Consider the following 252,500-nt stretch of genomic DNA (forward strand, 5'->3'; position numbering starts at 1 on the left):
TATGTATGTATGTATGTATGTATGTATGTATGTATTCTTGACCTCTTATTCAAATAGCTAAGTGCCCCGTTATTGAGCTGTATTATCATTGTCATTGTATTATCATACTGACCACAAAAAAAGACTAGTGGTACTCAATACTTAATCAATCTGCAGGAACATTAACATTTTTGAGCAGGATTGTTGCCTTATTCCCCCAAAACAAAAAATAGATTAAAAAATTTTAATAATCTGGGTCTTCCTACAAGTATGTGAAAGGATTTAGCTTTAAAGAAGTATTTGTTGCAGTGGCCAAATCACCAAATACCTTACATTTCACACAAGTGAATACGTGCTTTAGCGAGTTTACAAAAAGTGTGTGAACGGCTTAAAGACGTAAATACTGGCTCTCTTTCTTCTCAGTGATGAGTGGGTGTCAGAAACGGAAAGTTGTGCAGCGCCACCTTGTGTACTGGGGTATTTCTGCTTTTAAATAAGCGGCATTTACTGTCAGGGAGTGAATTTACACTTTCATTCAGCGCGTCGCCCGAGTTTAACGCCCATTTAACGAGCTGCAAAACATCCCGGTGTGAACAGGCGCTTAATCAGTCCTGAAAGAAAAAAAGTGATCAGAGAACATAATTTAATGGTCTCCCTCCAAATTAACATAACAAATGTGTGTGGTTATGATGAGAAAACCTGAATTGTGAACACCACACCACAATTATGCAATGTTATTTAACACCCACTTAAACACACTGCATACAATTAAAGACAAAATTATTCAGTTGCATTCTTATCACAGAATACAGAGAAAACATTCATCTCTAGTCCAGATTGCTTTTTAACAGACGACTATCAAGGAGGCATTGTGCTTCAACTAACTGGAAAGAAATACATAACTTTAACCCTTTCATGCATAGTGGTCACTACAGTGAACAACTATTCAAAAGACTTTTTCTGGCTATTATAAGGATTTCAATAGAATAACTGCTTAACAGCCACTAGAGTGGACACTAATTCTTCGTTTGAATGCATGTAGTCCACTGGAGTGGAGACTTCAATAACTTTTTGATAAATGTATGTAAAAGTAAAATGAAGGTCAAATTATTTTTAATTTGACCTTATATACCTTCTTATAAATTTGACTTATATGCCTTATTAATTGATATATCTTATTAATTTATATATATATATATATATATATATATATATATATATATATATATATATATATATATATATATATATATATATAATAACATATATCTTATTAATTTGACGTATATACCAATAATACTTTTAAGCCTAAAGAAGAGTAAAAACACAAAGAGAAAAAAAATCCTTGAAGTATACATTGTGTACTAGTACACAAGTGTAATAGGTTATCCTTGGGCCCCTATGCAAAGCTTTAGGACTGGGTCTGGTGCACAACACAATGTTTATCAGCAAAAACTGATGTGATTTTTCAGTTTCTGTTTTAATTAGTACTTTTTTAAAATACCAATGTATTGGGGTCCTGAGGGACCGCAGTCAAAAGCACTCAATTACGCCTATGCAGATTTAATAAATGGAACTATTTATTGAGTTAATGTTTCCCATAGGTCATAATTTCAAGTATCACACACTTCGTGGGGGGGTGGTTGGGGGGCGTAGGGGTTAATTTCATAATAAAATGTTTTATGACTATCAAATTAAATGTTTATGTTCTATTGTACAAGATAAGACTGTAAAATAGTGTTTCATGCATATGATTGACATACAGTCAGAGCATGATCAGGCCTTGTTTTGAATGTGGGAAAAAGCATAGAGATGAAGGTAGCAAATATTCGCTCCTCTTGTCACATGCCAGCATGCCCTGAGCATAGCATAAGCCAAATCGTGTGCTATTACTGCCTGTAGTGTGTGGTGTTCATAGTTCAATGTAAACACGATTCATTTTACATTATGTAAAAATTGAAAAGTCTAAATTTGAATTACATTTATTCAACCTTTATTTTGACAGGGGGTCATACTGTGACCAAGGTCTCTATCTACTTTTGTATTGAAAGTAGATATAAAATAAATAAAAATAAAAAACTGTTGAAGTTTGAATGACTGTGGGTTTATTTCAATAATTTTATATTAGGCTCAAAATGACCCGGGTTGGTTTCACCATGTAAATATAACACAAATAATGTTTGTCTGAACTTACTGAAAACTGAACGATACCAGAATCAAAAGATGTTAAATAAGCTTTTAAGTACTAATGTAGATTGTACTTGGTATAAAAACTGCAATTTGTATTAAAGAAAAGTATATATTTTCGTTTTACACAATATACAAATTAACTGTAACTTTCCTAAAATAATAATAATCTGTTTTTTTTCCCAGACAACATTAATTACATAACTAATAATGTTTTAAGAAGATATTTATTACAGTAATTTATTCTTGGGGTCCCCAGGGACACCAGTTTTTAGTCCTTGTATGTTAAATATGTTGGTAGGATGAGGGTTAATGAAAATCCTGTATGTTCAGAAAATATTTTGTATCCTGTGAGAGCTCTTGAATTAGTATAAATTAAGGAGACTTTTAGTGTTGTAAATCTCAACTGATAGGCTTCAAATCCTATAATTGGTCATTAATTACTGCAATGTTATATACACTGTCAAGTTATATAGGTTATTAATTTCATTTACATATGTAAATGTAATACTTTTTATGAAAACCAGTCACTTCATATTAACAGCATTAATTAAAGAAATATAAAATATGAAAGAAATATATTAATAATAAAAGAAAGCAAGCATATAAATTGCTTCCATTTGTCCCAGCATCTTTTTTTTAATGCTGCTCAACACATTAGAGCCAGCACTAAGTGACCCATAAGTGATCGATCTGGTATGTCTAAATCTGCAATGTGCTGTGTACTCCCTAGTGCAGTGGTTCTCAAACCTTTTCAGCATGAGGCCCCCCTTGTAAATGGTCTGCACTTATATAGCGCCTTTTTAACATTAGCGGTTAAGTGCGTTACACCGTTTCTCATTCACCCATTCACACACCAATGACAGCAGAGCTGCCACTCAAGGTGCTAGCCTGCCATCAGGAGCAACTTGGGTTCAGTGTCTTGCCCAAGGACACTTCGGCATGTGGAGCATGTGGGCCGGGGATCGATCCGCCAACCCTACGATTAGTGGACAACCTGAGCCACAACCGCCCCTTGTGTAGGATGCATCGATTGTGGCCTCCTCATTTTTTCACGCTAAACGCTTCTGTATTAATTTTCTCAGCTAAGAGACTATGTCCTCTATCTAAACCTTATTTTAAATAGTCTTAGGTTTTATCAGCATGTGGCTAACAGTACATTAGTATATCAGTGGATGTCTCTGTTTGATGCATGTCTTAGTGTGCTGTGTATAATTGATTTAATTTATTCATATTTCTCATTTTTATGTACATCATAGTCCAAATGTTGACAATCTAAACATACAGGTAAAATTTATTTTTAAATAAAGTTCTAGAATTTCTGTGTGATTCCCCTGGTGCAATCTGGTAGCCCCTCAGTTTGAGAACCACTGCCCTAGTGCGCTGTGTGCCATCATCGGGCATCCAGAATACATCAGGGTTCCTTACGACACATGCCAACCTGCTTTTCCAACATGGCATCAGAGGGGGTGCATTGGGTTTTGAGAGGCTGAAGAGTGTTTTGTGGGTTGAGAGACTTCTTGGTCACCAAGACAATTAAAAGAATAACACCGTGTGTGAGGTGCTGAATGATCATCTGTGTAGATATAATTTTCCTCAGTTTTCAAAAAAAGTTTTTTTCTTTTAAAAAAAACAATTTCTTATCACCTCACTTAATTCACATCTAATTCTGCAATTTATCTGCAGTTTTTGGCCTCTTCAGGTGCTGTTATTCTGTTAAATAATACCTTTTATTGGCATAGATGTGGGTTAAAATAACTTCCACTTCTGCCACTACTGAAATTCCTGCTCTTTCAGCATTTTATCCTTAATTTGTCCTTTCAGCTCTCTGTGAACTTTTTCTTTTATGGAGTTTTGCTGATGTCACTAAATACAAATGAGCTGTTGCATGTACACACTTTACACGTTAAAGGTAATAGATATTCATCAACATATGCATGAGTATATGAAAAAAAAAATACTGAATTTTTTGGAAATCCAGTCAGGAATTTTTAGGTCAGTTTGGCATACAAAAACATTCAAAAATATTACAAAGAAAAAATTTAAATATAAAAAAAAATAGGGTGGTGCCGACTATGATCATTTTGTTTAATTATTTTAATATTTTAATTATAATTTCAGAAGACATAATTTGGAAATATGTCCAAATCATCCTTCATGATGTGTATATTATTCTTTCTGATGTTCACAGATTTTTCTTTTAGTTTCATTTAAATGTATTTTATTGGCTAACCTTCTTTTAGCAAGGAAAAACAAAATTGATTGTCCACATTCTTCCTGTGAGATTTTAAGACAAAAGAGAATTATTTTGTCACTGCACAATCAGTACAATTTATGAGTCATTCACTTGCAGCTTTTGACTATAAATGCCACATTCATAACACTTTGGATTGGCACAATTGGAACATCAAACTTACAACCGCACTCTTGTATTGTTGCTCAGCAACCACCATCAGCATGCAAGGTGACTCAAACCTGTGCTAACACAAGCTATTTATCTGAACCTGACCTTGAGTTTATCTCAGGAAAAGAGCAAAATATGCTGTGTAGTTTTACAGAAACAATGCAGCAAGATTGTATAACGGATAAAGTAAAAGTTAAAGTTACCTGATAAAAAGGAAAGGAAAGGAAACTAGCCCACTTAACTAACAGGCTTTAAGTACAGCTGAACGATAAAAATGTGATTCTAAGATTGCGGCTGACTAATTGTAGATATTGTGTTGTCTTGGTCAAAAAGTTATTAACCCATATCAAAGATCACATTTTTGCATTTTTAAAAAGAGACTTTCTTAGTGTTTCTATAACACAATTTGCGGAAAATGACATATGAATTCAGTTTGTGATGTTACTAAATAAGCAATGCAATGGGACTGGCCTGCCATCTAAGGTGTATTCCTGCCTTACACCCAGTGTTCCTGGTAAAGACTCCAAATCCACTGTGACTCTGACAAGGATAAAGTGCCTACCGAAGATAAATCAGTTAATGTTGCTAAGTAAGCCCTTTGGCTTTGGACCAGTCATGTTCAACATTAGAGGAGGATGTTGTATCTTCAGACTGAATTTGCTTCCTACATTAGTTAAATACACTTTCAAAAAAATTGCTGACAGGAAAGGTTCTTTAGAGTAATACTTTATATTCTGAATGATGGTGCTTTAACTCTAAAGAATCTTTTCTGGCAATGTATAATATATATTATTATATTATTATATATTATTATACATTATTTATTATGTATATTATAGATATAACTTGTTGATAATGTTGATAATGATAGTTTGATAAATAGTTAAATAAAAAATAGCTTGAACTGGTGTGGTACGTTTAGATAGGTTTAACTACTGTTACAGAAATCACTGATAAACAGGGGTGGAAAGTCATGAACTACAGGTACTCATTTTTACAGTACTTGAGAACAGCGTTTACTGTAATGGTGCTTTTTTTGAGTACAATCAAAAATCGTAGAATGTTTACTTTTAATTGAGGCTTCTAAAAACAAAATATTCAACTTTGCAACATTCATATTTAATCACCATTACAGAGTAAAAAATGCATTTAACTGTTAATGACTGTTAAAACACCATTAAAAGACAGTTTGTACAAATTTAACCCTTTCATACATAGTGGTCACTACAGTGGACAGCTATTCAAAAACCATTTTCTGGCTATTGCACAGATTTCAATAGAATTACTGCATAACAGCCACTAGAGTGGACATTAATTCTTCTTTTGAACGCATTCAGTCCACTGCAGTATGTAAAATTAAAATGAAGGTAAAATAATATTTTCTTAATTAAAAAAATCGTTGATCACGATTTCATAATTTATACATGAAAGGGTTAAAATAATTCCATTTCGAGACCCAATCAAAATAAAGCAGATTCCTGACATATGTCTACACTTCTAAATCATTTGTCAGGTGTCTTCAATTTTAAATGCTTCAAAGCAAACACCATGATAATTATCTGCAAATTATGTGAACCAAAACCGGTTGAGATATAGGCAGTGTACATGTACAGGTACACCATTTGCTAGCTAAGTCAGACTTGCTAGCCAGGTCATTTAATGTCTTACATTATGAAAGGTCTGCATTAAACTTAAGATGTCTCTTCGATGTTTGCTTGCCAGCTAACATTACCTTTCTTTATATACCACTGATACTGTACTGTATATACGGTGTTCACTTCTGCAAAGCTCACTTGGTTAGTTAACATCATTCCTCATCAAAAGTGCATTCCTGAGATATAGAACATTTTCAGAGTAGGTGTGTTGACTGTAGACATGACATAAGGTGTATTTTGTAAATTAATTACTCAAGTAGTTTTCCACAAGAGGACTTACTCTCATTTGAGTAATTGTCTTATCTTTTACTTTTAATCAAGTGAATAACAGCACACAACAGCAGTACTTTTACTCAAGTCTGTGTGTTTTGTACTCTTTCCACTATTGCTAATAACTAACTGAGGAAATAACAATGCAAAATCTGTGACACATACAAGCTAAAGCCACTGAAGAAAAATATTGGGTGTTATTTGAAATTTTTGGATAAAAAGTGAAACTGAGATACTGAACTGCAACTATTGTAACTAACTAGTCAGCTAGGTAAATTAGCATTAAATTTAGCCAATAATAGGCTATGTCAGATAGTATGTGAACACAGGGGCTGTTACAAATATGAATGCCTGATCCTATTATACTCAACATCAACATGAAAATTAGAAGTCTTTATTTTATTAATTTATTGTTATTATTTTTTAAAACCATGGTAGTGAGCTAAACTGTGGCATTAATGCAGCATCATAACTGCCAAAATGTTGTGTTGTAGTTCGTTTTCCCAGACATATTGTAACAGTTCCTGTCTCCTGTGCTACAATGGGCTATCAGTTCTTATTCACAATCAGTCCACTGATTGAACATTCAAAAAATTGTTCATATAATCATAGAGACTGAAGCAAAAGAAATTACATGTTGTTGTTGTTTTTTGTGCCAAACATATTTTGCCAAAAATGTTTTCTGTATATTTGTTCTGAAATGGACTGGGGAATAATCATTCAGTTAATGCAGGACAAGCTGATCATATGTAAGGGTGGTAACATTAACAAAGTTCACTTGTGTGTGCACTAGTAGCTTATTCACTTTAGTCTCACCAAATGCACTCATCAGTTGCAGCTTATGCTATCCAGTTTGCTAACATGAACTACACTCTACAGGATTTCCAGTAAGACAGTAAGACAAGTAAGACAGTAGATCTAATTCAATTATCCAATTTAACACAACCCCCAGGGGGATAATGTTTTACACAGTATCCTTCAACATTGATTATTTGCTAAGTTCCTGGTAGTAGTAAGCTAATTAACTTGGCTGCTATTTTTTTCAGCCAATAAAGACGTTTAGCAAGCAATGTTGTTCAAATGTCTGATGTTAATCTGTTAAAACATAGCCTGTTAGTACATCTAACCTGTTTCCTCATCTAGATACACTATATGTCCAAATGTATGTGAATATCTGTCCACATCACATCCAAATGTGTTTGTTAGAATAGCCTCTACTCTTCTGTGGGGATTTGCCCATTGAGCCACAAGAGCATTAGTGAGGTCAGGCACTGATGTCAGGCTATCAGGTGTTCTGTGGAGTTGAGGTCATGGCTCTGTGCAGGCCACGCGAGTTCTTCCACACCAACCTTGACAAACCATGTCTTTATGGACTACAGTTTGTACATTCTAAACAATTCTGTGCTAGAACATTTTGAGGAAAGCCCACATAGACTAAGCTGCAGTCGGAAGTAAGTGCATGGTGCCCTGAAAATGGTGTCCATATGATTTGGGTCTGCCATGACCCTGGCCAGGATAAAGCGGTGAATCAAAGTAATAACAAATAACTAACAACTTATGTATCCAAGCTCATCCCCTTAAAGTTCTCTTCTGTTTCCTATTGGTTCAACAAATTTTGAATAAAATTCCAGTTATTTTAAATTATTATTCTTCACTCAACCAATTACCAAACTTAAAAAAAAATATATATATGTTACATTATGTTAGCAAACAAAAGTCAAGTAGTGTTTTTTTTTGTTGTTGTTGTTTTTCCCCATAAATTTGAATGGTCTGGCAGGAAAGTAACCTAGGTGTCTGAGGATATTTTTGAATGGAAATAGCCATTTGCTTTTGAAAATGCATGAAAGTAAAAATTTCACACAATCATTTATACTTGAGTCAAGTAGAAATTTCTTCAAAATCCACTTCAGTGTAGTAATAAAGTATTTCTACTCTGTTAATTTACATGGCAAATATAATACTTTATTCTAAATAGTCTAAAGTTTTGCCAGCATATGAAATTAAAAAGTGCATGGTTTGGAATGCATTTGGCACGAATTTACATGACAGATTTTTCCAACTTTTCCAACAGAGCATGAAATAAATAAAGGAAATTGAGCTAATTTTTCTTTTGGGTGGCAGGGGGGCACAGTGGATCTGTACTTCGATACTGAGCTAGGGTTACTGTCTGTGTGGAGTTTGCATGTTCTCCCTGTGTTCTCAGGGGTTTCCTCTGAGTTCTCTTGCTTTACTCTCACTGTTGAAAAACATTCTGAGAAGTGAATAAGTGTCTGAATGTGTGTGTGAGCATGGTGTCCTGTGAAGAATTGGCATCCTATTCAGGATGTATTCCTGCCGCATGCCCAGGAATTCCCAGGATTGGCTCTGGATCCAACATGACCCTGACAAAGATAAATCAGCTATTGAAGATGAATGAAACATGTTCTTTGGTAACTTTTTACAGCAGTATTTCTGTTTTACCATAGTGAACTGCTTAATGTGAAAGTGTTGCACATTCAGCCAAGTAATGCGTCTTGGGTGGCATGCTGGAAAGGCTCAATACCTCTGCTGGAGTTTATTGAAGACCCTTTAATTTCGGTGGTGAGGAAAATGTGAGTTTTTTTCCTGTAGACATAGTGTAACCAGAAATATCAAGCTTGTTAAAGCAAAGAAGAATCACATTATCCTGGTGTCAAAATGTTATAATGTTATATATTGTTGATATCGCTCTCAGTGATGTATTTGTACCTCCAAAAAAGCACAAGCTTATTTCAGGAAAGGGGAAATATAGTGTTTTCAATCCTTGTACTGTTTTAATAGAAAGTGTTTCATAATTTCAAAAACTTATCTGTCATGCCATGCTGTTTAAAGCTGTTTTGTTGTCATTTGAATAATTATGGCGATATAAGATAGAGGTGTGAATCTTTGGGATGCAGTGAATGAATTTGATTCATTTAATCTCATTATGATTTATTCATTTCCACAGAGAATTTTGTCAATTAAAATATTCAATTCATTAAACTAAAAACTATATGATTCAGTGATTTGAACCTGTTTTAAAAAAATGGTTATTGCTTTTAGTTATAATTCTGTATTTATTTATTTATTTATTTATATTACATTTAATTATGTTATTACCTATTTTGTATTGTCATGTCTTAGTCCCATGAGCCACTGCACCTCACATGATCACGACACTCACATCACATGACTACTCTGCACCTGATTCACGTTTGTTATTCCGCAATAGTATTCATGCATTGTCTAGCACACGTTGTCTGTCTTTAGCCACTGTCTCACTATGCGTATCATGCTTATATTGTTTAGCCTCACTGTTTCTTGTTCATGTTTCATAGTCCTTGTGTTTCCTTATTTACACTAGAAATAAACGAATTCCTGCATTTTCATCCGCCTCAACTATTAATTCCTGACATGAATATGCAAACTTGCCTCTCAACCTTCAGTTGAGGAGGCTAAACACTACATGGCATGAATGGTGAGATGCTGACATTATGTGTGATATAATAATGAAGGTGATCGATCTAAAATAACCATGCAGGTTTAAAATAAATCAATATTCTGAATGGCTAACCTTTTACACCTGACTCTTTATGCATATTGATCTGTGATATACTTGTTAGGTAGTCAGAACACATAGGAGATGGGAAACAATAATAAGACATCAGTACTCTGGTATATCTGAGCAGTATGCTTGTCAGGAGCTGTACTCATTCAGGAATGGAATGTCTGTTCAGCTAATAAAGATCCAGAGCTAATGGTTTCTGCGTGTATGAAATGTCTACCTGTCTCACTTCACAAACCCCTCTGGCAGCATATATGACTCTGTATCATTGTTCTGGGCTGACATGTTTAATCAAGATGATAAGTCTTTGTGCAGTTTCATTAATGACTAGCAGACCCAGTGGTGTGTGGGTGAGGAGAAATTTCTAATATACTTCATGGACTATTTGGCCTGAAAGCACAGTGGCAGTCGTACACAACCCACAGCAAGGACTTTCTTTATTTTATTTGGTACTTAAAGATTGTTTACTTAAAGTGTGAAAGCAGTGAGACCACTGAGCATCTGCTTGAGTGCCAAACAGGTTCATTAAGCATAAGGAAAATTTTCAAACAAGATCTTCTACAAAGTTAAGCACTTGAACTGGTGCAGTATGCAAAGCAGGCTTGTTGTCTTCTCCGTACCCAATCTTTGTGATGTTCTTCTGCTTTGGTCTGGCAAACATCTGGGAACCAAGATAATTTGAATGATAAGTTGAAATGTGAATGACCAGGTGGCACGTTGTTGTCTCAGGCTGAATGCCGGTTTCATTATGCCACTAATTTGTTGCACCTGGGTGAGTCGAATAGATAAAATGTGCTGTGCATCACTGGAGCCAATCAAGCAAACAAAGCAGTAGCAGCACACTGCATATTAACAGATTTACACTGTGCTACGGAACAATAAATGAAGAAGTTTAATTACAGTTTAATTACACAGACAGCAAACTTATTTCAGTTTGATTTCATTTCACTGATCATTTATAAAAAAAGGTGACAGTATTTAATATTTGAGTGAATTCCAAGAACAGTAGAGCATAGCATCAAAGGCAAGAAAACAGTCAAACCTTCAGGCTTTTATCAAATCACCTTACGTACATTTGGAATCTGTCAGCCTGTGCATACAGTAAAGCCTTGTTTATATTCTGTGGTTTTTGACCCAGTTTTTTTGATGGAGAAAAAATGCAAAAGAATTCTTTAGTCATGAGTTAAGTCTTAGAACTCCTAATATGACATACTCATCCTCGGCCGAATTTTGTGCTATTGCACCCAGAGACAGTCAAAGACGACAAAGTTCTGGCAATGTAGCCGCTGCTACAATGCAGATCAATAGGAAGATGGCATAAGATGAGACAAAACTCATCCCTGCTGAAAAAAACCTCAATAGAAACCATCATAGAAATTCTATCAGTTTCCACTACAAATACGTTTACAAACCATCAGCTGTTAAAACCATTACCAAATGGTTTCCATTAACTAATAGGACGAATTAAGGATGTAGGTCCTTGATGGTATTCACTAGACATAACATGCAACAAATTACCAATAGAGACTCACAGGGACCATTACAGTTTCCATTATTACCATTACAAATTCTATTAGAGTTTCTATTAGGGGTTTTTTTTCAGCAGGAACGGTACAGTTACAAATATGGTAGTGGCAATGGTGAAACATAAACAAAACACTAATAGACAGAAAAAAAAAGAATGTTTTCAGAATGTTTCTGCTGTGAGCCTATTTTCTGAATTGTGCTAATTGGTGACGTAAGCACAGCATAGTAATTGTTTACCATTAGGGGATTTTCACTGTAAATTCTGACATGGAGATAACATGTTATCACACATTCTGTTAGAGAATTCAGGCCAAGGTTTTATTGGGATCATCTCGTATGGTGGGATAAGTAAAGCATGATACAGTTTATAACCGAATTAAATTTTAAGGGAGATAAAAGACAAAGAACTGAGAGAGCAAAACTAATGTCCCCAATATGCTTCTTTTTATTTTGCTATTAACAGTTAAAAAAAAAAAAAGGAAAAAGATGGACATTACTTAAAGACATAAGAGATAATTAATATAATGATTACATTTTCATGGTGACAAATGTGTAGAGAATTGTTGCATTGTGAGAATTGCATTGTAGTTCTGCCAGAAGTTATTAATCTCTCCTGACCCTTTGAAAATAAAACTTACAAAAGATATGACATTCCTGTCAAGATGGAACTCAACAATGTTTGATTTCAGTCATGTTAGATAAGGACTCTAAGGAAATACTTCTGTTTTAACCAGATTTAATCAGGCCACCTGTTTTTGTGATTTGAGAGCGATGCACTCTCTTTTGAATGCAAATAGAGGCATGTGGAGTAGGCAAAATTCTGCTTTTTAGAACGTCAATATTTAATGCATGCTGTTATTCTAAATAAGGGACACAAAAAGATGATGAATATGTGGCAAGACATTAATGCCATCCATTTCTGCATTAGCGATATGAATGCATGTTCTGTCATTTTGAGGCTATGAAAGCAGTCCATCCTGTGTGAAAATTGCCTCTACACCCACTCCAACATTTTCTGGGCATGTGTAATGGAGATCAATTACATCGCTAGCTTTTTTTCCAAACATGTGGAGAGGGTAGCTTGTGGCTTGCTTGCGGAAGATGAGAGCAAAAGCTCTCATTTTCTGATCCTACACTTTAAATCACAGGTTTGACACTAGAAAGTGGTTGGAATAAGATATTCTAGCATCTCATTTCTGAGCAACATGGACAAAAAAGCCTCACAGGTTTTCATACTGTAGATTTTAAATACAGTACAGTAGATTTTAATAGTAAATACGATGTAATGTTATGCAGATTTTAGTTTAGTTTAACTTAGTTTAATTTAGTTAGTTTAGTTTGCTATTTTCATGAGAAGAATTCTATGCACCGTATACAGAGTCTGTGATTCAAAGTCTATATTTACATAATTTACATGGGGAACATTAAACATATTTAAACTTCTGTTATACAGCTACTTAACTCCATTTTTTGGACACTCCATTCAGAATATGCTGATTACCTGCATGTAGTTAATTTCTCCAAGGTTGGCAGATTTTTCTTAAATAGAAGTGCCAGAGACAGGGTTTCTTAATAGTGTCTAGCACTGCCTTTAAACACCCACCTTTTTCTTTTAAGCCTGAAAAAAACCCAATCAGGATGGACAGTATGTACTGAAGAAGGTCATGTCTGTCCCCGTCCCCCCTTTTATATGATGTAACATGTAAGCAAGAGACAATTATTAAATAAAAAAAAAGACTAATATGATTATATATGAATGAACAGATAGCAAGCAGTGAAATAAACATCTAATGGGAATATAGTATATTTCTAATATAGTATATTGCTGATATTGCTAATAGGACTCTAACATATTGTGGTGGTCTAGATGCTATTGAAAAAACCTGTCTCTGAGACTTCTACTCAAAGACAAATCTTGCAAACACAGAAGCTTGAACTACATGCAGGTGATTAGCGTATTCTGAATGGGGCGCCCTGAAAATTGACTTAAGCAGCTGTATAACCCAAAGTTTGAGTACGTGTAATATTCTCCACGTAAATATTGACATATTTTGGACTTTAATCACTGATGCATGAATAGACTTAGGCATGAATAGTCCTCATAATAACCATTTAAAATGGTTTAACTTAACAATATGGCTTCCATCCTCATTATTCGCATTATTTGGCGTTTAATTTTGTTTATAACGTGCTCAGACATTTACTTGAGTGCACAACTTAATGAAGCCACTAAATAGAGCTCATGAAATTATAGGATATAGACTATAACACTACTTTCGCTATTTAGAGATTTTTTTTAATGGTGATGTTAATTTGATACACTCTCTTGTACAGAGAACATGCCCATGATTTAAAGGATGATCTGACCGAGCACTCATCTGCTACACTTACTGCATAAGGATAGTTAATCATTTTATCGAATAAAAATGTAGTCCTTGAGAAAAGCAATGTTTCTGATTAAGATGCTGTATCCTTTAATGTATTTTACGCAAAAAACTTTTTGTTGACTTTAACGGATGATTATGATGACTACTTATTAACTAATAAATAGTGACAGGTTTATAATATACAGATCTTGAATGGCATTACATAACTATTTCGAGTGTATATGGACCCCAAAACATACATTTCAGTGGAAATATTGTGGTTACATCAAACTATCTGACAGTAGCACTGGATTTAATACTGCTAATCGCTTGAGCTGATATCACATAAGAAAATAGACTTAAGTTCAAAGTTAGAATCAGGTGTAACTGAGAGATGGCTCTCTTTTACTCCCTCCACACTGAGTGTGTAACTTTGCACAACACTCTGAATAACGCTTGTGCCTGTATTTATGCCTGAGGTCTGAATACAAATGTGTGATATGAAGAATTTATTCTGCATATTTCACTGGTTCCTTGTTGAATACTGGTCCCATTTAAATAACTAAATGATAAATTCCATCACAGAAATCCATTTTCACCACAGCAATTTTCCACAGCAATTATGTGTGCATGGTTAATCTGAGGCAGAAGCAGGCAGAGGTTCGGCTTCACTGTGGCATTAACTTGCTGTCTCTCCACTTCAAAGATGCCAGTATTCCTCAGCTAATGTTGCGATTTATGATGGCAAACGCTGTGACTTCCTTGCTGGAAAAGTTTTTCAGTGCTACTGTAAGCATAGCTCAATGTTCTGAGTGAGAAAATAAATAGTAGACTACTTAAGTTCTATTATTGGATGTATTGGATTACTGGATATATATATATATATCATTTAGCAATTTACAAGAAGTTAAAAATCTCCTGTTTCTTGGAAATGTTAACTGCATACATCTTGTGTGCTGTATTTGGATGTAACACATTGCGTGGGCGCGTCCTTCAATATGGAACATGGTTCTACTAAACACAGGAATGTTTGTGTAATCGTTTGATTTTTTAAAAAAATGTTGCATTTATGATGTGGTAAGCGTGTTTGTGCGCTGGCTTATGCAGGTTATGCTAGTGAATGGTTGCTGCGGTTTACATGCTAAACACAAAGCCCTGTTCTCCCACACTGCCTAACAAGCTTTTGCAAGATGGCTATTTTGTGTGTGCCTGAGAAAGACAAGAGATCATCTTGTAGCACATTTCTTTCTTTTTCAGAAACGAGTCTTGTTTCTGCCACACTGTACTATAAAAAACAAGCAAACAACATGCTTGGAGAAACAGAATAACTGGCGGACGTTTGCCACAGTGGCATGTATTGATGTGTGGTTTTGGTCGATAGCGTTGAAATATTTTGCTTCTTATCTGACGACCTTCATCATCACGCAAAACAAGGACACCTCTGTGCATCCCGTGAAATCTTCATGAAGCATTTATGTCTGTTAAAGGCAAAAATGATTCAATATTTCCTAGAGTACCAACAGTATAAAATTGTGCAAACTTGCACTTCACTTTTAGAAATTGGAAAAAAGCAAATGTACAGGTGTCCTAAGTTGTCATTGCGCACAATGAGTCATTCAAAATGAAAGATTTTGATTACCATACATGTCATTAATCAGTGATCTATTCGCAAACACATATTACCATGTTCTTGTAATAAAAAAAATCAGTATGGCTTTCCTCATCTTTGCCTCTTTATGTGTTATTATGACTCCTATAGATTGATTTTGAGTTTTCATGTTATATATTGGGTTATTCCTCGCACCTCCAGGGTTGGGGATTTGAATCCTGCCTCCACTCTGTGTGTGCAGATTTTGCATGTTCTCCACATGCTTTGGGGGCTTCCTCCAGGTACTCCAGTTTCCTCCCCTAGTCCAAAGACATGCAGTGTAGGCTGATTGGCATTTCCAAATTGTCCGTTGTGTGTGAATGTGTGTGCATTTGTGCCCTGCGAATGGGTTCCCACCCAGCCCCGGTTGTCCCCTACCTTGTGCCCCAGGTCCCCTGGGACAGGCTCCAGGCTCCCCGTGACCCTGTGTAGGATATGTGGTGAAGAAAATGGATGATGGATGGATATTAGGTTATGTATACATAAAGAATGCTTGCTGATTAAATAATCAAGGATATAATATAATATATTAATATCAGCATATTAATCAAAACAGCTCCCAGGTCCTGGGTTTGCTTCTTTCTGAGCTTGGGTTACTGTCTGTATGGAGTTTCTGTGCATGTTCTTCTGTGTTCACATGGGTTTCTTCTGGGTTCTCTGCTTTCCTTGCTGGTAGACAGATTGTCTACAAAAATTGCCCCCTAGGTGTGAATGAGTGTCTGAATATAGGTGTGCATGATGTTCAGTGATGAACTGGTGTCCCTCCTGCCTTCACCCAGTTTTCCTGGGATTGGCTTCAGCTCCACTTCGACCCTGACCACTGAAATTGTGGGCGCGAGTAATCAGTTAAAGTATTTTTCAACCCTGACTCTCAAACAAGGCACAATTATTTGCCTGCCACTGAATGAGTCATGTTTCCTAATTGCGTGACCCTTAATCAAATTTAGAATTAATCATAACTCATTGAATTGTAAAGCTTGCGACTGTGTGCTCAAGTGTGGACATTGTCAGCTCGTTCAGGCTCATGGGAAATTAGGGGAAACATGCTTGACTTGCGGACGCCAAGATTGGTTCTATTTTTAAGTAGGTTCTTGGTAGGCTCTATGTTTGTAGATAGTTGGCTGTGGCATGCATGCTCATAAAAAACAATATGCCTCCAGCACTGTTGTACATGTTGTGACACTGATATCGCTCTGACATATGGCATCGTGTTGGAGCCTTACAGCTACATGTGCACATTTGAGTTACATAAACAGATATAACAGCAGTGACGAGTGACAGTCAGACTTAGGGATGTGTCATTCAAGTTAAAATAAGTGGGCGAGACATGTAGCAGTAGCTTACCAAGGGCAGCTGAGGACTGGACCACAAGCAGTCCATTCATACAAACTAGATTATACAAATTCTTTTTTGCACAAATCCCAATAGACCATATCACACATCTTAACTGGGTTTACGCTCACCAAACATTACAACTGTAATAGCAACCCTCTTGCCTAATGATGACCGAGACAAAAAAACAAAGATGAATTACACCGGCAGATGAGCATGCACAGACACACAGATTGGCTGTTATCCTTGAAAGGTGGCTATCTATTCAGCGTAATCACTGGCTGAGAAAAAGCAACCACTAAATGTGCAGTAAAATTGCACTGGAAGAATGAAGAGCTCACAGCTGTTCATTAAATGGACTTGTAACAAGCAAAGATAGGCTTCAGTTGTGAGATGAGTGTTTAAAGCAGACAGCGCAAAGCTAATGGTGTAATCGAGTGTTAGGGAGATGATGGAGAGTTACTGTGGCCTCTTGCTTAACACTGAAGATTGCCCTGTCTCCAGATCAGGGAAGGAATAAAGAAAAAATTAAATAAATAGGAGCAAGTTTCTGAAGAAAATGGAGCAAGAGAGTGTTTCCATTAGTAATATAAATGTAAGAACTAACTACATTTTATATTCCAGACAGTATCTATATTTTATAACTGTTAATTTCCCTGATTATTTTTTAATTTCATTTTATTTCTTTTTTTTTGTTTTGCTTTAAGTGGGAAATATTTTTCATTACAAAATGTAATTTGCAAGCACTATTTTTATTCTTTTGACACACTAATAATCGGCTATAATAACAGGCTATAATGCACTGCTACTGACACAACACGGTGACTTATTGTCATCATGGCCATCTTATTTTCAAACACAAGCCCCATTGGTGCGTAGGCCTAGATTCCCAACATCCCACTCATCGTAATTCACAGCTACAGCTGTTTAAGTTTTTAATTGTTCTGGTTTGGATTAATTTTGTCTTTTAAATCTTGGATAAATATATTTTAAAATGATCATTATCTCTTGTAAATGCCTACAGTTTAAATGGGAATATAGCAGGAAACAAAAGGCTCTAAGTATGAGCATGAACAGCCTCGCCACAGACATTTTGCTGCTCTAGGCAAGAGGTTTGCCACCCCACCTGGCGTGTACGCACATGGCTTCGCTGCAGTGTATTCCACAGAACAGACGGTCAGAATCACAAGCACACACACACACACACACACACACACACACACACACACACTACAACACATCAGGTGACAAGACCTAAAATCATACAGAGCATAACAGCAAAGTAAAACTGATTAAACAACTGGCAAACAAGTTGTACAGTATACCTAGGTATTTGTCATAATAAAATAATATGTGTAATGCTCCTTAAGTTCTGCTCAGGAGAAGTTTGTGACCAAAGATTTTGTTGTCTCAGGACAACATCATTAACAACATAACAGCAAGAGGCTATCACACTTGACTGTTGCTATAGGCTATGTTAATTTTTAAATTGACCCCATAACAGGCAGTTGAGAGTTGACAGCACACAGTCTAGCAGCTCGTTGTGAGCATTTTTAGACATACCTTTGTTCAGCTGTGTTCAACACAGTAGGTGTGTTCCCAGTGATATTAATCAATGTTGCCAGGTTTTGGCAAATTTCCAGCCCAACTTCATCTTAAAAACCACACAAAAGACCTGAAACCAATATATATATATATATATATATCAAATTTATTTATTTGTTTTTTTTCTCAACCTTTGTGTATGCACATTATTTACCTTTCACAGTCTATGAAATATATCATGCAATAGAAATGGTTCTGTACATCATAGACAAACTGTATACACTTAGACTTTGCCTTTGTTTGGGGGAAATTTATTAGATTTAGTTCTGATTATAAGATCTAAGTGGCCATGGAATTCATTTAAGCCTAGTTTAATTTGGAAACTCTGGATTAGCAGTCCTCTCCCCTGTTGCTCCACTGAGCTCCCCTGCCCCAGTGGTCCAGAAGGTGTACCACATAATAAAAACTCTATGGAACTAACGCTTGCACAACATCAAGAAAGGCAAACAAATCAATGGTTTATATTTATCAAATAGCAACATTAAAAAAAAAATAATTGGCCACTCAAAAGAGGTAATTACTACTTAATAATTCAGTGAAGTTTAAAATGTATGGAATTGTGATTGAAGACTTTATAACATTACACAACCTGTTAGTACGTCCCAGTACTTGCATACTCTTTTACTACACACTCAAAAGTATGTGCTTTTTCTTCACAAAAAGAGGACACACTTTTAGTACATTGTATAAATATGCCAACTGGGATGCAGGTTTTTATAGGTTCCCTCTAGTGGCTTGGTGGTGGACTTTCCATGGTGGACGTGGCATCATATATGTAAATTAATATATAAAAATATTTCAACAAAAGGCAGCACAATCTTCTACATATTCAGTGTCATTGGAAAATGATATAGCGGTGCTACTTTTCTAACTTTTGTGAGATACATTACAATTTCCTTACATAAGCATCCATATAGTTTGTTTGTTTGAAACAAAAAGTATATTAACTGGGATATTTGTCGCACTCTTATTTATATGGATATGCTGCATTTAAATGCTGTGATGGATATCTGAGAATGTTCTCTGTATGTTAAATGTTTTATAGTAGAGTTTCAGTCTGTCAGAATTGCATTATTTTGTGTAAATTGGGAGAGTTATGTTCCCAAACACCTTGGGCAAGGTGGCATTATCAGATGTTATTTGAATCTAAACACATTTTTTCTGGATAGCAAAGATAACAACATATATGTTTGTTCTTCTTTCTCTGTATCTAATTTGGATTGCTTGGTGTCCTTGTCATGATGGAATCAGACTTTGAGTTTGTCTCTGTTCCTTTTTCTCCTTCTCGTTCTCATCTCATGTCTCCTTCCTGTCTCTTTGTCTTTCTGTGTCTCTGTTTCTATGTCTCTTTCATCCTTTCTTCCTGTCTGTGGCTGTCACTCTCTACGCCTCTCATCTTACACAATTTCATTCTCAACATTCCATTATCTCCCCTTCTCTCTTCCTCCTACACTCCCTCACAACCTTCTGTCTGCCTTCACCCTCACTTTCCTGTGCACATCACTCTCTCTCATTTACCCACTCTTTCTGTTCTCTTGTCTCTCTCTCTCTCTCTCTCTCTCTCTCCTTCTCTTCCTATCTCCTCTGTCTCTTTCTCCCTCAGGTGGTGTGTGCATTGCACAATCTCTGAAGATCCCCAGAGAACCTAGACCTGGAGAGTTCGACAAGATCATCTCACGACTGCTTGAGACTCCCAATGCTCGGGCCATTATCATGTTCGCAAATGAGGATGACATCAGGTACACCTCTCAGTTAATGTATTCCCGTTCCTTAAATCTGGCTTCAGTTATTGGGCAGCAATCTACTGCAGACATGGTTAATAATATGGGCTCAATATTTGAAATCTTAATATTAAAGATACACATGGCCCAAAGAGGGATATGTGTGGAGAAACATAAGATGTTTACAAACAATTACAAACAAAAACAATTATCAAGAACTGAGTCCAACACTTAATATTAATATGAGAGTTAAACGTAATATTAAAAGCAGCTACCTAATATTGTGTAGGTCCCCCTTGTGCCACCAAATCAGCTCTAACCCATCGAGGCATTGACTCCTCAATACCTCTGAAGGTATGCTGTGGTATCTGGCATCAAAGACGTTAGCAGCAGATCCTTTAAGTCCTGTAGATTGAGAATTGAGGCCTCTATGGTTCGGACTTGTTTGTCCAGCACATCCCATAGATGCTCAATCGGATTGAGATCTGGGGAATTTGGAAGTCAAGGCAACACCTTGAACTCTTCATGTTCCTGAAACCATTCCTGAACAATTTTTGCAGTGTGGCAGGGTGTATTATCCTGCTGAAAGAGACCACTGCCATTAGGGAATACTGTTGCCATGAAGGAGTGCACTTCAACAATGTTTAGGTAGGTGGTACATGTCAAAGTAGCATCCACATAAATGCCAGGACCCAAGGTTTCCAAGCAGAACATTGCCCAGAGCATCACTCTGTTTCCACCAGCTTGCCTTTTTCACATAGTGCATCCTGGTGCCATGGCTTCCACAGGCACCCAGCCTGTGAAAAAACCTCTGAAAAAACATGCTGGTAGTTGAACTGGTGACTCTAAATTGCCCCTAGAATATATGTGTGTGTACATGTGCGTGCCCTGAAATAGACTGGCATCTCATACAGGTTGTATTTCTGCCTCATATCCAGTTTGGTTTTCTAATAAATTAATACAGTATATTAGATCAATGATGCAATAAACGCATTTCTTGAGTGTTCTTTTTGGAGTCTAAATGTGTTTTAAGAAAAAAATGAAAGTTGCTTAAACTATAGCAAACATTAGTCCTGTGTTGTCTACTTTTTAGGCGTGTTCTCAATGCTGCTAAGCGCAACAATCAGACAAATCACTTTCTCTGGGTGGGCTCAGACAGCTGGGGCTCGAAGATCTCCCCTGTGCATCAGCAGGAGAAAGTGGCTGAGGGGGCCATTACTATTCTGCCTAAAAGAGCTTCAGTGGAAGGTACAATGATTTTGGATCACTCAGAGAAATTATGACCTTCGTATATTATGATTAAAACTTTTATAAACCTTCATTTTGTGATTTTAACTAGTTTAGGAGGCATGTTTCATGGTTACAAGAGGAGAAATGAATGTCATATTTTTGCATGTAATGTAATGTAATGTAATGAATGTCATATTTTTAATGGGCAGTATTTCTATTAATGTCTCTCAAAATACTGTAAACATAGTATTGTAAAAAATGGTTGTTGGACCTTTTTCCCATGTTCCAGTATCCCTCATGCTCTTTCCCAGCTTTTGATAGGTATTTCAGAAGTCGCAGCTTGTCTAACAACAGGAGGAATGTGTGGTTTGCTGAATTCTGGGAGGAGAACTTTGGATGCAAGTTGGGAATGCATGGCAAGCGCCCTGGCAGCCCCAAGAAGTGCACAGGTACGAGCAGACTATTGCCTTTGCCTTCTGTCTTATAAAAGCGAATATCGATTGGAAGTTTTCTTTCTCTTTGTGCAAATCCTTCAGTGTAGGAAGATTCATCACACTGAGATCTGACTGAATTAGACTAAGCACTGCTCTAGTGACTCTAATGAGTACATAAATAATTATTTCTTTATTTGCAGTCTTAGTCACTCTGTAATTGCAGGTTTTGTCTGCATCGTTTTTCCATCTTACGTTACACAAAAAATTCGATCTGCTACAGATTTATGAAACTATTTGTTTGAGTGGCAGGAGTTCAATTTCAGCCATCATTAAAAAGTGTATAGCACTGTTCGGAAAATATATTCTCATAGCCTTCCCCTAAAAAAAGCTGCATAGCCTCAACACAACAAAAAGTCTTCAGAATCACGGATGCTGTCTGAATATGTCAATATCCTTAGTCTAATAGCTGTATGTGGGGATGGCTCAATAGTTCACAGCAAACAGGGAGTGGGGTTAGAGCAGGAATCTGTCAAACTGAAATCGAACTGCTTTCACTTTATGCACCTCAAGTTGCCAGCAGAGTTTTGCACACTTATTTGCAATCTGTCTTATCAATGAGTTGATAAGCCATTGTTGGTGTCCATTCCTTTCATCTATTATCACAGTGTAAAAATATAGCTACAAAATAGTGTAAAGTAGACAGACTGCATTCGGCAGTTTAATACAAGACAGAAAACTGATGCAGGCAGAAATAAACTGGAATTAGGGAGTAAACCTGAAAGCAAAGAGAGAATGCTCTGGGTGATCACACACACTCCTCCATACCTCCTCTATACTACAGACAGACCCACTAACAGGAACATGTCGAAATATTTATCTTTAGCTCATTTGTGTTCTCTGAGTTTATCTCAAGTTCAAATGTATTCCTTTTTCATCTTGTCACATTGGTATTGTCTAAACTTGTATTACAGCGTGGGGGACAGGGTGGCTTAGTTGTTTGCCTCGCATCTCTTGGTGTGGGGGTTCGATTCCCGCCTCCACCCTGTGTGTACGGAGTTTGCATGTTCTCCGTGTGCTTTGGAGGCTTCCTCCAGGGACTCCAGTTTCCCTCCCCAGTCCAACACATGCATTGTAGGCTGATTGGTATTTCTAAATTGTCCATAGTGTGAGTGTGTGTGTGAGTTAGTGATTGTCCCTGTCCAGGGTGTCCCCTGCCTTGTGCCCCGAGTCCCCTGGGATAGGCTCCAGACTCCCCCACAGAAAATGGATGAATGTATTATGGAGTGTATGAACAAATGAAAATGAACATAAAAGGAAGCACTAATAAGAAAACAAAGAACTAAACAAAAAACTATAAAAAGTGCAACACTAATAAGGAAGAAAAAAGAAGAAGAAAAAATAGATATATAGATAGACAAAACAATAAGGATGGCAGATAGTGTGTATGTGTCTGATTGTGTCAGGGGGTTTGGTATGTGTTTATTTTGGTGGGGAGCAAATGTCACCACAAATGACCGTGAACTGCTATTTATTTATTTATTTATTTTACAGTTGTTGCAGCTTTTTATTTAACCCTTTCATGCATAGTGTTCACACGCATGTACAATCAGTTTAAGGCTGTTTAAATTGGTTGAGACCATTACTGTGATTTAATAAAAAATCATTATTAAATCTTTATAGTGATTGTTGTTGCACTCTGGACTATTTGGCATTTTTCAATGGAATGTGTTTCTTTACAAACCTTCTACATACAGTAAAATCCTAAATTAAAATGAAAAATATTTTTGTACCACACTCCAATGAACACCTTATCTTTTTAAAAGCCTATTTTGAAAGCTATTATTTAACCTCTGAAATCATCTGCAACATGCAACAGTCAAAATATATGGTTATATTTTGTTTCAAAAATAATAATTTCTGTAATTTTGGCCATCAACAGAAAATGTTTTAGAACTGAAAAACATTAGAAGATTTTTTTTCCCTCAGGTGTATTCTTACAGATTGACAAGCCATTTACTTATTTCTTATTACTCGTTTAAACATTTACATATTTAGAAAAAGTACAAATTCAAATGACAGTGAAAGTAATAAAAAAAATATCTAAAGAGTCTGCATATGGTTTGAAATAACTTATGCATGACAGCTAAAAGAAACAAGGCAAAAAGATTTATTTTGTTTGTTGAGGTTAAGGTTAGATTTATGTGTAGGCATAGCATTAATTAGCTGCATTAATGATTATGTCAAGGATAGTAAGACGTGTGTGTGTGTGTGCGTGAGTGTGTATGTGTGTGTGTGTGTGTGTGTGTATGTGTGTGTGAGTGAGTGAGGTCTCTCCCTCTGAGGGTAGCAGGTGAGGATGTACTGTGCTGATAGTATAAAACACTCTTTGTGTTCTCCTAACCGGTGTAATTTATCTAGAATCGAGACGTTGGTTACAATGTTGGTTGCTTTTTGTAAAGCTGTTTTCTTATAGGAAAATAATTATAAGAATATTCCTTATAAGGAAGTGTGTGTATGTTTTTTTTCTTTGCATTGTTGGCATATTCTCTGCTATTTAGGCAGCTAAGATTGTCTGGCTCTCTATAGATGAGTCTGTACTTCATCACTGTGATTTTCAGTGTTCAGTCATACTCAGGACTGATTTATCCCTTTCGATTTGATTATAATTTTTTTGGATCTTTGTATTTTATATTTATTTATGCTGCAGAATACTAGAAATTAACATCAAACCTTCAGAAAACACAGAAACAGGTCACATATATTGGAGCCATCCATTTATGTTTTGCACGAACAAAAGCTTTGAAAGGAAAGAACACCGTTGTTCAGTGCTTCTTGTTTAAATGGGGAAATACTGCAGCTCAGTGTACACACCAGGCAGAGAAATGAGCTCTCCCTCTTTATAATCATGAATTGCTTGCTTTCACGCTCTCCCTTGTTCTTCTTTTTGCATCAGTAGCGCTGCAGAGAGCAATGAACGTCCGGGCCTCTTTTGTGATTGTGTGGTTATTGTTCTGGCATGGTTATTTGACATAACAAGAATAATTACATAGCTGTGGATGCAGCACACCAGTCCCCAGCTGTCTCTGTTTCTCTCTCTCTCTCTTTCATTTCTCTATCGCTGTTTCTCTCTCCAAACTACATGTAGCTGTTCAGAACAGGATATCATTAAAGCGTGGAAAAAATGTGTTTTTTTTGGCATGTAACACAAACGGACAGTGAGAAATTCAGTCTGGTTAAGTCTATACAGCAGAGACAGACAGACAGACACACACACACACAGACACACAGAGTGAAGACTTCGATACATTGAGCAGTTGTCTGCAGAGTGCTATAATGTGCTGACTACAGAGTTCTCAAGTGTACAAAAGACAATAATCCTAGCTGATTCTGGGATTTTTTTTTTTCAGGACACAGCTACTTTTAGCAAATCCTCCAGACATTTTAAGCAACTATATGAAAATTTATATATATATATATATATATATATATATATACTCAGCAAAAAAAGAAACGTCCCTTTTTCGCGAGATTGTATTGTAAAGATAATTTTTTAAAATCCAAATAAGCTTTACAAATCTTTATTGGAAAGATTTTAAACAATGTTTTTCGTGCTTAACCATAAACGATTATTGCACATGCACCTGTGGAACAGTCCTTGAGACACCAACAGTTTACAGGCAATTAAGGTCACAATTACAATAATTTAGGGCACTAAAGAGACCTTTCTACTGACTCTGAAAAACACCAGAAGAAAGATGCCTAGGGTTCCTGCTCACCTGCATGAACATGCCATAGGCCTGCTGCAGGGAGGCATGAGGACTGCAGATGTGGCCAGAGCAATAAACTGCAATGTCTGTAATGTCTGTAATGTAAGACACCTAAGACAGTGCTACAGGGAGACAGGAAGGACAGCTGATCGTCCTTGCAGTGGAAAATGACATGCAACCATGTGTCCCCCCAGATGTGATCGAGAACTTGCAAATGCCTTGGTGGAAGAGTGGAGGAACATCTCACAGCAAGAACTGACAAATCTGACAAATATATATATATATATATATATATATGTATGTATGTATGTATGTATGTATGTATATATATATATATATATATATATATATATATATATATATATATATAAGGCAAAGTGAGCCAAATTAAAATGACATAGTCAACTTCTAATATTTAACTAGTAAGAAAGATTTTTTGAACACTTCTCTAAGCCTCTGCAAAATGAAGGCAGCGGTGGATCGAACTGATTGCATTATCAGGTTGAGATTGAGTTTTGGGAGAACTGGGTAAATTCATTTTTATCAGAGCCTGTCTAGGTCTGTGGAGTAATCATACAGCAGAACAGAGAACTGATTCATCGAGACCTCTGGTTGATCAGCACCTGAGAGAGATAGAGAGATCGAGGAAGGGAGAGAGAGAGAGAGAGAGAGAGAGAGAGAGATGGAGAGAGATTAGAGAAAGAAAGCCTCTGAACATCTGTTCAACACTTGTGACTTGCTTGTGCTTGGGTTTACAGCACTGTGTATGTGTAGGTGTGTTGAATATAAATTTGTGTGCATCTGTGCCAGTTATCAATCCAAGTACCCCAAATATATGAAAATTTATGTTATTGGAATGCCAGATGCTGGTACGTGTTTTCAGAGCAGAACCACCGAACTGACAGGGAGCAGGAAGTGCAATTTTGCTTTGGTGCTGCATTCATCATATTGCACTCAGCACTTTACTTCACATATTGTATATTGTATATGCCAGATGCCTGCAAATAGGGCAAATCTTATAAGATGTGTCAGCCTAATGATGAGAGAAAAATCTCACAAATTAACTGTCATATGGAATATACCTGGGTGTGCACAGAGCATAAACATCTGTTATTTCTTCACTTAAGCTTTGTTTGCTGCCTGACATTCAGTAATGAATGTGCTGAATACAGCTGTGTTACGTTAGGTTCCAAATCTCTACTTCGATTAGCTCAGAATGACTTATAGATTATATTTCGCTTTATTTGATTTTTACTGTCACTGTTATTAAAGTATTCTTCTTGTACTAAAAGAGACTTTGTTAACCGGGACACGGTGGCTTAGTGGTTAGCACGTTTTCCTCACACCTCCGGGGTTGGGCAATTCAATTCCCACCTCAGCCCTGTGTGCACAGAGTTCTGTGCTGTGTGGGTTTCATCCGGTTTTCCCCCAGTCCAAAGACATGTGTTGTAGGCTGATTGGCATCTCTAAATTGACTGTAGTGTGTGAGTGTGTGTGTGTGTGCATGCGTGATTGTACCCGGCGAAGAGTTGGCACCCCGTCCAGGGTGTCCCCCGCTTTGTGCCTTGAGTCCCCTGGTATGGGCCCCAGGCTCCCCACAACCCTATGTAGGATACGTAGTTCAGAAAATGGATGGATGGACTTTCTTAACTGGGTTGTGCATGACAAGAAACTGGAACATTATTATTATTTTTTTTTTTTTTTTGAGTGCAAATAATTTTTTAGATAAAGCATTTAAGGCTAATGGACTGAGATACTGGTATGCACTTTATATAAGATGTTCCAAATAATAGGGAGCAGTGATATGGTTTGCATTCAGGAGCAGGTATAACCCCATGACACAAAGTTAATAACACAGCAGCAATATGGGAAGCCTGGAGCTTGCAGCACAGCAGGTCCTCCTGAACGGAGAAACTGTACAGCAGAAGTCCTCAGTGTCAGCTGCAGTGTTTGTAGATTACATAAATTAATTAGGCTTTATTTAGTGCAAGAAGTGGAGCCAAAAATTTGAAATGCAAACTTAAGATGAAAACATAAGCAGTGTAGAAACTGGATAGGTCATGTTGGTGCTGTTTGATATATAAATATTAAAGGCCTACCTAGAATAAATTACCCGCTAAGAATTCCCACTGAAGGTCAGTGTCAGAGAATTTGATATCTAGATTGAGCAGGCACTTCGGCATAAAATCCATGACTATGGGCAAAATATGTGCATTACAGTACTATGTGGACTTTGCCTGAAATATAGTATTACACATCTGTCCCATTGTTTAACGCATCATGTTTTAAAGGAAAATTAATCAAGTATTTCATCGATACATGTTGTTGCTGTGTGTTGGTGATTTTTTGCGCCTTGGTTTGTTATATGCGTGTCTCCCATGTACAACATTATAGATGTGTTGGGTGATTGCCTCAAGCACTTGCTCCCCTCTGATTAGGTAACACTTTAATAAAGGACCATAACTTTCACTTCCGCTTTGGTATTTGATGAAGATATAGACCTGAGGGAGCACACTAGTCTTTGACCTTGTCTTTATTTTGTTTTGTACAGTTTGTAATCCTTTCAGTAAATAGTGAAAAGGAAGAACTTGGTTTCTAGAGTCTCAGTGAGTCATGTGTCAACTATAGGCTTAAGGCGAACTTACACTTGAGCAAAAATAAGTCGAGTGAGGTCACAAGCAAATAATGATTATGAACGAATATTGCTCATCCTCTTGTGTTTCAATGTTTCCACACGTGTGGTGGAAAACGTGCCTCAGTGTCCTCATGTGTGTACATAATAAGTATCAGACTCTTTGTCAATACGTAGCAGGAATAAAATGACAGAGAAAGGAAAATGTCCTCTTAGATTCTTTTGCTGATCAGTAGATACTTACTGACAGACGAGTGGTTTGGATTCATACGCATATCTATAGTTTTGGTAACATCTGACTCCAAAATGTTTTGCTTTTAACCCAAATAAGAAAGAAAACAAGCCTCCTTGCTTTTATCGATTTTTACCATCCAGTCTGCCATTAAAGTAGGCAGACTGCTCAGAGAATGAGCATATGACTAGGAAAAATTAAGGAAAAAATAAATATAGTAATGTAAAATACCATGCTGTGCATACTCATGTGTGCTTCCTGCCCTCACAAAATAGAAAAATTGGATATTTGCATCTGCCTTGTCCAGCAGAACTGTAAGCACTGCTGTTAGGTGAGGTCAGAAAGTAGAATTCCATTAAATCAGTTGAGAGGATATTTTATAATAGTGACCTGTACTGTTTATGCATCACAGTAACTGAGCATACAACACACCTAGACTTGGAAAATGCCAGAGGCTATGGCCTTGCTTCATAAAACAGTGGACAAATGGCTATATCTATTCATATTCAATATCTGAGAGACAATACACTAGAGGCACAGTTGGACAGGGTTTATAAATATTTGATTGGAGATTTATGCATCGTTGAGCATTATTATTCCACTGCATAGTAGCCTTTTATTCAAAAGCCATTAACTCAGTGTTTTCAAATTGAGGCTAATGGGCAGAAATATTTGTACACATTCTCTGAAAAGTTCTTACATTCACATGAAAGTTTGCATTGACTGTTGGCATATGTGACCCATTTAGTGTCCCTTTTTTTTTCTTTTGCTAGCGTGAGTCTGATTTCCATATCAATAGGCATCTAAACAAAAATGGCTATTGTTGGTGGGGTTTTTTTCACTCTGGTCCTGGCCACTAGCCTTTCCTCTAATGGCTCTGTGCCCTTTATTTGAGAGCAAAATGGGTGTCAAGGGAAGGACTGTTAGTGAGCCAAAGATGACTGCTAAGTGAAGGGCACTCTAAGGCATTTCGTCAAGCACACCGCTAGCCATGCTTTTTGGGGAAATAACAAAATTGCTATAAATATTGCATGATCTTTTGTTCAGTGCCTTCTCTCCGTTTCAGCTGAATTTGATGGCTCACTCTGTACTTTCTCTCTCGCCTAGTATTATCGCAAGACACTGAGCCATGCAGAAATGGATGTATGCTGTCAAGTGAAACAATGACTAAAACACCTGTTCTTCTAACTCTCCTGTCCTGCAGGAATGATTCAATATAGAAAGAGAAATGAGCAAAATGTTTACCATTTTCCCTGTTTACCAACCCAAGAAACATTACTCATGTATAATCATTACATTCATACCCTGCATTTTCCACTAGAATGATGATATGTGATATTCCAGACTGATACAATCACGCTACAGTAATATCATGTATCATTTTATCAGAACATCTTTACAATGAAGTCTTGATGAGAGAGTATGCCTGCCTTCAAGCAATGTCAAACAAAAGGCTGCTGTGTCACGCATTTTACCCCAGAAATATTTCCCTGTCCTCTTACGTTTCCTTTAAGTGACTCCCTATACTGCCAGAAAACAGGGGAATATTACCATCAGGTTCAAATCTGTGGCCTAATTTACATTGCCTGTTAATATGGAGAAAACACACACGGAGGAACGAAATACATCCACCTGTATCCTATACTATAGACACCACAGAAACTCTTCTAAACACACAGCTTCACTAGCCACTCTTTCTCATAATTGAGCACTTGTTTGTTTATGGAAACCATAAATGTTTAATTTATTAATGCAGGCAATGAGGAAGTCATTAAAAGAGCTCAGAGAAATTGTCAGTTACTGCATTCCCAAGTAAGTTAAGGCTGCCTGAGTGAGAGGCATCATGATCAGCATTGGCAAAAGATCAAGCTTACAAAACTAAGTTGGCCCAAATGAATCAGTAACATACTCAAGAGACCATGAAAGGATTCTCTGGGTTGACAGATATTGTTAGGATCCATAAACCGGTGCCAAACAGTCAGTAAACACAATATGTCAACCAGTTTCCCCTGATTAACATTGGTTCTGTCAACACAGCAGCACCTCAGCAGTCTATTATACAATGCCCTTTTGCACACACATATACACACTCGTTTTCTTATACCAAACTTTTGAAATGTTCCCTGTCCAAGCCTTATTGACAGATAAGTTGACAGATGTAACTGTCACGTCCAATGCTTCATCGGCTGCAGTCCGGTTCTGCTACTATTCCGGTCCCGATGTTTTCCCGCTCCCAGGCACCAAGCTAAAAACTACAATCAGCATGAGTTTGTTAGATACCATCTCTGAAAATGTCTGCAATGCTCCTGCTTCATCAAATCATCATATTACACACTATGTATACACAACACCAAACACATTTCTAAATGTTTAAATGACCTAATAAAAGAAGAAATTCAGTCAACAGATCTACTTGCATTAATCAGTGATTATTTCCCCACGAGAGTAGTGTGAACAGAGACCAGTCGATTGAAGGGACGATGATGAGGCTTGTGTTTAAATGCAGTGACTGACTTTTATCTACTGTGATGAGACAGAGACTGATGTGGATGATGTAGATCAGGGGTCTTCAATCTTATCCGCAAAGGACCAGCTGCAGGCTTTCATTCCGGCCGAATAGGAGACACACTTGATAGTTGATTGGAGCCCAAGATGAACTGATTAAACAAGTGGAAATAGGTGTGACTCCTACCTGGTTGGAATAAAAGCCTGTAGCTAAACCAGCCCTGTGTGGACAAGTGTGAAGGCTCCTGATGTAGCTAATCAAAGTGAAATCTCATTTCCCACTGTGAACTTATAATTCTTTGCAGTTTGGCAGTAATATTGTTTTTTTCAACGATATTCTCCATTTTTGCACTTGATTTAAACAGGCTTTAAAATGCAAGATAGGAGCAAATGCGAAACCTAATTCAGTTCAGTAAAGCCTGACATTTTCCAAAATATATATCTATGTATAGTAGAAACTGTCAAAATTTTTCCCAAGACACCCCACAAATACGACCACTCTCACCACATCACTTCACGAAGTCTTGCCATTGCCATCGTGTTTCCCTCTGTGCCTTTCTTAGCCTAATTATTTTGTTGGCTGTTGTGGTATTGATCTCTGCTTTGTTTATCTCCTTTGCTTGCATTAGCTTTTTGCTGTTGGTTTTGATTTGATACTCTGACTACTATTCTGGTGCATGATTTGGATTTGTAAACGGCTTAAGATTGTATTGACTCTATGTAACGGCAGTAATTCCTCAGAAGTGATGTGCTGTGCAACAATGATGGCTTTTCTTTTTCTGTTCATCTGTGCTCCTTAAAGTGTTCCTAAGATCAGTAAGAGAATATTTTTTCTTGAACATTTTGAGTGGGTCATTGTGTCTGCTTATTCTGCTGCATGATAATGGCAGAGGCTTTGTGTCATTTCAGAATGACTGTACTCCACAGATCTTGCTGAATGCAGATGCATGGACTTGGGTACTTGACACCCTTCTGCACTATGATTCATATGACAGTTTCAAAGCTTTTAGCAAACAATTTATTGAATGACTAATTTAATGGTTATAGGAGATTTTTGAAGCAATGCACGGAATTTACTTGATTTTATATTCCTCTCCACATCCAGTGTATAAGTGAATGCATAACATCAACGGAATTTTGTCTTTTAGTTTACTTAGTTTTGGCAATAACAGTGTTGATGTAGTAGAAGTTATAAAGCATTAATTAACAAATCAGTGCTTTTCAGTGAAGTACTATTTCCAAAAGTACCTTCAAAAACCACACTGCCTTAATCTTAAAACAAATCAGCAAACTCAACTAAGGCAATTGGCTGTTATTGGTGGATGTTTTGCTGCCATTATGCTGACAAGCTTTTCAACATTTGTCATAAACAATTGGTTGGAAATTGGGGCATCATTAAAGGATATATGTGTATATATATATATATATATATATATATATATATATATATATATATATATGTATATGTATGTATATATATATATATATACATATATATATATATATATATATATATATATATATGTATATATATATATATATATATATATATATATATATATATATATATATACCCACACACACACACACACACACACACACACACATATATATATATATATATATATATATATATATATATATATATATATATATATATATATATATATAATATATATTCAGCCCTGTTCTCTAAAGCAGACCAAAGTATGAAGTATGGTCTCTTTAATTAATTTGTCATGTATCCAATTTTCTAATCAAATTGCAACAGAGCAATGTCCATCTGCTCTGCCACAAAAGAAGTAGTGAGAGACAAAGCAGTGAGGGAAAATTGAGTTTAGCTCTCTAAGTGAAGGCTAATTGAGCTCCAAGTTTCACTGATTAAGCTGTCGGTCATGCATTATACCACTCATCACTAAGATAATGAAAAAATCTTGTATCTCTTACATCCTATTGGAGTGTTATCATTTACATATTTCTTTTAAAGAGGAGAGAATGGGAGAATGTTATGTTAATTGTGTTAAGACTGGCATTACCATTAAATTCCTCAATCTATAGGCTTTGTTCCTATTCACACTCCTTATTTGTTTGATTTTTCACACAATGAAGTGATGAACAAAGTCTCTTTTCTCTTTCATTCGTGAGGATTATGGGTAAAATAAAGCCAGAGTGAAAAAAAAAAACTCAGCTTGGATAAATAAGTAATAAAACACTTTGGGATGTGCTGTTATGGAAATGTAATGATTTTCCTATAACAGTATGTCCTAAAGAGTCCTATTCCTCTTATGCCATATCAATTTGCCAACAATTATTTTTTATTTATTGAAGAATGACATTGTCATATCAAACGTCATGCATTTAAGCCTTTATAGTTATGTTTAATATTGTGAAATATCCATGAGACAAATGAGTTCTGTTATCACTTACGTTATAACAGCTTTAAACAGTCCTTCCCTCTCTAGCCCTCTCTTGAATTTAATAAGACAAATAAAAATTGCACAAAGCGCAAACTCCTCTGTCTGGAAAATTTTCCCAAGGCAGAAAAGTTACTCCTGAAGCTTCGTCAATTAGATGTTTTCTTTGTTAAATACGAAATAGTTTTTTTATTTATTATTAAACTGTGTATTATTAGTCTTAGATTAAATGGAGCATCTGCCATTCAAGTCTCTGTGAGTGAATTGTTACTATAGAAATAATGACGTATTAGAACAACCGCATTAGTATAAATATAATATGCCAGTGCCATGCTGTTACACAAAATGAAACACCTTCTGACCAGTCGGTCTTGTCTAAAGGTCAGCATTGAACAAAGCAGATGGGTAATGTTATTACAGTTAAAAAAGAAAAAGAAAGAAAGAAAAAAAGTATTATTAATTTTTATTCTCCTGACCATTACAAAATACACTCTTCAACTCTTCAATATACTCTCACTAAAATTGTTTCATTCTCATGTTTAGGGCAATGTGTGATTTGCCATGATTAATGTTAGACAGGTTTTCATGTATGTCTCTTCATTAAAGTTTCTGTGTTCATACAGTATAGTTACAGTGTTGTTTCTGTTATCTGTTAACAACATAAGCTTAAAGAGAGGCCCTGGATGAATAATGGTGCTATTTCTTAGTGCATATTTGTTGATTCATTCATACCAATACAATGTGATATTGCTTATGAGTAGTCTGAGCAGCCAAAATTTCAAGCAACCAACGCCATTTCATCAACTTCAGAGGAATCCACAGCTAACACATTTAATTAGGCTCAGTCTAACGCTTAAACTCAAGTGTTTTATGTCATTTCAAAGATGCTCTGAATAAAAATAAATAAAAATACGTCTGCAAAACAACACACTGGTTCTATGCAAGACACAGCAAAAAGTAATCAACAAGATTGACAAGCAAGTTTTGCCTAATCTCCTTATAAAATTAAATCAGCTTAATAGCAGACAAGAAAATATTTCTACTTCAGAAGACAGATCAACACATGCACACACTCACACACACACACACACACACGCACACACACACACACAAACACATGCAAATATTTTCTGAAATTCATCATTAAACATAATGACAATAGAATCAGTTTGGAAATGAAACAAGAGACAGGCTAAACAATTGCAAATATACAGCAGATTAGTGCTAGACTTTTTCTTGTGGATTTGGTTGTAGCCATTTTTCCTTTCTAACCTCAACAATACATGCAGGATGTGCGAAATTAGGAAAATGAATTAATGAATGAATTATCAGGTTATGTCTATGCACTATATTTTCTTATTCAGTATATTCCATAAGAAAATGTCCTAGCATAAACAGTGCCAAAGGAACAGAGCTAAAAACAACAGTTGTTCATTTCTTCAGTCAAGTCTTCTTTATACAGTACCAGTCCTCTCTGCACTTTTTTTTCTGCTACATCATTATAATTCTGCCTTGGCTTTTGTTTCTCTGTGTTTTTATCATTGTTTTAACTAACTGTATATCCTGCTTGCTGTTAGGCTTGGAGAAGGTGGGCAGGGATTCCAGCTTCGAGCAGGAGGGGAAAGTGCAGTTCGTGATGGATGCAGTTTATGCCATGGCTCATGCTCTACACCGCATGCACAGAGACCTGTGCTCCGGAAGCCCAGGACTCTGCTCTCGCATGAGCAACATTGACGGCAAGGAACTGCTGGGTTACATCCGCAATGTCAGCTTTAACGGTGAGTTTCGTCCTTTCTTTTACTGCTAACAAACTATTTCCCCACCTCTTGTGATGAGAGAGGAGATGATGTACAGTATTTGAAGAAAAACACCCTTCATTTCAGTTCCATTCATTTGCACTGGCACCTAACGACTTCTTTTTAACGGTTGATTCCTCTCTAATGGTTATCAACAAATTCTAATCAGTCGACACAGCCTTCTTTTTGCGCTCTATAGAAGTGAATTGTTTGTAATGACTTAATTCCTTGGCATCATTGCTCCATTTCATCTTCCTTTACTGTGGATCATACTTAAACTACTGCAAAACGGGGTCTTGCTCTTTTTTCTTTTTTCCCTTTTCATTTCCTCCTTCATATTTGCTGCTTTTTAGCTCTGCCTGCTTATTTTCTTCATCTGTTTCATTCATGTGTATTCTGTGGGTCCTCGCATCCTGGAAACATTCATTTCAGACCTTCTCCTCGATTCGCTTTTGCAGTGTTAGCAGAGATATACATCTACAAACTTTTTAAGATGTGATTTCTAAATAGGTCTTGACTAATATGTTAGTAGTGAGTTCACTGGGGGCAACATTCAAACTCACTTTGTTCCTTTAACTGTACATCTTTCTTCATTTCCTTGATATATTCTACAGGGTGTCCCAAAAGTCTCCATACAGAGGGGTCTATGTTTGCAGGCACCAAGTCAGTGGTGCCTTCATCAGTGGATATTGATGGACGTCCACTTCTTGGTTGGTCCGCAACACTTCCAGTATTTTTGAATTTGTTAATAAGTTTGGCAACAGTGTTGTCTGTGATGTGTTTGCCATGTTTCCTGTTGAACTTTATCGCAACCTTGCAAAGCTTCCCGATCCAGCCATGAAAAAAAATGCATCTTATGAATTCATATGAGAAAAATATATTTGAAGTATATTCCCATTGATATTTTACATTTTAAGGAAATTGTTCAACCATGACTTCCTGTTTCAAAGGGGATAAATATGAGGTAATACATAGGGCAAATTCCCTTACTCATTCATAACAATGGGTAAGACCAAGGAATATAGTTGTGATGTGCAGCAAAAGGTTGTTGAGCTTCACAAAATGGGAAGTGGCTATAAGAAAATAGCACAAGCATTGAAAATGCCCATTTCCACCATCAGGCAATAATTAAGAAGTTCCAGTCAACTGGAAATGTTATGAATCAACCTGGAAGAGGATGTGTGTCTATATAGTCTCAACGCACTGTGAAGAGGATGGTTTGAGTGGCCAAAAAATCTCCAAGCATCACAGCTGGAGAATTGCAGAAGTTAGTTGCATCTTGGGGTCAGAAAGTCACCAAAACTACAATCTGAAGCCACCTTTGCCTGACATTCCTGGAACTTCAAATGGGATCGGGTTCTATAGTCAGATGAAACCAAAATAGAGCTTTTTGGCAATAAACACCAGAACTGGTTTTGCTGCACACAGAGAGGTAGCCATATCGAAAAGTACCTCATGCCCACGGTTAAATATGGTGGTAGCTCTTTAACGTTTCTGCCAGAGGACCTGGACATTTGTTAGGATACATGACATCATGGACAAATATCAACAGATATTAAATGAAAACCTGACTGCCTCTGCCAGAAAGTTTAAAATGGCCGTGGTTGGATCTTCCAGCAGGACAATGATCCAAAACATACATGAAAATCAACTCAAAAATGGTTTACTGACCACAAAATCAAGGTCCTGTCATGGCCATCCCAGTCCCCTGACTTGAAACTCATAGAAAACCTGTGGGGTGAACTGAAGTGGAGAGTCCACCAGCATGTGCCTCAAAATTTTAAGGGTCTGGAGAGATTGTCAATGGTGGAATGGTCTCAGATCCCTTGCCATGTATTCTCCAACCTCATCAGGCATTATAGGAGAAGACTCAGAGCTGTTATATTGGCAAAGGGAGGTAGCACAAAGTATTGAATAAGAGGGTGCCAGTAATTGTTGTACACCTATATTTAGCAAAGATTTTTTTTGATAAACCTGTGTTTTGTCTGTAACTGTTTGATATCCATGAGAGCAGAGTATTTTTGTGATTTTTTTAAACAAATGATCAAAAGGTTAAACAATAAAGAACATTTTTCAAAGTTATAACCTAAGACATTTTGCTTAAAAGTCTTCATCTCCCCTATGTATGGAGACTTTTGGGACACCCTGTCGTGTTATTGTTCTTACATTTCAAAGCAATCTAGGTTTTGATATTTATGTTGATATGCTGTGTCTATATGCATGAAGTCATGTTTCTAAAAAAATGTTTTTCATTCTTGAGATGGACTGTATGCCAGGATATTTATATTTTATTCATTTTTATTCATTTAGACTGGGTATGAGATCGCGTACATGAATTTTCGTCCTGATACTGGATGTGTCTCTGCTGCTTTCCATGTGAGCTACTGGCAGGAGATAGAGCGACAACACACTTCGATTTTAATCTCTTTTGGCAACTCTAGCATTCAGTTATCAGTTATGAGTAGGTGAATTTGCATTTTATTGTGGTTTCTTTTGTTTTGAGGGACCTATGGATTGTTTTATATTGAATAATTAATGGAATAAGCCTAATTTGAGAGCTAGGCATGAGGGAAAAACTTTTTTTAAAAAACTAAATAAAATGGAATTGAACATGGTTTTCATTGACAATAGATCTTTAATACTCATTGGGGGCATCACTAAAAATTTTAATGCATATTATTTGCTCTGTTATGGGTGCACACGTGTCAATGCACATGCAGTACAAGGCTAATTCTTTGTTAAATGATTTTAAATTAATTTTATTAGCTAGCTGCACTAGTTACCTTGGATCGAGTAGCGCTGCAGTGGAGAGAGGCAGGTTTTTCACTTCGCAAAAGCATTTTTTAAAATAAAGTATGTTTTCGTTTACATTGTGTCAGATCCCTTGTTGTCAGTGACCGAACATTATGCTGGGTAAAAGTTGTTTTCCCTCACCAAGGGTGGCCTGTAGACATTTTTTCTCAGATAGCCTGCATCGTTTGCTGTCATGTGCTGCACAGTGAGCTCCTCCTGCTATGTTTAAGATGTTTTATCAGGTAACTTGTATTGTAGGAAGATGCTGTAATTCCACCTCTTGGTATTTTCTGCTTTGCTTTGATTGTCACCATTAATCATGACATATCTCCAGATCACTGTAATTTCACGTTGTCTGTTCATTAGCGTAGCAACATACACTAGGCTTATGTCACATAGCATCAAGTGGTATTGGTTGTCGGTATTGGGACCAAATGAGCATGGTCCCAATATTTGTATTTTGTTTATTCTCATCACCAACGTTTTTTGTGCCTAGACAGCATTTGATTTTTATTGCAAATTTCCACATGAAAGAAATCCAAACATCTTCAACATTTTTACTATACATGTCTCAGCTTTGGCCTTGGCTCTCACTAACACTACATGAGTCAATGTTTGCAACTTGCCAGCAAGTGATATTACCATATTAAGATTTAGTACACAACAGCTTTAGTACACTTTTTAACGGCTAATCACTTTTTACTAAGCTATTGTATCTTCCATTTTTAATACTTACAAATTTGTATTTCTCAACACCGTTACAAAAATTGTCTAACCACTGTGGCGTGGCAGGAATTAAATTTGGTCTGGTGGGAAAAAATACAAAATGAAATCATCATGTGATCTGTAAAATGAAATTGAGAAGTGTGATGTGCTCCTGCATTTTGGGTGGATGCTAGTTAGTAGGAGCTGGGATTTGACAGATTAGTTATTTAACCATTTAAGGGATGATTTAGCATAAACCAGTCTTGCTATATTACTGTAATAGCATTACCATGAAATACCTTTAAGACAGGTACAGTGAAAATAATTCAGATAACATGCAAGTAATAGGGGTAAATGACATTTTATCTCTTTACTTAAAAGATCTGCATTTCCTTGCATTAGACCTCCAGTACTTCATCAGCTTAACCTTGATAACCATGATCTCTGAGTGCAGGTAGCCGGCTGTCAAACAGAAACGAGAGAAATGCACACGGTAATGCCTAAAACAAGTCCGATTAAACAAGTCTGATTAAGGGATGTGTTCATTTGGGGTTTGGCACAGAATATAGAATCATAATGATGACTTTATTGACCTTTCATGAATATCAGTATAGCACAATTATAGTGCAAAACAATGTTATTTGACATATATGTATATAATCAGATGTGCTGTGTGCGTGCGTGCATGTGTGTGTGTGTGTGTTATGTTCACCACCCCTGAATAAGCATTTGGATCTGTCATAAAATATTTCAGGAAGCAGGGGGTTCAAACCCGAAATCCACCCCCTCACTACGGTTCACGTATGTATATATTCCACCAGTGACCTTAACTGTAAAGCTAGTGCATGACATGAATGTTTATTCACTGAAACCTATTGCAAGAAATTCATGCAGAAAATTTTCAAAGGTTTCATGGAAGGCTTTCCTCATCCACTGCTTATGTTCTGTTTTGCACTGCAATGTTAGAGCAAATTTGCACATCTCAGATTCATTATGCCTTTTCTCTCCTATTCCCCACACATAACAACATCTGAGAGTAAGATAAGAATACCTATCTCACCTTGGAGGGTGTGAGAGTGAAATAGGAAGAAGGATTCTGCAGGCTTTTCAAAGCAGGGCTTGATTACATTGCTCAGCTTAACAAAATGTGAAAATGCAATATGAAAGGTTTGTGGCACTGAAAAAAGAAGATACATCCATCAAGCACGGATGTAACCACAGGGCTAATGCTACAATCTGTCTTCCAACAAATCTCAGTAAATTGTTGATGGTTATGCCCAGTGTAATTAGTGATTGCTTAATATTATCTCACAGTGGTGAAATAATATCCTTCAACTAGTTTGCTGAAAGTTTTTATTATATAGTCTTGATTAATGTGTGCGTAAAGCACTGCTTGCATAGTCAACATTTCATTATATATCAAACAACTTTGGTTTTTGATCATAGTGTTTATTCTGTACCAGTCTACAGAGTTGCTTGATTGAACTTTATGTTTGAGGATTAGCAGCAATTTGGTTTCACTGTTCTGTATTTTATGATAGTAGGACAAGAGAGGATGTTTATACATACATACATACATTCATACATACGTTTATTTGTATATGTAGGTTGAGATGCTGGGGGAAAAAGACTCTAAACAGCAGTGTCTTTGTTGATTATAGCACTTGAGCTATGCTAATACCTGTGTTACGCCATATGTTTTCAAGAGGATTCCTTACATACTATCAGGTCCTGTTCAATGCATTAAATTGAAAGAAATTGTTTATGATAAATACAGGCAAGTGCCAGAGATGTTTCATTAGAACTGAGTTAAATAAAAATTTGAAAGCCAAAGCTGTACATGTCAGCATAGTATAAAGATAAAGCTTCTGTGGGGAAAGGTTTTCTTGTATATAGAACCTACAACAGCATGTTTCCATGTCAGTGAGTTTTTCAGGTTTAATGAACAGTCCTTTCCTGGTATGTTCTAAGAATTAATGGGATAAATTGTGTATGGTTTCAGTAGAACAGGGTTAAACATCTCTGATGAACAAGATGTTATATAGAAAAGACCTGTTTATTCAATCTTTAAGGACAAAATTTGTGTGACACCCCCAGCTGTGATCCCAACACTGACCCAGAAACATTTCATTCCATTATCTAACCCCACTATCGATATTCTCTCAGTTACCCACCGGATAAGACATAAGTAATTGATTAAGTAAGTGGAAAAATCCCGGAATATATTCTAGTTAGATCAAATATCCTCTCCGCTCTCGCAGCATGTGTGTAGGGTACTGATTAGCTTTAAAAGAAGTGCGCGATCAATACCCGGTGATTCATTCAATAAAGTAAAGATCTCGGACAGCTAGGTCTCAGCACTAATTACTGCTGTCTGTCTGTATTTCAGTAAGCACCATCACTGTCTCAGGCTGATTCAGTGGAATGCACTGAATTAATTGGACATTGTTAAGTGAGAAAAGAAGTGCTTGCTCTTTTCTTTTCATTATCACTCATGTTTGAAATCGTCCTTTTTATTTTCTCCTATAAAAATCATTGTAAATGCACTAGTAACGTCCCTCTGTGACGTCGGCATGGCAGACGGCCGATAACTTCTAACGTCAATAACGAAAATACAGCAATAAACCAATAAATTTGCCCCAGAATCTCTAAGCACATCACAAATTTTTTATATTAAATGTGTTTCAGGATGGAGTGTTCCTTTAAATAAACCAGGTAAATGAGCTGCATGTGTTTGAATTTAGAGAGGAAAACAGGTTAGCATTCCTGGAGCTGCACTGACTTGATTCTCTACGGCATACTGTTTTTAGCAAAGTGATATTCTTTTATTCTTGTTTTTATAGATACCAGCGTCATAAAGTATCAAAAAACACACTGAATACCTCAGCATTGTTTGGCAAGTGTGATGATTTAGATATGGAGTTTGCAGAATGCTAAACTGTCAGCATATGTACCAACCTCCTAGCGTGCCTCAGAAACACCCCCCCTCCCCCCAACACCACACTCTCAACCCTTCTTCTCGCAAGATATCTAAATGCCTGCAGCTCTTTCCCAACTCTATATAACGTTACCACCAACACGTCATCTTTACACAGCTTGCACATGCTCTCTGTCAACACTTACAGTTCCAGTCCTATTTCTCTGACTGTTTCTGGTACTAGCTCAAGCTCGTGTGCATGTGTTTAGTTTATTAATTCATTTTGTACCAAAGCGTTGTTGAATTCTTCGACTCATTTGTCAGAAGGAGTCGGTTAATACATTATCGTTGTTCTAATATGTTATCGTTTCAGTAGTAACAACTCTTCACTTGTTTGGTGGATGGGTCGAATAATCTAATAAACAGATCAGATGTTAAAGCTATGCTATTTAACAAGGACAAAGAACTGTAGATATGGTGACGCTTTCTGTTAGGAGACATTTATATATCATTTATAGAAGGACTCTTGGGTGTCAGCACTCTTTTAAAGTCAAAACGTTTTCTGCCACAAGTGTGTCTTCAGGACAGAGGACTCTCTGATTTCTTGGTAGCATGAGAAACTGCATTTTTTTTTTTCATATTTGTTTTTGGATTTTTTTTTTCTGCTGAAGTGTCTCCTGTCTGTCTAAGCCTTTTTGTTTCAGTGTCTCTTTGTTAGCATCATTACCTGTGTAGCTTCAGTGAAGAAAACTTCAGGCACCAAGCATGTCTTAGCTGATCAAGAACATTTGGGCTGGTATGGAAATTGTATAAATTTCATTCTCAGCCAAATATTCTTTTCAGTCCATCTTGATAAAAGTGTACATTTCTGGGTGCGGCTTCCTACACAAACCAACATATTTTTACTACTTATTGGTTTCCAAAACTTCAAAGTGTTCACAGTGCAAGATTTGCACCTGATATTAAAAAGAACAGGTTGGAACTAGTCTCAAACAGCAAACAGGGGTTAATGGTATTTATACTACAGCGCTGTTGAATTCTTGATTCTGATTGGCTGACAGACGTTCTGAGGTGTGCAATTATTTTTCAGTAAATGCACGGCTAAAGTAGTTCCAGTCAAACCTTGAGTGCTTTACAGTTCCATATCACTTCGCCAAGTTAAACGAAATAACGGAAAAGTTTGCCTACTGTCCACCACAGCACACACATTTAACAACAAACAAAATGACAGATAATGTCTATTTCCAGAGATAAGTAGTTGAATTATTAGAAAAATAATGGGCCCCCAAGGTGGTAATGAGGTCACAAGGCGAAGCGGAGGCTTAAACCATTGATTGATATGCAGTTATTGGAGAGTGAGAGCGAGAGAGAGCACATCTGATTGCAGTAATGAGACAGAAAAGCGGATAAATAAGAATCAATATTTATTTATTTATGTATTTATTTATTTATTTCGTTGTATTTTCTGGAGTAGCTCACTGGGATAGCCTCCAGGTTCCCCCGCGACCCTGAAGAAGGAGTAAGCGGTAGAAGATGGATGGATGGATGGATTTTCTGGAGTAATAAAAAATTAAAAACCCTGTGAACAAGTAGGCCCACGGGAGTTAACTAGACTGTTAATCATCCGGGGCTGAGCCCAGATTCTTCTTCATCAAAAAGCTTTTAAAAACATTCTTCTAAATAGACATGTTTTCATGCAAGTTTTTTTTTTTTTTTTTTGCATATGAGGGCTAATTGTTTAAAATGTGAAAATTGGACAAAAAGTTGGATTTATTTTAAAACCTGGAACTTTGAACTCATATAGACATTTACACACCTTGTTTTCATACTCAGCATGAGAGGATGTTAGTGTTTCAACCCATTTACTGGTTAAAAAAAACAGACCTGTCAGCCAATAAGACATGAGTATTTCCATGTGTTTTCCTGTAAACCCTGTCTGATTGGCCTTGCCTCTGTTCACTGAAGATAAAATGCATTTATTCATTTACATTTATTCATTTAGCAGATGCTTTTATCCAAAGTGACTTACAAATGAGGAAATACAAGCAAAGCAATATATCAAGTAGAGAATAATACAAGTAGTGCTACTATACAAGATTTATAATTGAGTTCTAGAAAAGCAAAGTGCGCAGTGTAAGAGACAGAATAAGTTTTTTGGTGTTTTTTTTAGGATAATGTGGGGTTGGCAGGTTAGGGGTTAGTTAAGTGCTCACGTAAGAGGTGGGTCTTTAGCTGTTTTTTGAAGATAGTGACAGATTCTGCGGTCCGGATTGAGGTTGGAAGTTCGTTCCACCACTGAGGAACAGTTAGTGTGAAGGTTCTGGAAAGGGACCTTGAGCTGTGCTGAGTATGCACTACTAAGGGTTGGTCATTAATCGATTGCAGATTGCGTGAGGGAACGTAAGCCTTCAGGAGATTGTTGAGGTAAGGGGGTGCTGTTCCAGACAAGATCTTGTACGTGAGCATCAAGGCCTTAAATTTGATACGGGCAGCTACAGGAAGCCAGTGGAGGGAGATGAAGAGGGGTGTGACATGGGTCCTTTTTGGCTGGTTGAAGACGAGATGTGCTGCTGCATTCCGAATCATCTGAAGGGGTTTGATGGAGCTGGCTCGGAGATCCGGGTAGTGCATGGCAGTAGTCCAGTTTTGATATGACAAGAGCCTGGACTAGTAGTTGTGTAATCTGTTCGGTGAGGTAGTGTCTGATTTTCTTCATGTTGTACAGAATGAACCTACAGGACCGTGCAGTTGTTGAAAACTGATCTGTGAAGGTTAAACTGTCATCAAAAGTCACCCCAATGTTCCTGGCTGTCCTGGTTGGCTTGAATGTGGTTGAACCGTGCTGTACAGTGAGGTTGTGGTTGACTGAGGGGCAGGGAGGGATGACGAGAATCTCAGTTTTTGCCAAGTTAAGCTTAAGGTGTTGTTTGAGTTGACAGACAGGCAAGCAGAGATTCGTGCAGAGACAGATGGATCATCAGGCTGGAAGGACAAATAGAGCTGGGTGTCATCAGCATAGCAATAATATGAGAAGCCATGAGACTCAATCACAGGCCCCAGAGATGTAGTATAAATAGAAAAGAGCAGTCGACCCAGAACTGACCCCTGGGGAACCCCAGTTGTGAGATGCTGAATTTCAGAAACCCCGCTCTTCCACAATACCTTGAAGGATCTGCCTGTGAGATATGATTCCACCCAGCGCAGAGCCGTTCCGGTGATGCTTAGGCCAGAGAGTTGACAGGAGGATCTGACGATTCACAGTGTCGAAAGCAGCAGAGAGGTCGAATAGGTTAAGGACAGATGATCTTGAGCTTGATCTTGCTAGTCGTAAGGCTTCAGTGATGGAAAGCAGAGCAGTCTCCGTGGAGTGACTGCTTTTGAAGCCAGACTGCTTGGTGTCCAGGTGGTTGTTCTCCATTCACTGAAGATAGAAAATCACAACACTGCCGTCTTCCTTTACTGACTTTCAGATACGTAGTGACAAACTGCTCCAAGTGGAAAATTATTCAGGCCTAAAGAAAAATCTTTGGGGCTACAGCCCCAAATACCCAGGCCAGGTTACGCTCCTGAGTAGGCCTATTGATATTTATTTAATTGTTCTATTTTTATATTATCAGCATGAAATGAAAAACCCCTGTGAACTCTTCTCTCTCTCTCTCTCTCTCTCTCTCTCTCTCTCTCTCTCTCTCTCGCTCTCTCTCAATGGTGCAATGGAGGCTTTAGATGGGATGCGTAATAAATTTGTTCCACATACAAGAGCGTTTTAAGGACAAAAGCCTGACAAAATTTCTTGAAATAAACCTGAACAATTGAGGTGTGGGCTTGAGGTGTGGTAACTGTGGTATAAGTAGAATGATTGACTCCGGTCCGTTGAATGATTAGAAAATAAGAGCCAATTATCCCTTACATATATTAGTTAATATTGGCTAATAGCTATCCAGTTGTGCTATCCAATACACCTATCCAATATAGTAGATAATGGTGGCTAATAGCTATCCAGTGTTGACTGGTATTGCAGTTAATCCAGTCCAGAATCTTCTTTTGACTCCATATTCAAATGAGGGTCCATCATTGTGTTTAGGTCTATGAGCTATTGTCCTGCGTGTCACTTTAAGCGGATGAAATGTTTTGGGGTTTTTTTCGTGTGTGTGTGTGTGATTTTTGTGTCATACATTATTTGTGTCATTGTGTCAATTTTGGTTTGTGTCATTTTCCGATCATATCTTAAGACATTTCAGCTGTTTTCATTTCAAGAATGAAAATTACATCCAGGATATTGAGCTATGCTGGGTCCAGTGACCTTTATTAAAGGGCATTAATCCTAACTCTTACAAGACCATTTTCTATACCCCCCTCCTCTCGCATGCTCTCTCTCTCTTTCTCGCTCTCTCTCTCTCTCTCTCTCTATCTCTCTACCTCTCTCTATGTGTGTCTCTCTCTATCACACACATAACCACAGACATGATAATTAACTCTTTGGGAGCATTTTGGAAAGAAACATTCCCCTGATGATGAGACCGTCTGGCCTCTGACATTCTTTCATGTTTAGTCAGAAATACTGTGCAATAGTAAGTTCATAACACAACTTTATATACATTTATGCTTGATGTAAACACCAAGAAATAAAACTTTCCAAGGTTAATTCCACATAGAGAAGGATCAAGAATTAAAACTTTTTGTTGCTAGTTGTGGATTATCGAAACCTTCTTTATTTTGTCCTAGAGTCTGTCATTATGACGAATGATGGCAGTAATGTAGCATGCCAGCGATATTGCCTTGTAATGAGTGTTCACTACAAGAATGTAATGCCTATATCTCTAAGTTGCTCCAAGGAACTGTGAGGCATGCTGCAGGCACTAGGACTGATATTCATTTTTTTCCCAACTAGACCCAGTATTTTATGTTTAACTTCAGGGCTAAAAGGCAAAAAATTATGTGTGACAAGTCACAACAGAGGCCACAGTGCAAGAGTGAAATGCTTAATCAGCTCGACATAACAATACAGAGCTTCTGGTTGACATATTTGTTGTAGCTTTAAGGTACAGCCATTTTGTGCACACATCAGATTTAAAAAAATGTATTACCATGAGCTCTTTTGAGACTCTGCAAGCATGACATAATCATATGCTTCTGCTTACACATTTTTTATTGGTCATACTTTCCTCATTTCTGAGGACAAAATCATCCAATATCAGCTCCTGTCAGAGTGAGGGATTACTGCCAGACTATGGATGACTTTATGAGGTCGAAGGTCATGCCTCAGGGAGGTTCTCCACCTTTCCTATGAGGATAACCTTTTCAAAGGCAGGATAGAATGCTGCAAAACCAATTCAATAAACTAGTTTAATACTGGGAGAGAAACCACAGTGTTGGTGACAAGACGATGTCCTCAATGAGATATAGGTTAGAGGACGGGACACCCTGCAGCATCTGTGTGCTTCCATGATTGTGGTGCTATTTGTGTCCCACTGAAATTATATTTACAAATATATCAAGGTAAAATATATTTTAAACATAGGAAAAGTGGTTTTTCACAACCACCTCCATATGACATATGCGTGTTTTAGGTAACTAATTTAAAACATGAATGAAAAATTAATAACATTTTGTAGGTATAAAAATAGGTATATATTTTTTTTATATTTCTGCCATCTATTATCGGTTAGAAAAAATGTACATTATATTTCCACAACATTCACACAACCTTGTTACCGAAACGCATACACCTGTATGAAATATTTGGAATATTCCAGAAAAGGAAGTTGAATTTCCTTAAGATAATTGGAAGAAGTATGTTCTCTCAATATATTTTTTCTTATTTCAATTATATTGTGATATTGATTGACAAGGTCTCTATAAAGGTTTAACCCCAAATTATAGACTAGAGATAATATTACTAGATAATAAGAATTTAATATAATTTATAGAAGCAAATTATTCATTTCAAATATACTCAAAATATATATGGTATGTAAAACAGTAGAATGTCCTTAATATCTTTATACCATCAGTATGGATGGTATTTAACACATATGGTATTTTTACCAAGTCTACGGAGGGGAAAAAAACCACTACCCTGTTACTTTCAATGATGTTACTCAACAGGAAATAGGCAGCCAAATTGTCAGTCAAACAACCTTATAGAAAATTATATCATTGCTGAGCTGAGCTGGGTTAGTGTATTTTTTAATGTATAATGCATGTTTTCTCAGCTTCCTTGTAGAATATGATTTTTTAAAGTTTCATTTTAAAGTGTTACAAGGCCTACATTGCATTCCGATTGTGAAATCACCCCATATTCCTTGAAACCCATTTATCCTGTAATCCGGTAGCTCCTGCATGTGTCTGAAACATATATTTGTGTAGATAGGTGAATATTTACTGAAGGAAGGCTGATAATCATTCTACTTGAGAATACTGCCAGTGTAAAAGCATACTGATACAAATTGCTATATTGTTGAAGGAAAACATAACTATTAAATCAGATGTATGTTCCAATTGAAGCATAATAACAGAATTTGCCGGCAGGGCTATTGACATAAATATACGGACCTGCTGCAGCTCGGCTTATATGCAGTGTACATTCTCTTTATCTGTGACAAGAACCTAAAAGGTTAGGTGCAAAACATTGCTTCACTAAAGTGCAATCGATTCAAGGGCCCGCACACATTTTTACATATAACAAGCAGATAAACCTTGTATGTGTGTGTAATTATATGTCTTGTAGTGTATGTGCATGTATCACACATCTTTAGTAGATGCCTTAGAGTACATCGTATTTCAATGTACAGCACTGCTTGATTGAACTTTTACCAACAATTTGCTTTCATTGTTCTGTCCTAACTGACAAGAGGACAGTTTAAACAAGCAGCTAATAAATGAATCCAGAATAGCATGCAGCTCTGAGTCTCTGCAAACTACAGCTGCCTGTTGGCAATTGCCAACTCATCTGCAGTCACAGGCGCTCCATTGACTTCATACACGTGTTTATTTTTATGAGATGCTGAGAAAAGAGCATGGCTCTAAACAGCAGTGTCTTCGTTGATTATAGCACATGAGCTATGCTAATTCTTGTGTTACACCATATGTTTTAGAAGCTGTTCTCTACACAATATCAGGTCGTGCTTAGTGAGTTTAATGGAATGCAACTGTTTATGATTAAGACAGACTAGTGCTGGGGATGATTCATTAGAATTAAGTTAAATCCTTTCTGCACAGTACTAAAGACATGCTGTGTACTTTGTATTTCTCTGTTTGTGCGCTATTTGCTCTGGTGCTCTTTTATTTGTTTAATAATATTAAGTCAATTTAGTTATAGAGAATTGTGACTTCATTCTGTGTAAAGCAGTTGAACTGAACCAGGCTCAGTGTTGAAATTTTTTTTTTTTTTTTTTTTTTCTAAATTAATTAGATGATTAGTGGTTGATTACCTGTGGAGAAGATTTACAATGCAGCTGTTCTTATGGTGAAACATAAGCAGTAAGTGGATACACTTGTGTACATACATTAAACCTAAATTACAAAAGGTTGAGCCTTTAATTGCCATCTTTAATAGACTGATTTTATAATTACTGAAACATCCATTTTATCTTGTCAGGTTTTATGCAGCCCATTCTGAATAGCAGCTTTCTAATTGAGTTCACAAAATGGCTCTAACCTGTGATTAAATATGGCCTTGTTTATTCACAACATCTTCTGAGTCTGGTAGTCATTCAATCACTGAATAGTCTTAGTTCGAGGCAGGCAAATCATGTGGCTAATTGAGAAATGGTCACAGCCATGTGCTTGGATGAGGAGACATATGGAGGTTTTAATGGGATTCAGCAGTAAATTGTGTTGCCTGGTGTTATGGTGCAATAAAGTGCTTTACTCATAATGCGTTTGCGAATGTTTTCATTTACTCATGAGCTTTTACAGATGACTGAATCCGGCTGGACTGTATTTTTGTAGACTTTGAGTCCTGCAGACCCATACGTCCTGTCAAGCTGCCTCTCTGCAGGTGTTTTAATGATGCATCACATCCTGGTCTCCTGAGATGCTCATTTGTATTACTGTCCTCGCTAATCATGCTGTTGTCTCCTAAAATGCTTGATCTGAAATTCTAAAAGGCCTGGGAGAAAGTCAAGTATGGCTCATAGTGATGGAGTTATAATAAATAACGATGATTAAACATTTGCTGGGGCTTTATGAAGGATTAGTGAACTGCATATCAGGTACAGTTTAACCCTGGACACCAATTCCACTCTGATTATAATCATATAGTCTGCTTTAGATAAATAGATTTTAATTGTCATGAGGGATAGATAATGATTGTTCTAAGGCTAGCCTTAATGTCAGAAGTGAAGCTGCACTTCTACACTGGAGACAAGGATATCAAATTCTGTATTAATCGAGGATTGGCATAATCATTTTAATAGACTTTTTTTTTTCAACTCTTTTTAACAGGTAGTGCGAAAACCCCTGTAACATTCAATGAGAACGGAGATGCTCCTGGACGATACGACATCTTCCAGTATCAAATTACTAACGAGTCCGCTGAGTACAAAGTCATCGGGCACTGGACGGATCAGCTGCATTTAAATGTGAGAAATGGCATTTGTGCTATTGCATTTTAATGTTTGGCTGATTTAAGTGAAAGGTCAATGAGAGTAAATGTTTATGACCATGAATGATGAATGATGAGGATTTTGGTGAATTTAACTATATTCACAGTCAGTGTGTGGATGATGAGACTCAAACAGTTCCATTTAATTCCAATTTATTCCATTTAATTAAATCTTGAAAAAAAAAAAAACATACTAAATGCACATCCTAATTTAGAATGGATAGTCATAATTACACTTGTGTACCTCTCCAGATGGGTGTCATGCAGTGGGTGAGTGGGGACTCATCTGTGCCCGCCTCGGTGTGCAGCATGCCCTGTCAGACCGGGGAGCGAAAGAAGGTGGTGAAGGGCGTGCCATGCTGTTGGCACTGTGAGCGCTGTGAGGGATACCACTATCAGGCCAACGAATTCATGTGCCAGCTGTGTCCATACGAGCAGAGGCCTGACCACAACCGCACTGGCTGCCAGCCCATCCCTATCATTAAGCTGGAGTGGCACTCTGCCTGGGCCGTGGTACCTGTTTTCATCGCCATTCTGGGTATCATAGCCACCACATTTGTGATAATCACCTTCATACGCTACAATGACACACCAATTGTACGTGCCTCAGGCAGGGAGATGAGCTATGTGTTGCTTACAGGAATATTCCTCTGCTACATCACAACGTTTCCTATGATCGCAGCACCCGAAGTGGCTGTGTGCTCCTTCCGCAGGCTCTTCCTCGGCCTGGGAATGTGCTTCAGTTATGCCGCACTGCTCACTAAGACCAACCGCATTCACCGCATCTTTGAGCAGGGAAAGCGCTCTGTGGCGGCGCCGCGTTTCATCAGCCCTGCCTCCCAGCTGTTCATCACCTTCAGCCTAATCTCAGTGCAGCTCATGGGTGTGCTGGTGTGGTTCGTCGCCGATCCCCCACACACTTTTGTGGATTATGGTGAGCAGCGCACGCAGGACCCTGAAAACGCCCGTGGCGTGCTCAAATGCGACATATCGGATCTCTCGCTCATCTGTTCGTTAGGCTATAGCATTCTCTTAATGGTCACATGCACTGTTTATGCCATCAAAACCAGAGGAGTACCAGAGACCTTCAATGAGGCCAAGCCCATTGGATTTACTATGTACACCACCTGCATCATTTGGCTTGCCTTCATACCAATCTTCTTTGGGACGGCACAATCTGCAGAACGGGTGAGTTCAAGGTTTAAGGGTGTCCTGTTTTGATCTGTTTTAAACACATATGCATGGGCTAGACATACCTACAGAGTGTTTATATATATATATATATATATATATATATATATATATATATATATATATATATATATATATATATATATATATAAAATGGCTATACTCATAGCTTTATGGGGTTTTCAATCTACCCCTTTAATGAAAAATTTTAAATTGCACATTTAAAAAACAACACAACAGAAACTGAAATTAGAAAAAAAAAATCTTAACAATAGAATTTACTCTTGGCTGATATGGAAAAGTTGAGACTGAGATGGGACTGGATGTTTTCCACACCATCTCAATTCAATTCTGAGTGATAGAATTTTCATTTAATTAACAAATACGTGTATTTCAGATAATTTTTTTATGATTTTGTTTTATGATAAAGTTTAAGATCAAATTAGAACCTGGCCAGCATTACTGACTGCATGACAAACAGCCCCAAAACTAACCCAATGGATAAGTAGTAATAAAACCAGATAGGATGTTCTTTCAAAATGGTCTTGCATTGTTACATATACTGCCATAAATGAAGTATAACTCATTAAATTAGTCACCTAATTTTGTGAATGTGACCAACAGGGGCATGTATAAGAGCAGACCACCTAACAGCTAGCTCTAATATATGCAAAATGCCCAAACCCAAGTCCGTGTCCAACAACACTAAACACTTCCCACCATCCTGCTCAGTTCAAACGAAATTTGCTTTAAAACATGAACAGAATACCTAGCTAGTGAAGGTTGACAGTATACAACATATACAATATAGCATCAATGTCAAATGACAGAATCAAATGTATACATCACATTTATACATTTTCAATCCTTGCATCATTGAAAGAAAATCCATTTTATACCACAGAATTCTTGAATCTGAATGATTTGGATGTGTTGAATAATTGCAGCATTTCCGGCTGTAATTCAAATCACAGGTTTATATTAGTGTACTCGTACTGATATATCATTCCTATAGTAACAACTCGTACACAAAAACTTGTATGGCTCCTCCTAATCTGAGGCTAGTTAACAGATTTAAAAAAAGAAAAATGTTATGTAAGAAAGATGATTAAGTATTGATATGGTGAGGTGTTCTGTAAGGAGATTTATGGAAGGCGTCTCAGGTGTCAACACTTTGTAATGGCCAGTAAGTTTTCTGCCACTGGAGAGTCTTTAGGAAAGAGAACGTTGTGGGTTCTTGAAAACATGACAAACTGCATTTTTGTTTTATTAACTTGAAAAGAGGGAAAGAATAGAGGCTGGTGAGGGAATGACTGCTTGTAGCTGCTATAATGTGACTGATAACTGGAACTTGCGACGTGTCATTCTTTAATAAATGAACATTTGAAATCATTGGCAAATTGCTACGCTATAAAAGGAATAAAACACTAACTTTGGGGTAGTAACAATGGTCAGTTTTGCGCCTGGCTACATCACACCAACTCGACGTTGATCATTTCCCATACCAGCTAGAGGTGTAACGATTGGACGATTTGGATCATTGAATTGATTGAAAAGGCACCAATTTGAACAAATGAATCAAGCCAAGAACTATACAGACAACTCTGTGTAAAAATAATTCAGATTTAAAACAGATGTGTAAAAGGGCCAGCAAGTAGTCCTTCCATATGTTGTCGTCATGCACAAATTAACATAGGCCTACCCCAGATTCTGATCAAAGTTGATCAGATAATGATAAGAAGCTACTAAATCGTCAAATATCGAACCATTGCCTCAAGTATCAAAATGGTATGGTGTGGAAGCCTGATGCCGGCGCACACACTGTTGTGTCTTATTCTATACATACTTTTACTGAATATAAGAATTCAATTTCAAATTGTCATATTAGCTAACTACTGTGTTATAACCATATAAACTGACAAATCTGGGATGGATTAAAAGTGTTCCCTGGTCAGATGTTACCACAGTACTTTATAGCTGATGAGTCTTTACAGCTGATGAGTGGAAGGGTTTTTTTTTTCCCCTCACACAATATTTCATCCTACTACTCATTAGTGCAGTTGTTTTGTGTCTGTGAATAACCCAGTAGCATCATTACACAGTCTCTGCTTGAGTAATATTCATGCTGATTGTTTATTTTCTCCCTTAGACAATTCCAGTTGCTCGATACATGTGCTGTCTTCTGCTGGAGGAGAGTTATCTCGTTACTGATATCAGAGATATGGGACAAAAAAGAACAGTGGCTAACGTAATACAGTTCACACAAACGGATATTATTCTACGAACATGAACACAGTCTCTCTGGATTTTACTTTGCTGTCTGATATACTGTTTACTGCTAGGTTAGACAGGCCGGACCTGGAAGGACAGGACATTTTAACACAGACCTTACACAAAGGTACACTTGTTCCCTGTGTGAGTTTAATTGAATGAATGTCATGTGTAAGAGATTATTAGTTGTAGTGTAGCTTGGTAGGGTATAGACCAGTTTTGTTTACAGGCAGCATGGTGATTCAGCACGTCCATGGTGCCGGGTTTGATCCTGAGCTCGGGTTACTGTGCTTCACATGTTCTTGCCATGTCTGTGGAGGGTTTCCTCAGAGTTTTCTGGTTTCTCCTCACCACCTAAAACCATGCCAGTAGGAGGATGGGCTGCACTAAATTGCTCTTTGTTGTGAATGTGTGCCTGGTGCCCTGTGATTGGCTGGCATCCAGTTCAGGGAGTATTCCAAGGATAGGCTCTGGAATCTCCCTGAGCAGAGTAATTTGTATTATATTGCCAAAAGTATGTGGACACCTGACCATCACACCCATACACAGTAAAATCCCTAGTGTTGAATTAACACCCAGAGTTTTTATATGAGTTCAATGGACTTATATAAACACTGAAGGGTGTGAATTCAACACTGTGGGTGTTAAATCAACACTGGCGATTTTGCTGTGTATATACTGGTTAAGCATCCTGTTCCAAAGCCATGGGCAGTAATATGGAGTCTCCTTTGCTCTTCTGTGAAGGCTTTTCACTAGCTTTTGAGTGTTGCTGTAGGAGTCTGTGCCCATTTAGCCACCAGAACATAAGTGAGGTTGGGTACCGATGTTGGGTGAGGAGGCCTGACATGCAGTAGACATTTCTGGTGATCCCAAATGTGTGATCTGAACAGGCCACTCAATTTCTTCCACATCAACCTTGGCAAACCATGTCTTTATGGACCTCAGTTTGTGAACAGGGGAATTGTCATGGTTGAATAGCTTTGCTTGACCACTTAGTTCCGGTGGAGGGAAGTCTTTATGCTACAGCATACAGAGGCATCCTGTACAAGTGTGTTTTGAACTTTGTGGCAACCATTTGTGGCTTACATATGGGTGTGATGGTCAGGTGTCCACAGCCTTTTGGCCATATAGTGTAGATACAGAAGATGAATGAATTAATTCGGTCACCTCACATTCCATGATTTTGGGAGGGTGTGCAGATGCTAACCACGAAAGCAAATATGCCGATAACACAGGAAAGGAGTATCTATCTTTGCTTTATCTACCTTAAAAACGCGTTTACAAAACATAAACCTTAAACCTGTAGCATGTTTTACTTGGCTACATAAACACTGACTTATTTTTTTCATTAGCTACAGGAACCTTAATGGAAAAGCATTACCAACATAATTTAAACAATGAAAATGTAATTAAGGGTATATATGTTAGATAAAACTGTCACATAAAGGAGGTTAGGACAGATGCAAGTGCAGATAAGAGCTTTATTAGAGATGAGATATACAAACATATCCTAAACGTGAATCAATAGCGTAGTCAAAATGGCATGAAGTAGGCAAGGCAAAGCATGAAACAAGAAACAAAATCAAAACCAGAATAACAACAGGAGATCAAGGCATGGTAAACAACAGAGAAAATTTCAACTAAGCATTTACTTCACAAAGACATTGTGAATGAGCAGGCTCTTATATATTGTGGTGTTATTGTCAGTGTGATTAGGAACAGGTGTGTGTGATTAGTTCTCAGGAGAAGGTGATGTGTCTGTGTGTTCCACTGGGAGTTGTAGTCATCGGCAATGTTTGTTTCTAATGTTTCTAGTTTGTGGTGACATGACAAAAACAGAATGTGTCATCTGTGTGTCATCTGTTTTTGTATGTAATATAAATGGAGCCAACATCACCTCACTTTTTTTCTAATACTAAATTAATGTAGGCCTTTTAGCAATTTTTTACATTTTATTATTATTGATTACATTTCATGTCTCATTTAAATCAACAATATTCTATTATGAAGCTACTATAGTGAGCAAATGAACCGGCTTTGCAAAACAGGTCATCCCCATAACCTTTTGTCAGAAATCAATACGAGATAACAGCCAGAACTATGTATCATTCTCCTCAGAGGTCTCAAAGGAAATGAATAACTTGAGAAGCATCTCATACTCTGCAGACTGTAATAAATAATTTTATAAAGTTATATAAGGGAGAAAATCATTTCCTTTACATCTGTAACTTTTTGTGCATTTCTACAAAATGACAATACACTGAGATACAGTGGGTTTGGTGACTATGTTCTGGTTTTCCAAAAAGAGGACACCTTTTTCAGACATCCCTACCTGCCAAAACTCATTTCAGGGAGGTGGCTTCACCGGCTACTGCTTCACCGTCCCCACCCCCATCTATTAACTTGCACATGATATCGTTGCTTTCATCAACCAAAATACTGTTTGGCCTTTTTTCTGTCCGGATAAACTTGTACAGATCCTGTGAACACTCTGATTCCAGTGCCATGTTCGTGGGGTTAATTGTGTTCAAAACAGTGTTACTGTGAGTGCAAACTTTAATGCACTGTCAAAGACACACTATTATCATCAAATAAATATATATAAATAAAATTGGTTTCATGTTTTGGCCCACGTTTTGAAGGTCCTTGAAGTTTCTTTTGAATTTCAATGGACTAAAATAAAATGTCCATGAAATAATATAAAATATGCAATGAGTGTACCTTCTACCATCATTCACACATTTGAATGGCCATGTAATATGAAGCAATGTGATAACATGAAAATAAAAGTGATCATATATGGCCATGGGCATTGTTTAGACTCTGACAGCTGTCAGTTGCTGCTATTCTCAAGTAAGTGTTTGACGCCGTACACAACAGCGCTTTGCCTTCATGCGTTTGCTGAGAGCAGGCTAATGGTTGATAGGCAGGAATCTGGCCAATACTTGCTGCAAAAGTTTACAGAGGGGTTAAAGCAATGCAAATATGTGCACACTTGATGCACTATTGGACCATAAGCACATCATAATGAAACTAAAGCTGAATCCCAAACATTTTTCCTCAAATTTAGAAATCCCGGCCGGACGCTTTTTTTAAGGTCTGAAAGAGAGGACATGTCCGGGAAAAAGAGGACGTATGGTCACCCTAACAGTGGGATTAAATCAGCAACACATATGTAATCTTTTGTGATTATCCTTCCTTTATTTTTCTTCTTCGGAAGATTAATTGATGCAATGAGGCAATGCAGTGTGGCTATATGTAGCTTCTCTCCATCTCTCTGTGTTCAAGTACATACAGAACTGCAGGGCAATGTCTCACTATTTGCCTTTTAGGGAGAACATGAAAATAAGATACATGTCACTGACACATTGAAAGGCTTCTCATAGCTAGTGTAGAACATACTTTCTTATGTATTCAATTAAATATTAAAGGTATGATCATCTGCATACTAAGCTGACCGACTTTTAAAAAATGGCATCTTTGCTTGTTCATTCCTCATTGCGTTTGTATCTGTGTCTAGCCTCAGATGTTCTATTAAAATGTCTAAACATTGTATTAGTGTTATATGAAATGGTGTAAAGAAAATGAGCTCCAACACCATCTGATTTCTTGGAATTCTTTCAGCGTATGATAAAGGATTATATTTAATGCAAATCTAATTTCTGATAATACAGGCTGATTTTTGCTATGAATATTTTTCACTGGTAATGATTTCTGTCATACTGGCTATGAGTGCTGAAAAATATGTTCTTTTAATACAGTACATCTATTGCTTGCCTAGAAAAAAAATAAAAAATCAAAACCTGGCCTGAACTGTGGAGCATTATAGAGATACTGAGCTGAAGAGTTTCAGTATAGCTAGTGCACATATTGAAGCATATTATTAATAAGGCCAATTTACTTTTCATATCATTAATTTTCTGTAATCCTTGTCTTGATGTGGCAAAAGAATCAGCCGTCCATTTTAACATAAACCACTGCTGTAGCTTCTGAGTTATTCTCTGCTCAGTGGAGTAGTATGTGTGATACCAAAATAATAAGATCACAGGACCTACAGACCAAAACTGTAGGTTTTATAGTCTTTGCTCTGTACTCTCTCACTGTTTAATTAGGTATGTCTGCAACTTATACTAAACATGTGGCAGGAAGTGGTTTAAGAACACTAAAATGCAATGTAGAAGCAATCTTAATATAACAATAAAGGGGAATTGTTTGTAATGTTATAAAATGTAGATTTGTCTTTTAAAAACATGAAACAACAACAATATTAATAAGCACTTGTAATGTATGTATTATTTTAATCCTGTGCATGGTGTCAGGATTGACTGAACCACAGTTCAATCTGAAAAAGTCTATTCAGGTCAATTCAGCCCTTTATTATTTATTATTATTTATTATATTAAGATCCCGACTTCTGGTTAATTCTGGGCTTGCACATGTGAATAAAATAATAGAAGCTAACACCTAGATGAACAGCTTTGAGTAAATTTAAGAGCAATATTATTCAGGACTGAGTTGGTTTGGTCTTTCCCTCCTTTTGCGGGAACCCTTAAATGTTCTTTATAGATGTCTACCTTCGTTTCAGCAAAGGTTGCATCTGGAGCCCTTTTTAGAGAGCCGCCAGGACCAATTAACAATCCAAAGAGCCATTGTGAAATCCTTTTTTCTAAGAGTGCTGAAACGTGTCAAAAATAACAGCTATAAGTAACAGTTACTATTTTTTTTGGGTTATAACAGCTGCTTCTAAAGTAGAACTGTTTTTTTTTTTGTTTTTGTTTTTTTACCATCAGGCTTTTGTAACATTCGTACTTTATCAGATGTTATCACACTTTTTTCTCTAGCATATTATCATATTATCAGACTTTATTCTCTAGCATCCTAGATTCTTCTAATGGACCTAAAAGCCAAAGCACAATCCACATCCTATGTGTTAAGGTTTAATTTGACTAATTAATGTAGATGTAGAGATCTCTATTAATCTACAGCGTGTGGCAAAACTACAATGCTGTTGATTATAGTATTAATAAACAAAATACAGCTTAGGAAAAAGATGTATATCTTTCAAACCAGTTGATATGAAATTAGGAGTTATCCTAAGCAGGCATCCAGACATCAGAATGTTTTAATTCAAAGAGTAGCCAGGCCTTGGTTCAATAACGGTTTTAAAGATGCTGATATGCTAATATTCTTCTTCTCTCTATTGTAGATGTACATCCAGACAACCACTCTGACCATGTCTCTGAGCCTGAGTGCATCTGTGTCACTGGGAATGCTCTACATGCCCAAAGTCTATATAATTATCTTTCACCCTGAGCAAAACGTGCCCAAACGCAAGCGCAGCTTCAAGGCTATTGTCACAGCTGCCACCATGTCCAGCAAGCTCAGTCAACTGGCCAGTGAAAGGCCAAACGGAGAGGTGAAAACTGAGCTCTGTGAGAGTGTGGACAACAGCAGTGAGTATAGTTCACATTTCTTTCTCACCCTCTTGTGAAAGATGTTGTGGATATTTCAGTATAAAATCAGTTCAGCTTATATCGTATAACACGTATTTCCCATTACGGGACCAAATCTGCTTTTTACTAACCATTCAGGTTTGCTTTATTATTATTCTTATTCTTATTATTATTATTATTATTATTATTATTATTATTCAAATCATTTTTTCAATTTCGATTTGAACTGATGATGGTCTAATTCACTCAGCTTTTGATATATTTATAGTGTGAACCTTGGCTCTACTGAGAACCAATACAGTTGAAGAGGAATCATTCTTAATTCACTTGATGTACTCTTGAATGCCAATTTGGTTTGTTCAAAAATACCAGGGCAGGGTATGTGGATCTTCCCATTGATACAGGAAGATATTCCTTTATATATGATTAGAGTTGTGATCATTAAAAGATGCATTGTGTCTTTCCCACATCATCTGATTAGAGTAAATGCAAATGTTCAGGCTCTTCCTCCTGTGCCAGAAGAGACTCTGATAGTGAGCCAAAGCATAATTGGTAAAATAAATGGTATGTAATGGGGTGTGCAGTTTGGCATTTAAAGGGAAAAGACATATGATTAGCTTTTGCTGGATTTTATCCATCAGTTTACACTCAAGGCCCAACATCAGCACAGATCCACCCTGTTCAAAGCAGGCAGAGTCACAACACAAGCATCTTGATGCAGTGCCATTCTGTCTTCTGAGTGTCAGTCCTAAGCCTTTATGTTTAATATTTAAGTATATTAATATTTATGGGCATTCCTGAGCAGGCCAATTCTCATTATGCTCACAGGTTATGGCCTGTGAACCATATGTCACTGTATGTTATCATAACTTTATATACTATGTGACCTACAAATCAAAAGGCACACAGTGAACTTATATTTATGACCCATGCCGTTTCATCATTTCTTAATTACTTTCACTTGACTGAGAAATTGACTGATTCAATCTTATCAACTTGAAGCAATTCTCAAAGGAACAATGGGAGGAATGAAGAGTAGGAATTCCTTTGTCTTCATAGAGCTCAAATGAGCACAAAGCATACTGAGCCTTGAGTTAATCTAATTTGGTATAGAGAAGTGTGATATTGGAGGTTCAAAGTCACACTTTCAGAAAGTGATGCCACAAGTCTGTGTTAAAAATAGCAGCCATATTTCTCTCACTCCTTACAAAAAGTATCATCTCACTGTTTTTCTACACAGGATAAAAACCTGTTCTCCTCTTCTCTTTTGCAGCATTACCCACCAAAACAACGTATGTCAGCTATACCAATCATGCCATGTGAATATGCATCCTGAGTAGAGGATTCTGGGAAGGATTACTGGCACTAACTGGAACTAAAGCATGAGACTTTAATGTTGTTCATGATAAAGAAAGTGTTTGTTGTACTGAGACAAATCTTGCCTGTTTTTTTTCTAACAGTTAAACATATTGGCCGTACAACAGAATGATTGGGACAGCACTCACTGCTGACATAGCAACACATGGAAATTGGACTTCATTGAAGCAGAAGGGGGGAATATATATATATACATATATACATATTTAAAAAAAAAAAATCAAAGGAAATGTTGGAGTCAACCATGTTAGTTGTTATTCTAATTGTAAGTATTTTGTGGTTATTCAGATTTTTCATTCTTGTCCCATGGTGTGAGATCTGCGTTGGAAAATGCCTTTGTCTCTTGTATCGGCTACTCTGGTCAATTAGCGCTGGTTTGTTAAGTGTGTATATGCCATGGTTGAAGCATGCCTGATTTTTATACAAATAATTTATTTATAATAAAGGAATGTTTTTGAAATGTCTAGAGATCTTGGATGAGCAGTCACATATTGTGCTTTTTGGACAACAGCTACACAATTAGTGGAAGTCAAATATGTACTCAATTTAGAGGGCAAAAGTACACACACTACAATTTAACTTTGAATCTTATACAAAGGCAGAATTATTTCTCCACTGGAATCATTAGAAGCTCTACACATCCATGGCTTAATGAGGCTCAGGACAAAAAATAAGTAATTGAAGCCCAGAAATAACATGAATTAGGCGGTTTTTACTTTTCAGAACTATCTTTCTTAGCAGGTGAGCCTAGACATAGGCAAAAAGCATGGCTGGCAAGATATTATTTATGAGCTGCAGTACTGTATTCTAAATATAGCAAATGCTCAGTTTTTCAGTTTTGCTATATGCCATGAGTATACAGCACTTCTCATTGCAGTTTTATGTATGCAGCTTGAAATACTAAAATGCCCTGCATCCAGAAGATTTTAAAAACTCAATCAAAGAAATTAGTGGAACCATTCGAGAAGGTTGTAAACAGTTGATCATTGGGCAAAGGTCAAGTAATGAGATACTTTGGTAAAGTGAAAGCAGCGTTTTGGAATAGCCTTTTCTTCTTCAGCAAATGTGTTAACTTAAACACTTCAGTTTAAACAGTAAGTATAGACACAACCGTAGACTTTATATGAGCACTAAGCTGTAATATGTACATGAATAACAAATAATCTAATCTCACACTTGTGTTTAACTCCTGGTTTTGTTTCTTTTCACAATGGAAACAGATCTCATTTTCCACCCTCGATACACAAACCTCCAGGCTAAATAGAAGGGCAGCTTAGACCAATACCATAGCCAGTGCCTTCTGGACTATCAAGTACCCAACTCTCTGTGTCCAGCATCGTCTAATCAATAAAGACATGCTTCATATATTCTGAATGTGTAACATTAGCTTATTTTGGCATTGGGTAGCTTACCAATGTCAGTCAATGTCTCGGGTATAAATGGTATCTAATAGTAAGGTCTAATTAATGATTTAGCCATTCACAGTAACAATGCTATTGTCAAGACATGTTAAGTGGTTTGTCAACTAATGCATTTAAAAATGTGTTAACCCATCTCAGACTACAATCTATTTTTTTACAAGGCTACATTGCTGACAATGCAGTAAGGTTGAGGTTTTATCATAGAATTAGGAAATAAAACTAGCATCCATGCATGATGGTGGGTGGATTTACTTTAATTCTATAATTTAGGTATCATGTTTATATTTTCAGATCTTGTCAGTCAAAAACACAATCTATCTGGGGGAAAAAAGGAAGTTCTGATTACGTAGTTTCCTTTTGATATGGATTTTTCCAAATATTTCATAGCGGGGAATGTGTTCAGTTAACAGGGTTGAGAGCTGAAATGATTTTTCCATTTTTCATAACCTATAGTAAATGACCCATGGAAAAGGATGCTTCAAGCATGAGATGTTAAATGGATTCCAACATTAATGCAAACAGTATTTTTAAAGTTAGATTATATTTCAAGGTAAAGTGTAGTTACAGTGGGTTAGGACAGTCAAAAATGCTGTGTTTTAAGGGTTTTATGAATTTTCATTCATTCAGTTATTTATTTGACATATGTATGTTGGTTCTTGTGAAGGACATTTTACCCATGTTAAAAATGTTTTTTTTTGGTTTTTTTTACCTTTACTTTCCATGGTTATTTGTAAGTGTTTTAAATTACAGTGGGACACAATTGAACCCTAATCATGGAATCACCTTGTTAGCTATCCAAGTATTGATAATGAAGTTAAACATACAAGAGATTATTAGTTATTGTGGGCACAGTGGCTTAGTGGTTAGCATGTTTGCCTCGCACCTGCAGGGTTGGGGGTTGAATTACCACCTCTTCCCTGTGTGCATACAGTTTGCATATTCTCCTCATGCTTCGGGGGTTTCCTCCGGGTACTCCAGTTTCCTCCCCTAGTCCAAAGACATGCGTTGTAGGCTGATTGGCATTTCTAAATTGTCTGTAGTGTTGAAAGGGTGTGTAATTGTTTCCTGCATTGGGTTGGCACCACATCCAGGGTGTCCCCTGCCTTGTGCCCCGAGTTCCCTGGCATAGGCTCTGTGTAGGATAAAAGGTACAGAAAATGGATGGATGGATTATGAATTATCAACATCTAAGTTCTCCAGGATTGTATTCAAGTTAACTAGCAACTTAATCTTAAATAAACTCTGGGGGTTATGATTTTATATATGTTTCAAAGCTAGTAAAGAACTGAACATATGCGTTTGACTGCCTGTTATAATAGTTCTCTTTAGTGCTTTGTGATAAGCCACATGAAATTGTTTTAATATTTTTTGGAATTGCTCCCAGATCCTTAATCATATCACTCCACATTTCTGGCCCATTTTTGCTTTCCTAGCAGAATTTTGCAAACTTCTTTGGAATAATTGAATAGCGTTGCTGTGCTGTGGGCAACCCTCTCCCTAGTGTAAACACACTGTATAGATTGCAGTTTAAATCTGTTCAAGATCTGATCACGCTGAGGCAGACAGCTTCCATGCTCACTACAATGCATGCATTCACCTGGTCTAACACTTTGACTAGTTGTCACAAAAGACATTTAAGAGACCTTCAATACTTGTGAGGTGTCTTGCACTCAATCCACCACACTTAATTGGCTCGATGACAGACATGAGACTGCACTAAGAACCATCTTTATATTTGTCTAGCAGTGGACAGCAGCCAATTATCTCTCCTCATAGCCACAGCTCGCTAATGATCTATCTCTCCGTTTATGGCTCAAGTGATTGTAGTTAAAATACCACCAAATATTTTTGCCACTTCAGATCTTCTGGCAGCACTGTGCTTGTTAGATGACTTTTCCTGCTTTGGGCCCCACTTGATTAAACTGGGAAAAAAAAGACTCAGTATGTTTTGCTATAATCAATGTTGTGCAGTAGGGGGAGACTTTAATGGCTAACTCAGCTCTTAGGGACAAAGATTAAACACCCAGCTAGCATTAATGAAGCTAGCATAAATTTTTTAACAGTAAAAAAAGCCACAGGTAAAACCGTGAGATAAATCACAACCTCCACTAGCATTTATATTACATTAGTCATAGACTGGCCATGTATATTAATCGTAATATACATCAAAATAAGCAACCTTTTTTGCCTTGAGAAGTTGAACGTACAGTGAGCTGTGAATTTGTATGTATGTGTGTCACATGTCATTCTTGGTCTGACAGCTTGATTACTGCAGTAAAGAATATAGCACCATGAATAAATTATACACTCTAATACTGCAAAACAGGGATGCGTTACATCTAATGACAGCTCTGTTATGTTTTGATGAGACTGTATCTTTTAATCGCACGTTTCAGTGAATCAGCTGATCACTGACATAGACATAGATGTTTTGAAAGGATGTTGCTTTGCTGAACAGCTATAGTATAAGGGCTTAATAACATACTGCCAGCCAAAGGTCTAAATACACACCGCCAGCCAAAGGTTTAAATATTTGTGTTTAAATGACCTTATTTTACTCTACATTTTCAACAATTATAGAACAGATATATTCTTATTGGTAAAGGATAAAACTTTATCACTGTAATTAGTTACTTGTAGCACACCAGAAATGTTTTACAGGTAATACTCTCCATGAGTCTTTATCTATAGGCTTAACAGGTTTAATCCTCCAAATTCATATGCCTTTATTAATACACTCATTTAACATTATGATCTGAGAGCGACCAGTTAATACATTCCACAAAGATTTAGATTTCCTTCTTTAATAGCTATTCTGTATCATTATGTTTCTTATATATAAAAGTCTTCTGTCGCTCAGATTGTTTTCTCCTGAGATAAAAGATCACAGTAATCAGCATGTGTGTCCTCTTGTATTTCAGTAGACATCTCAACAGTCATAGATTGTGCTCAGATCTTAATGATATGTCAAGTTCATTCAAATATACAGTACAAGTTTACTTAAACAGGTTTACTACAATCGTACTATTGTATGTTTAGAGAGGTGTACAGTTTACTTCTGATTTACTACCATGTCTAAGTAAATTTGAAGAGATTGTGCTCAGGTCTACTTATTTATTGTCCACATTAAATTATATAAAAGGTATTCTTAACCACAAAACTTGTTTCATAACCATAAGTTTTGATCCAGAATGTGGTTGTGTTCAGAATATATTTTTCACAGAATACATTAAGCATTTAAAATTGTGTTAGGAGAAGAGATTTCACTCTCTTTTTACTCAAATATCATTTTAATATTCAATCTATGTCTGCAGCTCTTTGGCAAACACTTGAAAAAAAAATAATAATTCAATAAACTAACCAGTACAATAAAAAGAAAAATATTTGTTTTAACAAGTTTCCAGGTGGTGTTGCAGAAATGTGTTTATCCTGTTTGAATCCTCTCAGTGCCAAGTGTGGCACTTTCTCTCTGTTTTAACTCCTTTTAAACTTAGAAAATCTCAAGTCTTGTTCTATTTCTCCTAAGGAATTTCAGAAATCAGAAATGTTTCTGACAAAAATGATAGCTCAATAATACAAGGGAGAATCACTAAAAATCAGTAATACATCTCTTGGTATACCAGAGAGAAACCTTTAAGCAAATCAATTTTTGGAGGCACGGTAGCTTATTGGTCAGCACATTTTCCTCGCACTTCCGGGGCTCGGGGTAGGAATCCTGCCTCTGCCATGTGTGTGAGGAATTTGAATGTTCTCCCCGTGCTTTGGGGTTTCCTCTGGGAACTCTGGTTTCCTCCCCCTGTCCAGAAACATGTGTTGTAGGCTGATTGGCATTTCCAGATTGGCATGTCTGTAGTGTGTGAATGAGTGTGTGATTGTGCCCTGTGACTGGTTGGCACCCCATCCAGGGTGTCTATTAAACACCAAAAAAAAAAAAAAAGTTTTATAATAAATGCATTTAAATGAGGTGTCAATGAGATTCAGTGAGATATGTCTCAATGCAAATGCACATTCATCATTATTAAACTTTTAAAAAATTATTTAATATTATTAAAACAGTCATTATTACAAAAATTGCAAAGTAGAATACACAGCAAGCAAACGTTAATGAACAAAGGGCTACTTTACACTGTATGATTTCAATTATGCAAATCATAAAGAAATTCCTTTATCACCTTTTCCAACCTTTTCCAAATTCCTTTAGTCATTCATCACAATGAGTAAGACCAAGGAATAAGACCAAAGGAGTTGTGATGTGCAGCAAAAGGTTGTTGAGCTTCACAAAATGGGAAGTGGCTATAAGAAAATAGCACAAGCATTGAAAATACCCATTTCCACCATCAGGGCAATAATTAAGAAGTACCAGTCAACTGGAAATATTATGAATCAACCTGGAATTGGACATGTGTCTATATACGCTCAATGCACTGTGAAGAGTATGATTCAAGTGGACAAAAAATCTCCAAGGATCACAGCTGGAGAATTGCAGAAGTTGTGTTTTGGGGTCAGAAAGTCTCCAAAACTACAATCCGAACACACACACACACACACACACACACACACACACACACACACACACACACTTTATGCTGGTTTGCTAATGAACCAAGGTATGTATAATCAATTAAAAAGCCTGTGAAGTCAGATATAAGATGTTTTTACTGAATATTCAAGCATTAAACCTTTTACATTCCCTTAGTCACAAAATGGTAATACAATGCACAATGTGTACAATGTGGGTTATTTAATTAACATACAATATGGATACATGACCTTTATCATTCTCATTTACTTTATATTACACAACAACATTTCATCAGAACACAAAGAACAACACAAAAGCAAAGGAAGTGTTTTGTTTTTCAAAATATTCCACGTTATAATAGAACCTATTCAATTTTAAAAGGTTAATAAACTGAGTAAGTGGTTCTCAAAACCTAAACTGAACTTGTTTGTCTGGGATACACAGCATGCTTGTTTATTCTTTTTTACTAGCAACATATGTTTCATTATTTTTTTTAATATACGTTTATATAAGGACAAAAGTTAAAGGCTCGGCAATACCACAAGGGGCAAATATAAATGTACTGTTTTATGAAGTGGGAATAAAAGAAACCTTTTATGTAGGGTCGAAAAAGTTGCAAGTGAGAATAAAACTAACCTGTGTATTTACTAGGGAAGTGCATCATGTCTATTGTGGAGCATCAATATATCAATTGGTTAATTAACTTTATTATTATGCATTTACTGTACACTTTTATAATACGAATATGAATATCTTTATTGTCATTGTCCAAGTACAACAAGATTCAGTCTTCAATCAGATTCAGTCTATTCTGTATAGTGTAGTTTTGTACCAATGGTGTAGCTTTAACATTACATTTAGACAGCAATGGCTCATGACCAAAGATTTTGGTTTCACAGGATAACATTTACGAGGACATTATCAATGCCTCAAACTAAATTATGTTGAGAGGTTTTCACACTAGACTTATGCTACAGGCTACTATCTAGTTAATCCCCATAATAGTGAGTTGAGAGTGAATAACATACTGTACAGTCATCCAGCAGTAGTTAAGAAGCTTGTTTCGAATGGTTTTAGATGTACATCTGTTGAGCTGTGTTTGATAAGCAAGTATGTTTCCCATTGCCAGTGAGGTTCACCCAGAAGAGCTAATAGTAGTAACCAGGGTTGCCAGGTTTCAGTAAAAATGTCAAGCCCAACTACAGTACATCTCAAAAACTAAATAAATAACCCGAAACTATCCTCAAGAATTCAGGCATTGAAAAAGATGACAGATATACTGTAGACACACTGTATGCACTTACACTTTATGGAAATTTATTAGATTTAATTTAGATTATTTGCTAAAAAAAACAAACAAACAAACAAAAAAAACATTATCTTGGTGGCCATGGGGTATTTTTTAATCTAACACAAATAGGCAACTCTATTAACTATTCTGTCCACTGTTCCTCTCCTGAGCATAGGGCAGTGAGATTTTTTTCCCCAATGAACCTCTATTAACACTTGTTGCAGTTCTCATTTTTGACCACCATGGCCAGACAATAACTCTGTGAGCAAATCCTTTCAAGATAACCTTTCAAAGTCATCCTCAACCCATACCAGTACGACTCTTTCTCCACTATTCTCATCACCCACCTTAAAACCTCATTCATGGTATCTTGGCACTAACCCACCCTAAGAAAATGTGTGGTATTATATATTGTTCATGCCTGATTCCTCCCTCTATAAATGGACAACCAATCTGTCTTTTCAACTGAGTCAGTTGTGGAGTGTAGTCATCTCCATCTACACTCCTATTGGCTTTTTGAAGCTCCACACCAACCTGTCTACTAAGCCAAAAGTGAGATTGATGTCCAATAGTATGTGGATACCTGATACTCACACGCACCTTCTTCCACAAACTGTTGCCACACAGCTGGACACAGTTGTCTAGAATGGCTTTGGATGCTGTAGCAGTAATATTTCCCTTCACTGGAACTAAGAGGCCCAAACAAGTTCCAGCATGACAATGCCCCTGTGCACAAAGCAAGCTCCATAAAGACATAGTTTGCCTAGGTTGGTGTGGAGGAAATGGAGGAGTGGCCTGTACAATGCTGCTCTGACCTCAACACCACTGAACACCTTTGTGATAAATTGGAATGATGGATGTGCACCAGGCCTCTTTACTACAACATGAATGCCCATCCTGCTGAGCTCTTGTGGCAGTATGTACACAAATCCCCATAGCCAAGTTCCACAATCTAGTGGAATACCTTCCTAGTAACAGCAAAGGTGAGACAACTCAATATTAATGTCCATGGTTTTGGAATGGGATGTTCAATACTTTGAACAAGTTTTCTACATACTTTTGGCCATATAGTTTATGTAGGGGGTGGATTAGCATCTTCAAAGGAAGCAGAAGGAGAAGTATACACAGAAACTTGAAAACAGTATGCTTATTCTACATTCTTAGTATTCATAGTATTAGTATCATTAATGTAGCTGGCAGGGCATGGTGGAGCAGTGGGTGGTGTTGTGGCTTCACAGCTCTGGGATCACTGGTTCAGTCCAGAGCTTGGGTTACTGTCTATGTGGAGTATAAAATGTTCTCCCTGTGTCCATGTGAAAATCTTCCAGGTTCTCCGGTTTCTTCCCACTGACCAAAGCCATGTAGGTAGGCAGATTGCCCCTAGTTGTGAATGTGTGTTTGCATTATGCCCTGAGATTGGCCAGCATCCCATCTGGGATGAATTCAGATCTATCGTAACCCTGATCAGGATAAAGTGGTTACTGAAGATGAATGAATGAAGGAAAATATTAATGTAGCTTATTCACAAGCAGTACAAGATCAGGACTTTGAAAGATCAGAAGCAGGATTGCTGTCAGAAATAGAAACTGGTACCAAATGTAAAAGTTAAGAAAGACTGTAGGACCAAAAATAATATTACGCTAATTATTTCAGCACCGATTTTCTTATATCTGTCCTTCCGATGAAAGAATGCAGAAATAAAAAGCGGACATTCTGTAAAAAGTTTTCTAGGTCAGTGCACTCTCACTTAAAGCCTCAAGCTCAGTTTTCAAAGATTTTGTGGCTTACTCCAGCCCAAGTATACATGTGCTCCAATTTTTCTGATAGCTTCTTGTAGTTCACCTGTGTACTCACTCAGCTTGGAGCTAGTCATTTGAATGAACTAAATTTCAAATGAAGCGTTTGTGGTGTTGTAAGTTTGTCCTCATTGATACTAGCCTCATGTTCAGACATTTTCAGTTTATTTACATCATTCTGAAATATGCATCATTCTGAAATATGCAGTTTTCCTTTCATGTTTTACTTCCATGTACTGGTTGTATGCAAGAAAAACATTTCAACATGAAAGTACAGTGAAGAAAGCATTTCTGAATTAAAATAATATTTCAAACAGGTGTTAGATGGTCGCATGCTTGTAACAGTTGTTTCTTCCTAGACTGTACCTCTGATGGGATGTCCAATGGGGACAGGTCTTCTATATTTTGCCTACTTGCGAGTAAACAGAGCTAATTCTTGGCATTTACTTAGCAGTCTACAATATGCACTTGAGAGCGTTGCCTATTCTCAGTGGAAATACAGTGAACTGAGCCATTAACAAACTCCACTGAAAGGCAATGAAGCTTGTCCAGACGTTAATGGGTCTTGTGAGACTGGTCCACATTTCTTTAAAATGCTCTTTAAAACTATCATTACTTATGGCTTTAATAGCTTGATAACACTGGCTAGTATTTTCTGTGTTGATGACTTTACATGGAGCATACTTAGTGAACTCGTAGTGACGATCGCTCTTCTCTTTGTCTACCAATAGGGCAATAACTTTTTACCCTTCTCACTGAGCTTGGTTAGTTTTCTCCCCAGGCATTTTTTTTTTATCTCAGCTTCAGTATTCTTTGCTGTCAACACATGGACTAATTGGCCTATAAGTCACAGACATGCGGCACAAAAGAGGATGTAGAATTTTCAGTGACCAATTACCTTGTGAAAGGCAGTATACAGTACATCTAAAGGCTGCATTTTCCAATGATTATGGCATCATATATAGCAGGGGTGCTCCGATCAGGATTTTTCGGGCCAATCACCGATCCCTGATCGCTGGAAGCTGTATCACCCAATACTGATACCTATCGCCAATCACAGGGTCTATTTGAAGCCTTCTATTTATCATGTAGCATTATATATTAACCTATATTTAACAACAATGTAAATTAAGTATTAAAATTAAGAGTTGAGAAAGTATCGTGAATTGACAACTGTTTATTTATTGGCAAGCAACATGCGCAACATATTAACTTAAACCATAGTAGCCTGTGCTTGGTTATTGGGAACAGTTTATAACTTTCCTGTAGAATAAATATATAATAAATAAATAAATAAATAGAATAGAATAGAATAAAAGACAGAACAAACAGAGTCTTTAACTTTAGCTAGACTATTTTAACTTTAGACTAAAAACTGCAACAATACTCATTTGCCTGCTTTCTTGCCTGCTCTTTAATTCGCTCTGACAGCAACACAGCTGAACACACACACACACACACACACACACACACACACACACATGAATGTGTAGCTAAATTTCTCACCTCAGATCAAGGATTGTAGGGATATATATAGGTTCTCAGATTCAGTGTCATGGACTCTTTTCTGGACCGCTTCCAACAACATGGCTTTTGAAGTTTTTATTTTACACCATGATCAGCCTCTGAAGTTTCTCAAGAAGACGATTTAAAGCTCTGAAGCATGGTATAACATCTGCGCCATGCACGGCAGGCTGGGTAGATCGGCATCCCTCATGGCCTTTTCCATGTTCTTTGCATTATCCCTTAGAATAACGTGCACTGTTTCCTTCGGGATTCCCCATGTTTGAAACATGTGGCTGAATGCAGCAGCAGGAGTCTCTGCCATGTGTAATATGTGCCATTTTATCAGCAGGTAAAAAAATGTCTCGCGAGTTTTGCGTCATCTGATCGACTCTTCTGGATCGGGCCTTTATAGAGACCGCCGATCAAACTATTTAAAGCGATTATCGGCGACCGATCAATCGGAGGACCCTTAATATATAGTCATTTATATCTCGGAAGAGATTAAATTAAATCCTTAATTGAACCATTTTAAAACATTTTCTGGCCATAATCTTTTCTCTGTGCCCTGTATGAATGAAATATTAGCCTGATGCCTAAGCCTCCATGAAGATTATTACATACTTAAATACCATTACTGACTAATAATAAAACAAATGAATAGGAAAAATTGAATATTGATCAGAAGTTTAATGTTTGAGGAGTCAGATGTGTTCATAGTTCATTCACGTGAAATATGAAATAGTATTCATGGGCTGCGCATTTAAAATCGCTTGCAACTATAGGACTTCCACATCTGCAGTGCACGCGCGCACACACACACACACACACACACACACACACACACACAAAGCTATTACTGCAACACACTGTGAACCATAAACAGTCTGCCCTGAGTCCTTCTGTTTGAGTCAGAACTCTAATTAGTCTCTTTCCCTGGGGAAGCACACTGAACACAACGTGCAGCGAAATGTCAGAGCAAGAACTGATGATTCACAATGTGCTGTCATACTCCAATATCTATTTTTAACATAGCTTTAGCGTGACCTGATACTACAGGCATCAAGAAATCTCAGTCTAGACCTAGACTTAGTTTAATGTGCTGGAACTTGGCTGCTGTTTGTAACCCCAAAGCTTTGTCAAAAATATTATTTAACATTTCTTCTTCTTCTCCTTCTTCTTCTTCTTCTTCTTCTTCTTTGTTTTTGATTTCAGTGGGATTTATTCATTTATAGGCTACATTCTCTTTCTTGTCATATCAGAAACAACATGGTGCCCTTTCAATATGCTCTTTGTTTGCTAAGCAATCCAGACAAGAGGGGAAAAAGCAGCAGCTATATTGGAGCATGTACAAGAAGAGCTATACACTTTGACATTTGAAGACTCAGCTGTTCAGCATGCACCTAAACACTGATACAAATCTCCCCTCAGAACTCTTCTCCTGAGTGTGTAGATGTCTGTTGAGGTGATGGCTTTGTTTTGTACTACAAGTGTACTGATCATATTGTTGTATTATTGCTACTAGAGTGTATTTGTAATGCAGTATCTCTGTATCTGCTTTTTGTAGATTGATGGATTTGTTGCTAAAGTTTGCAGATCTCCTGTATAATAGCACTTATTCAAAGTTTTTTTTTTTTTAATTTACTGCCCCCTCTGTTCTTCCAACTTGAACTTATTTAACATGATAACAAAGTTATGTATATATACAATACATATTAGGTATTAACAAAAATATATATATACATTATTTGGAATGAACAGATAATTCATCCTAAATGAAAGCAAATACAAACACAAAAAAGAGGCATGAGGAGTATTCTTTTTTTTATTTTAGATAGTTTGCTTGCCAGCCAAACAAATCACCACACACACACACACACACACACACACGCACACACTCCGGTTTCATCTCGTCACCCAAAGAAAAGTCTGAAGTGTGTCCATGGTGTCCCTCGCCTTGAGCCCCAAGTCCCCTGAGATAGGCTCCAGGCAACCTGTGACCCTGTGTAGGGTAAGCAGTAGAGAAAATGAATGGATGGATCTGCAATATGCTGACATCATATACAGAACCTCACAATGCTGCTCACTAGTTCTTACTATCTTTATAATAAAATGCTACTTAAATGCCACTTGTTCTGCTAACTGCTAATTTGTGAATGTATTTTTCCACACAAAATCTCCTTTTTCCTCTATGTTCTTTTTCAGTGTTTCTATGTCCTATGCTCAATGATAGGGTTAACTTCAGTTACAGACCATGGTCACTTCCAGATACGAATATTTTGAGCACTTAACATTTACAGATTATGGCATTGTATTTAAACCATCATGTAGTTATAGTTATAATTATCTAACAATGAATTTTATATATAATATACACTGAATGAGCCACCATGTGCACACATTCAGACATGATGTACAGTCATTCCCCCTTACGTAAGTCAATTTAGATCCACCAGTTCACCTCTTGGCATGGATGTGGGAGGTAGGAGGAAACTGGGAAACCAACATAAAACCCACATGAAGAGGCAGAGAACATGGAAGACGTGAAATTCCACACAGACATTTACTCAAGCTCAGTATCAAACTGATACTGGGACCCTGCTGCTGTATATATAATTTATTTATTTATTTTAATGAGCTTCATGATATCACACAACAAACAACATACAAGGCAATAATATATAGACAGCAGTTGGAACAAAACAGGAAGCAACGAGGACAGTCTATGAAGTGTTCTAAACAATCAGTGACTACATTTAAATGCACATCAATATTCCAATATTAATCCAATTTTGGCAATATTCTCATTAGTATTGAGTCATGTGTAACCTCCGCAATCCAATTGCCCAATTCAGATTCAGAGTAATATTCTGATTCCCCAAATTTTGATTCCCACCCCGGAATATGCTTGTTTTAGTCGGGAATTTGTTGCATGTAAACACCTTATTCAGAAAAGTCACTGAAAGGAGATATACGTGCATTCTCAGTCCACAAGGAATTGTGGGTGCTAACAGATGCTTAGCTGTAGGCTCTGTATTTAGGAATCTCAACTCAGGCATACTTACACCAACCATGTATACAGGAATATTCTGATGCCTGTACGCATATAAACATCGTATTCAGAATATGGCTGCAACCCAAATATCAACAGAATTTGATATGCGTGTAAACATAGCCATTGTCTCTTACCATTGTAGCCATGAATGTGGAGTAGTAAACAACCTGGAAAAAGTAAAGAAAGTAGTATAAATAAAGTGGCTATGTACACTGACATTTCTGTGGTAATTGAATAAACACTTTAGCACCAAGCTAAGCCTAATCCTCTGGACTACAACCTTAAAACAGCTCCAGTCAGCTATTACAAAATCATTACGCTTCTGTCTGTGTCCATGCAGAAAGTGGGACTTGATTTGCTGAGTTTGCTGTTGGCATGTCTGCTTCTGTGGTGAAAAATGTCCCTCAAAGGTAAGTTGTTATTACTATTGATTTTACAACTATAACACAGCATAAGAAGCTGCTACTGACTTTCCTCTCTAGAAATGAAAAAATCAATTGTCCAGTTTGAGACTTTTGTACAATTTATTGATTTTTACTGCAGTGAAATGTTAATTCACTCCATACGTTTGAGACTGTAATAATAAAATGAAATTAAGCTGGTACATCAAAATGCCAATAGGTTAATTAGTGTTTTGCTGTTTGGTGCCTTCTTCATTAAGATTTTCAATCATTAATGCATTGAATGAACAATGGTCTAATTATAACCTTCTAAAGGATGTTTTAGAGCATACCTGTTGACACGGTGACCACGTGTCCATTGATTTGGGTGGGAAACGCTATCTAAAGATCAAGGCCTGGAATGTGGAGGTAATTTATTGATGAAGATGACCTTGGCTGATCTCTTAAAAATGCCTCTGTTGTACAAAAGCAGCCATGCTCACATTGATCTGACCTGAAAGAGCTTGAAGATTGCTTGTGGTAGAGAAAATAAACTAAAGAGAACATGAAATGTACTTTTCCCAAAGTGACAATTGAATCTTCTCATCAAATAACCACCCCCTTGGAGGAACCAAAGGTCACTGTGTGGCACAAAGATAACTTACTGAGAAAGACAGTCTCTCACTGAGGTGGAACCACTAGCAAAAGGTTCTGATGATGATATGGTATGTCCAAAAAAAAAAAAAAATGTTCACTGACCCCTTAAGCAAGTAAAATGGTGTAGCTTCATTTTGCTGCATGTAATACAATAGGATTAAAAGGTAAGTATGGAGTCTAATCTGCTTAGTTGAATATCTTCTACAACCTCAGTGAACAGTGTATCTAGATCACACCCGGGATGTCATTACATTTTTTTAATCTCTCCCCTCTGCTTTATTATAATACCTTCCACCACTAATGAAATCACACAGCTATTTCACAATTCTTTTTCACAAGTACTGAATTTCCTATTCAGTACTAGGGTTTTATATGATGTATAAATGCAGAAAGACATCATGCACAGAATATTTTAGCACTTATTATTTAAAACTAAATAACTTTAGTTTTTGACAGTGACTTTACCCTTATGGAAAAGTAACATGATTTTTACTTGTGAAATTTACATGTGATTTTTAGAAACAGTCACTCTAATGAAATTGCCCTCAAAGAGTCCATTCCATTTTCATTCTCTTCTGCTAATTGTTAATGTGTGAATGAGAAATGACTGCTTTTTTCAGTGTTTTCCTGTTTTTCTATGGTGTATGCTCAAGGTAGGGTTAACATTAAAAAAATAACAAAACAAAAAAATCTTCCAGTACAGACATACACTTACGGATACGGGAAAACTTACATACGGAAAAAAGTCACATGGTCTTCATATATATTTAGCACATTTTTATTTATCTTTTTTTTTTTTTACACATGATCATTCCACATAATTATTATTATTTTCTCACACAAAAAAATGTATTTTCAAATGTGATTACATGTGGGGGGTTTTTCACTGGCCACGGCACAAAATTGGCCCACCCGGAGAGCACCCACTAGCCCAGGCCCTCCCCACCAATTTTATACAAATTTATATAAATAAATAAATAAATAAATAAATAAATACAGTTATGAAGGAGTTTTCAGGGGACTTTTCAGAAAGTTAATGTTGCAAATGCAAGGAGTAGGCAATGCAGAAAGGGCCTTTTATTTTGACTCTAATGCTGCATTTGAGGTGATGTTGCAACTTATAATTCCCCGCTTATAACCAGTAAAAACCACCGAAAATGCCCCACTCAGCTTGAAATTTCAACTCATAATCTTGGCATCATCTCAACTACCAGTTCCTTCTTTGTTTATAGTGTGACATCAAATCAACATGGCCTTGCACACATCTCAACATTTAAATGAGTTTATACTGTAGCAGATCAATTATTACACAGACACAGTACTTGGTTATATCTATAAAATTGACCATACTAATCACTGTTTTGAGGAGGTAATCTTCAGTATCAGAGGTATCACTAACACTAGGTGGCTAGCTGTTGATAAGCTACTCGGTATTGTCCGCTGTTGTTGGTGCGCTGCAATTTCAGTCCAAAATGTTGCATGATGTTTTAAGTGCGCTAGAGTAGAACAGGACCAACAGCCACTGAGGGCTGTAACTGTAAAAGTGTAGTTAAAGTAGCTTTTTATGAGCTTTACATACTCTGAAAGAGCAAAAAAGACACGCTTTCCTGGGGGCATCCGGGCCAAGGTGGGAAATGACATTATTACAACTTGCAAATTAACACTTCCAAGATACCACGAATGCAGCATAACATCGTTAACATTGTTAGCCCCCGTTTCCACCTACAACTTGAAGCTAGAGCCAACCCTGCTGTTCTTTGAGCGTATATGCAGATTCAGTGCATAACATAGTCAACCATGCCTGTATGTTTTTCAAAAGTGATCACATATTATTTACAGAATCGCATGTGAAATGTGTGTGCTTTTTCAGTAAAGGTACAACAATTGCACACAGTGAGGGAGGAGTCATCCACAGGCTTGTATCAGGTCCTCAGAGGGCTGCGTAGGAAACGGACCATATCTGAGTGACAGCAAAGTGTTGGACATTTGGTACTAGCTCTTAAGAGTCACACCTGAGTCTCAGAGACCCTCCAAACCCTACAGCGATCTACAAGTGTCAGAGAAAAGCAGTGAAAACAAAACACTTAAGGGGATTCTGGGATTATTCAGGGATGTTGTCAGTGTGAATGTTGGGATTCTGTGTTCCTTGTGGTATACACACGAGTTCAGGCTCTTAACATAATGCAAATGAGTCACTCTGCGTGCAAGCTGGATATTTTCAGAGCCTTTGTGTAGGGCTGACTCTGGTGCAGCAATGTTGGTCATAGCATGCTTTCTTTATTGGCAGCAGTCCAATGCTGTGAGTGGAATATCAAAGTATGTCATATTACACCACATGCACTAGCTAATTTTGGTTGAGTTCATCATCAAACACAGGGTTAAAGAAGAAGCTCTGCTCCTAATTTTAAATGTACTTAATTAATTCAATAACAGCCACATTCACACTTTAACAGGAAACGATGAATATTTCATATGAGCAATTAAAATATTTTTTTGCTGTTTGATTACTGTATCATTTTTAAAGTTCTGAATAATTACATTGCTCCAAAACAGTAAAATGCAGAAATGTATAATGTTGTATGTAACACCAATGTTTCTGTGCACCAAGACAATATGCTTATCAAGCAGTCAGCCTCTAAGTGCAGTTTTAAAAGGAGGTATTGACATTATGAGGCATAATTTATTTTGTATACAATTGGCTGATATTATCTTTTGATTGATTTGATCTCCTTCTGCCCTGTACAGCATATGAGCGAAATAATATTAATTCAACAATCACTTTATCCTTTATTCATCGCACATTAACATGCTCATTCAAAAAATAATAGAAAGATTATTATTATCATTATTATTGTTGTTGTTGTTGTTGTTGTTCAACATTCTAAGCTCATTTTATCAGTAATTAGAAATTGTGAAAGCTTGCCATTTTCTAAATTTAACATTCAACAAATTGTAAATATAAATTTAATCTGAAACAATAGCAATAAAACGCTTCCAATTTTTCATCAGTACCATTTTCCTGCACTACGCAATGGAGATTCAGGATCTGGCACAGGCTTTCTATTCACCCATTTCAGAATTGTGCACTATAATAGGTTTAAATATATTTGCTTTCAATATGTGGATAGACTTCAGCAGATTCTCAGTATCTCCTGTTTAACTACTCACACATTCATACACACAGAAATAGGGCTAGCAGTGTTCTTAGGAAATTGTCTAATTTATAGTAACTTAAGATTTTTTTTTTATTTACGGATTATTGTTATTATTAAGTTTTTATGATGGGATGACCTACTGGCTAATAGTTCATGATAAGCAAATTTGTATGTGTATACATTAGTTACATTCTGACAGATTTACAAGTGTGTTATGTAAGGAATAATGCATGAGTGGCGTTTTGTAATGGGAAACTGATCAACAATAGGGTGGTGTGATGCGTAATCACCCCATGGTTGATTATTTTCCAGCAACAAGAAGTCCTGAAGTTTTTTTTTATTCCTCTCATACCACAGCAACAACAACAATTACAATTTCTTACAATTACAAAAAAAAAAAAAAAAAAATTCTAATTAATGAATTAATTAATTAAAGTCTGGAACACTCAGCTGAAGGAGCCTTGAAGGGAGGCTTAACCTTAATCGTACCATTTTGGTCTTGCCATGACAAAGTTTCAGGATGGTTATCTCTGTGAATGTCTTCTACTACATGGGCCGAAGACTCAGAACGTGGTGTTTCTGTTAATGTCTCTTTCCTTGTCAGGTTAGAAACTCAGAACAAGGAAGTGCCAATCAGGGAGATGCCTTTATCCCTTTCTGCTAAGGAGGAGATTGTAATCTGGTGCCTTTCCATTCCAGCAATGTGACTGTCTATTGATGCCAGAAGTGGCCACAGTGTAGCCCACACTAGTGTGGAACTCATTTGCATAGGTAAAGTACACAGTTGGAGAAGTGTCTTTAAAGTTTTGCTTATGTTTTATTTATTTTCCAAACCTCTTTCAAAATATTATAGGCATTGTGCTAAACACATACAGTGCTGTGAAAAAGTATATCCTGATTTCTTCTGTTTTTGTCTCATACTAAATTGTTTCAGAAATTTAAACAAAATCTAAAATAAAATAAATGCAACCTGAGTAAACACAAAATACAGTTTTTTAAATGATAATGTTATTTATTGAAGCAAAAATGTTATCCAATGCCAACTGTGTGAAAATGTATTTGCCCCTGTAGTTACTAATTCCCCAAATCTGTGAAACTGCATTCATGATGTGGTTCAGCTGGACTAGACACAATCACACCTCATTACTACAAACCCTGTTTAATCAAATCAACACTTAAATAGAACTTTTTCAACAGCGTGAAGTTGGTTAAAAGGTCTTACCCAGTAACACACTATGCAAAAGTTGACAGAAATTCCAGAAATGACGAGGAAGGAGGTGAGTGAAATACATCAGGCTGGGAAGGGTTACAAAACTATTTCAGAGGCTCTGGGACTCCAAAGCGCCACAGTGAGAGCCATTTTCTCCAAATGGAAAAACTCTGCACAGTAGTGAACTTTCCCAGAAGTGGCTGACCTTCCAAAATTCCTCCAAGAGCACAGCAACTACTCATCCAGGAAGTCAGAAAAGAGTCAATGACAACATCAAATGACCTACAGGCCTCTCTTGCATCAATAAAGGTCACTGTTCATGACTCCACTATCAGAAAGACACTGGGCAAAAATGGCATCTATGGAAGAGTGGCGAGGTGAAAACCACTGCTAACCCAGAAGAACATTAAGGCTCATCTGAATTTTGCCAATACACACCTTGATGATCCTCAAACCTTTTGGAAGAATGTTCTGTGGATTGATGAATTGAAAGTGGAACTGTTTGGAAGACAAGGTTCCCGGTACATCTGGCGTAAACCAAACACAGAATTCCACAAAAAGAGCATCATACATACGGTCAAGCATGGTGGTGGAAGTGTGATGGTGTGGGAAGTGTGATGGTGTGGGGATGCTTTGCTGCTTCAGGGAATGGGCAACTTACAATAATTGAGGGAAACATGAATTTTTCTCTCTACCAGAAAATCCTAAAGGAGAATGTCCGGTTTTCAATCCGTAAATGCAACTGGATTATGCCTGGATTATGATCCAAGACAATGATCCAAAGCATAGGAATAAATCCTAGTCCTAGAAGTAAGTGAAAGACTGATCTCCAGTTATCAGAAATGTCTGGTTGCAGTTATTGCTGCTAAAGATGGCACAACCAGATTTTAAGTTTTTCACATTGGTGATAGGTGTTAGATAACTTTTTTTGCTTTAATAAAAATAAATAAATAAATAGAAATTTTATTGTGTTTACTCAGGTTGCCTTTGTTTTGTATTTCGTTTGAAGATCTAAAACTATTTATTATGAAATATACACAAAAACAGAAGAAACCAGCAAATACTTTTTCACAGCAGTGTAGAGTCCAAACATGATAAGAAATGGTTGAACTATCACCCATGCACTCATTCGTGTGTTAAAAGGTCAGCTCATATAAACTGTTGTGTCAACAATCATTTTCCATTAACATAAACTGTTCTTTACATGACTGTGAAGTGGATGTGTCACAGTTTATGTCAACTTTAAGGACTCAAAACATATATATGAATGGATTTGGATGGGTCTTTATGGCCTTTAATTGTTTTAGCCACTGTTGCTCCATCCAGTGGTTCTAAGGAATTCTTATGGCAGTGCTGACTTAAACCTTAGGAATGAGTTTAGTGGTTAGGGTCAACCTGTGGACCAATGATGAGTTCTTCTTCATGCGGATGTGGGTGAAGGGGGTCTCCTTCCCTGTCCTGTAAGAGGTGTCTGGCAGTTGTCTTTGCAGCTTATCTACTGATACCACGCATTTGTTTATGTTTGTTCACTAAGATCCAATTACAATGTGGCAAAACTTTCTCTACCTGGTAGCTAGAGAGGGGTCCTGTTATAAATTGGGCCCTGGAATGTCATCTCAATTGTTGTTCCCTACAGCTGTTACTATAGAAACAATAACGTATGAGAAAGAGCACATTAATGTAAACCTGTGATTTGCCTTGAGACTGAAACTACTGAAATGCTATCATGAGTCGGGCTGTTCAAGAAAATTAATCAACACCTTCTGACCAATGTGATTTGAGAATTTAACAGCACTGTAGTAAAACTTGTAATAAATCCCAGACACAAACAGATGGGTTGTTAAACGAGGCCCACCCATCAACCTCGAGTCACTGCAGGGCAATTTGTTATGCATCTCTACTGCTCAGGAGTCAGTAAATACTTCATGGAGACAAACCTGATGATGGAGGCTGTGTTCAATGGTAAATAAAGTAAGCAGTGCACAACAACGTGGCAAACATGACCATCTGGTGTTTATCTCATTTGGGGATTGCCTGTAAAGTAATGATTTTGGTGAATGTGCTTGATATTCACATGTGCTATTTTGTTACACCATTCACAGTAGACACAAAATTCTTCATATGGCACTGATGAGAACTTTTTGGTTCTCTAGGGGAAGGAAATAGTTTGAGGGATCATTTTGAATGGTGATTCACAGCACAGAGGTAATATTACCTCTCTGCCCCCACTTTTTTCTTGTTTCCACTTGCTCTGTTTGATAATGAAGCTGCTTAAGGGATGCATCTAGTGATGCATTGATAATTACCACACAACAGGCACAGTGGTTAAGCAGAAGCTGTTCAGTCCCTTTCCACTCTCGGCTTCAACATAAATGGGTGGTTTGTTGGGGGTTGGTTCGATAAACATTAGTGCAGCCAGTTGTCATAACTAATAAGATTTCTAGCACTGGTTTTACCAGTGTGTTTCTCTTAACATTGTACCTAATCTGTCAGGATGTCTTGGGTTCATTTCCAGTCATGCAAGTGGACAAAAAAGACAACACAGTGGACAAACACATGGGCAGAGTGACGGATGTTTGTAATATGTTAGCTCTGATCTAATAGCAAAACTGTTTCAAGTGGTCTCAGAATAGAGATCTATAAGAGCTAGAGTAGTCCTTTAATTTATATTCATTTTATACCCCTCTGCTCACATTCATTCTCACACAGCATGCAGTACCTTCAATAAATCCACGAATCCCAATAGCATAGTGCAGAGTAAATCAGCCTTTATTCCCATATATACAGTAAATGAAAAAGCAGAGCATGTACTGTTATACGTAACCCTCGATCATTAATCTCAAAGCAGGGGTCGGCTGCTCAAAAACTTTCTAGTGACAATTTAGAGCTCACACAGACCAAAAATCACGACTGAGAATTAATGATCCATTTTATGGAGGAGATAAGAAAAAGTTATTCATTCCATAAAGAAATGACAGGTTGGTTATCTCAAAAGTACAGGACAGAGACCAAGGATGAAAGCCGCTGATATCCAAATAGTGCAATAGAAATATTTTAGTTATGCTAACCATATTTTTTTCAAAATTAACAATTTATCTAAGCAATTTTCAAGAACAATGTCGCAGAATCAGTTCATATCTGTAATGAGCTGTGTTGAGGTCACTGTGCCCTGGGAACCTCATTGCCTGATGGTATATACAGATTTTTTTCTGTACACTGTAAGTTGCTGAAATATAGGATATCAATGCACACACACATACACACAGGTTTTACTATCATTCAATTTATGCAATTATTTGCTCACTCACCTCGCGTAAGAGTCAGGCTCGCAGTGGTTCTGGTGACAGTGGTTCTGTGCCAGGAACACAGAACGTGAGGCGGGAATCCACCCTGGATGGGATGTTAGTCCATCACAGGGATCCAAGCACACACATTCATACAGTCATTCACACTCTGGGGCAATTTATCTTAGCCAATCCACCTACTGGTTTTGGAAGGAAACCTGGAGGAAACCCATGTGGACACAGGGAGAGAATGAATAGCCTCCTGAATAGCCCGAGCTCAGGATCAAACCCAGGACCCTCGAGCTGTGAGGTGGCAACTCTACCCTCTGTGCCACCATGCCACCCTGATGTAATTATTACAGCAGCTAATTAATTCTATGCTCACACCTATATCTAACCCTGACCTTAACCGCAGTAACCATAAAGGAAATGTTTTGGCTCTTTTAGTTTTTCAGATAAAAGATGCATTTTATTATTATTGTTATGGAGAAAATTGTTCCTCAAAAATAGCTAAACACCCACACACACAAACACACACACGTACACACACGTGCACACACACATGAACACATGCACACACACACACACACACACACACACACAAACACAAACACCCACACCCACACACACACACACACCCACACACGCACACACCCACACACACACAAACAAACACCCCCACACACACAAACACACACATACACACACAGACACACTCACACACGCACACACCCCCACACACACACACGCAGAAACACCCACACACACACACAAACACCCCCCCCCACACACACACACATGTACACACAAACGTGCACACACACATACACACGCGCGCACACACACACGCGCGCACACACACACACACACACACACACAAACACACGCCCACACACACACACACACACACGTGCACACACACACACACACACACAAACACAAACACACACACACGTGCGCACACACACACATACACACACACGTACACACACACACAAACACTCACACACACACATGTACACACACACACACACACCCACACACACACACACACACTCAAATACAAACACACACACACACGCACACACACAAACACACACACACAGTTATCTAAATTAATCAGAGTATTTGATTGTCTTCTTCATAATTAATATGAATTTCCCCCTTTGTCATAGTTTTATTGAAAAAAGCAATTAGTGTGTTCCATCTTTACTTACACATATCATATTTCCATAGAAACAACACTATGTTTCACAGTGTAATGTATTAGATTGTAAATTTATATTGCCTGCTTTGATTTGATTCATTAATTAAAGCAAGATTCAGAGTAATATTGAACATTATTCAGATTCTATTATCAGTCTATACAGTTGTCTAGATCATTGCTTCTTTTATTGCTTTTCAGTAACGCCTTTTCCTGGTCAGGGTCATGGCAGATCTGGACCCTATCACGGGAACACTGAGGTGGGAGAATTGGCAGATGAGATGCCAGTCCATTGCAGTTGTCTAGATGAATAAATGTAATTCGAACTTGAATTGTATAGTTATTTTCTCAAAGTTCTGAGACTTTTCTTATGGAGGACATGGGCATTGTGATGAAAAAGTGTAATATGAGGAAAAATGAATCTACAGGATATGAGAGAGAGTGTGTATATGAGAGGGAGGGAGAGAGAGAGAGAGAGAGAGAGAGAGAGAGAGAGAGAGAGCAGTTTAATAAAACTATTATTTACAAAATAAAAACATTTGCCATGACAACATCATCAAATACTCACTGATATAAAATAAAAAATTCAGAACCAACTGACCCTCGTCAATTGCACACAAAACATTCAGTGCATTTACATGGACAACAATAATCCACTATTAACCCGATTAAGACAATACTCTGATTAAGAAACTACCATAAACAGCAATTTTTAATTACCTTAATCTGATTAAGGTCATACTCGAAGTAAGCACTAATCGAATTAAGACATGTGGAGTACTCCTGTTTTAGTCACATTATAGACGTGTATTACCGACATGTACACACCTTAATCCTGTTATTAACGTCGTGTGAGTTTTCACCGCATTTTACGACAGGACACGATCACACACGGCAGTGCTCAACATTTTACGGCAAACAAGACAGCACAGCTGCGTCCCAAACCGCATACTTGCCTACTATAGGCCTGTAGTGGGGAAAAATACATGTATCATGGCTACTATATAGACAGTAAGTACGTGGTTTGGGACACAGCCCACGGCTTCAAGCAGTTGTCTATTTGCACGTATAGAATGACAAATAATTAAGTGCACTTAAAGCGTTCGTAAAAATGAATAACCAAAAACACCCAAAACTGTATATGGTACCATAACGAAGACGAACTATATGTTGATACGTGAAATTCTGGAGGGACGTCGGACAGCGTGGCGCGGTGACGTAATGACGTGTGCCGTTAATCTAATTATGTTCTAGAACATGTAAAACGGGAACATGACAGGAGTATTCTAAAAGCGACTCATGTAAACACCTTAATCACATTATTATCTTACTCAGAGTAAGGTCAATAATTAGATTACTGCTGTCCATGTAAATGTAGTCAATGTCTACAGACCAAATATCATTAAAAAAACCCTAATTTTTAAAAATAAGATTATAATATACAAATGCTATATTTAACCTTCCAGCTACTAGATTCATCCATCCATCTTCAACCGCTTACTCCTGGAGCTTATCCCAGGAAGCATCAGGCCTGGACAGGGTGCCAGTCCATTGCAGGGCACAGTCACATACACACTCCCATTCATACACTATGGACACTTTAGACACGCCAATCAGCCTACCATGCATGTCTTTGGACTTGGGGAGGAAACTGGAGCACCCAGAGGGGACCCCTGCAGCACGGGGAGAACGTGCAAACTCCGCACACACATGGCCCCGGCAGGAATCAAACCCCGGACCCTGGAGGTGTGAGGCGAACGTGCTAACCACTAAGCCACCGTGCGCCCCCCTACTAGATTCTTGAACATTAATTCAGCATCAGCGCTAAAAAGTTGCAACCCTTCATTCTTTCTCGTCTTCCAAATTGCTAATTTCGCTGTTCCTATTAAGTAGTTTAACAAACACGCTTTCCTTCTGATTAAGAATCTATACATCATGCGCCCAATAAAAACTCCTTTTGAGAATTCCTCATCAAATGCTTGAAACCATCTCTTAAGCAGATCAAAAAGACCTTTCAACAATAAAACAAATGCTTTACATTCCGTCCTACAAAACCTACACCGTCTACCCACTGCTGGATTCAGGTGCACCACATGTCTGTCTGTAGCTATCGCCCTGTGAATAATCCTTATACAGGGTCCTCCACCTGCCCCTCTCGAGGAAGTCTAGCTTCAACAAACCTGGCCACCTTGAAGCTTTTTATCTTCTGAGGGAATCCTGATATAAAACTTTGATTGCAGAATAATATATTGCTTTCTTCATGCAGATTTCAAATATTCTAAGAGTGGGGTTTCAAAAGATAGGATTGACCCCACACCATCTTCATGTTTCATATTTATGAGCGGAGAGATTTTAATTCCTGGGAATTCCTGCTCATTTCTCATGTCAGACAAAGGTCCTCTCCCGTATGTACTTTCTGTAACTACTTGGTAAGGCATTAAAAATCTCTTCCATCAGCTTCTGTGTCAGGCGTGATGACCTTAAACCCATCATCTCTTTAAGGACCTCCACTGATCTCCATCGATCTCTACACGAGATGTTCCCCAGCTTTACAATTTCATTTCTTTGTGAGCGTGCACTTACACTTACAGTAGACAAAAGCCTTGTTTGAGACATTGGATTAAAAAAGAATGGTTCCTCTGGAACCCAGTTCCCAGGTTCATCAACCTCTCTTTCCATTTTGAAAACAGTTCTCGTGGGGTGAGACGCCATCTAAATGCCACCACAAAAGTCTCCAAAGTGAACAAAAGCTTTTCTTCACTCATCGAAAGTACTTCTCTATTAAAAAAGTGTCATTAATGTGTGGTTGAAATCAGAAACAATAGATTTACGAACCGGAAACGCTCTCCCCGTGAGTACTCCTAGCATTCACAGAGAGAGAGAGAGAAAGAGAGAGAGAGAGAGAGAGAGAGAGAACTTAGATAACTTTTACATAATCATTTACAGTTGAATGGAACCCAATTCCATGAGGCATTTAGTAACAATGCTGATTGTTACTAGAAAAGACATATTATCATCTCCAATGCTCATACAAAACTGTAGAAATTGCACTTTAGATGAGTTTTTCTATTATACTTTTATGTATGCCTCAATTATTACTGATTTGTTTTTGTCTTTTTCTGTTTTTGCACTTGATTGGTGAGATCATATATACACACACTGCTCTCAAAACATACAGAGAAAGTGGGGCAAAAAAGGCTAAAAAAGGCCGTGTACCAAGTGCTTGTATTTGGTATCTGCCTCTAGAGTCAATAAACATAAATTCTAAAAGAAGAAGAAAAAAGAGATCTCACTAACATCTCCTCCTTATTAAACATGTCCTCCTTACTAAAACTACTGTTCTCAAAAGCACTTGACAGCACACTTATAAAGAGTACATCATACAACAGAAGCCGAATGGTCACATTATAGATTTGGTAAAAGTAATAAGTAGAGTTCTGTTTTATAATTTGTAGACAGATTACCATTGTGATGAGAATGTGATGAGGATGTTATAATGTCAAGAAGTGTTGATTCAAAGCTTGATATTTATTGTGCAAGAGTAACTTTATGGTAGGACACCAGCTAATTTAGTTGGGTGTAAACCAAGTACACTGATCAGCCATAACATTAAACATTAACACCACCTGCCTGAAATTGCATAGGACCCCCTGCACCACCAAAATCATATATGACCCTTCGAGGCATGGACTCCACAGGGCCTCTGAATGCGTGTTGTGGTCTCTGGCACCAAGACGTTAGCAGCGGATCCTTTAAGTCCTGTACAGTAAGTTGTGAGGTGGGGTTTCCATGGATCTGACTTGTTTGTCTAGTACATCCCACAGATGCTCAGTCGGATTGAGATCTGGGGAATTTGGAGGCCAGGTCAACACCTAGAACTCTTTGTCCTGTTCCTCAAACCATTCCTGAACAATTTTTGCAGTGTGGCAGGGTGCATTATCCTGCTGAAAGAGACCGCTGCCATTAGTGAATACCGTTGCCATGAAGGGGTGTACATGTTCTGCAACAATGTTTAGGTAGGTGGTATGAAACAAAGGCCTCTGCCGGCTCGCCTTCTTCGTCTAGTGCATCCTGGTGCCATCTTTTCCCCAGATAAGTGACATACACGCACCTGGCCATCCACTGATGTAAAATAAAACGTGATTCATCAGACCAGGCCACCTTCTTCCATTGCTCCATGGTCCAGTTTCTTATGCTCACGTGCCCATTGTAGGTGCTTTCGGAGGTGAACAGGGGTCAGCATGGCCACTCTGACTGGTCTGTAGTTACACAGCCCCATATGCAGCAAGCTATGATGCACTGTGTGTTCTGACACCTTTCTATCATAGCCAACATGAACTTTTTCAGCAATTTGTGCTACACTAGCTTTTCTGTGGGATCAGACCAGATGGGCTAGTCTTTACTCCCAGTGTGTATCAATCTGCATACAGGGAACACCCCACAAGACCTGCCATTTTGGAGATGCTCTGACCCAGTTGTCTAGCCATCACAATCTGGCCTTTGTCAAAGTCGCTCAAATCCTTACGCTTGATCATTTTTCCTGCTTCCAACACATCAACTCTGGGAACTGATTGTTCACGTGCTGCCTAATATAACCCACCCCTTCATCTGTGCCACTGTACCAAGATTATAAATGTTCTTCTCTTCACCTGCCGGTGGTTTTAATGTTATGGCTGATCAGTGTAATTCCTAAATGTGATCACAAAATTACAGTTGGTGAATCGTTATTACAGTAACAGTATCAATAGAATTTTAATTCAAGATTCAGTCAATTTATTCACATTATATAGTCTTTTTGTACACGTTTGTGTCCAGCTGATGATTTCTACTGCTAAAAACGTCAACGGGAATCCATGAGAAAATTTAGCTGTGTATCAAAATGTCGCTGCACTGCACACGACTGTAGCAGCATGTCTAATCATGCCTCTTTATTATGCATTTATCTAACCAAACCCATTTTGCTCTGCTCTGCTGCTGGCAGTAACGGTCACAAAAATACCAAGAATATTTCTTTCACATACACACACACACACACAAACACACTGTAATATCATGCTTGATTTTTTGCATTTTTGCATACAGAAATATGCTCACTATGTACTTTAATGGCTAGTCTTGCATAACAAACTCATTCATTTTGTAATAATGTAGATCAGTCCCCATTGCCATTAACAACAAAATCATGCCTGCATTGTTTCCTCACTTGTATTCATGAGATGTGTTGCTGCAGAAGGATACAGGTGTCACATCTGTGTCTTGCACACGACAACTCCCATGATACTCAGCCCATGGCCCCATCACATGACCTCCGGTCAAGCTCCTATACACGTCACAGTCTCCTGATTAATAATCATATTTACTGTACTTGTTTGCATTCACAAACCCCTTAATTTAATAAGCCAGATTCTGTGTGTTAATTTGCAATGTCTAGCTTCAGCGTTGTGCCTGTGATGGTTCCCAGCTGGTGTTATCTGACTGGGTTGATAAGTGTTTTGACCATAGCCTGCTTCACGTTTACTGATTTAGTCTTGTCTAATTTATTCCTGTTTGCACATTGGCAGACTATTTGTCTGCCTCATGTTTTTTGTTTGCTACAAAAAAAAAAAAAACTTCACTTGTATCCATCTGTCTGCTTTCTGACAACAGAAGAGGAACACTTCTGTTATATTTCAGGACTAAATATAGTGGAATATTTGTATTTAATTGGTGTCTATCTTACTGTAAGATACTATAAGGCTTCATGCAGGCATGGTGAGTTTATTATTGAAGATCGATTGAAGAACTGCCAAGGTCACATTATTTCAGTTCTTTGTAATACCATGAACCAGGCTGGTTTCTCCTATGTGATTCCCTTTTTTTTGTTTATTTTTTTTGTTGTTGTTTATTTATTTATTTTTTTTAAACAATCCTAAGAAAGAAAATTTAAGAAATGCTGAACCTTGTTGTTGTTGTTTTTTCTATTATTCTGGCGGCCATAGAACCAAGACCAACCAAATCCACTTAGTAAAGCACAAGTACAAACCACAGCACATTCACTGCAGAGACACACAATAACAAATAACTGTTGGAGTCAAAATTGTACATAGGAAGTAGTCAACCACACAAATGTACTGATGTCAAGGTTTATAGTTAAAAGCAGTAAGTCATTCTTTTGAAGATAATTTAACACAAGCTTGGTCACAGCTCTCATTTAATAAATGAAATGACAAAGGGTAACAATTTGTGCTGTTGTGTGCTTAACATGAGTCTCTGATGATTCATAAACCTGAGCATTTATGAAAGTTCTGAAGTTTCTCTTATATTCCACTGCTACACACTTATTTGCTATAAGATGTATCTATGCCCAACGTCCCTACCTTACACAAATGTTGATTGCTTGGTGAACAAAAGGCTGAAAGCTTGAGCTGTAGCTTTACAGTGTTGTTTCAGGAGCATTATAAAAGACACTCTGAACCAAAGTGCCAGACAAATATGACTCAGCGGAAACTGTGAATTATATATACACCTTCACTTGCAATACTGCAAAGACACTAACAAAGCTGCTCACAATATTGCTTTATGTTAAAACATTTCCTATGAAAAGATGTAATTTTCTATAACAGCAGCTCTGACAGGTTTGTATTAAAGCCTTTATTCTAATACCTTATCGTTTCTCTAATAACAGCTAGCGTACAGAAAATAGTATGGCAAATAATTCACATAAATTAAGTCTAAAAAAAGGGAGTGGGGATGAAGAATCTGATGAAAACGTGTTTATTAAACCAATTATTTCAGATATCAGATATTCAGTTATCTGTATAGTTCACAAACACAAATAAAAGATATTGCACCACAGAAATAAAAATGAAAGTCATCTTTATAATGTGAGTCATCTATTGTGTTTACAACATCAGACTAGCTAGCAAAAATAAGCCAACATTACATCATGTTGCCTAGTTTTATCTTCAGAATATACAGTGCCCTCCACTAATTTTGGCACCCTAATATTCGCTTACTCTTAGTAGGATATTAAATTAAATATTTTAATTATAATTTCAGAAGTCATCATTTGGAAATATGTTCAAAATCAAAATATAAAATATTCTTTCTGATGTACACATATTTTTAATTTAAATTTAATTTAAATGTATTTTATTGGCTAAGCTTCTTTTAGCAAGGAAAATCTAAATTGATTGTCCACATTCTTCCTGTGAGATTTTAAGACAAAAGAGAATTATTTTGTAACTGCATAATCGGTACAATTTATGAGTCATTCACTTTCACCTCCACTAATTTTGGCACCCTTGGCAAATATAAGCAAAGAAGGCTGTGAAAAATTGTCTTGATTGTTTAATCTTTTGATCTTTTGTTCAAAATAATTCACAAAAATACTCTGCCCTCATGAATATCAAACAATTGAAAATACAACACAGGTTTATCCAAAAAAAAAAAAAAAAAAATTGCCACCCTTTTAGTGAATACTTTGTGCTACCTCCCTTTGCCAAGATAACAGCTCTGAGTCTTCTCCTATAATACCTAATGAGGATGGAGAATACATGGCAAGGGATCTGAGACTATTCCTCCATACAGAATCTCTCCAGATCCTTCAAATTTCAAGGTCCACACTGGTGGACTCTCCTCTTCAGTTCACCCCATACATTTTCTATGGGTTTCAAGTCAGGGGACTGGGATGGCCATGGCAGGACTTTGATTTTGTGGTCAGTAAACCATTTTTGTGTTGATTTTGATGTATGTTTTGGATCATTGTCCTATATGAAGGGCTAAAATTAGTTGAATGGTTATACTGGCTGATTCATAGTTCCAAGTCCAGCTGTTTATAATGCACACTCGATTAAATTTTTATTATATTCGAGGAAGTACAATGGATTTACATACAATTCATACTAACAGTATACTAATAGTTCTTCTTGTGTGAGTTTGTTGTTGTCTGTCTTACCTTGGGTGCAATTTCCAAGTGTTACAAGGTGAGCTCACCTTGAAATTATTCCTGTAATTATCATAATCAAGCAGTTTCTTGATTTGGGTATTGTTGCTCATTGTATTGCAGATAATCACTTTAATTATGCTTGTATAATTGCACATTATCAGCTTAAAATTACATGTATAAGAAATTACAGGCTATACCTTTTTGTGAGTTTTGAAGAAGTAGCTGTTTGGGTTTGGGAGCTTTATCAAAAAATCTCACTGTTTCATCTTTGTCTCATAAATTCTAATTCTCAGATATGCTGAGTTGTCTGTTTATTTTGCCTACCTTGTAGCTATAGATCTTAGCCACTTTATTAGGTAAACCTGAAATATAGGCCATTTTGTAGGTATACCATTACTGACTGTAGTCCCTCTGCAGCTATACAGTTTTTTGGACCAACCCCCCACCATCTACGCATCGCTGGAGCTGCTGTACAGGTATTATTGATATTATTATTGATATAAGTGCTGCTATAAGTGTCTCAGTGCAGAAGTATTACTGGGACTCTTAAACATCTAAACATCTACTGAATTGAGAAGAATCTGACTAAAGATCTTAGGTCAGTAGTGGTCCTGTGGTCAGAAACTGCCACTGATAAATGGATAGACATTTAATATAAACTGTGCAGGGAAAAGGATTAGGTATAGTCTCTAACTGAGCACAAAGGCAGTGCACTAATAATGTAGAATTATCTAATAAAAAAGTGTATAGTAAGTGAACACATTGTTTAGAAACCTCATAAACTCAGCAGTGCTTGATAAACTCATACTAGAGCATCACACACGATCATGTCAGTGTTACTGCTGCACTGATAATGAGCCACGAACTAGATAATACACTATCTGATCGGGGTGGACATATGATGTCTTATTTATGGATGATATAAAGGGGAGCTGACATTGTGTGTATATATAAGTGGTTCTCAAACTGTTTGTAGCCAGAGACCCCTTTAACTATTAAAGTAAATTCCACTGCCTCCCTCAGCACAGATTTATTTCATAAACATTATTTAAATGTCTGCAATAATATTTTGTCTATTTATTGGAGCCATGCCATATTTTCCTCTCACAGTACTCATTAGGGCCAGGTTGGCATTATGTATCAGCCTACTTGTTTTTGGAGATATTTTGATATGGAATAAATATGTTTAATTCAAGTTTCCAGTCAAAATTATATACAGTCTAATAAATACAAGAACTCAATAATAAATATAATAACTTTAATGATGGTGAGTTGTGATTTTCACCACAAATTTTTTTTTTAAATCACATGACCCCAAGCTATGCTTCAGGGACCCCTTGAGGTCCCCAGATGACACTTTCACAGTCCCTCCAAGATTTCGTGATTTTGCAATCACAGAAATGAATACAAAAAGAAGCAATCTCTGCAATATTCGGAGGAACTTGCCAAGACATGTCATGTGATGTCATCACGACACGCATTCAGCCAAAGATTGATACGATTCACGTGCGTCGAACATGAGTACAGCTAAAGGTTCTCATTTACCAACAAACATCACTGCGAAAGTCCATGCAAAACAATTTCGTGCAATTGCAATTTTGCCATTGCAAGTAGTTTTCTGCAAAAAAGCATAATATTTTGGTAAGATGCATTGCAAATTTTGAAAAAATCCACAGAAAATTCAAGCATTTTTGGCTGCAACAATCACAAAAAACTCAGCAGAATCCTGTACGTCCTGCTTTGAGAATAACTGGTGTATAGAAACAGAGGGGCTATCATATACAGTACTGTGTCCGACTAAAATGGCCTTTGAGTACTTATTGTCAGTTATGTGGTGGAAAACAATAAGGATGTGGAAATGTACAATTTGTTAATTCATCTGATCTGCATAAGTGTAAATAATTTACAAGATGCTGCATAGCTATTTGACTGAAAATTGAATTAATGTACTGTACATTTCACCATCATTATTGTTTGCCACCAAATAATAATAAGCATTAAGTAGATATTTCATTGAGAGAAAAAAAGGGTGCAGAGTATTGTAGATTCTCACCTGATAAAATCTTCTAAATATTCTCATAAAGTGGCAATTCAGATTATATTTAATTTTAACCATATGTTTTTTTTTTCTGCAGCTTAAGCTCTTCCACTGTTTATAAAGTGCACCGTAATTTATTACTATAACCCCAATTCCGAAAAAGTTGGGACAGTATGGAAAATGCTAATAAAGACAAAGAGGAGTGATTTGTAAATTGACTTGTATTTAAACAAAAAAAAACTTTGACTTGTTTTTAAACACAAAATGTTTTTACCTAATCAACTACATCAACTTTTTGAAGGTAAACGTTTATTTTAAAACTGATCCACGCAAGACATTCCAAAAAAGTTGCGACAGGGGCAATATAGGACTAATAGCGATGTGACAAGTTGGAATAAGAAGGTGATTTGAAACAGGTGAGGCAATTGTCTAATCATAGTATATAAGGAGCCTCCAAAAAAGGCCTAGTCCTTCAAGAGCAAGGATGGGCCGAGGCTCACCAATCTGCCAACAGATGAATCAGTGAATAATCCAACACTTTGAGAACAACATTCCCCAAAGACAAATCGGTAGAATTTTGGGCATTTCACCTTCTACAGTGCACAATATAATTAAAAGATTCAAGGAATCCAGTCCAATCTCTGTGCATAAAGGGCAAGGCCGAAAACCACTGTATGTAATGTCTGTAATGGAGATCCTTGACATGGGCTCTGGAATACTTTGTTAAACCTTTGTCATTCAACAAAATTCGCCGCTGCATCCACAGATGCAAGTTAAGACTTTACTATGCAAAGCAGAAGCCATACAGCACTGTCCAGAAGCATCCGATGTCCTCTGACTTCTCTGGGCTCTGTCTCATCTGAGATGGACAATAGCACAGTGGAATCGTGTTTTGTGGTCCGACGAATCAACATTTCAAATCGTTTTTGGACAAAACAGCCACCGTGTTTTCCGAGCCAAAGAGGAAAAGGACCTTCCAAGCTGTTATCAGCGTCAGGTCCAAAAGCCAGCATCTGTCATGGTATGGGGGTGTGTCAGTGCCCATGGCATGGGTAACTTGCACATCTGAGAGGGCAACATTAATGCAGACACATTTTGGAGCAGCATATGCTGCCATCCAGAGCAGGACAATGCCAAACCATATCCTGCTCGGATTACAAGTGCGTGGTTGCGTAAGCAGAGAGTGCGGGTGCTAGCATGGCCTGCTGCAGTCCTGACCTGTCTCTAATTGAGAATGTGTGGCACATTATGAAGTGCAAAATAAGATAACAAAGGCCCTGTGCAATTGTGCAGCTGAAGAAATGCATAATGGATGAATGGGGGAAAATTCCGCTTGCTAAACTTAACTAACTGGTGTCTTCAGTTCCCAAACGCTTAATAAGTGTTATTAAAAGAAAAGGTGATATTACACAGTGCTACACAGGTTTTTTTTTTATTTTATTTTATTTTTTCCCCCCAGAAATACTGTAGTAGGAACTCCAAATCTGATTGATGTACTTGTAACTGGGAAACTCAGATATCTGGATGTTCAACACTCACTCAGATTTTTAGACTTTTTAATTAAAGAATCGAAATAATGTTCTGGTTGAAGTGAATGGGTTTTCAGTGACAGTGATATACAACACCTTAATGTCTCATATTTTGCACTGGTGGTGGAGAAATCAAATAAAGCAGAGAAACCATTCCTGGGTAATCAAGCATAATCACATGCTTAGTTCAGTTATCATTAGGAAATAACAGTTAACAGGCAAAACAAGAAGAATGTGAATTTGTTTGGGAAATTATGTGTCATATACAGTCATGTAATTTTGCTTCTGTACACCACCACAATGGAGTTAAAATGAATCAATCAAGATCTGATTGAAGTATAGACTTTCAGTTTTAATTCAAGGGTTTTAACAAAATATTGCATTAACTGTTTATGAATTACAGCCATTTTTTATAGAGTCCCTCTATTTTTACCGGCTCAAAAATAATTGGACAAACTAACATAATCATAAATATTAGGATTATTTTTAATGCTCTAATGCAAATCCTTTGCAGTACAATTTTCACTGTATATTTTGGGTCATTATTATTATTATTATTATTATTATTATTATTATTTATTTATTTATTTATTTTTTTTTATTTGGGTCATCTGTAGTCTGAAGCGTTATCCTATCAGTTTTGCAGCATTTGATTGAATCTCACTTTAGAAGTGGTCAAATCAACAATTTGGTATAGAGGCAAAATTATGAAAATTGTGTCTCTGTCCAAATATTTGACTGTATGACTAAACAAATATTTCCTGATGTGACTTTTATTATGACTAGGAAATCATTTTTAGATGTCAGATTATTATGGTGTGTTCTGATTCTGTCAGAGCTCTGAGTTGTTGAATGATGAAGAGTGTCCTATCTCAGCTCTCAGTTCAGCAGGGGGACCTGGAGTTCCACTGGGGGCCTGAAAATGGGAGGTCGATGTGTGGAATTATGGTATAGCCTCATACTAATAATGCATAAAAATGTGGAACAGCATGATGACTCACAACTTATTCTGGCCCCTTTTGAAGCAACTAGAATTGCTCTTCTGCAGCTATACATGAATTCCTCTAGTTCTCTCAGTAGGGCAAAATATACTCCTTGTTTTGTAAATCTTCTTGCATATGGGCTTTCCAATGGAATGTGTAGAATTTATTGCCTGTGTTGGCTTTAAAATGACCACCCCATAAAAAGGCTGATGTCCGTGTCAGTGGTCATGTGCACCCATTTTACAGCTCAGTATCTTCTCTGAGTCTTATGGCTTTGGCTCACAGGTACACTTACAGGCTTCAGAAGCAAGGCTCTTCCAAACATATTGGCATGAGTGTGCAAAACAATGTGCCTGTACTCAATGGTCTCATTGTGACCCTATCTGAGTTGAGTTACTGCCCATAAACATGTGACATTTCATCAGAAAAGTGACTTAAGCGAGGTCCCAACCAGAGCAAGTTAATAATAGGTCTCTAATGCTCTGGTGTTTATGCCTCAAGAAGCTGTCACGCCTGCCAGAGTGGTCATGTCACAGCACCAACAAAAGGAACAGTTCATTTGACCATATACTGAATGTGTATGGATGTGCTGAAAGCAAGTGTGTATTGCAGTATTAATAATTCCTATATTTATTGCTCAAGACACTCGAAATTACCCCAATGTATCAAGCAGCTCTGAAAATTAAAGCAGTATCTAAAATGCTTCTGCTGGACATCGATGTCAATTAATGGGTTTGAACATTAAGAACACTACAAGCTTATATCTAATATGCATGAATTAGGGAAGTACTGTTATTAAATCCTGTTAAAAGTAATGCCTTGTAATATGCTGTTTTATCCAATATGTTCTAATTTCACATATTTTTATTTTATTTTTACATAATATTTTGGCAATTTATGTAATTATTATTATTATTTTCATTTGATTAATATTGTTTTTTTAAAATTATTATTTTACTCTTTCTCTTGTAATATATTCCTCAATTTTTCAAAAATATTTACCCCATAGTTTTTATTCCTATCTCATGTTCCCATATTTGATGAAATACTGTATAAGTAGAACATTTGCTGATCTAATTGCATAATCACTAAAACAGTGCAATTATTATTGAAAAGTAAATTCACTGAACTGTTTTTTTTTTTTTTTTTTTACCACACCTGAGATTCCATCTTTTAATAAAGCTTCTCACTGTGTATATTACGGTCTTACTTTTTGTGTCTGTCGCAACAAATCTGACTATTGGGATTTGTAGACAAAGCGTCACGGCTAGCTGATTCTGATTAGTCTGACATTGCTAATCTGCTTTGCCCTCTCCAGAGGCTGCCTAATGGGATTACTTCACATTACGAACACAATTCCAACAAATTATCAGTCCAGTGCAGTCCAGCAGATAAGCAGATAGTGACCTGAGAGAGCTGTGAACCTGGATTTTGTGAAGGTTAATTTATTTTCAGCTTCCTTGGCCTGCACAATATGCAATCTTTATTCTGTTTCAATGGTGATATTAGAAATTACACTACAGGCCAAAAAGCTAGTGCTATCATGCAAGTGATTTTTAACTTAACTATGTCTATGCACACGCAAATAAGCATGATCTTTAGTAACAAATCCAAAAGTGGATCTACTGAAAATGAATGAACAATGTGCACCGAAGCGATACCTTCTAACTACTTTGCATATTGGCATTAACAGATTGCAAACTCCCTGACCTCAAAATAACACTGACCTCACATTATGGCAAATCTGGTGGCAAACACAAGGTGACAGAGAAAAGAGCAGCACATTGAACGTTATGCAGAGAGAGAGGTGATGCAGTAATACAGTGAGTCACTGCCAGTGTGTGATAAAAGGGTCAGTGAGTGAGAAAAAGAGGTGAGAGATGATTTAGCGAAGCTGCCACCTTCATTTCTGTCACTGACTATTGCCAGGAAACAAGTCAAGAGACATGTTGGATTAGCACATGCATTTAGCACAGAGAGTGTGCCATACCATCATGCACAGGACTATTGGCACCCTTTATAAATAAAGCTTTGTAATATTAACCCCAGCCAAGCTATATTTGGAATAACTGAACTAAATGAGGCTGTCACCTCTCAGCTACAGCGTGTCTTTCCAAAAATATAATGCTTGGTGGAATGGCTATGCCAAATTTCCTCTGTGTGTGGGGGGGTGGGCACACACAGTATATATATATATATATATATATATATATATATATATATATATAATCATATAGCTGGAAAGAGATTGGAGCACCTGGAGGAAACCCATGCTCAGGGACCCTGGAGCTGTGAGGCAGCAATGCTACCCAATGTACTACCTATAATAATAATAATAATAATAATAATAATAATAATAATAATAATAATAATAGGTGGCTTAGTGCTTAGCACATTTGCCTTGCACCTGCATGGTTTGGGGTTTGATTCCTGCCTCCACCCTGTGTGCGTGGAGTTTGCATGTTCTCCCCATGCTTCAGGGTTTTCCTCTGGGTGCTCCGGTTTCCTCCCCCAGTCCAAAGACATGCATTGTAGGCTGATTGGCATCTCTAAATTGTCCGTAGTATGTGAATGTGTGTGTGAGTGTGTGTGTGATTGTGCCCTGCGATGGATTGGCACCACATCCATGGTGTACCCAACCCTGTTCCCCAAGTCCCCTGGGATAGGTTCAAGGCTTCCCATGACTCTGTGTAGGATAAGTGCCACAGAAAATGGATGGATGGATAATAAATAAATAAATAAATAAATAATAAATAATAATATGTATTATTATTATTATTATTATTATTATTATTATAGTAGGAACAGAAAAAGGACAACCAAACAAAAAGCCATAATTCTTGTCATTAGATAGTAGATTCACTCATCTAAAAGTGCTAATTAATCAGTGTCCTTTAGATTTTATTGAATAGATTTTTATAACTAAGAAACTATATTGTACCAAGCAAGAAGCTATGAATGATAGAGTGCTATACAGAGAAACTTCAAGTGTTCCCTCAGAGACAAACCAAAGAACCATTAATAAGGGTGACTGATTTTTATGGGCATGTACACTATACGTTAACAATAATAATAATAATAATAATAAGAAGAAGAAGAAGCAGAAGAAGAAGAAGAAGAAGAAAGTATAGTATATAACGACCAAGGGAAGGTTACAAATACAGGCTACAGGCTAGCATACAAAAATAAAGAAATAATTAAAAATTGTAAATACATAAAACACATCACACATTACTATAAAAATGCTTAATAAGATTACTTTTTTTAAAAAAAACTTTCTTTCAATAAGACACAAAATGTTATTTTGTATTTCGCACCATAAATATATGTATATAATATTTTGCTAGCAAAAAAAACTTTGCAAATATAATATTTATTGACCAGTTCCCTTTCATAGTAAACTAAAATGATATATTTTCTAAATGAAGCTCGAATCCATTGTGGATTAATTCCAAAATAAAGCAAGATGTACTTTGCCAAAGTTTTCGGGTGTCAAAAAGAAATAAAGGGCTCTTTTGCACACGGTTTAGTGTAGTAACGCACACTTTAAGAAGCTCCGCCTCCTCCGCGTGACGTTTCACTTCCTGCTCCTCCTCCTCCTCCTCCTCCTCCTCGCGCGCACACATCAAACCCCAGGAGCTTTCCCTTCATAGCAGTTTGCTAATGTGAGTAACTCCTCTGAGTATGCGGCTCTTTTCCCAAGAGTCTGAGATACTAAAGCTGAAAATGTCGAGTTTTATTTGTTCTGAATTTTTCTGTTGTGTTTGTTTAGCTTGGCGGTGTTGCATTTAGCGGAGGTTGAGAGAGTTAACGGGAATGTTTTGCTAGCTTGTTTTCTGTGCAACTCTTCAGCGGCCTGGATTAACCTCATCAGTTCTGTCATTAAACTTCTATTAATGTGTGCAAAGTGCAAGAGCACTCGTTCAAGTGCTTCAGTTGTGCGTTCTTTTCAAATTTAATGCAACATTTTTCATTAGAAAATTATATTATTGACAACTTGAGTGAAAAGTAGAATCTGTGAAATATTGACATGAGTTGAAGAGTTTTTTTTAGTATTTGGTATGTCCTCTTGAGCTCGAGCCCGCAGGGACTCCACAAGTTTGTGTAAAACCTTATGGTCCATTTTAGATCAAATCCATCAGAGTTTTGTCTGAACACATGATTCAGTAGAAGAGATCAGTTATCATGGTCAATATCACACATTTGCTTACGTTTAGGCCTAGAAATAGTGCAGACCTTGAATATTGCAACCCCAATTCCCAAACAGATGCAGTATAAAATGTAAATAACCGTAAATAAAAACAGAATGCAATGATTTGCAAATCTCATAAACCCGTATATTATTCACAGTAGAACATAGAAAACATATCAAATGTTTAAACTGAGGAAATGTACCATTTTAAAAGAAAGAAATAAGGTCATTTTGAATTTCATAGTGGCAACATGTCTCAAAAGTTGGGCAACAAAAGGCTGGAGAAGTAAGTGTTCATAAAAAGAAACAGCTGGAGGTTAATTGGCAACAAGTCAATAAGATGATTGGGTATAAAAAGAATGTTTTAGAGAGGCAGAGTCTCTCGGAAGTAAAGATGGGATTGAATCTGGATGAAAGCATATGTTGCTCTAAATCCTGTATATACCTTTCAGCATTGATGGTGTCTTTCCAGATGTGCAAGCTGCCCATTCCATAGGCACTAATGCACTCCCATACCATCAGAGAAGCAGGCTTTTGAACTGAACGCTGATAAAATGCTGGATGGTCCCTCTCCTCTTTAGTCCTCTTTAGTTTAGAGGATGCGGCGTCCATGGTTTCCATAAAGAATTTCACATTTCGATTCGTCTGACCACAGAACAGTTTTCCATTTTGCCTCAGTCCATTTTAAATGAGCTTTGTCCCAGAGAAGATGCCTGCGTTTCTGGATCATGTTCACATATGGATGCTTCTTTGCATGATGAGCCAGATGCTCTGTGGAGCTTTCTCACAAGGTTTCTATCTCATGGTCTTGAGTAAGCTAGAGAGAGAACTTTCAAAACTGGGAATTATTGATTATAGTTGAAGACAATAGCCTACTGATAATATTTTATTTTGAGTTTTACATTACAGAAAGATAAGAAAAAGGTTGCTGGATGCCATTTCAGAATCTTTTATAAAACTTGGACACATTCCCTGCATCCCAGTTGGCATACTCCCCATACCCGTACTAAATAGTATTCAAGATTAGAATGAGTGTATCCCAAATCGTCGTATGTTGAAATGAGTATCCCAAAGGTACCCGGATGGTCTGTTATTTTGGGTAGATTCTGGTAGAATCTTGCATGAAGCAGGAGGAGCTTTGTGACCGTTTGCTTTGCCAAATTCAAGAACTTATTTTAGAGAGGTGTAAAGGAATGTGGAAAAATAAATCAAGGGAATGATAAACTATATAGCATAAATTATATAAAGAATAATGAATGAAGAAAAGCTGAAATGCAATGAGTTTGTTTGAGTGTTCTCTCTTCTGGGAAACAACGTTCTCTTCCATTACATGACGTTAGTATGTCCCAGTACTTGCATACTCTCTTACTACACACGCAGAAGTATGTACTGTTCTTCACAAAAAGAGTACATACTTTTAGTGCGTAGTATAAGTAGGCAAATTGGGACGCAGGGTGGGACACTTAGGCTGCGTCCAAAATGGCGTACTACCCTACTACACAGTAAGCCAGAGGGGTAGTATGTCCCAAGTCTCAGTAGGTGAGAAACACCCGGATGGCGTACTGATTCCGGCAAGATTTTTCAGTGTGCAACCGATGGGATAGACGCGAGTCAAAAATCCCATGATGCAACGGAACTGGTGCAGACGAGCTTGGGAAAAAATCGGTGTCAACTCTTTTTAAGTATTATACATTGGTTAAACAGGGCTTGGTTAGCAATACCCGAATAAATTGTTAACTTGAAGGTTTAAACAAGAAAACAGTTGTTGCAGCGTTTGAAACCTTTTTTGTGATCTCCATCATGCCTTAGCTGGCCAAGCTAACGGTATGGAATTGACCTCAGCCTGTTAACCCCGGCCATGTTACATTACTAATTCAGTTACCTTTCCTGATGTGCATTTTGCCGTTTGTGCGATTACTTTAATCTGGTGATCCCTTTAAATTTGAGTGTTTATGATGACATTGAAGGTCAGGTGACAATGCCAACATGGCAGTTGTAGTATGTCGGGGATTGTATTCATACTATACACACATACCGTTTCAACGGTCATGCAGTAGGTATTACATCGAATGCAGTATGTACCATCACAGTATGCGATTTTGGACGCCTCTGAAAGATGGGGTCCTTTATAAGTTGTTCCATTATAATGCCTGTATTGTTGTCTTTTAAGTGATTGAGAACATTCTTTTAGAAACTATTTTTAAAAAACAAAAGAAATTAATGTATGTCTGTACAAGATAATATTTTGAAATTAATCAAATGAGAGAAGAGAGATGCTGCTTTATGGAGGTGGGTGGCTCTATAAGCAAAAGCAGATTTCTTTGTGAATTTTAGGCCAGTTTGTACAGGAATATGATAGAAATATGTTTTTATTTTGGAGATTAATAAGGCAGAGTATAGGTCAGGCTACTGTAGCAAACCAGTACAGTATCACAGTGCCCTGTGAGCTTCATACTCGCATCACTTTTTGTTGCATTCTTTTAAGATTTAGTCCCGATGCATTTCTCTAGTCTCAACCACATGCTCTCTGAACCCTGTGAAGAAAGATAGCACACGTCGTATTTGTATTTATATTTGTTTAGAATGTATTGTGTTCAATCAGAATAATGTGTTCACATTTGGTTAATTCACTAGTAACCAACCTGCATGTTGTGTCTGAGGAAGCAGACAGGAGTTTAACTTGCAGTTCATTCACGCCTGGAACCTATTTGCATGCCTGCCTCTCTGGATAAATTGTTGTTGAAAGCATGAAATGTTGGTAGGGCAGCGTGGTTGCACTCATCTCTGCAACCACAATATCTCTTTAACATGCCCCTTAACAAATCATTTTGGCTGGCGCAAAAGCAGGACAGCTGCCATGATCTCGTCTCCATATCAGAGAGCTTGTTCAGGCATGTGATGAGACGAGCTGCTCAGCCTAAAGAGAGACTCCTCTGACATGAACTGTTGTGACTCTGCCACAAAACTGCTGGAGCATTGCACTCACTCCCTCAAGCTTTTTACTGTTTTTAGCCTTGTTTATTATGTGCACTCAAATCAGAGAGTGCATCTGGGATGACATGAACTGAATAATGCAGCACAGGACGAGGAAATGGTATCATGGATATGCTAAAGACGTTCAGTTTGCTCTCTGTTTGTATACACAAAATCTATGATACACGGATTGATTCAGATGTATTAAATATTTTAAAAGGGAACAACCCTATTAGCTTTTTTTTTTTTTTTTTTTTAAATAGCAGAGATGCTGTTATACCGGTGCTTTGAAGGAAAAGCAATGTTATTTACCAAAGCCATTTCTGAGAATAAAACCAGAAATTATGTTTATACAACTCTCAGAAATATATGCCTGGCATGATGTGAAGGTTCTATCCTCTAGCAGTGCAGAATCACTAAACATTTTAATCAAAATGACAACACATGCACTAGTTTTCAGAAACACACTGAAAATTCATAGGCATGATGCAAACTCAGAAAACACATGCAACTTATTAAATGCCCCAAAGTGAGCCACAAAACAGCAGAGTTTCTGTAGGACACCCAAAAGGGATGGAACTTTAGACTGTGTATTACATTCGATTAGATTGGATTAAAATTTGTCATTATGCAGAATACAGATACAAAGCCAATGAAATGGTGTAAGCATCTAACCAGAAGCGTAAGTAGCACTGAGTGGTACAGTGCACGTAAAGAGACAAATCGGCTTGGATGGCAGTAAAGTGCAGCTGACAATACAGTGGAAATGGCTTGATACATGAGTGGACATAAACCTGTCCAGTGAGGTTAATGGATAGCATCCCAAGACACTACAGTACAGTTAAACATAATGTTCAAATGTTATGCACTCCCTCCAGGATATTGCGATCGCGGTAATTAATACAAAATCAAGCAAACTCCGCAATATTCTGAGGAGCTTGTGAGTTTTTAAAATATTACCACACATTTGGGCCAAGACATGTCATTTGTCATCATTACAACGCGCATTCAGTCAAAGCCCTCATTTACCAACAAACATCACTGTGAAAAACCATGCAGAACAGTTTAGTGTAATTGCAATTTTCAATTAGTTTTCCACAAGAAAAGAACAAAAAATTGAAAAAAGTTGAATCGCAAATTTTGAAAAAAAGCCACAGCTAAATCGCACATTTCTGGATGCAACGATCACAAAAAAAAACTTTGCGGACTGGTAAGGGTACATAAGTAGACATGGATCCGGTGACATGAATGATATCCAAAGACAATACAGTCTTTATTCCGTGTGTGAACAGCAATTTGGGGGAAGGGGGATTAGCATCATTGTGAAGAGTTCAGCAGATTGACAGCTGAGGGGAAGAAGCTTTTCCTTAGCCTGTTGGTGTGATGGTGGAGGCTTCTGTAGTGTTTCCCAGATGTGAGAACAGTGAACAGTTCATGGTTGGAGTGAGAGATGACCTTGATGATGCTTCTCACCCTCTGTAGGCAGCATTTGGGATGAAAATTTTTGATTGAAGTTATCTGAGCTTGGTGAGATGTCCCACTGGAGGACTTTCCAGTTGGAGACTGAACAACTGCCGTACCACACTGAGATGCAGTTTGTCAGTATGCTTTTAATGGCACCACAATAGAAGTTCATCACTATCTGAATCGATAGGTGAACTTTCCTCAGTGTCCTCAGGAAGAAAAGATGCTGTTGTGATGAAGTGTTAAGGGCCTAGCTGAGGTTGGGTGGGTGTGTGTGTGTGGGTGTGTGTGTGTGTGGCTCGCTCTTCTTTGGGCGTACTCACACTTGGCCCAGTTGCCTTGAACCGTGCCCGAGCACGATTGTTCCCACTCCCCCGCTGGCCTGCACTCACACTGCAGTAATACATTCAGGGCCAGAGCATGCTTAAGTCATTACGATGCGACTTTTTGGTTCGAAGAAAACAGGAAGTGAAGCGCTCTCGTACAGCACAATGGAGTCCATCACTGTAATGCTTACTTTGTGGTTTATTTGGATTTGTTTGTGGCGCGATGACACACGGCCCTCTTGCATGCCTAACCGGTTTATTGCTTATGCAGCACAGCGATTTTCACTTGATCGCGCTTGTCGTATCAGAAGATTTTTACAGAGGCAGCTGATGCCGAGGGAGGAATTTGCAGCTTCACTTGCCGACTACCATTCCCATTCATCTGTAAGGTAAGAACCAGACCCATTATAAAGCCAAATATTCTGGATTGAATTGAAAAGTGTACTATACAAGTAGTAATAGAAGATTGTTGTTGTCATGATGACCGTTGGCACACTCCCAAGTAGTAGCCCTTACTGGTTAACATTAGCTAACATTATTGTGATTAGGCTACTGGGATCTGACACAAAATATTGGCCTGTCCCTTAAAATAATGACTGAAACTGTCTACTGTTTATTTTATTACACTTCAAAGTGCTGTAAAGTAATACAGTCTATGTATCAATTAATTTACAATGACCATTATTTCTCCATTTTGCCTCAGGAGCATCTGGGTTCGGCAGAGATGTGGTGTGTGGTGGGAGCATGTTTTCACCAGCTGGACAGATTTTGAATGGATGCTACATTTTAGAATGAGAGAGACCACATTCTTGCAGCCGTGCAACCTCCTCTGGCCACACCTTCAAAGAGAGACAACCACATTCAGGAAACCAGTGCCTGTTGAGCAATGTATAGCAATATGCATGTGGAGACTGGCCTTAAATGTGGAGTTTGGAACCATCCCCCATTTATTTGGGATTGGCCAGTCTACTGCGGTCACTATTGGCAATCATGTTGCCTCTGTAATTGTGAACAATTTGTTTTCCCTCTACATCAGAACACCCTCTGAACAGGAAATCAAGGTCATAATTCAAGGTTTCCAAGACCAGTGGGGTTTCAGACAATGTGGAGGGGCTATTGATGGGACTCATATTGGGATTTTAGCTCCACGTGACAGCCCTGCAGACTATTACAGCTGTAAAGGTTTCTATTCTGTCATCCTGCAAGGTGTGGTTGACCATTGTCTTCGGTTCTGGAACATCAATGTGGGTTGGCCAGGCAAAGTCCATGATGCCAGAGTGTTCGGCAATTCATCCTTGTACAAGAGGAGTCAGAGGGGTACACTGTTCCTTAATCTCAGAGGTTTGCAGGAGTAGATGTGAAAGTGGTGATGTTTGAGGATGCAGCATATCCACTACTGCCATGGTTGATGAAATCATACCTTGAAAACCAACAAATAACCGCTGCACAGATCACCTTTAACAACCGGCTTAGCAAGGCACAGATGACTGTGGAGAGGGCATTTGGCCTTCTTAAGTGAAAATGGAGGTGCCTAATGAAGAGGTATGATTGCCACATGGACAACATCAACAGTGTCATCACAGCCTATTGTGTGCTTCACAATTTTTGTGAAGTTAATGGTGAGAATATGATGATATTGTTGTTACTTTTGATGAAGAAAATGTGACTCCTGAATGGAATCCTCTTCATGAAAACACCATGTCAAACATCTCAAGAGATGCACTGTGTTCATATTTCTCAAATCTGTAGAGCTATTATTGTCTGATGTTGGCAATGAAGTCATATTGTTCCTTCCAAGAACAGTGTGGAACTTATTGGTTTATAACAGACAAAACATAATCAAAATATGTTTTATTCAAAGCATAATCTTGAAGTACTTTCAGCGGTCAAAAGTCAGCACTTCACAGAACAGAACCACTGAAGTGGTAATATGTAAAAAAAAAAAAAAAAATAATAATACATTTTTCAATAAATAAATGTGTTCACATACAAACTGAAATATATAGCCCACACAAGTGTAACTATGCCAAGGCACTATTGGCACTATAAACCATGCTGTGTAAAGTAAAAAACAGTATAAATATAAGCGCAGGTATAACAGGTTTACAATACAAAGCAGCAATTTCACAATATTGATTGTATGCAAATGAACAACTAGGCCTATAGATTAAAGGTTGTGATAGACCTGTGAACATTGATCAACGTTGGGTGGTGGTGTCTCCTCATGGGGAGGGTAGGAATAATGCAGAGGAAGGGAATGATTACGTTGTGAATGTGAGGGTGTGTGCTGCCAGAATGAATGCATCATGACCTCAAACTGTCTGTTCATCATTTGCTGGAACATCCGGTTTGCTTCTTAGCGTTTCTCCCTCTGTACCTGTTGCCAACGTTCCTCCATCTCCATTTTTGCCTTCATCCAGTTATCAAGCATCTCCTGCTCTTGCTGGTGATGCAGCAGCTCCCCTCTCATGAATTCATCATGCTGTTTATGTAGCATGTCCATAAAGGCTGCCATCATGTCACTCATATCTGTCTTCATCTTCCTTTTCTTGCCCTGTTCTGAGGGTGTATCAGGTATAGTACTATTATCAGAGGTCTCGTGTTTCATCACCAGTGTGTGACTGATGTGATGTGACTGTGAAAATAAAAGCAAAATAAACACAAATAAAAACATTTGCTCATGATCATTGGCAAAGACTATGCCAGTGTTCCGTCGATTTGTCCTACCGTGTCAGATTTTCCTCCCGTAGCGCCAAACAGTCATATTTTAAGTTAAAACGGGTATCGCTTGTCATGAGGCACAGGAGAACCAGTCAGTATGTACTACCACCACGTGAAATATTTTAAAAATGTACGTAGGACATCTTGTCAGGCAGATAATACCCAGCAGAATGTAATGGCAACATAACTATCATATATATCATGATATAGGGGGTGGCTACTAACTCCTAGCCCACCCTAATCCTCACCTTAAAACTGCGAATATCGCTTTGTTAGTACATTCTGACAGGTAGCATGTATTTTTAGTGATCTGCGCAAACACAGAAAGCCCTGGTAGCAAAATCTGATGGGTACCATGCATTGACTGTACACCGGCATGTGCGACTGAGCATTTCAGAATAGTCTTCAAATAAAAGCAAGCATAGGCTAATGTTATTCACCGCTCAATGGGCTCGCCAGTCCAGTGTCCCTGAATGCGACTCCAAAACATTTAGTTGGCTACTTGGTTTCAGACCGGCTATTTTGTCGACAGCATCGTACCACTGGAATTTATCCTACATGTCCGACGAGCTGCCAGATTTACTGCGTGTATCCCACACCTGAACACGCAGTTTTTTCAGCTTTCGACGACACTGCTCAGTGGTTCTTGATACCCACGAGCACGTAAATAGTTGTGATTTTTTTTTCAAAATGTCCGAGTTCTTGTGTGTTGTATCCAGTTGTTCCTGTATACTTTCGTCTGCCCAAATTCCCAGTAAACACTGCACCTCTGCCATAGGCCAAAGTCTTCCCTTTGCTGTTATGATGTTTGTAATGGAACAGTCACATCAGTTACATCAGTCTTCGGGCACGTTTAGCGATCACACTGATGCATACCGTGCCCAAGTCCAACCGAACCGTGCCCGGGCCCATATCTTTCAAGCGGGCCATGGCACAGTTTAGCGTACCGTGCCCGGGCCATGGCCCGCTTGAAAGATATGGGCCCGATCACACTAGTCAAACAAACCGGACTTTGGGGTCAAACGTGCTCGGCCATGATTTAACTGGGCCAAGTGTGAGTATGCCCTTAGTCCACAGTGAGCTCCTTGGTCTTCTGGATGATGAGTGCTAGTTTCTTATCAGTACACCACACCACCAGGTGTTGGACCTCTTCCCTGCAGACTGTTTGATAATCATTGCTGATCAGGCGTACCGCCGTGAGGTCATCTGCAAAATGATGAAGTTTGAGCCATGAGCACAATACACAGTCATGAGTGTAAAGGAGAGTGCAAAGGAAATAGCCCTGTGTAATAATGATGGAGGAGGTGTCGTTTTCAAACCTAAAAAACTGTGGTCTGCTAGTAAGAAAGTCCAGGGACCAATTACAGATGGAGGTGATGATTTCAAGGTCAGTGAGCTTGGCAATCCGCTTGGATGGGTTGACAGAGGGTTTAAAGCTGAAATCGATGAATAGCATTCTAACCTAGGAGTTGCTTTTATCCAGGTGGGTCAGGCCAGAGTGTGGTGTCTGGGTGATGGCATCGTCTGTTGACCTGTTCAGGCAGTAGGCAAACTGACCATGATCCTGTGTTGATGGCAGAAAGGATTTCAGACAGGAAAGGCTCAGCCTCTCAAAACACTTGGTGATGATGGGGATGATTGTGACAGGACAGAAGTCATAAAGGGCCATGGCAGCAGTGTGTTTTGGCACGGGCACAATGATTGCTGTTTTGGAGAAGGTTTGGAGCATTGTTTGGGCTAGGGACAGCTTGGAACTGTTCATGAAGACCCTGGCAACTGCTCTACACAGGCCCTGAGCACCTGGCCTGCAGTGCCATCACGGCAGCCTTGTGTGCATTCATTCTGCTAAGGGTGGAGCACACATCATTGTTGGAGAGTGTGAGAGCTCAGCTTTGATGTAATGTTCTGTGTTTGCATAAACTAGCTCAGCATAGATGTTGAGCTCATCAGGGAGGGTGGCATAACTGATTAAGGAAAAGCTGTTGATTGGTTTGTAGTAAGTGAGGGTTTGGATACCCTTCCATATACTTCAAAGGTCATAGTTATATTTGTCCTCTATATGCACTTTGCTCTTATTTGGCTTTCATGATTCTCCTTCTCAGCATCTTGTGCTCATAGTAGGAGGCAGACATCCATGACTTATTCAACCATGACTTCTAATTTGGGAAAGTTTTAATGATCTTACAGGTAGTGACTGCATCAACACAAACACTGATGCAGTACATGAAATCACTGAGTTGGTGTAGATCTCAGGCCCAGGGTGGCCTTAGAAGCAAACATTTTCCAGTCTGTGTGCTGGATTTGGTGCTGTAGTGAAGAGTCTGCTCCCTCTAGCCACACTTTTACAGACTTCACTGAGGACTTCACATGTTTGGTGATGGGGCTGTATTTGGGGAGTAGAAACAGGGACATGATCAGAATGCTCAAGGTAGGAGAGGGAAATGACGCTGTAGTCTTCTGTAACGTTGGTGTAAACATGATCCGATGTATTGTCTCCTCTCTCTGATGAAATATGGGTAGTGCAGTCCTCAATATGACATGATTTGAAATCACCAGTAACAGTAATTGCTAATAGTCACAACAAATTCTTTTATGGCTAATGTGGCATTACCATCCAGACAGACATAGTCTGCAGACATCATGGTACATATAAATTCACAGAGCTGGTAGAAAGGTCTACACTTAATAATGCAGAACTCAATTTAGTCTTTTTTTTTTTTTTTTATGGTTTTGATGCAAGCGCCAAGCACTTTTTATCGGACTGGTTGGCTTACTCTGGCATGATGTCCTGGCTACCTTCTGTGGTAGCTGATGGAAGCTAAATACAGTGTTCAGATCAATGTCTGCATAGTAAAGTTTTATGTCTAGGAGTGCTTGTCAGCTGTATGCCTTTTCCACAAGTAACATGCAGCTAGACTGAAAATTGCTGGGTAAAAAATAGGAGAAACTGAAGCAACATTACATTTTTAAACATGCGTTTTGATGTGGGTCTGATTTGGTGCAAGTTTTTGGATCCATTCCTCATACATCACGCCATAACCTTAGGCAGGAAAAGGCCTGTGGAGTATAAATGTTTAATAAAACATTTTAATATGATTAAAAGATTAATGAAATGGTTAAATGCCATAAAAGTCTACTGCTATCGATGCACGTGCCGAGAAAAAGGAGACCGAAGCCAGACAGAGGAGTTAGAACGTCTGATCTAGATGAACTGTGTCATAACATACGAGTTTGATTTATTATTATTATTATTATTATTATTATTAATTATTGTTTGCACACACTAGCTAGCCGCTGTTCTCGGACACTTTCTGGTATGCCTTTTTTCTACTCCTCTAACTTGCTGCAGTTACAGTACCTTCTCAGAATTAACTTCTCATATGGCCGACACTGTCAGATGTCACGCAGACCTGCCGCTCTGTTGAGTAAAGCTTTGCAGATTGGAACACAGCCCTTTGAGCTGTCAGATTAATGGAGAAGTGTGCAGCATGAGCTACATTACTTAATTTTCTTCTGAGTACCTTGCAGTAGCATTTTCTGTATAGAGAGGTTCCTAAATCTCAAATTGTATACCATCAGATTGGATTTTTGCAAATGAGGTTACCTTTAACTTGTGATGTGGGTTGTGCAGAGCCTTTCTCCTCTGCGTGGATTAATGGCAAATCAAAATACATTTCAAGAAATTATGACTGTGGCAAGTCAGGAGTGACCCAAACTGCCTACTGTGCATTAAATGCTTATGTGAGAATTTAATGACACTATTGGTGTACCAGATTTGGACAAATCAGAAACCCAGGTGTGTGAGACAATCAGAATTTATGTACGGGTTATTCTTTTTGTTTGTTTGTTTGTTTGTTTTTTTCCCCCCATAGTTCTTCAGGGGACAAGTAGTTTCAACAGCCAGATAGGACCCAATAACATACTCCTTCGAAGCTGTTTGCAAGTCAGTTTTCATTTGGTGTGTAGTAGAGGTCTACAGATGGATTTTTACCGATACTGATAACTAAGTTGTGCAGTTCCTGTCGATATCCGATTAATCAACCTGTAGTTTTTAAAATTGGTACTGAATGAAAACATAACACTCAAAGTAAAATATTGCTGAACTTTATTATAAAATTCAACAGAACTGACTGTATCATGAAAACTTACTGTACTTTTTAAAAATGAAATAAATGTAAAAATATCATACATATTAACGTAATAAAAGATAAACATCCAAACGGAACGAAAAAAGTAACTCTCCAAATAACAAATAAAAATAGAGATGACCCAAATGAATAAAAAATCACTTCAAATAACACAACAAAATTTGTCAGTGATGGTTTTTATTTTGCCTCTAGAGGCAGCACTCGTACTGTATAATGACAGCGGACCCTTCTCAGCCGCTCCCGCAACGGACGGACCCGGGAAAAACTATCGGCGTCGCTTTTTTGCAGATAACGGATAGCTCCAACAGTCTGTTATCGGTCAACCTCTAGTGTGTAGCTAGGTTTAAACTTATGATGCACCTATAGCTAAGCTGTCTATATCTAGACACGGTCTGGCTGATGGGAAAATGATTTTTACTAAGTGGATTAAAAGTAGGCAGCTAGCTCAAGCACAAGTTCTTTGTTTGTTTGTTTTTTAATGGCGCTGAGAACCTTTAACTAACTAGTTAAAAGGCAAAGGGAAGAAAGAAATGCACGACCCTGTTTGTGGTGTGTACATTTTTACTCTCGGATCTGTGTTTCAGGTGTATGCTGTTATTATCTGATGTGTATTTTTCTATTTGATTCAATTCATGTTCGTCAGCCTGTCTTTTAACTAATTAAAGAATGTTAGTGTTGTGGAGTTTCAGAGCTGCTGTGGTGTAGAGTGAACACCTTGCACAGTGCTAAATATAGTCACCATTTTCCAGCCCCAAAAAACTGCTCGTATTATCGAATACACGCTGCAGCTTTAAACATTTTACTCTGTGCATCTCTGCTGCTCGTCCAAACCGGACTGCGCTTCACAGTAGAATATTCTGCTGCTTGCTTACGAGTCTGTTATTTTTAGATGTGCCATGTTTATTTTTAATAAAATCTTTAATCTAGTCTGTTGCTTGGGCTAATTGATTTTTGTTTGGAGTGAAGATTTCCAGTTGGGAATTCATTATGATTAGATTTTTCTTCTGTTTTTGGAAGAAAAAAAAAAAAAGATTTTTATTGTGCATGCTGAACAGTTGCATCTTATTCAGTCTGAGCTGGTCCGTTTCCTTTTGTGTTCCGTTCTGAAGGCTTCAATTACTAGCTGGCGAGAGGGGCAGAGGAATATTCATAGGCTCAACCATTTCAGTTAATTCATCTAACATCATGTAACGTGCTCCTCTCATAGACAAATTACAGAGGAAGATGTGTTATATAAATTGTTGAAATGTGTCCGACCTTTAATTACTCGTTACTTCTTTGCTCAGTTTTTGTTAGGAACGGGCTCTTATGACTTGTTTTTCACAACTAAACAAATATGAGCTTTTGTTTTTGAGTCTCTTCAAGTGAACTCTGTTGGAATTTCCAGAATCTCTAACTAGACACATTTGAATTCTTAAGTGTTTCTTTTAAAGATGAGGTAAAATTGCAGTCCATTCAGGATTTCGCACAGTTTTTTTTTCTCTCTCTCTTTTTTTTTTCCTGATTGTTGCGGTCAAAAATGCTCGATTTTGCAGCAGCTTTTTTCAAAATTTGCGTTGCAACTTGCAGTGTTTTTTGTGAGAAAACTACTTGCGTTGGTGAAATTGCAGTTGCACGCAATTGCTTTGCACAGTCTCTTGCAGTGATGTTTCTTGTTAAATGAGACCTATTAGCTGTACACATGTTCAACGCACGTGAATCGAAGGGAGCTTTGGCTGAATGCGAGTTATGATGTCACGTGACATGTCTTGGCCCAAATCTGCAGAAAATCTGCTATAATTTTGACATATTGCACGCTCCTCCTAATTCTGCGGAATTTGTTTGATTTTGTTCATTTCTGAGGCCGCAAAATTGTGAAATCCTGGAGGGACTGAAATTAGGTTGAGGGTGATTTAAGGCTTATTGAACCTTTTTTTTTTTTTTTTTTTTCTTCTTTTCCCTCCCACTTGTGCATTTCAAGTACCTGGATGATGCACTTACTCACCTCCCAAAAAATTGTGGAATGTTTGACACTTCATGCACTCAATGGTCGCAACTTGCGTAGCGGAAGAGGGGAGGAGCTACCAGGCGTGGACGCTGCCTCAAATTTTCTCCGAATCCAAAAAAGTCATGTTGGGCATAAACGGTAACATTGACATAAACCGTAAACTGAAGAAATTCATTTTCGTTGACTCTGGGTATTCTCCTAAAACTAGCAGCGTCACGTTATGTGCGTTTGATGTCATTTGCCATCGACTGGGAAACGGCTTCTACTTCTGGTTAGTGAAGAACCACTAATGTTCCATTTGAGACAATACTACCCTTCTAAAAGGACATAAATACATAGTGCATTAGTGTACAGTACATCATTTGACACACAGCTTATGACTTGCAGCTCATCACTTTCAAGCATGCCCAATGTTCAACTGCTTGAAGACAAGGTTATAATGATATAAACACAAAAATTAAACCCCTACTGATTTATGAGAATGATCAACAGTACCTACAGGATGCTTTCCTGTTGTTCTTTGTAATGATGTTTTAAGAGCTTTAAGCTCTGGTTTAAGCTGCTATTCAAACAATGCAAATCTTTATACAGGTTGTGTTTACATATCTGTCCAGGAGCAATGCTAATTCTGTGTCCAGCTTTATCCCCTTCACCAGTAATAAATAAGTTTTATCTATTAGGTTCTTCATACATGTAAGAAATACATTTTTAAAAATCAAGTATTTAAAGACTATCATGTTGGACTTTAGGCCCGGACTTCAACATCAGAGGTTCTCATAGAGGTCACGTATTTACCCGAGTTGTCTCGGTTTGTGTTTTCTGCCTGCTAGGGATAATGGTACAACTCTTATGAATTTAAAGCCCCTGGGGCAATAGAAGAGGTCTCTGGTCAGCTGACAGATGCTTTTTATGCAGAATATAAGGCCTGTTTACTAGGACTGGATATCGCGACCAGTTTTGCGATTCAATTCTTATTTATATGGTTTCGATTTCATTTGATTCAATATCGATTAGTTATCAATATTTCATTTAAAATGTTAGTTTTACATGGAATCCAGGTTTTAATGTAAATGCTTGTAACTGAAATCCTCCTCTTTGGCTGTATTATTTAAATACACATTTGCATTAACAATAGGACCCACACAATTATGTTTAATTACTTTTTACTTTAAGTAACAAACATTGTAACAAAATCATAAATATGTGTATACAGTACACACAAGGTAAGCACATTACTGTAATAAACATAAAAACATTGTAAATGTGCAACAGTGAAAGTCATTAACAACTTAAAACATGTTTAAGAAATAGAACCGTTTTCAAAATTCAAATCATGAAAGATGGCGACATGTTCAGGACGAGAGGCGAACTACAGATAATATTCACTTCCTATCTTGTAAAGCACGTGCATTAATAACCGATTTCCTCGACTCTATATCGTTTCATTAAATTGAAGATCGATTAAAATGGGAGAATCGATTTTTAAAAAAAAATTTTTTTTTATCCAGCCCTACAATTTACACAGACCAGGACATCTCTAAAATGACCATTGAGGGATTTCTCGCCTTTATTTCCTACTTTAGGAAAAGAAGTTCATTCAGAAGTGAGATGTGGCTTTGTCCTTTATGATTAACTAGACTTTGTGGAAACAAAAGCTGTATCTAGACCGCCTTTTCAATTAATCAGCATTGATTATTGCTTAAGTTTAGAGAATACTGCTGTAACTAAGTGGCTTTTTGTAGGGCAGTGAATTATCGGCCTCGCAGGGAACTTGTTAGGAAGAATTTTTTGTGTGGTCTGTGACCATGCAGAATGTTTGTGCTTTTAATATAGCTTGAATAAATTGCTAACTCCTAGCTAATTGGGCTCTGATTATGCTATGCAAAATGCACGGCATTATGATTTCAACCGTGAAGCAATATGAGAGAGTGCTGAGAGGTGCGAAGCTGGCAGGCGAGATTGGAATTCATTACAAGGCTCAAGTCTCACGTCCTCAGCCTTTCTTTTCTCCTCAAGGTGCTTTGTCGAGGTGGTGGAAAAATCAGTGTACTAAAAAGAACCAAAACCAAATACTAGAGCTGCATAGTATATCGTTTGTTAAATATTATAGTGATACTGATATCGCAGAAACTTTGCAATATGTAAATGAGCACTCTACCGAGTATTTTATTATTCTGCTCCGAGTAACATAGTCTAATCATCTGCCCTCTGAGTGTTCTAATAATGGTTTGGTCAGTAGTTGCATTGGAGTGATCCAGGGTCGTTAGTTGGACTGTTAATCATTCAGGGCTGAGCCCAGATTCTTCTCCATCAAAAAAGTTTTTAAAACATACTTCTAAATAGACTGTTTGCATGCATTTATATTTTTCTTTTTTTTGTAAGGGCTAATTGCAAAAAAAAAAAAAAAAAATTGAACATTGGACAGTTTTATTTATGATTTATCATAAAACCTACCTGGGATGTTATCACTGTTTGCAGGACTACCAGACCGATAAAATATAAAACTTTTTGGTTATCTAACACTAGGCTAGTTTGATGTCACTAGCCAAGGGGAGGCACAACTAAGCTATCACTGTGTGGGTTTAGCTGCTACAGTGCCATGCAGAGTACAGTATCTGTCCTTATGCCCTGTTCATGTAACTTGGAACTCATAGACATTTATGGCGTTTCTACACCTGGCTTGTTTGGAGCATTTGTTTCAGAACCTGGTCTGTTTTCTCCCTTAGTTCGGTTCGTTTAGACATATATGCACATGGCAATTGCGGTCAGATCTGCACCAAAACAATCAGTCCTGATTGCAAACGAACTCGAGCAGTTCACTTGTGGTGAGAAAGCAATCCGACCCGACGGACCAACAAACCAACCTGTGTAGCAATGCTTAATGGGAACCACCTTACATAAAAAACTTTAGTTTTGCTAATGGCTCACAACATGAATCACGGTTTAATATGGACCAAAGACAAGGTAAAGTACCTCATTGAAATTTCGTCTGACGAACATATTTCTGAATAGCGTTGAAAAACGCATAAAAGCAAAGTGTTAGCGAGCATCTCAATGAGGGAGGCTTTAATTATTCTGTGGAACATTTCAAATTAGATCAATTATAATAACTACAGCTAAAAAGAGAACCACAATAAGCTCGCAGAGCTGCTGTCTATCCATCTGGATGGACGACCGCGACGAGCGGAACCTTGGAACGGCGCGCTCTGACCAGTGTAGTTTAGTCACGTGTGACTTGCATAAACACGTTTTGGTACGCGTTGGAATGTCGCCTGAACCGAGCCAAAGAGAAAATGCAACATTGTATTGTATTTATACAAAAAGTCCCCATTTCGGAACAAAGCGCAGATCTACAGGTGTGAAAATGCCCTTACACACACTATTTTACTGGCTCAGCATGAGAGGATGTTACTGATTTCATTGTCAACCCCTTTACCGGTTAAAAAAAGTTGATGTGTATCCATTTTCCCTTCACGCAGACCGATGGTGGTCTTACCTCTGCTCACTGAAGATAAAACGCATCGCTCGTTCACTGAAGATACAAAATTACTACACTGCCGTCTTCTTGCTCAGTTATGTAGTAACAAACCACCCCAAGCGGGGAATTATTCGGGTTTAAAGAAAAACTCTTCAGGGCTACAGCGTCCAATGCCCAGGTCTGTTTACGGCCCTGTTGTGATTAAAAAACAAAACAAAAAACATTTCTGATTTCAGACAAACTAATGCTGGCAATATTTTATCGTGACACACTGCAGGTTCACCATTTATGTTGAATATATTGAAATGTACTGGTGTTTTGAAATGATCAGGCAACAAAAGCAATGACAGGACAAAAAATAATAATCAAGAACCTTGCATGATGAGTATCCAGGCCAATTTCTGAAGCTTTCCTGAAGTGTGTTTAGTTTCCTGTATCAAAATCGTCTCCCAGAGAAAATGTCATGACAAGGATTCCATTTTAACCAGCGTTCACATTCACTTTTGAAATCACAAATTACAGCAATCACAAAATGATGGATGTTTAGGAAATCTTTTAAAAATTTCACCTACATTGTGCATTCAACTAGGAAAGCAAACCAAAGAATGCAATCCCGGGAGCTGATTAAATTGCCCATTATAATGACAGCTACTGTCAGCTTGGAACCTTTTCTCATATGCCAGCTTTTTCATGGTTGTATTTTTCTATAAATAGAAGAATAACATAGTAATGTGATCATATCACTGTGTGTGAAGCAGACATCCCGACTTTGCAGGAAAGGAAACCTGCTAGGAACTGGTTTATGCTGTGAAATTTTTCTAGTTGTGTCATAGAGGAGGTGTTTTATTACAGATGACTCTTTGAGAAACAAACACTGTGAATATGGTTAAAATAATATAGCGCTCAGATCCATTTCTGTTATGAGATATTATATAGAAGATTTTTAATGAACTGCACTTTCAACTTTGTGGTGGGGACAACACCAGGCATATTAAAAAGTGGTGGGAACATCATCCTCAGGATAAGTTAACCCTGGTGTGTGTGTGTGTGTGTGTGTGTGTGTGTGTGTGTGTGTGTGTGTGTGTCTCTCTCTCTCTCTGTCGCCACGAGCAGAACAACACCGAAGCCAAGCAGCAGAATTAGCGAATGTGCTGAAAAGCTGTGATTTTTTTTTTTCTCATCGCGTTTCACATTACTGTGTCGTCTGTACCAAAGTGCACAAGCTACAATTAAAAAAAAAAAAAAAAAAAACCCTCTCATGCACTCTTACCCCAGTACATGATGCATGCTGCTGAAATTGTTACTTGCTATTTTTGTCCATATTGTACAGCTCTAGACTCCGAGTGCTTTATTCTGAATTGGTCATCAATATAACAGGTTATTATCGTCCCCTCTGCGAGGGTAGCGTCTCTGCTTGCCGGTAATTTACCGTCTTTTCCTGTTCTGTTTTCTTTCTCGTTTTTCTCATAACAGATAATAAGAGCAATGCGTGTCCATGTGGTGAAACGCGCTTCTGACCTGGACACTACAGTCCCTCCACACGTCCGGCGGATCTCCATATCGAACCTCAAACTCACATCTGACTGCGTGCACAGGAGTGTGAAGGTTGCAAATTAGTACCCTTAATGTCACGCCTCTTCCAATTCTCCTAAAATAAAACTAATCAGCTTAGAAAAACAAAGCAAAGCCTTGGCTGCCTGACTGCACTGTGTTTCTCTTTGTTCTTTTAAATAGGGTGAAGTGGTTCAGAAGGGCCCTGTAGTGTCTTGCAGACAGACAGACCACCTGCTAAAGGCAGTTATCCAAGGTGAGCGTCTGATTAAAATGCCCCAAAAGCCTGTTTAATGCAGACCGCTGTGAAGCGGGTAGTTATATTGGAACTGTGGCCTTGATTCCGAGGTTATAGTAGGCACTAGCAGGTTTATGATAGACAGCACAAATCATTTTTACTCCCTGAGAGAAACTTCAGTTTGAGAGCTAGAGGAAATCAAGGAACCCCTTGATCCGGAGAGGCAGGCTAGCAGATTATTACGCGAATGATCTTAAACATGCAGTCTATGCTGTTTGCCCTGCATGCCCTCTGTATTGTTCTCTTGCATTTGGTTTAAGAGGATTTGAACATAAACCAGGGCTGCACAATTCTTGATGTAATGGGACTTTACATTTCCTTAGAGTTGAGATCACGGTTCTCGCTACATGACTGACTCGTTGATCAATTTTTTGGGACAATACGAACAATATGCAGACCTGCCAAGCTTCACGCATTTCGCATGAGTTATCGCTTAAAAATATTCCAGAAGAGCAATCTCCTTTGTCATCCCCAGTAAGGGCAGGTCTGAATATAATGCATTCTTACAGTCTGCATTTTGTATTATAAACTTACTGACCCTTTTGTGCTGAGCAAAAGTAACCGCTGTTCACGTTAGGGTCCCAAGAGCATGGGGTGTCCTCCAAAAGTTGAAAGAAATATTAACAAGCTGGTTAAATGATTAGACGTTTCTGATTTTCTGCTAATGGCAAATTATGGGTGAAAATCGGTCTTGATTAGCATGCCCTGTGTGTGTAATGCATCACTGGCTAGTTTTGAGCAAGACAGCATGTGCAGCCTTCACTTAAGATGCGTCGCAATCAGCTCCCTGGTTAAGAAGTCAGGGCACTGATCAGGGCGTCCAGTGCACTGGAACATTCGCTCTCTTAAAAAGAAGAAGAAAAAAAAAACAAAAAACCCACAGTGCACCACAAAAACCAGGGAGAATCGATGCTCACTACGTTCCCTCACTGGAAATGATGTCATGTTTTCTGAAGCCTCTCCGCTGGAGGAAAAAAATGCCGGACGAACTCTCAGTCAACTTCGTCTACAAATGTAAGCTGCTTGTTATCGTTGTTGTAGCTCTCAAATGATTACTTACATTAGCGATTTTTAACTTTATTTGACAGTCTATATACGGTTTGTTTGAATCTAACGAATTTTAAGTGTTTAATGTTTTTAAAAATCAGCTAGCTAGCCGACGATCGTGTTTGAAGTACCATAACAGAAACACTTGTGATTAAGCGAACACATTTATATAAAATAATGTTAAAGATATCGGTCCATGGTGACGTTTTACAACGCCAGAAATCGAGTCATCAGTGTCCTAATATGTAGTGAGCCAGGGTCCTTACCAGTGCCCTGAACCCATGTACACGATATACTGATTCACCACCTAGGGCGCTAGAGAGCTGATTGAGACGCACCTTTACTCACCCCAGCTGCTCATTTCATACGTTTTGTCAGAATTTGTTTAGTAACTGGAAATGTAATATTTAGTACATCATAATAAACATTTGATTAGGATGAATTTGTTCCTTCTCATTACCACTTACAGCTTAGCTTCCTGACGGCGGTCCTCCTCTTTTTCTTCTGTACACTCGCTGCACTTCAGGTGCATGCAGGAGATAATGTGGTACACCTCTTCTTCTTCTTCTTCTTCTTCTTCTTCTTCTTCTTTCATGCAAAGGTTACCTGAGTGCATTTGCTGCAGAATCAACTTCTTTTCTTGAACTGAATTGCATCGAGTAACACATTGAGATCTCAATTTCAATATAATTGTTTGTGCAGCCTTAAACCAAGTGCTAGGTATGGTTAAAGCATTCTCTCCATGTTTCATAGCTCTGTTTGTGATTGTAGTGTGAGAGAGATGAGTAATTGATCCTAACTACTTAGATTTTTGTAAATTATGCATGTTTATTGTCGCTTTCTTTCTTTTCGCTCTCTTTCTCAGATAAAGACACACAGAGTTCAGACTCATCACAACACACATCAATCGGGGTCATTTTTTTTGGTACGTTGGCGAAGGACTTTTCACAGACTGTCAGTCAAGGGGTAAGGCTCTGCATTAACGTGTTATAACTACCTTTTAAGAAACCTGTGTTGATGTTGATGAGTCTCCTGCTGGGATGAGCCCTAAGCTTGACTTAGTTAAATTTAATACCATTAGTAAAGAAAGCGCTCTGCAGGAATAGTATTAAAACATAATAGGATTATATTTAATACTTTTACTCAATGGGAGTTCCACTCTTCATATGCATTAAAAAGGTGTTTTTAAACCTATAATAAAAAATGCTGTATTTATTATAATTCTGAACAGTTGTTGTTCTAAACATTGTTTACATGTAATTAAATCCTAATGTCAACAAGTTACAAACTAATAGTCTTCTGAAGTAATCATTTGTGTGAATATGATGTTAAAAACAAGGTAGTAGCACTGAAAATAAAAACACAGCACAATCATCGCTTTGGCTTGCCTCCCTTCTGGCTGTGTGACAGAAAAATCCTCCCTGAGTGACGTGTTTAATCTGAGCCTTGCTGCTTTGCTTTATGAAATGTTGCTTTTTTGCTCTCTGGATCCTCTCCTTCTATCCCCTCAAGCCCTTGTGACTGCCTTATCACTCGTTTTGTTCATTAGTCCAAGAGCTGCTTTTTCATCAGGAGCCCTCCACTGTGGCTTATCCTCAGTGTTATTGTTAGTGTTATGCTGAGCGTGACTCTCTGGCTTCTTGTTTGTGGAGTGGGCTAAGCTCCCAGATAGCCTGTGGAATGAGCACTTCTTTTGTAATGTGAGCTGATGCTAAAACCCTGTATGTGATTACAGTAGACACGTGGCAGCTTTTATAAGTGCGTCGTGCTCCGCTTTGTCAGTTTGCTTTGTTGCATTTATAAAGAAGGAATAAACGTCCAGAAAAAGGAGGCATCCACTTCAAATGCTGTTATCTTTAATATAGAGAAAGAGCAACACTGCTCTGTTATATTATGGATGCAGACATTTGAATAGAGCTATATATATATATATATATATATATATATATATATATATATATATATATATATAAATATATATATATATATATATATATATAAATAAATGCTCAGGTGTGATTAATGCTCAGGTGTGATAAATGCTCATGGGTGTGGCAAAGAAGCTAGCCAACTGGAGCCTCTGTAAAAAGTTTTACAGCAGACGTTGTGGGTTTAGAGAGAGGGCGAACTTGATCAGACAGATGATCATACCAAATGTACTAATCTGGTTCTTTAAACACACAAGTGTTTGATCTGAAATAATATGTTGATTGGAACGTGCCAATATTTTAAACTTTTCTTCCAGCCAAGCAGGTGACACACTGGACTCTGCTATCATTCATTCAAAAGCTGCAGTGTGTTGCCAAGAAACCTAATCAACGACGCTAAAAAGTGGTAGACAACCTAATGTAATGACTAGTTAAAGCTGCAGAACTGAATTTTTGCCTCTCTATCGCCATCTCTGTTTGAAACATAAAACTGCAGGTTACTTGCAGAATTATTTTCTTTATGTGGGATGTGCTTCAGCACTACACCTCTGCGGGGATGAAACTGATGGTTTGAGGTGTTCATATAAGTTATATATTAGCTTCAATACTTGACGATGGTTGCGGCGGATGCGGTTTTCTTGGAGTAGAGGTGAGTTGACAGTTTGAACACTGATTTTTATTTTTACGTACTTGCGCAATAATTGTTTTTGTTCATTTTTAACCAAAAAGTTAGATACTGCAGCTTTAACTAGTTACTTTAATACAGGCTAAGGGGAATAAGGGAAATTTTTCGTGTAGCGTATGTTTGCATCCCCAACAAAAATTTTGGCTATGAGATGTGGTTTGTCCTCACATCACATGTGAAAGATCTAGCATCTTTATTTATTATGTTTGTTTAACTGAGGGGGCGCAGTGGCTTAGTGGTTAGGACTGTTTCCTCACTGTTTTGAGTTGGGGGTTTGATTCTCGCCTCTGCTCTGTGTGCGTGGAGTTTGTATGTTCTTCACGGTATATGTTTATTTTTTTCCTGTGTACTCCAGTTTCCTCCCCCACTCTACAGTGAATGCACCTAGTAAAAATCAACCAGACTGTGCATCGGCCATTGTGTGTAGTTCAGCAAGTGGAAAATTCAGATTGAGTAGTGTGAGTTATGTGTACAACATTGAAGCATAATTGCTGTTTCAGATCTTTTTGTCTCTGTCCCTTAGTCTTATGGATATCAATACTATAGTATATCTAGGGCTGTTCAGGGCTGGAACATGTCACTTCCTCAGACAGAATAAGAACACAATTCTGTCTTTATACAGCGTCATGGTTTGTCCATCAGTAAGAGAAAATAAAAGGCTCTCGTTAATCTCTTCGCTGTTCTCCATATTTAGCTAGCTGGCTGCCTCGGTCATGTTTGGTTAGCTTTGTCGTTGTGGCGTATCTCAAACGCTGTTGTGTAAGTCACTCAAGCAGTACAGCATGTCCTCACTCTGACTTCACGTTTCAGAAGGAAATACATCGACATACGAAATCAAATCGCAGCTAAAAATAGATTTTGTGGGGACTTTAAACATAGCTATGTATTTTGTCAGAATTTTTACATGTTTAATCAATTAATCTTGATCTTCAAACAACAATGAGATGTTTCTCCTGTTTGACCGGAATGAAATCCTTTTATAAATAAGATTTGAAGACCCCTGCTTTAGACGCTTCGCTCAAGTCCACAAATCCAGGCATGATTGGATTCCCTGAGCTCAAGATCCCCATGCTCAAGATCAATTTAATGGCATTGTGCTGTTTTTGATTATCTTTTTGTCTGTTCCACTGCGTATTGCTCTAGGACATTGTCTTATTGTCTGGCTTCACCATCAGCAAGTCCCCTACTGAACAGACTGACGAACTGCATCCGTGTCTTTTGGAGATGAGTAGCACTGATGCCTGTGTGTATGTGAGTATCTAATGCTAATAATGACGAGCGTTTCTGTTTGAAATCCGCAATCTTTGAATCGCTTGTTGTGTTTTTTTTAACCAGAAGAAGATACAACACTGCATGTACGGTTGGTAGTATTTGCATATGATTGATTTCATGCCATGTGTTTCACAGGTGTATTCATCTAATGTTGTCGTCTCCAGTCTGCCTGCTGTTGTCAGCTCAGAGGTACTGTGTTTGCTTGCATATGTGCCTACATGCAGTCAGTAAGTCTGATACTGCGTTTCAAAGAAGAAATATAGCTAATACAGTTCAGATGTGCTTACACAATTATGCATTTTTACATTTCTTGGCAAAGAATAAGCTGATTGCATATAAAGAGCAGCTAGTCTGAGAAGACAGGCGCATCCTCGTCTGTGCCATTTATTCCTTTTATATAAAACAGATTGCAGTTTCATATAATAGGGAGCTGACTAATCCGAATCACATCCTTTCCAACTCTTTGCTTGGTTTCTGTGCTACTAATGGAGCATTTTATATTAAAATCCATAATTGTATTTGGTTGCATATTGATATGGAAGATGTTTCAGGATATTTTAGCTTAAATTCCTTACTGTATGTACTCTGTAGCAGTAGAGGTAGTACTACTTCTTGACTGGACCTTTTGTTAAGTAGTAATTATGCAGATAAAATATATTACCACAACTTATTGGCAAATATTTGTGTTTATGCATGGATCACTCTTATTACAAGTAGACTTTCAAAATCCATAAATTGTGTTTTGTAAAATGCTTTAGTTTAAATAAGAACTATAATCATCTGCTATAGCTGGAGGCACTGCAACTGATTTCCATCTCGCTGCTCTTCTTAAGGCAACGCGGCCATTTCCACTCCTTGCCAAACTACCAGTTGCTTGTTTAAATAATAAAAATGTTTTTGCATATTACAAAAAGCTCCCCTTTTTTCGTCCTTGATTTTTACATGGCCCATTTGGAAGCCGAGTCCATTATGTTAATGTGTTATTTTCCAGAATGTTAATGTGTGGTTGAACTGTTGTACTTCAAATCTAGTGTTGGTCTGTCTTTTATGCATGTGTATATTGTATGCTTGTTTGTCTAATCCTGTGCAATTGCCTTCACACTGATTGTGGTACCAGTCAAAAGTTTGAACATGATCCAATATGGGTTTTTTTCATAATCATGGAGAAATTTTAAAGGCTTATGCTTCAAATTTGTTCCAAAAGTGAATATAAATACTTAAAGTCTGTAACATAAGTCTTTAAACATATAATCTTTATTTATATAGCACTCTTCCATTTTGTGTCCATATAAATGCCCCCCAGCAAATAGGGTTATTAATTAATTTAAATTTATTTAGAGCTTAGGAAGAGCAGCCAGCAAGTTCTGAGCATATGTGGGAACATCAGCAAGACTGTTGGGAAACTATCCCAGCTGGTCCCCTCATAAAGCTCCTGACAGAATGCCAGCAGTGGGCTAAGCTGTTATTAAGACTTTGGTCACTGCATAATTCTTTTCATTGTTTAGATGCATTCACGATTATTTCAACATATGAAAAATATGTAAGAAAAAAATAATAATAATAAGTGAAAGAAAAGCCTTATTTGTTTAGGTGTGTTCAAATTTTTCACAAGTACTGTATGACTGAAAAAGTTTTTACACCCTGATGCTACCAGATTACATTCAGGAGAAGCTGACAGTATGCTCCTGTAATTGTTTATTATTATTCACATGAATCACTGTTCCTCTGCATCACTCTTTTCTCTACATTCAGTCCAGGTACACATATGTCCCTTTAAATGAACTGAAACCCAGCAGAATAGTGAATGTGTATGGCGTGGTGACCTTCTTCAAACAGCCTTTTCCCACCAAAGGCACAGGTGAGTCCCCAGAATGCAGTAATAATGTGTTTTATTGTCATTTGTGCCCTTAAGCTCATGCTGAGTCTGAGGGAAAGATAGATCTCGGCAGCGTGCTTAAACGTCTATAGCTAGTAGGCATGACAGTAAACCATCATCACCTTCCATAAACACAAGCATAAAATACACAAAAATGCATCCAGTGTCTAATAGTTACATAAATGCAAAGTAAGGCCTGTCTGCGGTATCATCTAGAATAATATGACAAAAAAATCAGTATTGCTTTACATTTTTTACTGCAGTAGTGAACATTTACCATCCCATGAACTTCAGCATTAATAATCAGTGAGTAATGTTAACAAACTAAGATGACGTATGTATTACTTAGTGTTTGTTTAAATTAATGCCATGTTCAGTAATGAATCAAAATTATAATAGTTGGCAAAGTGCTGTGATATTGCTGAAATAACACACTTTGTACCATGCTGTTATATGAAAATACCCTGGGATAGTAAGTCGGCTTGTTCTGTTCCATATCCTGTTTGAAACAGGACTTAGGCAATAGGATGATGGCTCTGAAGGGTCTGGATTTTGCACACTCTCACATTATACATGGAAGTCAGAATGGCAGCTTAGAAGGGATGCCTGTTGGCTGAAGTGCTTCATGTTTATCAGAGATCAGTCATCCTCAGCTTGCTTTCATACTAATCATAGGCATTATATGATCAAAGTGCGTGCACTACTTTGAACCTCTTTAAAGAACTCTTGAATGCACAGTTCTTAACTTCTTGGTTCTTGATTTCATTCTGACCTTTTTCCTTCTTGCCCGTCTCTCCTATCTCTATACATCCCTCAGTCTGGGACACTAGCATGACCTCCTTCTAATCCGTGGGACGTGGTATAGGTTACAGCAAGCGATTAGAAACGGTAGCACTAACAAATTACAGCTCTTCCACTAGCTCATGGAAAGAAATTCATATACTCTCTCACTTTCTCATTGCAGACATCTCTGTCTTCCAGCTGCAATTATGTGTGCCTCGACACATTCGGATAATTGATCCTTCTAAAGGATGTGTTGTGCTGGTATCTTGTAAAGTCCTGAAAATCAATCCTCATTTCAGTCAAAAGCTCCTGTCCATGGATCATTGAGATGAGCAGAGAAAGTTCAGGCTCTTTTTTTTTCCCCAATTTAATCAGCACAGAGGATTGGGCATTGTGCACATGTGTTCTGCTCAGAGGCAACCACTTCATTTTAAATCAGTGCTGACTGTAAAAGGTCATAGCAGAAATAATAAGAAGAGTTTTGAAACAATAAACCTGATTTAATGCTTCTTATCGTTAAATGTTGCAAATATGTTTGTTTATTTTTTGCGACTTTCAGCTTCTTTCTCCTCTGTTTAATTCTATTCTCTCATTTATTTTCTACTCTCTGCTCTCTTTACTCTGCTCAAATGCGAATGTTTTGCTGTTTTCAAAGCAAATAACCGTTTGGAGTTGCATAATGAATTAACCTTATGAATTGCAGAGACTCCATCTGGCAACATTTGTGCTGTAATGAGACTGATGCTTAGGTACTCAGTCATTCCTTGAAATATTAATTGAAAATAATTTCACCTGCATGTGATGATACAAACACTAGTGATGGTTATTAGTTATTCTTATATCAGGCATTCTTACTTGTACTCATTTGTTACTGGAATAATTTTCTTTGTGTGCTTAACTTTTTTTTTTTCTTCTCCCCCCCCCCCCCTTTATCTGAAGGTTCCTCAAGAACAGTTAACAAAACACATAAAAGTAACAATAATGAATAAGGCAAAAATAAATAGTAATATTACTGAGTACCATATAGTTAATGAATGAATAATGGAAGGTCAATTTAATATACGATCAACCATAACATTAAAACCACCACTGAGAGGTGAAGTGAATAACATTTGATTATCTTGTTACAGTGGCACCCGTGAAGGGGTGGGGTATATTAGGTAGCAAGTGAATAGTCAGATTTTGGAGTTGGTGTGTTGAAAGCAGGAAAGACTGACAAGCATAAGGATCTGAGTGACTTTGACAAGGGGCAAATTTGATGACTAGAAGACTGGGTCAGAGCTTCTCCAAAATGGCAGGTCTTATGGGGTGTTCTTGGTATGCAGTGGTTAGTACAGGTACCTATGAAAGTGGTCCAAGGAAGGACAAAAGGTGAACTGGTGACCGGGTCATGAGTGGTCAAAGCTTATTAATGCATGTGGGGAGCGAAGGTAAGCTCATCTGGTCCAATCCCACAGAAGAGTTACTGTAGCACAAGTAGTTTATGTTGGCTATGATTGAAAGGTGTCAGAACACACAGTGCTTCACAGCTTGCTGAATACTGGAATGTGTAACTGCAGACCAGTCAGAGTGGCCATGCTGACCCCTGTTCACCGCCAAAAGCACCTACAATGGACATGTGAGCGTCAGAACTGGACCAATGGAAGAAGGTGGCCTGGTCTGATTAATCACGTTTTCTTTTACATCACGTGAACGATTGGGTGTGTGTGTGTCGCTTACCTGGGCAAGCTGGTGGAAACAGAGTGATGTTCTGTGCAGTGTTCTGCTGGGAAACCTCAGGAGCTGGCATTCATGTGGATATTACTTTGACACGTACCACCTACCGAAACATTGCTGCAGACCAAGTACACACCTCCATGGCAACAGTATTCACTAATGGCAGTGGCCTCTTTCAGCAGGATAATACGCCCTGCCACACTGAAATAATTGTTCAGGAATGGTTTGAGGAACATGGCAAAGAGTTCGAGGTGTTGACTTGGCCTCCAAATTCCCCACATCTCAGTCTGATCGAGCACCTGTGGGATGTGCTGGACAAATTGGTCCGATCCATGCAGGCCTCACCTCGCAAGCTTCATGGCTTAAAGGATCTGCTGCCAACGTCTTGGTGCCAGAGACCACAGCACACCATCAGAGTTCTTGTAGAGTCCATGCCTCGACAGGCACTTACATAATATTAGGCAGGTGGTTTTAATGTAATTGTGTGTCTGTCCATCTCTCTATCTATCGATCGATAGACACGCACACAGGACTGTTGCATTGGTTTTATCCCACCATCAAATGTAGACCAGCCTATAGTGGTTAGAACTGTTGCAGTGGTTTTATTGGTGCTTTACATTTATACTGAACTGCTTAAGGGTAAATACTTATTCAATATCTAGTCAAGATATGTGCTGGTGCTCATTCTTTATCCATTTAATTTACTATTGAAGCTGATTTGTAAGGTAATATTGACAGTTCTGTGCACCTAAGCCACTCTGATCACCATGGACACATTGATTTTCTATAGATTACTGCTCTACACTGAAGATCACAGACAAGTCAAATGTTAAAGTGAGCTGCACCATTTTCAGTGAAAGGCTCGAGGACCATCCTAAAATCTTCAGAATCGGAGACATCATTCGTCTTCACAGAGTGAAGGTGAGGCGATCAGAGGACTGTGTATTTGCCAAATTTGATAGACTTCACTCACATTAACTAGGCTAGATTTAAACTGTTGAAAGTGCTTCTTTGATTACACCCACTTAGGTTGTAAGTACTTTGAGTGCTAAGCACTGTAATGTGCTCCAATCCCAACGATTACTGTTGATTAAGGTCTATTTAAGCAATATGTGAGTCATTTAAATGTTCACAAAGTGTGCGTTGGAATTTATGTACACAGGCTCAGATGTTCAACGGATCCATGACTCTACTGACCACGTTAGGCTGGTCTACCATCACATTTGATGGGATGATTGACAGCCCTATTGAGCCACGAACATCAAGTAGGACCTTTCATTTTGGTGAAGCCGATAAACATGCAGTGCAGGAGCTGCGTCAGTGGGCAGCAAGCCAACTTCTAGCCAATGAGTCCACTGTCCCCCTGTCCTCGGTACACCCCAAGATGTTTTTTGATTTGACCTGCCAGCTGCTAGCTAAAGCCAGAATGGATACCAGGTGCATGCTACTTAAGGTGTGGTACATGAGACTATTTATTACACTTCATGGCATATATGAATTCTCATTATGTTGGAGTTGTATAGATATTTTACGTCCTCTCACATTCAACTGCTTTTATTTCCAGCAAATTTCTTAGCATGTGTAAGTATTTGTATTAACATAAAAAGATTCAACAACTGAGACATAAACTGAACAAGTTTCACAGACATTTGAGGAACAGAAATGGAATAATGAATCCCTGAACAAAGGGGAGTCAATATTAAAAGTAACAGTCAGTATGTGGTGTGTTCACCAGCTGCTTTAAGTACTACAGTGCATCTCATCCTCATGGACTGCACCAGATTTGTCAGTTCTTGCTGTGAGATGTTACTCCACTCTCCCACCAAGGCATTTGCAACTTCTCCATCACGTCTGTGGTGACACATGGTTACATGTAATTTTACACTGCAAGGACGATCGGCTGTCCTTCCTGTCTCCCTGTTGCACTGTCTTAGAAGTCTTACATTACACATATAGGCGTCTTAGATATACATACACAGTACTGTCAAAGGTTTTAGTATAAACTTTTGTGTTAGATTTTTATTTTATGACTTCGACTACTGTTCACTGCTGTTTACGGTATATTTAAAAAATGTAGAAATATTTAATTTCATTATTTTGAAGCCATCTTTGCTCTAAAGCTTTTTTTTGCATGTGCCTAAAACTTTGCACAGTAATGGCTGTGTGTGTGTGTGTGTGTGTGTGTGTGTGTAATATATATATATATATATATATATATATATATATATATATATATAGAGAGAGAGAGAGAGAGAGAGAGAGAGAGAGAGAGAGAGATTAGTGTGTATAATATTATTTTAATCTGTTTTTTAAGATATAAGAGGAAATTCAGTGTCTTCTCAAGGACAGGCCTCATGAATTATCGTATATACACTAAATGTCCACCTTATTAGGAACACCTGCACATTCATGCAGTTATCATCCAATCATGTCACACCAGCACACTGCTAAATATCATGCAGATACAGGTCAGGAGCTTCAAGTAGCACATCTCTGTGTGAAGGCAGATGAGGCAATGGATATAGGAGTCTGGAATGATTGACAATATTTACTGACCAATATTAACTGACCCTCTCTGTAAGCCCTGCCCCCTTTCCCCCATTCTCTCATTAGTATTGTTTTGATTAGTGCTCATGGGGTTTGAAACATGGCTTGACACAACACACTCTCTTTTTGTCAATGTAAATGGAGAATGTGAAATAAAATATATCAATGTATGTTTGACATAGTTTAAGTCCGGTTTAGACACATATAGTTAACAGTTATTTATATTTATTAGGAACGCCACAGACGGACAAGACTAAGCATTATTGCTCTTTGAGGTTGTCAAGTCTGAAGATGCCATCTCCCATAGCCACAGAAATTGTTGGACGCTTTACAAAAAAATTATTTTTGTTCATTTGTGAAAGTGCCTGTTGATAATCTAGCACCTACAGTAGGTTTACTTTTGTTGCTCAGGTCTGGGATGGGACAAAATGTGCGCACCCTCTGCTTAACGTGGCCGTGGCTCCAGATGCTTTAGAGGGTCAGTCCAGTCCCTCTCAAGATCGAGAGAACATGATCGCTAACGTTCTGGTCTACGACAACCATGTGGAGGGAGCCAGTAAGTTGAAGGTAAGGAAGAAAAATTTCTTTCCAGTGGTTGGATTAAATGTAGCGCTTCATCATAATAAATGTTTAATGAACTTGCTGTAAACTGTAGCTGTGAAGATGTGGGCAGCAAGAAAAATAGCTTTCATATGGAAAAACTGTATTATGCATGTATAATAATATGTTGCTTCCAGAGCTTTGTGTTACGATAACTAATCCTTTGACTCGGTCTCAGTTTATTAAAAATGAATGGTATGATCACAGCTGTAAAGTGCACCAATAATGTTTCATGTGCTGGAAGAAATTTACTTGTACAGCTGTAAAAATTGTGTTTGGAGTGTAGATATCTCAATATGCATATTTAAACCAGTGGTGCAACTGAGAAGTGTTTGCTATATCGTCAGGAGATCATGAGTCACCTGTCACTGGGAGTCCAGGAGAGCATAATTCGCCTTGCTCTCTGTGTGGAAAGAATCCCATTAGGCTGGATTTATATGTACTTGTAACTGCATATACACAAGATGCTTGCTGCCTGTAATCTGTGGATTGTTTGTTGTTTGTTTGGTGGTGGTTGTTTTTTTGTTTTTTTTGGCAGGTCTGTAAAAATTTATGTGAAATATGTGCATGATGCAGTACTAACATACGTTGTATGGGCAGTATAGCACAATGTCCACAACAGTCTGAACAAACTGCTTCAAACTAGAAGCAAAGCACATCATTCTGTACAATTCCAAGCAGGTTTGGGCATCAACACTAAGTAATTTCCTAAATATGGTGACTGTTGTCAGTCAAACCTAACAAAGTGTCTATCTTTTGAATGCTGTAGATTAGTACTTTTAAATGTCACAATTTTCGATTTGAGCTATAGCTCATGAGGAGAGTCGTGACATTGGTGGGAAGTTTTGTAGACAAACTAACTGAGCGCTTCCGTGTGTTTGGGCAGCTGCATGGATTTGGTAATGACAAATAAGTGTCCCTGAATTGTTGGTATGAAATCATTTCACAGGTTAATATGGATATCGTCTGGATGGACGTGCCATCTAGTGGATAACACTTTTAATCATCTGGATTTGCAAAAGGGATGCAGGCGTATGCGGACAATGCCGCTTGTGTAGCTGCTGTTCTGTACTTGGTGAAATAAGCATGTGTTTGTGTCACCTCTCCGACTGGTATCTGTTGTGCAGTAGGTTTTTCCAGTAGAGTTTTAGGAGAGAGACTTGATTTCCTTGCTTTTCCAGGCCTCACTGGTTGCAGTGGTGTGTATATGCAAGCATTCTTTGATTAGTAATTTGTCTTTTTTTAACTGCAGTTTTTTTGTGTTTGTTTTGTTTCATCCACCTATTGTAAAGCCTGAGCTGCTTCTCTTGTATGGTATGTGCAAGGCTGTCAGATTTTGGCTCTAGAAGATGGATTGCGCTTTTCCAGTGTTGTCACCTTTAGGATATGTGTGTTACCCATTTCTGTAATCACTGATGTATGACAGTCCCTCTTCCTTAGTTGAATTGTAAGGAATTTTCTTTTTCAGTTGTTTTGAATTGTTCCAAATGGTTATACTTTTTTGAAGACTTGTCTTCAGAATTGAGCAAAATCCTGTTCAGAGAATTGCCTTTTGACTTTGTGTGACAGTCTTCAACCCAATGTCCCAGACATAAGAATGGGGAAAAAAGGTGTGTGTGTGTGTGTGTGTGTGTGTGTGTGTGTGTGTGTGTGGTCGTTCTTCCAAATGTATTGGAACACTGCCAGTTGTATTATTTTTTTATATTCTCTGAAGATTTTGGGTTTGATCTCAAAAGATGAATGAGAGGATAGATCAGAATTTCATTGTTAATTTCCTGATATTTACATCACCTTAGGTTTGACCCCACTCAATTTGTAGGTGAGCAAATGTAAAGTATCAATAAAGTAATTAATGCTGGTTGCATACCCTTTACTTGAAATAATGTTGCATTCTTCTTTTGTGATTCTTTTCCAGACTTGTACTACAGTTTCTTTCAGAAAATGCACCGCCAATCAGGTTGTAAGGGATAATTCAGCCAAAAATGAAAATTCTGTCATCAGTTACTCACCATCATGTTGTTTCAAACCCATACGACTTTTGTTCATCTTCGGAATACAAATGAATACATTTGAATGAAACCTGGGAGATTTCTGTCCCTCCATTTACAGTCCAAGTGACCAAAACTTCCAAGCTCCAAAAGGTTCATAAAGGGGTTGTAAAAGTAACCCATGTGACTCTAGTGGTTTAATCCCAATCTTATAAAGCGATGTGAATGCTTTGTGTGCGTATAAAAAAAAAAATAAATAAAATAAAAAAAAAAAACTTAAATCAAGTCTTTATTCACTAAATAGCTTCACTTCCACATAGATCTCGGAGGTGTGTTCTTGAGAGAATCACGACGCATGTGTGTTGTGTTGATGCAATAGCAGAAAAAAAATGCAATACCTCCTCCATGTCGAAATCTGCAGACATCTTTGTTACAAAGATTGTTCTATGTGACTCAGTTTGTATACAGCGTCCCTCTTTCTCTGCTTTAAACAGTGCCATGCTTCCTGGTCCTGCAGAACATGAGGGTGAGCAATTACTCCTTTAAGGTCTGGTGAGTGACTTGGCCAGTCTAAAACCTTCCACTTTTGTCCCTTCACAAAGTACATTGTTTAGTTGGCAGTGCGTTTTGGGTCATTCTCTTGCTAGCTGATGAAGTTTCCCCTAATTACACTGGATGCATTTCTCTGTAAATTGGCAGACCAAATGTTTCTGTAGACCTCTATTCATTCTGCTGCTACCATCATGAGTTACATCATCAATAAAGATTAGTGAGCCTATTCCAGAAGCAGCCATGCAATCCATGACACTACCTCTACCGTGCTTAACCAATGCGCTTGTATGTTTTGGATCCTGAGCAGATCCTTTCTTTTTCAACTTTCGACTTTCCATTTTTTTTTCCTAGGCTGACCTGTGTCTGGTTGTTGGTACACCAGGGGTTTCTTTCTTTTTCAGGATATTCCAAATTGTTTTACTAGCTGTGCCGAATGCCTGTGCAATCCAATTCTCTCTCTCTTCTCAGCTTAAATGGCTTGCTTTTCTTCCATAGACAGCTCCCTAGTCTTCATGTTGGTTTATCCTTTTTTTAAAAAACAAATGCAGTCTTCACCGGTGAAACCCAGGGATCAAACCAAGAGTAGCCATTCTGGGCAACAAGAAGCACCGGTCAGTCCAAAGGTGCCATGTTCAGAGTTGTTTAACACATCTAGATGTAAATATCAGGAAATGAAAATAGAAATTCTGATCTATCATCTCATGTTCATCTTTTTATCTCAAACCAAAATGTCTTCACATATTACTTTGCCTAAAATAAATGTTTCCTTCATTTCTAATCAGATGGACACTTGGAACTTTAATCTGTCTTGGAAGTGTTTGACTTCATGTACACAATAAAATCACTGAATATTGAAGGTCTTCTCTAAATGCTTAAAGAATAAAGACTCAAACTACTGACAGCTTTTCTACTTTTACTCTCTTTGTATTAATATTTCAGAGAGAGCTTGGCTTTTTTTGATTATTATTTCTTTTTGTGTTATCTTGGGCTTTGGAACAGTATGATTTTGGCCTTGGCTTTAAATCTAACACTTTAGATTCTTTTCTTTGGACCTGTATAGCTGTGGCTGCCTTTATATTCTTTAGTGTGTTGATCCTACCTTGTTGTGAGGGTGTAGGATTTTGTGCACTGGGTGTAAAACAAAGGTTTTAAGGTTATCTCCAAAGAGCCTGTGTAGTTCTATAACTTCTGTCTGACCTTGTTGTCTGCAATTGTGCCATTGTCATATGGGACTGTACACTGTGTCTGGGAAATCTGGACCTTACTATTATAAGATTGTTTCTGGGTGAAAAGAAATAATTTTGATATATTGGACAAAGTTTTGACATCTCAGCCAGCAAAACTCTAAGGAAGCAGAATCATTTAGAGTTCAATAGGGCTTATGCTTAAAAATTGGTTTAAATGTACATTATTAAATCCTGACATTTAAAATGTGGAGTGTTGACCAGGTGTCAAATTCACAAACAACTTCATCTTGCTGTAATGTTGCTCATACCACAGCACTGATGATTCTTGAAAGTCACTGGTCAGAAGTGATGGTTAATTTCTTTAACAGCAGCTCTGACAATAGTGTCCGCTGTAATTCTAATGATTGATTTATATTAATGCACTCATTCTAATACAGTATTGTTTCTATTGTAACAACTCATTCCCAGGACTCCAGTATTTCCCACAGGTTGAGAATTTAATTGTGGTGGTGGTTAGTGCGGCGTATGACTGTGCGGGTTTAGTAATAAACTAGTCAAACAAAGGTTTATGAATAAACTACTTATTTCAAACGAATAACTACTCAAAATAAATAACTATATACAGTGGTGCTTGAAAGTTTGGCAATTTTTCTGTGTGTCTGCATAAATATGACCTAAAACCTCAAGTTCTAAAAGTTGATCAACAGAACCCAATTAAACAAATGAGACAAAAATATTATACTTGGTCATTTATTTATTGAGGGAAATGATCCAATATTACATCTGTGAGTTGCAAAAGTATGTGAACCTTTTGCTTTCAGTATCTGGTGTGACCCACTTGTGCAGCAATAACTGTAACAAAACGTTTCCGGTAACTGTTGATCAGTCCTATACATCAGCTTGGAGGAATTTTAGCCAATTCCTCAATACAGAACAGCTTCAGCTCTGGGATGTTGGTGGATTTCCTCACATGAACTGCTTGCGTCAGGTCCTTCCACAACATTTTTATTGGATTAAGGTCAGGACTTTGACCTGGCCATTCCAAAACATTAACTTTATTCTTCTTTAACCATTCTTTAGTAGATGACTTGTGTTTGGGGTCGCTGTCTTGCTGCATGCCCCACTTTCTTGAAGTTCAATTTATGGACAGATATCCTGACATTTTCCTGTAGAATTCGCTGGTATAATTCAGAATTCCTTGTCCTTCAGTGATGGCAAGCCGTCCAGGCCGAGATGCAGCAAAACAGGCCCAAACCGTGAGACTACCATCACCACATTTCACAGATGGGATAAGGTTCTCATGCTGGAATGCAGTGTTTTCCTTTCTCCAAACATAGCCTTTCTCATTGAAACCAAAACTTCTATTTTGTTCTCATCTATCCACCAAATATTTTTTCAACAGCCTTCTGGCTTGTCCACATGATCTGTCGCAAACTGCAGCCGGGCAGCAATGTTCTTTTTGGAGAGCATCGGCTTTCTCCTTGCAACCCTGCCATGCACACCATTTTGTTGTTCAGTTAGGGAAAAAGTTGCCACTGCTAGTCTTCCATTGAATTTTGATGTACCAGCTGAATCGCTGTCACACACACACCTGACATGTGCATTGCCTTGATTTTATCTTCTGACTAGATGTATGGGAAACATTGGACTCTCCATGTAATCTAAGCTTTAAAATAATTGGGTTGCATTGTTATAATGAAGATTTCTGCAAGGAGACATTTATTTCGCATTTATGGAAGGAGTCTTGGGTGTCAGTAAGTTTTCTGCCACCAGGGCGTCTTCAGACCAGGGGATGCTGCGCCTTCTGATTTCTTATTATGACAAGCTGCTGTTGTTATTGTTGTTGATGTTAATTAGCTTCAAGAGAATTAAAAAAGAGAATCTTAGATGTAAAGGTTAAAAGTATGACATGGCATTCTTTAATAAATGAAAAATTGTAATCGTTGACAAATTGTTGTGGTATAAGAGGAATAAAACACTTTGGAACATTCTGCTTCACGTCAGGCTGTCTCGCACCAGCTCGGCTTTTTTTTCAGCAATGAGATAACTCATACTCTTTTATTCCTTACATAGTTTGTTTAAGAACAGCTTACAAAACAAAACATCCCCCAATATTAGTTAATAGTTCATCAATAAGAGCTTGTGACTTAATTCATTTAAAAAATACTTTGTAGCATTTTAACTTTTCTTGTATAAAAGGGTTCAGTAAGTTTAAAAAACAGATAGTAAATTAAATTTGCACTGTGGTAAGTTTGAATGTTTTACTTTTGAAAAACATAAAACAAGCCATTTTTATTGCAATGCATTTAAAATGGTCTTAATTTTGTTACATTTTTGATTGCGGAATATGGTATTTGTTGCGCGTTATCCTTCAATATCTTTCATCGGCTTGTTTTGATCTATATTTGTTTGATAACTACTTCGCTATATGCTTAAAGTTGCTATGTTTTAGTTTTTAGTGGGGGAATGATGGCGCCCATACAATTAAAGGACTTAAAACAAGGCTGGATACGCTTGTAGGTGAGCGTTGGACCACAGCTACATGCAAAATATTTGTAGCTCCTTTTATATAGAGTTCAAATCCGGAGACCGGAAGGGGCCATTAAACATTTATTTGTGTACAGTGTTAAGATATGGAAGGAAATGCCTTTTAATGAATGCCTGCTGATTAGTATTTCTTTTCAGACAGTTTATTCACTAAATAATAGCAATATTTTGTTACTGTTCTCAATATATGTGCCCCTGTCATCTGTAGTATTGTGTGAAAGTGCTGGAGCTTTATACTGGAAAGGAGTGAATAATAGAGTGAATAAAGCAGGCCATTACGATTACGCAGACTGAGAGGGAGAGCTTTACGCTGGTGAAGAGAGGGCCAAATCAATACGGTAACAGCGAGAGGTCCTGACTGTAAGGGTCTCGCACACACTGCATGTGATTCAGAGCACAGTCACAACGTCGTGTCGCACAGAGTTGCTAATAGCCAGCTATACAGCAGCTTCAATTACACATGAACGATCCTAATAACTGTCTCACTCGTCACATCAGTGTGTGACTGTAGTCAGCTAGTGAATTAATAATACTGTATCTCAGGGGTTTCTATTTTAGAGGAGAAAGCCCCAAAGATTTTCTGAATATCAAAAAATTACCCTAAGATACCTTATATCTGTTTTCCTTTTCCATTTACATCATGTGTCCCAGGCCAGTTTCAAGTGTTTCATCTGAAAAGGAATGCCTGGAGTAATAGCATGAAATGAATCTATGTCTGGAACCTGTTAGCTAATTAAAAAAAGGTCAGTACTTGGATATAATAATTAATGTAGTTGTCAAGCTTGAAAGGAAGCAGTCAGGGACAGATTTCCCCAAAACACTGTAGCACACAGAATTTTGGTGTTCTTAGCCTTCAAGTAGTAGTTTTTGTCATGTGAGGTATAATAGAAACATTAGAAAACGGTTTCCTGCTAGATGATGATTTATGTTTTAAAGCAACTATTCCATTTACATCAATCTCTGTACGTTTGCTGCTCACATGCACGACTAACGATACATTTGACAATGAATTAATCAAAAGTAAAATATCATGTAAATAATGAGCTAGAATTTGACTTCCCTAGCAATTTGTTAGCTCCTAGAATTGATTCTAGTCTAACCTGACTTTTGCAAAGAAGCCAAAGTAGCAGAAACGGCTAACTTGGTTAAATAGCACCAGTTAATGTTAGCAGTTAGCAGCATGCTCTCTAAAATTAGATGGAGTTCATGGCTTCTAGAGAGGAAAAGGAGTTTATACCAGTCTTTACTCACTCCAGCATAATGAAACAATTTACTAAGGTAGAGCCAGGTATGTTCATCCTCAGGTTCCACACTTGGTAGCTGTCTGTGTTTAGACACACGCAGACAGTTCTAGCGCTATAAGCTATACAATGTGTAGCCTAAAAAAAGCTGATGATGAATTGGCACAATTTTTGAGATGATTAAGATGATGGCACAATCTTGATAGTTTTTTCTATATTGATATACATTGATTGAATACTAAACTGAGCCCATACCACTGATGTACAGCATAGGGTCATTGGCTGGATGAGAGAAGAAGAGACCTTTTGTGATTGTCTACTGGTCTAAATTTAAGTGCCAAACACGTCAAATGTAAGGTTTTTTTTCTTGGAAATCGAAGAACAAGTACAAGTGTTCAGTTTTAATAACGCTCGAATAAAATATAAATATGGCAAGTATTTTCCACCTTTGGCTGTTGAGATTTTTATTTCCATTTGACTAAGATACAGTTGTTAAAGGAATAAGTGCACTAGAAGATATGCAAGTGGCATTTTTCAGTGGTTGGAGTTGGCTCACAGTGGTGTGACATCCTGTCTGTATTCACATCTGACTATCAATTATTCATGCAGGGAAAGAAAGAGAGTGACTGAACACACACATGCTCCCTGCCTGTGATTTCCTCAGACAGCAGGCTGATAACACATGTCTACCTAGAGTGGGTTATAGGTATGCTTATGTAATTTGGTGTGAATGTGTATTAGGTGAATAAAGAAAAAGACAACAATAGAAAACACTGAATTAATTGCTGTTCTGCATGTAGAGTCATGCCAGATGCGAAAGGGAACTGGGTTCCTCTTCACCAATCACCGTTTATACCGAAACAAATGAATGTGTAAGTGTTACTGAAAAGAGAACTTGAGTTGGTCGTGTTTTTATTGAATGGGACTATGGGCACATGTGGTGTACTATTTTAGGAAACGATGGTTTAAGGCATTTTGGCTAATGTGTCTGGAAAATGTTTGCTGACACAACGGCACTTTTTTTGACAGAGATGAATAGAACCGAGCGCTGCAGTCATTCACTTGTGCATTTCCAAAACCTGACAAAAGCTTAGGAGGAGATGATGATGATGATGATGATGATGTCAGTCTGCTAGCCTATTCTTTCTGTTATCAGAGAGCTGGGGAGAATGTCATCTGCAATACAGTGCTGAAAATGAATGTTTGGATGGGAATGTCAGTTTTGTTTTGTGTCCTTACTTATGGTTAACTGCTTAAAATGCTATAATTCGTTTTATTGTAGGACATGACTGACATAGTGGTGATCTTAATATGCAGTTAGTTTATATTCTGGATCATTGAATTTGCTTATAGTAGATGGCAGTGTCCATGTTTTATATTTGTGTGTGTGTGTGTGTGTGTATGTGTATATATATGTGTGTGTATATATATATATATATATATATATATATATATATATATATATATATATATATATATAATATAAAAAACATACAGACAGTTAGGTTCTCAAATATATGGACAATGACGCTATTTTCATAATTTTGGCTCTAAATGAAATAAGTGCTGAGATGCAATTGAACTGCAGACTTTCAGCTTTACTTCAAGGGGTTGAACAAAATTATCATATGAAACATTTAGTAATTGCAACCATTTTTATGCACGTTTCCCTTATTTCAGGGGCTCAAATGTAATTGGACTGATTAACAATCATAAATAAAACGTTCATTTTTAATACTTTGTCAGGAATCCTTTGCAGGCAATGACTGCTTGAAGTCTGGATCCCATGGACATCACCAAACGCTGGGTTTCCTGCTTTGTGGTGCTTTGCCAGGCCTTTACTGCAGCTGTCTTCAGTTATTGTATGTTTGTGGGTTTTTCTGCCTTAGGTTTTGTCTTAAACAAGTGAAATGTGACTGATCAAATCAGATCACTGAGCTTGGCATTGCAGAATATTCCACGTCTTTGCTTTAAAAAAAAAAACTCCTGGGTTGCTTTCGCAGTATGTTTTGGGTCATTGTCCATCTGTAACGTGAAGCGCTGTCCAATTAACTTCACTGAATTTGGCTGAATCTGAGCAGACAATATATTCCTAAACACTTCAGAATTCATCCAGCTGCTTCTATCTTCTGTCACATCATCAATAAACACTAGCGACCCAGTGCCACTGGAAGCCATGCATGCCCGTCCCATCACGCTACCTCCACCATGTTTTACAGATGATGTGGTATGCTTTGGATCATGAGCCGTTCCAATCCTTCTCCATACTTTTTTATTCCCATCATTCTGGAACAGGTTGATCTTGGTTTCTTCTGTCCAAAAATGCTTTTCCAGAACTGGGCTGGCTTTTTTAGATGTTTTTATTTTTGTTTTGTTTTTTTGGAAAAGTCTAATCTGGCCTTTCTATTCTTGGGGCTTATAAATGGTTTCCACCTTCATGGTGAACCCTCTGTATTTGCTCTCGTGAAGTCTTCTCTTTATGGTAGACTTGGATAATAATATGCCTACCTCCTGGAGAGTGTTCTTCACTTGGCTGGGTGTTGTGATGGGGTTTTTCTTTACCATGGAAAGGATCCTACAGTCATCCACCACTGTTGTCTACCGTGGACGTCCATGCCTCTTTTTTTGTTGCAGAGCTCATCAATGCATTCTTTTTTTTTTTCTGTCAATGTTCCAAACTGTTGATTTGGTCAATCCTAATGTTCCTGCTATCTCTCTGATGGAATTTTTTATTTATTTAAATTTTTTTGCAGCCTAAGGATGGCCTGTTTCACTTGCATTGAGCTCTCCTTTGACCGCTTGCTGTGGGTTCACAGCAACAGCTTCCAAATGCGAATGCCACACCTGGAATCAACTCCAAACCTTTTACCTGCTTAATTGATGAAGAAATAATGAAGGAATAGCCCACACATGTACATGAAACAGCTTTTGAGTCAAATGTCCAATTACATTCAGTCCCTTGAAAAAGAGGGGGTACATATTAAAGAGCTGTAATTCCTAAACCCTTCCTCCAATGTGGATGTGAATGCATTTAAATGAAAGATGAGAGACTGCACTTTTTAAGCCCATATTTATTATTTAACTGTAACTTAAATATTTTATTTTTTTTGCTAGTCAGAGATTGTAAGTTACAACTTCATTAATTATTACATTTTGTGCAAAGTCCATTGGTCCCTATTCATCTGGTCTACTAAATGGAAACCTTTCGCCATGTGTTCAATAGCTTGTGACCAATTAGCAGTGTGGTCAATAGTACATGTTTTCCAAGATATTAAAATCCTAAAGAAGTCATGTCAGTCTGTGCTGATTTGAGTTAATATTGTAGTTCATGCACATTGGTGTGTTATGCGAATTGGTTTGACTTTGTGGAAACTTTTTTTTTTTTTTTTTTTTGTACGCTGAATGTCTGTATGCATACTGTATAGATGAGGATCCAGTGAATACCGAGTTATCCAGTTGTATGTAGCTGCAAATCTGAGGTTAATAGAGTTTTCGATGCTGGGACCTGCAGTCTTTGTAAGAGCACTACCTCATTCTAGCAGTTCTCTGTAAGTTCCACTGCAGGGATCTTCGCACTTAATTTAATAATTTTTTTTTGGCCCAACAAATGAACAGTGTGCAGTATATTCATACCCATTATAACTGTACATGCATGCGCAGACTCTACAAAACATTAAGATAAGGCAAGTATAATTCTACATTAATTTCATTCCTAATTGGTAGCACCACTTGCATCCATTTGAGACAAGTGAGACGTGGAGGTGTATCCGAGGAAGTATGAGCAAGAAAAAAAAAATTCATGAATGAGTGTGTCAGGAACCCCAATGACTGGAAATGTCTCAGTGATGATGCCAAGTGGCATAAAATGTATGGAATAATATGGTGTACAGGCATTCAGCTATTTATGACTGTTTCTTTTATAATTAGTGAGCACAAGAATGCCAGGATTTGCAGGTATACCCAGCAATATAACTCTGGTAAATCAAATATAACTCTTGTAATGAGGGTATAACTCCGGTATTAACTGGATCCTCATCTACATTATATGCAAAAAATGATCGGACTGCCTTTCATTGTGTTTCTTCCAAGTTAGGTTTTCTTCCAAGTTACTTAATTTTGATTGTGTCACGTAACCAATCGATACAAGATGCTTTCACTGAACTCAAACATGGAAAATTAGCGCATTAGAACAAATCCTGTCCGGTAAACAAGGACAAGGCTTAAATTTCACAGTGAGATTTGTTTTTTGTATGCTGCAGAATTTGTTACTCTTATGCAGCCAACATTTGTAATGCAAGAATTTCTCCCACATTTATTGGCAAACCGTCACCCCAAACAGCCGCAAGCCAATAAATCATTCTGCACTTCTTCACTGTCAAATTGAGTTTTGTACTGCAAGGCACTAATGCAAGTATAGAGCAATCAAAGCACTATTGGCATGACGCTAAAGTTTCAACTCTGGCAGAGAAAGAACTGTAGTGAAACGAGCATCTGTTTTTGGTATGTTAGCCTGTCAAGGTTTACCAAGGTTATAAAACCTGAGGCCCAATCACCGTGCTATTAAGAAGGCTGGAGAGAAGGCAGCGAAGGAGGACGAAGGTATAAACTCTAATGGCAAGGACAAAGCTTTAACTTTGTTCTGCAGGTAGAGAGAAATAGACTCTAGCAAGTAGAGCATATCCAGCTCTGGCTGTGAATTTACTACTTTGTTACAGCCTTCTTAGACTACTGAAATCCCAAAAGTACCAAAGGAAAATCATGGCTGTATACAAGGTAAACTCTCTGAGTTGAGACCAAAGAATGTAAATAATTGGTGCAGAAAGTAGTGAATATCAGCTTCAGTGCTCTGGTATGGAGCTCTATTTTGGTCTTCGTTTCCTGGTCCGGAGGCACAAGGAGAAGACTGACTGACAAGTGAAATCCCATGAGTTTAAGCTCTCTGACTGCTGCTTGTCACTCAGAGTGAAGTAGGAGGGCCGCCACGTCTATCTCTCGCTTGCGTTCATATCATAGTCCGAACACTCTCGGTCTCATATCACAACCCGAGTGAGGCAGACAGACATGCACTCCCACTGTGAAGTGTGTCTCCTTTGAAAGCACCAAGTTTTATTCATGATTCTTCTTAACCAGCACATCATCAGTGATCAAACGTAACTCTTGCATGGTGAATGACTTAAAGAAAGCAGTCTAATGAATTCTTTATTTCTCAACTGCAAGCTGTGTGAACACTTTCACAATGCACACTGAGTGAAAAGTAAACTGCATTCTGCCCCCCCCCCTTTCTTTTATTTCCTTTTGCTTCGTCAGCCCAAGTAATGCCACCATTGCTATCTGTGCACATGGAACGTCTTGTAGATTGCATAGCCAGTGGGTCTCTGTGGCTGTGCAGCAGCTTGTCCAAAAAAAAAAAAAAGTCTGTGCATATCATTATCACCACCTTCTCCTATAGAAGCACTTGTAGCATATTCGTCTCGGCCTACACACCTGAGTATTTGCAACATTCAGAAGACGTATGCTGCAGTATAGAGAGGCAGGTATGCTGTGATGAAACACCGCACCCTGCTGGCTATTGAGTTTTTTTTTGTATTTTTAAGATGGTTTGTGCATTTTATGCACCCCACTAAACAAAAACAAAAACAAAAATCATGAAATGGTGTTTTTGTCATGCACACACTAGGATGTGCAATTAAGAACAACACTAGTGTAGATGTTTGTGTGCCATGATTCATTCCCATGTGGTATAAAAGTGTCCTTTAGGTTTAATACCAGACTGCCCCCTGCTGGAGAATATTAGCAAGCTGTTAGTGGTCTTGCTTAACTTGCAGATGATTTGCATTGTTTCGACACATTATTAGTTGCAACGGGCACATTAAAAAAGAGTTAATGATTATTATTGGTTGTTAAAGTAAAATGAATGGTTATTGCTCCTGAACTGTGTGTCTGTGTGTGTATAGCCTGGCATGTTTCTGCGCCTATTCAATCTTCATGCTGTGACCCAAAGAGCTCCTGAGCAATCTGCTGACTGTGCCAGCTCCCTCTGCTTCCACCTGCATGGCGGCACTTCATACGGTAAAGGTCTGTGTGTGCTACCCTCAGAGAGCCCCGAGCTCCAGCCGCTCAAGAGGTAAACCACACTATGGTTTTGACACTTAGTGTTTTCTGAATAGAGGGAATTGCTCCTAATATTGAAGTTTTATACTTGACTGAGGGGGAACGTTGGCATATTGATAAGTATAGTAGATTTCTTTGAATGTACTTGATGATAATCTGATGGTATTAACAAGTGTTCTCTGTCTGTGCCTCTAAAGGGTCTAATAGTGCTTCATCTTGTCTTTTCCTTACCTCTCACTTGTCCAGATTGTTGGAGGGTCATGTAGCTGTAGCTGGTGAAGATGAGGTGAATGATGCCACTCTTGTAGATGTTTGGTATACTCCTCCCGAGGCTCTTGGTCAATTCCAACCTCTACACATCAGAGCTGAACCCAGTGAGGCAAAGATCTGTATCCCTCTGTCTATCTGTCACTGTACTGTATCTCTCACTGTAATATAGTGTGTGTATCATGTTCCCCCTATAGAGTTGTATACAGAAATGTAGATACTGTATGCAAGCAAAAACAAAATAGATAAAGATTTGAAAAGCAATTGAACTCCTTAATAATGAAATTTAAAAAACAGTGAATTTAAAAACCATTTTGAAATTTGAAAACTTTGAAAACCATGCATGTGTATTTATTTATTTGAAGTTAACCTCCCTGGTTCAAAGTTCGAAGTAGTATATTTTAATGTTCCAGATTTTAAAGTTGATTTTTTTCCTTAAAATGATAAGTGTGTGTGTGTAACCTGGATGCTTAACTTGTATTTTTCAAAGGGAATATTGCTAACTAAATTTGACTGTTCAATATAGTTTCTGCATATCGGAAAACTGACATTTTAGATCGGAATTAGTGGAGCTATTTCAGTATTCAGTTAACTATTTCAGTTTTACAATGTAAATCACTCTGAAATAAAACTACTTTGAGTTCAAGGAGGTTAATTCAAAATAAATGTTGCCACAGTGGACAATTATACACATGGCACAGTGGACGCAGTGAGGGGTTCAGTGGTGTCTCCTAAATGGTCATTTAATGCATACCTCATTTGTTACATTTGTGTGACATTTATAATGACTGAATAGATTGCAAAGCCATAAATACAGTGTTTTTGCTGTGTTTCAGGTGAAGTGGTCAATGAAGATTTTTATACAGGTAAAACAGAACGTTCTTAATTAGATCTTTTGGCCATTCAGTTTTAGGCTAGAAATGTAGTCGGTGGTGAGCTCAAATTTACTTTGCCGTTTGCTTGTAATTGCGTGTGTTCAGTTCGGACATGCGGACACACGCTGCAGAAGGTATCTCTTGCTCATGTGAAGAGCTCGACTGCACCTGTGGTTTGTCACGTTCGCGCCAAGGTGAAATCTTACCAACCACAGAACCTGTACCAGTGCCTCAAACTCTTCTGTCCGCAATGTACGACACTGTGAGTCTCATAATGCTCTATATGTAATGATGTAGACATGATGTTTAGTCTTTTTATAAAGTCATAACATAAGCAAATGGCGTGGAATTGTATAATTAGGAAATAGGAAATGTCATTAAAAGAAAATAAAATCTAAATTAGCAGCATGGTGTGCTACAAGTGGAAAAGGGTGTTCTTTTGGTTTAATTATAGCTCTTTTGTACTGGACGGTGTGGCGTTGCTCAAGTGGCAAATTCCCTATATTCTGATATCATTTTGATTGAGACTATTGATTAGTTAAACACACTCCTCACACAATATACAGTGTGTGTGTGTGTGTGTGTGTGTGTGTGTGTATATGTATGTGTAATAATAATAAGTTTACAGGTTGGAATCAATTTTCCTCTAGCACAAAATCTAGTAATATAGTCGTGTAGTGATTGTCTACTACTAAGTTCCTTAGCACTTTTTCTGTTCTGGTGGATTTAAAAGGCAACATCACTTCTTTATCCAACAGTTTAATGCCTCAGAATAGTTTTTATTTATTCAGCCACAGTATCATTTTCTTATTGTGTTGTAGCTTGATTTTACATTGCTTCCCCTTGACCCATGTAAAATCTGCCATATTCTGAATAGGAAGCAATCCCAGATTACTTCCTGCTCGTTTTGTTTGTGCTGTACATAGAATATAACAAAATGAAAGGTTCAGCCACAGAAAATATGAAAGGTATTTTATTTCTCATGCCTATTGCTAGTCACTACCTTCAGGTTATTGCACCAACCTGCAGTAAACCTCTCCTTATTTATTTCATATTGTACTCACAATTGTGCAGTTATACTGAATTTCGGCATGGCTGTGATTACCTACAGCACTAACGAGGAACTAGGAAGTGGAATTTTTACATGGCAAGCACAGACGAGTGGAGTAATACCCAGAGTGAAACCTCCCAGTGTGGTTATAGGAAATATATTCACTTTTGGAACACCACTCGACCAATCAAATTAGTGGACCAGAATGAACTGTTCATAATTCACAAATAAAATAAGAATAAAAATAAACGTAAAATGATCATGTGATTGGAAACAGACATGGAGATGCAGATACGGATGGTCCCGGGTTCAGATTTGTTACCATGCTGTGCTGTGTCACACTGTTCAATAGAAAAGAGCTATTATATTGTAATGGTATATAGAATGCGCAGAAAACAGATTCACCACGCGACCATTCAGTGTAATACATTTTCATGAGACGTTATCTGGAGAAATCCTGCAGCTGTTGTAAAGCTGATGTGCATAATGTCCCTGTATAATAGAATGGAGGTCCCCAATGATGAGATTATAGCTCGGGTATTCCAGGATGCTTTGAGAGTCAATCAACCGTGCGGTGAGCATTGGGCAGTCACCTCTTCAGTGGACTCCATTAGGATGCACGTGTCCTGTGAGATGGTCCTGAGCAACACACACACACAGCTGCTGTTTCTCCAGGGTAAGCTGTGCACTGCAATAAGACAGACTTTTCCAAGGATGTTGGCAATGAATGAAGCAGCTCGATGTGGTGAAATTTGCTTCATGAGGCTGATGGTTTGGTGCATTTTCTTTTTGTGTTGTTTTGTTTTTTTTAATGAGTTTCCTATAGGTGTTACACTGGAGGAAATGTCTGTGATATCTGCTGCTCATAGCAACGTGGTCCCTGTGTGCTCGGATGACGAGAGAATGAGACTGCTGGATTTCTCAGCCCCATTCCTCTTCAGAAGAGACAAGAGATATTTCGGGTAAGGACTGATGATTATCAATGCTCTCAGTCCACTGAGGCATTTCTTTAGCCTATTAACACAACTAAATCTGTAGTTTTCATACCTCTGTTTACAGAGATCTGGTTCGTCTCGTGTATGTGGGGTTTTTTTTTTTTTCCAGGTGTAAACGGTGCTCTCGGTCCACATTTGTGGAGCCTGAGGTTTCTGGAGTAGAGATATGGGATGAGCATAATGTGGCCAAAGGTAAAATGCACCTTTTTATAACAGTACTACTGAATACGATTTACCTCTCATGAACATTACTGCCAGATTGTGTTCAGTGATAACATGTGTCTCATCTCTTTCTTTCTCTCTTTATCCTCTCCTCATTGCTCTCTCAGCTCTTGGCGTGCAGCTGATGCAGTATGCTTTGCTGATGAAATTTGAGCTAGAGGATGAGACGGGCACACTTGAAGCTTTAATTTGGGAGGATGCTGTGAGCATATTCACTCTGTTAGATTGAAGTCATCATGGATACAAGAATACAAGTGCATCTCAAAAAATTTGAATATCGTGGAAAAGTTAGTTTTTTTCCGTAAATTAATTTAAAAAGTGGAAGTTTCATATATTCTAGATACATTACACATAAAGTGAAATATTTCAAGCCTTTTTTTTGTTTTAATCTTGATTACAGCTTACAGCTCATGGAAATCACAAATCCAGTATCTCAAAATATTAGAATAAAGAATTTATAATACAGAAATGTCGACCTTCTGAAAAGTATGTTAATTTATGCACCAATACTTAGTTTGGGCTCCTTTTGCACGAATTACTGCATCAATGCAGCGTGGCATGGAGACAGTCAGCCTGTGGCACTGCTCAGGTGTTCTGGAAGCCCAGGTTGCTTTGATAGCAGCCTTCAGCTCGTCTGTATTGTCAGGTCTGGTGTCTCTTATAGATTCTCTATGGGGTTCAAGTCAGGCAAATCGGCTGGTCACTCAAGCACAGTAATACCATGGTCAGCAGGCCAGTTACTAGTAGTTTTGGCACTGTGGGCAGGTGACAAGTCCTGCTGGAAAAGGAAATCAGCATCTCCATAAAGCTCGTCAGCAGATGGAAGCATGAAGTGCTCTAAAATCTCCTGGTAGATGCTGCATTGACTCTCGACTTGAGAAGACACAGTGGACCAACGCCACCGGATGACATGGCACCCCAAATCATCACTGACTGTGGAAACTTCACACTGGACTTCAAGCAACTTGGATTCTATGCATCTCCACACTTCCTCCAGACTCTGGGACCTTGATTTCCAAATGAAATGCAACATTTACTTTCATATGAAAAGAGGACTTTGGACCACTGAGCAATGGTCTTTTTAGTCAAAATTTTTTTGAATTAATTAACTGATTAGAGCTCTTCTCAGGTTGATATTCTTGTTATAAATTCTTTATTCTAGTATTTTGAGATACTGGATTTTTTATTTCCATGAGCTGTAAGCCATAATCAAGAGTAAAACAAAAAAAAGACCTGAAATATTTCACTTTGTGTAATGAATGTAGAAAATTCCACTTTTTGAATTAAATTATGGGGGGAAAATCTATGATTCAATTATTTTTTTTTTTTAGATGCACCTATATTTGTATTAAAATGCAGCTCTTTTTCTGCATCATACAAACTGTTTATTTATTAACAATAATCAGTGATGTAGACCGATCTTATTTGTGTACTCTGTGCAACAAGGTTGTTTTTCCTTCTCCAAAGGAAGACAGAAAATTCTATCTTTCTTTCCCTCATCCTCTGATTCTCCTAGGAGAGATTCTTCCAGGTCACGGCTGCTGACACATCAGCTTGTCAGGATTCACAGGATAAAGTTCAGATCACCATGGATAGGCTTCATCCACCAGGGAGCAGCATGGGTAAAGTCATCACGGCAACTACTGTCATCAAATTTCTGCTAGCTCCAAACAAAGAATAATCACAGAAAGCACTCGGAGCGAATATAATCCTTTAATTATTCAATAAAATTTGACCAGTCCGACTTATGGTTTACTTTTAATAGAAATGTATATTACATTACTGCTCTTTATATCAAGGAGTTTCTTTTCTGCTTCTTTTCCACAGCAGAGCGCCCGTGGTTGGACCTCTGCCTTAGTGCCTACACTGTAGAAGAGAACAGCAGCAATCAAGTGTGCTACCAGATCACTAACACAGAAGCAAGAGGCAATTTCTACACTCCACAGTGAGGCCAGCTTTTCTTTGTATGAAGAATGCTATGAAAAAACTACAGTACTGCACCTTTGGATTGAACACACTTCAGTTAGAAATTTGACAAACTAAAAGTGAGATTAGCAAAATGTATTTTTATACAAAATATTTTGTGTATTTAAAAAAAAATAGTGTATGATGTACATTGTTTTCCATTAATAAAGTGATTTTTTATTTATTTATAATTTTCAGCTATATGACCTAGCTGTGTTTTATTGCAGTTTGGGAATAAGGTCTAGCATATAATGTATGGCCTACCTGCACTGATACAGATCATTATGAGGCATTCATCTGAATATAGACAGAGTCAAATAAAAATGCTTGCTTTTTAAACTCCTAGCTGCCTTCAATCCATAAAATTACCTTTTATGAACAATTCCTACTGCCTCTTCACCATTCTCCTCCAAAATGTATATATCATCACCTGGCTTTTAGGTGCCAGTTATACACGAGAAATGTAAAGCAAATGCATGCTGGCAAAAAGAAAACGTTTTGCAGCATTCAGAAACAAGTGTTTAATTTATGGACAAACTGAAAATGTCCACCTCACTGCTTTCTACATTACTTCTTTTTTGAGATACTTTTCTCCTTTGGTTCAGTTTTTCCCCTGAGTTCAGTTTTTTTCTTCTTTTTGACAATACTGATGGGTAAAGAGAGAAGCTTGGTTAGAGAAAAATGTACTGTAGAAATCTTTTATATATTTTTTTTTAATAAGCTTCTCTCTCTCTCTCTCTCTCTCTATCTATCTCTCTATATATATATATATATATATATATATAATATATATATTAGCTGCACTACAAGCTTCACTGCTTCCAAGATTCATGTCGTCTCTTCTGTTAATCACCAAAGCAGCCCAGCAAACTTTGTTCTCATGTTTATTATTATTTAATGTGGCCATTTGTCCTGAGCCTCTTTCATTTGATTTGATTTTACTGTTTTTATATATTTATTTATTGTAAATTGCAGGCACATACATATACAGGCACATTTGGCTTTGGTGGTGTGGCTTTAGAGAGCACAGTGCCCAGAGGAACTCCTGGATTTTGACTTTAAATGTCAGACATGATGGAGAACTTGCAAATGTCTTGGTGGAGGAGTGGAGTAACATCTCACAGCAAGAACTGACAAATCTGGTGCAGTCCATGAGGATGAGATGCACTGTAGTACTTAAAGCAGCTGGTGATACTTACTGTTACTTTTGACACTGAGAAAGTGTATAATACTGGGACGCTTATAGAATCTGCTGGGTGGGAGGACAGAAACCCTCATAGAATTTGTAATGGTTATAATGGAAACTGTAATGGTCCCTATGGGTCTCTACTGGGTAATTTGTTGCCTTCTGGTGGCCTGTTATGTCTAGTGGATATCAGTAAGTACCTATGTCATATTAAGTAATGGAAACCATTTGGTAATGGTTAACAGCTGATGGGTTGTAATGGTATTTGTAGTGGAAACCTTTTTTCCTCAGTGTGAGACGGTCCTGTCTGCAGCCTGCATAACGGGGTGGGGCTGCACTTTTGGGTGGGGCTACACGTATCGCTCCGCCCACAACTGGTCTCATTGGTTAGTGGCAATGTAATGACATCGACGCCTAACCCCAGAACCCTTGAGAGCCTAACCCCTAACTCTTATGGGCGGAGTGTAGTCCCACCAAAAAGTGCAGCCCCGCCCCGTTGTGCAGGCTGCAGCCTGGTCTTTTGGCTACAGTGTAGGTGTGCATCCGCAGAGTGGCGCTGTTTTGGAAAGGGGTGTTTGTATCACAGCAGGAGCAGAGGAAAGGAGAGTAAAACTCATGCACTGCTCCTCCATCGGCATGCTGAGAGTCACACCGCGGAGTTTATCCTTCAGCCGCTCAGAAACAGCATGACGTGGGGAGTCAGGGCTACAACTGTGTCGCTGGAATCGATGGATGTATAAAAGACCGGATAGTCACGTTTTGAGTATGGTTTCTCCGAGTGTTTAAGGGAAACATGGGAACACAATTAACAGGATTATTTTGTCTGCTCTTGTGTTGTGAACTTTCGACAGCTACCGCGTACAGGCGCAACTTCAGGCTTGGGAAGAGCCTCCCCACTCGTTCCTATAATAATGCCCTCAGGACTAGCTCTGAGCGCGCGCTGGCACTCCTGGCTCACAGGAACGGATTTAATGATCACCTACAACAGAAAGACGGTTTAAACGTGCCCGAGACGTTTGGGGAAAACGTCCTGGGTTATGAGTCTCAAAATGGCCGTGTGGGTGTTACAGGTGTTCCACTGGCACACGCGGATAAAACACTTGACGCACCCGGTACGCATGAAGCCACAAGTCTGTCCTGGATACACACACTTGACAGAAAGCACGTGAAAGATCCTGGTGTGTACGAACGACAAAGAAGAGCTGCGAGGACGAATCAAAGTGAACCAGGATCAGTAGTTGAGAAGTTGGAAAGCCTCCCTAAACCATCATCTCAGCAGCAGCAGCAGCAGCCCACAGAGCCGCCGAGTGTTTTCCCTTCACCTGACCCTGCGTTCACTGTCCCTGAGGAGGACTACGAGGACAGCACTCCTCTCGGCCCCATTAACACCCGACCCAGAGGTCCTGGGCTTCCAAACCCGTTTCATCCAGGCACAGGGGAATCATACGCAGCGTATGCGGTCATATTAGTGTCTGTAATCATGTTCACAGCGGGGATAATCGGCAATATCGCAATCATGTGCACCGTGTGTCATAATTACTACATGCGCAGCGTCTCAAACTCACTGCTCGCCAATCTGGCCCTGTGGGATTTCCTCATCACCTTCTTCTGCTTACCCTTAGTGATATTCCACCAGCTCACGAAGGACTGGCTGCTTGGAGAGTTTTCCTGTAAAATTATACCCTACTTTGAGGTAAATATATATAAAATAAAAATAAGTGCTTTGAGAGGACACTAGCCCAGGGGTTCCCAAACTTTTCCAGGGCAAGGCCCCCAAATGGCATTAACATTTGACCGAGGCCCCCCTTTTGCAAGATGTCTTTAAAATACATTAAAAATACAGACTTCTGAATATACCCCCCCCCCTTTTTTTTTAAATTAATAATTACATCTTGCATCTTTACATTACATTAGATTAGGAATTGATTGATTGTGTGTGGTTGTCTGGAGAGTGAGACAGAGAAAATCATGTATGTATTTATTTTTCACACCAAATTGTTGAGGCTCCCCAGGCGCCCCCTGGCGGCCCCCACTCTGAAAACCACTGTACTAGCCTACACTGTGATAGGTGACTAAGTTAAAATGCCACCTATGTCACAGCATGTAAACAGAAGAATACGGAAAGCTGAGCATATTCGAGATGGCCACCACATTTTCTCTTGTTTAAACAAAAGTGTCAAGCTCGACAAAAGCAGGGGTAGTTGCTTTGAAAGAGAGGTTTGATACAGTGTGAGGCCTATGTTGGCTTCATGGTGAGAAGAGTCTCCTCAGCTGATACAGTATATTTCCCTAACATTAGCATATGATTTGCTAACATTAGCATATGGTTCCCTAACATTAGCATATGGTTCCCTAATATTAGCATATAGGGTGGGGTATTTTAGTTAACAAAGTTAGCATTGTTTCTGAAATGGTCTGGGAACATAATGTCTTATGACAAGTGACAAGGAACTTTTGCTCATATGTATTATTTTGTAATTATAATCAAACATTCTGGGAACATTATATTTCTATAAAACAAACTTTCCTGGAAAACTAAATGGTAGCATTCCCAGAACATTCTGGGAACCATTTATTGGTAGTAGTTTTTTGTTTCCAAAGCAAAATGCCAAACTTGATGGTGACATTATCAACCATACTGCAGCAGATATCAGTATTTCTGTTTCGTCAGAATTTAGGAATAGGGAGTTTCTATTCATTCAAGCTTTTATGTTTTTGCTTTACACAGTCTTCCATTTTGTGTCTTCTGAATCAGGCAGATTTGATTAGTATAATTGTACATCACTCGTAAAACCAACCTTATTTTTGTGAGTTACATTGCCAAGGGTCTGGGCATAAAGAGATAATAATGTGGTCCCTAAAACAGAACGTTGTGGTGGTTTACCATATTTCACTTGTAAGCTTTATTTGCAAAAATCTCAGTTTTTGCTAATAAACTGGAACAGTTATGTCAAATAGGATCTAAACTAGGCAGGAACTTGTCTGTCTAACCCAACCATGTTTGTAAGCCTGAATATTAAAATATCATCAGCTAGTAGTGTCCAGTGATGAGCAGAAATATAGCCACAACCTGAGGCAAGCACTAGGCCACTGATGCTGATTCTATACTATGATGCTTCCAGAAACCACATGGAAATATATCATGCATGTTATTTCTGGGGTCCTTTTTTTTTTCTTTTCTTTTTTTTTAAAGAAAAGTGTGTGTTGGTGGTTGGACAGAAATACTTGAGATGGTTTTGTATGGAATGGTTTAACAGAGAAATCAGAGACTGAGTAATCATGGGTTCTAATGTACTGATTAAAGGTTCAAAATGTGTTAAATAAGAAACTAATATTGTTCTTGCTGCTTTCTATCAACTTTTGTTTTTTAAGTAAGCCACTCTGGCTGATACAAGGGCCTTATGCTTATTACTGAGAGATTCCCTCCATGCTATTCAGAAGACCTCCAGATTATTTTCCCACCATCTTCTCTAGCACGGTCTGGAGATTTGTTTAAGTCTACCTGTCTATTGCATGGCATCAGAGTAACTGAAACGGTTCCTGTTCATCCATTAATGAGACACACAGGCCCTGTAGGAGTTATATGTGGTTTTGCTTAATGTGGAATGAGTTATTCAATTATTGTTTGTATTTTGTCTCACTGCTGTGTCTGTTTACCATTAAAATTGCTTGTCTAACATAACAGCTTTTCAAGATTAAGCTTCTCTAAATGGCCCACTCCACCATAAAAAAAAAATGGAATATATTGTTGGCAATTGCAAACAATCATCACTTTTTGTGTCCAGCTATAAGACGTACACTGAATTGCATAAGTCTCACTAATGAACGATTTGCATAAGACTTATGCTTTATTAAGTGATTCATTTCTAAGAAGTGTAATTCAGGATGAGTAAATTCTCTTTATTGCTTAGACAGATTACATATCTAGCTGTGGCACATGCAATTTGCATAACAAGGCCGTGCGGTGATTTGCCATTATGTAAAGTAGATAACGATTGTGCTGTGTTGTCATGCTAAAGAGGACTCTAATCAAGTCATTAATTAGAAATGATTAGAGAGGCTGCTACATTAGTGCTATAGACGAAATGCATTCAGCCCTGAAAAATTGGTTTTCATGGCTTTAGAGTTTACATGCTCACACCCAAGTAATTAGTGACAGTCATATTACAATATAATTTGTCTTCATTCTTTTTGTTCTTCCTTCCTTCATTCTTTCCATCTATCCTTCTATGTATCCCACTTCTCATCTATCAAACTAACCAACTATCTGACAGTGTATAGCTGTTCTTTGGCACCAACGCACACCCGCCTAATAAAAAATCATTCTGGTATTAACCATAGAGAGTGGAGGGTCAATTACTTTTGTATCAGAGTAGTTTATCATTGGTAACTAATAATCTACCGAGTTTGTAGTCCTAACTAGAGGTTTTAAAAATAAACCAAGCACTGGTTTCTCAGCATTATGTACGGTTAGCATTATTTATTGCATTCCTGATGTTTCACAGATGTTACTTACATGGCAATCAAATTATAAGCCTTCAGTTCATGAATTTCTGACCATACACAATATAGAACATAACTGAGCTTGCTCTTTGCTCTGAGCTTCACTAGTTAACCCTGGGTTCCTCTTCGCTCGCGTATACAGAAGAGTGCAGTTCCCAAGCACCTGGGACTGTCAGTAATGTGGAGGCTGACTTCACATGACTTGATTGTTGAATGTTTGGACATTATCCTACCTGTTTGGTAGTTGTGTGATAGATTAGAACTAGCTAGAAGGTGGGAATTGGCAGTCACCAAACTGGGAGAAAATGGGGTTAAAAATCGAAATATATTTGAAGGAAAGTGAATAATAGCAGTGAAATATTTCAAGTGGACTGTGCATTGAAATTGTGCTAAAACATGGAATGGCTACTTGGCTACACTCACCTTTCTCTGAACAACACTTGTCTTGCTAGATTTTTTTATTTATTTATTTATTTTTTATAAAGGCTGTATTCAGAGATGAGTTGCACGTGCTTAGTTAGAATTTAATAACGAAAGTGAGCAAATCGGTATTCTGATTTATTCAGACTGTTTTCAGCACTACTCCTAAATTTTTAAATCGTCTCTTGCTTTTATTTAAAATTATATTACATTTGACAGCAAAGGAAAAAATGCCTCTCGGATTATTTTCCTATCAGATTTTTTTGAGGGGGTTTAAAGGCAAGCGCTTGTGTTAAAAGCCGGTGGTTTAGACACTATTAGAAAACTGTCTCTGGTGCTTCTACTCAGGAAAAGATGTGGCACCCTAAGAGGTGTGAACTGCATGTAGCTAATCAGACAGTTGTATCTCGGCGGTTAAGATGTTGGACTAGTGATTGTAAGGTCATGAGTTCAAATCCCAGCACTGGCCAAGCTGTCACTGCTAGGCTCTTGAGCAAGGCCCTTAACCCTCAATTGTATAAATTAGGTCAAATGTATGCTAAGGCAAGATTAAGTGCATGAATATGGCTGTATCTTTTGGGCATAAGTCACCATTGCCCAAACTGTGGAAGTAATTGTTTGATAGATAGTCTGGATAGGTTTGATAGATATTTTGATGAGTATTGATATTAATTAATTAATTCCTGTCTTTCCATTACAGGTGGCTTCCTTGGGTGTAACTACTTTTACCCTTTGCGCTTTGTGTATCGACCGTTTCCGAGCCGCATCCAATGTGCGGATGTACTACGAGACGCTTGAGAACTGTGCCTCCACTGCAGCTAAGCTGGCTGTGATCTGGCTGGGTGCTCTTTTGCTGGCACTGCCTGAGCTGCTAATCCACCAGCTGGTAACAGAGGAGAGAGAGTTGCCTGCTGAGGAGCTCCCTGAGGTGGCTAATGAGATGCTACCCAGCGAGCGCTGTATAGTCCGCATCTCCACAACACTCCCTGACTCCCTTTACGTGCTGGGACTTACTTATGATGGAGCCCGTCTTTGGTGGCACTTTGGCTGCTACTTCTGTCTGCCCACTGTTTTCACCATTATCAGCTCAGTGGTAACAGCGCGGAAGATGCGCCAGGCTGAGAGGGCAAGTGTTCGTGGGCAGCGTGAGCAGATCCATCTGGAGAGAAGGATGAACTGTACAGTAGTGGCTCTGGCCATCCTCTATGGGTTTTGTGTGATCCCAGAGAACGTCTACAATGTTGTGTCAGCATACATGGCCATTGGAATGCCACGCCACACTCTGGACATCCTACACATGGTTAGTCAGATGCTGCTGTTCTGCAAGTGTGCAGTGACACCTGTGCTGCTGCTAGTGCTTTGTCAGCCTTTCAGCAAAGCCTTTCTGCAGTGCTGCTGCTGCTGCCTGGACGAATGCGGCCCGCCAAAGTTGTCTAATGGGACTAGCAACGACAACGAGAATGAGGCCACTACTGAGCTGGAGCTCTCACCCTATAGCACTGTGCACAGGGAAGCAGCTAGCTATACATCTGTCAGCACACACTCCTAGGAGGCTTTCACCTGAGCACATACTATCCACCCATACGTACACTCTAGAACATATCATACCCAAAGGATACAACCAATGCCATGTTCTACACTCGGTCATGTTTTACCACACTTTACAAAGGGCTCAGACTTGTGACTTGTGAGACCACTGTGATCTACCGTCTGACTTTGGGTTTTAACTCACTTGGCACATTTTGGGAGATGCTTGGCCACAAATAGTCTACGTAAAGCAATTTACAGTATTATAGGGCAGATTTTCTTAGTGTTGTAGCTGCTCGTTACTGTTTGCAGAAGAAAACCATGAGCATTAGCTCTAGTTTAAATGGAGTTCATAGGGATTATGAATTAACTCACATTTTTTTTGCACAGTTGTCTTATATGTACATGTTGAAAGTTTACATCTTTAATTTTTTTTTTGGCAAACACAATGTACTATTTTGAAGTCTCATGGAAAGTAATCTTAAAATAGCTGGTAGTTAATACAGTGCTGTGAAAAAGTGATTTCGTCTGTTTTTGTGTTTATCTCGTACTAAGTTGTTTCAGAAATTAACACAAAATCTAAGATAAAACAAAGGAAACCTGAGTAAATACAAAATACAGTTTTTTAAATGATAATGTTATTGAACGAAAAAGTTATCCAATAACAACTGGGCCTGTGTGGAAATGTATTTGCCCCTGTAGTTACTAATTCCCCAAATCTATGAAACTGCATTCATAATGTGGTTCAGCTGGACTAGACACAACCAGGTCTGATTACTGCAAACCCTGTTCAATCAAATCAACACTTAAATAGAACTTTTTCAACAGCATGAAGTTGGTTAAAAGGTCTTACCCAGTAACACACTGTGCCAAAGTTAATAGAAATTCCAGAAATGATGAGGAAGAAGGTGAGTGAAATACATCAGTCTGGGAAGGGTTACAAAACTATTTCAAAGGCTCTGGGACTCAAAAGCGCCACAGTAAGAGCCATTATGTCCAAATGGAAAAACTCTGCACAGTAGTGAACCTTCCCAGAAGTGGCCGACCTTCCAAAATTCCTCCAAGGCATCTACTCATCCAGGAAGTCACAAAAGACCCAAGGACAACATCAAATGACCTACAGGCCTCTCTTGCATCAATAAAGGTCACTGTTCATGACTCCACTATCAGAAAGACAGTGGGCAGAAATGGCATCCATGGAAGAGAAGCTTAATCTTTAAAGCTCTTATGTTAGACAAGAACATTAAGGCTGATCTGAATTTTGCCAAAACACACCTTGATGATCCTCAAACCTTTTGTGAGAATATTCTGTGAATTGAAAGTGGAACTGTTTAGAAGACAGTGGTTCTGTTACATCTGGCATAAACCAAACACAGAATTCCACAAAAAGAACATCATACCTACAGTCAAGCATGGTGGTGGTAGTGTGATGGTGTGAGGGTGCTTTGCGGCTTCATGGCCTGGGCAACTTGCAATAATTGAGGGAAACATGAATTCTGCTCTCTACCAGAAAATCCTAAAGGAGAATGTCCGGTCTTCAGTCTGTAAATTGAAAATCAAGCGCAACTGGATTATGCAGCAAGACAGTGATCCAAAGCATAGGAATAAGTAAGGATCTCCAGTTATCTAAAGTGTTTGGTTGCAGTAATTTAAGGGGGCAATTAATTTTTCACATTGGTGATAGGTGTTGGATAACATTTTTTTTTCTTTAATTAAAATAAATAAATAAAAACTGTATATTGTGTTTACTCAGGTTGCCTTTGTTTTATGTTGTATTTTGTTTGAAGAGCTAAAACTTTTTAGTATGACATGTACACATAAACAGAAGAAATCAGGAAATATTTATTCACAGCACTGTATGTTGTTGGGTAATGGTAAATGATGATTCATATGAATCAGTTATACACTGTATTTAGTAGCAGGAAAAACTGCATCACTTCAGCTGACTGTAAAATAAAGACTGCTATTTTAGCCTAAATATTGTTTTAATAAAAAAAAGTGAGTCAAAAAGTGTGGTGAAAGACTTATATATACCTAATTGTGGTAAATATGCAGTTAAATGTATCATGTGCTGATTGTATTTATTTGTTTACTTATTTACTAACTGTTTTCGTTGGAACTCATCCGAAGTTGTTTCACAACACTGGAAGATTCAGTCTTTGTGAAGGCGTTGGTCTTATGCATGACATCAGTGCTATACAGTATGAGTGCACACAGAGCCTATTGTCTTAAGCTGGTTGCCACAGCAACATTAGGCATCCATAATGAAAAGGTCTGTTTACATCAGTGACAGCCATGAAGAAAGAGCTTAGCTGTGAGAGGAAAGATGTAGGAAGTGCTTTTTTGGTGAACTGGACATTTGGAGCTGGGTAATTACGGTCTGCACTGACGATGTCTTTGCCCCAGAGGAGTAGAGTAGAGCAGCTCTGCTGAGTTTACAAGACACAAGTTTATATTCAAGTCAAAACCGAGAAGAACTTTCATTAATGTTTTTCATCATATTATGGTTTCGTACCATAATAGAAATGTTTAGTATAGACAGATGAGAGAGGCATTTCTTTTTGGCACCATAATCCTTTGATATGCAAAGAACATTATGAAGAGATGTTGATTCTTTTTGGACTAACAAGGACAAACTGTGACATATTATTATAATATATACAGTGTTTATTTGAGAGGTTCATGCCAGCTACACCAAAACCTTCCTAATTTAACCAAGTGTATTATAAGTACAGGGGTGAAATATTACTAATGCAAAGTCAGTATCATCTAGGCTTAAACCTACAACTTGTCCTGATGAACAGTTCCTCAACTAAAATTAATTATAACTCCTATGCTAGATGTATCATGAATAATTCATAAACGGTAATCTCTTTTTGTTATTATTTTTCAATGTTGGAGTAATTAAGCTACCAAAAAGGCATACACGATTTCAACTGACTCATAAATGTTAGGGACAATTCAATAATTGCATTTTTGTCCTGACGTCAGTTGTATTTTTAATGGGTCTGTGATCAGTATTTGTCAAGTGCAGATTTGTTTGCTTAGCTATTAGCTATTCCATACTGACTGTACTTTCTTTGGTGGGACTAGGTCATAACCTCATACATACACACACCCAATGCCCATTTATCAGATATGAATCCCAGTGAGCTGCGTACTCAAAATGGTTGTCCGCCCTCAGTGCGTTGTATAATGTGATATGTGTGACAGAGCAGATTCCATGCTGATGGGATAAAGGCTGCTTTGTCTCATGTTTCTCTTTGTGGGATTGCTGTTCATTTCTAGGTCACTGCCTGTGGTGAACACTTAAATGCATTAATGAGTTGGAGGGCACTGAGAACTGTTCTCTGTGAGGGGCTCTGCTTACTGTTTCACACACATTCATTTGTGTTACTATCATTTTGAGGACCTTGCACTGACAATTATTAATGCAGTATAAATGCTATGCCGACACCTAACTCTAACCCAAACCTTAAACTCAGTAACCAAAAGGAAGGAAACTTTTGGCCCTTTTTCGTTTGTTTGTTCACATTTAAAGCTGCTTTTTCTTTGTTGTTCGATGATTCATTATTACCAACAGACCGGAAACTCCCACGTACAGTTTAGTATTAGCTCTGCGTGAGATAATACAAAATGCTGTGACACCACAGCATGAATAATCCATCCATCCATTTTCCATACTGCTTATCCTACACAGGGTTGCGGAGAGCCTGGAGCCTATCCCAGGGAACTCTGGGCACAAGATGGGGGGTATAACCCATTGTAGGACACAATCTTGCACACACATTCACACACTACAGACAATTTGGAAATGTCAGTCAGTCTACAACGTATGTCTTTGGAGGAAACCAGAGTACCTGGAGGAAACCCCTGAAATATGGGGAGAACATGCAAACCCCGCACACACAGAGCGGAGGTGGGCTTCGAACCCCCAACCCTGGAGCTGTGATGCAAACGTGCTAACCGCTAGCCTCCTAGCATGAATAATCTTAGAATCTAAATGTATTTATTTATTCACCTTGAGGCTAGATATATATGTCGACTAAGCTATGAAATTTTCCATGCAGGTTATAAGTGGTTTTTTTTTTTCTTCATTCGTGCACTGAAGAAACCACAATGGCTATTTCTTTAAAGGTCAAAGAGTTTGATTATTGTTGTTATTATTATTTATGTCTGTCACTGATGTACTGTCTAACAACAGGCAGACAGAAACCTGTCCAGCTGTGCTTCATTCCAGACAGAACATATCCTATTGCATACTGTAACACACAGCAAAGGCCATACTGTGTTATTGTCTGGACTCAGAAGGAGTACCAGCTGTGGTAAGTACCTTAGCAATACTAACAACTACAGGGTTTTGACTGAATGCATCATTAGAGATCAGATTTCATATTCTTTGAACTACAATATTTTAAAAAGTATGCTTTGAGTGTGTTGCACCCTATAGGGTTAAATATATTTCTAACCAGTCCATGTTTTTTAATGATGGCAATCCTATTACAGTGAATCCAATTAAGAAACCTAAGAAAGACGCTTAAGAAAGTAGTAATGGAGTAAATCTCTTGGAAGACACTGATTAAGACCTAATGCTCTAATAACACTGTTTAATCCATGTTTGGCTATCTTTGACAAAAATTCACTTTCAACTTCAACTTCTGTTCATATTTTCACTAATAAATACTTTATTAATGATCTAATTAATCTTCATTCTATGCCATGTAATTTCTGTCAGTAGCAAAGGTTTTTATTTAAAACCTCTTAATATTGACATTCACTCACCTATTCTTGTGGCTTTTACATGAAATCATCTCATATTTTCCTCTCTTCATGCTTTCAGTGATGCAATTAACACTCAACTGTGGAATTGAACAGTCACTGGGTTCATAGTGCACTCAAATAATAGGAATGAAAAAGATTAAGAAAGCTTTTGCTTTCCTCTTGACTTATTCCCATCTCACTCCTTTAATGAGAAACCTGTTGGACATCTAATCGAAGGTAAGCGCTTATCAGCATGGCTGAGTTTTCACTGCACAAAGATCACTGATAAATGGCAGAGCGAGGATCACACTGAATACTCTGTCTACAAAAATGTAAGACAATTTTAACTTTATGATGCATGACGTTTACAGTACATGTACATTTACAGCATTTAGCAAACTCCCTTGTCCAGAGCGACTTACAGAAATGCTTTGTAGTCTCTGTCGAATACATATTCTCATGCAAGTTCAATGGGTCAGGGAATAAGAATGTCATTGTGCTAAAACATGATGCTTTTGGGAAAACTGGGCCCAGAGCAATTGTTAAAGCTTTCACTTACCGCAGCAAGAGGCATTTCTTTTACAGGCAGTGCGTCTTTAGAATGGAATTGCATATAACACTGCAGAATGGCTTTACAACCTTCTACTCAGTCTTTCTGGTCACCTGATCACTGAGCACCACAAAAAGTAACCAGCACTAATCAAAACTGCCCCCTCAAAGCTGATAAAAAAAACACTTCATGGTCCTATAACACTGCACTGAGTTCTTTATTACTTATATATATATATATATATATATATATATATATATATATATATATATATATATATAAGGAGACTCCATTTTGCATATGTTAGTCTTTAGAGTAGCAATATCACCTTCACAAGAAAATAAAAATGGAAGGAATCTCTCGCTCGCTCTCTCTCTCTCTTTCTCTCTCTCTCTCTCGGCAGATCAGCAGAACACAGTAACACAGTAATGGGAAGCGCTCTTTAAACACACATTCCCATGGGCCTGAGAGTGCACCTTGACTACAACTACACAAGTGTGCAAATTAATCAAATGTTCCTATAACACAAGGGCGTAGATTTGCATATGGACGGTCCCTATCAATATTTTGGGAGGGCAGAATTGTCCCTACCAATATTTGCGCAAACTCGTTCGCATTATCTTTGGAGTAAAGTCATGTAAATTCCATAGCATACTCTCCCAGAAGCTCCAGGATTTAGGCATGCTAGCATTTGATTGGCTGAAAGGGAGGGGCATCTGAAGACTCATCTTACCTGCAAATATCGAGCTGCCAGTGTAGAGTACAGACATGGAGGCGAGGGCTGATCAAGTTTGTCAGTCCATACCTCAAGCATGGGTGAAAAATGTAGTCTTTCAGATGACTTTACTCCCTTTCCTCTATTGCTTGCATGGCACAGCATACATAAAGTATTTTTTCATATGCCAACACATTTTGTACTTTGTAGATATGCCTCCAAAAAAAATGACATGAGACAAATGACAAAAAAATGACTAGACGAGACATGAGGAGCTTTTTCCCCACTCAAAGAGTAAGTAATAGGTAGTAAACTAACTGTCCAGTAGCCACATTGATTTAAAATGAAAACCTGTTAGCGACCAAATGTCACCAGCCTTGCACTGCGAAAAGTAAACTGATGTTAGTTAACTGTGTTAGCTAGCATTAACTAGCAAGCCAACCCTGGCTTCTGTCATCTGCAGGCTAGCAGTCAGGTTGCTAGCTGGAACATAAAATAGCTGCATACATGAAATTATGTTGAGTTGAATTTTAGTCTAGAAATCCCATGAAAATGTCATCATTTAATGAATTAGTTTCTATGCAGGAAACGCAGCAGCAGGCTGAAGTAGAGTAGGATGAAACAGCTGCGTCTTCAGGCTTTCAGGTGAGGTCCTAATTATGAATTATAGTTTGGAATTGTAGGGAGGCATCAGCATTAAAATCAGTCTTTAAGATGTTCAGCAAATATACAGTATAACCTTTGAAAGTCAACATATTGGTCATGAGTTTGTTTTGAAAAAAATCTTACATCAAAACAACATAAGATCCTCCATCCATCCATCCATCTTCTCCCGCTTACTCCTTTTCAGGGTCACGGGGAACCTGGAGCCTATCCCAGGGAGCATCGGGCACAAGGTGGGGTACACCCTGGACAGGGTGCTAGTCCATCGCAGGGCATAATCACATACACTCACACACCCATTCATACACTACGGACACTTTAGACACACCACATAAGATCCTATTCACTCAATATTAACATTTCCCTCAAAAATAAATGGGATCCAAAGTTAACAAATAATTTCATAGTTTACTTTCTTTTAGTCTTTGATCTGTTGCTTTGTATAATTTGTATTTAAATGTAAATACAGATCTTAATGTAAATATAGATGTTATATTTTAATAAACCATTTGGTTGTCAACGTTAAACCGTCCTTTTTTTCCGGGGGTTGTCCCTACCAATATTGACACCAAACCTGCGCCCTTGCTGTCACAACAGGTAAAACATTGTCTACAACACAAAGAAAGCTTAGATTTTCATATTCCTCATCACCTTTGGGTGAGACTGATCTGATAAACCATGTAATATGTATAGGTAATGTGAAATATTTTGGTTTTGTTGAGGAGAATCTGAGCTAGAACACAATCACGGCTCTCAATGGGAACCATAAACAATCTCTGCATTGTTGGTCTAAGTGCATTTCTGCGTGGGAAAGTATTCTGTTGAAGCTTTTACATGCCTGTGTAGTGTTAGTATATTTTCAAGTGATACTGTGATCACTTATTCTATAGAATATCTGTGTATTATGCAACTGTTTGTAAAAAGACAGGTACAAGTAACATGCATGTGTCTATGATGACTAGACATTAGATTTTAAAACACCACCTAATACAGAAATTTTGTTAATTAAAGTTTGATTTCCTGAGTCCCCTCTAGTACAAAGGAAGCTGACTGACTGCGTCATTCTGGTACTTGGGGTCAAGAGGGAACAATCACAGTCCTGTGTGGGCTTTTTTATGGCTTGTGGGAGGGCCCAAGCTGCCACCAGTGGCCTGTAACTCAGTATTCACAAAGACACAGGGACAAAGACACAGGGACACAGTACTGTTCTGCCTCACACCCATGAAGGCAAAATAAAGCCAAACACTTCTTCTTCTCAGCTCGATTTTTAGCCACATCTCAAAGTCAAGTCAAAGTCTACCAAAGCTGAAAAAATGTATTACAAGCAGACGAATCATGGCACAGGAGTCATATGAGCCATTTGTTATGACACATGAATGTAGCATTTATGTTATTTATATGTTATATATGTCAATGTCCATTTATATCTTATTGCATGGATTTCTCACTGCTGATGTCACAGAACAGTGATAAAAACATCTTTTTGGTATATCTTTGTTAAAGGTTTAATTTAAGCTAACTAAGTTGGTGGACAGTTTTCTTTTTGTTTCAGTTTTGCAACCAAAATCAATTGATATCAGTCTCCTGATATGTAAATTTTAACACGTGAATTCTTTAACTTGCAAAAATGACATTATCCTCTTCATATTTCTTTTTAAAAGAGTTGTTTCCTCTGAGCTTGGATATCTTTTAACCCATGTGAATCTCATTAGCAAGTTTAACCTACACTGTTATTTAGCTAGCCATGCTGGAAGTGTACCATTTGAGTGCTGAATGTCCATTGGTATGTAAGATTTTTATATGGCCAAAGGATGGTGGACCATCACACTCCAATCTGTCCTTGAACATCCCATTCCAAAACAATAGGCATAAACATGGACTTGGTTCCCACTTTGCTGCTACGACAGCCTGCACTCTTTTGGGAAGGTTTTTTTTTACTAGATTTTGTAATATGTCTGTGGGGATTTGTGCTCCATCAGCCACAAGAGCATACCGGGGAAGGCTCTGATGTCAGGGAGAAGGTGTGCTGCACAGTCAAAGTCCAGTTAATCCCAAATGTGTTTACTTGGGTTGAGGTCAGGGCTCTGTGCAGGCCACTTGTGTTCTTATGTACTGACCTTGGCAAACATGTCCTTATGGGCATTGTCATGCTTGGAACAAGTTTGGACTAGGCTCCTTAGTTCCAGTGAAGGGAAATCTTAATGCTACTGCTTACAAAGACATTATAGACAATTGTATACTTCCAACTTTGTGGCAACAGTTTGGGGAAGGCTCACATATGGGTGTGATGGTCAGGTATCCACATAGTTTTGCCCACATAGTGTATGCTTAGTTAGCCTGCATAATCATGGCAATTTCATCTGCCTATGCAAAGTTGGATACTGTTATAATAGGGGGAAAAATAACAGTAATAATCTAGGCAGGAATAATACACCCTGGATGAGACACCAAATTATGCAAAACAATTAGCCATAATTATGCAAAATTATATTTTAAAAAATTAGCATGTAGCATTCTATGGGTTGTCATCAGCATGATTTACCACGGTAAATAGCTAAACAGTTTCTACAAGAGTTTATTCAAATTAAAAAGGTATGTTTTCCAAATGATTTTAAGAGTGTACTTTTAGATTACAGCACAAGAACTCAGCTCTACTTGCAGTTCACATAAATTGCCTCCCATATCCTCTCTCCCTGTTGGGCTGAACATTTTACAACACACAACATAAGAACCAACTAATTCAACTGTAAATTTTGTGCAGTATTTCACATCATTTCACAGTATGACTATAGGAAAACATCAGGGTATTTTCCTATAAAAGTACACTCTGTCATATTTTATTCATTACATGTTTATTATGAGCAGAATTATCTTATCCTGAATTTTAAGAATATTGTGACTACCATTGTGTCCAGTTGTATACAAAAGTTTGGGCACCCCAGCCTAATTGCACATTTTGTAAGTGAAAAGAAGTAAACACAACTTCAAAAAAATTGTTTGTTTGTTTTTTTTAATCAGCAAATATAAATGCACAGTTAGTTTATATTTGATGAACCTGAAAAATACAACAAAAAAAAGGTAATTGTGGCATGTGCAAAAGATTGGAAAATCTACTATGCCCATAACACCCACTGCAAGATATCACATCTTTCTGTCCTTATTATTAATTTTCACTCACTATTTCTTGCAGAACACTGCTAATTGTGAGATATTGGGCTATCTTGCATGCACAATATGTTTAAGATCTATCTACATATTTTCATTGATGTTCAAGACTGTGAGGGCCATTCCAAACACAACTTGCCTTTCTTGAAGTAGTTCATGGTGGATTTCAAAGTATGTTCTGGATCACTGTCCTGTTGAGAAACCAGTCTCCATTCAGCTTCAGTTTCTTGACTGACTGTGTTATCAGAATTTGCTGATCTTTACTGGAATCCATTCTTCTATTTATCTGTGCAGTGTTTCCTGTGCCACTGGCTTCCACACAACCCCAAGCACAATAGATCCACCCCCATGCTTGACAGTAAGCAAGGTGTTCTTTTTGCAATTTCTACTCCCTTTTGTGCTCCAAACATATTTCATCATTCCACAGCACATGTTTCCAAAATGCGTCAGACATATCTAGATGTTTTTCTTTCAGTTTTGTGATGAGGTTGCAGGTAAGGTTACCTTCTGATGACTCTTCCATGCAGATAATGTTTGTGAAAGCAACTCTGCACAATAGAATGGTGCACCACGACTCCTGTGTTTCAGCTACAACATCCTACACATCCTTAGTATCATATGAGGGATTTGCTTTGCCTTTTTGCCCAACATGTAGGCAGTTCAATCTGAGAGGTTTTTCTTGGTTGTGCAGATCTTACCTTGACTTCAACAATTCACCTTAACTGCCATTTCTTAATGTTTTTGGACAGAGGATATTGTGAGCTGGAAGTACCTTAATATGTTTTTATCATCTTCCCTGCTTTGTAGACATCAATTAGATTCATTTTCAGATCCTCAGTCAGCTGCTTAGAGGAGGCCAGGGGCATCGCTAGACCCTTTTTACTGGGACATGACCCCCAGTAAAATTTTCCTGTACCCCAGTAAAATTTTCCTGATAAATCATTGTCTGATAAGGTAGATTACAGTAGATCCATCTGTTCCTATTCATTGGACATTATCATTTACATCATTTGAATTATTTAAAAAATGAAGGCTGATTGTAATGCCAGCTGAAGTGAAAATATCCTGTGCACCCCCCTTTCTGTCCTCCTCCTCCCTTTACTTTTCTCCGTGGAAACCCAAACTTGCAGTCAGACTATAATTCATAATACGAAATTGTAGCTGAGGACAGGTAACTACCAGGCTAACACTTATCGCCGTGCTAATGAGTAGTATGTGAATGTGTATTTAGTTGAATTAGGACATCCCGTTTTCCAGATCTAATTTACTTGGCACAGATTATATCAATAACATTAGCTTGTTAGCTGCTAAAAGACTGCTTGCTTATCTCTTCTAATTTGGATTTCTGCCAAAAACAATGTGATTTAGTCATCATCACTGAAAGCTTTTCGAAGTGATTGTTTATTCAGAGGGCTAGTTAGTTAGTTTACTCAGGAAAATACTAATCAAACACACCTGTCTGTAATTTGACTTTGGTTAGATTTTTCAGGTGTGTTTGATTAGGGATGGAGCTAAACTCAGGACAGTGCAGTAGCCCTCCAGGACTGATATTGCTCATCCCTGGTTTAGAAGCTAATTTCACAGTTTCCGTGGCCTCTTCCAGTAGCTTGTCAGATATTTGTGTAAACAAAACACAATGAATTTGTTTTTGGGGCTGGGTGGACTAGGATTGGAGAGGGTGGATGAAAATGTTGATATCTTTGTTGTTTTATATACTGTAGAGGTTATCTCATAAGTCACTGCTGTATAATTGTGATGGGATTTCAGGTGCCAGCTTTGTATTTAAAAAAAAAAAAAAAAATCATTCCTTCTCTTGTCTTTTTGAACGGAGTGTATAGCTGTGTGTATTTATTTCAGGAATTTGAAAAGGTATGTTCAAGTATCAAATAAAATGTGAACTTGTATTGATGGAGTTAATGTTGTTACTAATTGTTTAAAAATTACTATAGTAAAACAGAGTTCCAAGGTATAAAAATATGAATTTTGTCAACCAAACAAACCAGTGCAGATACCTAAAAAAGTTTATGTGGGCAATTTTAGCAAAGCCTTTTACAGTAAAATAATATGTCAAATTTAACTACTGAAATGATCTGCAGCACATACTTACATTAATGTTTTGTTACATAATATGATTAAATAAAAGAAATGACTGGTAAATAAATAAATAAATACTGAGTCACCAGAATTGAATGCTTTGGTACTGTTTTTGCAAAAAAAAAAAAAAATCTTCCCGGGGGTGGGTGGGAAATTTTGAAGTACTTTTGTAAAATCCTTTGGGGGCCTCTGCCCCAGTAGTGATCAAACCCTAGAAACCCCCCTGGAGGAGCCCATGGTTGTTGAGTGGTAGCACAAGGTTTGAAGAGTCAGAGAATTTATTATACTCTGAAATTGTTATTCCTAATGAAAATTCTTGGCCTGCCTAACGAGTTATAATGAGTCAATTAAGGCCTAAGAAGTTAATTAAGTTCTGAGACTGTACAACTGGAAGGGTGTTCAAACTTTTGCACATGCCAGAATTACCATTTTTTTTAAGTTCATCAAATATAATGCAACTGTGCATTGGCATTTGCATAAAAATTATATAATTTTAATAGATTGCTCCAGCGGTTAATTATTTTCATTTCAAAAATCAATAAAATATGATATAATAAAATATTTAGCCATAATATGCTTATTTATGAATGAACAGAATATTTTACACATCTGAATCATTTATGAAATACATTTGGGCTCTGTAATATTTCCTCTTATACCACAGCGTTGTTGAATTCTCAAATCTGATTTGTCAGAAGGTGTTGATTAATTTAGTATAACAGTAGCTCTAACAGTAGTGCTGGCTAAAGGAAAATCACATGTTTATATTAACACACTTGTTGTAATACACTCTATTGTCTATAGCAATGGCTAATTCACAAGGACTTGTATGGCAGATGCTTCATGTAGTCTAAGGCTAATAATAACAGATTTATCAAAGAAAAGCATATAATCATTGATATGGCGTTAAATTTTCTATAAGGAGACATTTATTTAACATTTATGGAAGGAGTCAGTGTCAGCTCTTAACAGTCTGAATTAAAGCTGTTTCTATAACTTTTCTGCCGTAGGAAAGTCTAATAAGAGAGAACGGTGCATTTTGCATATTTTTGTCTTATTAACTTCAAGAGAAAAATGTGAACATGACTGTTTATAGCTGCTGTAACATATGTGACACAACATAAAATATACAATATATAATTATAAACAGTAAAAAGTATGATGTGTGGTCCGGTAATACAAAAAACATTGTAATTGTTGGAAAACTGCTGTTGTATGAGAGGAATAATCACTATGGGGCATGCTGTTGTTGGAAAATAATTCATTTTGTGGAAGTACCAGCCCTCTGCTTCATGTCATGCCACATCTTTTATTCCTTACATATTGAATATATTGCTGCGGTTATTTTCCACAAAACTCCCTGATTCTGGATGGCATTTCAGATCTCTGCATCTCTCCACCTCCCTGAGTCTGAACACATAACAGTCTTCCGTCCTCCCCCTCCCTTTCTCTGTCTCTCTGTCTCTCTCGCTCTCTCTCTCTCTCCAGGAATATACTGACCCTTCTGTAGTTAGCAGACAGCTGCCTCCCGTTTGCTCTAATTCACCATCAGTGTGCTGCTAAGCAGAAGGTGGAGGAGGAGGTGATGGGTTGAACCACATTCATCTAGGCTACAATTACTTCTGGGCCTGTTGCTGTGAATCAAATAATTATTGGTCATGCAAAGCTAGTGCTAATGAGCTTTCATTCTGGAGCCATGGGCCAACATTGACTCATGCATGATAGACTTTAATTATTCCTGTGGGTAGACAGAAGAAGGGTACAGAAAACATACTTAGCATGATTGTTTAAAAATAGTCTCCTCAGCGTAATGCACTTTATTAGCTAAAATACACAAGAAAAATATTAGAGTCCAAAATGTATTTGGAATATTCTGCTATCATATTATAATATTCCTATCAGTCTGTATGATTTAGTCTGGTAAACATATTTAGACTTCCTCTTTAATAATGCCCAATGTCCTGTGGATCAGGGGCCAGTGCCAAGAAACAGCAAACCCCTCAACCACCCCATGATTAGAAACTTACTGTCAATGCATACTCACTGAAAAGACTCCCAGACTGAGCATGACAAAAAGCACAATAACGGGATTTAGAGTGACCAAGAAAAGAAATGAAAATGACGGAAACAAGAACTTCCTTGGGAATGCTGTTTTGGCTTTGGAAACGTAAAGTGATTGAGTTCTGCTTAAAAAGCTCCTTTTATATCATGAGAATTTGGTCACCATAGTCCCTGAATAAAATCATTTAATAATGATTTTTACCAAGATGAGATCAAATGATATGTTGAATATATGGTGCTTGTTATATTTAGCTGTCCCCACATAGCACACCAATACTTCACATAGTGGAATACACACCAGACAATAAAAATCCCAAGGGACTCAGTGGTGCAAATCAATTTCGCACCTCCTATATGGAACAGAAGAGTAGAAATCCTTAGACCTTGATGGACCAAAGTATGATTTAATGACTTACAAAAGCATTACATAGCAAAGAACTGGAAGACACATTGCAAAAAATGTCACGTGTCCTCCAGAGCTCATGGCTGTTCCTTTGATGGATGGTTCTCATTTTATCTCTACAAGTCAAAATGTATTACATATAAACACACAAAGGAACACACATTTCTTTGAAAAATTCACACTCTTTGGGGTGACTGACTGATATATTCACATTTACATTTACATTTATGGCATTTGGCAGATGCCCTTATCCAGAGCGACTTACAGAAATCCTTTTGAAGCCTATATCAATAAACACATCCCCATACTGCTTCACTAGGTCAGGGACTAAGAATACTAACGGCCTAAAAACCCTGTTGTGGAAGTAATATATTATGAAAATGAAACTTTACATATATATATATATATATATATATATATATATATATATATAATATATATATATATATATATATATATATAATGTACAGTATCTCACAAAAGTACATCCCTCACATTGTTGTAAATATTTGATTATATCTTTTCATGTGACAACACTGAAGAAATGACACTTTGCTACAATGTAAAGTAGTGAGTGTGCAGCTTGTGTAACAGTGTAAATTTGCTGTCACTTCAAAATAACTCAACACACAGCCATTAATGTCCAAACCGCTGGCAACAAAAGTGAGTACACCCCTAAGTGAAAATGTCCAAATTGGGCCCAATTAGCCATTTTCCCTCCCCGGTGTCATGTGACTTGTTAGTGTTACAAGGTCTCAGGTGTGAATGGGGAGCAGGTGTGTTAAATTTGGTGTCATCGCTCTCACACTCCCTCATACTGGTCACTGGAAGTTCAACATGGCACCTCATGGCAAAGAACTCTCTGAGGATCCGAAAAAAAGAATTGTTGCTCTACATAAAGATGGCCTAGGCTATAAGAAGATTGCCAAAACCCTGACACTGAGCTGCAGCATGGTGGCCAAGACCATACAGCGGTTTAACAGGACAGGTTCCACTCAGAACAGGCCTCGCCATGGTCGACCAAAGAAGTTGAGTGCACGTGCTCAGTGTCATATCCAGAGGTCGTCTTTGAGAAATAGACGTATGAGTGCTGCCAGCATTGCTGCAGAGGTTGAAGATGTGGGGGGTCAGCCTCTCAGTGCTCAGACCATACGCTGCACACTGCATCAAATTGGTCTGTATGGCTATCGTTCCAGAAGGAAGCCTCTTCTAAAGATTATGCACAAGAAAGCCCACAAACAGTTTGCTGAAGACAAGCAGACTAAGGACATGGATTACTGGAACCATGTCCTGTGGTCTGATGAGACCAAGATAAACTTATTTGGTTCAGATGGTGTCAAGTGTGTGGCGGCAACCAGGTGAGGAGTACAAAGACAAGTGTGTCCTGCCTACAGTCAAGCATGGTAGTGGGAGTGTCATGGTCTGGCACTGCATGAGTGCTGCCGGCACTGGAGAGCTACAGTTCATTGAGGGAACCATGAATGCCAACATGTACTGTGACGTACTGTGACCCAAACACACCTCCAAGACGTGCCTTGCTAAAGAAGCTGAGGGTGAAGGTGATGGATTGGCCAAGCATGTCTCCAGACCTAAAGCCTATTGAGCATCTGTGGGGCATCCTCAAACAGAAGGTGGAGAAGCACAAGGTCTCTAACATCCACCAGCTCTGTGATGCTGTCATGGAGGAGTGGAAGAGGACTCCAGTGGCAACCTGTGAAACTCTGGTGAACTCCATGCCCAAGAGGGTTAAGGCAGTGCTGCAAAATAATGGTGGCCACACAAAATATTGACACTTTGGGCCCAATTTGGACATTTTCACTTAGGGGTGTACTCACTTTTGTTGCCAGCAGTTTAGACATTAATGGCTGTGTGTTGAGTTATTTTGAGAGGACAGCAAATTTACACTGTTACACAAGCTGTACACTCACTACTTTACATTGTAGCAAAATGTCATTTCTTCAGTGTTGTCACATGAAAAGATATAATCAAATATTTGCAAAAATGTGAAGGGCGTACTCACTTTTGTGAGATACTGTATGTATGGATGGATGGTATTTATTGAAAATACTGCACTATGGCCAAAAGTATGTGGACACCTGACTATCATAACCGGATGTGCTTGTTGAACCAAAACCATCAGCATTAATATGGAGTTGGTCCCTTCGTTGCTATAACAGCCTCCACTCTTCTGGGAAGAGCATTAGTGGGACAAGAGCATTAGTGTCAGTGGCAGGTAGTGATGTCGGGTGAGGAGGTCTGGGGTGCAGTCAGCGTTTCAGTCCTGGTGTTCTTTGTGGTTGAGGTCAGAGCTCTGTGCAGGTCATTCAAGTTCTTCCACAGGGTTCTTCCAAACTTTCTAAAAGGTTTCTAGGTAGGAAAACCTTCCCCCAGAGGTACAACCAAAGAACATTTAAGGGTTCTAGATTGTTAGGAAGTTGGGGTCAGTGTGCAGGGTCCAATATGACACAACACTCTTGGAACAGATAGAGTTAAGGGTTAAGCCTTGCTGAAGGGCCCAACAATGGCAGCTTGGCAGTGCTGGGGCTTGAACCCCTAACCTTCTGATCCCAGAGCCTTAACCGTTGAGCCACCACTGAACTATATGACCTTTTTCTCAAACAAAAGCATTTTTCTAGGTGACAATAATTTGACTTGATCGGTCAAATTGAAATCCAAGCATTAGGTTTAATCAGTCCAGCTTTTATGTATTTTTTCAGCTGACACTGCACTGGACTTTTCCTGGCACCTAGATGTAATATGATATTAATTTGCTTCACATCTGTGTTTTCAAGGGTTGCACATAGATTTTCTGGAGCACTCATTCTTCTTCTGGTGTGGATATATTTGTGAGACCAATGACAGAGTAATGGTCAATTTAAAAACATTCACAGTTTTTTACCATCGCTAGAACCCATTTCTCATTACCTAAGTCACGTTTTAAAGCGCACCTATTATGGTTCTGAAAGGTGCCTAATTTTGTTTTAAAGCTCTCATACAATAGATTTACATGCATCCGAATGCTCATAATTTAAATTGCAGCATTACCTTTTTTCCCCCAGTGTCAAAAACGACTCGTTAAATGATCCGTTCTAAAGGATTCACTCTAAACTCCTACTTTCAGAGAGAATACTCTGCTCTGATTGGTCAGATGTCCCAGTCTGTTGTGATTGGTCTACCACTGTCAGCGTGTTTCAAAAAGGAAACATTCACTACCATAACGAATTTCTGTTTGTTTGCGAGCAGCCGATGAAGACCAGAGGCGGGGCTTTTTGTTACAAACCTACGTAGGTTTGTACAGGAAGTAAATCTGGAATTACTAACGACTCGTTTCAGCTGTTCAGAATCGGTTCCTTCTTTTGTGCACTTTGATTTTTTTAAACTTTGCAGACTTTTTACATTCCCAAACAGCTCTATAACACACTACATGAAAGATAATATTTGAAAAAGCATAATAGGTGCACTTTAAAATTTTTAAGCATTTTTCATTGCTTTGGCACAAAATGCATTCAATGACTACATCTTTCAAATTATATGAATTCTTTTCTTACAAACACAACCATCAGCAAAACTCTATTCACCTACAGGCCAATTTGCACATGTGTACATTCTCCTTTCAAAATTGTTCATCTTTACTTCAAAACCCAACACAAAACTGAATTAGACAGCGATTTGCTACATTTCTACAGTAATACCATATTGAAATATATTCCAAATCTAAAAAAATAAGTACTATCAAAACAATTAGACCAGCCACAGCTGATTCCCAGTTTAGCTAAACACGTACCAAGGTGTTAGTCTTTCAAATTCATTACCCTCTATACAAAAAGGGGACATTTTAGGAATAATTTTACAGTGATGTAAACATGGGTCCAGCTAGAGATGAAGTGGCTAACAGAGGAAGAAGACTGGCTGGGAGAGGGAGAGGAGTACGTATGCGTGGTGAAAGAAGACTGAGAGGAAGATCAAGAGCTGTAGTTTCAGGTGAGATTAGGGCTACTATAATTGATCAAGTAATAAATCATGGTCTATCAATGAGAGAGGCTGGTCTGAGAGTGCAGCCAGATCCGCAACGCTCAACAGTAGCATCTATTGTAAGAATTTTCCAGCAAAATAACAGGTACATTCTTCACAAGATGTACATTCTTCAAGAGCGTGTGACTGAACTGCGCATTTCAGAAGTACGTGAAGCAAAGCCTCTAAACCCACTCATGTGTAATTGTTTTTGTAATTCTGCTTAGGACCCAACGGTTACCTCCCAAAGGTGGGAGAGGTAGGATTTTCACGGATGTGCAGGACACTGCAGTCATCAAAAACAATGGCATAAAACATATTGAACCATATTGCATCATGTATGATTCATTCCTGTAATATGTACTGCAGTGAATTCTAAACAGTAGAGAGTGTCATTCTGGTTTTGCGAAGAAATTTAGAAAAAAAAAAGTTGTTTGTTTTATGAGTGACAAAGTGAGCTTGTTGGGTGACAAACTGTGCTAGTTTTGTGGAAGAATGAGTTGATCCAAGACCTATATGAAGTGTTTTGGTAGTTTTAGTGCATTTTGTGTGTGAAATTAACTTCTGTGCCAAGCTGAAAATTTGTTAGGAGAACTGTGTGAAGAGTTTTGAAAAAGTGACCTAAGTACTGAGAAATGGGTCCTAGAGATTATTTTAAAAAAATTAAGCATTCTGTTTGTACAAGCTAGCTTGTGTTTTAGGAACTCACTGTAGTCTTTCTTTTCATTACCAAAAGCTGTCTTATGCGTGTCAGGAGGCACTTGTGTCAAGCTGCTGAAGTGTAGACCAGCCCCTCCACTGAGAACTAGAGCGTTATGCCTGTCACAGACAGTCACTAGGCAGTCTTTTGTTCAGACTCATGCTAATGTGGCATTTTTTATGACCATTTAATCATAAATGAGGACCCAGATTAGTGTACCTTGTGCTAAAGGAATGATATAAACACTACATTATTACATCTCAAGCACACAACAGTAGTTTCTATCATCTCTAAGCATCTTGGTTTTTTGCAGGAACAAACATTATGGCAGATCACGATTATAGAGAATGAAAAGAAAGAAAATCTTCAGTAAGATACTTTGGTGCCACCTACAGTCAAAGAAGTCACACAACTAATAAATCCAATGACTTCAGTGGCCTGTGTTCACAAAATGTTCTTTCACACACCATTCACATTCTAAACAGACCTGAATTGCATCTGCAAATGTTCTGCATGATGCCTGTATTTACAGTATTTGATTCTGCTGAGTAAAAAAATGCTATTCATATGATGCTCATTACACAAACAGACTTTCTGTTTTGATGCTGTTTAATGTCTACAGTTATTGTTGTGTGTGTGTGTGTGTGTGTGTGTGTGTGTGTGTGTGTGTGTGTGTGTGTAAAAGGCATGTTTGCACTACACGCAGTCGTTCTCAATAGAGATGCATGGATGTATCGGCCGATAAAGGCTATTTTTCATGCCATGGACTGATCGTTTAAAAACATCCGATGATCAGGGCCGATTATATCCTGTCAATCAAAAGAAGGTGGGGAAACACATCGATTCCGTGCTGTGTGTATAGAAGATTGTGTGGAAAAAAGATCGCTTGTGTGGAATGATGAGAAAACTGCAGTTTCTAAGCTCTGTAATCGCTGCACTGCTACAATTTTACACCGGAAATGAGCAGCAGTGAAGCGGGAGTTTTGGCGTCAAGTAAATTTTTTTTATTTTGTTTTGCCGCGCTTAGAAATGCTTTTGTTTGTGGTGAGTGAGCATGAGAGTAACAGGAGTTTTCGGAGAGATCTGAAGGTGGTCACAAAAAAAAAAAAAACACAGACAGGGCTTAATTTGGGGACTCTGTGTATTTTATTGCTTTTCAATTAGAATGTGCATAAATGAAAAACCCCGTGTTCCCTCTCCCTCTGTATTTTCTTGTTGCTGGGGGAGGCGGAGCTTGACCTGCCTTTTATCTAGCTGTCAGTGCAGACCAGTGTTGCCAACTTAGCGACTTTTCAGACCCCTTTAGCCACTTTTTTTTTTTTTTGCAAAAAAAAAAAATCACCTAGCAACAAACCTAGCAACTTTATGGACAAACCTCAGCGACTTTCCAAATTTCGCCAGTACTGTCCTGCAAGCACGAGGTCTTGCTTTCCCGCTGCACTCACACCTCTCTCTGCATCTGCTCTGTTCAGTGAGCGGCTGAGAGCTGGTGATTTACCAGTGTCATGGATAATGAGACGCGCCCTTCATCCCAATTTACATCATTCATATGCGAATGTTTTTAGAATGTAAGACGAATGTAATGCAACATGTTTTACATGTAAAATAGTATACGTTATTACAACCTAGTTCTCTTGCTCAAAGTAGTTATAGTGTTCAGAAACATTTTTGATCATTCATGTTCCTTACCTGTCCTTATATAGTTTTTTAAAGGTCATAAAAGCTATTTTAAAAAATCATAAAAGTTATGAAAAGTAATTAAAAAAGTACAGAAACACACAAGCAAAAAAAATCTTTCTATCTATCTATCTATCTATCTATCTATCTATCTTTCTATCTATCTATCAAAACCAGATTTTATATAGAATAGATAATCATTACACCTGGTCTCTTCCAATGGGGGGGCACATGATAGGGGAGGCTTGGGGAGGCTTTAGTTACAAAATGTTGAGAACCTCGGAATTTCTTTGAATGTGATTAAGACTTTTGCACAGTACTTGGTTTTATTTTATATATATTGTAATATATATATATATATATATATATATATATATATATATATATATATATATATATATATATATATATACATTACACTTTTTACTATATATTATAGGAATTTTTTTTTTTAGGTTTAATTGAAATAAAATTAAAAATATATATTACTGTAACTTTTAGTGTTTTAAAAGAAGTGTATGTGGATGAACTGTGAATCTTTCTCATTGCTTTCACACAAAATGTATTCAGTGACTACATTCTCCGAACTCCAAAACTATACATTTTTCAGCATGTTTTAAAATGCTAACACACTGTTCCCAAAACTGCTAAAAACACATTCAAAAGAGAATGATGGCAAATTGTGCCTTTCTGAAGTAACCAGATTGAAATATAAAGAAAATCTTATTTAATCATTCCAACCACAGCTAATTGCAATTTCAGCTGAAAGCTTACCCAAGTGTCCTGTTTTTAGTCTCGTTAGCAAACAGACAAAAGAGGATGGCTTCGGAATGATTTAGTTTGGAAACATGGATCAAGGAAGACAGGTTGGTGGGGAAAGAAGAGTGGCAGGGTGAGGGAGAATGCGTGGAGGACAAAGGACACGAAGACTAAGAGTGGTGGTCTCTGATGAGATAAGGGCCACTATTACTGACCATATTCTAAACCATGCTCTTTGAGAGAAACCGTTTTTTACGGGTGCAACCAAATCTGCAACGTTCAACAGTTTCATCAATAGAATAAATTTTCCGGCAAACCAGGTGAGCTGTGCATCCTTCACCGATAATTGAACTACATATCACACTACAATGCAATATGTTCACATTTTTATATGTGCTGACATTTTGAAATATATTGATTGTTTTGTGATTTTCAATAGGATCTAAAGGTTGCCTCCCACAGGAGGAAGAGGCAGAATATGATCAGATACGCAGGAAATTGCTACTGTTGACATTGTAATTGGCAACAATGCAATAAAACCGTGGGAAATTCGGGATGGAGTGCTGGCAGACAATATCACTTTTGGGAATGTGAATACAGTCAACACAACGACAATTACCAGAGTCCTACAGAAACATAAAATAAGGATGAAGCAGTTGTACACTGTACCCTTTGAGAGAAACAGTGAACGTGTGAAAGAACTATGGTATCAATATATCCAGGTAAGATGTCTGTTCAGTAATGAAACAGGGTACATACACAGTTATACATAATGTAAAGTACTGTAAAACTGTGGATTTACTGTATTTTAGAGCATAATGGAGATGGAAGCCAGGCAAAATGCACATGCATTCATCTTTGTGGATGAAGCTGGATTCAAAAACACACCACAGGGGAAGAAATGTAATTGGACAGAGATCAACTATGGATGGCCCAGGCCATAATCGACTTGTGCCAGCGATGGGAGAAAGGGGCAAGAAACTTCCCTAACTTTGTTGTTGTGTGGGACAGTGTGACATTCCACTACTCTGCTGCAGTCACAGACTGGTTTGCTGTACATACCAGGATGTCAGTACTATTCCTGTCTCCATACTCCCCCTTCCCAAACCCCATAGAGGACTTTTTCTCTGCGTGGAGGTGGAAGGCTTATGACCACCATCCACATGAGCAGATGTCCTTACTGGATGCCATGAATGCAGGGTGTGGAGAGAGTTCTCCTGAAGACTGCCAGGGTTGGATTAGACATTCTAGAAGATACTTTCCAAGATGCATCACCAGAGAAGACATAAGATGTGACATTGATGAGAATTTGTGGCCAAATGCAGGAGAGGGAGAACTAGAACCCTCACAGTACTGTACAGGATGAGTGATTATATTGTACATGTTGATGTGTTTTGTTTTTTATTATTGCAGCCCTGGAATTTCAGGAATTTGTTTTTCAACTCTTCAGTTTTCAGAAGTTACTATATGCAAAGAAATCAAAAGAATAAAGGATACTGAAGCAAACTGCTGCATTTATTATTTTATTCTTGTTACATACACTTTAGTACAGTCAATGAAGTGAAAAGGCGTTATTCTTATTCTATAATGAAATACTGATTTATGTGAAAAAGTATTCAAACTTCAAAGATAAAAGTTCATCATTTATGTACTGTAATGCTCACTGTTGTCAGTGTTATGGGTGACAATGTTTGCATTCTGAGTGAGAATTCTTGCCAGTGTTAAGGTCGAACGGTGAGATTAACTGTTTGGCCAAGAGGCATGTTGATAATGCAGACTGTATAAACAGTTTTGAAAAAGTGGTTTTAGTATTGACGGATGGTTGTTACCGGTTGCAAAAAGCTGTAAGATGATGAGTATGCAGGTTTTTGTGCTCCACCACATTTAACCATCAATAGAGATTTTTAAAAATTCACAATAATTCAGTTAATGTTGTCCTGAGTTAGTGTGAGTAATTGTAAACACCATCAATAATAAAAAAGGCAACAAAGCCTGCTTCATAGATAGATAGAGAGCGAGAGAGAATATCAAGTATGAAATATTTTGACACCAAGGTCAGTTTGAAGATTATGAGCACTCTGAAGGCAGCGTGACATGAAACAACATTACAGTTATTTAGTCTTCTAGAGAGAGTGTGTGGCAAATGTTAACATGCCAAAGAACAGGACAAATGAAAGTGTGTATCTGTTTCAGAGCTTTTACTTGTTCAAGCAACACAGTACCAAGAAATAAGAAACCTGTGTAAATATATATAAATGGTAGAAAGGAATGTTCTGAAAGGTTTTCTTATATTAATCATCTGAAGAGAAGTTATAATCAAACAGCAAAGTTTTGCAGTGTAGAACAATGTCAATTGTCATTAATTTTATGAATGATACTCTTGCTGGATAAAACATTCAAATTAAGCCATGCATTTTCTGTCCTCATAGCACTGACAGGTGAACTTGTTAGCCCAGTCGATGAGGTCATCATTGGAAAGTTGCCCAAAGACTTTATACATTCCATCAATCTTCTCTATAACAAAGCTGTTTATGTTGAGGTGTAGGTAGTCATCTGAATCATAGCTTTGACGGACACATCGGCCATTACCTTGACACAGCACGTCACTGCACAGTTCAGCTGCAGTTGTAACATTGACAACATACTTATTTGCTGTGTTAGACAAGTATGTAGAAAGGGATGCGCATGATTCCTGGAAAGAAAGCTTGGATTATATGCAAAGTATTATTCAACATCACCTAAGGCTCTAACAGATGACAACACAGGCAACAATACATTATGAATAATTTAAAAAATATTTTTAAAAATTCAAATATTTGCCTCCTTTAGTAAATTGCATACTTTTTCTTAATCAAGGTCGTAGATGCTCCTGCAGAGTACATTTTGGTATTTCCCCTGCACCTACAGAGCCACCTCAACCTCATTAAGCATAGTATTAATTATTGTGTATTATCAACTATAATAAAGTTAACCACTTGATTAGTAGATTTTTTAAAATATATAATACACAGCACTCATCATCCTTCATAATGCTACATTGTTGGCAACCCAACTGGAATGAGCCAATAATATGATTTATAAAAACACAAAGTATTACCGTGTCTTTAAAATAATAGCTAGAGCCCCACAGTAAACATCCAGCGGCTCCCAGAGCTGCACTCTCGCCAATACTCCGAATCAGGTCAGCCTGCACAGAACAAACTAATTAGCCAATATATTGTTTGTAGAGGTCAGAAACATGTAGTTTACTAGAAAAACAAACAAACTACTAAACATGCTTGGAAGACATGCAGCCCTGAATGAATTTATTATGCATGTTGAAGATACTGTATAAACAGACTACTTACCTCTGACTTGTACATGCCCTTTTGATCCAGCAAAAGGAGTTGCAGATACAAATAAATGGGAGCAATGTAGGGCCGGTGTGACGACTCTGCCACTCTCATTGCTTCTAGCACCCTGTGTCGAATAAACAGAGCTGCTTTCTGGGTTTTACTTACAGAAAGTGGCATGTATGCTGATGGAAAGAATGCAGTACTTGCCTGCCACAACCACTGAAGTTTGTCATTTACTATATTTGCACTCTGAGGACATTTTCCTGTGTAGTTTGTGTTCAAAAAATCGTAGTTGTAGCAGTCAGGGAACAAATAAATGCCCCAGAGAATATTTGGTCTTTGTGAGATTCCTAACTGCAATGTTTCTTCCAAGAAACTTCTGGCAGCTTTCTCAAATTGCTCTTTGGCTATAAATGTAGCTTGGTTGCTTGTAAGGGAGGGATTCTGCTGAAGGGTGTAGTTTATGGACACTGCCTTATAGATCTCTCTTAAGTCTGTATTTTGATCAAACAAAGGAAACCACTCCTCCCAATCAAGGACAGCCAGGCCAGGTGCAGATGATGGAATGTACTGGTTGAACTCTTTTTTAGCTTTCTGCAGACTGGCAGTTAAGTTTCCCTTTTGTGGAATGCCACCATTGTATTGTGTGAAATTGTAGAGGTCAATATAAGGAAAAAGCCCCCATTTGCTACTATACATGAGGGTCAGGACTTGGTCAGGCACCTGCTGAGGTGTGGTGATGGCATGAAACCCACCAAAGTCCAGGGGGATCTGCAGTTTATTGCATTTGTCGATGGGAGCATTCCAAATGACCACAAACGGCTTACCAAAAATTGGAGCTTTAGTTGGTGGAAGAGCTGCTGAAAAGTATAACCCAGCCAGGTTCAAAAGGATGAGGAAAGGTAGTTGCTGCATATATCTTCTTGTGAACGGAGTGAGGCCCGCCATGGATTTTCTTGTGCTTATTCCTCGTTAGAAATTAAACCTAAGAAAATATTGTAAAAACTCAATAAAATATAATATGGTTAGACATTTCTGTATACACTATATGGCCAAATGTATGTGGACACCTGACCATTACCCCATATGTGAGCCTTGCCCTAACTTTTCCACAAGGTTGGAAGCACACACTTGTCTACAATGTCTTTATATGCTGTAGCATTAGAGTTTCCTTTTAACACTGGAACTAAGAGGCCCAACATGTTCCAGAATGACAATGCCCCTGTACAAAAGGCAATATCCATGAAGACATGGTTTACCAAGGTTAGAGTGGAAGAACTCAAGTGTCCTGCACCTCAACCCCACTGAAAACCACTGGGATAAACTGGAACGCTGATTGCACCCCAGGCCTCCTCACCCAACACAGCAAAATCCACAATGTTGGATGAACTCTTTCAGTGTTCATTCGTGTCCAGTTGGACACGAATGAACACTGTAGGTGTTAATTCAACACAGTGGACTTTACTCTGGACATCAGCACCTGACCTCACTAATGCTCTAGTAGTTGACTGAGCACAAATCCCCACAGCCACATTCTAATATCTAGAGGAAAGCCTTCCCAGAAGAGCAGAGGTTACTATGAGAGCAACGTGGACTAAATCTGGAATGGGATTTTCAAAAATCACATGTGTGTGATGATCAGGTGTCCACAAACTAGTGTGCATGTTGCGTGCGTCTATGGTGGTGTGCTTCAGCCAGCTTTCAAGTGAAAACTTAATGGTTGCATGGTGAGGTTTTCTGGAAACATTGTGATATTTACTGTGGCATATGTGAATAAAAACAGTGACGCTTTATACAAGCTGTAGCAGTCATTATAAAGGCCAGTTCAATCAACCTGAAGGATTTCTTCCTTCTTCTAACTTACACCCAGTAAAAATGTAGCACACCACATAGAAACTCAATTTAAAACAAACAAACAAACAAACAAACATCAATCATTCCATGATTCCATGATTGCTAATTTTATGGATTTAAACACTTGTTGAAATGCTTCAACACATGAATCATATGATACTGTAATTTAATGACTGCCCACATAACTAAACAGTTCAATCTTTAGTATTAAAGTCTAAAGATAATGAAAATAAGATTACCTGTCCTAGTAGTTAATTTAAATTTTCTCATGGACAGATTATTCATAGCAAATAAGACTGCAAACACAGTAGCAAGTGGCTTTTTCAGCAGTAAACAACACAGAAACATTAGCTTTTGCTGAGCCTTTAAGACTTTATGGTTTCTTGTACCAATTAGTGGGTTAATGTTAATCTGTATTCTATAATAAATAACTTTTTGTACACAAGACTTGACTTGAGCAACCAACTATCACATTAAAGCCATTTTCTCAGATTACAGATGAAACACACAAACTTACCAAAAAAATAAAATCAGACATCCAGCACTCGACCAACCTCCTGTCTCTGCAGATGGTGCAATGTCACTGTTAAGCTCAGGTGACTACGGAAGCTCTAAACCGCCACCCATTATTAATTTTTTTCTTTGCCATGCAATTATTATTATTTTTTTCTCGTGATCTAGACATAACAAAATTTGTTTTCTTGTGATCTTATTTTTCCTGTGTACTGGACATCAATCATCCCGAAGTCAATGGATTTATTGGATGGGTTTTTTGGTTAAATGCCTGAAATAAGGTCTGTGTTTAACACAAGCTCAAGATATGTTCACGTTTTACACTACGATATACAGTATCTCACAAAAGTGAGTACACCCCTCACATTTTTGTAAATATTTGATTATATCTTTTCATGTGACAACACTGAAGAAATGACACTTTGCTACAATGTAAAGTAGTGAGTGTGCAGCTTGTGTAACAGTGTAAATTTGCTGTCCCCTCAAAATAACTCAACACACAGCCATTAATGTCTAAACCACTGACAACAAAAGTGAGTACACCCCTAAGTGAAAATGTCCAAATTGGGCCCAATTAGCCATTTTCCCTCCCCGGTGTCATGTGACTTGTTAGTGTTACAAGGTCTCAGGTGTGAATGGGGAGCAGGTGTGTTAAATTTGGTGTCATCGCTCTCACACTCCCTCGTAGTGGTCACTGGAAGTTCAACATGGCACCTCATGGCAAAGAACTCTCTGAGGATCTGAAAAAAAGAATTGTTGCTCTACATAAAGATGGCCTAGGCTATAAGAAGATTGCCAAGACCCTGACACTGAGCTGTAGCACGGTGGCCAAGACCATACAGCGGTTTAACAGGACAGGTTCCACTCAGAACAGGCCTCGCCATGGTCGACCAAAGAAGTTGAGTGCACGTGCTCAGTGTCATATCCAGAAGTTGTCTTTGGGAAATAGACGTATGAGTGCTGCCAGCATTGCTGCAGAGGTTGAAGGGGTGGGGGGGTCAGCCTGTCAGTGCTCAGACCATACGCCACACACTGCATCAAATTGGTCTGCATGGCTATCGTCCCAGAAGGAAGCCTCTTCTAAAGATTATGCACAAGAAAGCCCGCAAACAGTTTGCTGAAGACAAGCAGACTAAGGACATGGATTACTGGAACCATGTCCTGTGGTCTGTTGAGACCAAGATAAATTTATTTGGTTCAGATGGTGTCAAGCGTGTGTGGCGGCAACCAGGTGAGGAGTACAAAGACAAGTGTGTCTTGCCTACAGTCAAGCATGGTGGTGGGAGTGTCATGGTCTGGGGCTGCATGAGTGCTGCCGGCATTGGGGAGCTACAGTTCATTGAGGGAACCATGAATGCCATCATGTACTGTAACATACTGAAGCAGAGCATGATCCCCTCTCTTCAGAGACTGGGCCGCAGGGCAGTATTCCAGCATGATAACGACCCCAAACACAACTCCAAGACAACCACTGCCTTGCTAAAGAAGCTGAGGGTGAAGGTGATGGACTAAACAATATTGAGCATCTGTGGGGCATCCTCAAACAGAAGGTGGAGGAGCACAAGCTCTCTAACATCCACCAGCTCCGTGATGTCGTCATGGAGGAGTGGAAGAGGACTCCAGTGGCAACCTGTGAAGCTCTGGTGAACTCCATCCCCAAGAGGGTTAAGGCAGTGCTGGAAAATAATGGTGGCCACACAAAATATTGACACTTTGGACCCAATTTTTACATTTTCACTTAGGGGTGTACTCACTTTTGTTGCCAGCGGTTTAGACATTAATGGCTGTGTGTTGAGTTATTTTGAGGGAACAGCAAATTTACACTGTTACACAAGCTGTACACTCACTACTTTACATTGTAGCAAAGTGTCATTTCTTAAGTGTTGTCACATGAAAAGTTATAATCAAATATTTACAAAAATTTGAGGGGTTTACTCACTTTTGTGAGATACTGTAAAATACATCAGTAATACCCCACTCAGGATTAAAAAAAAAAAAGAAAAGAAGAAGCTTTTACATGTCTTGAAAAAGGCGATTGCTAACAAGTGGCTAAATGGGACTACAGAGGTTGTCGGGGAAATTAAAAGTCATCATGCAGCAAAAACTCACCTACTACAGCCTCACTGTGTTTATATTCACACTCTCGCACTCAAAGTGTCCATCTTGATGTATCAATTTATAGTATTTTCCAATTATATTGTTTTTAAAGAAAAAAGATTGAAAGAGTTGTTGGAATCGTCGCGGTGGTGACGTTGAAGTCATGCGACCGTGGTGTAGTTCGTTTAGAGCCTAACATTAGCTTTTACTTCTAGCGATTATATTTAGGCTTCAAAAATCATAAAAGTTGTGTTCATTTGCGAAGATTATCTTAATGAATGAAACATGTAGAAATCATGAACTTTTGTTGGTCAGTGTTTATTTCTGCAATAATCTAAAAGCCAATGGAAAAATCCTATTGGCTTTTTGTGTTTAGGGAATCGGGGCGATGCATGCACACACACACACACACACACACACCTCATCCCTGCAGGATTGACGACTTCCACATTAGTGTCCGAAACTTGAGGTGTCGACACTTCCATACATACCAGGATGTCAGTACTATTCCTGTCTCCATACTCCCCCTTCCCAAACCCCATAGAGGAGTTTTTCTCTGCGTGGAGGTGGAAGGCTTATGACCACCATCCACATGAGCAGATGTCCTTACTGGATGCCATGAATGCGCAGTGTGGAGAGAGTTCTCCTGAAGACTGCCAGGGTTGGATTAGACATTCTAGAAGATACTTTCCAAGATGCATCACCAGAGAAGACATAAGATGTGACATTGATGAGAATTTGTGGCCAAATGCAGGAGAGGGAGAACTAGAACCCTCACAGTACTGTACAGGATGAGTGATTATATTGTACATGTTGATGTGTTTTGTTTTTTATTATTGCAGCCCTGGAATTTCAGGAATTTGTTTTTCAACAAATAGTAATAAGTTACTATATGCAAAGAAATCAAAAGAATAAAGGATATTGAAGCAAACTGCTGCATTTATTATTTTATTCTTGTTACATACACTTTAGTACAGTCAATGAAGTGAAAAGGCGTTATTCTTATTCTGTAATGAAATACTGATTTATGTGAAAAAGTATTCAAACTTCAAAGATAAAAGTTCATCATTTATGTACTGTAATGCTCACTGTTGTCAGTGTTATGGGTGACAATGTTTGCATTCTGAGTGAGAATTCTTGCCAGTGTTAAGGTCGAACGGTGAGATTAACTGTTTGGCCAAGAGGCATGTTGATAATGCAGACTGTATAAACAGTTTTGAAAAAGTGGTTTTAGTATTGACGGATGGTTGTTAGCGGTTGCAAAAAGCTGTAAGATGATGAGTATGCAGGTTTTTGTGCTCCACTTCATTTAACCATCAATAGAGATTTTTAAAAATTCACAATAATTCACAGTTAATGTTGTCCTGAGTTAGTGTGACTAATTGTAAACACCATCAATAATAAAAAAGGCAACAAAGCCTGCTTCATAGATAGAGAGCGAGAGAGAATATCAAGTATGAAATATTTTGACACCAAGGTCAGTTTGAAGATTATGAGCACTCTGAAGGCAGCGTGACATGAAACAACATTACAGTTATTTAGTCTTCTAGAGAGAGTGTGTGGCAAATGTTAACATGCCAAAGAACAGGACAAATGAAAGTGTGTATCTGTTTCAGAGCTTTTACTTGTTCAAGCAACACAGTACCAAGAAATAAGAAACTTGTGTAAATATATATAAATGGTAGAAAGGAATGTTCTGAAAGGTTTTCTTATATTAATCATCTGAAGAGAAGTTATAATCAAACAGCAAAGTTTTGCAGTGTAGAACAATGTCAATTGTCATTAATTTTATGAATGATACTCTTGCTGGATAAAACATTCAAATTAAGCCATGCATTTTCTGTCCTCATAGCACTGACAGGTGAACTTGTTAGCCCAGTCGATGAGGTCATTATTGGAAAGTTGCCCAAAGACTTTATACATTCCATCAATCTTCTCTATAACAAAGCTGTTTATGTTGAGGTGTAGGTAGTCATCTGAATCATAGCTTTGACGGACACATCGGCCATTACCTTGACACAGCACGTCACTGCACAGTTCAGCTGCAGTTGTAACATTGACAACATACTTATTTGCTGTGTTAGACAAGTATGTAGAAAGGGATGCGCATGATTCCTGGAAAGAAAGCTTGGATTATATGCAAAGTATTATTCAACATCACCTAAGGCTCTAACAGATGACAACACAGGCAACAATACATTATGAATAATTTAAAAAATATTTTTAAAAACTCAAATATTTGCCTCCTTTAGTAAATTGCATACTTTTTCTTAATCAAGGTCATAGATGCTCCTGCAGTGTACATTTTGGTATTTCCCCTGCACCTACAGAGCCACCTCAACCTCATTAAGCATAGTGTTCATTATTGTAGCTGAAGGGTTGAGTCAGATTTAAAAGAGAAAAAAAACCCCCTCAAATGTGCAGTTATGTGAAGATCAGGATTTTTTTAAAACAGTACTATGTAGTAAGTCGCTTTGGATAAAAGCATCTGCTAACTGAATGAATGCAAATGTACTGGAATTGAAACACCAGTGTGGGATAGTAAGATCAATCTTATGGACTGAATACAGTGAAGAAAACTGTGTATTATCAAGTATAACTATAATAAAGTTAACCACTCGATTAGTAGATTTTTAAAATATATAATACACAGCACTCATCATCCTTCATAATGCTACATTGTTGGCAACCCAACTGGAATGAGCCAATAATATGATTTATAAAAACACAAAGTATTACCGTGTCTTTAAAATAATAGCTAGAGCCCCACAGTAAACATCCAGCGGCTCCCAGAGCTGCACTCTCGCCAATACTCCGAATCAGGTCAGCCTGCACAGAACAAACTAATTAGCCAATATATTGTTTGTAGAGGTCAGAAACATGTCGTTTACTAGAAAAACAAACAAACTACTAAACATGCTTGGAAGACATGCAGCCCTGAATGAATTTATTATGCATGTTGAAGATACTGTATAAACAGACTACTTACCTCTGACTTGTACATGCCCTTTTGATCCCGCAAAAGGAGTTGCAGATACAAATAAATGGGAGCAATGTAGGGCCGGTGTGACGACTCTGCCACTCTCATTGCTTCTAGCACCTTGTGTCGAACAAACAGAGCTGCTTTCTGGGTTTTACTTACAGAAAGTGGCATGTATGCTGATGGAAAGAATGCAGTACTTGCCTGCCACAACCACTGAAGTTTGTCATTTACTATATTTGCACTCTGAGGACATTTTCCTGTGTAGTTTGTGTTCAAAAAATCGTAGTTGTAGCAGTCAGGGAACAAATAAATGCCCCAGAGAATATTTGGTCTTTGTGAGATTCCTAACTGCAATGTTTCTTCCAAGAAACTTCTGGCAGCTTTCTCAAATTGCTCTTTGGCTATAAATGTAGCTTGGTTGCTTGTAAGGGAGGGATTCTGCTGAAGGGTGTAGTTTATGGACACTGCCTTATAGATCTCTCTTAAGTCTGCATTTCGATCAAACAAAGGAAACCACTCCTCCCAGTCAAGGACAGCCAGGCCAGGTGCAGATGATGGAATGTACTGGTTGAACTCTTTTTTAGCTTTCTGCAGACTGGCAGTTAAGTTTCCCTTTTGTGGAATGCCACCATTGTACTGTGTGAAATTGTAGAGGTCAATATAAGGAAAAAGCCCCCATTTGCTACTATACATGAGGGTCAGGACTTGGTCAGGCACCTGCTGAGGTGTGGTGATGGCATGAAACCCACCAAAGTCCAGGGGGATCTGCAGTTTATCGCATTTGTCGATGGGAGCATTCCAAATGACCACAAACGGCTTACCAAAAATTGGAGCTTTAGTTGGTGGAAGAGCTGCTGAAAAGTATAACCCAGCCAGGTTCAAAAGGATGAGGAAAGGTAGTTGCTGCATATATCTTCTTGTGAACGGAGTGAGGCCCGCCATGGATTTTCTTGTGCTTATTCCTCGTTAGAAATTAAACCTAAGAAAATATTGTAAAAACTCAATAAAATATAATATGGTTAGACATTTCTGTATACACTATATGGCCAAATGTATGTGGACACCTGACCATTACCCCATATGTGGGCCTTGCCCTAACTTTTCCACAAGGTTGGAAGCACACACTTGTCTAGAATGTCTTTATATACTGTAGCATTACAGTTTCCCTTTAACACTGGAACATGTTCCAGCATGACAATGCCCCTGTACAAAAGGCAATATCCATGAAGACATGGTTTACCAAGGTTAGAGTGGAAGAACTCAAGTGTCCTGCACCTCAACCCCACTGAAAACCACTGGGATAAACTGGAATGCTGATTGCACCCCAGGCCTCCTCACCCAACACAGCAAAATCCACAATGTTGGATGAACTCTTTCAGTGTTCATTCGTGTCCAGTTGGACACGAATGAACACTGTAGGTGTTAATTCAATACTGTGGACTTTACTCTGGACATCAGTACCTGATCTCACTAATGCTCTAGTAGTTGACTGAGCACAAATCCCCACAGCCACATTCCAACATCTAGAGGAAAGCCTTCCCAGAAGAGCAGAGGTTACTATGAGAGCAATGTGGACTAAATCTGGAATGGGATTTTCAAAAATCACGTGTGTGACGATCAGGTGTCCACAAACTAGTGTGCATGTTGCGTGCGTCTATGGTGGTGTGCTTCAGCCAGCTTTCAAGTGAAAACTTAATGGTTGCATGGTGAAGTTTTCTGGAAACATTGTGATATTTACTGTGGCATATGTGAATAAAAACAGTGACGCTTTATACAAGCTGTAGCAGTCATTATAAAGGCCAATTCAATCAACCTGAAGGATTCTTTTCCTTCTTCTAACTTACACCCAGTAAAAATGTAGCACACCACATAGAAACTCAATTTAAAACAAACAAACAAACAAACATCAATCATTCCATGATTCCATGATTGCCAGTTTTACGGATTTAAACACTTGTTGAAATGCTTCAACACATGAATCATATGATACTGTAATTTAATGACTGCCCACGTAACTAAACAGTTCAATCTTTAGTATTAAAGTCTAAAGATAATGAAAATAAGATTACCTGTCCTAGTAGTTAATTTAAATTTTCTCCTGGACAGATTATTCATAGCAAATAAGACTGCAAACACAGTAGCAAGTGGCTTTTTCAGCAGTAAACAACACAGAAACATTAGCTTTTGCTGAGCCTTTAAGAGTTTATGGTTTCTTGTACCAGTTAGTGGGTCAATGTTAACCTGTATTCTATAATAAATAACTTTTTGTACACAAGACTTGACTTGAGCAACCAACTATCAGGTTAAGGCCATTTTCTCAGATTACAGATGAAACACACAAACTTACCAAGAAAATAAAATCAGACATCCAGCACTCGACCAACCTCCTGTTTCTGCAGATGGTGCAATGTCACTGTTAAGCTGAGGTGACTACAGAAGCCCTAAACGGCCACCCATTATTAATTTTTTTCTTTGCCATGCATTATTAATTTTTTTCTCATGATCTAGACATAACAAAAGTTGTTTTTGCGTGATCTTAACATAACAAAATTTGTTTTCTCGTGATCTCGACATAACAAAAGTTGTTTTCTCATGATCTTATTTTTCCTGTGTACTGGACATCAATCATCCTGAAGTCAATGGGTTTATTGGATGGGTTTTTTGGTTAAATGCCGGAAATAAGGTCTGTGTTTAACACAAGCTCAAGATATGTTCACGTTTTATACTACGATATAAAATACATCAGTAATACCCCACTCAGAATTTGAAAAAAAACAAAAACAAAAAAAAGAAGCTTTTACATGTCTTGAAAAAGGCGGTTGCTAACAAGTGGCTAAATGGGACTACAGAGGTTGTCGGGGAAATTAAACGTCATCACGCAGCAAATACTCACCTACTACAGCCTCACTGTGTTTATATTCACACTTTCGCACTCAAACTTTCCATCTTGACGTATCAATTTATAGTATTTTCCAATTATACTGTTTAAAAAAAAAAAAAAGATTGAAAGAGTTGTCGGAATCATAGCGGTGGTGACGTTGAAGTCATGCGACTGTGGTGTAGTTCGTTTAGAGCCTAACATTAGCTTTTACTTCTGGCGATTATATTTAGGCTTCAAAATTCATAAAAGTTGTGTTCATTTGCAAAGATAATTCTAACGAACAAAACATGTAGAAATCATGAACTTTTGTTGGTCAGTGTTTATTTCTGCAGTAATCTAAAAGCCAATGGAAAAATCCTATTGGCTTTTTGTGTTTAGGGAATCGGGGCGATGCATGCACACACACACACACACACACACACACACACACACACACACACACACACCTCATCCCTGCAGGATTGACGACTTCCACATTAGTGTCCGAAACTTGAGGTGTCGACACTTCCATACATACCAGGATGTCAGTACTATTCCTGTCTCCATACTCCCCCTTCCCAAACCCCATAGAGGACTTTTTCTCTGCGTGGAGGTGGAAGGCTTATGACCACCATCCACATAAGCAGATGTCCTTACTGGATGCCATGAATGCAGGGTGTGGAGAGAGTTCTCCTGAAGACTGCCAGGGTTGGATCATTCTAGAAGATACTTTCCAAGATGCATCACCAGAGAAGACATAAGATGTGACATTGATGAGAATTTGTGGCCAAATGCAGGAGAGGGAGAACTAGAACCCTCACAGTACTGTACAGGATGAGTGATTATATTGTACATGTTGATGTGTTTTGTTTTTTATTATTGCAGCCCTGGAATTTCAGGAATTTGTTTTTCAACAAATAGTAATAAGTTACTATATGCAAAGAAATCAAAAGAATAAAGGATATTGAAGCAAACTGCTGCATTTATTATTTTATTCTTGTTACATACACTTTAGTACAGTCAATGAAGTGAAAAGGCGTTATTCTTATTCTGTAATGAAATACTGATTTATGTGAAAAAGTATTCAAACTTCAAAAGATAAAAGTTCATCATTTATGTACTGTAATGCTCACTGTTGTCAGTGTTATGGGTGACAATGTTTGCTTTCTGAGTGAGAATTCTTGCCAGTGTTAAGGTCGAACGGTGAGATTAACTGTTTGGCCAAGAGGCATGTTGATAATGCAGACTGTATAAACAGTTTTGAAAAAGTGGTTTTAGTATTGACGGATGGTTGTTAGCGGTTGCAAAAAGCTGTAAGATGATGAGTATGCAGGTTTTTGTGCTCCACTTCATTTAACCATCAATAGAGATTTTTAAAAAATCACAATAATTCACAGTTAATGTTGTCCTGAGTTAGTGTGACTAATTGTAAACACCATCAATAATAAAAAAAAAAGGCAACAAAGCCTGCTTCATAGATAGAGAGCGAGAGAGAATATCAAGTATGAAATATTTTGACACCAAGGTCAGTTTGAAGATTATGAGCACTCTGAAGGCAGCGTGACATGAAACAACATTACAGTTATTTAGTCTTCTAGAGAGAGTGTGTGGCAAATGTTAACATGCCAAAGAACAGGACAAATGAAAGTGTGTATCTGTTTCAGAGCTTTTACTTGTTCAAGCAACACAGTACCAAGAAATAAGAAACTTGTGTAAATATATATAAATGGTAGAAAGGAATGTTCTGAAAGGTTTTCTTATATTAATCATCTGAAGAGAAGTTATAATCAAACAGCAAAGTTTTGCAGTGTAGAACAATGTCAATTGTCATTAATTTTATGAATGATACTCTTGCTGGATAAAACATTCAAATTAAGCCATGCATTTTCTGTCCTCATAGCACTGACAGGTGAACTTGTTAGCCCAGTCGATGAGGTCATTATTGGAAAGTTGCCCAAAGACTTTATACATTCCATCAATCTTCTCTATAACAAAGCTGTTTATGTTGAGGTGTAGGTAGTCATCTGAATCATAGCTTTGACGGACACATCGGCCATTACCTTGACACAGCACGTCACTGCACAGTTCAGCTGCAGTTGTAACATTGACAACATACTTATTTACTGTGTTAGACAAGTATGTAGAAAGGGATGCGCATGATTCCTGGAAAGAAAGCTTGGATTATATGCAAAGTATTATTCAACATCACCTAAGGCTCTAACAGATGACAACACAGGCAACAATACATTATGAATAATTTAAAAAATATTTTTAAAAACTCAAATATTTGCCTCCTTTAGTAAATTGCATACTTTTTCTTAATCAAGGTCATAGATGCTCCTGCAGTGTACATTTTGGTATTTCCCCTGCACCTACAGAGCCACCTCAACCTCATTAAGCATAGTGTTCATTATTGTAGCTGAAGGGTTGAGTCAGATTTAAAAGAGAAAAAAAAACCCCTCAAATGTGCAGTTATGTGAAGATCAGGATTTTTTTTAAACAGTACTATGTAGTAAGTCGCTTTGGATAAAAGCATCTGCTAACTGAATGAATGCAAATGTACTGGAATTGAAACACCAGTGTGGGATAGTAAGATCAATCTTATGGACTGAATACAGTGAAGAAAACTGTGTATTATCAAGTATAACTATAATAAAGTTAACCACTCGAATAGTAGATTTTTAAAATATATAATACACAGCACTCATCATCCTTCATAATGCTACATTGTTTGCAACCCAACTGAAATGAGCCAATAATATGATTTATAAAAACTCAAAGTATTACCTTGTCTTTAAAATAATAGCTAGAGCCCCACAGTAAACATCCAGCGGCTCCCAGAGCTGCACTCTCGCCAATACTCCGAATCAGGTCAGCCTGCACAGAACAAACTAATTAGCCAATATATTGTTTGTAGAGGTCAGAAACATGTAGTTTACTAGAAAAACAAACAAACTACTAAACATGCTTGGAAGACATGCAGCCCTGAATGAATTTATTATGCATGTTGAAGATACTGTATAAACAGACTACTTACCTCTGACTTGTACATGCCCTTTTGATCCCGCAAAAGGAGTTGCAGATACAAATAAATGGGAGCAATGTAGGGCCGGTGTGACGACTCTGCCACTCTCATTGCTTCTAGCACCTTGTGTCGAACAAACAGAGCTGCTTTCTGGGTTTTACTTACAGAAAGTGGCATGTATGCTGATGGAAAGAATGCAGTACTTGCCTGCCACAACCAATGAAGTTTGTCATTTAATATATTTGCACTCTGAGGACATTTTCCTGTGTAGTTTGGGTTCAAAAAATCGTAGTTGTAGCAGTCAGGGAACAAATAAAAGCCCCAGAGAATATTTGGTCTTTGTGAGATTCCTAACTGCAATGTTTCTTCCAAGAAACTTCTGGCAGCTTTCTCAAATTGCTCTTTGGCTATAAATGTAGCTTGGTTGCTTGTAAGGGAGGGATTCTGCTGAAGGGTGTAGTTTATGGACACTGCCTTATAGATCTCTCTTAAGTCTGCATTTCGATCAAACAAAGGAAACCACTCCTCCCAGTCAAGGACAGCCAGGCCAGGTGCAGATGATGGAATGTACTGGTTGAACTCTTTTTTAGCTTTCTGCAGACTGGCAGTTAAGTTTCCCTTTTGTGGAATGCCACCATTGTACTGTGTGAAATTGTAGAGGTCAATATAAGGAAAAAGCCCCAATCTGCTACTATACATGAGGGTCAGGACTTGGTCAGGCACCTGCTGAGGTGTGGTGATGGCATGAAACACACCAAAGTCCAGGGGGATCTGCAGTTTATCGCATTTGTCGATGGGAGCATTCCAAATGACCACAAACGGCTTACCAAAAATTGGAGCTTTAGTTGGTGGAAGAGCTGCTGAAAAGTATAACCCAGCCAGGTTCAAAAGGATGAGGAAAGGTAGTTGCTGCATATATCTTCTTGTGAACGGAGTGAGGCCCGCCATGGATTTTCTGGTGCTTATTCCTCGTTAGAAATTAAACCTAAGAAAATATTGTAAAAACTCAATAAAATATAATATGGTTAGACATTTCTGTATACACTATATGGCCAAATGTATGTGAACACCTGAACATTACCCCCATATGTGAGCCTTGCCCTAACTTTTCCACAAGGTTGGAAGCACACACTTGTCTAGAATGTCTTTATATGCTGTAGCATTACAGTTTCCCTTTAACACTGGAACATGTTCCAGCATGACAATGCCCCTGTACAAAAGGCAATATCCATGAAGACATGGTTTACCAAGGTTAGAGTGGAAGAACTCAAGTGTCCTGCACCTCAACCCCACTGAAAACCACTGGGATAAACTGGAACGCTGATTGCACCCCAGGCCTCCTCAGCCAACACAGCAAAATCCACAATGTTGGATGAACTCTTTCAGTGTTCATTTGTGTCCAACTGGACACGAATGAACACTGTAGGTGTTAATTCAACACAGTGGACTTTACTCTGGACATCAGCACCTGACCTCACTAATGCTCTAGTAGTTGACTGAGCACAAATCCCCACAGCCACATTCCAACATCTAGAGGAAAGCCTTCCCAGAAGAGCAGAGGTTACTATGAGAGCAACGTGGACTAAATCTGGAATGGGATTTTCAAAAATCACATGTGTGTGATGATCAGGTGTCCACAAACTAGTGTGCATGTTGCGTGCGTCTATGGTGGTGTGCTTCAGCCAGCTTTCAAGTGAAAACTTAATGGTTGCATGGTGAAGTTTTCTGGAAACATTGTGATATTTACTGTGGCATATGTGAATAAAAACTGTGACACTTTATACAAGCTGTAGCAGTCATTATAAAGGCCAATTCAATCAACCTGAAGGATTTTTTTTCCTTCTTCTACCTTACACCCAGTAAAAATGTAGCACACCACACAGAAACTCAATTTAAAACAAACAAACAAACAAACAAACAAACAAACAAACATCAATCATTCCATAATTGCTAATTTTATGGATTTAAACACTTGTTGAAATGCTTCAACACATGAATCATATGATACTGTAATTTAATGACTGCCCACATAACTAAACAGTTCAATCTTTAGTATTAAAGTCTAAAGATAATGAAAATAAGATTACCTGTCCTAGTAGTTAATTTAAATTTTCTCATGGACAGTTTATTCATAGCAAATAAGACTGCAAACACGGTAGCAAGTGGCTTTTTCAGCAGTAAACAACACAAACATTAGCTTTTGCTGAGCCTTTAAGACTTTATGGTTTCTTGTACCAATTAGTGGGTTAATGTTAATCTGTATTCTATAATAAATAACTTTTTGTACACAAGACTTGACTTGAGCAACCAACTATCAGGTTAAGGCCATTTTCTCAGATTACAGATGAAACACACAAACTTACCAAGAAAATAAAATCAGACATCCAGCACTCGACCAACCTCCTGTTTCTGCAGATGGTGCAATGTCACTGTTAAGCTCAGGTGACTACGGAAGCTCTAAACCGCCACCCATTATTAATTTTTTTCTTTGCCATGCAATTATTATTATTTTTTTCTTGTGATCTAGACATAACAAAATTTGTTTTCTCGTGATCTTATTTTTCCTGTGTACTGGACATCAATCATCCCGAAGTCAATGGGTTTATTGGATGGGTTTTTTGGTTAAATGCCTGAAATAAGGTCTGTATTTAACACAAGCTCAAGATATGTTCACGTTTTATACTACGATATAAAATACATCAGTAATACCCCACTCAGGATTTTATATATATATATATTATATATATAAAATTTAAAAAAATATTTTTTTACATTGAAAAAGGCGGTTGCTAACAAGTGGCTAAATGGGACTACAGAGGTTGCCGGGGAAATTAAACGTCATCACGCAGCAAATACTCACCTACTACAGCCTCACTGTGTTTATATTCACACTCTTGCACTCAAACTTTCCATCTTGATGTATCAATTTATAGTATTTTCCAATTATATTGTTAAAAAAAAAGATTGAAAGAGTTGTCGGAATCGTCGCGGTGGTGACGTTGAAGTCATGCGACCGTGGTGTAGTTCGTTTAGAGCCTAACATTAGCTTTTACTTCTGGCGATTATATTTAGGCTTCAAAAATCATAAAAGTTGTGTTCATTTGCAAAGATTATCTTAGTGAACGAAACATGTAGAAATCATGAACTTTTGTTGGTCACAGTGTTTATTTCTGCAGTAATCTAAAAGCCAATGGAAAAATCCGATTGGCTTTTTGTGTTTATTGAATCGGGGTGATGCATGCACACACACACTCACCTCATCCCTGCAGGATTGACGACTTCTACATTAGTGGCCGACACTTGAGAAGGGGACACACACCCCTGTCTCGTAATGTGGAGATAAAGTCCATCTCTACAGCGGGCAGTTATTACATTCATGATGGAGATGATGCCAACATGCATGTAAAACCAGTCCCATTCACAAAGGGCGAGACTTTCTCGGGATAAAATTACATCGTGAGAAAACAACTTCTTGTTATGTCAAGATCACGAGAAAACAACAGAAAATAATATTTAATAATGCATGGACGCTTAGGGCTTCCGTAGGTGACTACAATTTCGGGGGGAAATAAACAAATTAACTAAATATTTATAAATGTCCAGATTGTGTGCAACATGGGTATCGCTTCCTTTTCTCGTGAACTGTGGGGAAATATGCAGAAATTTTCATCTAAAAACAAATTCACAATATATATTTATAAAACAATACACAATGTAATTAGTACTCATGGATTTCTTTGAATATATAAAATACTCCCCAGCTGACAAAAAAGGTCTCCAGAGCGTCCCCTAAATAGCCTCTGCGACCGTCCCCCGAACGCCCATGTGTAGGGTCCACTTGACGTCCTGTGGACGTCCGCAATGACGTCATAAGGACATTCAAGGGGACGTTGACAGGACGTCCAGCGGCCATTTGGGACGCTTAGAGGACTTTCGGTTAAAGTCCTCTGAACGTCGTTTTATTTTACCTTTCGGCTAACCAGAGAAAACAGACATGTGAGAAACTGTAAGGAACAAAGTACATTTATTTTAATTGAACAATTGTACAGGTGCTGTGCTCTTTCCGTGTGTGCGCGCGTGTGTCTGGTTGTCAGCTGTGGTTAAAACTGAAAAGCCTTCACCCAAGTCTCTTTTTAACCTAATATTTTAATTCGTACCTGTTTATATCATCATTATTGGTGTGAACATTTACTCAGATGTTAAAACGGGTGAATTTGGATAGTTGTTACCCATTGTGCATATGTGTAAATGCAAACATCATACTGCTCAAGCTCTACACAAGAGCTCATAATGTAACTCATAAAGTAACTTCGTTTGCATGGCGACTTCGTCACACACGCATCTCAGGCACAGCTTAGAGATCATGTACTCACTGTACGAAAAATACCCTCTATACTTGTTTTACTGTGACATCAAGTAATGTAAGTTATCTCATGACATATATTGATTGTTTTTATTAGGATCTTTGATGTTATTGTGATATTGTGTGTAGCTTAAAGCGAAACTCTTTGTTAATTATGTGCAACTTTTTCACTCGATTACGCGCGCATTTACGCTTTTCATATGGATCAACTGGTTAGGTGGGTGACATAATTGTTCCAAAGCAGTTCACTTGATCCTTTCTCCCTCACCAACCAAATTTACAGCCTATATATGTAAAATGTTCTGCTATCTACATGTTTTAAGTCAAAACAATGACGTCACCCACTTATGCAGTGTGTGTAGTGTAAAAGCAAATACTAAAATATAGCTATTGCTCGATCTCTTTAGAGACGAAGCCACGTAAGCTTAAAAAATAAAAATGACTTGATTATGAGCTCATAATCTAGTGTTGTTTCGAGGACGACCTTGTTACACTGGCATCTCAGTCACAGATCAGAGATCATGAACTCAGCATGTGAAAATGCCATGTATTCATGTTTTACTGTGACATCAAGTAATGTAAATTGAATTATGTTATTTTATGTACTTTGATATTGTTCTGATATTATTGTCTACAGCATAAATTTGGAGAGTTGTTACATAAAGCGTAAAGCTAAAGAAACATTTTGTTAATTACACACGATATTTGGAAATCCATTATGCGTTTGATCATCCAGATCAAAGTGTGTGACCCAAAGCTATAATGCTGAAAAACAGGTATAAATTAATCTGTTGTATATCTATCTATCTATCTATCTATCTATCTATTTATCTAACTCTCTGTCTGTCCTTCTAGCTATCTGTCTGTCTGTCTCTTTCCATCCGTCCGTCAGTGTGAGAATAATAAATGTTTTTTTTGGCTTATTGTTTATAACTGCTAGAATTAAATGTTATAATGCACTCGCCTGATTTGCTGTTTTTGCATGATCTGGGGCATGTTTTAGGGTCACAGCAATCATTTCCTCCACACTCTGGGATTTTTGGTGTGGGTATGCCTTACTGCAGTCACCTTGATTCAATACAGCGATCACAGTTATTAAAACTATAACTCAGACTAAAGTACTATTCAAAAAGCATCAACATTACTCTTGTTTTCATAATAGACCATGTATGAATATTTATGTACTGAGAATTAACAACTTTTACATTTACCATGTACATTCTTACTTACAACCTATTTGCATTCCAAATAATTTTTGAGATCTTGGGGATTGGCATATACAAATTAGAAGTCATTAGTGGCAAGTTTTGAAACTTACATATGATGGCATCATTGATTATGAGCTGCTGAAATTTACGTTTTCCCTTTCTCCCATTGTAACTTTCATGTTTCCATAAGGAATTATCTCCAATTTTTTTCAGCATCCTCCTAATTCTATCTCCTAAGCTGCCTCCACTCTGAAGACACAGATAATGAATCTACACACAACAACAATTAGCAATTAATCACAAGAGTAAATTGTTTTAAAATTATTTCAGGTTAACAATGACTAGTAATGTTGATTGTGTTGTGGCACATACCATCTTCTTTTGAAAGTCAGCATCTTTCAGCTTATCACACAGCTCTTTTAATTCCTCCACAGTCTTACAGGGTACCTGGAGCACCTCTGTAAGATCAGAGGCAGAGGTTCTTGGCTGGCTCATTGACTTCTGCATTGTTCCGACCGCTGCTGTGATATTGTCCTGAATTTGGTCTAGTTTCAGCATGATTCTCCTCTCCAAACTCTCAAATAACTTGTAGATTTCTGTCCAGAATTTGTTTTGAAACATCAATGACATTACTAACTACAGCAATGAAAAAAATGAACACTGCCATAAGTCAACATAAGTCTGTTTGGGAGACAATTAATAAAACTGACGGTATGATAATTATTATTAAATTCAATAGTTACCATCTCGAAGAGATTGTGGATCATTCACACTTCCTTAAACAAGTCACAAAAACATTATTCAGATCAATATCTATATCTGTGTGTGTAGTTATCAAAAAAAAAAAAAAAATAATTGTTTTAGTATACCTTGAAATTGACTGATGTGACTGCAGTTGTGATGTTGAAGGAGATGGAACTGTAAACACATCACAAAAAAAGAAAAAAAATCATTAGATTAAAAAATGTATGTCTGTAACACCCTTTATTAGTCCAACTCTTGTGCATGCTAGAGCTGTAAAGTTTTTTTTTTATTTGTTTACAGCATGAAAATAATGTTATTAGCACATGTTTAAATCATGTGGCTATAGTTTTGAAAACAAGTTCAATGGAAGTTTAACTATTTAAATGACTGAAAACATGTAAATGTACTCACAGCAACATGCCTCGGGCAACATCACAGTAGATCTGTTTGCTTTTTTTTCATATAGGTTGTGAAAAAAAACTCAGAAAAAAAATAAACATTGAGTAGAAAAATCAGAATAGAATAAACATATGAAAGTAAATCATAGTGACCTATCATCAGGCTCCTCAGCTGGAAAAAATAAATAAATAAATAAATAAATTTCACAGGGTCTTTGAAAGTTTTTTTGTTGTTGTTTTTGTTGACATTTCTAAATGTGTAGGCCTTCCTAAATTTGGTCATTTTTGTACAACATAGGGAGGGGCTTCTCTGTACTCTTTATATTATCATCTAACATTTTCAAATAATCAAATATTCAACAGTTGAATCTTTTTTTTTAACACACTACTTACACTGAAGTGCAATTGCCGTTGATCTTGACCGTTTATTTAATTTCTTTGCTCTCAAACTGGAAATCTCATCTTCAGGGCCAAAAGCAATAGAGCAAGAAAGAAGTTTTTGATATCAATTAGAAACAGATGCAAATTGGCTCTGTTCTAAATAATTTATTCCCACTGTTTATTTCACAATGAATGCAATGACAGTGACACGATCGTGTACTCAGCTCTCTACTAAATATAGCCCACTTTTTTGTAAATCCATGGAAACGTGGTTTATAAAAGAACATGTGAACAGTTTTGTTACAGATCAAGAAATTTCAGGTAACATGTAGAGAGCATGAAAAAAAATCTGGAAAGCTCGGGGGGAAACAACAACAAAAACATTAATAATAGCCTTTGAAAAAGCCTTAAGGGTGTATAAGCTCATATAAATCAAAAGGCATATGAGAATATAATATGAAGTTCAAAAAAGCGTGTTACGTCATTAGCAATTCATTATTCATCCACTAGAGGGAGTGCAAAGATCTTACTGCTATAAATTCCCCAAGTAGGCACAATCTGAACAACGTCACCGGACTGGGGCACCCCGTTAATTGGTCGGTAACTTAATCAATAATTGTGGGTGGCTGGGGGAAAAATGACGGATAGCTAATTCTAATCTGCGATTGGCCAATGCAATAAGCATTTACTTTATTGGTTGGTGCAAAAAAAAAAAAAAAAATTGTCAGACGCGCAACCCATTGCATTTCCTTGGCATTTTTTTTCTAAACGCACAAAGTTGCACTACGTCTGAAATTGTTCCATGAACTCTTACTCTACTTTCATTTCCATTTATTCTCATACCTGATCTGCTGAGCAAGACACTTATTGTAACTAGATAAATATTTTGTTGTTTATGGGGTTTATGATTTTATTTTATTTAGCCTATTTATATATTTTTGAACACATGAATTGAGAAATTGGCCTTTGCTGGTTTCCAGGTATCTCTTCATATGGCATTAAGTTCTCAATGTATCTCTTCCTCTAATACTGAAACAATTCAAAATCGTGATTTAAAAAGAATAATTTATTAAAATGATTTCCAAGTTATTTTAAATACTTTGTGATTTTTAAAAATTCCACTTTGTCAATTTTATTTTTTCATTGTAGCATAATTTTACAGTAATTCATACAGGTAGCAAGAAGAACTTCAAATCACACTTGAATTACTACTGGAGTCTTAGGTACTGAAATGGATGTGTTGGCAGAACACACTTGACCTACATAACACTGACAGGAAAAGCTGTTTATAAAGATATTAAGATCACTTTGAGAAGGCACACCGACAGCCACATATTTCCCACCATGCTGCTGAATGCTGAAGTTATTTGGGTTCAGGTACAGGTAGTCTGCTGAGTCGGGGTTCTGGCGGACACAGCGACCATTGCCTTGGCACAGTGTCTGACTGCAGAGTTTTGCAGCTGCACTTACGTTGGCCACATAAGGGTTAAGTGTAGAGGGCAGATAAGCAGCCAGTGCTTCACATGAGGACTGAAAGGGAGAGAGAAGAGAGAATAAATCAAATTTAGCAACTGTCTAATGGTACAAATGTTTGTTTCATTTGCTCCAGGGTTTGTTTGTTTTTGTTTTTTTCTTTTGTTTTGTTTTTTTTAACATATAAGTGTCTCATTACATGAAAAAATGGAACTAAAAATCTCAGCAGTGTTTTGAGATGTCAGTTAACTAGGCAAAACAGAGTTTATGGTTTATGTATATAAAAAAAAAAAGTATTGACCATTAAAACCGGATCATAAATGTTTTTAACATGGGAATCTACACATCTGGTGAAAACCACTCAGATATTAGCCACTCTGCATTTTATTAACTTATTCATTATAACTTTATTGGTGTACTTAAAAACGCAATTTATTATTAAAAAATTAGAATTAAATAAATAAATAAACAAATAAATAAATAATGGTTATCAAAATTATTTTGTGACTGTAAGCAAATAAATGTCTGAAATGTGTTAAATGATATTTTACTCTCAATTACCATAAAGAGAAATTTCAAAACCTAGCATTTTAATTTTGCATTGAATCAATTTGATATAATATTTGATTAATTAATTAATATTTTCTTTTAATAATTTAATTATTATACTATTTTTATTTATCTTTTGTCTTTTCTTACTTTTAAGCATGTGATTTACACTATATGCTGTTTATTAATAGTAATAAACCTTGTTACTGTGCAAAAGTTCTCTCTTCCTCATGATTTTTAGGTTGAACAGTAGATAATTAGATTCCAAAAGATAGACCTAATTCAGCTCTGATCTGAAGAAAGCATCTGTACAATTGTCATGTTTTTGTTTTTGAACATATTGTAAATCAATTTGAGCTGGACTTTAAAAGGATGACAGGTGTTCCATAACAGTAATAGATTCATGTAAATAGTATGCATATTTAAAAAAAAAAAAAATATATATATATATATATATATATATATATATATATATATAAATTTGCTTGAATGTCAGATGTTGGATAGACATAAATTAGATTTGATATACTGCATTTTAAACATATCTAAAATTTGCATACCTTGCTGTTGTAGTCAACACTTGCACCCCAGAGCACTACACCTGATGCACCTAAAGCTGCGCTCTCTCCAATAGTATGGACTAGATCTGCCTGAGAGAAAACAGAGACATAAAGAGAAAATAGTAGACCAGGTTCTTATGTCTTGAGCAGAGATTTTCCATATTTCCCATGTTTATACTGAAGTTAGCAAACCCTAAAAAGGGAATAATCTATTTGACTATATATATACTCAGCAAAAAAAGAAATGTCCTCTAACATTCAACTGCTTTTGTTTCATTAACATGTGTAAATATTCGTATTAAAATAAAACATTCAACAACTGAGACATAAACTGAACAAGTTTCACAAACATTTGACGAACAGAAATGGAATACTAAATCCCTGAACAAAGCAGAGGTCAATATTAAAAGGAACAGTCAGTATCTGGTGGCCTCCAGCTGCTTTAAGTACTACAGTGCATCTCATCCTCATGGACTGCATCAGATTGGTCAGTTCTTGCTGTGAGATGTTACTCCACTCTTCCACCAAGGCATTTGCAAGTTCTCTATCACGTCTGGGGGGACACATGGTTGCATGTCATTTTCCACTGCAAGGACCATCAGCTGTCCTTCCTGTCTATCTGTAGCACTGTCTTAGGTGTCTTACATTACAGACATTGCAGTTTATTGCTCTGGCCACATCTGCAGTCCTCATGCCTCCCTGCAGCAGGTCTATGGCATGTTCATGCAGGTGAGTAGGAACCCTAGGCATCTTTCTTCTGGTGTTTTTCAGAGTCAGTAGAAAGGTCCCGTTAGTGTCCTAAGTTATTGTAACTGTGACCTTAATTATCTACCACCTGTAAACTGTTTTAAGGACTGTTCCACAGGTGCATGTGCAAATGTTTATGGTTCTTTGAACAAGCATAAAAAACATAGTTTAAACCCTTTCCAATAAAGCTCTGTAAAGCTTATTTGGATTTTACAAAATTATCTTTAAAATACAATCTCCTGAATAAGGGACATTTCTTTTTTTTGCTGAGTATATGTGTAATAGTATATTGTGCTCTGCCATAATGAATGTTGGCTTATTTGTTCCTGAAGCTTTATCATACCTCACAGAGAAATATTTTGTTCTGATCTCTGAAGACAGGACGTAAGTAGACATAAATTGGTGTGGTGTAGAGAGACTTTGGAAGAGCGGACACCCTCACAGCTTCCTTCACAAGACCCCGGACAAACAGAGCTGCGTCAGGTTGCTCCCTCAGGCTGAGTGGCAAATATGCTGAGGGAAATAAAGCTGTACTGGACTCCCACAGCCAAAAGAGCTCATTGTTGCGGCTTTTCTCAATCGCTGGGCATTCACCTGTGTAGTCTGGGTTACCCCACCCATAGTTGTAGCAATCTGGAAACAGGTAGAAGCCCCAGAGGTAGTTTGGACGCAGTTTGATCCCCAGCTGCATGGTCTTCTCCATGTAAGCCTTGGCTGTGTTCTCAAATTGCTGCATAGCAACAGAATCAACCTCACTGGGGGATAGAAGTGGATTATTTTCCTTTGCATACTGAATGGAAAGCTTCCGATAGATGTCTTTGGAGGCCCAGTTCCTGGCCCACAGTGGACGCCATTCCTCCCAGTCAATCACAGCCAAACCTGGGGTGAACTCAGGAATATACTGGATGATATCATTATGGGCTTTCATAAGGCTGGCTGTCAGGTTCCCTTTCTGTGGAATGCCGCCATTAACCTGCCTCCCTGTACTAGGCTCTGTGTATGGGTATAGTCCGAGCCGATTGGAGTAGAACAGGAAAAGAAACTGATTAGGTTCACTGGCTGGTGTGGTCACTGCTTGAAAGACAGAAAAGTCCAAAGAAATCTTGAGGTTTTGGCACACATGTGTAGGTGCGTTCCATATGACTGCAAAAGGTGTATCCTTAAAGATTGGAGCAGCTGTTAGGGGAAGAGACAAGGAAATTCCATGGTAGAAGTTTACAGAAAAGGTTAAAAGGAGCAGGTAAATACGATGTCCTCTTTCACCAGGATAACACATTGTTGCACCCTAAAACCAATGAATAGCAACATACAAAACATAGGCATTAAAACTTCCAAAATATTTTTAAATGAGTGTTGATTTAAATAATAATCATACCACTGAATCTGTTCTAAGCTGAATAAAGCAGCCCACTTCCGTGTAAGATTTGGAGCATTATATATATTTTACAGCATCTTATCAAAGGTTGTTATATTTGTTATTATGATAACACTTTGTTGCCATTGTGCAATTGCTTATCTAGTTTAAAAATGTGTGTGATCATAAATGTGTTTGATTTGCATACTTCAGTCAGATTAAGAGAAAGTGTTATGTTTACATAAAAATTTTACATTTGTTATTCAAACGGGATTTCATGTTTATATTAAATTTCATTTAAACAAGTATCTAATCTACTAGAATTATGTTGAGTGAGTGTGATCAATTCAGGTAGTATTAAATTGATCCAATTACATTATATGCAATTATGCTCATGTGACGCATGATAGTGCAGTGGGTAATGTTACCAGCTCACAACACCAGGGTCCTGGGTTTGATCCTGAATGAACTTGGGTAAGTGTGTGGTGTTTGAAAAAAAACTGTCAAATTATGTTGGCTGAATGAAAACAGCTTGTGCTAATGCAACGCAGTTCTTCACATGGAACCAATGTATATTCAGTCAACATTTTTTTTTATTGTACTACTGTGTTTTGGGGAAGTGGAAGGAAACTTGAAACCCCAGAAGGAAACTCACACGGCCTCGAGGAGAACATGCAAAATTCCACACAGACAGCAACTTAAATTAGAGACCCTGGAGCTCTGATGCAGCAGTTCTATTCACTGCACCACCATGCTCCCCACAGCTAATTTTATTGTTCCATATTCTGAAGTTTCCATTGGGCTTAACTTCTTATCATCATGTTGACCTTCATTCTCCATTACTACAAAAGGAAACAGGTGCAAACTTGAAATCTTTTGGATGGCTTTACTCTTTAAAACACACATTATCCAGACTGTAATCTATGTTCTGTTTAATGATTAAAAGCATTAAAATGGCACATTCAGATGTTCTATAGCCCTGAACCAATTTGACTTTGTATATGCATAATGACTGTTGTGCAAAACACAGCTTTTATACAGCTGCTTTCTGCTTTCTATTATTGTTCATGTTGAATTACATGCTTTGCTTATCACATCACAGACATCATATTATTAAGTTTATATAATTAAGCACAAAATACAGCATATTTTATTCTAATTTATAAACAATAACAATTTTTCTAGCCATATATACCCCTGCACACAATGATTATCCTTGCATCAATGTTTATGTGCTAAAGGAGTTATGTTACACCACTGTACACAGCAGAAATATCATATCAGAAATGCTGTCTACTATTTGGTGATAATTAACATTCAGACTAATCAATTGTTTTCAGAAAAATCCATTCAATATATTTGAAATAATTTTCTTGTCCGTCGTCTATTATTCAAGATAAATAATTTATGCTAATATATATATATATATATATATATATATATATATATATATATATATATATATATACACATATGTATGTGTGTATATATATATATACATACATACATATATGTATATATATATATATATATATATATATATATATACATACATACATATATGTATATATATATATATATATATATATATATATATATATATATATATATATATATATATATATATATGTTTGTTGGATTTCCATGTATCCCAGGAATCTCAGATTATGCCTGTCAGATCATCCGTCATGCCTTCCAGCCTGTTTTACCATTAACTTCTATTAACTTTTAGTTCTGTGCTTAGAAAGTGTGGTTTACCACAGAGAGTCAGGCGTGCCTGAAGAGTCCGAATGAACACACACACTGACACATATGAATGTTCACAGAGAGTTCTTGTTTATTTCATGCAAAACAAGAGTATTTATACACATTGATAAGAAGCAGTGCATGGACGGTTTCTACTGGTCCAGGTGTCAGACAGATTTAAACAAAACACACAGCACATAGTCATAATACAAAATAAGTCCTGTGTCATGCTGACACGGAAATACATAATAATATAATCAAGGATAGCAGTTGATCAGCTTATTTAAAGAGGTAATCAAATGAATACAAGGTAATCAAATGAATACATTCATCATAGGTATTTGATAGCAGTTCATAATATAAGAGAGTACATGGTATAAGAGAATTTCCTTTCAGTTATCTTATATTAATTAGTTATCTTATATCACTGACAGGTGAATGTGTCAGCCCAGGTGGTCAGGTTGGTGATGGAAGGTTGCTCAGAGACTTTATACATCCCATCAGTCTTCTGTATATTCAGTACGATCTGCTATTTATGTTGGTGTAGGTAGTCATCTGCATCATAGCTTTTACGGACACAGTGGCCATTACCTTGACACAGCAGATCACCGCACAGTTCAGCCACAGACGTAACATTGACAACATGCTTATTTATTTAGTTACAGTCATGTGAAAAAATAAGTGCACCTCATGGAAATTGTTGCCTTTTTTGACATATTTGGACAAGCAAACATTTGATCATTTTTTAAACAGTGCCTATTAATAAAGTTGATATACTTTAACAAAACCACAAGGAAAATTAGCTTTTTCAGTCATTTATTCAACAGAAATATCAATAGATCAATATGTTTATGTGGAAAAAGTAAGTACACCCTTGGCCTCAGAAGCTGGTATTGCCCCCTTTAGCAGAAATAACTTCTTGTAGGCATTTTGCATAATTGTCCACCAGGCTTGCTGGAATTTCTGACCACTCTTCCATGTAATATTCTTTTAGTTGCAAGATGTTTGAGGAATTTTCTTGCAAGTACTGTCCCCCACAACATTTCAACGGGATTCAAATCCGGGCTTTGACTGAGCCATTCCATACCCCTCCTTTTCTTCTTTTTGAACCATTCCTTGGTGGATTTGCTAGTGTGACTTTTGTTTTGTTTTTTATTATATTATTCAGCACTCATCATCTGCCCTAATGGTCACATGTTTGGTAAACAAAATGGAGTTAAAAACTAATATGCTTTATAAAAACACAAGGCATTACCTTATCATTAAAATCATAGCTAGAGCCTCACAGCACACACAAGTGTTGAGGCAGATGCTTTGCAACTGTAACTGGACATACTACAAGCCAAAGCGCTATAATCTGCAGTACATTAATATTACTTATACCACAGCTCTGTTGAATTCTCAGTTCTGATTGGCTGCCAGACATTCTGAGAGTACAATTATTTTTCAGTAAATGCACAGTTAAAGTAGTTCTGAAGTAATGGAAAATTTAACTTACTTCTACCACTCCACACAGAGCTAACAACAAACAAAATGACAGAAAACAATGGAGACTTGACATGCAATGCGTAATAAATTAGGTCCACACACAAGAGTGTTTTAAGGAAAAAACCCCAAACAATGTTTTGAGGTGTGGTAACTGTGGTATAAATGGAATAATTGACTCTGGTCCATTGAATTATTTGAAAATAAAGCACACCCGATGTGTAACGGCTTCTCTGCTTCATCGAGTGTACATTATTTTCTAATAATTAAATGGTCCGTAGTTAATTATTCCTTACATACACTGGACATTATTTATATAGTAGTGAACATTTACTTCAGCCATTTAAAGAAACATCAAATCTTATAAAGATAAAACACACAGGTAATCAGTGGAATGTAGTCATTTATAATGGCAGGATTCGGGACAGGAGGAAATGAGTGTTCTTAAGATGTTGAATTGAATTCTCAGGAATGTTTATTTCCTCATTTCATTTAGTGTAAAATGTGTGACTTTCTTGAAAACTACAACAATTCACCTAGCAGATATGTAGCAAGCAGTACTGTCAGGTGTCCAATGAATCGTCTATCACTATACTCAAATCCTGAGGGCAATCCTGTGCATTTCTTGTCCTCATAGCACTGACAAGTGAACTTGTCAGCCCAGGCAGTGAGGTCAGTGATAGAAGGTTCCCCAGTGACATTATACATCCCATTAATCTTCTGTATATTAAAGCTGTTTATGTTGAGGTGTAGGTAGTCATCTGAATCATAGGTTTTACGGACACAGCGCCCATTACCTTGACACAGCAGATCACTGCAGAGTTCAGCTGCAGTTGTAACATTGATTATGTATTTATTTAGCATGTTAGACAAGTATGTAGAAAGGGATTCACATGATGCCTAAATGAAAAGAGAAGTTGGATATTAATTGTTATTTATTATGCTGGAGGAATGCCTCCAGTCCATAAGTGTGAACCAGATTCTAGTGAAGGATCAATGAGTCATAAATCTAATGGCTTAAAACATATAAATATTTTTCACTTTCATTCTGCTGATACAGATATGGTCAAGCGGTATAATGGGTTGCCATATTACTCTGATACTCTGATTAGAACAGGGGTTCCAAATGTTTGTAACCAGGGACCCCTTTACATGTTAGATAAATTCCTGGACCCACTCACTACAGATTTATTTCATGAGCATTATTTAAATGTGTGCAATAATATTTTAGATCCAAGTTGACGTTATTTCTTGTCCTACTTGTTTTTGAGTTATTGAGGTTTGGATTAAACCCATTCAGTTCAACTTACCAGTCAAATAGTCCAATAAGAATTCATTGATAGATACATTAACTTTAGCAATCATTGGTTTTGCACCAGTCTAACTAAATATAAAAAATTAATAAATTATTATTATTATTATTATTATTATTATTATTATTATTATTAAACCCTGCTCCCCTCCCATTGATTTACATGCCCCTGGGGGACCCTGGACTTCACTTTGAGAACCACTGCATGCTTACTTAAATCACTGAAATCATGAATAACTGAGCAACTACACTGCCAATTGATTAATGTTCTATTCATTACACTGGTTATGGATGTATTTTTTTATTTTTAATTACATGTATACAGCAAAATACACCTTTAACGGTAATGTTCTGGAAACTGCAGCTGCCAGACCATTTTTATGGTGCACGTGGCAGTTTTAAGTGTTGTGTGTCATATGGATACTTCATGTACTCTAGTTTTGGATCAATATTTAAGTGGACAAATATCTGTACTAAACATATGTTTCACTGAGAAGCACTGCGTTGCAATAAAGATGACATTAAAAATAGTACCTTGTCATTGAAATCATAGCTAGATCCCCATAGCACACATCCAGCAGCCCCCAGAGCTGCACTCTCACCAATACTCTGAATCAGGTCGACCTGAGAAGAGCCAAAATGACACAATTTTCATCGGTATTTTTTGTGATGGCTGCATTGCTATGCTACTAAAAGAAATTGATAGAAGTGTCCATGTAGAAAAACTCTTGCCTCTCGCATGTATTTCTCCTTCTGTTCTTGCAAAAGGGGTCGCAAGTACAAATAAATAGGAGCAGTGTAGGGCCTCTGAGGAATATCTGCCACTCTCTTTGCCTCTAGCACCTGGTTTCGGATGAATAGGGCTGCTTTCTGGGTTCCACTTATAGAAACAGGCATGTATGCTGATGGGAAGAGGGCAGTGCTTGCCTCCCACAGCCAGAGAAGTTCAGTATTTAACTGTGTTGTGGTCTGAGAGCATCTCCCTGTATAGCTTGGTTTCTCAAAATCGTAGTTGTAGCAGTCAGGAAACAAATAAAAGCCCCAGAGAATATTTGGTCTTTGTGAGATTCCTAACTGCAATGTTTTTTCCATGAAACTTCTGGCTGCTTTCTCAAATTGCTCTTTGGCTTTCAGTGTAGCTTGGTTGCTTGTAAGGGAGGGATTCTGCTGAAGGGTGTAGTTTATGGACATTGCCTTATAGATCTCTCTTAAGTCTGTATTTCGATCAAACAAAGGAAACCACTCCTCCCAGTCAAGGACAGCCAGGCCAGGTGCAGATGATGGAATGTACTGGTTGAACTCTTTTTTGGCTTTTTGCAGACTGGCAGTTATGTTTCCCTTTTGTGGAATGCCACCATTGTACTGTGTCAAAGTTTTAACATCTGCGTAAGGAAAGAGTCCTATTCGATTTTTGTAGAAAAGAGTCAGTGTTTGGTTCGGGACTTTGGCTGGTGTGGTGATGGCCTGAAACACATCCAAATCCAATGGGACATCCAGTTGATTGCATTTGTAGATAGGAGCATTCCATATAACCACAAACGGTTTATTAAAAAGAGGGGCTGCTGTTTGTGGAAGAGCTGCTGAAAAACACAACCCAGCCAGGGTCAAAAGGAAGAGGGAAGGTAGTTGCTGCATGTGTCTCTGAGTGAGCAGTGTGGTGCAGCCTGTGATTTCTACCTAAAAGACAAAAACACATACATAAGCCATACTGTTAAGACCACTTTGTGAAGCTAGAGTATGTTGCCATAGAGACAATCTCAGGTGAAATTTAATCACTTATTGCATGATTAAAGAATTACAACACAATCAAAATGACACATTTGTGCAGAACACCATAGAAGAGTTTTTATATTCCTAAAGGAGCATTTAGAAAGGGAAATTCAACTCTTAAACTGATATTGTTTTGATTTTGTGCACTTTTAATATCTTAACAAATGGTAATTGGATATTATTGTTACATGTAATAATTTAATGTGGCTAAAATATATTTTTAAATATTGCTGGTATTTCTTTGTCTCCTTTATTTTATTCTAAGATGCAGAAATTTGCTATATTTTTTAGATTATAGTGAAACAGTCCAGTTCCATTAGTGCCAGAAATTTGTTGTTTTCGACAATGCTTTAACTATTGATGTCAACCGTTATTGTCACCATTTTGATATGGGTTTTCCCAGGTTGTTTTGTATCATTCCCCCTGTCATTTTCAATATTGTTTGATATCAGCCTTTAGTCTGCATGTGTCATTCACTTACTGTTTATGAGAAGACCTAATAACTTTGTAATTATTTAAGTTGAGTTTAGAAGCTATTTAGCATGCAGAACACCAGCAAGAGAAATAAAAGCACAGCTTTCATTTTGTGTGCAGCCCTTTTTTGACAGGTCCAGCAAAGAACAGGTTTATTACTGACATTAACAAGGTATTTGACAAAAAGACGATGTATGGAATCTCCTAATGTATAGAAAATGTGATTAAAAACAGGAAAACTTTTGTCACAGCAGAGGCATTTCACTGTACCTCATCACGGTGAGGCACAAATGTTCTTCACTCAAATATAGTGTTAAGTGCGTTTTCATGATTATAAGTGCATTTTGAATGTAAGTAACTATGCCAGTTGGATGGAATGTTAGTTATATTTTTATGAAAATAAATATTTTTTCATATTTACAAAAGAGAAATTTCCCAAACATGCCAATACATGCATCAAAAGATACTAAAAATAAAATAAAAAATCAGTCAACATACTCATTTATTTATAGTGCATTCAAGGTCAGGCAATACATGCTTTCACATACTATTTGATTAACATTACTGCCAGTACAAGATTATTAAAACAAAATTCATTATGAATCAATTCATTATAAAATGCAGATGTGATGTGATTTTATTGGGATATGTTAAACTTTATCAGAGGTAAACACTGCCAACAGTCTGTTGAAATGCTATAAATAAAAAGAAATGTGAAAACAGACAATACTGACAATATTTTCTTTATTTTAATGGCTTTTATGTCGTTATGAAGTTAATGGAATGGAACAATCAAGTTATCAATACATCATTAGTATGTTCTAGTGTGTTGTGTGGTAATGTAGAATGGACATTCAGAAAAGTTGAGAAAAATGACTCAAAATGAGGTATATGTATTAATTCCTCTGTTTCTGATAACATTTCTGTCCTTTGTTTCAAATGAAAATGCAAAAAATAAACAAAACAATAAGACGTAATAAAATAAAACATGACTGTAAAATGTAATGTTACTTATAGGGTACATGTTAGTACTGGAAAAAGTAAGGTAGTAATATTTGTGCTTGGCTTGTAGTGATTATGCAGTTATGCATTTAAAAAATAATTATAAAAGTAGAAAATATCCAGTTTTCCTCTTTTCGGGAGTTTGAACATTTTTACAAAAGATTTAGTGAATTATATTTACATTTGTCTATTTAGCATTTTAACATTCAGCTTGTCTTGCACCATGACTTGTAATATTTTCAAGTGATATGTGTTGATGAAAACAAGAACTGAATATTTTATTAGCATATGACATAAAGTGTATGTATTTTTAAGTTAAATGAAATAGTAATAGATTGTTAATGATGAGCCAATGTTCAAGCAGACCATCTGGGGTCATCAGTAATCTCTGAAATTGAGTGTATTTACAAGCAAGTGGCACCTGGAATGCAACTTTACTAACCATATATGTGCTTTATTAAAAGATATATAGATGGAGAATTTCAGTCAGAAAAAGTTCTCAGATACATAGTATTTACTTACTTTAATATTGTAGGGTTACTATAGTAAATTGTTTAAGTAAGTACTATAGTTTGTGCAAATAAGGCTAACATTTTAACAAGTACTTAAAAGGTAGATGATATCAGGTAAAAACACTGACTTAAGTGTAAATGTGAGTAAACTATAGTCATTGACTATTTTCCTGTTGCTTCAAGTGATATCAACCTATAGCGTGTCTGCATAAAATAACAAGTGTCTGCATACAAACATTGGTCAGTACATGTGCCATTGGATAGCTGTACCACAGTGCTTTAAATACAGCCAAAGGTAAACAAAACAAGCAGCACCACCAGGACAAGGGCGTTTCCCACAGACTCAGCAGAGCTCTCTGCCCCTCGATCCTCCTCTTCCTCCTCCACCTCCTTCTTTTTCTCCTCAAAGTCTGCTGTGTCCGTTGACTCTGTACTGTCACAGCGCTCACCCTCGTACCCTTCATAACAGTGGCAGTAGAACCTTTCTGCTAGTTGTTGTAGTTCATGCTGAGAATGCCAGCCAGTTACGGCAAATGTGCCATTGCGGTTTGAGAGGATGCGGTAGCTGGTGCGGCTCAGGTGCAAGAAATGCGGTGCCCGTGGGTCTTTCCGTACACAACGGCCGTTGGACTGGCACAGATATTCACTGCACACTTCAGCTGCACGGGTCACGTTGGTGATGTACTGGCCCAGTCTGTAGCTCAAAAATGTTCTTACCCTGGAGCAGTTTTGCTGCAATGACATATAAGGAACCAATTAATAAAGCCTAATTCATGAAGTGTGTATACACTGTTTTAAGATCACTGACCACATACACAGCCTAACAGAATGGAAGAGTCCATTGAGAGATTGTAGTTTTGTATTTCTATTTTTCTGACACTAGGTTAAAAAATATAACGTGTAAATATTCTTTAATGGTAGTCAAATGACATGCATATAACTACGTGATTAACAATTTTTATTAACGTAGTTAGATTTTCAATCCTACACCATGTAGCAGGAGGGAAGTTGGAACTGACACCAGAGCATGCTAATACAGTAGGGCTACAGACTGAAATATAGCTCATGTGCTGTTTGGAGTATGAACATAACCTACAGAATAAAGCATGAATACTGCTTTTTGTGGTGTTTCTATCTAGAAACCACTGAAATAGGATTAATAAATATGCTAAATATTTTGGTGTAAAATATCCTGATATATGTCTACAAGGTAAAGACGACTTACAGCATATGCTGACTTTTATGATAATTTCATCTAAATATTCCAATATTAAGAAGATTAGACCACATTTTTTTTGTGTAAGATAAAGAAGAGTTAAATAATGATAATAATAATAATAATAATAATAATAATAATAATAATGAACAGTAATTGTTGTAGAAGTTAATCTTTTTACAGCTTCAGTTTCTTGACTGACTGCATCACATGTGCTCCCAGAATTCGCTAATATTTATCTGAATCCATTTTTCTATTTATCTGTGCAATGTTTCCTGTGCCACTGGCTACCACACAACCCTATAGCATAATAGACAGACCCCCATGCTTATATAGATGTTGTTTTGCATACTATAGATATTGATTTTTGTGGCTTTTGTCAGCTTAACCTTCCTGCAGGTCCTTAGTGTAGGATTGTTTTGCCTTTCAGTCTAGCATACAGGCATTTCTATTTGAGAGTTTCTGGGTCTTTCAGATCTTACCATGTCTTCCACAGTTCCCTGTAGCTGCTGTTTCTTAATGCTATTTCAAACAGTGGAAACTGTGAGCTGGACGTGCTTAGATTTTTTTTTCATATAAACTTCCCTTGCTTTGTAGGCTGCAATGACCTTCATTTTCAGATCCTCAGTCAGCTGCTTAGAGGAGCCCATGGTTGTTGAAGTGTTAAGACAAGGTTTAAAGAGTCAGACAATTTATTACTCTCTGGAATTGTTATTCCTAATGACTATTAGTGGCCTGCCTAATGAGTATTAATGATTGAATTAGGACCTAACAAATTAACTAAGTTCTGAGACTTTAAAGGGTGGCCACATTTTTATACATGCCATAATTACTATTCTCCCTCTATTTCCTAAGTTAATCACATATAACGTAAATGTGCAGTGATATTTGCAGAAAATGTTGTAGTTGTTTTTTTTTGTTTGTTTGTTTGTTTGTTTGGTTGGTTGGTTGGTTTTTTTGCAGCACTAGTGTTTACTTCTTTTCACTCTAAAAATCAATAAAATATGCAATTTTCTGAGGGTGTCCAAATTTTTGGATACAACTGTAAGTGAAACAGATATCTATTGATGCCTTATGCCAGCAGCTATGAATGAAAAGTTTTAAAAACCCAATTAAGGTCACTTACTCTAGAAGATGTGAGGTTAAGGTCACCCCAGATCACAAAGCCTGCGGCACCTAAAGCAGCACTTTCCCCTATTGTGTGTATTAAATCCTTCTGTGGAATACAATAAAATGCCGTTACAATGGGTTTGCTGCATGATCAAGCAGAAATGCATCACCATGCTCCTACAGCAACAGAGCCATCATTTTTTCCCTTTGTCACCCACATATATATAAATTATAATTGCTTGTTTTCCTGTGTTTATGATGCAAATAATTTTGTAGTAATTGCATATCTTGTTCATCCTTAGATGAACTAAGGAATGCTAAATGTCTCACCACAAGAGGGTGCACTTGGTTTCAAATCTCATGTAAGCATGTTATCCAAGTAAGTCTGGAAAGCAATATGGATGCAGTCTCCAGTGTTGTATTATGGCTTTTATCATAAACCTAGTCAGAGTACATAGCTGGAGTTAGGAAACAGGATGACACAGTCAACAATGGTACAACAGGAATGCTCTGTGCACACTACACCAGAGGCAAACCAAGAACCAATACACTGCAGCTTAGGCGTGCTTCAGAAACAAACAGGACATAGCAACATTCAGGGGAAATGAAGAACAGGTGAAAACAATTAATAGAGGATCTGAGAATTAGCTAAAACGGGACACAATTGGCCAGACACAGAAAGTGATGCCTCAAGGTTCACTAACAAGTGTGTAGTATATGGAATCAATATGCAAATGTGACAAAACAGCTGCCAAGCATAAATAACTATTTTATTACTATCAACTTATTAACTTCTTAACTATTTATATTTCCCTGTAGGGTGTGTTAGAGCAGAAAACATACTAAAATATGCAGGACAAGGAATACTCCAGGATCAAGGTTGGGATCTATAAGCTATATGCTTACTTACCTGTGATAGGAATGTCATGGCTTCATCTCTGTACCCGAGTCTTGTGTACACAAAAGTGGGCAGCTCGTAGGGCAGTGAGGTCATGGATGCGAGCCTTACAGACTCCAACACCCTGTTCTGGCAGAAGTGCAGGTTGCGAATGCTGTCCATGTGGCCCTTACGGATAGCCATTGCAGGGAAGAGTGCAGTACTGCTGTTCCACAACCAGAGTAATTCGTCATTGCGGACACTTTCCATCATGGGGCAGTAGCCACTGTAATTGTGTATGTGCACATTGTAGTTATGGCAGTCTGGATATAGGTAGAAGCCCCATAGGCCTTTTGGTCGAGCCCGTGTGCCAAGCTCCAGCGTGCCCTGCATAAATGCCATGGCACTCTTTTCGAAGCGTAGACGTGCCAGTTCCTCTATCTGATCTTCTGTCACATTGATATAGGCTCGAGAGACAAGTTCACGTGAGCGTTGTCGATAAATTTCCTTCTTCTGCCAGTTGCGGCTCCATTGTGGCCTCCAGTACTCCCAGTCGATGACAGCTAGGCCTTGGAAATCTTCTGAGGGAATGAAGTGTGTAATGTCTTTGCTAGCTTTGCTGAGGTGAGCTTCCAGACTGCAGTTCTGAGGAAGGCCTCCATTCACTGCCTCACCTTGCTCAGTATAGAATGGATAGTACCCCAGACGGTTTGGGTAGAAGATGGTGACATCCTGGCCTGTATGGACAGCTCTTGGACTGCCACTAATGTGAAAAAGGTCCAGACTGATGTTCATGTTGTATTTGATGGAGCACAAGTCGAGTGGTGCATTCCATGCAGCCAAGAATGGCTTGCGGCCCACCAGGGGCAGCTTGGCAGGTTTCTGGCTGAATGCAGCATGCACCAAGAGTAATAACCAGGAGAGGACAAGGGCACAAACAATAGGCAGGGCTTGATGCGAGGCCCCGCAGGGCCCACCAGGCATCCTGCTTTCTGACTCACCAAAGAGAACTGTCAATCATCCTGTGAGCAAGGACAGGGACAGGATTAGAGGTGAAGTTGATGGAAATGGCCCAACATTTTCACTTATTTTAGCACAAGGTGGAACTTTTCCTGACCCAAAATTAAAACCAAACGTGTCTTTTTGTCCAATTATAATTTCTGCTCACTTAGCCAACCAGTAGTAGAACAAAACAGTTGGTCTTCACAGCTGTTGAGCTCACTCACAGCAACTGTTGATGTTGAGCTTACTGATATATACAGTGCTTTGTGAAAGTATTCACCCCTCTTGGCATTTTTACTATTTTGTTGCCTTACAACCTGGAATTAAAATGGATTTTTTGGGGGTTTGTATCATTTGATTTACACAACATGCCTACCACTTTGAAGATGCAAAATATTTTTTTATTGTGAAACAAACAAGAAGTAAGACAAAAAAAACAGAAAACTTGAGCGTGCATAACTATTCACCCTGAAAATTCAATACTTTGTAGAGCCACCTTTTGCAGCAATTGCAGCTGCAAGTCTCTGGGTATATGTCTCTATAAGCTTGGTACGTCTAGCCACTGGGATTTTTGCCTATTCTTCAAGGCAAATCTGATCCAGCTCCTTCAAATTGTATGGGTTCCACTGGTGTACAGCAATCTTTAAGTCATACCACAGATTCTCAACTGGATTGAGGTCTGGGCTTTAACTAGGCAATTCCAAGACATACCACTCAAGTGTTACTTTAGCAGTATGCTTAGGGTCATTGTCCTGCTGGAAGGTGAACCTCCATCCAAGTCTCAAATCTCTGGAAGACTGAAACAGGTTTCCCTCAAGAATTTCCCTGTTTTTAATGCTATCCATCATTCCTTAAATTCTGACCAGTTTTCCAGTCCCTGCCAATGAAAAACATGGGTGATAAGAAGTGTTGGGTTTGTGCCAGGCATAGCTTTTTCCTTGATGACCAAAAAGCAAATTTTTACTCTCATTTGACCAGAGTACCTTCTTCCTTGTTTGGGGAGTCTCCCACATGCCTTTTGGCGAACAGCACACGTGTTTGCTTATTTCTTTCTTTAAGCAATGGCTTTTTTTTCTGGCTACTCTTCCATAAAGCCCAGCTCTGTGGAGTGTACGGCTTAAAGTGGTCCTATTGACAGATACTCCAATCTCTGCTGTGGAGCTTTGCAACTCCTTCAGTGTTATCTTTGGTGCTTTCGTTGCCTCTCTGATTAATGCCCTCCTTACCTGAGTTTTGGTGGGCGGCCCTCTCTTGGCAGGTTTGTTGTGGTGCCATATTCTTCCCATTTTTTAATAATGCATTTAATGGTGCGCCGTGGGATGTTCAAAGTTTGGGATATTTTTTATAACCCAACCCTGATCTATACTTCTCCACAACTTTGTCCCTGACCTGTTTGGAGAGCTCCTTGGTCTTCATGGTGTCATTAGCTTGGTGGTGCCCCTTGCTCAGTGGTATTGTAGACTCTGGGGCTTTTCAGAACAGGTGTATATATACTGATTGCACACAGGTGTACTTTACTGAACTAATTATGTGACTTCTGAAGGTAACTGGTTGCACCAGATCTTATTTAGGAGCTTTATAGCAAAGAGGGTGCACACACCACTTTTCCATTTAGTTTGTTTTCGGGTTTTTTTTTTAAAAAAATTTAAACAAGTTACTTAACCATTTTGGACTATTTTGTGTATGTCCATTACATGAAATCCAATTAAAAATCCATTTAACTTACAGGTTGTAATGCAACAAAATAGGAAAAATGCCAAGGGGTGTGAATACTTTTGCAAGGCACTGTACGTAAGGAAATATGGATGGGTCAATTATTAATTCTGAACACAATTCAAAGAAAAATTAAAATTGCTCTAAAATGAAAAAAAAAATGCAAGCAAAATATTGAAACTCAAAACACAGTCCCGGAATCTAGGGGTAATTTAATCACAACAATACCCTTAGACCAGTTTAAGTTTATAGTCATGAGCAGAAAGCAAGAGAGGTTGCAAAAGAACAATGGAGTGGTTTTTATGGGTCTTTTACTGGTTTGACTGCTATTTAGATGGCACCTTGAGGATTTCAGTCTGCAACCAAAGCATGCTCAGCTGACCATCAGAGTAATAAGCACATCCAACCACAGGTACACACCAGCATGGTAGCCACATACCCATAATCATAGCTACCCTTGCCAGAAGCCTGCCTGAAAACTCAAGCTTCTAGTCAAATTTCTCCCAACACATGGTGAGGTTCATAAGGAATTACCACGTGTTTGAGGTGTCTCATTATTTTTTGAAAAACTTTGTGGTTCTATCCTGAACTGTTGGTGTAATGAATCCGTTAATAAAATTCTGAAAAATGTTAGTCTATACTAAGTTGCTAAAATGTTGCCATTTTGGATAATATCTCAGTTGAGGTGTTGTTTTGCACAAACAAGGTCAATATGTAGATAGAAACTGAGTCTGAAAATCTTTTAAATAGAAAGAACACCACAACATTTACAACATCTAGCTATGTATGGAACCATTCTGTAGTAACCACAGGGATAATAACATGCCGTCTGACATTATTAATGACTGTCATCTGCTAAATCAATAGTTGAAAAGTTGGGTTCAGAATGACATATTACAGAGGATCACAGCCTGCTGATCACTTGGGTGGTTACATTAGTGAGCTGGAAAATGTTTAGTTAAAGGCACTGGATTTTTCTGCTCATGGCATCAGTCCCATGCCATGAGTAGGGGAAATTATACCACATCCTGCACAACAAGCCTTCAAGATATAAATCAAGAACAAGCCTTCAAGATTTAAATGTCTATACTTGAGTGATGTTGGTAAACTTAAGTAATTTTTCTATAAGCAATAGCACTACAAAAAAATACACACAGGTAATAATTATTCATTACATCATATGTCTAAAGCTCTCTACAACAACATTAATGACAGAAGAATGACGAGACGTTCGACTGATCTGCATTTTTTTAAAGGTTTTTTAAAAAGTTTTTTAAAGACTGTACTTTGGTATTCACAAACTCTAGGACACAAAAGCAAACTATACAGAATTGCAACACTGTTGGTGTTGGAAAGATGTATTTATCTCTGAGCGTCCTGAAAACCTCAACTGTCTCTGGTAGTAATTATGATAAGTGTTTGTTGGTAAATGTTTTTTATGAAAACTTTCAGTGAGTGTCTTCAGAGAAACACAGACGGCACAGAGTCGACCTGATGAAAATACTACAGATCATCTTCATCCAACTTGGAAATATAGGACTAAACACAAACAAATCTAACAAGCAATGGTTCCCACAAGTGAAAGCAGTTGGTCGTCAATAACCCAAGCATAAGTCTCACTTTAAGAAAAGTGGTTTAGTATGAACAACATGAGCAGAGTTTAAGCATCATTCAGTAGCATTTAATACATCTGTTTATTGTGAATAGATACTTAGATAAAATTTCAGTTAGTGTAAATTCTCATAAACAAGAAGTAAGTGCATTGTTTCCACTGGTTTAATTCAAATATTGCCCTTAGATTATTCATTTATGCACCTGATTGATTTTTGGAGGGTAAAGCAACCTTAGAGATGAAATGCTCTAAATCACCGTATAGCCTAAAATTTCTTCAGTTAATCTGAGGTCATGACATGAATTGCTTGCTCTTAGTGTTTAAGAAGGGAACTTGTGACCTCTTTACAAGCCCAGACAGCAATCTAGAGCTTGGTTTTTACTGTATACTTTGTTGATAACTACTTTTGAACAGTACAGCTGCAATCCAGTGAGGAAATTTAGATTTAAATGCAGTCTTTATTTCTTACACAGTTCACGGTTTCTGGATTATTCCCTAGATGACATCCTTTGCTTAAAATATACCTTTTTACACCTTGTTATTTATCAGTCACCTGAAGGACTCTTAAATACTAAGCATAGTTATTTACAAAGATTTAATTTTGGGAAACTTTTAGCAAACAAGTTTTATGATAATGATTAAATGTTTATATGTTCTTTATGTTGCATTGAGTGTGTGTCTGTGTGTGTGTGTGTAAGAGTACTCACTCGATGTTTCTGCCAGTTTGTATCAGCACCAATGCCCTGGGCGCACGTTACATGGCCCTTTCTGTGTCCCCAGCATGTGAACATACTTTCTGTAGCACAATTCATACACCACTGTTTTATATACAGAGGAAGAGAATGGGAGAGTAAAAAAGGGAGAGTTTCCTGAGAGGGAGGAGAAAACAACCACTGAGTCTCAGAGGAAGGGAACCACAACACTGTGATTAACATAGAGGGAGAGAGAGAGAGAGAGAGAGAGAGAGAAAGGAATCCATATTCCATTGACTGGGGAGGTAAGAATGTGTGTGTATGGAGAGGTGATGTGTGTGTATGTGCGTGTGGGTGTGCGTGTGTGTGTGTGTGTATGTGTGTGTATGTGTGTGTGTGCGTGTGTGTGTGTGTGTGTGTGTGTGTGTGTGTGTGTGCATTAGTTCCATATTTAACTCATCTCTTCACCTCTACTCCAGGCACATGAAGTTCTCATGGACAACACTTTGTGTCAAAACTCTATAGCTCCTCATATCATCTTCCTCTGATCTGTCATTGTCTTGTTCTGCCCTCTTAGTCACTGTCTGTTGTCATAGTAGACCAGACATTAGTCAGAAATGTATTTTGGTAGATATAATTAAGGTTGAGATAAACAATACTTCCAAAGGTGGCACTATGCAGTGCTGTAGTGCTGTAGTTTTATGCTTATATGCCAAGTCTTAACATTAATCATAGCTAAAGCTTGGTGTTTATAGTGGTTTAATAATGTAATCTTAAATAAATATTGGGTTGTACATATATATATATATATATATATATATATATATATATATATATATATATATATATATATATATATATATATATATATATATATATATATATATATATATATATATGTGTGTGTGTGTGTGTGTGTGTGTGTGTGTGTGTGTGTGTGTGTGTGTGTGTGTGTGTGTGTTGGGGGGGTTAACTCTGAAGGGGCCACACTTAGCTCCATAGAGTGGAACGCCAGGCACCAAGATGTTATTATATGGTGCATAAAGACAGAGAGGGTAGTGTGAACATGGAAAGATAATGTTGGTGTGATCCTATCATCAAGTTATGTCCCTGCATGCCTGTATTTATTATATAATTGAAGATACAGTATCTCACAAAAGTGAGTACACCCCTCACATTTTTGTAAATATTTGATTATATCTTTTCATGTGACAACACTGAAGAAATGACACTTTGCTACAATGTAAAGTAGTGAGTGTACAGCTTGTGTAACAGTGTAAATTTACTGTCCCCTCAAAATAACTCAACACACAGCCATTAATGTCTAAACCGCTGGCAACAAAAGTGAGTACACCAATAAGTGAAAATGTCCAAATTGGGCCCAAAGTGTCAATATTTTGTATGTCACAGTACATGTTGACCTTCATGGTTCCCACAATGAACTGTAGCTCCCCAGTGCTGGCAGCACTCAAGCAGCCCCAGACCATGACACTCCCACCACCATGCTTGACTGTAGGCAAGACACACTTGTCTTTGTACTCCTCACCTGGTTGCCGCCACACACACTTGACACCATCTGAACCAAATAAGTTTATCTTGGTCTCATCAGACCACAGGACATGGTTCCAGTAATCCATGTCCTTAGTCTGCTTGTCTTCAGCAAACTGTTTGCGGGCTTTCTTGTGCATCATCTTTAGAAGAGGCTTCCTTCTGGGACAACAGCTATGCAGACCAATTTGATACAGTGTGCAGCGTATGGTCTGAGCACTGACAGGCTGACCCCCCACCCCTTCAACTGCTGCAGCAATGCTGGCAGCACTCATACATCTATTTCCCAAAGACAACCTCTGGATATGACACTGAGCACGTGCACTCAACTTCTTTGGTCGACCATGGCGAGGCCTGTTCCGAGTGGAACCTGTCCTGTTAAACCACTGTATGGTCTTGGCCACCATGCTGCAGCTCAGTGTCAGGGTCTTGGCAATCTTCTTATAGCCTAGGCCATCTTTATATAGAGCAACAATTCTTTTTTTCAGATCCTCAGAGAGTTCTATGCCATAAGGTGCCATGTTGAACTTCCAGTGACCACTATGAGGGAGTGTGAGAGCGATGACACCAAATTTAACACACCTGCTCCCCATTCACACCTGAGACCTTGTAACAATAACAAATCACATGACACCGGGGAGGGAAAATGGCTAATTGGGCCCAATTTGGACATTTTCACTTAGGGGTGTACTCACTTTTGTTGCTAGCGGTTTAGACATTAATGGCTGTATGTTGAGTTATTTTGAGGGGACAGCAAATTTACACTGTTACACAAGCTGTACAATCACTACTTTACATTGTAGCAAAGTGTCATTTCTTCAGTGTTGTCACGTGAAAAGATATAATCAAATATTTACAAAAATGTGAGGGATGTACTCACTTTTGTTAGATACTGTAACTAAGCCCTCTCATTTTTTTTGCAGCATTATATAGCAGCACCTGAAATATAAATTATTAGATCTACCCTACAATCATATTTGAATCTTCTTGATACTAAGAATGCATTTACATGTAATCATAGTGATTTTGTACTTTCAGGTATCCATATCGAAGGCACAATAACTGGGCCATGCCAAAACATATGCTCCTTAATGTAAGACCTATACATATGAAAGCTGTCATGTGTTTGTACATTTAATTATATATTTTTATGTCTTATTCAGGGGCAGGATCACAGTGTAATAGTTACTGTTCTAATTAAACTAAGGCTAAAAGATTTTTCCAGGATTCCACATAGTTCTACTGCTCATCAAAAATGTGTCTTGCTTGTGAGAGGCCAAGGCCCAGGACCTGCAAAACTTACTTCAATCTGGAAGACAATGTATTTGGTCAGTGTATTAAATCTATGCAATATATGAATAAATCATACATTTTAATGATATATGATTTTAATGATGTGAACAAACCAATTGGAAGTTGGAACAATCTGGACATTTTGACCCTCCCTTCACTTATTGGCAAATCAAGTGGTTTTGTCATGTAGAAAAGCGACAGAAGGCATTATAGCTCATTAACAGATACAATAGTCAGTTTGGATCCAGCAGTGGGTTGTGCATAGCCTGATCCATGGGGTTCTGGAGGCTTCCACTCTTCTCCATGCAGTCGCCTTCCAGTCTGCGTGTAGCCAATGTGGAGACATGTTTGTTCCTATGGAAAGAGTGGGAGAGGAGGAGAGGGGGTAGGAGTGCTTTAGAAGAAACCACATTCCCACAACCAAAGGAGTGGGATGGTTGTGTTGGCCCAGAGCTCTGGATCTTTCCCCTACCTCTTGTTCCCCAAGAGAGAGAGAGAAAAAAAGGCAAATGTGTTTCTGAGGTATAACTGGCAGCCACTATTTACATGAGCCCTTTTGGACTCTTGGAAGGAAATGTTTACCTTCTTTAAAAAAAAAAACCAAAAAAAACCAAAAAAAAAAAAAAACATTTTTTTAATTGAAGCCCTAGAAAAGGTTTTGGATTATAATATGTGACTACTACGCTTTTAAGCACTTAGTTTCTTGTTATGATGTTCTTGTCATCTGCAAAACCACTCCTGCATATTTGAAACAATTAGAATTCTCACTGTGTGTGGACTGAGTCACTAGATGCATTTTTCAGGAGGCTCTACAATTATAATTCAATCAATCCAAGTCTGGCCCAGGTTTCTAAAGCACATTGCAAGGAAAACACACGGGACTTTTTATCCCCAATGTATCTTATTCATCTAAAAAAAAAACTACCTTTTTTGTTTTTTGTTAACCCTTAAATAGAATCCTATAGCAGATGGTTTGCCTTTTAGATCTGGTTCAAAAGAGAACCCCTTTAGGTAACTAAGAACTTTTAACTATCCAAATAAACTTTTTTTTATATAACATTTCATATACAGTTATATATGGCACAGACACAGGAGAACTCACAAAACAAAAGGGTTTTTGCAATTGTGGGAGGAAGGACAGAGATGTGTAGATGCTTTGATGTCATCGTGAGGTTTGGATGAAGTAGAACAACCAGCGTGTAAACCTCAGAATTCAGCTTCAGGATAGACTGCAACAGACCAAATGTGGTCCGGGAGGTTCATAACTGTGGCAATAAACCATTAAGTAAGTCCCATTCCTAGACTTGCTTTGTCTCTTTTTCTGATTCATAGCATTTACTGAGAGCCAGTGTCTGCAGATGTCTAAGATGGCCATATGGTTAGTTACAGTTAGAGTTGGTTTGTCCCTTTATTTTGAACAAAACTCAGTGTAAACAAATGCTGAATTCATAGTGAGGATGGAATTTTTTTCTTCTTCTTCTTTTTTTGACCTGTAAAAAAAAAAATCATACTTGGTTGGAGCTGTGAAAATGTGTTCCGTCAAATGAACTGTGTAAGTGTTTTGTCACTTTTTAGTCTGATGCCTATTTTATTCAGTCAGTCAGTAAATTACAGGCTTCCTGTTTGCTGAAGTCAACTATAAACAGCAATTAGCAACAAGTGCATGTGACACACCCTGTGCTTTTTAAAATGTAATACTAGCACTTGCAGGGGTCTATGTGTGGGTATATGTAAACGTATATGTGTCCCTGTGTGTGTGTGTGTGTGTGTGTGTGTGTGTGTTGTGAGAAACAACCTATAGTAAAAGTGTGACCATGGCTACCTCATCAATATTTCTGCACCGGATGGCAAAATCAAAGTTCTCACTAGTTGTTCCCATAACAGTCAGCTCTGCCAGCTTTCCATAATATTGCTCTTGGTAGGTGGTGTTGTGAATGTTATGCATCCTATGTCCTTTTGCCTCTGACCACATTTCTTCATACAAGCTGGGAGGTCTGTTTCATTAAACCACACTCTGGGCCATGTGCCCTGGTGTCGAGTTAAGACTCTCTTTAAGTTTGCAGCATCATGTAGTATTTGGTTTGCTTATTCAGATGGGGCATTTCTTCACATCACAAACCGAGGATGAATTACATTTTCCCCACTCCAAGTGCCAACAATGCTCCCACATGATCTAAACCATACTGCAAATCTAATGTGTTTTCTTTATTCTTGTAGTTTTTGGCATTTAAAACATACAGAAATTATTACTCCTGTTCTCAGTTCAGTGCAAATGGTATTCCTGTAAATCAGCAGGATTTAGCATATAAATGAATCATCATCTCAGCAGATGTGCCTTTAGTTCATGAATATGCTTCAATTATATAAGTACATTATTAATTTCCCAATCATGCAGGATGTTTTAGGTTAAAGGTGACCTATTATGCAAAATCACTTTTACATGGTGTTTGAACATAAATGTGTGTCGTCAGTGTGTGTACACAGCCACCATACAATGGTAAAAATCCACTCACTCCTTTTTTTATATTCCCATAAATCATAAACAGTGTCTCAAAATGAGTCGTTTTCATTTTCTCTCCAATGTGACGTCACATTGGAACAGGCCACACCCACGACTGATGATGGACTCTGCCCTATTAGCATAGATCCTCCCCTGAGTGAGCCACACACAATCCACCATATTTTCCATGCTGGAGCGGCTACAGTGATAAGAAGAATGTCTCAGGTTCGTAAGCTTTGTAAGTGTTTTGTTGCTGGCTGTAAAAATGAACATAAGATTCTTCATGTACTCCCAGCATCAGAGCCACTGAAGTGGAGAAGTTTTCTGAAGGAAATGTGCCCCAAAAAATAGCTTAATTCATGTATGTTTGAACGAAGGTCAATATAAAGCAGGATTTACTAAAAATTTGATTCTCAAGCATGGATCAATATCAAATATTTGTGATCCAGCTTCATATCCAGAACACATAAGTATCGCACTTTATGTGCTTGTTAGCAGATTCCATGGCTAATGCGGCTAAAGTTACCATTGTCTCTGATCGTAGACGCGGAGACCAGAGCTATGTCATCATTTTTATTTTTAATCCGAAAACGATTACTGTCTGTATGATTCATAACCGCACCTCAGTGTCCGACTCTGGTTCATACATATAGGGCTGAACACAGGTATTTACGGTGTCAGTCATATTGGTTCTCCTGATTTGTTGTTCCTGTAGGATCCGAAGCACGAGCTGTAAAGGCACAGCATTCTTCAGGAAAGGGGGCAGAGAGCAGCAGCTCATTTGCATTTAAAGAGACACACTCAAAAACAGCATGTTTTTGCATCCACCCAAAAAGGGGCATTTACAGCATGGTATAATAAATGATCCATGGGCTATTTTGAGTTTAAACTTCACAGACACATTCTGGGGACACCTGAGACTTATATTTTGTAAGAAGGACCATAATAGCTCTCCTTTAATGATTTTTTAATCCCTTTTTTCAGAAGGGAAGTGGCTCTACAGTATTTTGAGAAAGTACGCTCAAACTCTGGAAGCTAAAGGAAGAAATTGCTCATTGTGTGATTTACTGTATGTGTGTATTCAACCACAAAGTGGTCATGTTGCATTATATGAGCAGCAAAAGGTTCATGGTTGCAAAAGAGCACCAAAATATCACTTACTCAATCAACCTACAAAAATACACAGCTTCTGCTCATTTTATTGCAGAGAATAATAGATTTCTATTTACAGTATGTGCAATATACATGATTATTCATTACTTATGCAATTTATATTTTACAGAAATAGCATGTGAACACATATACATTTACTACCCCATTCACATACTACAGACATGCCAATCAGACTACCATGCATGTCTTTGGACTGGGGGAGGAAACAGGAGTACCAGGAGAAAAACCCTGCAGCACAGGGAGAGCATGCAAACTCCACACACACAGTGCCACAGTGCCACAGTGGGAATCGAACCCCCAACCCTGCAGGTGTGAGGCCAACGTGCTAACCACTAAGCCACTGTGCACCCCGCACACTAAACACTAGACTATAAATAAACTCAGAGGCCTATAATCAGTAGGACTTAATTTTGTGTGGTACAATATACAATATTTAACTGATTGTGTAATTTAAATAATACAAAAAAAACTAAAGCTAAACAATAAAATGAATGGGTGGCACAGAGAGTAGCATTGCTGCGTCACAGCTCCAGGGTCCCTGCTTCGATCCTGAGCTTGGGTTATTGTCTGTTTTGCATGTTCTCCTCCTGTCTGTGTGGGTCTCCTGTGGGTTCTCCAATTTCCTCCTACTGTTTCTCCAAAACACATGCTGGTATGTTGATGGGCCATGCTAAATGAGTATGTGAGAATGTGTGTGTGTGTGTTTGCCCTGCAGTGGATTGGCATCCCATGGTGTGTTGATAAGTTATCCAAGGTGAATTCTCACCTCATGCCAAATATTTCCAGGATAGGCTCCAGAACCATCCACAACAAAGGATAAAGTGGGTATTGAAGATGAATGAATGAATGGATGAATGAATAATTGGAGCGTGTATCAGCATATATTTTTTCTATGTTTTATCCAAAACCTGGATGAGAAGAAAAGAGGTGGAATGTGTGCTTACTTTGCCTTGAAAACATGCCATTTGTGGTAAAGTAAGTAAAATGATAGTTAGTGGAAGAAAAAGGTCAGCGGAGACACCACTGTAATCTGTGCATCTCTCTTTATTCTAACCCCGCACTAAAATCAGAGGCACTGTGCTACAGTAATTACAATATTTCTACCTAAACCTGCAGAACAGAATGCACTGAGATGTTTTGTATCAAAATGGAATGATGGATTATAAAACATTATGGAGTCAGACACATTTCCATAAGCAGCCACTCAAAGGCTTGCGATTGTGATTTATGCTTAACTCTTCCAGAGCTTCTGTTATCTGAAATTACAGTAATTACCATCCTTTATTTGCTGAAAAAACTAACAGTATGACATGGGAAGCTTCACAGTTGCTGCTAGAGTAGCACATACAAAACAAAGATGCATCTAAATAAAAGGTTGAACAAAGTTTTAATACATTTAACACAAATCACCAGCAACACTCTTTTGGGTGATAAGCTTAATATTACATATAAGTGCACATTCAAACACACATATACTAACAGGCCAGCTATTCTCGAGACACAACCGTATACACACAGGTGTATAAGCACTTTACTGTACTCCTCAAGAGGCAGAATGACCACCAATCTGTTCCATGTTAAGGCGTTTTCTTATGCTGCATTTCCCGGCAATGGGTCTGCAGCTGCTTGTGTTGGATAAGTACTCCCCCCACCAGCCCAATAAACACCAGGATTCCTTTGCTCGCCAGATACCATTTCTGGTTTCTGGAAATGTTCTGGTAGAGAAAAACAGCTGCAAGGTGCGTGTCTGTATGCGTGACAAACCTCTTCGTGCAGGTTCAAGTTTCTTCATTTGTCTGTTCTTCATGAGCAGAAATTCACAAAGTGCCAGCATCAATAAATGCTACAAATGCGAATAAATATTCTAACTCTACCCAGGTCTTGGTTTAAAGGGTGATGAAAGCAATACAGAATTAATTTTGTCCTGCAAGAACACATTGCTATTCTCCCTACACCTAGTATTGAAAAACACTGCCATTTCCCCAACTTCTAATATTTAGCATAAAATGTATGCATTCTGCTAAGTACACTATATACAAAAGACTGTTAAAAAGGTATATTCCAGGTATACAAACTGGTGTTCACTTTTATAGCTACACATGATTCAGATTCTGTCTCTGTGTCTGAATTGTTTTGAATGTTTGGAGTGATTCTTTGAAAATGGTATTTGGAGAATTATCGTCATATAATTGTGCATGCAAGTTGGTCTGTTGATTCAAAGTATAAACAAAGTATAAACACTTCATGTTATCGAAGAGAGAAAGTTACAAACAAAATAGAAATGCTCTCAGAATTTCTTCATACATTTGAGATTATTCTTGCACAGGGCATTGCTGCAAAACTTGGCTCCAGAGGTGACATTAAAGGGATAGTTCACCCAAAAATTTTATTTCTGTCATCAATTACTCATCCTCATGTCATTACAAACCCATAAGACTCCAGGACCCAGAAGTGCTGTACTATACAAATCTTTGGTTACTAGACTGTAACTGGAGGGACAGAAGTCTCCCAGGTTTCTGGGAGTCGTAAGTCTTATTGGTTTGGAACGACATGAAGGTGAGTAATTGATGACAGAATTTTCATTTTTGGGTGAACTATCCCTATAATGACATAATGGCCCAGTCAAACATCAATGTATTTTGTTCACTGTCAGACAATTCTCTATAAAAACAAGAGTCATTCTATGCATTTAGCAATCAAATACAAGATGACAGTTCTGGGTTCAAAATTCCTTCATTTATTCATTATATTCATTTATTCAGTTCATTTGTATTCTCAAATATACTTTCTGTAAACAAGAAATGAATGAATCTACATAATGATTCAGGGATTCCTTGCCAGACATTATTGTCACAGATCCAGTAAATCACCAACAGCTAAACAATCCTCACATCATTAGCCACAGAACCATGACATCAGTTTTATTACAGTGACTGCAGTTATGATACTATTGTTGGGATGTATGACTTGGGGAATTGCAGAACTGCAGATGGACAGATGGTACATGAGATGGGATCACTCATCCAGATTGTAGAAGCTATGGCGGAATGTCTCATGACTAATTTAATTTGTTATATTAACTGTCACTTTAACTTATTATTTGCTTAAACTAGGAGAAAGTCCACTGAGGCCAACATCTTGTTTTCATTAGGCCGATATTTGCAGGAATTACAAATATTACAAAATATTTGTCAAATACAAACTATTACAAAATATCTACCTATGAAAATATAAAACTATATATACATGTTAAAATCTTATATTAAGTATAAATATATGAATTTAAAAATATTAATTATTTGATTATTTGAAGCTTTAATGTTTCATGTCACCTTGATTTTCCTGAAGAAAGGAAATGGAAAAAATATTTTTGTTCCAGCACCCCACCTGATCTGGAACATTCCATTCCTCAATTATGTGACAGATTAGTGTTTTACTATATCTAAGGCGTTCAAGATGTTTGGGAGTGGAACTGTTTTGAAGAGATTTTGTCAATCAACTAATAGACCAGAAATTAAAACAATCTGTCATTCTAGCAGTTTCCATTTGCTCTGCAAAAGTAAGGAATGTTGCAGATTTTTTTTAACCATGCTAACATATTAAATTATATATATATATATATATATATATATATATATATATATATATATATATATGTGTGTGTGTGTGTGTGTGTGTGTGTGTGTGTGTGTGTGTGCGCGCAATTAAAGCGGTGGGTATTTTAAAAAAAAACATAAGAATGAATATTGTAATGTGTGTGAATATAGTGTGGGCTTTTCAAACTTTTTTATCTGAATATTGCAGTACTCTCTCACCTGAGACAGCACAGTAAAGGTCTTTCCCTACACATGGGCCTGGAGTACATAAATACAAGCAATGTGAATTCACTCTGGGTGATTGATGCAGTCCAAATGGCCTTCTTTACACAATCGTATGAAACATAGCAGTGTAGGGTTGGATAAAGTGCTGTGGTTTCCTTTCAAAACCACATGAGATGGTGATTGCATACATGTTCCATGTTGGGGTACTCTCCTGTGTAGCCTTAGGGGTGCTGCTTAAACACATAGTTGTAACTCTCAGGAAACAGATAAAAGGCATAGACATCATGTGGCCTGTGACCTTCTTCAAGAGTTTGAGTAGAGTGAATTTCATGAAAGCTTGTCCAGCTCCCTCAAAGAACCCCCTGTCTTCTTTATCCACTCAACTCTGAGGCAAGCTTGGATGGATATTTAGAACCCTAGTTGTGAACTTAATGAGCAGTTTTCCCCGTCAGTAACACAAAAGCCACATAAGTCTTTAAAAGGAATGAGCTTTTGAATGTCTGCTCGAGTTTTGTTGACATGCTTGCTTAGGCTTAGGGCAAGCCTTCATTGATGGCAACTCCAACAATTTGTGTGGTAATAGTAGTGACCAGGTGGTTGTGATAGAAAATAGTTACATTTTGGCCATTCAGTATCTCACTGTTTTTAGCAACAACACTGTATCAAAGACACTTAAGTCAGTCTTCACATTTTGAAAAAGTCAAATATGTTTTAACATGTACATAAATTGTGAAAATGTAATCTAGGCTATTTAATTATTTGTGATATAATCTTGAAGACATTTCATCACTTACTGAATCTGAAAGACTTCAGGATTTAGTAGAACTTATGAAGTTTGCAGGACTGATGAAGTTCAGAAAGGGAATCAATGCCACTACCATCATGTCTGCATAGATCAGTCAATCCATCTTCAGTAATATGAGACAAAATCAGAAGACAAACGTCAGGAAAGTTCATTCCACACTCTTGGGAAAGCTGCACACATTTTGAGGGTCACTGGAAAATTAATTAAAGGAGATTTTATTTGTGGGTCATTGAGCAATGCTGCTCCAGATTCCACAGCACAATACATCCCTGTGTTCTATAATGGGAGCAATTATACTCTTTTACTCACTTATTACAGTTTGGCTGCTTGCATGATCACAGCACTTATGTAAATCTTTTGACCACTTTATGATATGTGTGGGTTGATGTTCATGCAATAGACATAAATATATTTGGAAGCTATTTTCCAACATATTTATGTTATGAGTGTAAAGTGCTTTCCACTGCCATAGCTTTGGAAAATCTGCTACAGTTTCACATCATCAACACTAACAAGGATTAGATTAATCTTATTTGATCTTAATGTTATTTCAAAATGAAATCAAATTAAATGTGAATAAATTATACACAGATCAAAAACATACCTTTAATCTGGGAGAATCTGAAGCAATTTATCCTTACCACTAAACAAAAGGTAAAATGGATGAATAAACGTCTGCTCTCTGTTGTGGTTTCAAATAGGCTATAACACATTCAGGTATAATGATATGGAATTATATTTAAAATATAACCGAATTAAACCTTTATGACTATACATTACCCAGAGAAACAGTTCAGAGAGAAAAACTCTTTTCATGTTTTGATGAGTCCATAGCTCTACAGCCATGTCAGGAATTTTTTAAGGTTTTTGGAATCCGCATCAGTATCGGTATTGACAGAAAGTGTCATGGGAATTTCCCTGTCTGTTTCTTTCTTTAAACTCATGACAGTATTTGAATAGGAAGAATGTGTGATCTACATTAATATCATTTACTTACATGTAAAAACCAAAACTTTATTCCTTTAATTATACAATATTCCTGTCTTTCAAAGCATTTTGGGTGATATTGATGAATGAGTGAGATGACAGTGAGACTTAAACCTCTGCACAAAGACAACATCATCATGAAGTCACTCTGGCTCTGTTTTAACTGCAACAATATGTTATGCCCAACCACACACACAAAAAAAAAACTTCCACAAAATCTACTGCCAAATCTCTGTCTGAAGTTATATTTCCTGAGTAAGTAACATAAGAGCTTAGTCTCTTCTCTCTTTTTTTTGCCTGATGGCCTGATTAAATCCAGATGAAAACATTTAGGTTCCTAAAACAGTACTTGACATTTCCATAACTTCTGACTCAGTGCACACTTACCATAACAGTTCCTGTTTGATTTAATACACAAAGAGACAATATGACTGCAGGTTTTCCTTCGACCTAAGCAGGAGAACACATAAAACAATCATTAGTTATTTGAAGAACAAAACCAACTAATTAAACAGGTGAAATCACTTTTCAGGCTCCTGTGAAAACCTGCAGCCACACTGACTCTCTGGAGATAAAATGCTAGTTACAGTATTTATGTAGCTGTGGTTCTCTTGGGGGAGTGTGGCAAATGAAGGCACATTTCTCCCCTCAGAAAGGTTATGATAAGTTTATTAGTCCTCAGTGAGACATCATCCAGAGTACTGTGATGTGCTTTGGTGGCTGCCATGTACCACTGAGTCATCAGGGCTAACACCATGTATATGCAAAGGGTCAACACATTGAAAGCATCAGACCCTGAATAACTGCCAGGACATATTCTGATGGAGTGCTGAACAGGCCGAAGTGTTCACTAACATTTACAACCTGTCTCTGTCTCATGCCATAGACCCCAGATGCATCAAATTATCTGTCTTCGTCTTTGTACTAAAGAAGGCAGCCACAACAAACCTAAAAGGCTGTCACCTGGTTGCACTAACCCCACATAAGTAACTCATTTAAAGGTAAGAACTGTTACTTTGTTTGTTGCTGATGCTGTGCACAGCAATGTTGATTTACTGAACTCAGAGGAACTTGGAGATGAGGAGACCATCATTTTCTTTGTTTTTTCCTGGTCTGGAATTACGAGTTATGACCTGTAGTCAAATGCAGCATTAAAGCAGTCACCTGTGGCACACAGATAGTCATAATGTTAACTACATTTGTAGGATTAGGTCACTGCAAATGATGAATTGGTACAATTCTTGATTTTTGTATGCTTTGAACCGAAGTGTAAATAAAATATGTGAGAGCCAATTTGATTGTTGCATAGTGTACAGTCATTGGCTGCTTGAGGAGTAGACACCTTCAAGATTTGCAAGAGGGAACCCAGAGGGTTTTTTTTTTTTTTTTTGGTACTTTGAAGCGCTATAAGGTATATAAGGAAGTAAAGTTTCCTTGGAAAGAGTACTCAATTAAATTTCAATAAAACTCAGGTAAAATATAAATAGTCCAAGATAGAACAATTACTCAATCCTATTCCACCCTTTCCCATTAAGGCTTTATCTGCAGTCCATTCTTAACCCAGATAGAACATTGTAATACTACGCTCATGCAAGGTGAGAAGATGAAAATGGAAAGGTAGCTGTATTACAACAACATTAATAGTTAGCAATCTGCCATAATCCCTCTGGGACTGTGTTGGAAGGTTTTATTATGTGCTCACACCAGCACAAGACGGTATCTAGATGATGTTACCAGATCTTTTACAAGTTCGTCTTATAGAAATGTTTTTTTTTCCCCCCAAGAAAAGCAGGAGGAGGGATAATCATGAAAGGCTTCTTAATTTTCCATTAAAATTGCTCCTAAAAAATGCTGACATATAGTTGTTTTACTGACATATAGTTGAAATTATATTATTTTAAAAATCATCCAGTGAAGCAATCCACATGTACCATTTTACAACATTTTGCATGTTGGTGTTCCATACATTACAAAAGCTCTTTCAAAGATGAAAATGATTGTTGTTCTGGAAATCCCATGGAGAACATTTTAATGTACAGTATCTTTGATTTTGACAGATCACAAAGCAGAAGTAATTATTAAACAAAAGATCCTACACTCCATCATATAAATTATGTGTAAGTATGTGTTTTCATGTTAATGAGTTGCTATAGGAATAGAATTAAGGCGTAGTTCTGGGATGGAGTGAGGTAAACAGCATTGTTATTTGAGTAATAAACACTTGGAGAGCTTGAAACCACCCTCGCTATCACTAATGATCAGAAGAAGTGAGTCAACTGCTTTTGGGTCAATTTGTGGAAAGATCTGTACAGCCATCTTTCCTCTGGTCCCTTGACTTTAGGCTTGTGTGTCTGTGTGGGTGTGTGTATGTGTGTGATTGTGCACTTGTTTGATTTATTATGGACAAATGTCCTCCAGCATGATGGGGACAATGTGGCTTTTTTTTAGGAAAAATAAAAGGCTAAAATACTTTCCTTTTGGCTACTGTGGTTAAGGCTATAAGTAGAAATACAAATGTGTCTACATAGCATGAATGTATTTGTCATCATGGGTTAATGGAATTATTTCCTGCTTTCACTCTTCAAAATTAACATTACATCGTGGCTTTAACTTCTACACTGATGAAACACAGTTCTACTTATAAGTTCTTCCATATTCAGCAGAGAAAAGATATATTGATGTTGGGTACGAAGACTGTCCACAATAAGGTTGCTGATTCTGCCCTAGTGCTTGGTTACAGCTAATGTTTTTGCTGCTGAACTTTGTGTAACTCTAAAATCAAACATATGCTTACCACACATATTAATAAATAAAAATGTGCATGCTTTCATAACCTCTGTTACAATGTCTTGGTGGCTGGCTGCCCTGATCGCTCTTTAAGCACACTTAAAGCACGCTTAGCTGTCGCTTATTTTGCTGATCTCCTGAAGCAGTATAGTCTATCACAAACCATTTTCTCAGGCAAGGCAGGCCTGCTGTTAGTTCTGAGAAATCAGTCTCATCTGTTTTTTCAACCATAAACTATAGAATAATGTTAGAAAAGCATTAGAAGCACAAGCTCTGTGGGTATCATTCATAGTTCTTGGTTGTTTTATTTAGTTATATATAATTTTCATGGTTTTTAACTCTAATCATAGATCTACAATAAACATATTAGTAATTACTGATTACTGTTTTTATTTACATTTTACACTGGTCACAACTTTTTTGGAATTGGGGTTGTACTTTGTTTTGACCTTCTAAATGTTTATATTTTACTCACTGGCATTATTATTATTACTATTATTATTAGTAGTAGTAGGAGGAGGAGGAGGAGGAGGAGGAGGAGTAGTATATTTAAATGCATCATTGTTTATTGAATTCCAATCAAGAGAAACAAGGGATGATAGTTTGTAATTATTTATTATTAATTTTATTTACTGCGACCCAATAACAGATAAGCGGTTGAGGATGGATGGATGGATAATTTTATTTATTTATGATAATTTTTTAATTTTTTTTATTTTATATACCAGTAAACAGCATGATTGATTGCAGTTTACTGCAATCAATGGATCTGTCAGTATATTATTTTAAAGCATTCAGCAGATAAATGATTATCATATTATTGTTAGTTTGTATAAATGTTTATACTTCTTTGAGTTTTGAAAAACACACAGCTTAGAATTCACTGTGGCACTTGCTGCATGTATGAAAAGATCCAACCGTTGTGCTCTTTCTGAATTACAGCGACTCCTTCCAATCAAGCAGCCAAACTGGACTAACAACAACGATCAATATTCAGCTTCTCATGTAATGTGTTCTTCATTTACATTACAAGGAAGGGGGAAAATGCTGCTTCCTGCTGTTTCTTAAAAATATTTAAAAACCAAACTATGTCTATTCAGTAAGGCTGTAACTGTATATTGTTGTATTTTGTTATGTAATGTTTCTTTTCCCATGACATTTCCCAAATGCAATTGTTTCATACTCACCACAGCACACACGCCCATCAGCAGCAGGACAGACAAACAAGGAACTTCTTGACCTTGTGTGTTTCCAAGCTTTAGCTACATACTAATGGGGAGTGGATAATGCATATAATGAATAACAGGCCTGCAAATAAGCTTACTACAGCAACAAGTATTAAACTTGATATTCACAGCATATTTGTACAGTTGTGAAAACACGGCTTCATCTTATTTGCTTGCAGTAACGAGATAGAATCATTTATACAGAGGTCAAATTCACCTCTGTCACCTATTTCTGCATGGATCAGCTTTCGGCATACAAACATTTAGGCTACAGGGTGGGAACCAACAGCCCCTGTGGTTATACAAGAACACCTGCCAGCTGTTCTTTTTTCATTCATGCATGTTCCATGAAAGCATATTCTTCCAACTCAAGCATTTCCCACCCAATCTGATAAACATTACTTTTTAACTAGAAGGCCTGGTGGCACTTATTATCTGATTATGGTACCCAGAGGTGTAAGAAGGGGAAGTAAAAGGAGTAAGCAGCCACCACCAACTCGCAAGCTGGAAAAACATGAAAATTGCATACCTCATCATGGTATGGGAGGTATATACATACACATCAAAGAATGAATACTTGCATTTGGTTGAATATATTTTGTCAGTATTCCATAAACAATAGTCCTAACCAACAATACACACTCTGCAAAACTTTTAGTGCTGATTTAACTCAAACTTCAGTAGGAGCTCATGTTGCTGTGGACTCAAAGTCACAGTAACACTCCATTGTGTGGTCTGTGAGCAATATGTATGGCTTTTCCTAAAAATAAAAAAAAGAATACATTGAGCATGGCTGTATTACATAATTTAAAAAATGACAAAGTTGAATATATGTTTTGCTCATCACTTAACTTCTTTTAAGCCAGCTCTGTGAAGGAGATGGTAAGCTAGGCCTCATTGTGGTGCACTTTTGTGTTCCTTTTACCCAGGTGTGAACCCTAATTTTCAGGACCTCTTCAGAATTTACAGGACCTCCACAGTCACCCTACAGTATGATGTATCAGAGGAGGATGAAGAACACAGGACATATATGTCATGTAATCATGGTGGAAATGGATGCAAGTGCAATTAAAGCTTTTATTTGAGGTACGCAGACAAATCCAAACGATAGGCAAAGACGTAGGTCAGGCAATCGACAAACAAAAACAAATGAGGCAAGGCTAAATTCAAAAACAAGAAACTATGGACAGGATCAGAAAACCAAGAAACGAGGACAAAAAACGAGGTTTGGTATGGCTCTGGTGACAAAACAAAGAAAAGCATTACAAAATGGTAAGAAGACACACAGGGGTTTAAATATGCAAACTAATCAAAGGGTATTACAAGGGCAGAGACAGGACAGAAACTAAAATAAATACACGCGTCACTGTAAACAAAGTCTGACAACCCGGAAGTGCGCACTTTCGTGCTTCGGGCAGTTCATGTGCGCTGTCACGCTTCGGGCTGCTGAGCATGCTGCTCACTCCAGGGAAATCTCTGACAATATACAGTATAACTGTTTGCTAGTTAAATGTGATTGTTAAGGGTCAAAACTATTATTCCAATTCTTACAGTTACAGAATTGTCAGATAGAGTCATATAATTCCAAGGTCTCTAACTCCCTCAAAGACTGTTAACAATGATGGACGGCTAAAAGAAATAATATAGCATTGTCATTTCACCAGTCCAGGGTCCCTGGTTCAATCCTGAGCTCAAGTTGCTGTCTGCACATAGTTTCTGTACATGTTCTCCATATGCCTGCATGGGTTTCCTCCAGTTTTTCTGGCTTTCCTCCACTTCCCAAAAACATGCCACAGATGAACTGGCTAAGATAAACTGCCTGTAGGTGTGAATGAGTGTGTGAATATATGTGTGCATGGTGCCTTGCAATGGCCTGACGTCCCATCCAAGGTGTATTTACCACCTCTGACCAGGATAAAGGGGTTACTGAAGATGAATGAATGAATTAATGAATTAATGAAAGGAACTTATCATTTATTAGCTTCTGAGGCATATAATAGTAGCAAACTATCTCTTTTGATAATAGAGTGCATTAATGTACTGTAGAAATATATCATTAAACAGATTCTATGGATTATAACAATATTAATAGCATATTTTAGTGCATTTAGGCAGCTATAATTGCCTAATTGTCTCTGAGGTATATAGTATTTAATTATTTCCTGTTTATCTACTTGAGCAGACAAAGGCATCTGCCATTGCATGGATATATTATTATTTAACAGCATGTGAGGTTTATAGTCATACAAACATATTTTTGTGATTAGCTAGGCATTACAGTTGCAGTTACACTGCCTTTGAGGAAGTAAAACACAGTGTAGATTAGACAGAAGAGGGTTTTACAGTGAATCATGTCGCCCTCTTGTGTTCAAAAGTGACCAAAAGACTATTTGATTTCGGTACTAAACGGTTCCATATGTAGAATGCATCAGCTCTGAGCTTCTACCATGATCAGTATTTCATCACAAATAATAAAATAAACAGCTAACAGAACCTTAAATCTGATCTGTTTATTTGTAATTGTGTTTATATATTTATAACATGTTTTTCAGATTAACATTGTATTGTCTGTGGGGATTTTCTAGCATGTGTTCAGGCAGCTTTAGAGGTGGGTGGTAATTTTAGACCTAATATAGTTAATAGTGCTATGGTGCTGGAGAATGTCTGTAAAATGTGTCAAATTAACAGATTTTTACCCACAATATGTGCCTGGGATGTTTTAGCCATGAGACTTCTGGCATGATACGCCACTGAACCATATCTCCATCTGCTCTGATCTCTCTCTCAGCTTCTGTCATTGTTTGATCTTCAGCATAACATAACAGGGTAAATATTGTCCCTGGTGGTTTTGAAGAGTGGTTATTTCTTCTTCATACAGGAGATATTCATAAGGTAGTGGATTGTGGCTCTGGCAAAGTATCCAGCACTCAATCATTCAGGCTTTGTATTTCGTTGTATTTATATTTGATTGAAGTCATTTCGTAGATAGAGAGTCATTTGCTTATATATAATTTGCTTACATATTCCATATATATATATATATATATATATATATATATATATATATATATATATATATATATATATATATATATATATATATATATATATATATATATGTGCGTTTTGTCAGTTATCAGGTCAGTAAATACAGTGCTGTCCATTAGTTACCAGAGAACCTAGGAACCTCAAATTGGGATTGTGTTCAGATGGGGACTTGGGAAATCCATTGACATATTTATTTTTATTTTTTAAATAAATTTGGTCAGCAATGTACGTAGGTCTGAATACCATCCAAATTTTAACTGCACAGCCATTGTTTCATTTCCATTGCTCTGTCATGATGAAACTTTTGTGTATGTATACTTAAACATTGACATAACTATGTAAAAAAGAGTGTGATGAAATGAATGAATGAATGAATGAATTTTGTTGCAGGTCTAGATTCTTTCTCAGTACATATAGCAGTCATACAGCAGGGACCAAGGCTTTTTCCTATAAAGCCCCAAAGTTATGGAATAGTCTGAGATTCATACACAGTTTGGTTGTTTAGTCAGGCATTTTGTTTAATAGCTTTTCTCTTAGGTAAAGTTAAGATCTAGAAGGTTCATGGGCATAGAGAGCTTTTGTAAACTGGAATGTTTTGATGTCACCCAAACACTCTCACAATCACTCAGGTTTTTTTGATGGTGGATTAGCGGGATGCTTTATGTCTCAGGGTGTCCTCATGCCTGTGTTACCTTCTGGCTTTCCCTTTTAATTATGCTGCCACAGCTAAACCTGCTGGAGTCCCTTCTTGCACATACTCACAGAGTATACCATTTTAAACCACTGTAAGATAAGAGCATACCTAATAATCTATTCAAATCTCTCTCTCTCTCTCTCTCTCTCTCTCTCTCTCTCTCTCTCTCTCTCTTTGTCGAGTTGTATATGTACTCCTGATGCTTGATGGGAAGCTGGTGCCTGATCATGACACACTCATACTGCTGTGGCTGCTCTTTCCCTCCAGACCTGACTGATTCATCCTGATGCTCCTTCTGTTTCGAGTTTTCTGCACTTGCAATTTGCCCTCTGCTGCTGTAGATGGTCCCACATTTATATCCTACGTTTGGATTGCCGGTGTAATCATAAAAACTATGATGCTCATATTGAACATAATTTTCAGTAATGATTTATAATACCATTATCCATCGTCACCCACAAGAGGATAGGTTCCCTGTTGAGTCTGGTTTCTTCCTCATAGCGTCTCAAGGAAAATAACCTGCAAAAATTCTCCTCAGCTGCTACTAATATTGGTGACATGGTTCTGCAATGGGTAGCACTGCTGCCTCACCCTCCAGGGTCCCCAGTTGTACCCTGACATATGGTTACAGCCTGTGTAAAGTTTTCTATGTTCTCCCAGTGTTCATGAGAATTTCACCAGGTTCTCCTAGATTGCCTTACCTCAAAAAATGTGGGTAGGAGATTGGCTGCACTCAAATGCCTCTAAATGAAGATCTTTGCTCCTGGGATAGTCTCCGGATCCACTGTGACCTTGACCAGGATAAAAGTGAATGCTCATTCATTCCAACAATTATATAAGTAACGATAGCATGTTAGACATTAACCCTTTAAAATGTTCTGTGTGACAGCCTGTAAGAGGGCATGAGTAATTTTATAAAAAATGCATCAAACTTGTCTGATCACATTCCAGAATTCCAGTTCTGAAGATTTCTTCTTCAAACTATATGAAGAATGTGACCTTTCCCGTTTACTACACAAGCCACTAATGTCCGGTTAGGTCTAGGTCTTCAAGTGCCTCCCTATTTCCTCTGAAAAGCATTCAGAATACTGCTGCTCACATGGCCTCTCACTTATCAATGGTGCACATGCAGAGATCCATCCATCCATCCATCTTCTACCGCTTACTCCTTTTAAGGGTCACGGGAAACCTGGAGCCTATCCCAGGGAGCATCGGGCACAAGGTGAGATACACCCTGGACAGGGTGCCAGTCCATCGCAGGGCATAATCACATACACACTCACACACCCATTCATACACTAAGGACACTTTAGACACGCCAATCAGCCTACCATGCATGTCTTTGGACAGGGGGAGGAAACTGGGGTACCTGGAGGAAACCCCCGCAGCACGGGGAGAACATGCAAACTCCGCACACACATGGCCCCGGCGGGACTCAAACCCCGGACCCTGGAGGTGTGAGGCAAAATGTGGAATTTATCATATTTGTGTATACACTCAACCAACCACTTTATTAGGAACACCTCTATACCTCAGATCAAATCAACCAAACATGTGGCAGCAGCAATGCAGAAAATCATGCAGTATGGGGGTGCCAGACAAGACATTGTGCCAGACAAGCTGATTGGAGTATTTCAGAAAAAGTTGATCTTGTGGCATTTTCATGCACAAAAGTAAACATTGAGTAATGTTTAATGAGGAAACAGTGAGTCAGTAAGGAAGTATTAAAGGTATTCCTTTTGTATGAATTGTAAAGACTCCTGGAAAATGACATTTACAGGCCCTTCTCCCCATTTGATTCTCTCCACTTATTACAACCACATGCATCAAAGTCATAAGGTCTCATAATACATCCGGATGGCGCACAGTATCAGACAATATCAAACAGCCCTCATGAACATTGCAAATATCGTAATTTATTGAGCCTGAGAATCACTCAATTATTAATTCTACTGCCGATTCTGGATGAGAATCACTCAAACTCATAGCAGAACACATGGGTTGTGATGAAGCAGCCTGTAAAATTTAGCAAAGGTGGATATGAACTTTATGTTGCTGCTTCACAAATAACAACAAGTGACACTCCTCTTAGTTCTTCTAAGTGTGCTTCTATAACACACATCCCCTCCCCACCTGAAGAGGTGCTTATTTGAGTACTAGTGCAACGTCTGCTATCAATTCCTTGTTATTGTACGTCCTGGTTTGTTAGTTCATTGCGAAGTCTTGCCTTTCCTAGTGTGTTTGTAATGTCTGACGATTTTATTATTGCTTACTACCTTGTTGTGTATTAGACTCTTTCTTCATTATTATTCTTTGAATTACCATTTGGCCTTGTCTGCCAATACTGACTGTGTTTTTAATCTTTCCCTGCCTAACAACTTTGATTCTGGATCACATTCTCACTTTGTCTGCCAAGATCTGTATTGAAACCCTTTTGCATACCTAGTCACATATGTTACAGTGTTGAATTTCACTTGTATTTAATGGAAGAAGGCACCTCTTGACCTTCGTTCAAGTATGCTTGTGTAATCATTTCCTTTACACAATGGACTAACCTGTCTTTAGACAGTAGAGCCCCATTATGGTGCTCCCAAAAGTCTTCCACATATTGTGTCAGAACCTTGTGCTGGCCTGGGCACGCTTTTGTCTGCAAGACCAGATAGGTTGATATATATCAATAGCATCAGTGTCTTTGAAAGGCTGGGTTTGGCCACAGTGAGACACGTTTGAATACTTGCATACTTGTGGTCAGTAAAAAAAATATGTCTTAAGTGAAAGCTACTTTATGTTTGCATCTTCCATTAGTTCATATGGCAAGTTGCACAAACTGGTTAGTGCTGATTCCAGATCCAACTGTGGGATCACTGTTTTGTATGAGGGCTGGAGATGTTCCAAACCTTTAAGGAAATTTTGGAATAGTTTATGTGATCCTAGCAAAAAAACATCAATCTGTCCCCTGTAGGTAGGCAATGTGGCCGTATACACTTTCAGGGTAGACCTATAAAGAGATGCTTCTACTCGACTTTATAAAAACTCTAAAACATTGTTTACAGTGCAAGCTTAGGTATTTATGCATATTGTATTATATCACTGTGAAAAAATCGCTGCATTTATTTGTATAGAACCAGTGCATTGTAAGGGCACATAGGTAATTGACAGGTCAAAAACATCAACAACCAGAGGGACCATGATCTTTTCAGCCAGAATGGAGATTTCAGCAACACTTGTTACATAGTCTGTTGAATGCTCTGCAGCGTCATCCATAACAGTGGTGGCAGTTAGAAGGCATTCATTTGTTTCAGCAAGTCATCCTGACCCAAATTATCTGTCTCTGCCCTGTCTGTGAACTACATTGGGCAGTGAGTTGTCTTTCTGATCACAAACACATCAACTTTTGCTCTGCCATGAATTAACCGCCTTCTTCTGGATTTCACAGGCCCTGTCTATAGGCTTGTTGCAAAACAGTACATCTGCTGTTTGATTCTGTTGGCTCTGCAGGTATGCAGCTCTCAAATGCAGGAGGCATCCACCCACTTACAGAGCATATTTGCCCACCTCAGCATCACTTGTGATTTTGTACCCTCGGGGGTAAAATATAATCGTGGTGTTGTCTGTCTGCACTAGTGTATTCCTGGAAATGTTGCAGTACTAGCCAGACAGTGATGATGATGATATGTTGACATCGAGCCTCATTTTCCATCGTCCTTTTACTTTTACAGGTTTTTCCAACCACCCCCAACCAGCCCCTTGCTGGAAGGCATGTGTTGTTACTATTTCCCTATTTGCCAGGAGAAGACATAAGAGCATACCTCAAAGGAGAAAACATGCACTATTTAAGGGCACATACATGTTCTTGCCACCCATCCTAGTGCTTCCACGTGTGAGATTTGCAGCTCTGTCTGGCTCATCACATGCTGTTGAGACTATCCACATAGTAGCCAGTCATCCAGACAAGAGCATGTGCACAGACCATGCCATTGCAAGGGCTCTAGGGCAACTTTCACACATTTTTTAAACACAGAGGGTAGTAAAGTTTTCTGGTCCATGTACTATTTCCTGTTTTTTTTTTTTTTATTGTCTGTTTTACTAGTAGCAAATGCATTGCAGTCAGTATAGCCAATTTGCTCTGGTCTTGTACCTGTGTGGGGTAGACCCCTATGTTTGACAAAGGCCAACAATTAAACTAAACCTTACCCTGAAATCAATGTATTCAGTTGTCACTGCTCTGTTATCAAGTTCCAATGTTCTAGTTGCAGATGAAATAACCATCCCACCATGTGATTTCAGAATGGAGGTCAGGATCCCTGGCAGTTCGATAAATTGTGTTTTAGAGGCTTGATCATGCTTTACTCTGGCATGAACCCACCTTTATATTCTGGGCTGCTGTGGTGGCACCAATGTGGTTCACACTACAATCCATGTAGCTCCTTCCATAAAGGCAATTAGACTTTGAAACCTCCACTGGAATAATGTGCCAACACAAATGAGTGCCACAACAATCTGTCCTGTGTTTTGCTCTTTGTATCATTCAATGCATCCTAGGCCTGTGTGCCAAAGACCTGTCCATGCACCAATGGCAGTGGGCGCAGCATGTTTTTACCAGGCTCCAACAATGGCACCGGAGTCAGCCAAACTTGTCTCATCTGTGTTAGCAGCCCCACTGATTTGCTGGCCTAGAGTATTGTATGCTTTACAAAACAGCATATCAACTCTTTTATATTCTGGCTCTATGCAGCAAGGCTTTTCCAACTTTAAGCTTCATCAGCCTGTACCACTAATGAGGCGTCTGGTCTCTCTACTACACCACTGATCTCAAGCCAAGGCAGCCTTGACACCAGTTTGTAGTGCTGCTACTGTTTCACTACACATGCCCACTGCCAGCTCCTCTGTATTCCAGTGTTACAATGAAACGGCACTTTCTCATCTTCCATGGGACTGCTCAGAGGTGTCTTCTGGCCACATCAGTTCCAGCCACTGCAACGCAGTTAAGGTGCTTAGCTTTTCTTTTTAATGGGCTCTGCAGTTATATCTACTGTTAGTTTCACTCCTTGCTGTTGCCACACAGAGCCAGAAGAAGGTGAGGAATAGATAGCCATATTATCATATACTGTGATAAGTGCTTCATGCTTCACTAACAGCATTATGCTGCAGCTAGGGCAGGGCTCCGTAAGTGCTTGTTGCAGATATTCTGGTCCCAAACATATATTCTAGTCATTGATCATCTCAATTGTCCTACTCCATAGGGGCTTAGTTGGAAAAGTTGACAATTTACACAAGCTATACTTTTATAACTGAGGTTAGTTACTCTGCATCCACCGCACTCATGCTGCTCCATACTTACTTGAATAAAACAGTAAACAATAGGCCATGAATCTTGTTCAGCAACACAATCATGGTGAAATTAGTAATAAGTCAACTTTTAGAACTACCACCTTAATGCACACTATTTGATGGTGTAGGTTTTAACAATAACAAGATTACCAAAAATGTATGTGCACTTCTTCCTCATCTCCTTGACAAGACAAGAATGGGAAAGTGGATGAGAGTGATGCGACAGAGGTCTTTTATAGGCTATACCACTGAGGCCACAGTCACGAGGTGAGGATTTTGCCATTAGTAATCAGCAAGAAAACAAGCAAACTGATGAACTGAGTTTGTTCCTAAGGAAACAGCTAATTCACATTCACACTTCTAATCCACACACATGCTGCATGTGTTTAGTATTTAATATTACATTATTATTATTATTATTATTATTATTATTATTATTATTATTATTTTGATGCTATATATTCTGTATATGGATGGTATTTTGTTTTAAGACAGCTCTGTAACATTTCATAACCATGCCTTTTGAAAACATTTTGGCAAATAAGTGGTGAATTTGAACATTTACATGTATAATTGAATTGTCATATTTTATCTGAGTGATCAAATGCTTTGGGTATGGACCTTTTTCACACGTTTGTGTTTACAAATGTGGAAGCTTAGTAGTAGTGTTTCAAAACATCCGTAGAGACAGAGAACAATGGCAGCAAATACAGCTGACAGTCACTGTAGTGTCCCTCAATGCAAGAGGCAGTACATATGCCTGTAGCAGTACTTCCGCCTATTATTAAGGTAAGGAACTTGATATTTCACAGATCAGATGAACAGAGGACATGCAAACAAGTTGTAATCTTCCGCGTTGCTATGACGTCACGGCGCACCACCCACCAGTATCGTGAGTCTCCGCCCATCCTGAGTTTAGCTCATCAGTCCGCATACTGCAGAGCGCACGGGAAAACCGGAACAAACCATTTACCCAAGAGGGGAGAACCTCAGAAACATATCAGTGTTATCGGACCCGTTACAACACGCTTTTTCATACAACGAATCCTTATTCCGATAGTGATTTTACTTTAGTAAACGAGTCTTTCTAGATACATAATTTTACCAGTAGTAATAACATTTGAAAGGGCTGATTTTAAGACCCCCCCCTTTCCTGGCTGCCTTATCGGTTCATCCACCAAGCTGCCATATTGGTTTGAGGGATCGTTGTCGCTCTGGGAGTTCGGGATGAAAGTTTACATTTTGCAGTTTGTCGATTATTGAAACGTGCAAACTGACTTTTATTCTCGGAATTACACGTTTCGTTTGTGCAGAGGTTCGTGGAGAAAACACAAGCTCTGAGTTGGCTCTTTGCGGAATGCAGTTCTAGGATGGGCCGAGTGCAGGCCACGATGATGTCTGATCGCATAGATTTCACATAAAAAAGAGGAAACTTTCCCAGGATACAAACACCAGGATTCATCGGCCTCGTGTTTCTGCACCATGAGTGCACCAGCGCCTCAGAGGAGGTTGGCTAATGTGGGGTCTTTGCTTCTCACCCCGCAGGAGAACGAGTGTCTGTTCAACTACCTTGGCAGGAAATGCATCGTAAGTTCTGCATACTGCGACTTTGCTTCAAGTTCAGTCTGCGACTCTGTTTTATGATCGTGTTAAATTTGGCGGTGAAACGATCGCTTTGCTGCATGGTCGTGTTCACAGCGGTGTTTGTTTTGATGCTAAGCTAACCTGTGTTAGCCGGGTTTGACGTGGGGAATACAGACTTCCTCGAGCAGGCTGCTCGGTCATGGAAAGTGAATTCCTCCGGAGAGGACTTGCTTTAACAGGGGAACAGAAACACATATCACTCTCTTAAGTCTCTCCTTAAGTGTTAGCATCTTGAGTTTACGACTGCAGTTTATTTCTTATTACAGTGTAGGCCAGAGCACCGGGTTTGTTTACCTCCGGCACTAAGGTATCCATCTGTAGGTGCACAGCAACAACCAGCACATAAACACTGTAC

The 252,500-nt window shown here is 37.9% G+C and overlaps 11 protein-coding genes across 16 annotated transcripts in view; 5 read left to right on the plus strand and 6 right to left on the minus strand.

Moving 5' to 3' along the window:
- grm8b (glutamate receptor, metabotropic 8b) overlaps positions 1-60,524 on the plus strand; it is a 140,692-nt gene extending 80,168 nt beyond the window's left edge. Inside the window, exons 3-10 of the mRNA XM_053641165.1 lie at positions 20,139-20,274; positions 21,350-21,504; positions 21,798-21,935; positions 35,048-35,248; positions 50,127-50,263; positions 50,539-51,474; positions 58,955-59,201; positions 60,475-60,524. Of these exons, the coding sequence (XP_053497140.1) occupies positions 20,139-20,274; positions 21,350-21,504; positions 21,798-21,935; positions 35,048-35,248; positions 50,127-50,263; positions 50,539-51,474; positions 58,955-59,201; positions 60,475-60,524 (2,000 nt within the window). The remainder of the gene's footprint in view (positions 1-20,138; positions 20,275-21,349; positions 21,505-21,797; positions 21,936-35,047; positions 35,249-50,126; positions 50,264-50,538; positions 51,475-58,954; positions 59,202-60,474) is intronic.
- Positions 60,525-100,146: 39,622 nt separating this feature from the next.
- pot1 (protection of telomeres 1 homolog) lies at positions 100,147-151,806 on the plus strand. Of its 5 annotated transcripts, none has more exons than XM_053641265.1 (20): positions 100,147-100,198; positions 119,296-119,427; positions 119,557-119,629; positions 121,584-121,684; positions 124,475-124,582; positions 124,739-124,792; positions 126,356-126,461; positions 129,769-129,899; positions 130,141-130,431; positions 131,937-132,092; positions 145,595-145,764; positions 145,998-146,125; positions 146,855-146,884; positions 146,999-147,155; positions 148,448-148,620; positions 148,771-148,906; positions 149,049-149,131; positions 149,269-149,363; positions 150,678-150,783; positions 150,992-151,806. In XM_053641265.1, the coding sequence occupies exons 2-20, from the start codon at positions 119,308-119,310 to the stop codon at positions 151,108-151,110; spliced, it is 2,337 nt and encodes a 778-aa protein (XP_053497240.1). In that variant the 5' UTR covers positions 100,147-100,198; positions 119,296-119,307; the 3' UTR covers positions 151,111-151,806. The 5 variants fall into 5 exon arrangements, with proteins under 5 accessions (XP_053497240.1, XP_053497238.1, XP_053497243.1 ...); XM_053641263.1 differs by having other exon boundaries at positions 150,989-151,802; XM_053641264.1 differs by lacking the exon at positions 100,147-100,198 and having other exon boundaries at positions 118,941-119,427; positions 150,989-151,803.
- Positions 105,461-108,602, plus strand: LOC128617975 (uncharacterized). Its single transcript, XM_053641269.1, has 2 exons — positions 105,461-105,877; positions 106,192-108,602. The coding sequence occupies exons 1-2, from the start codon at positions 105,600-105,602 to the stop codon at positions 106,841-106,843; spliced, it is 930 nt and encodes a 309-aa protein (XP_053497244.1). The 5' UTR covers positions 105,461-105,599; the 3' UTR covers positions 106,844-108,602.
- A 147-nt stretch (positions 151,807-151,953) lies between the features above and the next one.
- On the plus strand, positions 151,954-160,922 carry gpr37a (G protein-coupled receptor 37a). The gene is made up of 2 exons (XM_053642226.1): positions 151,954-154,005; positions 157,936-160,922. The coding sequence occupies exons 1-2, from the start codon at positions 153,106-153,108 to the stop codon at positions 158,782-158,784; spliced, it is 1,749 nt and encodes a 582-aa protein (XP_053498201.1). The 5' UTR covers positions 151,954-153,105; the 3' UTR covers positions 158,785-160,922.
- A 20,967-nt stretch (positions 160,923-181,889) lies between these two features.
- Positions 181,890-186,246, minus strand: LOC128618726 (hyaluronidase-5-like). Of its 2 annotated transcripts, XM_053642526.1 has the most exons (4): positions 186,028-186,246; positions 183,669-184,641; positions 183,419-183,508; positions 181,890-183,013 (listed from the first exon to the last, which is right to left on the minus strand). In XM_053642526.1, the coding sequence occupies exons 2-4, from the start codon at positions 184,602-184,604 to the stop codon at positions 182,723-182,725; spliced, it is 1,317 nt and encodes a 438-aa protein (XP_053498501.1). In that variant the 5' UTR covers positions 184,605-184,641; positions 186,028-186,246; the 3' UTR covers positions 181,890-182,722. The 2 variants fall into 2 exon arrangements, with proteins under 2 accessions (XP_053498501.1, XP_053498499.1); XM_053642524.1 differs by lacking the exon at positions 186,028-186,246 and having other exon boundaries at positions 183,669-185,047.
- Positions 186,247-189,735: 3,489 nt separating this feature from the next.
- Positions 189,736-192,022, minus strand: LOC128618458 (hyaluronidase-5-like). Its single transcript, XM_053642060.1, has 3 exons — positions 191,110-192,022; positions 190,860-190,949; positions 189,736-190,235 (listed from the first exon to the last, which is right to left on the minus strand). The coding sequence occupies exons 1-3, from the start codon at positions 192,010-192,012 to the stop codon at positions 189,945-189,947; spliced, it is 1,284 nt and encodes a 427-aa protein (XP_053498035.1). The 5' UTR covers positions 192,013-192,022; the 3' UTR covers positions 189,736-189,944.
- A 3,604-nt stretch (positions 192,023-195,626) lies between these two features.
- LOC128618718 (hyaluronidase-5-like) lies at positions 195,627-199,869 on the minus strand. Its single transcript, XM_053642517.1, has 4 exons — positions 199,849-199,869; positions 197,001-197,973; positions 196,751-196,840; positions 195,627-196,126 (listed from the first exon to the last, which is right to left on the minus strand). Exons 2-4 carry the CDS (start codon positions 197,934-197,936, stop codon positions 195,836-195,838), a joined length of 1,317 nt encoding a protein of 438 aa, XP_053498492.1. The 5' UTR covers positions 197,937-197,973; positions 199,849-199,869; the 3' UTR covers positions 195,627-195,835.
- A 5,361-nt stretch (positions 199,870-205,230) lies between these two features.
- On the minus strand, positions 205,231-208,687 carry LOC128617722 (hyaluronidase-5-like). Its single transcript, XM_053640901.1, has 3 exons — positions 207,755-208,687; positions 206,665-206,754; positions 205,231-205,612 (listed from the first exon to the last, which is right to left on the minus strand). The coding sequence occupies exons 1-3, from the start codon at positions 208,685-208,687 to the stop codon at positions 205,277-205,279; spliced, it is 1,359 nt and encodes a 452-aa protein (XP_053496876.1). The 3' UTR covers positions 205,231-205,276.
- Positions 208,688-212,175: 3,488 nt separating this feature from the next.
- On the minus strand, positions 212,176-225,365 carry LOC128618562 (hyaluronidase PH-20-like). Its single transcript, XM_053642229.1, has 4 exons — positions 225,304-225,365; positions 214,041-214,985; positions 213,843-213,932; positions 212,176-212,896 (listed from the first exon to the last, which is right to left on the minus strand). The coding sequence occupies exons 2-4, from the start codon at positions 214,941-214,943 to the stop codon at positions 212,519-212,521; spliced, it is 1,371 nt and encodes a 456-aa protein (XP_053498204.1). The 5' UTR covers positions 214,944-214,985; positions 225,304-225,365; the 3' UTR covers positions 212,176-212,518.
- LOC128618561 (hyaluronidase-4-like) lies at positions 217,000-221,718 on the minus strand. The gene is made up of 3 exons (XM_053642227.1): positions 220,303-221,718; positions 219,409-219,498; positions 217,000-217,798 (listed from the first exon to the last, which is right to left on the minus strand). Exons 1-3 carry the CDS (start codon positions 221,251-221,253, stop codon positions 217,346-217,348), a joined length of 1,494 nt encoding a protein of 497 aa, XP_053498202.1. The 5' UTR covers positions 221,254-221,718; the 3' UTR covers positions 217,000-217,345.
- A 26,317-nt stretch (positions 225,366-251,682) lies between the features above and the next one.
- The window catches only part of wasla (WASP like actin nucleation promoting factor a), a 27,094-nt gene continuing 26,276 nt past the window's right edge, over positions 251,683-252,500 (plus strand). Inside the window, exon 1 of the mRNA XM_053641492.1 lies at positions 251,683-252,088. Coding sequence (XP_053497467.1) covers positions 251,984-252,088 — 105 coding nt within the window. The 5' untranslated portion in view covers positions 251,683-251,983. The remainder of the gene's footprint in view (positions 252,089-252,500) is intronic.

Source organism: Ictalurus furcatus, chromosome 14 (assembly GCF_023375685.1).
Source record: "Ictalurus furcatus strain D&B chromosome 14, Billie_1.0, whole genome shotgun sequence".
NCBI lineage: Eukaryota > Metazoa > Chordata > Actinopteri > Siluriformes > Ictaluridae > Ictalurus > Ictalurus furcatus.

What these genes read in the sequence shown, in the direction of transcription:
- LOC128618561 (XM_053642227.1), bottom strand. Translation starts at nt 221,253, where the DNA reads ATGCCTGGTGGGCCCTGCGGGGCCTCGCATCAAGCCCTGCCTATTGTT. An exon ending in CCATGACATTCCTATCACAG is followed by an intron (nt 219,499 to 220,302) that starts GTAAGTAAGCAT and finishes TGTATTCCACAG; the next exon opens with AAGGATTTAATACACACAAT. An exon ending in TTAACCTCACATCTTCTAGA is followed by an intron (nt 217,799 to 219,408) that starts GTAAGTGACCTT and finishes ATGTCATTGCAG; the next exon opens with CAAAACTGCTCCAGGGTAAG.
- gpr37a (XM_053642226.1), top strand. Translation starts at nt 153,106, where the DNA reads ATGGGAACACAATTAACAGGATTATTTTGTCTGCTCTTGTGTTGTGAA. An exon ending in AAATTATACCCTACTTTGAG is followed by an intron (nt 154,006 to 157,935) that starts GTAAATATATAT and finishes TTTCCATTACAG; the next exon opens with GTGGCTTCCTTGGGTGTAAC.
- LOC128617975 (XM_053641269.1), top strand. Translation starts at nt 105,600, where the DNA reads ATGCGACTTTTTGGTTCGAAGAAAACAGGAAGTGAAGCGCTCTCGTAC. An exon ending in CATTCCCATTCATCTGTAAG is followed by an intron (nt 105,878 to 106,191) that starts GTAAGAACCAGA and finishes ATTTTGCCTCAG; the next exon opens with GAGCATCTGGGTTCGGCAGA.
- LOC128618726 (XM_053642526.1), bottom strand. Translation starts at nt 184,604, where the DNA reads ATGGCGGGCCTCACTCCGTTCACAAGAAGATATATGCAGCAACTACCT. An exon ending in AGGGCATGTACAAGTCAGAG is followed by an intron (nt 183,509 to 183,668) that starts GTAAGTAGTCTG and finishes TGTTCTGTGCAG; the next exon opens with GCTGACCTGATTCGGAGTAT. An exon ending in GCTATTATTTTAAAGACACG is followed by an intron (nt 183,014 to 183,418) that starts GTAATACTTTGT and finishes CTTTCTTTCCAG; the next exon opens with GAATCATGCGCATCCCTTTC.
- LOC128617722 (XM_053640901.1), bottom strand. Translation starts at nt 208,687, where the DNA reads ATGTGTTATCCTGGTGAAAGAGGACATCGTATTTACCTGCTCCTTTTA. An exon ending in ACAAAATATTTCTCTGTGAG is followed by an intron (nt 206,755 to 207,754) that starts GTATGATAAAGC and finishes GTTTTCTCTCAG; the next exon opens with GCAGATCTAGTCCATACTAT. An exon ending in GTGTTGACTACAACAGCAAG is followed by an intron (nt 205,613 to 206,664) that starts GTATGCAAATTT and finishes TCTCCCTTTCAG; the next exon opens with TCCTCATGTGAAGCACTGGC.
- LOC128618562 (XM_053642229.1), bottom strand. Translation starts at nt 214,943, where the DNA reads ATGCAGCAACTACCTTCCCTCTTCCTTTTGACCCTGGCTGGGTTGTGT. An exon ending in AGGAGAAATACATGCGAGAG is followed by an intron (nt 213,933 to 214,040) that starts GCAAGAGTTTTT and finishes GGCTCTTCTCAG; the next exon opens with GTCGACCTGATTCAGAGTAT. An exon ending in GCTATGATTTCAATGACAAG is followed by an intron (nt 212,897 to 213,842) that starts GTACTATTTTTA and finishes CTTTTCATTTAG; the next exon opens with GCATCATGTGAATCCCTTTC.
- LOC128618458 (XM_053642060.1), bottom strand. Translation starts at nt 192,012, where the DNA reads ATGCAGCAACTACCTTTCCTCATCCTTTTGAACCTGGCTGGGTTATAC. An exon ending in AGGGCATGTACAAGTCAGAG is followed by an intron (nt 190,950 to 191,109) that starts GTAAGTAGTCTG and finishes TGTTCTGTGCAG; the next exon opens with GCTGACCTGATTCGGAGTAT. An exon ending in GCTATTATTTTAAAGACACG is followed by an intron (nt 190,236 to 190,859) that starts GTAATACTTTGT and finishes CTTTCTTTCCAG; the next exon opens with GAATCATGCGCATCCCTTTC.
- LOC128618718 (XM_053642517.1), bottom strand. Translation starts at nt 197,936, where the DNA reads ATGGCGGGCCTCACTCCGTTCACAAGAAGATATATGCAGCAACTACCT. An exon ending in AGGGCATGTACAAGTCAGAG is followed by an intron (nt 196,841 to 197,000) that starts GTAAGTAGTCTG and finishes TGTTCTGTGCAG; the next exon opens with GCTGACCTGATTCGGAGTAT. An exon ending in GCTATTATTTTAAAGACAAG is followed by an intron (nt 196,127 to 196,750) that starts GTAATACTTTGA and finishes CTTTCTTTCCAG; the next exon opens with GAATCATGCGCATCCCTTTC.
- pot1 (XM_053641263.1), top strand. Translation starts at nt 119,308, where the DNA reads ATGCGTGTCCATGTGGTGAAACGCGCTTCTGACCTGGACACTACAGTC. An exon ending in TTTTCCCACCAAAGGCACAG is followed by an intron (nt 126,462 to 129,768) that starts GTGAGTCCCCAG and finishes GATTTTCTATAG; the next exon opens with ATTACTGCTCTACACTGAAG. An exon ending in CCAGGTGCATGCTACTTAAG is followed by an intron (nt 130,432 to 131,936) that starts GTGTGGTACATG and finishes TTTGTTGCTCAG; the next exon opens with GTCTGGGATGGGACAAAATG.